The sequence below is a fragment of the Balaenoptera borealis genome (assembly GCF_965194805.1).
Source record: "Balaenoptera borealis genome assembly, chromosome: 7".
In the NCBI taxonomy this organism is placed as follows: domain Eukaryota; kingdom Metazoa; phylum Chordata; class Mammalia; order Artiodactyla; family Balaenopteridae; genus Balaenoptera; species Balaenoptera borealis.
The window spans coordinates 118,735,348-118,966,377 of record NC_138864.1 but is presented as its reverse complement, the minus strand read 5'-3'; the positions used below and the strand labels follow the sequence as shown (position 1 = coordinate 118,966,377).

General features: G+C 39.8%; 4 protein-coding genes and 2 pseudogenes across 12 annotated transcripts; 1 reads left to right on the top strand and 5 right to left on the bottom strand.

Moving 5' to 3' along the window:
- Positions 1 to 29,912: 29,912 nt before the first annotated feature.
- On the bottom strand, positions 29,913 to 134,532 carry OR6B1 (olfactory receptor family 6 subfamily B member 1). The gene is made up of 4 exons (XM_082400489.1): positions 127,045 to 134,532; positions 64,250 to 64,354; positions 49,815 to 49,868; positions 29,913 to 38,390 (listed from the first exon to the last, which is right to left on the bottom strand). The coding sequence occupies exons 2-4, from the start codon at positions 64,294 to 64,296 to the stop codon at positions 37,430 to 37,432; spliced, it is 1,062 nt and encodes a 353-aa protein (XP_082256615.1). The 5' UTR covers positions 64,297 to 64,354; positions 127,045 to 134,532; the 3' UTR covers positions 29,913 to 37,429.
- Positions 62,557 to 64,186, bottom strand: LOC309632705 (olfactory receptor-like protein OLF3; annotated as a pseudogene). Its single transcript has one exon. The product of its transcript is annotated as an olfactory receptor-like protein OLF3 (transcript).
- Positions 75,055 to 81,066, bottom strand: LOC309632706 (olfactory receptor-like protein OLF3; annotated as a pseudogene). Its single transcript has one exon. The product of its transcript is annotated as an olfactory receptor-like protein OLF3 (transcript).
- On the bottom strand, positions 81,155 to 93,964 carry LOC309632702 (olfactory receptor-like protein OLF3). Its single transcript, XM_082400491.1, has one exon. The coding sequence runs from the start codon at positions 91,788 to 91,790 to the stop codon at positions 90,837 to 90,839; it is 954 nt and encodes a 317-aa protein (XP_082256617.1). The 5' UTR covers positions 91,791 to 93,964; the 3' UTR covers positions 81,155 to 90,836.
- LOC309632708 (olfactory receptor-like protein OLF3) lies at positions 104,387 to 121,365 on the bottom strand. The gene is given in 2 exon segments (XM_082400495.1): positions 104,387 to 107,287; positions 107,289 to 121,365. Coding segments are annotated over 2 exon segments (930 nt in total). The 5' UTR covers positions 108,030 to 121,365; the 3' UTR covers positions 104,387 to 107,098.
- An 89-nt stretch (positions 134,533 to 134,621) lies between the features above and the next one.
- Positions 134,622 to 222,650, top strand: LOC309632695 (TRPM8 channel-associated factor 1). 7 transcript variants are annotated; one of them, XM_082400465.1, is made up of 9 exons: positions 134,622 to 134,743; positions 158,966 to 159,599; positions 168,043 to 169,037; positions 169,327 to 169,424; positions 170,562 to 170,775; positions 171,091 to 171,330; positions 172,375 to 172,712; positions 174,437 to 174,687; positions 177,266 to 178,191. In XM_082400465.1, the coding sequence occupies exons 2-9, from the start codon at positions 158,980 to 158,982 to the stop codon at positions 177,273 to 177,275; spliced, it is 2,766 nt and encodes a 921-aa protein (XP_082256591.1). In that variant the 5' UTR covers positions 134,622 to 134,743; positions 158,966 to 158,979; the 3' UTR covers positions 177,276 to 178,191. The 7 variants fall into 7 exon arrangements, with proteins under 7 accessions (XP_082256591.1, XP_082256590.1, XP_082256589.1 ...); XM_082400464.1 differs by lacking the exon at positions 134,622 to 134,743 and adding an exon at positions 150,027 to 150,185; XM_082400463.1 differs by lacking the exon at positions 134,622 to 134,743 and adding an exon at positions 152,144 to 152,291.
- The last annotated feature ends 8,380 nt before the right edge of the window (positions 222,651 to 231,030 follow it).

The following is a 231,030-nucleotide window of genomic DNA, read 5'->3' as shown; positions in this document are numbered from 1 at the left end:
GTTGAGCCAGTTTTTAAATTTGCACTGGAAGCACTGAATTGGAACACTGAGATCTTCTCCAGAAATATTTTCTTTGAAGAGTTTCTAACTCTAAAAATGGTGGCAATTTATATTTCAAGGAAATATGATTATCTTGCTCAGAAAAGGGAAAAAACATAGAATTGCCTTTATTTTAAAATTATAATGACAATCATACATTGGCAGCACATGTGAACAATTTAGACAAAATTATGATGGAAAAAACCTGCAACAAAGAAGTTTGTAGATAGTGATCCTCTACCAAGTAAAGTGAATTCTGTTTATTTATATGTTTATTTAGATATTGTAAATGTCTAGAGCAGCAATCTGGACTTCACCTTTTTTAATACCTATATTTGTTTACCATGTTGAATATTATATATTTTATGCTTTGGGCACTATATATTTTTTAAATGAAAGTTAATTATGTTTAATTTTGTAATTGATCTAGAATTTTATAACTCTTGAGGTAAATAAAACTTTTATGACTTGTCAGAAAGTAGAGAATAATCAATATCATTATGATACATTTTATAATAAAAACTGAAAATCTTCTGCAAGCAAAGGAAACCATTAACAAAATGAAAAGGCAACCTACCAAATGGGAGAAAATGTTTGGAAATCATATATCTGATAAGGGGTTAATATTCAGAATATATATAAAGAACTCATACAACAATAGCAAAAAAAAAAGAAGAAGAGAGACAAGCCAATTTTAAATGGGCAGAGGATCTGAACAGATTTTTTTCTAAAAAGGACATACAGATGGCCAACAGGTATATGAAAAGGTTCTCAACATCACTAATCATTAAGGAAATGCAAATAAATCACAGTAAGATACTACCTTACACCTATTAGAATAGCTATTATCAAAAAGACAAGAAATAATAACTGTTGGCAAGAATGTGAAGAAAAAAGAACCCTTGTACACTGTTGGTGGGAATGTAAATTGGTGCAGCCACTATGGAAAACAGTATGGAGGGTTCTCAAAAAACTAGAAAAAGAACTACCATATGATCCAGCAATTCCACTTCTAGGTATTTATCCAAAAGAACAAAAACATTAACTCAAAAAGATATGTGCACTCCCATGTTCACTGCAGCACTATTTACAATAGCCAAGACATGGAAGCAACCTAAGTGTCCATCAAAGAATAAATGGATAAAGAAAATGTTTTATATATATATATATATATATATATATATATATATATATATATATATATATATATATATATATATATACATACACACATACACATACATATACATAATGGATGATGGAAATTTTGCCATTGGCAACAACATGCATGGACCTTGAAGGCACAGGATAAGTAAAATAAGTCAGACAGAAAGACAAATACCATATGATCTTACTAATATGTGTAATTAAAAATAAAAGAAGACAAAAATAAAAACAAAAACCGAGCTTGTTGTTACAGAGAACAGACTGGTGTTTGCCAGAGGCAGGGGGAAAGGGGTGGAGGGTGGACAAAATGGGTGAAGGAGGTCAAAAGTGATAAACTTTCAGTTATAAAATAAATAAATCAAGGGGATGTATTACAGCATGGTGACTATGGTTAATAATACTATATTGCATATTTGAAAGTTGCTAAGACAGTAGATCTTAAAAGTTCTCTTCACAAGAGAAAAAATTTTTGTAACTATGTATGGTCATGAATGTTAACTAGACATTGCAGTGATCTTTTTGCTATATATACAAATATCCAATCATAAAAATCACCATTAGCATCATGAAGACAGTTGTTCGATCTGTTTTCATAAATCCAGAGGAACTTTTGCCACCATGAAAGAGAAATAATGTTGGCTATATCATAGTTGTCTCATGCTACTTGGTGCTACCCTAAAGCATCTTCAGAGAAGTTGTTTCAAAATTACAAAAATATTGGTGAGAAAAATTTCAAGAGCTTCAACAGCTGATTACTTCGCCTTATTAGAAATTATAATCCAACAATAAATGTAAAGTTTGAGCAATGCTCAAAACCCATACCTCCAGTACAATTTAAACATTACTAATGAATTTCCTTCATTTGACCAACCCACTTGGGGTTACAGTGTAGACATGATGCCCGTTTACCCTAAATTCCTCATTTTTTCACTAAGAGCAAAGATATTTACTAACCTAACCACAATACAATGATCAAAATCAGACAATTTAATATTGACATGATTCTTTAATTTACAGTAAATTATATATAATTGGTCTCTAGCCCAACCACTCCCCATCTAGGACCCAATCCAAGGTTACATATTATATTTAATGTCATCTGTCTTTAGTTTCCTTTCATGTGGAATAGTTCCTAAACCTGTCTTTGCTTTTCATGACACTGATATTTTTTAAGAGTATAGAGCAGCTCTTTAGTAGAGTGTTCCTCAAATTGAAATTGTATGAAATTCCTCATTTTCGATTCAGATTATTCACTCTCTTCAGGAAAAACAGGTATCCTCCTTGGTGTATCCATGAGTGGGTGTATGATGTTAATTTGTCCCACTGCTGGTGACACTAACTTGGATCACTTTGTGAAGATGGTGCCTCCCAACTATCTCCATTACAAAATCGTTCCTTTTTTCCCTAATGTAATTTCTGGAGCATCCATTAAAATTAATATGTAAATATTCTGTTCCTCATAAAGCTTTCAGCCACTAATTTGAGCATCTATTGATTACTTGACTCACTCAATTATTGGTCATGATTTTTGCAAAATGTGGCCTTCCAACTCCTTCATTGCTTTTGTATTTAGTACTGGTTGTCAATTTTAGTATACGGAAAAGTTTTCTCTCTCTACCCATCTATCTCTATGCATCTGTATCTATCTCTTATCTCTCTTGCTCTCTCTCTTCCTCTCTTTCATCTATCTGTCAATATAGGCTCATGAATTTTTTTATCAAGGAATTACAATTATTTATTATCATTACATGCTTAACTGTTCTAGATATGAACCCTGAAAGCTTACTCCTTTGTCATTTTAACATGTTCCCATGATTTTTGAGTACTTCCTTACTTCTGATAAGACATTTCAAGCTTTTTTTGTACATCCCCCACTTCAGCCATGGACACAGCCATTTCTTCAAAAAGATCTGATTACTTTCAGTAAATAATCATATAAAGCAATATCTGAATTTTAATAATTTATATTTTTATTATATTGGCTAACCCTGGGATGGAGAGTCCCACCAGGGTCCAGCAAGGTCAAAAGATGTCAAAGCATCAAATAAAGAAACTGTAGAGATCCTAGGAAGATGGCGGAAGAGTAAGACGCAGAGATCACCTTCCTTCCCACAGATACATCAGAAATACATCTACATGTGGAACTGCTCCTACAGAACACCTACTGAACTCTGGCAGAAAACGTCAGACCTCCCAAAAGGCAAGAAACTCCCCACGTACTTGGGTAGGGCAAAAGAAAAAAGAAATAACAGAGACAAAAGAATAGGGACGGGACCTGCACCAGTGGGAGGGAGCTGTGAAGGAGGAAAGGTTTCCACACACTAGGAAGCCCCTTCGCGGGCAGAGACTGCGGGTGGCAGAGGGGGGAAGCTTCAGAGCCACAGAGGAGAGCGCAGCCACAGGGGTTGCTGCAAAGTCACGCCGGCCTCTGCCGCCGCAGGCTCGCCCCGCCTCCTCTGTACCCCTCCCTCTCCCCGGCCCGAGTGAGCCAGAGCCCCCCAAGCAGCTGCTCCTTTAACCCCGTTCTGTCTGGGCGGGGAACAGATGCCCTCAGGCGACCTACACGCAGAGGCGGGTTCAAATCCAAAGCTGAACCCCGGGAGCTGTGTGAACAAAGAAGAGAAAGGGAAATCTCTCCCAGCAGCCTCAGGAGCAGCGGATTAAAACTCCACAAACAACTTGATGTGCCTGCATCTGTTGAATACCTGAATAGACAACGAATCATCCCCAATTCAGGAGGTGGACTTTGGGAGCAGGATGTATTAATTTTTCCCCTTTTCCTTTTTTTGTGAGTGTATATGTATATGCTTCTGGGTGAGATTTTGTCTGTATAGCTTTGCTTTATAATAGCTTTATTTTACTTCACTATATTTTACCCTCTTCCTTTCTTTCTTTCTATTTTTTCTCACTTTTACTCTGAGCCGTGGGGATGAAAGGCTCTTGGTGCTCCAGCCAGGCATCAGGGCTGTGCCTCTGAAGTGGGAGAGCCAACTTCAGGACACTGGTCCACAAGAGACCTCCCAGCTCCACGTAATACCAAACGGCAAAAATCTCTCAGAGATCTCCATCTCAACATCAAGACCCAGCTTCACTCAACGACCAGCAAGCTACAGTGCTGGACACCCTATGCCAAACAACTAGCAAGACAGGAACACAGCCCCATCCATTAGCAGAGAGGCTACCTAAAATCATAATAAGGCCACAGACACCCCAAAATACACCACCAGATGTGGACGTGCCCACCAGGAAGACAAGATCCAGCCTCATCCACCAGAGCTCAGGCACTAGTTCCCTCCACCAGGAAGCCTACACAACCCACTGAACCAACCTTAGCCACTGGGGACAGATACCAAAAACAACGGGAACTACGAACCTGCAGCCTGTGAAAAGGAGACCCCAAACACAGTAAGACAAGCAAAATGAGACGACAGAAAAACACACAGCAGATGAAGGAGCAGGGTCAAAACACACCAGACCTAACAAATGAAGAGGAAATAGGTAGTCTACCTGAAAAAGAATTCAGAATAATGATAGTAAGGATGATCCAAAATCTTGGAAATAGAATAGACAAAATGCAAGAAACATTTAACAAGGATGTAGAAGAACTAAAGAGGAACCAAGCAACGATGAAAAACACAATAAATGAAATTAAAAATACTCTAGATGGGATCAATAGCAGAATAACTGAGGCAGAAGAACGGATAAGTGACCTGGAAGATAAAATGGTGGAAATAACTACTGCAGAGCAGGATAAAGAAAAAAGAATGAAAAGAACTGAGGACAGTCTCAGAGACCTCTGGGACAACATTAAACGCACCAACATTCGAATTATAGGGGTCCCAGAAGAAGAAGAGAAAAAGAAAGGGACTGAGAAAATATTTCAAGAGATTATAGTTGAAAACTTCCCTAATATGGGAAAGGAAATAGTTAATCAAGTCCTGGAAGCACAGAGAGTCCCATACAGGATAAACCCAAGGAGAAACACGCCAAGACACATATTAATCAAACTGTCAAAAATTAAATATAAAGAAAACATATTAAAAGCAGCATGGGAAAAACAACAAATAACACACAAGGGAATCCCCATATGGTTAACAGCTGATCTTTCAGCAGAAACTCTGCAAGCCAGAAGGGAGTGGCAGGATATACTTAAAGTGATGAAGGAGAAAAACCTACAACCAAGATTAATCTACCCAGCAAGGATCTCATTCAGATTTGATGGAGAAATTAAAACCTTTACAGACAAGCAAAAGCTGAGAGAGTTCAGCACCACCAAACCAGCTTTACAACAAATACTAAAGGAACTTCTCTAGGCAAGAAACACAAGAGAAGGAAAACACCTACAATAACAAACCCAAAACATTTAAGAAAATGGGAATAGGAACATACATATCAATAATTACCTTAAATGTAAATGGATTAAATGCTCCCACCAAAAGACACAGACTGGCTGAATGGATACAAAAACAAGACCCATATATATGCTGTCTACAAGAGACCCACTTCAGACCTAGGGACAAATACAGACTGAAAGAGAGGGGATGGAAAATGATATTCCATGCAAATGGAAATCAAAAGAAAGCTGGAGTAGCAATTCTCATATCAGACAAAATAGACTTTAAAATAAAGACTATTACAAGAGACAAAGAAGGACACTATATAATGATCAAGGGATCGATCCAAGAGGAAGGTATAACAATTGTAAATATTTATGCACCCAACATAGGAGCACCTCAATACATAAGGCAAGTACTAACAGCCATAAAAGGGGAAATCGAAAGCAACACAATCATAGTAGGGGACTTTAACACCCCACTTTCACCAATGGACAGATCATCCAAAATGAAAATAAATAAGGAAACACAAGCTTTAAATGATACATTAAACAAGATGGACTTAATTGATATTTATAGGACATTCCATCCAAAAACAACAGAATACACATTTTTCTCAAGTGCTCATGGAACATTCTCCAGGATAGATCATATCTTGGGTCACAAATCAAGCCTTGGTAAATTTAAGAAAATTGAAATCGTATCAAGTATCTTTTCTGACCACAACGCTATGAGACTAGATATCAATTACAGGAAAAGATCTGTAAAAAATACAAACACATGGAGGCTACACAATACACTCCTTAATAACCAAGTGATCACTGAAGAAATCAAAGGGGAAATCAAAAAATACCTAGAAACAAATGACAATGGAGACACAACGACCCAAAACCTATGGGAGGCAGCAAAAGCAGTGCTAAGAGGGAAGTTTATAGCAATACAAGCCTACCTCAAGAAACAGGAAACATCTCGAATAAACAACCTAACCTTGCACCTGAAGCAATTAGAGAAAGAAGAACAAAAAAACCCCAAAGTTAGCAGAAGGAAAGAAATCATAAAGATCAGATCAGAAATAAATGAAAAAGAAATGAAGGAAACAATAGCAAAAATCAATGAAACTAAAAGCTGGTTCTTTGAGAAGATAAACAAAATTGATAAACCATTAGCCAGACTCATCAAGAGAAAAAGGGAGAAGACTCAAATCAATAGAATTAGAAATCAAAAAGGAGAAGTAACCACTGACACTGCAGAAATACAAAGGATCATGAGAGATTACTACTAGCAACTCTATGCCAATAAAATGGACAACCTGGAAGAAATGGACAGATTCTTAGAAATGCACAACCTGCCGAGACTGAACCAGGAAGAAATAGAAAATATGAAGAGACCAATCACAAGCACTGAAATTGAAACAGTGATTAAAAATCTTCCAACAAACAAAAGCCCAGGACCAGATGGCTTCACAGGCGAATTCTATCAAACATTTAGAGAAGAGCTGACACCTATCCTTCTCAAACTCTTCCAAAATATTGCAGAGGGAGGAACACTCCCAAACTCATTCTACGAGGCCACCATCACTCTGATACCAAAACCAGACAAAGATGTCACAAAGAAAGAAAACTACAGGCCAATATCACTGATCAACATAGATGCAAAAATCCTCAACAAAATATTAGCAAACAGAATCCAACAGCACATTAAAAGGATCATACACCGTGATCAAGTGGGGTTTATCCCAGGAATGCAAGGATTCTTCAATATACGCAAATCAATCAACGTGACACACCATATTAACAAATTGAAGGAGAAAAACCATATGATCATCTCAATAGATGCAGAGAAAGCTTTTGACAAAATTCAACACCCATTTATGATAAAAACCCTGCAAAAAGTAGGCATAGAGGGAACTTTCCTCAACATAATAAAGGCCATATATGACAAACCCACAGCCAACATTGTCCTCAATGGTGAAAAACTGAAACCATTTCCACTAAGATCAGGAACAAGACAAGGTTGCCCACTCTCACCACTATTATTCAACATAGTTTTGGAAGTGTTAGCCACAGCAATCAGAGAAGAAAAAGAAATAAAAGGAATCCAAATCGGAAAAGAAGAAGTAAAGCTGTCACTGTTTGCAGATGACATGATACTATACATAGAGAATCCTAAAGATGCTACCAGAAAACTACTAGAGCTAATCAATGAATTTGGTAAAGTAGCAGGATACAAAATTAATGCACAGAAATCTCTTGCATTTCTATACACTAATGATGAAAAATCTGAAAGTGAAATTAAGAAAACACTCCCGTTTACTATTGCAACAAAAAGAATAAAATATCTAGGAATAAACCTACCTAAGGAGACAAAAGACCTGTATGCAGAAAATTATAAGACACTGATGAAAGAAATTAAAGATGATACAAATAGATGGAGAGATATACCATGTTCTTGGTTTGGAAGAATCAACATTGTGAAAATGACTCTACTACCCAAAGTAGTCTACAGATTCAATGCAATCCCTATCAACCTACCACTGGCATTTTTCACAGAACTAGAACAAAAAATTTCACAATTTGTATGGAAACACAAAAGACCCCGAATAGCCAAAGCAATCTTGAGAACGAAAAATGGAGCTGGAGGAATCAGGCTCCCTGACTTCAGACTATATTACAAAGCTACAGTAATCAAGACAGTTTGGTACTGGCAAAAAAACAGAAATATAGATCAATGGAACAGGATAGAAAGCCCAGAGATAAACCCACGCACATATGGTCACCTTATCTTTGATAAAGGAGGCAAGCATATACAGTGGAGAAAAGACAGCCTCTTCAATAAGTGGTGCTGGGAAAATTGGACAGATACATGTAAAAGTATGAAATTAGAACACTCCCTGACACCATACACAAAAATAAACTCAAAATGGATTAAAGACCTAAGTGTAAGGCCAGACACTATCAAACTCTTAGAGGAAAACATAGGCAGAACACTCTATGACATAAATCACAGCAAGATTCTTTTTGACCCAGCTCCTAGAGAAATGGAAATAAAAACACAAATAAACAAAGGGGACCTAATGAAACTTAAAAGCTTTTGCACAGCAAAGGAAACCATAAACAAGACCAAAAGACAACCCTCAGAATGGGAGAAAATATTTGCAAATGAAGCAACTGACAAAGGATTAGTCTCCAAAATTTACAAGCAGCTCATGCAGCTCAATAACAAAAAAACAAACAACCCAATCCAAAAATGGGCAGAAAACCTAAATAGACATTTCTCCAAAGAAGATATACAGATTGCCAACAGACACATGAAAGAATGCTCAACATCATTAATCATTAGAGAAATGCAAATCAAAACTACAATGGGATATCAGCTCACACTGGTCAGAATGGCCATCATCAAAAAATCTACAAACAATAAATGCTGGAGAGGGTGTGGGGGAAAGGGAACACTCTTGCACTGTTGGTGGGAATGTAAATTGATACAGCCACTATGGAGAACAGTATGGAGGTTCCTTAAAAAACTACAAATAGAACTACCATACGACCCAGCAATCCCACTACTGGGCATATACCCTGAGAAAACCATAGTTCAAAAAGAGTCATGTACCAAAATGTTCATTGCAGCTCTATTTACAATAGCCAGGACATGGAAGCAACCTAAGTGTCCATCATCGGATGAATGGATAAAGAAGATGTGGCACATATATACAATGGAATATTACTTAGCCATAAAAAGAAATGAAATGGAGGTATTTGTAATGAGGTGGATGGAGTTAGAGTCTGTCATTCAGAGTGAAGTAAGTCAGAAAGAGAAAAACAAATACAGTATGCTAACACATATATATGGAATCTAAGGAAAAAAAAAAAGGCCATGAAGAACCTAGTGGCAAGACGGGAGTAAAGACACAGACCTACTAGAGAATGGACTTGAGGATATGGGGAGGGGGAGGGGTGAGATGTGACAGGGTGAGAGAGTGTCATGGACATATATACACTACCAAATGTAAAATAGATAGCTAGTGGGAAGCAGCCGCATAGCACAGGGAGATTAGCTCGGTGCTTTGTGACCACCTAGAGGGGTGGGATGGGGAGGGTGGGAGGGAGGGAGATGCAAGAGGGAAGAGATATGGGAACATATGTATATGTATAACTGATTCACTTTGTTATAAAGCAGAAACTAACACACCATTGTAAAGCAATTATACTTCAATAAAGATGTTTAAAAAAAAAAAAGAAAAAAAAATAGCAAAAACAAAAAACAATCCAAATATTAACCAACAGTTGAATGGATTTTTAAAATTTTGATATATCCATACAATGGAATGTCATTCAATAAAAATAAATGAACTGCTAATACATGCATTAACATGGATGAATCAAAAACATGACAAGTAAAAGAAGATTAAAAAGAGTATATTCTGTGATTGCATTGATATGAAATTGTATAACAGGCAAAACGAATCTACAGTGGCAGAAATCTATAATGGCATATCAGAGGATAGGGCAGAGGATAAGAGGGCATAAATCCACTGAAAAGGGATACCAGGAGAGTTCTCTGAGTGATGGAAATGATCTAAATTTTGATTGTGTTGATTTGTCATGACTCATTGGACTGTACTCTTAAAAGAAATACACTTAATTGTGTGTAAATTATTCCTCAATGAAGTTGACTAAAAAACAAAATAAGTTCATACTGATTGCTCCATTTGAATCCTACTCTCTCTGGGTGCTTTCTACCCTATTACCATTTTACAGTTGTGAGTACCTTTTCCAGTTGCAAGTCCTCAAATTATTTCCTTATTTGCTCAATGCATCCAATCTCCAAACCATGCTACTTCCACAATCCAGTACATGTACACAGATTCCTGAAACATCACCCCACCCACAACCATACAGCTGGCCAATTGCTGATTTCTTCTTATAGGAAAAGAAGGTGGGAAAGATAGAAATATTTTATTATTGTATTTTATAGTTTTATTCTCTTTTCTTCATTATATCTGTTTCCATTGATTTCTTCTTTTCTTTTTGCATTTGTCTCTCATTGGAAAAATCCATATATGGAGTTTTTACATAGGGTTACAGATGGTCCAGCTAGCCATTTTGTTGAGATTTTCTCAAATATAAATGTCTCCTGGGCTCTTTGGTTTCTCCAATGAATTCTCTAACCCCTTGTCTAACTGTGAGCAGGAGGTGCAGAATGCACCTGAGTGTGAGAGAATGAGGTGCAGGGAGAGTAACGGGGCTCACCTTCTCACCCTTCAGTACTCAGACTTTCACTTAATTCCTCTGTTTGCAGACCCAAGCTTCACTGGCTCCTGCTTTGTCTGGGACACCAGAATTTAAGGCTTCTAATCTTCAGGTTTTCCATAGAATGAGATCTTTTAAATTGTATGGGTTCATTTAAATTAAATGTGCTCTTGCCCAGGGTGAGATGTTACCTAGCTGTGTAGGGATGGTGCAGAAGTCAGAAGATACAACCACTGTAATAACAGACTTTCATTTTATCTCCATTTCACCCTTTGGGTACCCCAACCCTCCGCTGTTGCTAGTGTCCTCAAGTCTCTAGCCCCTAAAGGGCTCTGAGAGGTAATTCATCTTACTTCTTAATGGTTTCCCCTTCTGCATGCTTGTTATTTGGTTGCTTCCTCTCTGCTATGTTCGTTATCATCCCTCCACGTACTTTTCATATATTTTTTAATGCTGCAATTTCTCTTGTTTGCTTATGTCTCCTCTGCCATTCTATTTGTTCTTGTGGATTATACCTTTTGCTCTATTGCTATATCAGTGGTATCTTAGAAGGGAGAAAAGATACACATGTATGATCAATCTTCCTCGCTCTAAAAGAGTACATATCACTTAAAATTTTTTATTTATATCAAGTAATTCTTCACCCTAAGAATTCTCTCTCTCTAAAGTAAATTGAATTTAATTCATCTAAATTTTTACACAAGAAAATAACCCTAGCATATTCAGGAAAATCTTTTGACTACTAGTAGTTTGCTGGCTTATTTTTTTCTAGAGGTATTTGAGAAATGGGGAAATTATTTACGTTTACATAATGGTCTAAATCCTCTTTATTAAATTCCATCAGAGATATCATGTCAATGTCTCTCCTGCCTGGACTGTCTATAATGAATTGAACTCATCCCAGGTTCTTCTTCCATTTACCTTAATCCCAACCCTGTTCCACTGGTATGTTTGATAGGTGGTTAAGTATGAAAATCAATGTAAATGCAAGGTCAAAGAACTCAGAAGAATTGGGCACATCAGCAATAAATTTCAGTCCTTTCCATTACTTGCTTCATGCACCCAAACTGACTTCTACAAATGAGTTTAAATTAAATGGTCTTCATCATGAATTGTTTGATTGGTTCAATTACATGTCCAATCTGCTTTGTGCATGTATAAGCATATATATATATATTTTTTTCTTTGTTGATTTCTTGGGGATGAGGGGATCACCTGACACACCCATCAGGTTAATTAAAGCCCTGAGGTAGCCTGAGTCTGGGGATAGAGTTGGTGAGTGTGTGCTTACGCTCCCCACTGTAGATCTGGTGAGCGCTGTAGGTCCTCCAGTTGCCAGCCAATAAGACAGAGGCCCAAAGTCTGTACTCAAATATGAAACTAATTGGAAGAGTCTCACTTATCAGTGACTTATTAAAGACTTCCAAAGTACTCTCCCCCACTTCCTCCCTCCCTCAGTGACTGCAAATGAATTTGGAGAGATTCTAAGTTACAAGGTGTGTGCACCTCTGAGCCTGCCCAGGGAAATCACCGTTAGGGTTTCTTGGAAGTTTTCATGCCCTTACTCCCCAAGAGCTCCTGCAACTTTAGTTAGTTCTCTACAGAACCTCAAGGCTCAGGAGCCTTTTAGAGAACTCATTAAAAAGACACAGCTGGAAAGTTGCCTCAGGCATCTTGGCAAAGATGGAAAAAAAAAAACCTTTTAATTGATCTCGAAGGAATAGAAACTATTTCAGAATCTAAAACTAGGTGTCAGAAAAAATCTCCTTGTGGAGTTCATTAAAACGTTGCCACTATTAATTACAGCAGCAGAGCCCTTGTCAGGCAGTTGCTCAAGAAAGCATGCGGGCACTTGGCCTTTTGGGGAAAAGTCCTGGCTGCTCATCAGTGGGGCCCCAGAGTTAAGGTTTAAGTGGAGTGTGGGGATACCCTCCTTGGAGACTGGGGCTCCAAGTGTCTTATCAATGGATTGAGCTCTTTTCCTATCCACACATTTAGATAAGAGAATAATAAACCAAATAACTGCAATATACTCCAGGTACACTGTTAAGGGCTTTATATGAATTATTGTGAATTATCAAAATGATATTTTAAAGTAGATGTTTATTACCTTCCTGTTTACAAAAGAAGCAAGTTCCATCAAGTTAAATAACTCATCCAAGGCCATAGAAGTGACAGCCCCCAAATTTAAACATGATTCTGAAGCCTTTTCCATTTTTCTGCTAATAGACTCTAGTATGGACTCAAGCACAGTCTCTCTAGACCATCTCATAGTCTCTAGTTCAGCTACTCAAACAGCTGCCCTGTATATTTTTTCTTAGCAACAGCAAGGAAGACAAAACAAAGCAACATTAATGGAAGATATGATGATAACCCCAGGTCTAACTCAACCATCTCCTTGCCATATATTCCATTTATACACATTTGCTGATATGCTACAATAGAACTGTCCAGTAGATTGATACCAAATCGATGGCAAATTATTCAGCCCTCTTAGTTCTTCTGTAAGCCTTAACTAAGGCTCCAAGGCATGGGGGAATGCTTGAGGTTAATGAGCTACAGTGTTTGTCTGGGTCCTCTAAGAAGCAGGTGCCAAGACAAGATTAGATGTGCAAGGGATTTATTGGGAAAACACCATGAGGGGAAATGAGGGATCCAGTGAAAGCCTGAAGAGCCATTTGATGCTGCTCTGATTCCTGCGATGGAGAGAAAGAAGGAAGGGATCAAGGCATGTGTTATCACCTAGGGCCACAGCTGGAAACAGATGGCACACCCAAATGTGAAAATTTGAGGAAAGTTTAATAAAGGGACTATTTACAAAGGTATGTGCAGGCTGTGGGGAAACCACAAGGGAAAGTGCAAGATCCTATGCTAGTGCAAGAACCTGGGCTATTAATAAAACTTTTTACAACCCCTAGGTCTAAAGGAGAAGAGATTGATGTTACTAGAACCTGGAGACAAGGAGGGCTGTGCAGAAAGAGTAGCCTGATAGAAACTGGAATCTTAAGGCAAATGGACCAGTCCACACTGATGTTGCAGAAAGTAATAAATACTTAGCCTCAAAAAAAAAAAAAAAAAAAAAAATACTTAGCCTCACTCTCCTCCCTCTCTTTGGTCTTTTGTCTTTGTTTCCAATGAGCCAAACCCAACAAGACGCCAGAGGGCAGTGAAGCCCCATGATGTAGTACATGCAGATCAGTCTTAGCAGGCACAGAGCAGGGGAGAGAAAGGTAAAGTGTGGATATGGAGAGGCAAATGGAAGATGCCCACACGGCATTTGATTTGTATGTTCATCATAACTGGCCATGGTTTTAGACTCCATCAGATCAGAAACCTCAAAGAAATTACACACATTTTATTTATAAATATTTACTTACATGAATAAATAACATTTTGGATAGTAATAAAAGTACATTAATTAATAGTGATAAGAAGAGGGAAAGTTCTTCTTTAGCAAAGAATGTTAACTAATAATTGTAAAAGGACAGAATTAGAAAATCACTATTTTGTGGCCAACTTAATAATTGATTCAGACAGTCAATGGATGCTAAAATAATTGGCTGAAAATAGTGTTAGGAGACATAATCCTCACATAATTTCCAAGATTCATGCTGCAGAATACTAATTGATTTCAAAGGAAGAAAAAGTTCCTTTACAATGGAGAAATCTAATAGAAACCAGTCTACCAAATTACCAAACTTAACATTATCAATATTGGGACAGACTGACATCATGGGTGCCCTAATATGATGCACTAGGAAGAATACAACATCATCTATGTAGAATTCCTTCCAAAACAGTTTTATCTGGCTCTAAATATGATGAATCCAAATTTCAGGACGTTCTACAAAGCAACTAGCCTGGATTCTTAGAAATGTCAATGATGTGAAACACAGAGTCTGAGATTAAATGAAACTAAAGAGATAAGAAACTAAATGCAATGCATGACCTTTGATTGGATTCTGAACTGGAAAAAAAAAATCCAAAGAACCATTTGTAGATAATAATATTGTATCAATGTTAAATTTTGTGAGTGTAATAATGGTATTATGTTTAATATTTGTTCTTAGGAGATACATGTTATTCATTGGTGAGAAGGCTGTATGTACATATATTCTATGAAAGTTTACTCATAATGTCTAATGTACTTAAAAGTGATTCAGCAATATATATATAAATGTGTAAATTATATACATTTATTTTAAATATACATTATATATTGTATCACATAATATATATTATATTAACACACACACATATATATATGTTATTTCCCTCTTTAACCTCAGCATCATTGACATTTGGACTAGATAATTCTTTGTTGTGGAGTGTTGTTTGATACATTGTAAGATGGTTAGAAGCACCCGTGGTCTTCACCCAGTAGATGACTATAACATCCCTCTCCAATTTTAACAATCAAAAATATCTCCAGACTTTGTAATATATCCCTTGGGGAAGGGGTACAAAATTGCCATGGATATATGTATATGAATAGCTATACATCTATATAGAGCTAGGTAGTTATCAAAAGAAAGCAAGATAGATAAATAGATAGTTGATAGGCAATAGATAAAATATATCAAAATACTAATAATTAGCAATTAGTAAATATAGGAGGAGATATAGGTGTTCACTATATTATTCTTTCCAAAATTCTGTGAATTTTAAAATCTTACAATAAAACATTGGTTAAAAAGAAAAATTGAATCAAATAAAACATCAACTAGAATGGCCAAAAGATGTGATACAAAAATAAGAAGACAAAGTAAGAGCATGAGATATAAAACAGTCTGTATCTGTCAGTCTGACTCTGACCCACTTTCCTTCTCTCATCATTTACTCTGATTTACTTTTGATAGCCAAAGATCACCAAAAAATCTGTTCATATGTTTTTTCTATTTCTTATACTTTTAAATTCTCCAACACACAGCAGTTACCTGGCACAGAGGTGGCCACCAAACACAAGCTGTCGTTGCTACTGTGAAACATTTAGGGTCAGCATCATCCCTACTCATGCTCTGATGGTGTTCTATTTATGAAATAAAAAACTACTATACAAATAAAATAACCCTACCCTGAAGAATCAGTCTAATTAGTGAGTACACATTTCCAAGTCAGCCTGCTTGGGTCCCCTTACTCCAACCTTCTCTCCTTTTCTTCCCCTGTTTTCCAGTCTCTCTTCTCATGCTAAAACGCTGAGTTTAATAAAAAATTAAAATTAAAAAAAGACATTATTCAAGCTGTTCTTTCCACACTTAAGGCTCTGGTAAGGTTATTTAGCTTCAGCTTTTAATTCCATCATTTAAGCTAAAGATTAATAATTTTACCAAGCTGCTTTTTAAAGAATCAGATTAATGTGATTAAAAGAAGAAAAAACAGTACAATATGTTCAGCTTAATTGCCTGTATTTCCCTTCTCTGCTCACTCTCTGCCCACTGAGCCCTGTGGCCACCTATAATCTCTCAAGCACAAAATCCACTCATTAGCGTTCCCATGCATTGGAATTCACTTATCTTGGTTCTCTGACTTCCTGAGACCCTCTAGTCTTTCCATTTTTCCACCCTTTCTTCTATTACTCTCAGCTGTTTTCACTTTTTTTCTCACCCTACTTATACTTCATGTTCCATCTCTTTAACAATGTTTTTAATAAATAATCTAAATCCTGTTGTCCTTTCTCTGAAATTGCCTGGGAAAGACACTGTTCTTGGATCCATCCCACTCTTTTACTGTCTTTCCCTTCAGACTCAGGCTGAGCACTGCTGAAAAAATATGATCTTAGATATTTTTATCTAAAAATCTCAAGACAGGGGGACTTCCAGCTTTAGTAATGGGATATGTCTTAGTCTCTTTGGGCTGCTGTAACAAAATACCATCGACTGAGCGGCTTATCAACAACAAGTATGTATTTCTCACAGTTCTGAAGGCTGGGAAGTCCAAGATGATGGTGCCAGCAGTTTTGGTGTCTTGTGGGGCCCTGATTTATGTGTCATAGACATGTGCCTTCTCACTGTGTCCTCACATGGTGGAAGGGACTAGGGCATTCTGTGGCATCTTATACGGCCACTAATCCTAATCAGGAGGGCTCAGCCCTCATGACCTAATCACCTCCCAGGCCCCCACCTCCTAATACCATCTTCTTGGGGATTAGGATTTCAACATATGAATTTTGAGGGGACACAAACATTCAAACCATAGAAACATTTGACATTTCCACCTTCTCTTCCTTGAAGTTCTCCATAAACCTCAAAGACAATCAAAAACAAAAATTACAAACTCTATTTTGGAAAAACTAAGGTCATCCTTTTGTTATTTTATAACTTTATTGAAGTATTATTGAAGAATAATAAACTGCACATATTTAAAGAGTACAATTTAATGAGTTTTGACATATGCATGCACCCATAAATAGCACCACAATCAACATCACCCTCAAAAGCTTCCTTTGAAATCCATCCGTCATCGCACCTCATTCCCACGTAATCTCAACTTTGTTTTCTGTTACTATAGATTAATTTATATTTTCTAGAGTTTTATTTGAAAAGAGTCATACAATATATATTCTTCTTGATAAAACTTTCTTCATTCAGCATAATTATTCTGAAATTTGTAGGTGTGGTTGCTTGTATCAATAGTTTATCTCTTCGTATTGATACATAGTATTCTGTTGTATGGATATACTATAATTTGTTTATCCATTCACTTACTGATGGACATTTGTTGATGGACAATTCTGGCTACAAATAAAGATGCTATGAACATTTGTGTGCAAATATTTGTGAGGATCAATGCTTTCACCTCTCTTGGACTGGGCTGTATGGTAGGTATATGTTTAAAATTTTAAGAAACTATCAAACTGTTTTCCAAAGTGGTTGTGCTGTTTTACATTTCCACTACCACATGATGAGAGGTCCAGCTTCATCAACACTTTGTATGGTCAATTTTTAAATTTTTGTCGTTCTAATAGTTGTATATTACTATCTCATTGTGGTCTTAATTACCATTTTCCTAATAATTAATAGTATGCAGTAATTTCCTTTGTGCTTATTTCCTACATGTATATATTTCTGTGAAGTGTATATTCAAATCTTTTGCTTACTTTGTTGGGTCATTTGTCTTATTATTGAACTGAGGAAATTCTTTACCTAACACAGATACACGTTTTTTGCAAATATTTTCTCCCAGCTTATAAGCTGCTTTTTCATTTTCTTTATACTGCATTTTGAAGACTAAAATGTTTCAATTTTTATAAAGTTCAATAATCAATATTTCCTTTTATAATTTGTTTTTTGGATATTATTTTAGAAATCTTTGCTAACCCAATATCACTAAATTTTCTCATATTTTCTTCTGAAGTTTTAATAACTTTACCTGTTACATTTAGAGCTATAATACATTTTGGATTAATTTCTCTATGTGATGAGAGATAAGGGTGGTTGAGTTTTGCTATTTTTTGTTTATTTACATATGGCTATCCAATTGTTCTAGCATAATTTATTGAAAAAATTGTTTCCCCATTGATGTCTTTTAGCACCTTTGTCAAAACTCAATTGGCATTTTAATAATAGTGAATATTCTTTTACTTGAGCATGATATATCTCCATTTCTAAGGTTTCCTTTATTTTTTTATTTTTTATTTTTTTACAGTTACTTTTCTGTTTATTTATTTTTACTAACGTTCATTAACAACTAGAAATGAACAACTGTGAAGATGAGGGATCTAAGGTTTCCTTTAAATTGCCTCAAAATACTTTGTAGTTCTCAGAGTATAGATCTCACACAACTTTTGTCTCATGTTTCATAATTGTGTTACTATTATAAATGGTTTTTGTTTTCCAAATTCAATTTTTATTTGTTTTTAGTACTTAGAAATATAATTGATTTTGTATATTGGCTTTATATCCTGCAATCTTGCTGAAATAACTTGTTAGTTCTAGTAGTTCTTTGCAGTCCCTCTCTCTGTGTACATGTACACACACACACACACACACACACACACACACACACACACACACACATTATCTGAGGATAAAGATATTTTTCTTTTTCATTTCCAATCTATACACTTTTTATTTCTTTTTCCTGCCTCAATGCACTTTCTGGATACTTCAGTACAATACTGAATAAAGGTGGTAAGGGATAAGCTACAGACTGGGAGAGAATATTTGCAAAAGACAGTTCTGATAAAGAACTGTTATCCAAAACAAACAAAGAACTCTTAAAAGTCAATAACTGGAAAACAAACAACTCAATTAAAAAAATGGCCAAAGACCTCAATGGACACCTCACCAAAAAAGACATACAGATGGCAAACAAGCATATAAAAAGATGCTCCATAGCATATGTCATTGGGGAAATGCAGATTAAAACAATAAGATACCATTACATACCTACTAGAATGGCCAAAATCCAGAACAATTACAATATCAAATGCTGGTGAGAATGTGGAGCAATAGGAACTCTCATTCATTTCTGAAAGGAACGCAAAATGGTACGTACACTTTGGAAGACAGTTTGGTGGCTTCTTACAAAACAAACATACTCTTATCATATGATCAAACAATTGTACTCCTTGGTATTTACCAAAAGTAGTTGAAAATGCAAGTCCAACAAGAAAACTTGTACATGGATATTTATAGCAACCTTATTCATAATTGTGAAAACCTGGAAGCAACCAAGATGTCCTTCAGTAGGTGAATGGATAAATAAACTATGGTATATCCAAACAGTGGAATATTATTTAGCACTAAATCGAAATAAACCATCAAGCCATAAAAAGACAGGAAAGAAACTTAAATGCATATTTCTTTGTGAAAGAAGCCAATCTTAAAATGCTACCTACGGTATGGGTCCAACTGTATGACCTTCTGTAAAAAGCAAAACTATAAAGACAATAAAATTATCAGTAGTTACCAGAGGTTGAGGGGGGAGGGATGAATATGTGAAGAAAAGAGAATTTTTAGGGCAGTGAAAATATGCTGTATCATCAATTATAACAAATGTGCCACTCCGGTGGAGGATGTTGATAATGGGGGGGCTATGCCCATGTTGGGGAGCAGGGAGTATATGGGAAATCTCTGTAGCTTCTGCTCAATTTTGCTGTAAACCTAAAATTGCTCTATATATAAAGCATTAAAATAAAAAAAAAGTCTTAAAAAAAAAATCTAACCCTGTATTTCCCCCAGAAGTGCTAGTTATGTATTTGTTAATTCAGTGTTCACAGCGACTTTATAGAACATAACTACTACAAATAACTAAAAATCAACTGTATTATTCTGGTTCATAAGGAAATTTCCTGTTGGTTTTGGCTCTTTCTTTACTTGTCCAGGAAAAATTTATCTGCTTCAAAGATAGTCCATAGGAAACAGACTAATACAGCCGATTCTCATTATTTGCAGTAGTTGTGTTCTATAAAGTCACTGTGAACACTGAATTACCAAATACCGAACTAGTGCTCTCAGGTAAAATACAGCATTAGGTTCCTGCAAACCTCTAGTCACAACATGTTTATCAACCAAAATGCCATTTGCATTATATAGGTTCCCTTACCAAAACAAGCCCATCTCATCAGCATTGAAAACTTACTCTTCCACTTAACTTTTTTTCTTGTATAACACTTAGCAAGTATTCTAAAAATTCTTTCACAGTCCCCATATCTGCAGAGAACACCTTGCCTGAGCATTTAACATTTTTCACACTGCACTGCCTTTTGAAAACTGTGAGCCAGCCAGCACTAGCTGAGAAGGATTAACATTTTTCTGACTCTGGGTAACATGATCACAATTTTTTTGGCTTTAAGACTCACAACAATGCTGCGCATTACACTTTTTATCATTTTTCATCTTATGAATGCACATTTTAGCCATGTTTCCATCTCTTCCATAGATTCATCATGCACTATAGCTGTTACATTAGCATTTTAAGAGAGTTCTCATGTACACATCAGCAAATTTCCTCTTCGTTTTTCTGGATATACTGTATTGTTGATTCATTAACATTGGACTCAAGGCCAAGAGCAAGATAAATCATGCCTGAAGAAGGTTATCTAACCTTCATCAACCAAATTTATGGTTATTTTTTCCATAAAGCACATCACAATCTTCTTGTGCTCAGGAACACTAGACAGTACTTCAGTGTTACATTTGGGAACTATTTTAAACAGTGAAATTACCAACAAAAGGCACCAAAATGTGAAAAATGTGGCATTAATTAGACTACAAAAGGGACACGAGTTTACAACATGAGAGCTGAAAAAAGAAGGCAGAGTATCAGCTTGTTCACCTTAGCTGGAAACATGCATATTGAGAAACTCAAATTTTCAGCCACTCTGCTCATGTCCATGAATGACCATGAAGGTATCCCACGTGTTTATTTGGGGTTACACGTACATTTTAGCAAGTAGACAAATTCACAATTACAAAATATTCAAATAATGAGGATTGGCTATATCTATGAAAATACTCTGCAAGAAAAAGGAAAGAAACTAGAAAACTTAATAGGTGATAAAGAGTACTCATGAGAGAAATTTTCTCGCATAATAGATGAAAAGGGTAACCAAACATTTCTCCATAAAACTTTATGAAGCTCTTTTCTCTGTAAAACAAAACTTTGCAGAGACTCACAACTTTGTAGAGAATCAAGAATTTAGGAAAAGACAAATGGATAAAGAAGATGTGGTACATATATACAATGGAATATTACTCAGCCATAAAAAGGAACGAAATTGGGTCATCTGTAGAGACATGGATGGATTTAGAGACTGTCATACAGAGTGAAGTAAGTCAGAAAGGGAAAAACAAATGTCGTATATTAACGCATATATGTGGAACCTAGAAAAATGGTACAGATGAACCGGTTTGCAGGGCAGAAAGTGAGACACAGATGTAGAGAACAAATGTATGGACACCAAGGGGGGAAAGCAGCAGGGGGGTGGGGGTCGTGGGATGAATTGGGAGATTGGGATTGACATGTATACACTGATGTGTATAAAAATAGATAACTAATAAGAACCTGCTGTAAGGCTTCCCTAGTGGCACAGTGGTTAAGAATCTGCCTGCCAATGCAGGGGACACGGGTTTGAGCCCTGGTCCAGGAAGATCCCATATGCCACGGAGCAACTAAGCCCACGAGCCACAACTACTGAGCCTGCACTCTAGAGCCCATGAACCACAACTACTGAGCCCACGTGACATAACTACTGCAGCCCGCGTGCCTAGAGCCCATGCTCCACAACAAGAGAAGCCACCACATAACTACAGAAAGCCTGCACGGAGCAACGAAGACCCAGTGCAACCAAAAAAAAAATTAAATTAAATTAATTTAAAAAAGAACCTGCTGTATAAAAAATTAATAAAATAAATTTCAAAAATTCAAAAAAAAAAAGAATGTGTGTATGTGTGTAACTGAGTCACTTTGCTGTACAACAGAGATTGGCACAACATTGTAAATCAACTACACTTCAGTTATAAAAAAGGTAATAATAAAATATGGAAACAGAATGCAGTGCTAAAACTGCCCTGAACTCTTACAAAAAGTAATCAGACAAAAAGGCTGAGTATGGGGCACAGAATACTCTTCTATATTAAAAGAGACTAAAAAGACCTAACAACCAAACATGTGAACCTTGCCTCCTGAACTGAAATAAAAAATGCTGTAAAGACATTCTTGAGACCAGTAGGGATGACATGACTGAATGGCTGTTTACTTCCTTGGATGTGATGTGGTGCTCTAATGGTGTAGAGTGGGGTCTCTCAGTCTCAACACTCTGGAGACAGATAATTCTCTCTTCTGGGACTTTAGCAGCATTTCTGGCCCCTGCCCACTAGGTGTCAGGAGCACCACACCTGTTCAGGTGCAAGAAGCTGAAAAGTCAGTGCAGGTTTAGAATTAGGAATGAAGGTTGCATCACACCATGAATTTACTAAAGAAACACCTTAAAATGGTTAAATAGTGAATTTTATGTTACGTGAATTTTTTCTCAATAAAAAATGTAAAAAAAAAGAATTTAGGAAAAACATAGTGATGCAGCAAAAGGAGATGAAATATGGAAATATAAAGCTTAAAATAGAAATGAAAAACTATGGAAAAAACTCCAGAAGTGAAGTTGAAATTGGAATGGGGAAAAGAGAATAGAGACACTGCTGGAAACACACTAAGGAAATTGAGCATAAAAATAATAAAAGCAGCATAACCAAATTGAAATAGAGAGTTAAATTGAATTAGGAAAATAAAAGATATGAAAGTTAGGCATAGGAGACAATGCATTCATTTTCTAAAATATCTAAATCATAAAATACAAGTATTTAAAAATACAGTTCAAGAAAATTTTTGTGAAGTAAAAAAATAAATGAATCTAGAAACTGAAAAGACAAACTTTGTCCCTGGTAAATTGACACAGAATGGTCATATAAGAATATATCTTAGTAATGTTACTAGATTAAAAACATAAAGAATCATGTGGTTAGCGAGCGGAAAAAACTACTTATAAAGCAAAAAAAAAAAAAATTCCATCTGGACTTACACATTTCTATAGCAAATTTCAATGCTAAAGTTTGTGAAGCAACACCTACACAATCCTTCAGGAAAGAAGGAATCAACCAAGTTATATACCCAGCCAAATGGTTATACAAACACAAAGCACAGTGTAGAACATGAAAAAAATCCAAAGAATATCAGTCCTAGAAAATCTATGGCAAAAGAATTGGCAGTGAGAATTGAAGCATTTTAATTGTAGACTATGATGAATATAATTATGAGGATTAAGGTGATAGAGCAAAATTCAAATGCTTAAAACATGCCCTGACAATGCAGAAACAAATGTAAGTAACAAAAGTTGACAGGAAAGAAGGAGAGGCGTTCTGTAACCCTGACTTCCTCATCTTTAGTATCTAGGAACAAAAATATTTGACTTAAATAAAAAAACCAGGTGATTTATAAGTACATTTAGTTGATGACAGTAATAACCAAGAATGATAAGATCAACTAAATGTAGGTGGAAGAAAAGAGAGAAAGAAAGAAGGATAAAGAGTAAGTACTCAGAAAAATTTCATTATTGCCCACAGTAGGTAATTATTACCTGTGGTAGATAATTAAATTCAATGTAAAAACATAGAAAATTAAGGATGTTATACAAAGTTATAGATATAAAACATAACCTCTAGAATGAAACCATAGTTTTCCTAATTATTAATAGACGTGTGCATGACAAAAATAAAATATACAACAGTTTTTCAAGGCTATAAACCCATCAAGTTTAACATAAAATTAGATGATAGAATCCATACCAAACATTTTAGTCACAACAATAAATGTAAATAGACTTAAACTCACCTACCAAAAAAAACTTAGAGACTAGATAAGAAAAACAAAGTTCAAGTCTATGCTGTTCACAAGAAACATAGGCAAAGCAGAGATTCAGAATATTTAGAAAGAAAAGTGTGGATAATGGCAAATGGGGCAAATACAAACACAAGTAAAGCATGAGTTGTAATCTCAATATCAGAGGAAGCTTAATACAGAGGAAAAAAAAAGCATAAATCATATAAGGGCACTCATAACACCAAGCAATGTAATTAACACAGAAGATACAATAGTTATACCGATGTAACTTCAAATGAAATAAGGTCAACCTTCACAAAGCAAAAACTACAAGTGATTTAAGGAGAAATAGAAAAACAGAAGCGGTAGGAGATATTAGTTCACCTTTCTCAGTCCCTATCAGATCACTGAAAAAATTAAGATATGGAGGATTAAAAATAGCATAATCAATAAAGTACATCATATTAATATTGCACAGACTCTATCCTGAAAAAAATGAGTCTTCTTTCCAAATGCCAATAGAACACTCACATGCACACATATACACAAAGGTCACATATCAAGGCTTAAAGAAAACTAATTTCAAAAATTAGAACTAATACAGACATTATTTTCTAAACACAATCCAAAAAAATATAGAATACTAGTAAGAAAACTAAACATCCATGGTCTCTTAAAAATTAACACAACATGTAAACACTATGTCAAAGAAACTTTAAAGAATTGCTTAGTGATGCAAAAACCTGATCAAATGGAAAAACTTTTATGTTCTTGAATAGGAAGTCTGAGCATTATAAATATGTCGATTCCCCTAAGCAATTCAATAAATATAATGCAATTCCAAAGTAGCAACAGGATTTTTAAATTAGATAGGACATGCTAAAATCATATGGAAAACTAAAAAGCATGAACAACTGGCAAAATTTTATAAAAGAAGAGTCATAAGGAAGACTAAACTTTTTCTATTTTCAAACTTTGTAAGATTACAGTAATCAAACAGTGTGTTACTGGTGCATGAGTAGAGAGATACATCACAATAAAAAGACCATAAATAGACAAATGTATATTGGAATTTTATGATGAAAATGGCATCTCAAATCAGTGATGCAAAGTACAATAAACGTACTAAAACCTCATCAAAACACAACACAAATTCAACCTCTTCTAAAAACTACTTTTTATTCACTTCACTCTTAGCACATATTTCTTATTCTTCTGAATTCTTATAGAAACTTCTGTCCGGATATTTCATTAAGAATTTTAACTCATATTGAATAATTTAAATATTTCATTGTCATCTTTAACATATTAATGTCTATTTCCTGTGCTGGCAGTAAATTATGTGAGGTCATGAACCATGCTTTATAATTCTTAATATCCCGTCTAACAGTTCATTTCACATAAGTGCTCAGCTTTTTGCAGACCATGAGAAACTTCTTAAACTTTCAAAATCTCAGTTTAGTAATTTGTATAATGAATTATACAGATTATATAGACCAGATGACCTTCAAGGCCTGTCTCAGTACTAACTCTCCAATGCCAATTTAATCGTTGAGTATTACTCATATTTGCCACTAGATGGCACTGACACCAAATAAACACTGCTTGAGAAAACTGACTTTTTTTTATTAAGTGAGTTGTAAAAGTAAATAATCAGAATAGGTAGCCTATTATGCATACCAGTTATAATTTGTGAAAAATCAATTACAGAGAATCATAGAATTTTTTCTACTTTTTTAAATGGACAGTTATTTGCTAATAAACAACGGGTATCCTCAAAACACACATTTTTTGCAGTAATGTTTGTGAAATCAATCGAAAATACCTTGTTAAACAAATGCTTACTGAGTTCCTACTCTGAACACAACAATATGATGGTTGTTTGAGACTACTCAAAGGTAAATCATGCGTGGATGCTCCTATAAAGAAAATGAAATATATACAATTTTTTTTTTTGAAATATATACAATTTTAAAAAACAAAATACAACTTGAAAATGAGTTTATTCAGAGGCTGCAGATATTACTTTCAGGTCAGAAATCAGCACTGGTCTTCATGGGGAATGGGGCATTTTATTTTGGGGTTATGGGTTCAATTTGTTGTGTCACATAAAAAACAAAAGCTTGTTAAAGCAGATAGTAGAGGATATTGAATATAAAACGAAGGTCTTTGGACTTTATTCATAGACAATGAGATAAAATTGAAGACTTTTCCACACAGAGTTTCATGATCATAGATACGTTTAAAAGTTATGACTTCCTGACTGAAAGTGAGGGGATGAAAAAGGTATTTCATTCAAGAGAGCAGGGGTAGCAATACTCACATCAGACAAAACAGACATTAAAACAAAGACTATAACAAAAGACAAAGAAGGGCATCATATAATGATAAAGGGACCACTACAGGAGGATATTACACTTGTTAACATATATGCACCAAATACAGGGGCAGCTAAATATCTAAAGCAAATATTAACAGATATAAAGGGAGAAACTGACAAAAATACAATAATAGTAGGAGACTTTAACACCCCACCAACATCAATAGACAGATCATCCAGACAGAAAATCAAAGAGCAAACAGTGGTCTTAAATGATACAATAGACCAGTTGGACTTAATAGATATCTACAGGCCATTCCACTCAAAAATGGCAGAATACACATTCTTTTCAGGTGCACATAGAACCTTCTCCAAGATAGATCTCATGCTAGGCCACAAAATACATCTCAACAAATTTAAGAAAATAGACTATACTCTAAAGCTATAGTAACCAAAACATCAAGGTACTGGTACATAAATCAATGAAACAGAATAGAGAGCCCAGAAATAAACCCACAAAGTAATGGTCAATTAATATACAAAAAAGGAGACAAGAATATATGGAGAAAAGACAGTCTTCAATAAGTGGTACTGGGAAAACTGGATAGCTACATGTAAAAGAATAAGATTTGAATATTTCCTCATTCCACATACAAAAATAAACTCAAATTGGATTAAAGTTCTAAATTTAAGACCTGAAACCATAAAACTCCTAGAAGAGAACATAGGCAGAACACTCTTTGACATAAATCACAGCAATATTTTTTGTAGATCTGCCTCCTAATCCAAAAGAGATAAAAGCAAAAATAAGGAAATGAGACCTCATTAAATTTAAAAGCTTTTGCACAGCCATGGAAACCACTGAGAAAATAAAAATGCATCTACTGATGGGAGAAAATATTTGCAAATGATATGACCAATAAGGGGTTAATATCCAAAATATAAAAACAGCTCATATAACTTGGTATCAAAAAACCCAAACAACCCAATTAAAAATCGGGCAGAAGCCTGAACAGACATTTTTCCAAAGAAGATATAAAGATGACCAACAGGCACATGAAAAGATACTCAACACTGCTAATCATCAGAGAAATGCAAATCAAAACAACAGATATCACCTCATACCTGTCAAAATGGCCATGATCAAATAGGAAACAAATGACAAGTGTTGGCAAATATGTGGAGAAAAAGGAATCCTTGTTGTATACCATTGGTGGGATTGTAAATTGGTGCAGCCACTATGCAAAACAGTATGGAGCTTCCTCAGAAAACTAAAAATAGAACAACCATATGACCAGAAGAAAATGAAAACTAATTCAAAAAGATACATGCACCCAAATGATCATAGCAGCATTATTTATAATAGCCAAGATACAGAAGCAATGTCAGTGTCCATCAAAAGATGAATGGATAAAGAAGATGTGGTACATATATACAATGGAATAGTACTCAACCACAAAAAAAAAGAATGGAATTCTGCCATTTGCAACAATGTGGATAAACGTACAGAGTATTATGCTTAGTGAAATAAGTCAGACAGAGAAAGACAAATACACTGTGTTGTCACTTATATGTAGAATCTAAAAAATAAAACAAATGAACGTGTATAACAAAATTAAGACAGACTCACAGATACAGAGAACAAACTAGTGGTTACCACTGTGGAGAGGGAAGTGGGGGAGGGGCAAGATAGGGGAATGGGATTAAGAGATACAAACTACTATGTATAAAATAAATAAGCAACAAGGATATATTATTGTACAGCACAGGGAAATATAACCACTATGTTGTAATAACTTTAAATGGAGTATAATCTATAAAAACACTGAACCACTATGTTTTACACCTAAAACTAGTATAGTGAGCCAACTATACTTCAGTTTTAAAAAAGTTATATCTGCTCACATAAAGACTACATGATCTCACTGATACATGGAATCTAAAATAGCCAAATTCATAGAAGCAGAGAGTAGAATGGTGTTTGACAGGGCTGATGGAAGGGGCAAGGGGGATGATCAAAGTGTACAAAGTTTCAGTTATGCAAGAAAAATAAGTTCTGAAGATCTACTACAGAACAGAGTGCTTAGAGCTAACAATACTGCATTGTATACTTAAAATTCTTCTAATAGGATAGATTTATACTAAGTGCTCTTACTAAAAAATAACAATAATTAATAATAACAACAAAAAGGGGGTGGGAGGAAACATTGGGAGGTGATGGTTATTATGTCATGGCCTTGATGGTGGTGATATACTTACAGGTGTACACAGCCCCAGATGCATCAAGTTGAGTATATTAAATACACACAGCTTTTACATGTCAATTATACCTCAATAAAGCAATTTTTATAAAAGATACATCTGCTGGTGGTGTGGTTATTTGATGAGAATAAGAGAAAGGAAATAGGGCTACTGGTTGAAGGGATATGACAGTACATTCTTGTGAGAGATTCTGATGGCTTAGAGATGAATGATGGCAACAGTGATGAGGGGTATAGGCCATCAAGGAACATAGTAAGGGATGGACTGAAGTGGAGAGCAAGGAAAATGAGAACAAAGATAATAACTGGTAATAACTGGAGAAAATGAGTCAGTTTTATTTTTAAGAGTTACGACGATATTAAAGTGATTAATTTGAACATCCTGAGTTTTAGAAGCTGACACTACAGCTTCTCTTTCCACAAATCCAGTGTTTTTTTCTGCTCAGCGACAGCAACAGCTTCCCATTTCTGTTTTTTGCAGCATGCTACATGCTCGCTGATGATTTAAAAAGCTACTAGATCTGCTGAGTAAGCATTATGATTGTAGCATCATCTAAAGCAAATACTCAGAGCCAGGTCTTTCTTGAGTCTGTTAGTAATAGCCACAGAATTGTGTACATCTTTAGGATTCTTCTCATAAGGAAACTTTTCAAGACATTTACAGTAGTATTAGAGAAATACCCTGTATAAACTTCTTAGTTCCTTTCCTTTTACTCAGAAGCACAAACTCTCCCTTAATTCAGTTCAGGTTAGATTAACACTGTTAATCAGGCATCAACTACATGCCAGGGGCCGTGTTAGACTCTAGGGAGACAAAGATGAATAAGACAAGTTCCTGTTCCTTTGATATCAGGAAAGAGAATGCAGGACAGCTGATAGTGCCTCAGACAGAAAGGGGAGGTAAGGTTCCTGAAAGAGGCGATACCTAAATTGAGTTAAAAGAATGAAAAAACAAAAACAACCCAATCACATAACTGGAGATGGCAGGATGTTTTAAGCTCAGGAAATAGCCTGAACAAGACAGGGATGCCTGAAACAGCATGTTGTGCTTATAAACTACAAGAAGTTTGAGACCAAAAGTGTCAGGTGGGAACATCTGACACTGATGCTGGAGAAGGAGGTGCCGAGGTGGGAAGCATGGGCAGGAACACAGCAGAGAGCTTTACGACCCAGCTAAGGACCTCGTCTTCGTAGGTGGTGAAGAGAAACAATGAAGTGTTTTAAAGAGGAGTGTGACAGGAGCACAGTAGCATTTTCATTTAGGGGGGAGTTATTTTATCTTGGAAACAGGCAATACAGCATTTATTAAGCAGAAAAACAGTAGACAATATGAGGTAAGTAAGAAAAGGAAAAGGAGGACCAGAGGGAGGAGGACGAGACACAAAAATCTGGCAGTGCATCCACTCCTAGACAAACACTTCTTCTATTTTGCATCTGTATCTCTAGATTTTCTTCTTTTTAGATTATTATTGTCCACATGGCCTCAGCCCACCATGGGGACATTTCAGTGTCTCAGACTAATCATGAATCAAAAGAGAAACACTCCAAATGTCAAATATGTTTTATGTAGAGTTATAATAACTGCTTTAGTATGCTCTCAGTTCTGAGCCCTACCGTTACCATGACAACCTTCACAGCAAAAGGCAAGGTTGATGAAGTTGTTCTGATCTAGAAGCTTTGCCTCGTTATTTGATGCTTTAGATTTTTTAATACCAAATAAACCACATCCTTTGTGCATACTCTGTTATACATTAGAAACATTAATTTACCTAAATTTCATATTTCAATATAACTTGTTTACCCTATGTATACACTTATGGGGTCATAACCAGCCCAATCCACAGAGGCTTCTGGGCCTCAGAAGAATCTGTCAATAAACAAAAGGGAAAAAGGAAAATCATACTTTGCCATTCATTGTTATTCTGCCTTGGTGTAATATCACTAGTACAGAATGTAGGAAGCAGGTTAAAGAAATAGCTGCCTAGTTCTCTCAAACTATATTGGGCTATTAAACCTTCATTTGATTAATATTTGACCCATCTACTCTCATTTCTGCAGCCTGAAAATTATTAATGCTTCCTCCTTTTATCTCTTTTCATAAAAGTATACATATGCCATATATTCGTGTATTTTATGAGATCACACTGTACATCATTTTTGTAATTGCTTATTTGCAAACTATTTTTTACCCAATAGTATACTACGAGCCACTTGCCATGTCATTTTTTTTAGCTACAATATTTTCCATCACAAGGACATTTTTCTCTATCCAACTATATTTTTTAACATGCTGGGGTTTTCTTTATTCATTTTTTTCTATTATAAACAATATTGCAATGAGCATCTCCTTAATTATTCCCACATGTATGCATTTCCTTAGTATAAATGTCTAAATTGGAATTATTATACTACAAGTTTTACTTTACTCCGAGCATTATTAGCCTTCTCCACATAACATGCCACTCTAATTCTCACTACAAGCGGCTAAACTCAGTATGTGTTTTGCCTATAAAACTTTGTCCCAAACAGAAATAAAAATAATCCTTTACTGAACACTTACTCTGTGCTGAACACTAAATTAATTACTTTACCTGTATTCACTTATCTTCAAACCAATGCAATGGAGTAGGTACAGTTATTAGCCTCATTTTACAAATGAGGAAACTGAGGCACAGAAAGATTAAACTTGCCCAAGTTTACACAGCAGGAACTAGTTTCAAAGTAGGTAGTGTGGCCCCAGAACCTGTGCTTTTCAGTCACTGAACTTTATTTGTCATGACTAGCTACTTCTCATCATTCAGGCTTTGTGTAAAATGTTACCTCCTTATAGGCCTTCCTAGACCACTGTTACTAAAGTATTTCATCATCAAAAAGTCTACAAATAATAAATACTGGAGAGGGTGTGAAGAAAAAGGAACCCTCCTACACTGTTAGTGGGAATGTAAATTGGTGCAGCCACTATGGAGAACAGTATTGAGGTTTCTTAAAAAACTAAAAATAGAGCTACTATACAATCCAGCAATTCCACTCATGGGTATATACCTGGAGAAAACCATAGTTCAAAAAGATACATGCACCCCAGTGCTCACTGCAGCACTATTTACAAGAGCCAAGACATGGAAACAATCTAAATGTCTATCAACAGATGAATGGGTAAAGAAAATGTGGTATATATACACGATGGAATATTACTCAGCCATAAGAAAGAATGAAATAATGCCATTTGCAGCAACATGGATGGACCTAGAGATTATCATACTAAGTGAAGTAAGTCAGACAGAGAAAGACAAATATATGATGCTGCTTATATGTGGAATCTAAAAAAAAATGATACAAATGAACTTATATGCAAAATAGAACAGACCCACAGACATAGAAAACAAACTTATGGTTACCAAAGGGGAAAGGAAGGGTGGGAGATAAATTAGGAGTTTGGGATTAACACATACACACTACTATACATAAAATATATAACCAACAAGGACCTTACTGTATAGCACAGGTAACTATACTCAATATTTTATAATAACCTATAATAGAAAATAATCTGAAAAAAAAGATATATATGTACGTATAACTGAATCACTTTTCTGTACACCTGAAACTAACACAACATTGTAAATCAATTACACTTCAATAAAAGAATAAAATAAAATAAACTATTTCCTAGCCACATGCTATTATCATGTTGCTTATTTACCACTTGCCCTGCCTCGCCCCACTGCCCCACATCTAGTCTCCAACAAATAAATAATGAACATGTGCCAACATTCATTTAACCTGTTAGTAAGAAGCAGGAAGACAAAATAAATTGTCCCAACAGCATTAAGGAACAGAACTTTACACAGTCAGCCAGGAAAGGAATACCAACATAAGATTACTGAATTAGATATAAGCCTGGTGAACTTTTCACAGCCCAATAAACCAAATCAACTTTGGTTCAACTTTTCTAAAGAGGCTGAAGAATTATAACATCTTGTCAATGTCTGCAGGTTAACCGATAACTATATAGGGCTTTAAATTCTGCACCTTTGTCTGTTGTAAATTGTTGGTCAAATGTACGGCAACATTCCCCAAGAAAGCTCCATTAGTATCAAAAAGGCTTATTAAAAAAGGCTTTGGCATAATATCAAAAGTCAAGAAATTGTCATTCTGCCTTTTTTCCAAGTTTGAAAACATTTTTTAAAAAAAGAACAAGAGCTCTATTCTTCCTATACAGAGAGGATTGCTTATTGGCTTGTCATCTTGGACCTGGAGCTCAATGTAGCACCCATGAGAATTGGGTTGTCTCCATTTAGCAATAGAGGGGAGTGATGGGGGAGGATTTTTTTGGTAAGCATGAGCATCTTAGAAAGTTTATCTTAGGAAATAAGGTATATGGGGGTTCTAGGCAACCAAAATGGAGTAACGTAGTGGGCATTTGCAGTTCTGGGCAGCCAAACTCAAATTGCTCCCTTGTCTTGATAACAAAAAGATTTCTTTTTGTTATCAAGGCAGATTTCTTTTTGTTATCAAGACAGATTTCTTCTGTCTGGAATGATCTTTGCCCAGTTAGTCACACGTCTTGCTCCTTCAGCTTCTTCACATATTGCTCCAATGTCACTTCCTCAGTGAGGATTTTCTGGAACCTCGTATTTAAAATTTCAAATCTTGGGCTTCCCTGGTGGCACAGTGGTTAAGAGTCTGCTTGCCAATGCAGGGGACACGGGTTCGAGCCCTGGTCCGGGAGGATCCCACATGCCGCAGAGTGGCTAGGCCTGTGCGCCACAACTACTGAGCCTGCGCTCTAGAGCCCGTGACCCACAACTACTGAGGATCGCGCACCTGGAGCCCATGCTCCGCTACGGGAGAGGCCACCACAGTGAGAAGACTGTGCACCACAACAAAGACCCAACACAGCCAAAAATAAATAAATAAAATTTCAAATCTTGGTGGGGGGCTGGTGGTGGGATGAATTGGGAGATTGGGATTGACATATATACACCAATATGTATAAAACAGATAAAAGTTCAATGGCCCACAATTTTTACTTAATGTATTACATGAAATTTTCCCCATGACAATAAATATCCTTCTACAATATGAAACAAAAAAATAAAATAAAGTAAAATTTCAAATCTCCACCAGCACTTTCCAGTACTCTTCCATACACTGTTTTCCCCATAGCACTCTTGCCACCTGAATTGGTATACATATTTGTTTCCTAGGGCTACTGTTGTTACAGTATTAACTAATTTGTTAATTAATTAAAACTAATTTGTTAATTACAACAAACTTGATAGCTTAAAACCACAGGTTTATTTTCTTACAATGATGGCGGTCAGAGGTCCAAAATCTGGTGCCTCCTTTGAAAGTTCTAGGGCAGAATCTTTCCCTGCCTTTTCCAGTTGTTGGCGGCTCCAAGCATTCCTTGGTTTATGGCATCATAACTCCAGTCTCTGCCTCCATCTATCTTCACATGGCCTTTCCCTCAGTCTTCTCCCCTTCTCTCTCTTAGAGAAACATGTCATTGGATTTAGGGTCCACCCAGATAATCCAGGATGATCTTATTTAGATATCTTTAATTTAATTACATTTCAAAGACGCTTTTTTCCAAATAAATTCATAATCACAAGTTCCAAGTTGAGGATGTGGACATATATTTTGGGAACCACCATTCAACCCACTACATTATGTATGTATGTATGTATGTATGTATTATAAATGTACAAATATATTGTCTGCTATCTGTTCCTACCTACGAGGGTGACAAGTTTTTGTGTTTTGTTATTGTTATATCCCTATCACTTGTGCCTAGTACATAGTAGATACTCAATAAATACTAGTTGAATGAGCTAATTAATATAGTCCCCTTAAAAATATACTGCGTGTAGGGCTTCCCTGGTGGCGCAGTGGTTGAGAATCTGCCTGCCAATGCAGGGGACACGGGTTCGAGCCCTGGTCTGGGAAGATCCCACATGCCGCAGAGCAGCTAGGCCCGTGAGCCACAATTACTGAGCCTGCGCGTCTGGAGCCTGTGCTCCGCAACAAGAGAAGCCGTGATAGTGAGAGGCCCGTGCATTGCGATGAAGAGTGGCCCCCACTTGCCGCAACTGGAGAAAGCCCTTGCACAGAAACGAAGACCCAGCACAGCCATATAGAAATAAATAAATAAATAAATAAATAAATAAATAAATAAATAAACTGCATGTATAAGTAATATTTTTTTATTTGATGAAGCTTCTTATAAGCTTGGTTGATTATATCTAAATCCTGAGGGATTAGTCTCAGGGTAAACTGCTAAAACTGACTACCAGAGTTTATATTATGGTTACCTAAACCCACGCAGGCTGGGTCAAAACTTGTCACTTGCTTTATGCATCTCACCTTACAAATAGCTCTCTTCTGTGTGCATTTATCCATTACACTGCTATTAAACATCTTCTCTCTGCTGAGGCTGATTCCCATATTGGTCTGATCTGTACCGTCTACTTTTCGGAGGCCATGCATTTAGATATTCTTCTCACAAAGAGGTCAAGGCTACATTTTGCTGATTCCCATCTGCTCTTTGAAACACAATAGAATTTATGAAGAAATTCTACTTCCACGCTCTCTCTCATTCAGACACTTCTGAAAATAATAAAGAAACAAGCATCCCCTTCCATCGGGAGTCTCCCAGCTTATATACATGAAGCTCAGGCAGTGTGGACAGTTTCAGACAGGTTGAGGGCACAACCTTCCCCACCAGTTTCCTCATGTAAACCCTAACCAACCTTCAGTTTGCTTAGGTCTCACACTGGTCCAGATTTTTAACAATCAAGATCTTTTGCATCATGCCAGGTGATCTTCAAGACCACTGCGTAAAGGAAGCAGAGTAAGCATTATTATTCCTATTTTACACGTGAGGAATCTTGTTCAGAGAGTTTAGATGGTTTGCTCCAGCTCACATGACAAAAATATATCTGGGACTAAAACTCAGATTGTCAGCAACCAGTTGGTTGTTTACACCCCTCATTTACTGATTCCTGCTAAAGATGTCTTTGCCTGTTTTTCCATGTACACATTTCAGAGCCCTATATGACTTTACTGTTATGTTTTGATTCATCTGAATTATCTCAAAAATAATCACTTATCTTTATATGTTTGGGTTTTAAATGGAAATACGTTTATAACCACTTTTTTGTGTATGAAGGGACCAAAATATGTTCTAGGAGCAAACATTGAATCATTTCCATTATGAGAATCATTTCCTTTTGTATCTTTATTCTCTAAAGAGGTTTGCATTTTACCTTTGTTTCTTTCTTTCCTGAGGAGTATACTTCATGTGTCCATTTTTATTTTATTAACAGTTCTCTAGATATAGTAATTGATGATTCCAACCACATCCCTGTACAATTGGCTTCCACACTAGGCTTGCTAAAGGAGCATGTTTTCTCTCTGGGGAGACCCCATGAGCTAAGAAAGGACCTAGTGCTTTGAGTTAGCAGATCTGGGTTTTGACCTCTGTTCCCCACTGTCTGTGATTATTCATTATTTACTTCCTTCTGTTCTGGAAGTTTGTAAAATGCAGCAAAGAGCCCACCTAATGCCTCTTACTTCAAAAGAAAGAGAAAACATTCTTGAAAGTATTGTTTGTGAAAGAGGATGCAAATTATAAAAGCCATTCTATTTTAAACTGCTCTAATGGAAGACTTAAATTCCTACTGACGTCAGCATGTTACATTGAATACAACTTAAAGTATAGCTCCCTTTGCCATTGTCAGAACTACCAATCAAGAGTGGGCATATCCATGTGCCCTTCTGCAGGTGTGTGGGTTCATTTTATGAAAAAGGTAAGGCGTACATGGGTAGGGTGTCAGATAAACAAGTAGGAGAGTTGAGAGACACTGTGGTATAGGACGAAAATCTGTCAATTCCTAAGACTGGGTTAGTGATTTGTATATGAGGTGAGGGAGTGAGCCCAGAGGAAGTAAAAGAAAACTGAAGAGGAATGAGGGAACACTGAGATCAGAAGAAAAGAGGACTGTGAGGGCAAGCTTCCTTTAGCAAATAATATATGAGATGATATTTATTTATTTATCAGCTATTATGTGCTCATCCACTAGAGGATACAAATAAACATACTGTGACATCTAGGAGGCAAATATGAAATTCAACACAAAACAACTGAATAAGTTATATAAGAAGACAAAATATCACTGAAAAAGGTACAGTTCACTTACGGATAACAGAAAGCACTCCAGCTGTTTGAGGCAGAAAGGTACTTAATACAGGGAAATGGGTGCTTACAAAAAGTGCTGAAAGGCGTAGAGGAACAGTCTCTAGTCTCTGCCACCAAGATTGACTCCTGGCATAATATCCAGAATGGATTGTTAAAGCAGCTGCTACCTCTGTCTCAGTCAGGAAACTGAGAAGTCAGGAAGCTGTCACCAAATCTGTTTCCCCCAAGTGTTTAATGCTTGCTAGATAAAACAGCTAATTCATATGCTGCCATCTCTCTCTCCCACTTAACTCAGGAATTTACTCACAGTCGTAGAAACCCCATTTTGGATCAGAGCCAAAGAGAATTCTCTATTCAAGGGGTATGCCCTTAGAACACAGACTGATGCAGACCTCAGGACACAGCCAAGAGCCCGTGGTTAATGTGGATGTGGTGATGTCACATTAACGTGAGTAATATCCAGGTGAGGCATTAAAGGAGAAAGGATGGAGGACGGAATAGCAGGCACCAAATCAAATTACTTCTTTCTAATCAATTGTAACAGACTAGCCAGATCGGATGGCCTGGCAATAAGCCAGTTTCTTCAGAGCCTCTCTGACCTCTCGGTTCCTTAGACAATAAATGAAAGGGTTAAGCGCAGGGGTAACAATGGCATAGAAGATGGAAATAACTTTGTTCATGTTGAAGGCATGAATGGCTTGGGACCAGACATACATGAAAATAGTAGCTGAATAGAAGATGGTGACCACCACGAGGTGGGAGGCACAAGTAGGAAACGCCTCCTGCTTTCCTGTGGGCATGCGTAGGATGGTGGCCAGAATGCATCCATAGGACAGGACAGTGAGAGAGAGGGGCAAGAGGAAGATGGCCAGTGCCAGGACAAAGTCCACCGATTCAGCTGTGGACATGTCTGTGCAGGAGAGGCTAAGTACTGGAGAGATATCACAGAAGAAATGATTGATGACATTGGGGCCACAGAAGCTGAGGCAAGAGATGAAGTAGATCTTAGCCAAGGAGATGCCAAAGCCATTGGTCCAGGAACCAAGAGGCAGGAGGAAGCAGAGCCCATGGCTCATAATGGTGGGGTAGCGCAGTGGGCGGCAGATGGCCACATAACAGCCGTAGGCCACGGCAGCCAGGAGCACACATTCTGTGCACATGAGTGCAATGAAGAAGTAAAGTTGTATCATACAGTGCGTGAAGGAGATGCTGCTGCTCACGGACCAAAAACTAAACAGCACCGTGGGTACAGTGACAGAGAGGTACCAGGTCTCCAAGAAGGACAGCTTGGCCAGGAAGAAGTACACGGGCTTGTGCAGCGGCCGGTTCTGCTGCACCAACAGGATGATGATCACCTTTTCAGCCACTGTCAGAATATAGGCCACGAGGAACATGAGGAACACTGTTGCACGCACACCCCAGTTCCCAGGAAACGCCACCAGAATGAACCTGGTGACCCGTGTCTGGTTCTCCACTTCCATATTGGAGACACAGGGCTTAACTCTCCTGGGGGAAAAAAATCACTTGGTCAGACTTCCATCTTTTGCCTTCTCTGACTAGTAATAACAGTAACAGATATCATGTTTTAATAGTATATTATAGGCTAGATCATACACTGAGTACATTATGCACATAATGTAATTTGATTCTCACACAGCCTCTTTATACATGTTATTATACCCATCTTAGTAATGAAGAAACTGAGCTTTGGAAAGGTATTAAGTTACTTAACCACATTCCCACTGGCAGCAGGGCAGGAATCACATTCAAGTCCAAGTCTAAACAACATGCTCTATCTAATATTCTACACTGCCCTTCACAACCACACCCAAATTAAACAGTATCAAACCGCCATGTTCCATGTTACCATTGCCAATTCTAAAGGATACACCTGGCTTTCTTGGCCTTTCATCCACCCAGAGCTCTGGAAATTCTACCTTTACAATTCATTTATCCCTCACATACCAATACTTTTTTCCCTCTACAATCCACGGAGATAGAGTGAAGCCTGTCATATTCTGTGAGGTGCATGAGAAGGTGAGATGAGGAGAGTTCAGCTTTTCAGTATTAAAAACCTGGACCTCGGGCTTCCCTGGTGGCGCAGTGGTTGAGAATCTGCCTGCCAATGCAGGGGACACGGGTTCGAGCCCTGGTCTGGGAAGATCCCACATGCCACGGAGCAACTAAGCCCGTGAGCCACAACTACTGAGCCTGCGCGTCTGGAGCCTGTGCTCCGCAACAAGAGAGGCCGCGATAGTGAGAGGCCTGCACACCGCGATGAAGAGTGGCCCCCGCTTGCCGCAACTAGAGAAAGCCCGTGCACAGAAACGAAGACCCAACACAGCCAAAAATATAAATAAATAAATAAATAAATAAAAAGTGAAATTCTTTAAAAAAAAAAAAACCTGGACCTCAGTCAAGTACCAGGTTTGCCCATAGATTGCTATATGAACCTTGAAATCTTATCCTCTCTGAAACCCAATTGCCTCTTCTGCAAATGTGAATATTAATATTTATTTAGCTTATGTCAATGTGGATCAAAACCCAAATGAAATAATGTAAATAAAATTTTATATAAACTCTAAATGACAGTAAGTGTGAAAGGGCTCTTACCCCATGTTAGGGCATTAAAAGGTAGGGATGGACTAATAGCAGTGAGGAGAGTAAGTGCTATGGGCCAAGCAGAATGGTGAGCATACCTGAGCTTCCTCTTGGGGAGATTTAAGTCCTTGGGGGTAGAGGTGAGATTCTCTCGGAGGAGATTTTTTATAAAATAAGCAAACAAAAAGAAATACATAATAAAATATGAGACATTTTCTACAAAGGTTAAAAAACTGAACATGATACTCATGTGACTGGGGAAGGTCTCTCTGATCTCTGGGGAGGTAACATTTAGAGAGAGAAGGATGTCAGGGCCCCAGCCCATTGATGAGTGAGGTGGGAGAGAGCTGCACTGAGATGAGGCCAGTGCTGTGCTGTGATGGATGGGGGAGGGAGCACAGGAATAGGTGGGAAAGGTGGGCAGGGCCAGCATGTGCAAGACCCCATAGGTCATAACAGGGGATCCGAACAGTGGTCTAAAGACAATGAGAGAGATAGCTCCAAGATGGCGGAGGAGTAAGATGCGGAGATCACCTTCCTCCCCACAAATAAATCAAAAATACATCTACATGTGGAACAACTCCTACAGAACACCTACTGAACGCTGGCAGAAGACCTCAAATTTCCCAAAAGGCAAGCAACTCCCCACGTACCTGGGCAGGGCAAAAGAAAAAAGGAAAAACAGAGACAAAAGAATAGGAACGGGACCTGCACTAGTGGGAGGGAGCTGTGAAGGAGGAAAGGTTTCCACACACTAGGAAGCCCCTTCACTGGCAGAGATGGGGGGAAGCTTCGGAGCCACGGAGGAGAGCACAGCAACAGGGGTGCAGAGGGCAAAGCAGAGAGATTCCCGCACAGAGAATCAGTGCCGACCAGCACTCACCAGCCCAAGAGGATTGTATGCTCACCTGCCAGGGCACGAGGGGGCTGGGAGCTGAGGCTCAGGCGTCGGAGGTCAGATCCCAGGGAGAGGACTGGGGTTGGCTGTGTGAACACAGCCTAGTGCGCCACAGCTAGCTGGGAGGGAGTCCGGGAAAATGTCTGGAACTGCCTAAGAGGCAAGAGACCATTGTTTCGGGGTGCACAAGGAGAGGGGATTCAGAACACTGCCTAAATGAGCTCCAGAGACGGGCGTGAGCCGTGGCTATCAGCATGGACACCAGAGATGGGCATGAAACGCTAAGGCTGCTGCTGCAGCCACCAAGAAGCCTGTGTGCGAGCACAGGTCACTCTCCACACCGCCCCTCCGGGGAGCCTGTGCAGCCCGCCACTGCTAGCTTCCCGAGATCCAGGGACAACTTCCCCTGGAGAACGCACGGCGTGCCTCAGGCTGTTGCAACAGCACGCTGGCCTTTGTCACTGCAGGTTCATCCTGCATTCTTTACCCCTCCCTCCCTCTGGCCTGAGTGAGCCAGAGCCCCCTAATCAGGTGCTATTTTAACCCGCCCTGTCTGGGCGGGAACAGACGCCCTCAGGCAAGCTACACGCAGAGGCGGGGCCAAATCCAAAGCTGAACCCCCGGAGCTGTGAGAACAAAGACGAGAAAGGGAAATCTCTCCCAGCAGCCTCAGAAGCATCGGATTAAGCCTCCACAGTCAACTTGATGCACCCTGCATCTGTGGAATACCTGAATAGACAATGAATCATCCCAAAATTGAGGTGGTAGACTTTGGGAGCAACTGTAGACTTGGGGTTTGCTTTCTGCAACTAAATTGTTTCTGGTTTTATGTCTATCTTAGTTTAGTATTTAGAGTTTATTATCCTTATTACCACTGGTAGATTTGTTTATTGGTTTTGCTGCTCTCTTCCTTTTTTTATATATATATATATATTTTTTTTTTCCTTTTTCTCCTTTTATGAGTGTGTATGTGTATGCTTCTTTGTGTGATTTTGTCTCTACAGCTCTGCTTTTACCATTTGTCCTGGGTTCTGTTTGTCAGTTTTTATTTTTTTAGTATAGTTTTTAGCGCTTGTTATCATTGGTAGATTTGTTTTTGGGTTGGTTGCTCTCTCCTTTTTTTTTTAATTACTTTTTTATTTTTAATAATACTTTTTAAAAAAAAAATTTTTTTTCTTTCTTTTTTCTTTCTTTCTTTTTTTTCTCCCTTTTCTTCTGAGCCGCAGAGCTGACAGAGTCTTGGTGCTCCAGCCGGGTGTCAGGCCTGAGCCTGTGAGGTGGGAGAGCCAAGTTCAGGACATTGGTCCACCAGAGACCGCCCGGCCCCAAGTAATATCAAACAGCGAAAGCTCTCTCAGAGATCTCCAATTCAGCACGAAGACCCAGCTCCACTCAACGACCAGCAAGTGACAGTACAGGGCACCCTATGCCAAACAACTAGCAAGACAGGAACATGAACCAACCCATTAGCAGAGAGGCTGCCTAAAATCATACTAAGTTTATGGACACCACAAAACATACGACTGGACGTGGTCCTGCCCACCAGAAAGACAAGTTCCAGTCTCATCCACCAGAACACAGGCACAAGTCCCCTCAACCAGGAAGCCTACACAACCCATTGAACCAAGCTTACCCACTGGGGGCAGACACCAAAAACAATGGAAACTATGAACCTGCAGCCTGCAGAAAGGAGACCCCAAACACAGTAAGTTAAGCAAAATGAGAAGACAAGAAATACACAGCAGATGAAGGAGCAAGGTAAAAGCCCACCAGACCAAACAAATGAAGAGGAAATAGGCAGTCTACCTGAAAAAGAATTCAGAATAATGATAGTAAAGAGGATCCAAAATCTTGGAAATAGAATGGAGAAAATACAAGAAACGTTTAACAAGGACCTAGAAGAACTAAAGAGCAAACAAACAATGATGAACAACACAATAAATGAAATTAAAAATTTTCTAGAAGGAATAAATAGCAGAAAAACTGAGTGGAAGAATGGATAATTGACCTAGAAGATAAAATAGTGGAAATAACTACTGCAGAGCAGAATAAAAAAAAAAAAAATGAAAAGAATTGAGGACAGTCTCAGAGACTTCTGAGACAACATTAAATGCACCAACATTCGAATTATAGGGGTCCCAGAAGACGAAGATAAAAAGAAAGGGACTGAGAAAATATCTGAAGAGATTACAGTTGAAAATGTCCCTAATATGGGAAAGGAAATAATCAATCAAGTCCAGGAAGCACAGAGAGTCCCATACAGGATAAATCCAAGGAGAAACACACGAAGACACATATTAATCAAGCTATCAAAAATAAAATACAAAGAAGAAATATTAAAAGCAACAAGGGAAAAGCAACAAATAACATACAAGGGAATCCCCATAAGGTTAACAGCTGATCTTTCAGCAGAAACTCTGCAAGCCAGAAGGGAGTGGCAGGACATATTTCAAGTTATGAAAAGGAAAAACGTACAACCAAGATTACTCTACCCAGCAAGGATCTCATTCAGATTCGACAGAGAAATTTAAACCTTTACAGACAAGCAAAAGATATGACAATTCAGCACCACCAAACCAGCTTTACAACAAATGCTAAAGGAACTTCTCTAGGCAGGAAACACAAGAGAAGGAAAAGACCTACAATAACAAACCCAAAACAATTAAGAAAATGGTAATAGGAACACACATATTGAAAACTACCTTAAATGTAAATGGATTAAATGCTCCAACCAGAAGACACAGACTGGCTGAATGGATACACAAACAAGACCCATATATATGATATCTACAAGAGACCTACTTCAGATCTAGGGATACATACAGACTGAAAGTGAGGGGATGGAAAAAGATATTCCATGCAAATGGAAAACAAAAGAAAGCTGGAGTAGCAATTCTCATATCAGACAAAGTAGACTTTAAAATAAAGACTAGGGGCTTCCCTGGTGGCGCAGTGCTTGAGAATCTGCCTGCTAATGCAGGGGACACGGGTTCGAGCCCTGGTCTGGGAAGATCCCACATGCCACGGAGCAACTAGGCCTGTGAGCCACAACTACTGAGCCTGCGCGTCTGGAGCCTGTGCTCCGCAACAAGAGAGGCCACGACAGTGAGAGGCCCGCGCACCGCGATGAAGAGTGGCCCCCGCTTGCTGCAACTAGAAAAAGCCCTAGCACAGAAACGAAGACCCAACATAGCAATCAATCAATCAATCAATCAATAAAACTTTAAAAAAAAAAAGAAAAAAGAAAATAAAGACTATTACAAGAGACAAAGAAGGACACTACATAATGATCAAGGGATCAATCCAAGAGGAAGATATAACAATTGTAAATATTTATTCACCCAACATAGGAGCACTTCAGTACTTAAGGCTAATGCTAACAGCCATAAAAGGGGAAATCAACAGTAACACAATCACAGTAGGGGATTTTAACACCCCACTTTCACCAATGGATAGATTATCCAAAATCAAAATAAATAAGGAAACACAAGCTTTAAATGATACATTAAACAAGATGGACTTGATATTTATAGGACATTCTATCCAAAAACAACAGAATACACTTTCTTCTCAAGTGCTCATGGAACATTATCCAGGATAGATCATATCTTGGGTCACAAATCAAGCCTTGGTAAATTTAAGAAAATTGAAATCGTATCAAGTATCTTTTCTGACCACAATGCTATGAAAATACATGTCAATTACAGGAAAAAAATCTGTAAAAAATACAAACACATGGAGGGTAAACAATACAATACTAAATAACCAAGAGATCACTGAAGAAATCAAAGAGGAAATCAAAAAATACATAGAAACAAATGACAATGAAAACACGATGACCCAAAACCTATGGGAGGCAGCAAAACAGTTCTAAGAGGGAAGTTTATAGCAATACAACCGTACCACAAGAAACAAGAAACATCTCAAAAAACAACCTAACCTTACACGTAAAGCAGTTAGAGAAAGAAGAACAAACCCCAAAGTTAGCAGAAGGAAAAAAATAATAAAGATCAGATCAGAAATAAATTAAAAAGAAATGAAGAAACAATAGCTAAGGTCAATAAAACAAAAAACTGGTTCTTTGAGAAGATAAAGGAAATTGATAAACCACTAGCCAGATTCATCACAAAATAAAGCGAGAAGACTCAAATCAACAGAATTAGAAATGAAAAAGGAGAAGTAACAACTGACACTGCAGAAATACAAAGGACCATGAGAGATTACTACAAGCAACTATATGCCAATAAAATGGACAACCTGGAAGAAATGGACACATTCTTAGAAAAGGACAACCTCGTGAGACTGAACCAGGAAGAAATAGAAAATATAAACAGACTAATCACAAGCCCTGAAATTGAAACTGTGATTAAAAATCTTCCAACTAACAAAAGCCCAGGACCAGATGGCTTCACAGGCAAATTCTATCACACATTTAGAGAAGAGCTAATACCTATCCTTCTCAAACTCTTCCCAAATATAGAAGAGGGAGGAACCCTCCCAAACTCATTCTACAAGGCCACCATCACCCTGATACCAAAACCAGACAAAGATGTCACAAAGAAAGAAAACTACAGGCCAATATCACTGATGAACATAGATGCAAAAATCCTCAACAAAATACTAGCAAACAGAATCCAACAGCACATTAAAAGGATCATACACCATGATCAAGTGGGGTTTATTCCAGGAATGCAAGGATTCTTCAATATATGCAAATCAATCAATGTGATACACCATATTAGCCAACTGAAGGAGAAAAACCATATGATCATCTCAATAGATGGAGAAAAAGCTTTCAACAAAATTCAACACCCATTTATGATAAAACCTCTCCACAGGTAGGCACAGAGGGAACTTATCTCAACATAATAAAGGCCATATATGACAAACCCACAGCCAACATTGTTCTCAATGGTGAAAAATTGAAACCATTTCCAAGATCGGGAATAAGACAAGGTTGCCCACTCTCATCACTATTATTCACAATAGTTTTGGAAGTTTTAGCCAGAGCAATCAGAGAAGAAGAATAAATAAAAGGAATCCAAACTGGAAAAGAAGAAGTAAAGCTGTCACTGTTTGCAGATAACATGATACTATACATAGAGAATCCCAAAGATGCTACCAGAAAACTACTAGAGCTAATCAATGAATTTGGTAAAGTAGCAGGATACAAAATTAATGCACAGAAATCTCTTGCATTCCTATACATTAATGATGAAAAGTCTGAAAGAGAAATTAAGGGAACACTCCCATTTACCATTGCAACAAAAAGAATAAACTACCTAGGAATAAACCTACCGGAGGAGACAAAAGACCTGTATGCAGAAAACTATAAGACACTGATGAAAGAAGTGAAAGATGATACAAACAGATGGAGAGATAGACCATGTTCTTGGATTGGAAGAATCAACATTGTGAAAATGACTCTACTACCCAAAGCAATCTACAGAGTCAATGCAATCCCTATCAAACTACCAATGGCATTTCTCACAGAACTAGAACAAAAAATTTCACAATTTGTATGGAAACACAAAAGGCCCCGAATAGCCAAAGCAATCTTGAGAAAGAAAAACGGAGCTGGAGGAATCAGGCTCCCTGACTTCAGACTATACTACAAAGCTACAGTAATCAAGACAGTGTGGTACTAGCACAAAAACAGAAATATAGATCAATGGATCAGGATACAAAGCCCAGGGATAAACCCACACACATATGGTCACCTTATCTTTGATAAAGGAGGAAAGAATATACAATGGAGAAAAGACAGCTTCTTCAGTAAGTGGTGCCGGGAAAACTGGAAATCTACAAGTAAAAGAATGAAATTAGAACATTCCCTAACACCACGCACAAAAATAAACTCAAAATGGATTAAAGACCTAAATGTAAGGCCAGACACTATAAAACTCTTACAGGAAAACATAGGTAGAACACTCTATGACATAAATCACAGCAAGATCCTTTTTGACCCATCTCCTAGAGAAATGGAAATAAAAACAGAAATAAACAAAGGGGACCTAATGAAACTTAAAAGCTTTTGCACAGCAAAGGAAACCATAAACAAGATGAAAAGAGAACCCTCAGAATGGGAGAAAATATTTGCAAATGAAGCAACTGACAAAGGATTAGTCTCCAAAATATACAGGCAGCTCATGCAGCTCAGTATCACAAAAACAAACAACTCCATCCAAAAATTGGCAGAAGATCTAAATAGACATTTCTCCAAAGAAGATATACAGATCGCCAACAAACACATGAAAGGATGCTCAACATCACTAATCATTAGAGAAATGCAAATGAAAACTACAATGAGATATCACCTCACACCGGTCAGAATGGCCATCATCAAAAAATCTACAAACAATAAATGCTGGAGAGGGTGTGGAGAAAAGGGAACCCTCTTGCACTGTTGGTGGGAATGTAAAGTCATACAGCCACTATGGAGAACAGTATGGAGGTTCCCTAAAAAACTAAAAATAGAACTACCATACGACCTAGCAATCCCACTACTGGGCATATACCCTGAGAAAAACATAATTCAAAAAGAGTCATGTACCACAATGTTCACTGCATCTCTATTTACAGTTGCCAGGACATGGAAGCAACCTAAGTGTCCATCGACAGATGAATGGATAACGAAGGTGTGGCCCATATACACAATGGAATATTACTCAGCCATAAAAAGAAATGAAATTGAGTTATTTGTAGTGAGGTGGATGGATCTAGAGTCTGTCACACAGGGTGAAGTAAATCAGAAAGAGAAAAACAAATACCGTATGCTAACCCATATATATGGAACCTAAAAAAAAAGTGGTTCTGAAGAACCTACGGGCAGAACAGGAATAAAGACACAGACGTAGAGAATGGACTTGAGGACATGGGGAGGGGGAAGGGTAATCTGGGACGAAGTGAGAGAGTGGCATGGACTTATATATACGACCAAATGTAAAACAGATAGCTAGTGGGAAGCAGCCGCATAACACAGTGAGATCAGCTCGGTGCTTTGTGACCACCTAGAGGGGTGGGGTAGGGAGGGTGGGAGGGAGACGCAAGAGGGAGGGGATATGGGGATATATGTATATGTATAGCTGATTCACTTTGTTATACAGCAGAAACTAACACACCATTGTAAAGCAATTTTACTCCAATAAAGATGTTAAAGAAAATACAATGAGAAGCAAGTGAAAGGATTCAAGCTGAACAGGGGTTCGGAATGATTCATGCTTGGAAAGATAACTTTGTCATTGCAAAAGATTCTAGGGAGGCAAGAGTGGGAGTTGTGAGACTGTTGTTGGGTGCTCGGGGAAGGTGACAGTAACCTTGAAAGCAGTGGTTTCAGGGAAGTGAGTGCACTGCAGATCCATTTTAGAAGCATCTTTAATGGTAACTGATGGATTAAATATGGGAGGTAAGAGAAGAGAGAAATCAAGGAGGAATCTCAGGTATACGGCTTATTATATGGAAGTGTGCCATTTACTATGATGGGTAAAACTTGGGATGTTTATGGACATTTCCTCAGAGTTGAAGAGATGGCAATGGGCACGAATTTGGTAGGGTTTTGTTTTGACGAGTTTTAACATGAAGCCTGAACAATCAGTCCAGAATATTCTCTAATAATAATTTATCAATTATTGCTAGGTGCTGGGAAATTTGCTAAGTATTTTTTGACTATCCCATTTAATCTACAAAACAAACCAGTGAGGTATCGTTACTCTGATTTCACAGAGGACACTGTAGTTTAGACTGATTAAGTAACATTTCCAAGTTTGAGAGTGAAGAAATCAGAATTACAGTGAAGCCATGGTCTGTCTGACTACAAAAGCATAGTCTCAACCACTAGGCTGTCTCATGTACAGATAAGGAATACCAGATTTTGCCCTCGACACCTTTTTTATATTTAAAATTTCTGATAACTTTAGGAAATGTTCTCTAACTGTACTGAAATTTCATTATAGGCACAGGCTATTATAGATGAGCTCAAATTTTAAGAAATGTGACACAGATACATATTTAATCACACATATAAAACAGCAATGAACATATAGAAATGCCTGGTAAATGTATCAGAGAAGAGATAATCATTAGATTGAGTCTTAAAATATAAATAAGTTAGAGGATGAGGCATTTTAGGCAGATGAATCAGAGTGAACAAAGGCATAGAGATAGGAAATAGCCTGACATTTTCAGGGAAGCAACTCATTAAGATTTACCTGCTCTGTGAGTGGGCAAGTTAATTAATGAACAGAAAAGGAGAGAGAGAAAAGCGGGGACAGGAGAGCGAGAGAAAGGAGGTGGGGGAGAGAGAGAGAGAGGAGAGATAAAATAATATTAAGGACCAGATTATGGAGACCTTCATATGAAATACTACGGGATTTAAGAATTATCCCGTATTACAGACAATAAGTAATCATTGAACGTTTTTCAGCAGCTGATAGCGTCCTCACATTCCACCCTGGTTTTTGATGTGAAGGGGGGGTGGATTTGGATGCATCCGGGTTGCCAAATCAGAGATTAAGACACTAGTTGGAATACACCCTCATACTTTACAGACACACTCTTAAAGACACACACAAAAAAGAAAAATCACCCCCGTTACAATATTTGTTAAAGAAAAAAGACAAACATATTTAGACATACCTGCTCATAAGTTATACAAGTAACTCTGCACTCCTAGAGGAAGCTCAACAAAAGACTTCCCTCTTTCTCATCAACTAAGTGAAGAGTGCATAAGCACTAATTATTGCACACAAATAGGAGGAATTGACTATATGTGTTGTCAATGTATTATCTTACCATAAACTTTGTAGACCTTTTCACTCATAGCAGTTGCTACTCCACTACAGTGAACTCAAACTTGTTACCCCCTCATTTGAGATTTTTACCAATGATCTAGAATCAAACACCTTAGCTTTTTCTCTCCGTTCTTGTGCCTGCTGTGTATCCACTCTCTTTTAATTCTGTCTGGATTCTGTACAAGAGTAGATTCCAAGCAATTAAAATTTGATAAAAATATAACCTCCTTCCCTGTCAAGACAACAGCAGTTTTTGTAGCCACCATCACAAATGAATTGCCGGGAAGATGCAGCGGCCTGCAGTACATGGATGTCAGAAGGCATAATAGGAATCTGTAGGTTGGGATCAGAACCGGATGTGCTTGTTTCTGACCCAAGAGATGGGTCAGAGATGCATCAAGAGATGCCCCTCGAAAGTAGTAGAGGGAATGTGTTCTCTCTGCTCACTGCATATATGGCTGTACTTGGAGTTCAGAAGATGAGATTATCACCCTGACTGATTGCTGGAGATTGAGGGTGGGTAGGAGGGAGAAGCATGATAACAGAATTAAAGTTTTGGATTTAAACATTGCCGTGCCATATGAACCTGAAACAGAGGTGCCTGTATCGTTAGAAAGTGATGTTCTGAGAGGGGACACTTACCTCGGCTCAGCAGCCTCTGAGGGGGTAGAATGTGAAAAGAAATTCTTCACTGATCTAAAATAGGAAGAAGCAGAAAAGAAAGGTTCAGGTATTGAATAGCTGTGAGGAACCCACTCTCTAAAACCTACAAAGTGTGAAAGGGCACAGATTACCCAACTGCTTCCAAACTGATCGCCAGGACTAGATGAGAGGTGAGCCCTGGGCACCAGGACCACATCTGTGCCTAATGCGGCACCAGGATGACCATCCTAGCACCCTGGGGCCAGAGCACCCACTGCCTTCCTGGTGGAAGCTGCAGTGGTCTTAGGCACACCAAGCTGTGAAGATCTTTGGCTTCTGAGGGCTTTATATGGTTTCAAGACTTTGCCCTACATCTCTGCAAACACCCAAGAGAAAAGTACTTTGACAATGGCAGTTCAGGCCTCTCATGGGAGCCATGAGAAATTTCTATTTGCCTATTGTACAGTCTTACTTATTTTATACAATATTAGTTCCACAGGGGAAAGAAATTCACTCATGGCTACATGTTTTGAGAAGAACCACATTTGAATTTATTCTTTGCTGAAACACGAAGAGAAGTAAAAGTACTACTTTTAAATCTATTTATAGATTTTCAATTATTATTCAATCTTCAGTTGCTTGAAACAGGACAATCATATCAGCACTCCAGGGGAGATATTAATATCCAAAGTAAACATATTGCTAGACTTCAGTAAAATTTTAAATAAAAGTTTTTGTTTTAAATGCTTGTGCCATAATTGTGTGCTAAATAAATTTATCATGATGGGATCATTATTACTTTGTCAGCTGCCTTTGGGAACCATTTGACCAATATTTCATGTTCTGGGACAAAACTCTAGTTTACTAAAATCATTTCTCTGTAATCTGATGAACTCTTAAGTACCCTCACAGAAAGAAAAGCTGTCAAATTCATTGGGGTTTCATGAAATGATAAACGGAAATATTGGCAGTTATAAGCAATTCAGTCTGCCACATGTGTTTATGGTAATTAAGCAGCCTTTAACATAGTTTATCTTTTAGGGCTGAAGTATAAAAACCAAATTGCAACAAATAAAAATAAGGCACTTCTTTCAAATCCCTGACCCCTATTTATCTCAAAATCCTAGCAAACTCTGCCATCCCCCAAAATGTTTCATTTGATATCATCCACAATTTTCCAAAATGGATTTTAAATCTATCATGATGTTGTGGTCAGTAATGGAAAGAAATGGCAGAGCGTCCACCAAACAATAACTGCACTAACCAGGTTCTGGTCACCTGTTGTGGTGGCAGTGTGCCAGGGAGACTGAAAAGGGGGAGCACACTTCTCCTCCAAAGACAGGGAATGTCCGTCTAGTAATTCTATGAATTACTGTGTCTGTGAGCCTTTATACAGCATGTTTAGGGTCCGAATTTCATAAAAATCATCCCAAATAGGTTGGAGATGTTCATCAGATACAAACCGGCTATGTTCCATGACATGCTGACACTATCTTATCCTAGAATTCAGCTATACAGGCTTTTCTTGGAGCTGTTTTTTTATACCTTGTTGGCAGTTCCAGGTTGGAGAACTTTGCAGATCTCTGTCCAGGATATGTGGGAAGCACTAAGGAAACCCAGGGAACTCATTGTTGTGTTGTCCCTCAGGTCCTGAGGTTCCTTGGCTATGTTTTTCTTTTTTTTCGGTGTGTTCTTGTATCTGTTCTGTTATGTCCGGATTTTTTAATTGTAAAGGACAGTTCACTTTTTTATTTCTAAGTGGTATTCCAGTATATGGATATTACCCTGTTTGTTATCTATTCACCACTTGATGGACATTTGATTCTGCTTGAGGCATGCTTTAGACACTTACCCAGGACGTATATATCTCTTAGTCTTCACTTCCTGCAGAGCCTGAAGGTCACCCAGAGGCGAAATCCTTGGGCCTTCTCAGCCTTTTTCTAAGCATGACTCCAGCCTTGAGCATGCCTGAAGCCTTCTCAATTCCCTGGCATGTACCTGAGGTTTTAAAAGCCCTTATTCTCCTATATATATCCTTTTCCAGCCTCTTCCTTCCCAATCTTTTCAGTCTGGCTATTGGCTGTCTCAACTGTTAACCCTAGTGTCAGGCTGCAATACTTTTGCCTTTAAATACTTTCTGCAAACGCCACATGGAAAGCCATGCCAGCCCTAAGAACACTGAGTCAGTGAAACAAAGGTAAGCCTTTATGTCAGCCCTTCAGGTAGCTGCCAGTAAGTTGAAACAACCAAAATTCTTTGACAATAAGGTCCAGATTGCTGTTTTTTACGAGCAACCTCCACCAGGAGTATAGACTGTCACATCCATGGCTGTCACCAATATGGGAGGTGAGAGGTAATAAGTGGGTAATTGAAATGCCCCCGCACTATTTTACCAAAATGCAGCAGTTTCAGTCTTTATTAGTCTTTCCCCTTTTTGTAGTCAATTTTTTACTAGATTTCAGAGTTCTACAAAAGTTAATTCCAAAAGTTTTTGCCAGCTTATTTGCTGTTTTGAGGAGAAATAAAATCTTGAAATTCCCTATTCACCGTTTTCAGTAATGTTTACAGAAACATCATTACCTTAAATATGTATAGAATATAATTTATATTTATATATTTAATTAACCTACATATTTAAATGCATATATACACACACATACTTCGTATATTGTCTTTGCATCTTTCAACTTTGCCAAACTCCCTTATTAATTCCAAGATCTTTATTGTAGATTCTTGGAGGTTTTCTATGTAAATGATAATGTTGCCTAAAAATAAAAATTATTCTATCTGTTTCTTTCTAATTTGCATTCCTTTTCTTTTTCTGGCCTTATCACTTTGGCCAGAATTTCCAGGCAAAGAAAAATGATGATCATGGACATCAGGTACTGTTCACAATCTCAAAGGGAAAATTATTCAGTTTTTCACCATTAAGTATGATGTTAGCTATGTTATTTGTATATAAACTTTATTAGGTTAAGAAGTTTCCTTCTATACCTAGTTTGTAAAGATTTTTATAACTAATGTTGAATTATATTAACTACTTTTTTGCCATCTATTGAGGTGATAAATTGGTTTTCCCTTTTAGTCTGTTGATATACTGAAATATGTACCCTGATTTATTTAAGGATGCTGAACTAAACTAAAATATAAACTGTTATATTTTTGTAAATTACCAGATTTTATCTGGTAATATTTTTAGAATTCTGTGTGTCTGTTCATAAATGTTATTGGTCTGTGGTTTTCTTTTCTTGTAATGTCTTGGTTTGGTTCAGTGTGAGGGTAATACTGGCTTCATAAAATAATGTGGTGTTTACTCCTTTTCTATTTTCTGGAAGAGTTTGAACTAGTATATATAGTTTAATAGAATTCACTAGTGGAGCCATCTGGGCCAGGGAATGTTTTTCATTGTACCTTCAATTTCTTTCACAGGTAGAAAATTTGCAGGTTACCTATTTCTTCTTCTGCAGGTTTTGGTACTTTTTGATTTTCCAGAATTTTATCTATTTCATCTAAATTCTTGAGATTATTGGTGTAAATCTATTGAAAATATTGTCTTAGTATTTTCTTGAACAAATTAATTTTTTGAAGTATAGTTGATAACAATGTTGTGTTAGTTTTTCTGATGTAGACCAAAGTGAATATATATATATATATATATTTTTGTATTATTTTCCATTATGATTTATTACACAATATTGAATATAGTTCCCTGTACTATACAGTAGGACCTTGTTGTTTGTCTATTTTATATATAGTAGTTTGCATCTGCTAAACCTAAACTCCCAATTTATCCCTCCCCAGCCCCATTTCCCCTTTGGTAACCCTAGGTTTGTTTTCTGTCTGTGGGTCTGTTTCTGTTCATGAATAAGTTCATTTGTGTCACATTTTAGATTCCACATGTAAGTGATATCACACGGTAATTGTCTTTCTCTTTCTGACTTACTTCACTTAGTACGATAATCTCTAGATCCATCCATGTTGCTGCAAATGACATTATTTCATTCTTTTTTATGACTGAGTAGTATTCCATTGTATATACGTACCACTTCTTCTTTATCCATTCATCTGTCAATGGACATTTAGGTTGCTTCCACGTCTTGGCTATTGTAAATAGTGCTGCTATGAACACTGGATGCATATATCTTTTTGAAATACAGTTTTCTTATGCCCAGGAGTGGGATTGCTAGATCATATGGTAATGTTATTTTTAGTTTTTTAAGGAACCTCCATACTATTCTCCATAGTGGTTGTACCATTTACATTCCCACCAATATTGTGGGAGGGTTCCCTTTTCTCCACACCCTCTCCATTTATTGTTTGTAGACTTTTTGATGATGGCCATTCTGACTGGTGTGAGGTGATAATCTCATCGTAGTTTTGATTTGCATTTCTCTAATAATGGAGTATGAGCAGAGGTCTAGGGTATGATCACCAAAGTTGATGACTGAAGTGGGTCAGAGGACAAAACAATGGAAAGAAATAGGAAGTCAAATAACTGAGATGCCAGGATACTGAATGGATCTTCTGCATTGATGTAGAAATTTTCACATGTACAACAGAATTAGTAGTAAACCAGTGTAAAACAAGGAGGATGGATGGTAAGTGAAGAAAAAAAGAGGGGATGATGGTGCAACAGTCTGATAGCATATGCTTCAAAGGAATTGGAGTCATTTAGGGAAAAATAAAAAGAGCAATGGTCTGGAAGTGGCAGAGGATCAGGAAAGATACCCTCTTCACTTTCCTACTCAGTATTAGAGAAAATACAAGAGAAAATGTGTGTGCATTTGAGAGGACTGAGTGGAATCAGAGCTCTCAGTGAAGTACGAAAGAGAAGAATACATTTTTAAAAAGCCATTCAGAATATAGAGCATTTTGCTGATAATGCAGCACAAGTTTCAGGGGACAACTGGGAATGATTGTGGTATCAGAGCAGATTAGTATTTTGGTCAGATATTTAGGGCAAATTGAGATAAAAGCCCAGATGATGAAGGACAAGCTGTAAACTGTGGACTTCCTGCCAAGCCTCAGATACACAGGGTTGTGAGGCATGAAAGAATTACTTGGGATAGTCTCTTGAGGGAAAGTGGTTAATCAGAGGTAATTAAGACCTCTTTCTAGACACTGGGCTCAATCCAAGTCCTTATTCCCTGTGGGGGCAGCAGCTTCATTTTGTACTCCCCACTCTGGCCTTTGTTTCCTCACTTTCAACATGTAGAAATATAGAGCTTTTTTTTTTTTTTTTTTTACATTTGATGAAAGTTCATAATGATGCAATTGACAAGGAAATTTAGTTATTTCTGAGATATACATTTTAAAGTAGTAACTAGAATTATGACTTGTAACATTATACCAGAACATATAAGATTTTTAGAAATTTCATGTAATGTCTGAAACATTTATATTAACATATTTCCATACAAATAACCCAAAGAAAGTTTAGTATTAGTTGTTTTGTTTCTTTGTTTCTTTATACTGCAGATTCTTATTAGTCATCAATTTTATACACATCAGTGTATACATGTCAGTCCCAATCACCCAATTCAGCACACCACCATCCCCACCCCACTGCAGTTTCCCCCCCTTGGTGTCCATACGTTTGTTCTCCACATCTGTGTCTCAACTTCTGCCCTGCAAACCAGTTCATCTGTACCATTTTTCTAGGTTCCACATACATGCGTTAATATATGATATTTGTTTTTCTCTTTCTGACTTACTTCACTCTGTATGACAGTCTCTAGATCCATCCACGTCTCAAAAAATGACTCAATTTCGTTCCATTTTATGGCTGAGTAATATTCCATTGTATATATGTGCCACATCTTCTTTATCCATTCGTCTGTTGATGGGCATTTAGGTTGCTTCCACGACCTGGCTATTGTAAATAGTGCTGCAATGAACATTGGGGTGCATGTGTCATTTTGAATTATGGTTTTCTCTGGGTATATGCCCAGTAGTGGGATTGCTGGATCATGTGGTAATTCTATTTTTATTTTTTAAGGAACCTCCATACTGTTCTCCATAGTGGCTGTATCAATTTACATTCCTACCAACAGTGCAAGAGGGTTCCCTTTTCTCCACACCCTCTCCAGCATTTGTCATTTGTAGATTTTCTGATGATGCCCATTCTGACTGGTGTGAGGTAATAGCTCATTGTACTTTTGATTTGCATTTGTCTAATAATTAGTGATGTTGAGCAGCTTTTCAGGTGCTTCTTGGCCATATATATGTGTTCTTTGGAGAAATGTCTATTTAGGTCTTCTGCCCATTTTTGGATTGGGCTGTTTGTTTCTTTAATATTGAGCTGCATGAGCTGTTTATATATTTTGGAGATTAACCCTTTGTCCGTTGATTTGTTTGCAAATATTTTCTCCCATTCTGAGGGTTGTCTTTTCATCTTGTTTATGGTTTCCTTTGCTGTGCAAAAGCTTTTAAGTTTCATTAGGTCCCATTTGTTTATTTGTGTTTTTCTTTCCATTACTCTAGGAGGTGGATCAAAAAAGATCTTGCTGTGATTTATGTCAAAGAGTGTTCTTCCTATGTTTTCCTCTAAGAGTTTTATAGTGTCTGGTCTTACATTTAGGTCTTGAATTCATTTTGAGTTTATTTTTGTGTATGGTGTTAGGGAGTGTTCTAATTTCATTCTTTTACATGTAGCTGCCCAGTTTTCCCAGCACCACTTATTGAAGAGACTGTCTTTTCTCCATTGTATATCTTTGCCTCCTTTGTCATAGATTAGTTGACCATAGGTGTGTGGGTTTATCTCTGGGCTTTCTATCTTGTTCCATTGATCTATGTTTCTGTTTTTGTGCCAGTACCATATTGTCTTGATTACTGTAGCTTTGTAATATAGTCTGACATCAGGGAGTCTGATTCCTCCAGTTTGATTTTTTTCCCTCAAGACTGCTTTGGCTATTCGGGGTCTTTTGTGTTTCCATACAAATTTTAAGATGATTTGTTTTACTTCCATAAAAAATTCCATTGGTAATTTGATAGGGATTGCATTGAATCTGTAGATTGCTTTGGGTAGTATAGTCATTTTCACAATATTGATTCTTCCAATCCAAGAACATGGTATATCTCTCCATCTGTTGGTATCATCTTTAATTTCTTTCATCAGTGTCTTATAGTTTTCTGCATACAGGTCTTCTGTCTCCCTAGGTAGGTTTATTCCTAGGTATTTTATCCTTTTTGTTGCAATGGTAAATGGGAGTGTTTCCATAATTTCTCTTTCAGATTTTTCATCATTAGTGTATATGAATGCAAGAGATTTCTGTGCATTAATTTTGTATCCTGCAATGTTACCAAATTCATTGATTAGCTCTAGTAGTTTTCTGGCGGCATTTTTATGATTCTCTATGTATAGTATCATGTCATCAGCAAACAGTGACAGTTTTACTTCTCCTTTTCCAGTTTGGATTCCTTTTATTTCTTTTTCTTCTCTGATTGCCGTGGCTAGGACTTCCAAAACTATGTTGAATAATAGTGGTGAGAGTGGACATCCTTGTCTTGTTCCTGATCTCAGAGGAAATGCTTTCCGTTTTTCACCGTTGAGAATGATGTTTGCTGTGGGTTTGTCGTATATGGCCTTTATTATGTTGAGGTAGGTTCCTGCTGTGCCCACTTTCTGGAGAGTTTTTATCATAAATGGGTGTTGAAATTTGTCAAAAGATTTTTCATGCATCTATTGAGATGATGATATGGTTTTTATTCTTCAGTTTGTTAATATGGTGTATCACATTGATTGATTTGCGTATATTGAAGAATCCTTGCACCCCTGGGATAAATCCCACTTCATCATGGTGTATGATCCTTTAAATGTGTTGTTGGATTCTGTTTGCTAGTATTTTGTTGAGGATTTTTGCAACTATATTCATCAGTGATATTGGTCTGTAATTTTCTTTTTTTGTAGTATCTTTCTCTGGTTTTGGTATCAGGGTGATGGTGGCCTCATAGAATGAGTTTGGGAGTGTTCCTTCCTCTGCAAATTTTTGGAAGAGTCTGAGAAGGATGGCTGTTAGCTCTTCCCTAAATGTTTGATAGAATTCACCTGTGAAGCCATCTGGTCCTGGACTTTTGTTTATTGGAAGATTTTTAATCACAGTTTCAATTTCATTACTTGTGATTGGTCTGTTCATATTTTCTGTTTCTTCCTGGTTCAGTCTTGGAAGGTTATACCTTTCTAAGAATTTGTCCATTTCTTCCAGGTTGTCCATTTTATTGGCATAGAGTTGCTTGTAGTAGTCTCTTAGGATGCTTTGTATTTCTGCAGTGTCTGTTGTAACTTCTCCTTTTTCATTTCTAATTTTATTGATTTGAGTCTTCTACCTCTTTTTCTTGATGAGTCTATCAATTTTGTTTATCTTCTCAAAGAACCAGCTTTCAGTTTTATTGATCTTTGCTATTGTTTTCTTTGTTTCTATTTCATTTATTTCTGCTCTGATCTTTATGATTTCTTTCCTTCTGCTAACTTTGGTTTTTGTTTGTTCTTCTTTCTCTAGTTCCTTTAGGTGTAAGGTTAGATTGTTTACTTGAGATTTTTCTTGTTTCTTTAGGTAGGCTTGTATAGCTATAAACTTCCCTCTTAGAACTGCTTTTGCTGCATCCCATGGGTTTTGGAACGTCGTGTTTTCATTGTCATTTGCCTCTAGGTATTTTTTGACTTCCTCTTTGATTTCTTCAGTGATCTCTTGGTTATTTAGTAACATATTGTTTAGCCTTCATGTGTTTGTGTTTTTTACTTTTTTTCTCCTGTAGTTCATTTCTAATCTCATAGCGTTGTGGTCAGAAAAGATGCTTGATATGATTTCAATTTTCTTAAATTTACTGAGGCTTGATTTGTGACCCAAGATGTGATCTATCCTGGAGAATGTTCCATGTGCACTTGAGAAGAAAGTGTAATCTGCTGTTTTTGGATGAATGTCCTATAAACATCAATTAACTCTATCTGGTCTATTGTGTCATTTAAAGCTTCTGTTTCCTTATTTATTTTCATTTTGGATGATCTGTCCACTGGTGTAAGTGAGGTGTTAAAGTCCCCCACTATTATTGTGTTACTGTTGATTTCCTCTTTTATAGCTGTTAGCAGTTGCCTTATGTATTGAGGTGCTCCTATGTTGGGTGCATATATATTTACAATTGTTATACCTTCTTCTTGGATTGATCCCTTGATCATTATGTAGTGTTCTTCCTTGTCTCTTGTAACATTCTTTATTTTAAAGTCTATCTTATCTGATATGAGTGTAGCTACTCCAGCTTTCTTTTGATTTCCATTTGCATGGAATATCTTTTTCCATCCCCTCACTTTCAGTCTGTATGTGTCCCTAGGTCTGAAGTGGGTCTCTTGTAGACAGCATATATATGGGTCTTGTTTTTGTATCCATTCAGTAAGCCTGTGTCTTTTGGTTGGAGCATTTAATCCATTCACGTTTAAGGTAATTATCAATAGGTGTGTTCCTATGATCATTTTCTTAATTGTTTTGGGTTTGTTTTTGTAGGTCCTTTTCTTCTCTTGTGTTTCCCACTTAGAGAAGTGCCTTTAGCATTTGTTGTAGAGCTGGTTTGGTGGTGCTGAATTCTCCTAGCTTTTGCTTGTCTGTAAAGCTTTTGATTTCTCCATCGAATCTGAATGAGATCCTTGCTGGGTAGAGTAATCTTGGTTGTAGGTTCTTCCCTTTCATCACTTTAAGTATATCATGCCACCCCCTTCTGGCTTGTAGAGTTTCTGCTGAGAAATCAGCTGTTAACCTTATGGAAGTTCCCTTGAATGTTATTTTTCGTTTTTCCCTTGCTGCTTTCAATAATTTTTCTTTGTCTTTAATTTTTGCCAATTTGATTACTATGTGTCTCAGTGTGTTTCTCCTTGGGTTTATCCTGTATGGGACTCGCTGTGCTTCCTGGACTTGGGTGGCTATTTCCTTTCCCATGTTACAGAAGTTTCCGACTATAATCTCTTCAAATATTTTCTCTCGTCCTTTCTCTCTCTCTTCTTCTGGGACCCCTATAATGCGAATGTTGTTGCGTTTAATGTTGTCCCAGAGGTCTCTTAGGCTGTCTTCATTTCTTTTCATTCTTTTTTCTTTATTCTCTTCCGCAGCAGTGAATTCCACCATTCTGTCTTCCAGGTCACTTACCCGTTCTTCTGCCTCAGTTATTCTGCTATTGATTCCTTCTAGTGTAGTTTTCATTTCAGTTATTGTATTGTTCATCTCTGTTTGTTTGTTAATTCTTCTAGGTCTTTGTTAAACATTTCTTGCATCTTCTCAATCTTTGCCTCCATTCTTTTTCCGAGGTCCTGGATCATCTTCACTATCATTATCCTGAATTCTTTTTCTGGAAGGTTGCTTATCTCCACTTCATTCAGTTGTTTTTCTGGGGTTTTATCTTGTTCCTTCATCTGGTACACAGCTGTCTTTTCATCTTGTCTATCTTTCTGTGAATGTGGTTTTTGTTCCACAGGCTGCAGGATTGTAGTTCTTCTTGCTTCTGCTGTCTGCCCTCTGGTGGATGAGGCTATCTAAGAGGCTTGATGGGAGGGACTGTTGGTGGGTAGACCTGACTGTTGCTCTGGTGGGCAGAGCTCAGTAAAACTTTAATCCACTTGACTGTTGATGGGTGGGGCTGGGTTCCCTCCCTGTTGGTGGTTTGGCCTGAGGCAACCCAACACTGGAGCCTACCTGGGCTCTTTGGTGGGGCTAATGACAGACTCTGGGAGGGCTCATGCCAAGGAGTACTTCCCAGAACTTCTGCTACCAGTGTCCTTGTCCCCACAGTGAGCCACAGCGCCCCCCCCCCCGCCTCTGCAGGAGACCCTCCAACACTAGCAGGTAGGTCTGGTTCAGTCTCCCCTGGGGTCACTGATTCTTCCCCCGGGTCCCGATGCACACACTACTTTGTGTGTGCCCTCCAAGAGTGGAGTCTTTGTTTCCCCCAGTCCTGTCGAAGTCCTGCAATCAATTCCCACTAGGCTTCAAAGTCTGTTTCTCTACGAATTCCTCCTCCCGTTGCCGGACCCCCAGGTTGGGAAGCCTGATGTGGGGCTCAGAACCTTCACTCCAGTGGGTGGACTTCTGTGGTATAAGTGTTCTCCAGTCTGTGAGTCACCCACTCACCAGTTATGGGATTTGATTTTACTGTGATTGCGCCCCTCCTACCATCTCATTGTGGCTTCTCCTTTGTCTTTGGATGTGGGGTATCTTTTTTGGTGAGTTCCAGTGTCTTCCTGTCGATGATTGTCCAGCAACTAGTTGTGATTCCGGTGCTCTCGCAAGAGGGAGTGAGTGCACGTCCTTCTACTCCACCATCTTGGTTCCTCTCCTCGAAATTTAGAGCTTTTAAAACTCAATTTTACACTTAGAGGATTTTAGCTTGTTGCCTGTCTTATCACAACTTCAGTTTCATGCCCCCCGGTCCTTCATTTACACCATCGTTTGTCTGAAGTTTTCACATTTTTTGTTGTATTGCCTGTAGTCTTAATGAAGGATGAATGGGTCATAATTTTGAGTTCTTGCATATGTAAATATGTATTTCTATCTCCATGTAAAAGTGAATGTTGTCAAGAGAATGAAAAGACAATCCAGAGGCTGGGAGAAAATTTTTGCAAAAGATACATGTGATAAAGAACTGTTATCTAAAATATACAAGTAACTCTTAAAAATCAACAATAAGAAAACAAACAACCTGATTAAAAAATGGCCCAAAGACCTTAACAGACACCTCACCAAAGAATATATACAGATGGCAAATAAACATATGAAAAGATGCTTCATATCATGTGTCATCAGGGAAATGCAAATTAAATCAACAGTAAAATACCACTACACACCTGTTAGAATGGCCAAAATATAAAACACTGACAACACCAAATGCTGGTGAAATATGGAGGAATAGAAACTCTCATTCATTGCTGGTGGGAATGCGAAGTGATACCGCCACTTTGGAAGACAGTTTGGTGGTTTTCTACAAAGCAAAACATACCTTTACCATACGATCCAGCAATCATGCTACTTGGTATTTACCCAAAGGAGTTGAAAATATGTTCACACAAAACCTGAACACGAATGTTTATAAGCAGCTTTATTCATAATTACCAAAACTCAGAAGCAAACAAGATATCCTTTAGTAGGTAAATGCATGAACTGTGCTACATGCAGACAATAGAATTGTATTCAGTTCCAAAAAGAAATGAATGATTAAGCCATGAAAAGACATGAATGAACTTAAATGTAAATCTCTAAGTGAAAGTAGTCAATCTGAAAAGGCTGCATACTATACGATTCCAACTATAAGACATTGTGGACCACTTTTTTCCAAGTTTGCAGTGATACATAATTGACATGTACTATTTGGTGTTTATTTTTATAACTTTTTCTGCTTATTGTATCCATTGAAAAAGAAAGACAAAATAAACAAAAGGAAGGAATTGGAGAATCAAGATTCAAAATAATCTTGGCAAGTTGGTGTGATGTGTGAAAATCAGTAACAATTAGCAGAACAAAATGCATATATCTTTGTTTAAGCTAAAAAAGAAAAGAATGCAATGGGTGTAGAGTCTTTGTAACCAGATTATAGGAACCAGGTCTTGGGAAATTAGTTGTATAAAAGACTGGTAATGAATAATTTTGGAAATAAGATAGTGGTGATGTTTGCACAACACTGTGAATGTAATTAACGCCACTGAAGTGTACACTTAAAAATGACTAAAACAGCAAATTTTGTTACATATTGTATGTTTTACCACAATAAAAAAAGCCTACAGTGAAGCCACAGATTTCTCATCTTAAAAGCAAATGAGATCCAGCATAATGGCCTGAACAAATATTCTATCATATATTATTTATTTCAGGATATAATATCACAGTCTAGACTAAGGCACAGATGGTATTGAAAGTTTCAAAACTGATATTATTTTTAAAAGAGTTGAAAAAACCATTTGTGGTTATCCTGGAGGAAATTAAGCTATTCTACAAACAATTGGAGCATTGTCATGTAGAAAGAGAAACAGACATTATCCATTCTGTTCCACAAAAGTATAAGTGAACCTAATTGGTGGAATTCATCTATCCACTCAATCCACAAACCAGGTCTGCTTGATGAAGTCATGGCTCATTTCTTTAAACACTGGTACGCTAATAAAATTTTTAAATAGGCAGATGATGTCTAAATACTACTGGATACCTGAGAGAAGACGATCTAAAAAAAGGCCCTCTGCTGAATCACTGACATGTAAATTATCTGGTATTGGCCTATATAAGGAAATCCATTAATCATGTGGAGGAATTCTTCATTTGAAAGCAAGGGTCTGACCATAATAGTCTTCCTTAGTGTGAGTGTGGCAGTCCCACCTTCACTTATCTGATCTCCTTTTTGATTTTGATGATAGATAGCAAGAAGTTCTTATAGTCTTTACCCTTTATCTCTGAGTTTCTCTAAAAATTTACAGAGAGCAGCCATAACTTCTTTATTCCTCAAGCTGTAAATCAAGGGGTTCAACATAGGTGCCAGCATTGCATAGACTAGAGCAGCCATCTTCTCCTCTTCCACTGAGGAGGCTGACCGTGGCCCCAGGTAGGTGAAGATGGGAGCCCCAAAGTACATGCAAACCACAGTGAGGTGAGAAGCGCATGTCCCAGACGCTTTGCCACGTCTCTGAGTAGAACAAATGCACAGAATGGCAACAACTATACGACCATAGGAGAACAGAACCAGGGAACAGGGAAGCATGACCACCAGAAATACTGAGGCAACCACCATGACCTTATTGAAGTAGATGTCCACACAGACTAGCCGTAGCACTGCTAGGGTCTCACAGGCAAAGTGATTAAGAACACGGTGACACAGGAGAAGCCGAAAGGTGATGATTGTTTCCATCAGTGAATTCATGAAACCAGCCACCAAGCAGCCAGCATTCAGCCCGAAGCACAGCCCTCCGTGCATGATGACTGTGTAGTGCAGCGGGTAGCACACCGTCACGCAGCGGTCATAGGCCACGGCTCCCAGCAGAAAGAACTCAGACCCACCCAATGCCAGGGATGCACAGAGCTGGAGCACACAGCTGTGGAATGGGATGGACTTCTAGACTGAGAGCAGGTGGGCCAGCATTTGTGGGGCAAAACTGTTTGCATAACAAAGGTCCACAAAAGATAAAACACTAAGGAAGAAATACATGCGGGCATGAAGCCTGCTGTCCAGTCTGATCAGAAGAAGAATGAGGAAACGTCCCACAACAGTCACCAAGTACATGGCCAAGATCAAGACAAAAAGGGAGACTTGAGTCCCCCAGTCACTGGACAGCCGCAGCAAAATGAACTCACTCACCCATGTCTGCGTTTTATTTCCCTGGCCCATGAGTTTCTCCGGACTGAACTAATGATGTCAAAATAACAAATTAAGGAAACTCAGAATTGGAAGGTGGCTTTTAGACCACAGGGAGAACCTACCCACTTGAACTTAAAGTTCTCCTTGAATGTCTCAGCCAAATCATCATCCAAACTCTGCTTGAACGTATCCGTAGATGAAGAACACAATGGGACCCAGTTTTGCAGCTGGAAATCAAGGAGAAAAAAAGTTACATTCTTGAAATTCAATTTATTGGAAGATAATTTCTTCTCCTAAACATCTGCTCTTAAATGGAGGAAAGAAATTAATGAAGTGGTTAAACAAAATCCTAGTCAATTTAGTAGTTATTATAGGGGATAATTTCTGTCTTTCTGGTGCGACATTTTTTAGCCCACATGACTTTTTCTGAATTCTACATGATGTTCAATACCATTTAACTTTTTTGTTTTGTTTACTATGGATACCTCAGACACAACTCTACTCACCCCTCCTTAATGGACTGTATCCATGAAATCCTGAATGTTTTAAGTGATATTCTCATACTTCTCATTACTAAGTGATTTTGAATTTATTTTCTGTAATTTGTTCTTTTAATTTGAGAGTGGCAGGTGGAAGGCCTCCTCTCCACCTACCTCATACCAGTGGCCCAGGTGGGCAAGATCAACCCAGGATGGCCAACTTCAAGACTCAGGTTGAATGAAGAGAAGGTATACATAGCTGCTAAAGTTTATGTCTTATGTCCCCCAAGGGAAATTTAATAAAGCATTTAATGATGTCAGGTTATTACTTAATAATAATGTTTTCTCAAGGAAGGGACAACTTATTTCCCAATATAACAGGGATCAGTCCTCAGCAGGGAAAGCAGAAGGATAGAAAATCAGGTCTTAATTACAGAACATGACGACAGAGACAGTAGTAGTTTTTTGACCCAAAATCAAAATTTCTTTATGTTTGCTCATTTAAAGAAATTAATAAGTGATCCATAACTAAAATATACAGATGGGAGTTTGAGGTCTCTGAGACAATCCTGTGACAGTACATGAAAGATTCACATGAAGATAATTATTCCAATGGCTTCTATACTATTCATGCTATAATTATAGATGGACTGCAGATTACATTTATTGAAAGTTTCCAGTTTCAGCATAAAAACTTTTAGAATGATTGTTACAGATCACACCACTTATAACACAGATGGTTGGAGGACTTAATATTATAGTTTATTATCATATGGTTATATCTATAAAATATTCAGGATTTAGTATTGTTTTGAATAAGGTCCAAAATATCAAGGAATTATTAAAAAGAGAGCTTTCAGAAATTGAGTATCACACAGAAATTAGTGGAAATGATCAAACAGTGTCAGAAACCATGTTCAAGGCCTTGCACTGAAAGCTTTCAGTCACTTACACCAAAATTGATTGGAACAAGATACTCAGCTGCAACACTGGCAAAGAAATGCACAATATTTAAAGATATAAGTAATATTCTTCACCACATGAAAAGATAAAGAATTCAAAATCTTGATGACAAATAGGTATAGTTTATAATCAAGAATATTTTTTTCTAGAATGTTGAAAATTAACAGCTTGTCAGCCTCACAGCTACAAACCAATAGCCTAGTCTTAACTATTGTGTATTCTCTTCTTTGTAATTTTATTTTGCATTTTACCTATTTATACATCAATATCTTTTTGTTCTGCTACATTTTACATTGGAATAAAAATTATTGTCATTATACTTGTTGGAAATTTTCCTAGTCATTTCAAGCCACGATAAAAATGTGGACTGGTAATATCTACAGTGCTTTCCGATCCCTATGTAAATGGACTCTGGCATTCCAATGCTTTTTAGAGATTTACCAATAGCTAGAGACCACACTATAAAATACAGCTAAATGCAAGACCCATCCATCCTTCCCCATCCATTCACTTTATTCCCAACATATGGCTGCCTATGCTTGCAGTTTGCAGAATATTTGGACTGAGAGAGTCATCAGGCCCATTGTGACAGGCAAGGGAGTTTTCTGGAAAATTCATTATAAGTACTTTATCTGGGGATATCAGTTTTGCATCTAAATATCTGAACTATATTTTCTCCACATGGAAGTGTTTGCTCTTCTTTTTACTTTCTCCTTCCCCACCTAATATCATGATGGCTATAGATGGCCATGATGTGTATATATATCATATATTTGTGGTTCCACATATTAGTGAACTCACACAGTTCAAACCCATGTTTCAAAGGTCAACTGTATATATGTGTGTGTGTATTTTTTCAAAAATTGCTAACAACATAGATATTGAAGAAATTAATAGTTATTTTGTGTTTAATGCTTTGTGTTATGATTTAAATAAACAACTATGTAAATCACTAATAAAACATACCAAAGTGGATGAATTGTTTCCAAGAAGTATTTCTACTGTGACCTGTTCTTTAATGGAATACCAGTGATTTGTCCTACGTTGTATGTTCAGGCCTGTCTCCCAGGGCTCAAATGTAACTGTGATGCAGGAACTCTTCCAGGTTTATCAGAAGGTATGTATGTGCAGATAGGTAGCATGGATGTGACAGTGATAGTTAATGGTAGATTCATTTACACTGTTTACAATTCTATAACCAGGACTCAAACGAATGTCAATTTTTAAAAGTCAATGTAACTACAAAAAAATAAATGGTGTCTTTTTACCTATCTCCAAAACCATATCCAAAAAAAGGGTATTTGTGCTTAAAGTCATGTTGCTTTTGCTCAGTAATGAAGTCAAGCAAGTGAATTTCCAAGTGACACGTTACTTGCAAGCAGTTTTGTCTTTTTTAAATAAAATACATTTGATATTTTTAAAAAGTGATGTGTAAAGTCAAAGTAAACCTGTTTCTTTGTAAAATTGTTTCAAATAACTTAACAGGTCAATTGCCCTGTGAATCACTGAATGGTAAGGTTCAGTTTTAGAAAATGTTCTTAGTCTTGTCTATTATTTTGGAGACAGATGGCAGGAAGAAAACAAACAAGCTCCTGAAACACTTTTGCCCAGAGTGCAAAAATCCACTGGAGTGGGAAAGATGCTAAGAGAAGAAATAAGAATCATAATTATACTTATTTTTATATTGAGTTGATATAAATACTTTATTTGCTGAACACTTACTATGTACTAGGCATCATACTACTTTATATATCTACTAATATAATATAATATAGTATAATAATATTCACAACAACACTCTGAACTTTGGCTTATTATCTCTATTTTACAGATGGGAAAAAGACTAGACCATGGAGGAGTCAGCAGGTAAACAGGATTATCTGATAACCTGGGGCACATCAATGATCCTGCTCCTATACATAGCAGACCTTGTGTATGGCACAGTGATAGTAATTTTTTAAAGGTTGTGGATTCACCTAACATGAAAATCAGAAGACATATCAAGAGGACTAATTGAGTTCCTACTTTTGATCCCATTTACTTCACAGTCATGGTGGACCAGAGTAGGTACTTCTCACTCACCTATGAAGTTGAAGTCTGGCCTTCAAGCCACATCAGCAACATAAGGAAAAGAAACACAGCCCATCACCCCTATTAGGGACTCTCTTCATGAAGTATGTGATTAACTGGCCTCTTTCATAAATTTGAAAAGGTGATCATGCTTCTACTTTGTGTCTCATATGGTGATGAACACAACATCTTATAATGGATCCATGGCAAGAAGTTCTTTCTTCCTCTTATAAGAGAAAATTAAGGGCTCTAATTATGGAAAATAAGGAAAAAAATAATTTAATAGAAATGGATAAATCGAGTGCTTATTTTTTAAAATTAGTTTTCAAAAGAAGATTTGAACCTAAGGATAGTTTTGTCTACCCAAAAATATCCCTAACAAGTAAGAGATGAGACATGATGAAGGGTCCTGGTCTGAAGGTATGAGTTTTATCTGGTTGGGAAGATTTGTCCCTTCTGAGCTGTCTCCCATGGGGAACTTGGAATCTATTCTCTGTACTGGTGAGTGCTTATAAATAGTGCCAATACATCCCCTACTGTGTAAATAGTTACTATCGCACTAACATAAAAAGTGGGCTGTTTCCAGGTCACTTGGCAACCACACCAAAGGCAGAGGAAAACTGTTGAGTGGCCAGGTAGTTAAGCCAAAATCATTACACAGGTGGAGAAGAGAGCCAGGAGTTCTTTCCACTCAGAGGAACGCTTTCCATAGTGTCCTCTTTGGATCCCACACATAAGCACACTCACTCATGCTCAAGCTGTTCACAAACTTCTTTTCAAACCTACTTAGCTGTACACTCACAAACATAATTTGAATAGCCAGAACATATTTTTTAGGATAAATTTCTACTAGAGGACAACTATATCAAGCCGCCATACTCTTAGGTTTGAGGAGTATGTCAGGAGAGGCCATGGATTACAGGGACCTGGTTTCACAATTTATGCTGCTAAATAAGTGATGAAGAAAGACTGAAAATGCCTGACTCACCTCTGGAGAATGGAGGAGGCCATCCTGTGCCTTGGAAAGATGGCAGGGCTGGGAAAGTTATGAAATTTGAAGCAAGTGCATTTGGAACAGGTAACTTTCTATAACTTAGTGATAAAATCTCAAGGGACCAATTATTTTTTGTTTATTAGATTTCTTTTATTTTCCATTTCCCTCTGTCTGGTCACTTCTGCATCTAACACCCTAACCTACATTTCAACTTTGCAAATGAATATTTTGTTTCCTTGTCCCCGGAGCCTGGGAAGGAGCTTGCCAAACTTTAATTTCTCAAGGGAAGTGTGTCGAGTCTTCAGTGATAACACTTTTGGATGATGGGAATTTTTATCCCACTTTAGGACCGTGAAGATTAAATCGAAACTTTCTCATTCCAACTCATCCATCTCCACGTTCCTTTGAGTGATAGCTCCTGGGCCGGGCAACTCACGGGACCACTGATATGCTCTATGGTACATCATCTGATCTGAGGTTGGACAGGGAGAGTTTTTTATGCCAATCCCTAAACAGATGATGATTATTGGGCTGCTCTCAGGTTTGTAATTCTACCATCACATCCTGTAACCTTAGCAATTTCACCTTTCCCTTCACTTTAAGGAAGATGATCTTTCATATCCTGGTTTGTACTTAGGGATTTTTAGTGTTGGGAATCTTTAATAAAAGTACAACCTCCTCTGTGAAAAATCTCTAGTGAGGATGTTAAGCATTGTGCAGTGACACCTCTAGTCCCCATTTCCCTTTCCCAAGAGTGGGAAGGGAGATTTCCACTGTACGCCTTGTCTACGTCAGAGTGACCAGTCTGTTCTCATCCTCTGCTCAACTACCTGGCATTGCCCCAGAGAAGGTCTTATTCTGGGAGCTGGTGACAAAAGCATCTTCTGGTGACCTGAAACCATAAAACTCTAGGAGAAAACATAGGCAGTTTACTCTTTGACGTCAGTCTCAGCAATATTTTTTCTGTGTGTGTCTGTCTCCTCAGGCAAGGGAAATAAAAGCAAAAATAAACAAATGGGACTACATCAAACTAAAAAGCTTTTTCATAATTAAGGAAATCATAAAATGAAAAAACAACCTACTGAACAAAGGAAAATATTTGCAAATGATATACTGGATAAGGGGTTAATATCCAAAATATTTAAAGAAATCACACAACTTAATATCAAAAAAAAAAAAAAAACCCAAAGAGGTCTATTAAAAAATGGTCACAGGACCTGAATAGACATTTTTCCAAAGAAGACATACAGATGGCCGACAGACACATGAAAAGATGCTCAACATCACTAATCATCAGAGAAATGTGAATCAAAACCACAGTATCACCTCACATCTGTCAGAATGGCTATCATCAAACAGACAACAAATAACAATTCTTGGCAAGGATGGGGAGAATGGGGAACCCTCTAGGCAGTTCCTGTTGGTGGGAATGTAAATTGGTGCAGCCCTATGGAGAAGTGTGGAGGTTCCTCAAAAAATTAAAAACAGTACTATGCAGTCCAGTAATTCCACTTCTGGGTGTTTTCTGAAGAAAACAAAAACATTAATTCGAAAAGATATATGTACTCCTATGTTCATTGCAGCATTATTTACAGTAGCCAAGATATAGACGCAACCTAAGTGTCTACAGATAGATGAATGAATAATGAAGAGGTGGTATATAGCTATATACACAATGGAATATTACTCAGCCATAAAAAAGAATGAAATTTTGTCATTTGTGACAACCTAGATGGACCTAGAGGATATTATGCTAAGTGAAATAAGTCAAACAGAGAAAGAGAAATACTGAATGATTTTACTTATATGTGGAATCTAAAAAACAAAACAAACCAACAAAAGAAAACAGAAGCAGACTTACAGATAAAGAAAACAAACTGGTCATTGGAAGAGGGGTGGGAGGTTGGGGAAAATAGGCAAGAGAAATTAAGAGGTACAAACTTCCAGTTACAAAATAAATAAATCACGGAATGTGATGAACAGTACTGGGAACATAGTAATTTGTAATAGATTTATCTGGTGACAGATGGTTATTAGACTTATCATGGTGATCAATTTGTAATGTACATAAATGTTAAACTACTATGTTTTATACTTGAAACTGATATACTATTGTATGTCAACTATACTTCAATTTTTAGAAGTAGAGTAACAGGATTACATGGTGCAAGAACAAACGAACAAGCAGAAAAGAATAAAATTTAAAGACAGACCCATATATAGGTAAACTTAATGTACATGAAAGTTATTAAAATGACTGAATAAAGAATAGACTGTTTAATAAATGGACCGCACATGGAAAAAAACACTAGATCCATGTTTAACAACATATGTAGAAGTAGACGTCTAAAGAAATACTAAAATACTAAACATAAACTAAAGAAATACTGTGAAAGGTAAAAGTATAAAACTTAATTAAATAAAACAATATTTTATGACCTAGATACAGGGATTTTTATTTAGAAAAACAAAACTTCATAAGCATAAATCATTGGACAAAAATGTGATAAATTGGATTACATCAAAATGAAGGTTCTTCATTCAGCAAAGGACTCTATGAATAAAATTGACAGAGAGGTGATGGATCAGAGGTATGTATTTTCAATGGTTATAACCAAAAAGGATTCATATTTATAATATATACACCAACAAGGAAATGGTAGAAAACTCAAAGGAAAAATGAGCAAAGAAAATGAACACAGAGTGTCCAGCAATAGAAACCCAAAAGGCTGACAATATGGTTCACTCAGAAAATATTTATTTGGTGCTAACTATAAGACAGACAATATCCTATATTCTTGGTATATATATATATTTACCTGAACCAAAAAGCCCTGCTCTCAAGGGGCTTATATCATATTCTGGGGGCAGTGGAGGGATGAGAGACAGACATTAAACAATGAGTTAATTGCAAATATGTTAGAAAAGGTAAGTTCTTTGGAAAAAATAAATAACAAGGTAAGAGGGAACAGGAGTAGGGGGCAAGGAGAAAGTCTGCAGCATCAAATAGGGCAGTGATGATAATTAAATGAAGAACTGGAGGAGATGAGGAAGTGGCTACCTGAGAAAGAAGCATTCCAGGTAGAGAGGCATAGTTAGGAGAAAAGCCTGTGTTCATTGTAAATACTTTGGATTCAATTCTGAATAATTGCATGGTTGAAAAGAGGAAGGACATGATTCGAGTTCTGTTTTAAAGGGATCACTCTGAGTGCTGGGATATAAGAATAGAAGCAGGGAAATTTGATGCAGGCAATTTCAGTAACCCAAGTGGGAAGTCAGGGTGGCTCACATTGGGGTGTAAGAGTGGAGATGTTGAGAAGTGATCATACTATGTATATATTTTGAAAATAGAGACAACAGGCTACTCTTGCCAATTTATGAGAAAAAGACTGGGAAATTGCCTAATCACTGTAACGATGGAGTTACCACGAATTGAAGCGGGGAAGGCATGGATAGAGTGGTGTTGGGTGAAGGTAGACAAATCAGAAGTTCAGCATATGAAGACATGTTCATATTGATTACTTATCAGAGTAACGCAAAATAAGACAATTTTACATCTTTTAGGCTAGAAAAAATTCAAAACATGCAGGCTGTGGATAGATAAGACCCGTCAGGCACTGACGTACGAGTGTAGACTTATAAAGCCATTCTGGAGAGCATTATCCATTACCTAGCAATTTGGCTCCTGTGTATATTCCTTAAATAAATTCTCACAGGTCCTTAAGTACACATGTATTATGATGTTCATCATCGGGCTATATGTGGTGGTAGGGAGCTGGGTACCATAACAAAGAGTGATAGCTAAAATATGATGAACACCACGGATTACTCTGAACAGTTAAAAGTAATAGACTAGCAATATGTATCAATCTTAAAAATATAGTCTTGAGTAAAAAAACAAAACTAAGACACAGTATGAGTAGTTAATATATATTTTAAATACATAAATGCACTCTCAAACATCATTATATGCATTAAACATATCAGAATAGTTGAGGAATAAAGAATGGGATAAAACAGAATTAATTAATTTTAATTAATAAAAGAAGGCTTGTATGGGTGATAATATTTCATCTACTGAAGAGTATTATGAACCAATTAACTCTGAGCCTGAGATTTTTTAAAGCCTATTTACTATTATACTAAATTCCAACATGCATTATCTTTATATATTTCGTAAGAGGCAACCTCTAGAATAGTAAAGAAAGTTTCAATTAATAAATCAATCAGCAGGAATTTATTAGCATTGTTAAGGCACTGGGAACACAAATAAGATAAAATGCATAGTCCTTGCTCTCAAGAAGCTTATAGTCTAACTGATGAATATAATACTTTGCCCTTTCCAAGGTAGAAACTTGAATTTTCTCCTTTTAAAAGTGGGAGATCAAAACATCTCTACTCTTGAGATTTTACTCAGAAATTTGAGCCCAGTTATTCATGATGTTAATTGATAGGATTCAGAATTTCCAGTGAAAGGAAGTATTTATTACTAAATTTATTAGTGCTTATTAGTAAATTATTAAGACATTGGATAAGTCTCAGATTTCACATACAAAAAATGTACAGGTCTACAATTATTTTTTCCATGAATGTCTATGACTTGTAAAAAAAATAAAGTTTCCTTTTATAGAGATTTAGCCATTTTCTTCCAACCCTTGTTAGACAAGCAGTGTGCCATGAGAGCAGTAAGAGAGAGGAAGGAGGAGTCAAAATGCAGATGAAGAAGCAGGCAGCAGCTGGACCAAGTTAGGTCCTGTACTTGTGGAGTCTGGATTTTATACTAAGCAGGAAAAGAATGTGACTTGATTTATTTTCTAAGATAAAGGAGCCTTCTACAGGTCAAATGGCCCAGGTCACTCAAATAAATTGTAGGGAAAAGAAAGAGTTGGAGGGGACCTATAGATTAATGAGATTTCAAAGCATATCAAATTGAAAAAAATGGGCAAAACTAAACTACAGTGACAGTGACTAGGGATGTTTGCTTGAATAATAAAGCCATAAAGAAATGCAAGACAGTGATTACTACAGAGGTCACGAGAGCAGTTACTTTTGGGAAAAAGGAGCTGTGATTATGATGAGGCATATGGAGGGACTGCTACAGTAGCTGGCAGAATTATTATTATTATTTTTTTTTTTACTTGAATGGTGGTTACAAGAGGGTTTGTCTTACAATAATTCCCTAAGCGACACATTTATTTAGTGTGGTGTTCTGCCTGTGTTTCACCTTACAAAATAAAGTCAAAAAACAAATAATAATTTTAAAAATTAAAGCTGTTGTGTGCAGAATAGAATGTAGAAAGCAGAGGTGGAAACAGAGAGACCAGTTGATCACATATTTTGTTGACAAGCTAATGAAATCTATTGCTGGGTAGGGTGTAAAATAAAGGAATCAAGAATTACTCTGATGTATGATGGTTCCTTTTACTAATACAGTGAAGGTGTATTGGGGCAAGAGGAAAGGAATAGCTTGGGATAGAGGAAGCAAGAACAACAGCTCTATTTTAGCTATGTTAACAATGAGATTCATATAATGTAAGTGAAAGGAGTTAAGCAAGCATTGATACGTGTGTTTGGAGATCATAAGAAAGGTCTTGCCTGGCTTGGAGCTAAAAAATACATAGATACATAGATAGATGGATAGATAGAGATAGAAAAGTTGGATGGATGAATGGATGGATGGATAATGAATGGGTGGATAGATGGATGGATGGAGAGATAATAAATTGGATGGACAGATGCCATGGTTCTGGGTAAGGTGACTACCTGGAGCAGACATGGAACAGTGACCTACTAGAGCCACAGCAAAAGGAAAAAATTCATTTTGAGTAACTCTATATAGAGAGAAGGTTGCAGAATGTGTAGTGCTATAATTGTGTCCTACAAGCTATTTTTAAAAAATAGTTGAATATCTACTCTATGCCACCACTCTACTAGGTATTTTACATAGATAATTTATAATCTTCAAAATAATCACACACACTGGATATTATTACTTCTTTTTATAGTTGAGGAAACTAGAGGTCAGAGATGTTAAGTGCCTTTTTCAAAGCTACATTGCTGGTGATGGGTGGGGTCATGATTCAAAGGGTGGCTCTTCTCACCCTGAAAATTTTTACTGTTTGTATTTCATTTTCTGAGGGAATAGGCAAGAAGTATATGAAAGTAAAAGGGGGAATATGAAGTCTAGGAGGAGAGATTATCCAGCAGACTGCAGCTTAATAATTAAAGGCTTTTTTTCTTTTTTTACTCTATGTGTAACAGGGCAGTGATACATAGTCAAAATGTGGATGAATGTGGAAAGTCAGTCTAGAAAAACTTGTTCACCATGATCTACCTTATGAGAAAATCTGAGAAGAAAGGGCATGTCCATCATTTTCTCTTTGTTTAGAATGTCGTTCTATGGGCTGCTGGAGGGAAGGAGAAATTCTTTGAATCTTTACCCTTTGTCACTAAGTTTCCCCAACACTCTTCTAAAGGCGCTCATCACCTCCTTGCTCCTCAGGCTGTAGATGAAGGGACTCAGCATGGGGGTCACCGCAGCGTAGAACAGGGTGACCATCTTCTCCTGGTCTGCTGAGAAGCCAGCCACGGGTCTCATGTCTGTGAAGATGGCTGTTCCAAAGCACATGGAAACCACAGTGAGGTGAGAGGCGCACGTCCCAAACGCTTTGTGGCGTCCCTGGGCAGAATGAATACGCAGAACGGCAGCAACTATACGACCATAGGAGAACAGAACAAGAAAACAGGGAAGCATGATCACCAGAAATCCTGCGATGGCCACCATGACCTTGTTGAAGGAGATGTCCACACAGGTCAGCCTCAGCACAGCCAACAATCTCACAGGCAAAGTGATTAACAACCTTACGGCACAGAGGCAGCTGAAAGATGATGACTGTCTGCATCAGTGAATTCACGAAACCAGCCACCAAGCAGCCGGCAGCCAGCCCCAGGCGCAGCCCTCCGTGCATGATGACCGCATGGTGCAGTGGATGGCACACTGCCACATAGCGGTCATAAGCCATGGCTCCCAGCAGGAAGAACTCTGTGCTGCCCATTGCCAAGGAGATAAACAGCTGGAGCACACAGCTGTAGAATGGGATGGACTTCTGGGCTGACAGGAAGTGAATGAGCATCTGGGGGACAGTGCTGTTGGTATTACAGATGTCCACAAATGACAGGATACTGAGGAAAAAGTACATGGGTGTGTTTAGCCTGCGGTCCAGTCTGATAAGGAGGATGATGAGGAAGTTCCCCAGCACAGTCATCAGGTACATGGCCAGGAAAAGGACAAAGAGGGAGACCTGAGTCTCCCAGCAGCTGGACAGTCCCAGCAGAATGAACTCACTCATCCATGTCTGGTTTTCCCTGCCCATGAGCTTCTGAAGACCAAACCCAAGTTATAAACCAAAAAAACTAGATACGTAAGGTGCCAGAGGACCTTATAAGGTCACTTAGATCAAATAGCCATCTAATATTAAGTGGTGTGGTTTTTCAGATTGTACGTCTCCTTCTGGAAAACAATAGAACCCGCTGATGTGGCTCAGATCCAACGAGAAAACTCTTCTCCTTCTTAAGCAGGAAAGTTTTCATTAAAATGCTTATTTGAGTTAAAAAGATTAACTGTAAAACGTGATTTTTTTTCTTTAAAGCCAACTCCTAACCATGGAGTTTGTTTACTTCTCTGTTAGACACCGGTTTTTCCCTCCTTACTATCTCAAAATCCATACTGAATGGAACCTAATAGGTACGAACAGGTTTTTTTTTTAATTTACTTTTTTTACTTCTGGATTCTTTGACTATGAAAATGAGATACTAAATTTCCACCCTTTTGAAATCACAAATTTGGGGTTGTAAGTTAAAAGGTAGCAAATATAAAATAGTTTTTAGTAGCTAAAAATTATCAAAAATTACATTTCAGAGTCAATGAGATAAAAAATGAAGACCTGGGTGACGAGGCTCATTTTTGAAAAATCTTCACCTGTTTGTCTTTTACCTGGCTGAGAGAATAAGAGGAAAGAATCTGCAATATTGCATTTCTCCTCCCTTGAAAGAGCAGCAGATCATGGGGTCGACAGCAGAGTAAGACTGTCAAGAAACAAATCAAAGATGCATTAACTATCTTCCTTAGTAAATGATAAGAGCTCGAATAGTTGCCACACGTGCTAGCCTATTAACTAAAAGATAAGGGAAAACTGGTTGCACATTCCCTCTGATTCTATTTGCATGTATTCTGGATAGTGATTATTGTGATTTGGAGACTATATAATGTGATGGAAAAAATTAATTAGAATTAACTCAGTGAAATGACTGTTGATGATCTTTCCTTCAACCGTCCTTACTTTTATCTTTATCTGAAATATTTGACTATCCCCTGCCCCTTAGAAAACTCTGCCTTTTCTCATCCTTGTGCTATGCTCCCTCTACTGTGACTCACATGACCAGAAGGTAATACTCTAGTCTGCTCAATACCATCCGCAAACTTTCTAATCCTACTGATATATTAGTATTTCCGAAAGCTCAAGGGCTCTAGTATTCTCTCTAGAACTTTTAGTAATCTTATTTGTACATTACTTGTCAAATCACAAGTGATTTCCAAAAACCTCACGGACTGAACAAAGCCCACTCTAGATTTCCCACATACCCTGCCCCTCTAATTACTCTGTCCTTTAGGTACAGAAAGTGAAACGCATGCACTGCTGTGACAAGGAGATATTATCTGTTTGCTGTCTGTGATCAGATAGTGCCATTGAATATATGATGAGAATCATACTTTGTGTTGAGGGTATTCATGACAGTAAGGGCAGCTAACTGCAGATAAATAGGGTGCCAAAGGTGATTGGATTAGCCAGCAGAGAAGGGTCTATTGGCATTTGCATTTGATAATCTTTTATCTAGAAATGAATTAAGCTTGATAAACCATTCCCACTCCAAGAGATAATTTATGTAAATTACAAGAGGAGGCAATAAAAGTACAAAATGTTCTTTAATTCTTTAGAATTTACTCTAGAGCTTCAGATCAGCAAGCCACTTTGTAATATTTCTGTCAAAGAAAGAGGAAACCTACCTTTTTATCCCCAATGAAAAGGGAAAAGTTGGAATATAAAATTATCACTGGTGAAGAACTCAGGTACAAAAGAGAGATAAGTGACTTCAAAGGGAAAAATCAGTGCCTGAGACCTGTCAGTGGAACCTGACAATGTACAGATGGTATTTTAATAGATAATATTCCTAGGAAGGTGCATGAGGCAGTCTCTGATTCTGCTATAATACATGAAGCAATTCATGTAACATGAGTTCACCAGGAGAGGGCTAAAAGGAAAAAAAAAATACAGTGCAGGAGGTAGCTGATGATTATTTAAGGTATTCTCAGGTACCAAATAAGGAGACTTGACTGAAAAATCTGATGATAATATCTTGTGGTTTTGAGTTTTCACTTCTTAAAAACTAATAATAGTTAAGGGCTCGAGAAAGAAAATGTAGTAATCCCTGGTCTTGGATCAGTAATTCCACTTAAAGGCTCAGCAAGGTATTGTTTACAAATAGAAACACTCATGGTTCGCATGACACGTTTCTGTATCATCTTCATGTTTTTTAAAGTGCCTCTCCCTGGGAGTGAATGAACGACCTGCTTGGCCAATGAACTTGCATTTCCCAGTTCAACTGTCACTACCTACAGCTGCTCCTCAGTATCCCTGGGACTGGTTTCAGGACTCCAGTGGACACCAAAATCCACAGAGGCTCAAGTCCCTTATATAAAATGGCCTAGTATTTGCATATAACCTACACACATCCTCCTGTACACTTTAAATCATCTCTAGATTACTCACAATACCTAATACAAAGTAAATGATAAGTAAATAGTTTCTAGCATGAAGCAAATTCAAGTTTTGCTTTTGCAAACTTTCTGGAAAATTTTTTAATATTTTCAATCCATGGTCGGTGAATCCACGGATGTAGAACCTGTGGATTTGGAGGTCCAACTGTAGCTTCTTCATCTGTCTAAAGGAAGCATAAATTCAAGTCTGTCCCAATTTGTTGGAGTGGGGGAAGTAGGGAGGATAATAGAAAAAGGATATGACATCAATAGGAAAAAGAATAATTTTTTAACCAAAAGTAAAATGTTTAAAACACTTTTGAAAATATGGTGTGTAAATAAAAGTTAAAAACAGATTTTCAAAAATAAGGCGGAGGTGTTGTAAGTGACAATAATAGTAAGATAAACAGCATTCCTGAACCACCTCCCCTTCCAAGAACTGTGATTCAAGCTTCCTAAAGTTCTACATCAGAAGTGTTCTCAAAAAAAGCCACCTGGAAAGCTTGAGATTTCCCAACAATGTTAACTGGCTAAGTTGCTATCGCCACCCCATTCCCACTTCCTAATGCATACCTACACTACTTGGAGCAACAGAAAGTTTAGAGCCAGTCATCTAGACTAAGTTACCTTCTGACCATCACTGTTTAAGAATGAGCTGTTTAACACAAACCTGTTCTCAGGTCCAGATTTCCAGCAGTGGACAAGTGCTGTGGGGGGAGTGCAATGTGACACAGGGAACACGACCTGTAGTAAATAAGTTCAATGTTTCCTATGAATGCAGTAAAAGCCCTAGGCTAGGTGCTTCATTTCTCAGAGGTATTCAAGAGAAATTTCTCCCCAGTTTGGCTACCCAAACGTATTTTCTTAAAACCAACTGCAAAAATGGGACCTTAATCTCTGTAGTAACCAAACTCAACCCAATTTTCACATGAGCCCAGAAAGAAGCTGTGTGTTAAGGAAATCCTTGCTTCTTGACTCATAATCCTAAGAACCCAATGGAGAGCCTCTGAGCATGACTGCCTTACCTCCAGGAAAAGAGGTCAGCATTGCCCCAGGAAGAGCAGGGCTGGGCAAGAAGTGGGATTTTATTTTCCCTCAGAGATAAAATCTCTACAGGCCAATTATGCTGTGCTTGTTAGGTTTCTATTGTTTTTTCTCCTTCTCTGTATGGTGACTCTCTCACCTTAAACTCTCATCTGCTTTTAAAAGAATTTACAAGTGAGAATTCAGTTTTTCCTGAGCCAGAAACATGAGAAAAGAGAATCTGAATCCCCAGTTCCCCTGGAGACATTCTCCTGTCTTTGTTGAAATTTCACTTTGAGGTAGTTAAAACTTGCCCATGACTTTCTGTCCATGTACTCACGATTGAGACTATCTGAGCCAAAGTGCCCAATTATTTATGGACCGTCAAGGGGATCTTTGGGCAATATCTCCTGTAACAAAGTTCTGAAATTGTACATAAGCTATGATTATATATTATCTACACAACTTATGTAACTATTTCATGGGACATATCTCCATTTTGTCTCTATTGGAAGGTTCCTTTTAACTGTGCATTGTCATTATGTATTTTTATATCTAGATGTTTGCCCTCATTTTCTAAAAATACTACAAAAATTTACTACCCACTTAAAGGCATCTCAAATCTGATATCCATCCCATTGATAGACATTTAGGTTGTTTCTAATTTGCGGCTATTAAAAACAACACTGCTATGAACATTCACATAAACACACTCACAAACACACACACACACACACACACTCATCTTTTGTCCCAGACATGTACTGTACTCATTTCTGTTGCCTAGTAGTGGAATTGCTATATCACAGATTATGTGTGTGTCCAACTTTAGCTAATATCATCAGTTCTGTCAAAACAGATGTTTCAATTATATTCCCACCAACTCTGTATGAGTATTCCTTTGCTCTAACCATTCTTTGTCCTTGGATTGTAAGTCTTTTTCATTTTAGCCATTCTGATGTGTACATAGTAGTATCTCACTGTGATTATATTTTACATTTCTATGATGACTAATGAGGCTCTACATATTTTTAAGTATTTATTGACTATTTGGATATTCCATTTTCTGAGGTGTATGTTCAATTTCTTGCCCATTTTCCTATTGGGTTATTTCTCTTTTTCTTATTGAGTTTAGTTCTTTATATATTTTGAATATGAGTCACTTGTCATTTATATGTATCACAAATATTTTCTCCCACCTATTCATTCTCTTAATGGTGTCTCTGATGAGGAGATGTTCTTAATTTTAATGTAGTTCTATTCATCAATTGTTCTTCATACAGTTACTGCATTTTGAGTCTTGAGTGAGAAATCTTTGTCTCTCCCAAATCATGAAGTTATTCTTCAATGCCATCTTCTGGGAGTTTTAATGTTTTACTTTTCACATCTAGATCAACAATATATCTGGAAATTTTTTCTGTGCATGATATGACATAGGAACCTAGATTCATTTATTTCTATGTGAATATCCACTTTTATTGAGAGACAATTCTTTCCTCACTATTCTCCTGTGTTGCCACAAATCAAATTTTAGTTTATATGTGTAGGTTTTTCCCTAGACTATTTTTTTATGATCCATTGGTCTACTTATCTATTATTATACCAGTACTGCATTGTTTTAATTACTGTAGCTTTATAATAAACCTTGTTTATAGTAGTATAAATCCTCCAACTTGATTCTACATTTTCAAATTGTTTTGGCTCTTCATGGCTATTTGAATTTTCAATCTGACTCTAGAATTAGCTTAAAGATTTCCAGGAAAAAAAAAAAAAACTTTGTGAAATTTTAATTGGGATTTTACCTAAAAATCAATTTGGGGAGAAGTGACATTTCTATGCTATTCAGTATTCCAGTCCATAAAAAAAAATATTCTCCCATTTATTTAATATCTTTCCTTTTTTCTATGTATATTTTTTCTGTGTGTTGTATATGTCTTATTAGATTTGTTCCCAGGTATGATGGTTTGAAATGCTGTTTTAAATAGTAACTTTTAAATTATATAAAAATGTAACTGGCTTTTATATATTAAATATGTATATATGAAATTACTTTTGTGGATGAGTGGTGTTATTTCTTCCTTATATATTTGGTAGAATTCACTGGTGAAGCCACTTGGCCTGAAATGCTCTTTGTTTAAAAATTCTTAAATATGCATTCAAATTTCTTAGTATATAGGACTATTCTATTTCTTAATGTGTCCATTTTGGTCAGGTTTATCTTTCCTGGGAATTTATCTCTTTCATCTAACTTTTCAAATTTATTAGCCCAAATTTGTTAATATCTTCTTATATATTTTAATGTATATAGAATCTGTGGTAATGTCTCTTTTCTTTCCTAATATTGTCTATTTCTTCCATTTCTCTTTGTCTTCTTTTATTAGTCTTGGAAATGGATAATGGTTTACTATACACTATTTTTAATATCACTTGATGCAAGGAGAACAAAGATGGGGTAGTCCCACCCCTTAGAAAATACCATTTAATAGGTAATAGGGAGAAGACAAATATTTCCTCTTTCAAGCAGTTAAATCTGGAAACTATAAAAGAAATCAAACATCATAAAAAATTTCCTAAGATATAGGTGAAGAGAACAGAAGTATCCACCACCCAAAAACATAAAACTCAGTGTCTGTAATCCAGTAAAAAATTTTTCCAAGCATACAAAGAGGCAGAAGAGTTTCCAGGCCACAGCACAAGGAGAGGGAATGCAAACAAGCCATGATGAGGAGAAAAATCAACCAATAAAAATTATGCAGTAACAACAGAGGTGATAAAGTTATAATACAAGCACATTAAGATAGCCATTATAAATACACTTCACATTTCAAGAATATAGAGAAAACACTAAGCATGATGAGGAAAGAAACCAAAGATATAAAAATACCCAATTCAAACTATAAGGTGATGAAAAATATGATATCTAAAATGAAAAATACACTGAATAAAATCAATAGCAGATTAGACACTGCAGAAGAAGAGATCTGAGAACTTGCAGACATAGCAATAGAAACTATCCAAAATGAAGCAGAGAAGAAAAGACTGAAAAAAATTGAACAGTGCTTCAATAAGCTGTGAGAAATATCAAACATGAAATCAGAGTCCCAGAAGTAAAAAAGAGTACTGGGGTATAGGGGAAGACATAACCAATATTTTAAAAATATTAACCTCAAATTTCCAAATATAATGAAAAGAAAGAACCTACACATTCAAGTAGCTCAGCAAACCTCAAGCATTTTTTTAAAAATGAAGAAAAACATTACAAAGTGCTACATTATCAAAGTGCTGAAAAGCAATAATAAGAACAAAATTATGAAAGCAGTTGTATAAAAAAATGCATTACATACAGAGAAAAAAAATAATATTAACAGAAAAACTGAAAGAAAAAACATGCCATCCTAGAATTCTATGCCCAGAGAAAATGTCTTTTAAAAATAAAAGAAATAAAGATACATTCAGTTATTGATAAAAAGTATTCATAGTCAGCAGACAAAATATTACAAGCAAAGTTAAGGACATACACCTAAAGAAAAAATAAAGATGAGCATAGAAATCAATGGAATAGAAAAGAGAAAAATAGAAAAAAAAATCAAGATGATTCTTTGAAAGCATCAATAAAATTGATGAACTTCTATCTAGACTGATCAAGAAAGAAGAAACAAGACACACATTATCAATATAAAAAATGAAAGGGGTGACATCACTACTGATCCTACAGACATCAAAAGAATAAAAACAAAACCTTATGAATATAGTCTATGTTAATACATTTGACTACTTAGACGAAATGGAAAAATTTTAAATTTCTTTTACAAGTTTTGTGCTGCCAAAACTCATAAAAGAAGAAACAGATAACGTGAATAGTCTTATATCTAAACAACAGACCAAATGGCTTTACTGGTGAATTAAACCAAACATTTTAGGAAGAAGTATTACAAAATCTACCAAACTCTTCTAGAAAACTTTAGCAGAAGTAACTTTGCTCCTTTAATTAATTCTTTAAATATTACCCTGATATCTAAACCAAACAAAAACATTGCAAATAAAAAAAAGAAAACCACAGATCAAAATCACTCATCATCATAGACACAAAAATACTTTAAAAATATTAGTAAATTGTATCCAGCTTATAATAAATATGTTATTTCCAAGTTGAGTTTATCCCACGAATGCAAAGTCAGTAAAACTTTCAATTGGTCAATACTCTTCAAAAGTGTCAAGGCATGAAAGACAAGGAAAGACAAGCTGTTACAGAATGAAGGAGATTAAAGAGAAATAATAAGCAAATGTAATGTGGGATCCTGGATAGTGTTCTAAATTTTAAAAAAAATAATAATTAGTGAGAAAACTGATAAAATTAGACCAAGCACTATAATTTAGCTAAAAAATGAAATAATATTAATTACACCAGTGTTAAATTCCTGGTTTTTTTATTTGTACTATGGTCATGTAAGATGTTAACTTTACGGTAAACTTTCTGTACTATATTTTCAAACTTTCCTTAAGTCTAAAACTAGTTCAAAATAAAATCATTTTTAAAAAAATTAAAAAATGTGATTTACCAAATCAAGAGTCTACAGAGATTACCTATATATGATAATATATGATATCTATTGAGATATATATATGATATATATGATATCTATATGAGATATATCTCAATAGACATGAGAAAAATTGTTTGACAAAATTCAATATCCATTAATTATAAAAACTAAGGAATCTAGAGATAGAAGAGAAAGTCCTCGGTCTGAAAAAGGACATTAACAAAGTTCTAATAGTTAACATCATTCTTAATGGTGAATGACTGAATGATTCCCCTCTAAGATCCAGAAAAATGAAGCAGATTTACTCTCAACACCCCTATTCAACATTGTATTAGAGGTTCTAGTCACTGCAATAAAGAAAGCAAAAGAAATAAAAGGAGAATCTACCAATAACAAAAAAAGGAAATCTAATAAGGGGTTTTAACAAAGGACAAAGGATGCACATCAGCATGAAATAATAAATTTTATTTCTATATTCTAGCAATGAATAAAGTGGAAACTGAAATTATAATAGAGTATCATGTAATGTAGCATAAAAATCATGGAATACTAGAGAAAGAGCTAATGAAACACGTGTAAGATTTTTATCATGGAAACTACAAACAAACTGATCAGAGACATTAAAGAAGACCTAAATAAATGGAAAGAAATACCATGTTCACGAATTGTAGGATTCAATATTGCTGAGCTGACAGTTCTCCCCTACTATTTGACTTCTAAGTTGGATGCAATCCTAATCAAATTTCCATCAGGCTTTTTTGAAACATTTGACAAGCTGATTCTAAAATGTATGTGGAAAACAAGGAACCTAGAATACAGACTAAGTAATTTTGAGAATGTAGAACAAATTTGGAGTGACACTCTCTGATTTAAAGACTTACTATTAAGCTACAGTACTCAATACAATCTAACATTGCTTTATCCGTAGAGGCATGGATCAATGGAACAGACAAAAGAAGTTTCCCCTTCTAGCCAAGATACAGAAACAGGGCTTGAACTTCCCCTCCCATCAGAAACAACTATAGATCAGGACAAAATATATTAAACTACAATTTTCATGGTATTGGACATCAGGCAATGAAGGACAATGATCCATGAGATATGGTGAAAAAATACCACGTTAACACTAATCAAAAGAAAGCTAGAGTTTCTATAGTAATATCACTCAAAGTAGATTTCAGAGCAAAGAACACTACCAGGGATAAAGAAAAGCATTTCATAATAGTAAAAGATGCAATTCATCAAGAATACAGAACAATTGTAAATACTGAGGCACTTAATAACAGAGCCTCAAAACACATGAAGCAAAAACTGATAGAAATGCAAGGAGAAATAGGCAAATTCACAATTATAGTTAGAGATTTCAATACTTCTCAATAATTGATAGAATAAGTAGAAAGAAGCGAATAATAAGGAAATGGTAAGGAAATAGAAAACTTCAACAGCACTATCAACCGTGGACTAATTAACATTTATAGAATACTCCAATCAACAATTACAGAAAACACATTTTTTTCAAGTATGTATGGAACATTTACAAAGATTGAACATATGACTGGTGATAAAATAAGCTTCCATTAATCAAAACAATTCAAGTAAAAAATATGTTAATGCCTCATAACCCTAACAGAGGGCTTGACTGAGGAAGGGCCACACCACCCAGGGTAAGCCAACCTGGACCCATCTCTGAGCTTTTTCTGCTGGAGCTAGCAGACAAGTCAGGATTCTGTCTCTCACATCATGTTGTATATCTGGGGCCTCCAAGGGTCACTTTTTCCACCTCACAGAGGAAATCGATGAATGATAGAAAAGAACAAGTTCCACAGAGAGAAGCAAAGCCAAGAGGCAGGAAATAAGAAAAAATTTAAAAAGACAAACTTCAAAAAACTTTTTAGACTCTAGATTCAGTTATTCATGATACCATTCATGATATTCATTACTATATTCCACAGTTAAGGTATTTATTTAATTTTTAGTTTTGCTTATCCATTTTGCTTTGGGTCTTACCACTTGAAACCCTAACGGTCCTAACTATAATGGTAACACTACGGGTCTGTGGGTTTTTCACATCTTCAACTGAACGCTGATCCACACACAGCAGACTTAAAGTGCCAAAACTCCCTGTGGTATCCCAAAAGGGGTGCCCTTGTCGAGATTTAGGATGCCTTTGGATTCAGACAAGCCAAGGCTGAACTGAATCTAGGCTGGATGTGTTGATTACTAGCTGTCTGAGCTTGCGTTTGAGTTACATATACTTGAAACTCATATTTTACCCACAATGTGGATAATAATATCCGTATTTTAAGGAAAGCCATTAATATAAGCTTATAGAATTTAGGAGACCTTTAAAGTTTAAAATTCGTAAGTGTAGCACAGAACTAGCTAATATTACTCTGCTCTTTCAGATTTTTATGAATCTGACTTAAATCCTATATTTATATAACTGATGGGAATTCTAATACCCCCTCTAAAAGTTTCTAGACTTCTTGGCTCCCAAAAAGTGAATAAGCATCTGTGAAACAGAACTTTGTAACAGAACCCCGCAAAGCACAGTCATTAAATAAAAAATATATAGAATAGGTGATCAAGTGTCCGGACTGCTCATAGGGGCTTGATGAGGAAGTATCACAGCACTGCCACCAGGTACTTGGCCAGAAGTTGAACAGGGTCTCCAGTGACTCAGGTCCCACAGCAGGGTGAATTCACTCAACTTTCAGTTGTCCGTACCTTTGTGGCTGTAAAGGCCAAAAATAGGGGTAGAAACCAACTGGGCAGGATTTGCTTAGATAGAGTAGGTCAAGGTAGTCAAGGCCCAGGGTTATAGACTAAGATAGGTAAAAAACAGATGAAGCAGACATCAAGCCTATAATGAATTAACTCTGGGACTGTATGTCTTCTGACCTCTGTGCTTATGATTCACTTGTGAATACTGGTGCCCAAACAAGGACTAGTTCTCTACAGACAGAGCAGTTTGTCTCAGCCTTTTATGCATCATCATCCCTCAAAGAAAACTTTTTAGACATCTTTTTCTTAATCACCCACCCCGTGGAAATTTAATACCTTAGATATTCTGTATATCTGTTTATATGGTCCCTTCGAAGGGCCATAAGCCACTGCAATATCTAAGATATTTTTGGCCCCCCCCATAAAGACCAATTTTCACCGCTTTGGGGATGATACCTCCGACAATGAGAATGCATGAGACAGAATTTGTTCTTTGTTGCCAAAAATTAGAGGTCTGTTTTCTAGACACTTTCCTGGCATCTACTCTTCTGTCAGATCCCTTAGATTGTTTGGGATGGACTAGTGAGTTGGTCTAAAATGTTTGCCAGAGGGTCAGGGAGGACAGGAGGTGGGAGAAAATTGGTAGAATACTCTATGAGAAAAAAACAAAGATAATAGCAAACAGTTACCAAGTGCTTTTTGTGTGTCAGCCATTTTACTAACTGCTTTACATATAATATATCACTCAATCCTCTCAAATTTCTCATGAGGAGCTTATTATTCTTTGTAAGTTATGAAAAAGAGAGCTGATTCTTAGAGAGGTTTTATAACTTGCCCAGGATCACACTTCTTGTTTCGTTATCCTGCTATACTTTGATGAGGAAGATGTAGAAGGCTCAAAGAAGTCAGGAAATAGTATGCATACAGTGATGAGATATTTTCCATGAGATGGGAAAAAAAATCTCATGATACTGAGGATCAGATTTCACTGGAGTAGCCTAGCCCAAATTTGGAACTAGAAGGACAACCAAACCACATCAGTCTGACTTGGTTGTGTACATTTTATAGGACCTATATTTTATACAATAGGCTTAGGTCTCAAGATCCTGAATTTTAGTGGGATGAATAGGGGAGAACCTGATGGTCCCAGACATCATGATAAGGGACAGTACAGAGTGAAGCTTCAGCTTGTATGTAAGGGAATGTGTCCCCAAAAGACCTGTCACTGTGGTTAAATGCTGCTAAGAAGTAATACAAATCATCCAATTAGTATTCAGCAGATATCTAAGAATTATGCTCAGTGTGTGATTCATGTCCTCCATTCACCCATTAGTATGGAGTCCTTAGATCTTGGGTAAATGGACCTAAATGACTATGAGAAATGAGATGCTTTCTGAAATGCAAACTGAAGTCAGAAACACTTCATTTTCTCTTAGAAGCTTTCACCATTATAACAGTCTACATGCAGAAAAGAATCCCTTCTTCCTTTGAATATCAGGACTCTTTATGAATCCCTTCTTCCTTTGAGTAACAGGGCTCTTTATGTGCATACCTCGCGTTATAATTTTGCACTTTTGTTCTATTTCCCCTATAATGGTGTAGCAAACTATTGCCCAAAGGCCAAATTTGGCCCGCCATTTGTTTTTGCATGGCCTACAAGAAAAGAATTTTTTTATATTTTTTAATTGTTGAAAAAATAAAAAGAATATTTTATGATGTAAAAATTATATAAAATTCAAATTTAAAATTTCAGTGTCCATATATTTAGGTTTATTGCTACCAGCCACATTCATTCTTTTTTTATGTATTATCTATGGCTATTTTAGTGCTGTCATGGCAGAGCTGAATAGCTGTGATGTAGAATGTATGGCCCACAGAGTCTAAAATATTTTCTATTTGTCCTAATACAGAAACAGTTCCTCAACCCCTGCCCTACAAGACTGTAAATTTCTTGAGGTAGCGGCCATATCTGAACACAACTTTGATATCCCACAATGCCAAAAGCACTGTCTACAACAAAGTCAATGCCTACAAAATGATCATCTGTAACTTTGTTTTAGAGAAGGTTGAGAATAAAGATAAAGTTGGTCAAATTAGAGGAAAAATATGACCTTTGTGACCTTGTAATTGAAGATACTGAGATGAAATTCAGAGATACTTTAGGCTCAGTGATGTCCACAGGTAAAAGGGGCACATTTGTCTATACCCATGTGGACTATTAACCTTCACCATTCTCGGACTTCCCTGGTGGCGGAGTGGTTAAGAATCCGCCTGCTAATGCAGGGGACACGGGTTCGAGCCCTGGTCAGGGAAGCTCTCATATGCTGCGGAGCAACTAAGCCCATGCGCCACAACTACTGAGCCTGTGCTCTAGAGCCCACAAGCCACAACTACTGAGCCCACGTGCCACAACTACTGAAGCCCCCATGCCCTAGAGCCCATGCGCCACAACTACTGAGCCTGTGTGCTGCAACTACTGAAGCCCATGTGTCTAGAACCCACGTTCCGCAAAAAGAGAAGCCACTGCAATGAGAAGCCCGCGCACCACAACAAAGAGTAGCCCCCGCTCACCACAACTAGAGAAAGCCCGCGTGCAGCAAAGAAGACCCAACACAGCCAAAAAAAAAAAAAAAAAAAAAAAACCTGCACCATTCTCAAATCTCACTCCTGTATCTCTTCCTCCTTCCCCTGTACTCTCAGCCATGGATACTCCATCTTATTTCACAGAGAAAATAGGTGCCGGTGGAAACCCTTCAACTTCTGATCACCAACGCCCAAACGCAAATCAACCAAAAACCAATCAACTGACTTAATAATGAGACCAGAAAAAGAGAAGAGTCCCTCTTTTATACTCCTTGAAGAGAGTGAGAGGACCCACTATTCCCATATTTTTTGTCTCCTTCCCTTACCTATCCCTTGTTTAATTATTTCTTTCCCCTCTTTTACCTTATTTAGGTTTATCCTCAGAGACAAGGTACACTCACAGACAATGCCAGCTCACAAGATTTACAGAGATTAAGTAGGGTTTTGGTGTCTATGTGTGTGTGTGTGTGTGTGTGTGTGTGTGTGTGTGACGGGGAGGGGAATACAAGAAGGCCTTTAATGTGGAGACTTGAGAATAACATCTGCAGGGCAGACTGACCTATCCTGATAACACAAAATCAAAGCTGTACTATCTTCCACTGGCTTCTCCAAGAAAACTGCTTTTCTTAGATTAACTATGTCTTAACATTGTATTCATTTATTTCCTTGTTTTTATTTGCTTATTTTTTTCCCAAGATTTCAGAGAAAAGAAAGGTTTGCTGAATTTTCAGAAATTACAATTTTACCTTTTGAATGGTACCCAATATACATGCAATAGTTTTCTTATTAAATTATTCATATGCTAATTAGCAGTAACTGAATCTCATATTTCTCTTAAATAATGTCATTGTGTACAAACAACCCTTGATTATATCCTTATCACGGTAAACTATGAATTTGGTTGATGCTTCTCCTCTCACTTGTTTCCATCACTCACACACAGTCCGTATATCCACATGCAGTAGGTCATGCACAAAAACATCTTAATCAGCGCTGATAGCAACGCCCTCCTTAGGATGCTGACTCACACAATTAATGAACGTGACTATATACGCCACACAATATTTTAAGTGAGTGTTCAAATATGAAAATGCATTTTGTTCCCAATGGAAATACAATAACCTCTTTAAAATGTGGTTGAATAAAATCAGTGTTCCAAGGTAAGATCCAAGAATGGGTCAATGATTACAACAATTTTTCATGCTGCTATCAAAAACAATAAATGATATTTTCCTCAAATACTCTGAGGCCATATGAATGGATACTGAGTGGTTAACAGTGGGAAGTTCTATTACAGCAGGGCTTAATTTCTCTGAACATGCTGCTGTGACATAAAAACACCCTTACATCCCACACCCCAACCCACTCACTCAGCCTCCTACCCAGTATCACAAGTACACATTTCGTCATCTCCTTCCTGGTTGCCAGGGCAATGCAGTTACAATGCTTCATATCTCAGTTGGGTGGGAAAGCATACAAGCAAAGCTCTTTTCTCTAAGTGATGCTCATGATTCATCAAGTTGCCAGTTTTGACGTTAATCCAGATAATTGCCCTAGTAGTTTCTGAAAGGCCCCCTTCACCTCCGTATTCCTCAGACTGTAAATCATGGGGTTCAGCATGGGTGTCAAAATGGCATAGAAGAGAGAGATCAACTTCTCCTGAAGGACAGAAGGGCTGGAGCGTGGTTGGATGTAAGTGAAAATGGCCATGCCATAGCACAGGACAACTACTGTGAGGTGAGAGGCACAGGTGTGGAAGGCTTTCTTTCTCCCCTCTGTGGACTGGATCTTTAGGATGGTGGAGATGATCTGGATGTAGGACAAGAGAACCAAGCACAAAGGTGTCATCAGCAGAACAATACTAGAAACCATGATTGCAATCTCATTGGAGGAGGTGTCCACACAGGCCAGCCTGACCACAGCTAGGAGTTCGCAGGATATGTGATCAATATACTTGTTCGTACACATGGGCAACTGAAAGGTGATGGTGGTCTGCATGAGAGAGTTGACAGAGCCACTGACCCAGGATGTGATGGCCAACCTAGCACAGAGCCCTCCATGCATGATGACCAAGTATCTCAGGGGGTCACACACAGCCACATAGCGGTCATAGGCCATCACTGCCAGGAGAACAAACTCAATCCCACCCAGGCCCAGGGAGAAAAATAACTGGGCTGCACAGCTTACATATGGGATTCCTTTATGTTCTGCAAGAAAATGTACCAGCATCTGAGGGACAATGCTTGTGGCATAAGAGGCATCAACAAGGGAGAGGTTGGTGAGAAAGAAATACATGGGAGCGTGGAGTCGGCTGTCCAGTCTGATCACAAGAAGAATGAGGAAGTTCCCCAGCACTGTCACCAGGTACATAACCAAGAACAGGACAAAGAGAGCGATCCGAGTGTCCCAGTCACTGGACAGGCTGAGGAGGATGAATTCTCTCACCAAAGTCTGGTTATCTGCTCCCATTTTAAAATGTGAGGATTATTAATCTGCAGAGAGAGTCAGAAATAACAGAATCTACTGAATCACAGAACCATAAAAATAACTTTTATCAATACAAACTATATACAATTGGCCACCCTTAGTCAGATGTTTCACATCACTCATGGGCCAAGATGACAGGCTTCACCCTGATATACATTGTATCCATTCTGCATCAGAGAACAGGACAGCACCTTCATAAGGACTTGATGTTGTCCCTGGGAGGCCCAGTTAAAGCCTGAAGATAATGCATTACAATTATAGGAGCTCCACATCTTTACCAACTTGCCTAAGTTTCTAGGGCAAGGAAAGGATGGTAGATAACAATGGCAGGTAAACTGATAAACAGTGAAGAAAAGCTTGGTGGGAAAGTTACAAAAACTACCTTAAATATGTCAACTAGATCCATCATGATCAAATGTATAAATCTATTATAAAAGGAAATACTGAAAAGAGGCAGGGGCTTGTGAGAAGATCTGGAATCAGAGAATCTAGGTTTGAAAACTGATTTTATTTACCAGTTATGTGATGTGGGTTTAGTGACAAACTTTTACATATGAAACAGATAATATTATACAACTCACAAGTACATTTAAGCTCACATGTAGGTAACTTATGGAGAAAGTACTCTGTGAACTGTTACTTGTAGCAGTACTGTAGTTGTATGGGTATTAGTAGTCATATGATCTCTGCCTTGGCGTAAATAAAGTAGCAAACATGATTTTCTCATGCAACCCCCCCCCTCAACAATTCAGTCATAAATAATATCGGAGGCAATTTTTAATAGAACTGAGGGCTTAGGAATTGCTGGGTCACTTTGAGGACCTGGGGACCATTCGTCTTTCTGATAGCCTTGGGTCTCTTTAGCCTCAGTGAGATACAGTGGGGTAGATGACTGTAACTGTACCTTGTTCTTTTCATTTTTCTCCTTTCAACTTGCTGCTGTTAAAAATCTACCCTTTTATATGGGCTCAAAATTAAGGAAATGAGAGTGTGAATGCTTGACTTTTTATTTACAAGAGAGAAAGGGAAGCAAATGTTTAAATACCTTTCTTAATTGTCGAAGGCAGAGAAGGAGGTATGAATTCATGTAGATGTACAGAGGAATCGAGTTGACTTTTTGCTTTCTTTCACCCAGAAAGTGCTTTTTCAGTAGAACTGTATGTTATAATGTCAATTTTGAATATTAATAAGCCATTTACATTTTTAAAAATATTTTTATAGGACTCATTCATTATTATTTCTCCATGCCTGCCTAATTCACTAACTTTTCTTTTCTTGCAGTGTACAAAATAAAGTACAAAATAAAGGAAAATAGGAGATAAGGCAGTAAGAGGGCTTGAGGGCAGCAACAGAGCTGCTTGTGTCATCCACAAACCCTTAGGGGTTGGGGTAGGGTCTCTGAGCAGAAAAGTGAGTATTGTCTATGCTTCAACTCTCTTACCTGTGTGAAAATTAAAAAAGGAAAACCCTGAATAAGGGAGGCCTGATAGGGAGTCTCAAGCAGACCATCAATGTAAATTACAGGAAGAATTGTCAATTACAGGCCCCAGGGAAGAATCATCAACAGGAAAGAATCATCAATTACAAACCTCAACAGGAAAAGATAAACACATTGCATCTCTTGTAAGTAAAGGACTACCCCAGCAACTCAGCCAGTGAGAAACCGGCATAACCCTGAATTCTCAATTTTCTCCAAAGGACTTTGGTTCAAAACAACCGGTCCCAACATCCTCCTTTTTGTCTATAAGGTTCCTCTCCTTTGTTTGTGGGACTTGCCTATGGCTTTTGCTACAGCTTGCATGTCCTGAATTGCGATTTCTCTTGCAATAAACCCTCTCCCAAATAAACCCATTTTGCTGGCAAAATAATTGTTCCGTTTTTAAGTTGAAAACCTGTTAAAGGACAAAACAAAGCAAGTAGGTCTAGAAATGGCCATATATTTCATGATTCAGATACATAAATTTTCATAAACCTCTTTCGTAATGTCCACAAACCTGATGTCCTCTACTGCTCTATCAAGGTATTTCTACCACCACCCCTCACTTTGCTTTTCTTCAACATGGTCAGGCTGAAATAACATCTACTTGCCTCAAAGAAGGCCTTCAAATATAATTGTAAAACTGCAAGAAAATATTTAACTTAAAAAATCTGTTAACTTTTGTTGAATATATAGCAGATCTGCAGCAGAAAGTAGACATTTCTTTTTCTATTAATTTGGCAAATATCTATAAAGTCTCATCTTGGCTAGATGTTGGTGTTTCAAGGCGAATATTACACTTACCTGTGTTCAAAGACCTACCCCATCCATAGAGGAAATGACACGAAACAGATCATCATCACATCATTTTTTCCCCCTGGTGCATGTGCAAGCCGCCTGGAGAACATGCCAGCCAATGACTCACCTGTGTTCCTTTTACTCACCCTGTACATCTCTCTACTACAGCTTGTGCCTCATTACAAACAAGTGACAGTGTCACTTAGTGCAGGTATGAGCTTCGGAATCTAATAGTTTCTGCTTTGAATTCATTCTCTTCCACTTCCTGAAGCAAGCCACTTGGCCTCTCTGAGTCTCATTACTCTTCATCTATATAATGTGGATAATATTGGCCTACTGAAAGGATCATCGGTGAAATTAAGCAGTTGAAGATCCAACATTCCTATACTAATGACTGAATTAGGGCAGGCACCCATTATTTGGTGATGATAATTGATCTAACCTTTGATTTCATGCTCTCTCTTTCAGGATCTTATTTCTTCATTTAGTCTATCTCTTTGTCATCCTGGGGTTTCTCCTGCTTCAGATGGACTCCTTTTCCCTCATTATAAAAAATATGCATACCTCTCACCATGGAGAGAGGAATCTTTGCTATTTTTCACTCTAATTATTTCTTTCTTTCACATCCAGAGTTCTCAAATGATTGGTATCCACTTGCTGGGTTTATTTCCTCAAAACATTCTTCATTTAAGCCATGGAAATGTAGTTTTCACCTTCACTAATCCATAGAAACTGTCTCTTAAAGGTCACTCATGGCCTTCTAGGCATCAAACTCAGAAACTTTCATTTCATTTTCATTGCTAACTTGTAACAGCGTTAACTAATTCCTCCTTCCAACTCTCAACTCTATCATTCACTTCTGATCAGATTGTCCTCCAATCTGTTATTCCTCATCTGCATTCTTGGGTAATTTTCCTAAATTCTCCTACCTACCCCAGTACTGTGAGAACTTTGTAAGTTTCTTGCTCACAGTTAATACTCTTCTTTCTATAGTTTTCTTTTCTTGAAGGGTTTTTGATTTCTAACTAAAGTAATATTATCAACTATATGTAGCTCACCCTCAATTCTGCATTTATCTCCTAGACTTCCCTCCAAAGCTCCAGATGCTTTTCCCAACAATTTGAAAAATATTTCATAAACATCTCACGAACATCATTCATCTCCCCACATGCTGTATTCCTTCCTGACTTCTTCATGTCTGACAATGGAACTAAAGTTCTCCCACTCTTCTAACACATCAGGATTGATTTTTTTCTTCTTCCTCACCACTCCATAGAATAAATCCTCATTTATTTAAGCCTCAAATAAATAAATCTTTGTTTTAATTACATATCTTCCATCTTTCATTTAGTGTTCATTCACCCTTACATTTGCCCTCATCAATCCCACTTTATGAAGTGTAATAGCTTCCTTGTAAACTTCCCTGACGTAAGCTCTACCCACTCCACACATCCTACATACTGCCTCCACATTAATCATGCAAAACAAATTTCTTCACATCACTTTCATGCACAAACAGATCTATGATGTCTAAATGTATACAGAATTAAGTTCATCCTGAGCAGAAGAATACCCACACAATCCACAATCTTGTCCTATTTCTAAATTTTATTATCTGTAGAATTATTATACTATGTTTTACAGCAAAGTATTTTATTAAAATAGCTGAAATATCTTCCATTGATATGCTACCTGATTAATTTTAACCTAAGACTACTATTCATTTTTAAACACCATGGCTTATTTCAAAATTATTAACATCCAAATACACCTTACATCCACACTCACATAGTCCCTTTTGGGACTCACTGTAGATAAAGAAAACAGAAATAACATCAGCATTTGGAAAGCCAAATGAAGGAGAAAACATGTGTTTATCAGATTCTTTTAACACTCCCTGCAGTTAATACTGTCTCCATATTATTTTGGGCTCAGCTCCACTGGAATAGAGCTGGATTTCTACCCAGGCCCAGGGTAGAGAATGGATTAGTGCCTGATAATGTGCTTCATATCTCACTGCTCCTATCAGGAAGCCAGAGCGTGGTCTTCTCAGTCCAAACTAATTTGTAGAATATGTAGCTCTCTCTAAACACGTGTTTTTCATTGAAGTCAAAAAACTAAGAGAAAAATCTGGGAATATTTCTCCATTTGTCTGTGTAAAGAAGACAACAAAAACCTCATGGTGCAGACCTGAGCATACAACTGATGTTCAAAACCGGAGTTAAACGATGACCACAGTTAAGAGGCCAATCTATTTAGCTTTTCCTCCTGTAAAAGTCATTTTGTATTTTCTTCTCAGTATTTATTTTAACTTCAGCTAATTCACCTTTTTTACAGGTTTGTAATGTTCCATTAATAAAAAACAAAATCCTATTTTACATCTTTTGGGTCATATCATGCTCACACTCAACAAATCTCAGATCATACCTCTCCATTTGTTTTGAGCTTTCTTGCCTGCTCAAAAATAAACAACCCATGTTGACTGTTCAAAACACAGAACTGAAGAATGATGTACCCAGGTGGTTCATCTCCTTAGATACGAGCACCATGAAGGAAGGGCGTCTTCATGCCTGTGTTTTATGAATTATAGTGGAGATAGGAAAATTACTGTGGCTCTAACGAGTATAGAACACTATGTGACTTAATATTAAAGGTGCCATTGAAATATTGAATAAAAAATTATACCCTTAAAGTACTGTTACTAATGCCTGGAATCTGTTACTTTTATGTTGAGTATTATCCTTGTGGTGAACTGTTTATATATGAAATAATACTAAATGAGGGGGTTAAAATATGAAGTATCTAATCTTATTGTGGACAAGTATGTGAATGACACTAAAACTGCAGGAAAAGCCAGAGGTGAGATATGAACAGTAAGATCAAATTTTATCAGTTAAACTATTACATTTTCAGACCTTACTTATAACTACTGCCATGTGCCTTCTCCCATTACCCAGTAATTATCAGTTATATATTTATCAGGACTGAAATGTTCTTCTCTTGACTGAAATAAGAAGTAGGTGAACACATTTCCCACACAACTCCTTTTACATGACAAAATACACCTAAATTTTATCAGTTGAACTATTACATTTTCAGACCTTACTTATAACTACTGCCATGTGCCTTCTCCCATTACCCAGTAATTATCAGTTATATATATATCAGGACTGAAATGTTCTTCTCTCTACTGAAATAAGAAGTAGGTGAACATATTTCTCACACAACTCCTTTTACATGACAAAATACACCTAAATTAAAAGATAAATTTCAGTCAATTATTACATTTTTTAATAAAAGTAAATCTATTTATTGATTCCATGGGTACTGTTATAGTCTCTGGATTATAAAAACTTGATTTAAATTGTAACAAATATAATGTTATTTTCCAACCTATTCTATCTCTATAAATTCAGCCATAATTGTTTTTCCTATTGTTTCAGTCTCCTACTACCTGATAACACTTTTGGCTAAAAATATTCGTCACCTGAACAGGATGATGAGTGCAAAATTCTGACAACGGTGCTAGCTGATATTAAAACCAGGACTAGTCTTTATCTAGGGGTTTGACGGGGAGGAAGATAAAATTTGGCGCTAGCATGCTCCTGCCTTCCTTTTCTAGGCCTGCCTTCTAACTCTTCATCTATGAGCCAAATAGTTTCATGCCATCTCTCTAATTCTCCACACCAAGGCCTGCCTTCCAGTGGAAATGGCCTGTGCTCTAAAACTGCCCTTTCCTCTTCTTATCTGGTAATTAGGAGTCATGGAGATCAGGCATCTCCAACCAGTCTGTTATAATTTACTTAAACTCTGAGCAGAAGATCTCCCAGATGAAAGACCCTTCCATACCAAACCCCCTAGAGCTCTACAGTATGCCTTTCAGGTACAGCCCCAAGCAGGTATGTGGCTTCTCAATTTGCAGAACTCTTTTAGCTTTTTACCACTTCTTCCCCCACTTTCTCTGCCGTAATAGTACTAATAAGGCCTGAAGAACTATGAGCAACTGCTCATCAAGAAAGATTAGAAACTTGACCCACAGACAAAGTCAAACTAATATTGACAGAATTTTCATTATGTTGGTGCCACATAGATAGGATCATTATTGTGGTTCTCCGGAGATGTTTTCAGAAGCTGCTGTTTCCATTTTTAAATCATTTTCTAGTTGAATTAAATTTCCGTTGCTACACTATGGACAAACAGCCCAGAGTACTCCATGAAATTTTGCAAAGATGGAAGTATTCAGGGCTTAACACATGGCTAACTTTTCCACTTGCAACATTCTTACCACATTTTATTTATCCTACCCTGGTGTATTATACATTTAAACCTACCTAACAACATTTTCTATTTCTGTTGGCTGTCTGCTTCAATAAATCATCTCTATCTCCTCCTACATTAGGAAGAGAGAAGTATTAATTTGAAAAGATTCAGGAAGTATGCACACTATAAAAGTGATCCTGAATATCTCACCTTCCAGAGTTATATTTCAGAATAATAATCTTCCCACTCTTCATGCCAATTCAAAGACTACATAGTTGGACAAAACCTTGGATCAGCTTCAAAAATCCAATCTGAAACACAGTGAGGCTTACTAGTGAGCCTATTACTTCATTATAAAGATAGTGCACTATAGCTAAGGGATAAAAAGCCAAAGTCTTTTTTCCCCTAAAAGTTTGTGCATCATGTTTTGTAACATTCTTGAGTCTTAATCATACTGTGCTTCTTATTAGAGTCCTCTACAGTCTTAGCTGATACAAAGAGAAGTCCTGAATACAGAAGCAGAGCACATGAAGGTAAGTCACACAACCTACAAATAAGTTTTCTTTTATGCTGATCAAAATAAACCAAACCATACCTTCACACAGTTAAGCTGTCAAAGATAATGGCTTTAATTTAGAGAAATATTCATTTGATCTGTGGATGAATATATGTATGCTCTGTACATTGAAAGCATTCATCACGGGCAGGAATATTTGCATCACCCAAATGTTTGGAACAGGGAACCCAGGACCACTTGGATGGGTGATTTCTCAAAAACAGTTTTATATCCTCAGAAGGTAATTAAGTTTTCTACTACTGTCTGGACTTGGTTTCCTGGCTTTTCACATAATCAACAATTATAGAGGCCAAGCTTCTCCAATAAGTACAAACCTGAGATCCTTTGATTATTTATGTTATCATGACTTCATTTTGTAAATGCTCGCCTTCTTTATATGTCTTGTTCTATAGGTAAGACTAGGCCATTCTTTTGCAATATAATTCCCTGAGTTCACCATGTGTCCACAGTGCAATCCCTGAAGCTTATAGAGTCACCAACCTTTAAACGAGAGTCAGGAGACCTGAATTCTCATCCCACTTCACATTCTGAGTATCGTACGACTTTGAGTAATCCATTTCATCATCTTACAATTCTATTTTCTAAAACTCAAAGTAAAATCAGAATACTTTGTATACATACTCTTGGGGAAATAATTGAGATAAAAGACTTCATAGCAATTAACAATTTATCTTTTTTGGAAATGTAATATGTTCTTACTACATGTTCATAAATATTAAAACCTAACCATCATTTTACAGATCTTGGTTTGTTCCTTAGTGTCTTGCCCAACTATAATGTAGAATTTATCCATACTATCTCCAATTTCTAAATATTAATCATTTTCTACCTCATTCCCTCCATTTCACTATTACTCTTTCTGCCATTACTAAAGTTTGGAATTGAGAACTGTTAGAACAGAAATATACCTAAGCCCCCAGGTTCTGGAAAGCAGAATTACTTCACTACCTTTGCCATACTTATTAAGAGGAGAAGATTTCAACGTTCATGGTTCATATCCCTGATCCTCTAATCAGATCAGTTCTATTTCTGCCCCTGTAGAAGCCTGTTTACGCACACCCTCTGTGGATACCTGTTAGAGCTCTCACTCACTGATTAGTGCCAGACAAAACAGGCATGTCTCCTTCAGTCTAGGTTTATGTTGATTTCTGAAGAGTACTTCCCCCCAACAAAGTGATGGACCAGAGAAACGAAGGGGCCCACACTCCTTGGTTCCTGCGCTAAGATCACCTGGGACTAGTTTAGATTGTGAGGGAAACTGCTAGGAGGAGGTTCACAGGTGCCCCAGAATTGGCTCAGACACAAACGTAATGAGGTGTAGCAGCGGCTGAATTAGCAATGTGGGCCAACAGATTCCCCTCAGGAGCCTTATGCATTAGAGTGTTAACTGCTGCCTCCACTCCCAGTTCTCAAGGGCAGGGCCTTGATGCTACCCTTCTCCTCCCTGTGCAAGACTATTCTCTCCATCCTCCTCAGACTACAACAATCCACTGAAGCCTTAGGTCATCTGAAAACTCACTGAAGCCAGTTTTCTGAGGTTTTAGGATATTCTCCTACAGCCCAAACTGACTTTAGTGCTCATGCCCCTATTCTAGTGAGCAGTGGCTAGGCCTGCATCCGCCTGGTGAAAAACCAATTATCCTCTTCTGCTCAGGATGCCCTTACCTCTCCTGGAGACAGGAGAGGTGTTTTCACTCCCCTGAGATATGTTCCAGGAGTCCACTGGGCTGCTATGAGCACTGCATTTTAAACGGACCTGAGTACATTGCTCATGGTAATTGCAACATAAAGACTTAAAACTCCAAATAAAATTTACAACAATAGATTTTTATGGTCTCCGGATAAAAAAAGGAAAAGAGGATGCAAAGTCCTTAACACAGTGTGTTAACATTTTATGCCTCTTCAAATTTTTGGTATTTATGAAAAGATTTAATGTAATTTGGACAGAATGCAGTCACATTATCATTCTCTGATACGTTCCTTAGGCATCATGCACCCTTTAAGTGAACCATGTATCCGTTTACTCTTCTACCAAGTCATATACCCAGTAATCCTTAACACCACCATTACCGTAGCCACTTGTTTACCTAGCTGTCTACAACCATCTCAATATTCACTCACCCATTTGCTCATCTGCTAGTCCAACCACTTACGCATTCCCTCATCCACATGCCAGCTCATCTCTTTACCTACTATCCATTAATTATTTGCCAGATCATTTATACTCACCCAATGTATCATGCTTCTGCTCATCCACTAACACATTCCATCATGTTCCCATGGCTTCTGATATTACAGCACCCAGTGACTGTGACAAAGTTTATGTGATGTCCCAAGCAGTACACAGGGAAAGTAGAGAGGCTCCTCATTCCTCACCTGAATTTCTTAACTCCCACACAATTAACAGATTGGTTGCATATTTTCTCTCAGGAAAGTTGGAAAAATCCCATTACTGTGAGGGTTCTGGTCACAGTATCCAGAAGTCTACATCACTACTGTTTTTTTCCTCTCATCTGCAGACAACAGAGGTGAATTCCCAAATGCCAAGCTTCTCACAAGAATTCACAATCCTCTCAGTCACTCCTGCTCAAAACCTGGGGAAATCTTCCTCCTCATCCAACCTCTATCATTCAGCAAGTTACATCAACTCTTACTTCAAAGCATCGGTCACATGGGTCCTTCATTTCCATTATTAATACTGCTGGTCTCTATTATTTTAGCATTTTGTTCCTAAGTGTGACTTAATTCAGTACCTTTCAAAGTGTGATAGACTACACTCTACCCAGACTTGATGAATAAGAAACTATGCAGATGAGGTCCAGCAAACAGTGATTTAAGGAGCCCCTCAGGTGTTTCTGATAGAATAAAACACTTTTCAGGTGTTTCTGAGAGAATAAAATTTGAGAACTACTGGAACAATTCACTCTGTGGACCACTGTCACATTAATCTTTCACTACAACACTTTACTATTATACACTTCACAAATATTTGATCTAAAGTTTCCAAGGACTTTAATCCCGTATCTCAACCATCTGAGGGAGAAAAAACTTTAAGTCAATCACAATCTAAGAGTTTCCCTGCTTCTCTCCCATGTGAGACCCCATGATTCTAAAATTCTTGCTGTTCCCCAAACCGGAAATACTCTCTCTTCTACCTAGGAAGTTTATCTCATAGATGTCTACCTAGAAATTGAAATAGTTCCTTCAAGAAGCATTTGTGACAGACACACTAATATATATTATCAATGTGTAGGCTTGGATTTTTAAGAAAAGTATGAACATAAATTATTTGCTCCAAAACTATGCATATAATTTGGTTAAACTGCTTCCAGAAATTCATTTGTTTAACTTGAAATTCCTTAGCTTGAAAATCATTATTTGCCATTGTTATATATTACTGAGCTGTAAATTATCACCCACCTCCCCCACTCTTACTTTATCTGTTAAAAGTCCTTTTAAAAATTGAAAATGTCCAATCTCTGCTGGAGGATGTTTATAGTGGGAAGGCTGTGTCTGTTGTAGGGGGGTTGTCTGGGGGGACAGATATAATATATGGGAACTTTCAGTACTTTCTGCTCACCTTTGCTGTGCATCTAAAAATGCTCTAAAAAAGAGAGTCTACTTAGATAAAATAAAGTAATTGAGCTTGTTCTAGCTTCCATTTAGGTTGTAGAAAGCTGGAAAGAGCACTGGCTCCATCCTAAAACAAGAAAAGTTTTGGTAATCTACAAAATCATAACTATTCTTGAAATCATCAGTAAACTAAGATTGCAGGGCAACCAAATAGCATGAGATCTCGGGAAAGATAAGTACATCCAGAAAGAGATAGGATATGAGCTCTTACTTACCTGGGCCAGAGCATGGAAGGAAAATAGGGCCCCCAAACTAGCCAGTGAGAATTTCTTTAACAAATTGCTAACGTTTAAGTGCGGGGTACTGTAAGTATAAAGTGGCTGAGAGCCATGGCAAAAAGAAGAGTTCCCATCAATTCTCAATATTTTCTCCATAGACTTAGAACAGTCCTCACATGAATATTTGGGGAAAAGCGGAAAACCAAAGAAAGCCTTCTTCCTGGTGCAGGTCTATGTGAAGGCAGCCGCAGCCACTGCTGTGAGCAGAAAAAACTCTCCAACCACCAAATCATCTCCATATTGGAACAAAAGCCTGAAGCCACTAGGGGAAGGATAACAGCACCTGTTTTCCTCAGAGACAGCTGAAGATTCATTAAAGAGGGAAAACAGAAAAATAAATAAATTCTTGTGCAGGGTCCTTGGGACAGGAAACTGCTCTGTGTTCAGATCATAAGCCATCTATCTCCTCACTCTGCAGAAGTGGCAAGACCACTAACAGAGCTCCAACCCTGAGACATAGGGACAAAGGATGTGCCTAAGTCTGAGATAGACCCAGGACAACAGAGAATAAACCCTCACCCTCCATCACCAGACCAGCAAGAATTGAGGAACAAGTAACAGCAGTTTACCTCGGATTAGAGAGAACATGTGGAAAGACACATCCTGTGACATGCAGTCTCACAGTGTAGCTTAAAACTAAGGGAGGAACAGGAACACTGGGAAAAACCCTCCAATGACTGAATATCCCACCCGAAGCACAAGTAGTAATAGAAATCATTGAATTTGTTGTTGCACTGAGGATAACCACAGCAACACAAGACTCAAACCCAGCTCCACCCATGACTACACTGATTCCCACACTCTTCACAAGACTACAGGATAAACAGTAGAGATGTGTCCATTTCAAGGTATAAGACTATCTCATTATACACACAAAATGTCTGGGTACCAATCAAAATTACAGGTCGGAGGAAAAGGCAAGAAAAATTACACTGCACTGAACAAAGAAATTAAAGAACCAAAATTAGATATACCTGTATTATAAGAACTACCACACAGGGGGTTAAAGTAACTCTCATAAATAAGTAAAGGATCTAGTGGAAAAAATGGATGGTGTCATAAATGCTTGAGTAATTTCAATAGAGAACTGAAAACTATATGGAGGAGTTAAATGGAAATGCTAGACAGAAAGGACACAGTCACAGAAACAGATTGCTTATGAATAGACCCATAGAGCCAAGAAACAATCAGTGCGGATAAAGATAAATCAATAGAAACTGGCAAAACTGGAACACAAAGAGGAAAAAATTATAATGATAAAAAGAGAAAAGAGCTTCTGAGGACTGTAGGACAATAGCAATCTAACATATGGGAAATTCTCTTTCTTAAAGTGTCATGTGTATATTTGACATGTGTATACTTGTATTTTTTACTAATTTTCTTCTTTCATCACTTTCCCTTACCATTTTATATAGTATGTGCTCGTGATGGTACATTTAGTACTTTACTCCACAATTTACTGAACATTCAGGCAGGATTATGACATGTTAGATGAGGCGGTGGATCCATATAAAATTCTAATCTAAGAAAACAGGAAATGTTCCTCTGAACTCTCTTTTTTTTTTTTTTTTTTAAATATTTATTTATTTATTTATGGCTGTGTTGGGTCTTCGTTTCTGTGCGAGGGCTTTCTCTAGTTGTGGCAAGTGGGGGCCACTCTTCATCGCGGTGCGCGGACCTCTCACTATCGCGGCCTCTCTTGTTGCGGAGCACAGGCTCCAGACGCGCAGGCTCAGTAATTGTGGCTCACGGGCCCAGTCGCTCCGCGGCATGTGGGATCTTCCCAGACCAGGGCTCGAACCCGTGTCCCCTGCATTGGCAGGCAGATTCTCAACCACTGCGCCACCAGGGAAGCCCCTGAACTCTCTTTTATCATGTGACTTTACTTGACTTCTCTCTTTGCCCATTGCCACTACCTTAGTTCAGATTCCTTTTATGTCTCAGTAGTATCCCTGGAGCAGCCCCCCTGGATGGTCTCCTTGCCTCTCATCTTTTCTTCCTTTGACCCTTTTGCAAAAGTGATAATTTAGAAATGTAAATTTTATCAAGCCATACCCTGCTTAAAAACCTCTACTAGGTCCCCATCGCTCTCAGATAAAGTTGAAAGATAATATGGCATCAGTGCCCTCCGTGCTCTGACCCTTCTTACCTGCCTGCTTCACCCTCACTACTGCCTCAATCTTCTCTGCGCTGCAAGCGAGGATTCGGGACATTTCTGAACTTCCATGCTCTCCCAGCTCCGCACATTTCACAGGTTGTCTGCACCTTTGTTTGGATTGTTGTCATCTGAAGAACTTTTCCTCACTTTTCTGGTCTCCACTTGGACCTTTTCTGGTCCTTTCATACAGTAGACTCCTGAAATCACCCCTGAAGTCTTAGTCTCTCTGTGACACTTATCACACTGTATTTTAACTGTTTCATCATCTGTCATCCCTGCTCTAGGGTCATGTTATTGCCAGAAATGCATCATATGGTTTATTGTATCTCAAAAACAATTCATTGTCATACACATAGTAGACGCTCCATTAATATTTCTTAATTAACACCAAGAGAAATTTAGCCCACTAGTATTGACATGTTTGGAGATGCTTGTCTATAACACAGATTATAGGTCTAAATTATTTTAAGGTAAAATTAAATATCAAATGGGCCTTTGACTCTGCTTGAACACTGAGACTGTGTGACAGTGTGTTCACAAGTGGAAGAACTGCACATCACCTGACTTAAAGAAGAGACAAGGAAGAAAGGACCTAAAGAAGACGTCTTCAAGGGAGTGTGAAGATGAGCCACTACCATATTCTTTCTCCCCTTTCCCCTTCTTTATCTCTTGTACAATTATTTCTTCCCCCTCTTTTACCTTATGGAGGCTTTCTCTCAGAGGTGAGGTCTGCTCTAGACTAACTCAGCTCAGCAGATTTACAAAGATCAACTAGGTCCCTGCTGTGTGAGGAGGAGGGATGGGAGAAGGCATTTATATGGAGACTGGAGGGTGACATCTGCACAGCTGACTCAACTATCCTTATTCACCAAATGAAATGTGTCTTATTTTACATTAATTTTGGCTGAGGAATCTTTCTTTCTTAAACTAAATACATCTTTAATATTTTATACACTATTTCAAATTTTATGTACCTATTTTGTATCTGAAGTCTAGGAAAAGAGGTAATAGATTTTTCAGAGATTGGACAGTTTTAACATTTGAATGGTACCCTCTCAAACTGTTTGTAAACTGTGAGGTAAAAGTCCTCTCAGTTCATATACTATCAGGAAGAGCTTGAAATGTAGCTTTTCCTGGGCCAGTCAGAGCCATGCGTACAAACACCCTTAGTTACATTCCATCCGTGTAAAACAAGACCTTTGCTTGATGGTTCCTCTGACGTACCTCCAGCACTCCAAAGTTAAGTTTTATCGCCACACGTCCAAGGTCGAGCTCAAAAACATTTTAATCAGCCTTGACGGCAGCACTCTCCTCAGAACAGTGATTCACACAATTACTGGTTATGGATACATAACCCACACATTATTTTCAGTAAATCTAAAAGGTGAAAATGTTTTTGTTCCCAATGAAAACACAATAAACTTGTAAAAAAATTTGGATTAATAAGGACCAGTGGTATTGTGAGCAAAACTACTATGAACATTTATGAACAAGTCATTTTGTAGACAATGTTTTCATTTCTCTTGGGAGAGGATGCCTAGGAGAGGAATTGCTGGGTCACATGGTAAGTATATGTTTACTTTTATAAGAAGTTGCCATTCTATACTCTTAACAACAATGCATAAGTTCACACTGCTCCACATCCTTACCAAAACTTAGCACTATCACTATTTTTAATTTTAGTCATTTGAGTGGGTAAAATGGTTTTTAAAAGAGTCATGTATTTGGAAATTAAAACACATATTTCTAAATTAAAAGAAAAGAACCAGTAGTTCAAAGTAAGATCCATGAATAGGCCTATGATTACAAACAAAATGATAAAGCAAAACAAATGGTTTTTTTTTTTCATTACTTCAGGGTCATATGAATGAAGATTGAGAAGTTCTATTACAGCAGTGCTTAATATCTCTAAACATGCTGCCAAGACATAAAAATATGCCCACGTCCCACACTCTAACCCAACCACTTAGCCTCCTACCCAGCATCACCAGTACACGTTTTGTCATCACCTTCCTGGTTGCCAGGGCAATGCAGTTAATGCTTCATATCTGAATTAAGTGGGAGAACACACAGGCAAAGCTCTTTTCTCTAAGTGATGCTCATGATTCATCAAGTTGCCAGTTTTGATGTTAATCCAGATAATTGCCCTAGTAGTTTCTGAAAGGCCCCCTTCACCTCCTTATTCCTCAGACTGTAAATCATGGGGTTCAGCACGGGCATCAAAATGGCACAGAAGAGAGAGATCAACTTCTCCTGAAGGACAGAGGGGCTGGAACTGGGCTGGATGTAAGTGAAAATTGGCCATGCCATAGCACAGTACAACTACTGCGAGGTGAGAGGCACAGGTGTGGAAGGCTTTCTTTCTCCCCTCTGTGGACTGGATTTTTAGGATGGTGGAGATGATCTGGATGTAGGACAAGAGAACCAAGCACAAAGGTGTCATCAGCAGAACAATACTAGAAACCATGATTGCGATCTCATTGGAGGAGGTGTCCACACAGGCCAGCCTGACCACAGCTAGGAGTTTGCAGGATATGTGATCAATATACTTGTTCGTACACATGGGCAACTGAAAGGTGATGGTGGTCTGCATGAGAGAGTTGACAGAGCCACTGACCCAGGATGTGATGGCCAACCTAGCACAGAGCCCTCCATGCATGATGACCAAGTATCTCAGGGGGTCACACACAGCCACATAGCGGTCATAGGCCATCACTGCCAGGAGAACAAACTCAATCCCACCCAGGCCCAGGGAGAAAAATAACTGGGCTGCACAGCTTACATATGGGATTCCTTTATGTTCTGCAAGAAAATGCACCAGCATCTGAGGGACAATGCTTGTGGCATAAAAGGCATCAACAAGGGAGAGGTTGGTGAGAAAGAAATACATGGGAGTGTGGAGTCGGCTGTCCAGTCTGATCACAAGAACAATGAGGACATTGCCCAGCACTGTCACCACGTAAGTGATTGAGAACAGGACAGAGAGAGCGACCTGAGTGTCCCAGTCACTAGACAGGCTGAGGAGGATGAATTCTCTCATTCAAGTCTAGTTATCTACTCCCATTAAAAAACAGAGGATTATTAATCTGCAGAGAGAGTCAGAAATAAAAGAAGCTGTTAAAGAACCATAAGAATAACTTCTTAAAAGAATGCATATCATAATGATCGGCCAACCGTGGCCAGATGTTCCAGATCATTTACGGGTCAAGAAGACAGGCTTGATTCTACTATGCATTATATCTACTCTACATAAGAGAGAGAGGCTAGCACCTTCCTAAGGACGTGATGTAATCTCAAGGAGTCAGTTAAAGCCTGGAGATACTGCGGTGCAATTTTTGGAAGCTCTATATCTTTCTAACTTCAGTTTCCAGGGAGGGGAGAACTGTTGATGATAATGGGAAGTAGAATGATAAGCAATGAAGATAAACATGGCTCGAAGTTCAAGGACTACCCTATATGTATTTACTACACAAAACATGATAAAATGTATAAATAAATTATTTTTTAAAAGATTTGTAAGAGGCAGATATGTACTACAAGTAAGGCTGGTGAATGATGGAAAAATCTGGAATTTGAGAACCTGAATATGAATCTTGTTTTTATGACTTATCGGATGTTTGATTGGGTTAGAAATTTAAACTTTTACATACAAAATTTGATAATGCTGCATAACTTACAGGTATATTTATGCTCAAATGTAGATAACTTATGGGTAAAGTGCTTTGTAAACTCTTACTCATCGCAGTATTTCAGTAGTATGCTACCAGGTGAAGCATGAGCTCTGCCCTGAGAGAGATAGAGTAACAAAGTGATTACTGTGATAGTGATTTCCTCATATCCCCTCCACAATTTCAGACATTTAAAAAAAGGAAGCAAAACCTTTAATAGATTTGAAGTCTAAGAAGTTAGCTTGGATGCTTTGAAACTCCAGAAAAATATAAGTCTATTTGAGATTTGGTGTCTCCAGTCTTTGGAAGGAGAGGGAGAAGAGGGTAATTTTATCTTGTTCTTTTGATTTTTCTGCCCTATTTTTTAACTCATTCTAACTCGCTCTTTTTATTTTCTGTAACTCTAGCCCTTATATATGATCTCAGTAAAACTGATAGTATGAAAATAATTTCTTAAGCTTTCTAGTATTAAAGGAGGAAAAGAAAACAAATCTTTTAACTTTTGCTGAGTATTTAGCAGATCTGCATAAGTAGACATTTCGTTTTTGAATAATTTGGCAAACATGGATGAAGTGCCATCTTCCCTAGATGCTGGGATTTCAAGTGTGAATATTACCCTTCCCTGTGCTCATAATGCTCAAGTGGAAGAAAAAGACACACATTATGTTATCACATTATTTGTTTCCCTTTGCACCTGCAGAACATGCCGCCCATGTCTCCCTGTGCTCCTCCGACTCACCCGGCACACCTCTCTACTACAGCCCTCACTGCAAATGAAGGTCAGCGTCACATCTGAGAGAAAGTGTGACCTTTAGAGCCTAACAGTCCCTGCTTTGAATCTACAGTTGACCCTTGAAGAATGCGGAGGTTAGGGGCCTTGGTGCAGTTGAATATCCGAGTATGACTTACAGACAGCCCTCCGCATCCCCATTTCCTCCTCATCTGCAGATTCAACCGACCTCTGATGGTGCAGTACTGTACCATTTACTGTACTGTAGTATTTACTGTTGAAACAATCTGCATGAAAGGAGACCCACGCAATCAAACTCGTGTTATTCAAGGGTCAACTGTATTCTTTTCCGCTCCCTGAGGCCTAGAGCAAGCTACTTCGCCTCTTTTTTTTTTTTTTTTTTAATTTATTTATTTTTGGCTGTGTTGGGTCTTCACTGCTGTGCGTGGGCTTTCTCCAGATGCAGCAAGCAGCGACTACTCTTCGCTGCGGTGTGCAGGCTTCTCACGGCGGTGGCTTCTCTTATGGTGCAGCATGGGTTCTAGACGCGCGGGCTTCAGTAGTTGTGGCGCATGGGCTCAGTTGCTCCGCAGCATGCGGAATCTTCCCGGACCAGGGCTCGAACCCGTGTCCCTGCAATAGCAGGAGGATTCTTAACCACTGCACCACCAGGGAAACCCTATGTTGCCTCTCTTAACTTCAAAGTTTCTAATCTGTAAAATGTGGGTATATTGGCCAACTGAATGGGTAGTTGGTGAACCCAGTGTGTTGAAGATCTAAAGTCCCTAAGGCGGGTGTCCATCATTCAATGATGATAACGATTAACCTTTCATCTCAAGCTCTTGATCATATTCGGGATCTTATTCCTTCTTTTATTCGCTCTTCTACCATCCTTGGTTTCTCTTACTCCTGATTAATTCCTTTTCTCTTATTATAAAAAATAAACAAAGCCAATTTAGGGGGGCAAAATCTTTTTTATACAATTACCATTCTAACTCTCTCTTCCTTTCACATCCAAAATTCTCAAATGACTGGTGTCCACTTGCTTGGTTTATTTCCTCATAACATTCATCCTTTAAGCCATGGAAATGTTTTCCATTTTCATTAATCTATAGAAATTGCACTCTTGAAGGTCACTCATGGCTTTCTAATCATCAGATTCAGAAACTTTAATTCTATTTTATTTCTTTACTTATTGTTTGAACCATTCGACTATTTGTTCCTTCAAACTCTCAACTCTCTGATCCTCTTCTGTCCTGATTTTCTTCCAAACTAAGCTTCTTCATTTGTATTCTTGGATAATTATCTTAAATTCTCCTGCTCCATTACTGTGAAGATTTTCTAAGGTTTTGTGCTCAGAACCTGTACTCTTCTTTCTACAGCTTTTCCTTGGAGGACTTATTTCTAACCATAATAATTTTTATCAAGGCTGTATGGTTTCCTTTCAATTCTACAATTATTTCCTAGACTTCTTGCTAAGAGTCCAGATGATTTTTTTCAACAGCATAATGAATGTTTCCCAAATATCTCACTATCAACTCAACTCTTCTCTCCACAAACTGTATTCCCTCCAGACTCTTTTATTTCTAGCAATAGACCAAAATTCTCCCACTCTCCAAAGGCATCATGTTTAATTATTCCTTCTTTCTTAACACTCCATGGAATAAATCGTCTTCTTTCATTGTTTTATTATATATCTCCCACCTCTCCTTTAGACCTCACTCATACTGCTAATATACTAACACATCTCATCACCTTGCAGCTGATGAGGTGCAACAAATTCCTTCTGAATCTCACTGATTCAGCCTGTGCCTACCCCAAAGCAGCCTATACTCTTCCACCAGATTGATCATTCTAAATGCAAATTTAATCATAGCCCTTAAATATGCCAACAAATCTTGTGATATTTAATTGCTTACAGAATTACATACATCCTGGACTTCCCTGGTGGCGCAGTGGTTAAGAATCCGCCTGCCAAAGCAGGGGACATGGGTTCGAGCCCTGGTCTGGAAGATCCCATATGCTGTGGAGCAACTAAGCCCGTGTGCCACAACTACTGAAACCCGCACGGCACAACTACTGAAGCCCTCGTACCTAGAGCCCGTGCTCCACAACAAGAGAAGCCACCGCAATGAGAAGCCCGTGCACCACACCGAAGAGTAGCCCCCATTCACCACAACTAGAGAAAGCCCACGCGCAACAACGAAGACACAATGCAGCCAAAAATAAATTAATTTTTAAAAAAACAAAAAAACTGAGACCCTTGCAAATGACGGAGGGATGAGGAATGACACAGAAATTATAGGAAAAATCAGGCATGAGGTTTGGAGAGCAAAGACCAACTCATCACGGTTAAAATATAACCTTTGCTGAACCTAGTTAAAAGTACCTCCATGTGCCTTCTCCCATTATTCCAGTTATTAATACAACAAATAGAACCAAAATGCCTTCTACGACAAAGAAATGAAAACAGAAAATTAGTTTTCAGATTCCTAATACAACATATTTTATATAACTTAATACAACTAATTAGTTCAATTTAGTCAGTTATGATTTTTTTTGTTTAAATAAAGAAAATGTGTCCATTTAAGCTTAAACCTATTTGACCTCTGTATTGGGATTCTAAACAGTCTTGGATGGGACAAGTGAAAGCCCTGAATAAAGAAGCAGAACACATAAGTGTGGGTCCCACATATTTATATACCTGCAGATATGTTTCTTTCATGCTGATCAAAAGAAATGAGTCATACCTTTATAAAGCTGAACTGTCCATAGCAATGGCACTTTCAGTTAAAGAAAGAGTTCTCTGACTTGTGACTCAAGAGTTGGTTGATGTAGACACTGAGTGTAACCATCTTGAGAAGTAGTATTTGCATCATCCTCATGTACAGAAACAGAAAGCCCAGGGCCCTTTGGGTGGCTGATATCTCAAAGATGGGTTTGACATGCTGAAAGAACATTTTTTTTTTCTCTTTGGGGTCTTGTTAACCTCTTTAGCCTGATATGATTACCTGAATTTTTACTTAATCAAGTCCAATTTTTTAAACTCAGTTTCTCAAACATGTGCAACCTAACATACACTTTTGGTGATATATTTTACTATGGTTTCATCCTGTGAATTCTTACCTTCTTTATATTTCTTGTCCCCTGTTGCTAAGACTAGGGTTTTCTTTTGCAGTAAAATTCCCTCTGTCTGGGAAGTCTCCACAGTGCAGTCCCTACAGCCAATTCTAGAGGAACCAACCCTGCGATGAGAGTTAGGAGACATAGATCCTAACTCCAATTCACTCCCTAAGTGCTGAAGGTCTTTGCATAAGCCATTAATTGCCTTACATCTTAATTTATCTGTTATTAAAAGGAAAAGCATAAGATTGTGTGTACCAAACCCTTCAGAAATAATTGAGACAGGAGGTTTAAAGCAATTAATAATTTATCTTTTCCTGTCTGAAAATGTAATATGTTAATATTCCCACCATCTGCTAGTTAATACTAATACCTAACTAAAGATTTTATCATTCTGGGTTTCTTCCTTTAGTGTCTTTGTCTCTTTATATCAGTACTAAACCTGGGAGAAGTCTGTTGAAAAATATTATACCCAAGCCTCATGCTTTCTGCAAAGTAGAATTATTTTACTATATAATTTGCTATGATACTTAGAATAAGAAGATTTCACCAGTCATGTTTTATATCCCTAATCCAAAGTCCCTAATAAGTCACATAATTTCACACTCCCACATGCTGTTGATGCCTCTCAAATATTAATCAGTGTCTAACAAAATAAACATCTCTGTTACCATCTATGTCTAAGTGTATCTAAAGAGTTTTCCCTTCCAACAAAGGGATGGACCATGTAGAATAGAAACCCCCAAATTCCTTGGGCTCCAGGCTCATAAGTCATCTGCGACTAATTGTGATTGCGAGGAACACTACTGGGAGGAAGTTGACAAGAGCTCCAAAAACAGCTCCAACACAGACCTAATGAGCTTTGGCAGCAGTTGCACTGGCAACGTAGGGCCAACAGATTCCCCTCAGGAGCCCCGTGCATTAGAATGTTAATTGCTGCCCCCATTCCCAATTCACAAGAGCAGGGCCTCCATGCTGCCCTTCTCCCTGTGGAAGGCTGTTCTCCATCCTTCTCCCACCAACATCTTCATTATAGCCTTAAGTCACTCTAAAAAGAGAAGCAGCTTACTGAGGCTTTAGTACGTTCTCCTATAACCCAAATCAAACTTTAGCCTTCAATGCCCCAATCTAGGGAGAAGTGACAGGGCTGCATCTAATTCTAGTGTAAATACTATTTCTCCCCTTTTGGATCCAGATGCCCTTATTTCTTCTTCTAGAGACAGGAGAGATGTACCTCAGTCCCCTGAGGTACGTGCAGTCTCATGGGCTTCTGTGAGCATTGGGAGTATAATGGACATCCTAGTACATTTCTCATAGTACTACGAGCTCAGAAAATAGACATCAGCATTAAATAGATTTTAAAATCCAGCTCTACAGAAAGTTGATAAAGGGAGTTTCAGCAACTACTGAAAAAAAAAATGGAAAAGCAATAAGGTCACCCAAAATCCTTAACACAGAAGGGTGAAACTTCTACACCTCTTTAAACATTTTTTCAGGTTTACTGATGTATAATTAACAAATAAAGTTGTAAAATATTTGATGTACACAAAGCAATTATTTGATATATGTATACATTGTGAAGTGATTCAAACTATTTTTTAAATTAAATTTTGTATTTTAAAATCATTGTGGATTTACATGATGTTGTATTAAATAATACAGAAGTATCACTTGTACCCTTTTCTAGTTTCCCCCAATGGTAATATCTTGCAATTTATAAATTTATAGCTTTACATTTAAGTCCATGGCCCATTTAGGTTGATTTTTTTAATAAGCTGTAAGACCTATGGAGCTGCTTTTTTTTCTTTTGCCTATGGATGGATGGCCAATTGCTCCAGTACCATTGGTTGTAAAGTCTATCTTTCTCCATTAAATTGCTTTGGACCGTTGTCAAAAATTAGTAGGGTACATACATGTATTTATTTCTGGGTCCCCTATTGTGTTCCACTGATCTATGCATCTATCCCACATAGATGGGATACCACATAGTCTTTATTACTGTCGATATATAATAAACCTTAAAACTGGATAGATTGATTCCCCCCTAATTTTATATTCCTTTTTCAAAATTGTTTCACTGTTCTACTTCCTTTGCCCTTCTATATAAATTTTAAAACAGTCTTCTGTATATGTACAAAAAAAACTTGTTGGGCTTTTGATAGGAATTGTGTTAAGCCTATATATAAATTTGTGGAGAATTCAAACCTTTACTGAATCTTCCAATCTGTGAACATAGTATCTTTCCATTTATTTAAGTCATTTTTATTTCTTTTATTTGTAATATGTAGTTTTAAGCATATAAATTCTATATATTTTGCCAGATTTACATAAAATTATTTCATTTTTGAGCTCTTGTAATTGGTATTGTATTTTTAATTTCAGTGCTCACATATTTATTGTTAGTATATACAAATACAATGGATTTTTGCTTATCTTATATCCTGTGGCCTTGATGAATTCACTTACTCTAGGAGATTTTCATAGATTTCTTGGGATTTTCTGTGTAGACAATAGAAACTGTCTAGTAGGGACAGTTTTATTTCATCTTTTCCAATCTACATGTCTTCATTTTCTTTCTTACTTTACTGCATGGCTAGAATGCCTAGCACTATGTTGAATAAGAATGTTGAGAGCAGATATTATCACCCTATTCCTGATCTTAGGGGGAAATCATCCATTTATTATTTAGTACAGTGTTAGCTGTGGGTTTTTTGTAAATGCTGTTTGTCAAGTTGAGGAAGTTCCCCTCTATTCCTATTTTTTGAGGATTTCTATTATGAATATATGTTGAGTTTCATCAAATGTTTTCCTGCATTAGTTGATGATTATGTAATTTTTCTTTCTTAGTCTATAAATATTGTCTATACATAGATTTATTTTCAAATGTTGAACCAGACTTGCATTCCTGAAATAAACTCCACTATGCTGTATATTTCTTTTTATATATTGATGTATGCTATTTGCCAATACATTGTTAAGAATACTTACATCTATTTTCAAGAGATATATTGGTTTGTAGTTTTATGTGTCATCTTTTTATGATTTTGGTATCAGGATAATACTAGCTTCATAAAATGAATTTGGAAGCGCTTCTTTCTTCTAATTCTGGAAAATATCAGGCAGAATTCGTGTTAATTCTTCTCTGTCTGGTAGAATTTTCCAGTAAAACCATATGGGCCTGGAGAGTTATTTGGGGGGAGTTTTTACATTATGAATTCAATTTTCTTAACAATGAGAAGATTAAAAGGAGGGGGGTACCTCACTACAGCCAGGTAGGGGTGAAAGTCTAGGCTCTCCACATAGTTTCCACTGATGCCCAGGTGGAGAGGTGGCTCACTGCTGGCTGGCATGGAGGAAAATCCTGGCACCCTACTTGGTCATCTCTAACACAACCCCAACGGGAGCTCTGCAGAAGGCCCTTGCCTGAGACTCGGGAACAAAGGATGAGCCTAAGACTGAGAATCAGAACGAGAGAAAAGAAAACTCTACCCCCATCAAAACTATGTAGGCTGGAAGGCAATGGAGTGACAATTGTGAAGTGTTGACGAAAAAAGAAAAGCTGTCAACCCAAATTTCAGATAAAATATCTTTCAAAGATCAAGAAGAAATAGGAGTTCATCAGAAAAAACAAAAACAGAACTTATTGCTAGAAAACCCACACTACAAAAAAGTTCTTGGAAATTTGTCAAAGGGAACATAATACCAGACAGAAATCTGGATACACACAAAGACATGAAAAGTGCTAAAATGATAAAATTGAGGATAAACATTAAACTCATTTTTAGAAAGTTTTAACAGACGACTATATAATACAGAGTCTAAAGCAGAGTCTACTCAGTGTTATCTCATGTGAAGGACACAGGAGCAGCAGGTGGTCTTCACCCTCTACAGACCAGACCATCGCAGAGTCAGATCCAGATTGGAGATTCAGTGTGCTTCTAATATAGTTTGCTTTTAATTTGGTGTATCCCTGATCTAATACCTAAATAGTACAAAGAATATTTTTAAAAGTTAGGATGCAAGTGGGAGAAAAGTAGTCATATGAACGTTTAATGGATAATTAATGATTTAAGGAACTATTGCTAAATTTTATTAAGTGTAATAATAGTATTTTGGTAATAAATTTAACAAGTCTCTATCTTTTAGAGGTACATAATGAAATAGTGCTTCAGAATAACTGAAGGAAGGAAAAATGGTGGTGTTATATATAAAAAAAGATTGGCCATGATTTGATCATTGTTGAAGCTGAGTGTTGTACACATATAAACACGGAGACTCATTACTATTCCTTCTCTTTCATAGATTTTTTTAAATTTTGTATTAAAAATTTCTTTAATCCTATCAAGAGCCAATCATTTTAATGTAAAAATAATGAGTAACTCCTTATATATTAATGACATAAAATGGATTCCAAGATATGTTGAAGAGTAAAAAAAGTAAGATATAAAGCAGTTTGTATGTGTACAAATTGTGTTAGAAGGGCTATTTGTATATACATACATACATACATATATACAAACTGTGTTTGCTTTGGAAGAAGACTACAGTGAATGTGTAGAGGGGATTTATGTTTTATAATATACCCTTTTGTACTATCAGAAAATTTTGTCAGCCCCAAGTAATTCAAAAGAAAATAATATGTTCTAAAAATCAATTTTCAATATCTTGGCTCTATCCCCTACTAGCAGTGTGGCCTTAAGGACGTTTCTTAACCTCTCTGGGCCTCAGGTGCCTCTTCTATAAAGTAGGGATAATAAAGGTGCTTTCCCCAAAAGGCAATGTACTAAATGAGTTAACAGTGAAAAGTGCTTCCAACCACGGCTCATAAGAACTCAAAACTCATAATTTTACTTGTATTCTTCAGAAAAATAAATAAGGAAATGGTCTAATGCTTAAGAGATTCAAAACTTTCACCATGTAGCCCATTACCCAGGTAGAAGAGTCTATTGAAAAATTAGGATATTTCCAGCTGGGAAACAATGTTTTGTGAGGGTTTTTGGTTGTACACACTGTAATCCAGTGGCTCTCAACTGGGGGCGATTTTGCTCCCCACCCCAAACCCCAAGGGAACGTTTGGTTGTCTAATGGGTAGAAGCCAAGGATGCTACTAAACACCCTTCAATGGACAGGACAACCCCGCACAACACACTACTATACAGCCCAAACATCAGTACTGCCAAGGTTGAGAAACTGCTCTAATCTATGACCAGCATATAGCGCTGTTTATTCCAGAGGCAGAAGAACAGTGACATTTCTCACTATAACACCTGTCATATCAACAATCACTCAAATGCATCATTTTAAGATTAGGAATCTGCCAAAATCCTTCATTTACCTTCATATGCATAGAGAAAATAGAAGAATCATGGTATTTTTGATTAACAAAAAGACATAACTGTTCATAGATGTTCTAAAATTACACACGTTAAAGTATCATTTTCCATGGTGATTAGTTATCCTAAAGGCTTGTGGATGTTAAACGTAAAATTCCACAAGAGAAACAAGTCAACTTTTGAAACCCAAATATCCCCAAAGGGCTTGCTTTGCAGACAACCTTCAAGGATGCCTTTATGGTTATTAAATTCTGAATCTGATTTTTATTCTCAAACATTTTTAGCGTCCAACTTTAAAAAACAAGTTTTTTCTTTATGGTTTTATTGTTTAGAATTTCCTCTTACGTTGCTCCTGTATTGACAGCTCTCTCTCTCCTCTCGCCTACAGGCCCAGAATGTCTTTCATAAGCAGCTACTAATTAGGAATGCCTTGTAGCCTCCAGGTGGCCAGGAGGAATTTAATTTATTGGCACTGGCTGAGAAAATACCTCCCTGAAAAAACATAATGTCTACAAAATGAAAAAGAGAAAAACAGAAGTCAACAGATAGACTCTGTGGTACACGATATGTTTCTACATAGGTAATGCCCACTCTCAACATTTCTGTTTTCTCAGAATGAACATTGGTTGACTCTCTGGGTGAAGTGAAACAAGCAGTGAAGCTGGGTAAGGGTAAAGATATCATGGGACAGATGGTGGACAAAAGTCACAAATACTGTGACCTCAATCCCAGTCACAGAAATAAGGATTTAGCATCTTCACACATTTTCTTCCTTGATGTGTCCTGTGTGCATTTGTATATTTGACTCGTTTTCTTCTTTCATTTCCTTTCCCCCTCTTACATATAGGGTGTGCTCATGGTGCCGCATTTTTCACATTATCCCACCAATTACAGAATATCCAGAGAGGATTTTCACATTCTAGAGAAGGAGTAGGGTCCATCCAGGAATTCTGGTCTCAGAGATGGATGAGTCTTTGACACCACTGGAGAAGTCAGCTAGTGCACTTGAGCTGTGCATTGTGGTAGACGAGAGCTTTTTACAGGGGAGGAGTTGTTAGGTTGTAAGAAGGAAATATGTTTTTTAACCCGCATCTGAATATTCCCTCTCTGTTTGGGGTATCCTCCCTCATCAGAGGCTAGAATGTTCGCAACATCCCTTGCAGCCGGGGCACAGGCGTGACCCAAGCTCTGTCGCTCAGGTGCTTTCGTGCCAGAATTTGGCACAAAGACCAGTAACGGTAGAGGGAGGAACTGCCCAGAATTAAATGTCATAAGGCTGGCAGGAGAAGCTGTAGCAAGTCCAGCACACACTACACTGTCCAGGCCCATGAAAGACTTTTGGGGTGGTGTCCTCATGGAATCAGTTCTACAGAATGATTTTTGACCGTTTTGCATGACACTGGTCAACTCCAAGCCTGATTCCCAGAGACTATGTGAGCTATTTTGTACCCCTTAATAAATGTGTTTTCTGCTTTAATTAGCCAAAGTTTACATCTATTGCTTGCAACTATGAATACTGGATGATGATGATATATGTGGAAACTTGGTGAATAACAGGAGTGGTATAATGACTGGGTTTTTTCTTCTTTCCAATTATCTGTTAAAATGCCATAGAGAAGAAAGAAAAAGAGCAAGTTTCCTTTTTTGTTTGTCCATCTGATATTTCTTTAAAAAGCTTGGGCCCAGGCTATAACCACAGGGAGGAGACCCTCAAAGAAATGTCTCAAAGATTAACCCTTGAAACTTCAAGGCACCAATCTCAGTTCACTGTCTTGCCGTGACCTGAATGCACCAACAGGACAGCTTTGCCCTATAAAAGGATGATTCACCACAGATAATCAGGAAAATTACTTCAAGCTATGTCAGCAATTGCCTCTCTGATAGTTTTCAATGCCTGCCTTCTGTCCCTGCCAGAGTCAATTTCCTAGCTTAAGCATTGAGAGCTAATTGAAAAGATATATTTAGTTTGTTTTTCTATCTACTTTCATTATCTGGAAAAATCTTCAGTATTTCCTGCTGTCAATCTCCTCAATCTTTTTGTCTCATCCACCTGAAACCCAGAATACAGCTTCTTAGATTCATAGAGGTATGCCTTTCCTAAAATCATGAAAACACCCATGACTAGTTCTTTCCAGTCCTAAAAGCCTTTTGATTTTTTTTTCTACAGGCATACCTCATTTTACTGAGCTTCCCAGTTACTGCATTTTTTACAAATTTAAATTTTGGTGGCAACCCTGCATCAAGCAAATCTATCGGCGCCATTTTTCCAACAGCAATTGCTCACTTGGTGTCTCTGTGTCACATTTTGGTAATTCTTGCAGTATTTCAAAATTTTTCATTATTACTATATTTGTTATGGGGATCTGTGATCAGTGATCTTTGATGTTACTATTGCAAAAAGATTATGACTCCCTGAAGACTCAGATGATGATTAGCATTTTTTAAGCAATAAAGTATTTTTTAATTAAGGTATGTAATTTTTTTAGACATAGTGCTATTGCACACTTAATAGACTACAGTATAGGGTAAACATTAACTTTTATGTGCACTGGAAATCAAAAAGTTCATGTGACTCCCTTTATTTCAATGTTCACTTTATTGTGGTGGTCTGGAACTGAACATGCAATATTCCCAAGATATGCCTGTATTCATTTTTTAAAATTGTTTATTTTCTGTCTCTTCTCAATAGAGCAGGGACTTTTGCTTGTTCAATAATATTTTTCTAGGGCCATAACAGTGAAACTGTGCAAAAATTAAAATTGTATGTTGTTAGGGTGCATGTGGCTGTAAAGGGGTGGCATGAGGAAGCTTTGTGGTGATGGAACAGTTCTGTACCTTGATTGTGGTGGTTACACAAATGTACACACGTGATAAAAACAGCACAGAACTATTTATACTGTACATACACACAAATAAGTGAATATAAAACTGGTGAAATCTGAACAAGCTCTGTGGATTGTACCAATGTCTGTTTCCTGGCTGTGATACTGTACTATAATTACACAAGATGTTACCATTAGGGAAAACTAGGTGAAGGGTACACAGAAACGCTCTGTACATCTTTTTACAACTTCCTGTGAATCTACAATTATTTCCAAAAAAAAGTTTTAATAATTGTTGAAAGATTTAATTAATTAATTAAACCCAATTTGCAACTATGTTTTTAAAAATAGGAAAAGGAAAAAAATATTTAAGGTTAAGAGTAGCTTTCTTTGGATCTTGTAATGATGGGAGGTTTATTTTTATCTTTCTGCCTATATGTTTAAATTCTTAATGGAAATATTTCACTTTCGGCTTTAATTTTTGGTCCACACCTTTATTTTTCCTTTAGATATTCTTTCAGTCTCCTACCACAGAAGGAGGCATTTAAATAATCTTTGAAATTTAAAGATATCAACCTTCCCTCACACCTAGCCCCTAAACTGAGCCCCCAATTTGCTCTAAGGTGAAAGACCATCCACGGAACATGGTGAGCCACATGGATAATTAGGGAAGCTGTTAATTATAATCTCTTTAGACAGCCTTTTTAAACTGCTTTCCTTCCTCTGCCAATACAGTCATCTATTTGTCTTGTTGGTATTTGAAGTTCACTGAAAGAACAGGTTTGATTTTGTGTTAGTATGACTAAAGGAAATATTTTCTGCTTGCCCGATCCCCTGAAACAGAGAAGTTCTGTGGGCAGGTAAAAGCACGGTGTTCCTAATGCCATTGGAGAGCCCACGCCCATGACTAATTCTTTCCATTCCTAGAAGGCAGCTCAGCTTTTTAATTGTATGTATGTATGTATGTATGTATTTTAATGCAAAACAACCTTCTTCCTTCTCCTGTACGCTCCTTTACCTGAAAGCCCCTTGGTGATAATTTTCAAAACCCTGTTGGAACTCGCCACCTCCAGCTGTGCAGAATGTCTCTGACAGCACTTCAGTGAGAAAGCTATGTCAGACTTGATTCTTTAAAAGAAGAAAAATCACATTTTAATAAGATTAAAATATTTTTTAATAGTTTTGTAATTTCTTTGCACCCAGCTTTATCAGTTTCTTAAGCATAGGAGCCCCAAGAGCTGTGTCTATAAATCTTGTTGAATCAGAAGCATCTCCACAGAGAATGCCCTGCTCGGGCCTCCAGTGAAGCCCGGCAGGAACAAGAGGCTTTTATGGATAATAACTCTCTTTTCCTACTTTTTAAAACTGCAGGCTGTTTATCTGTCTCTCCATCACTTCTCTGACAATGAATCTCCTTCTAAGCACATTCTGAGTGGGAAGAGCAGCACAAAAGAGGGAGATTTTACCTCTAAGAGTTTCAGGAATATGGCAAATTTTAGCTTAACAGGTGTCAAGCATGAGAGGACAGATGGAAAGTTCCTTGGGTGGGGGTGGGGAGGAAAGCAGTCTTTGAGCACTCATGTGGTTGGAATCTCGGACCTTTGTGAATGTGTGGAACGTAGGAAGGTGTGTCTCTGGGTTAGAGACTGTGAGCCCAAAGTGGGCAAAAGTTTTCTTGATGATTATCTGTTTCTATTGTACTCCACTTGTGTTACTCTTGCGCCTTATTTCTCATCTCAGAATTTCACAGTCCTGACATATCCCTTTTTTCCCCACAAGGCATGAAAACTGAGGTCCAGAGAAGAAAACGGACAGCATCACAAAAGGAATTAAGGATGGAGCACAGGCAGGAGTTCCCAAGTTTGCTACCTTCCATCTGCTCTTTCTGCTACATAGCCCCTGGAGCTGAGTATACCCACCCCCCTGTTTACACATGTTAGAGGGACTGGAGATGGCAATCTGCCACCCCGCACTCATACACGTGGTATCCAGACCCGGGTGCAGCCTCCACTCATGATGGCAGATGTGGACGCAGCTTTCCTCTCCCGTCTGCTTTTGCCATCCCACTTTCTTCCTACCCTCCCGTCAAGTCCTTCTTCTCTTTTGAAAATCAAAATTGCGTTTTATATATGATTCCCTAACAACCTAATTTAGACAAATAATTCGAACACATATATTTTGTTTTTATATAGAAAAAAAGGATTTATCTAATTAGTCTTCCTTATAAACGGTTGTATAAACTTGAAAAAATATACTTTCTGCACATTAATTTGTACGTTCAAAGTGAGATATTAGAAACCAACGGTACAATGTTCCTACATATAAATTGAGAACAAGCGATACTGCATATCAAAAAAAAAGGTAAGGGCTTCCCAGCTGGTACAGTGGTTGAGAATCTGCCTGCCAATGCAGGGGACACGGGTTCAAGCCCTGGTCCGGGAAGATCCCACATGCCACGGAGCAACTAAGCCCGTGCGCCACAACTACTGAGCCTGCACTCTAGAGCCTGTGAGCCACAACTACTGAGCCCGCATGCCTAGAGCCCGTGCTCCACAACAAGAGAAGCCACTGCAATGACAAGCCCGTGCACTGCAATGAAGAGTAGCCCCCTTTGCCTCAACTAGAGAAAGACCGCGTGCAGCAATGAAGACCCAACGCAGCCAAAAATAAATAAATTTTAAAACGAAAAAGAAAAAAGGTAAGAAAAGTGTTCTAAATAATCAAATAAAGAAGGCTAACGTGACACCAAAATTGTGCAAATACAAATAAAGCCAGGTCAGTGGCCTTAGGTATGTCATTGCCACCACATTTGGAAAAAGTGAGTTTGTGGGGTTATAAGGTGGGGTGCACTAAACTAAAATAGCATTAGAGGACTGTATTCTAAAAGAACTAAATGAGAGATTTTTGCTAAAGAAACAACTTCTCGGGCTTCCCTGGTGGCGCAGTGGTTGAGAATCTGCCTGCCAATGCAGGGGACACGGGTTCGAGCCCTGGTCTGGGAGGATGCCACATGCCGCGGAGCAACTAGGCCCGTGAGCCACAACTACTGAGCCTGCGCGTCTGGAGCCTGTGCTCCGCAACAAGAGAGGCCGCGATAGTGAGAGGCCCTTGCACCACGATGAAGAGTGGCCCCTGCTTGCCGCAACTAGAGAAAGCCCGTGCACAGAAACGAAGACCCAACACAGCCATAAATAAATAAATAAATAAATAATAAAAATAAAGGAATTCCTTTAAAAAAAAATGAAACAACTTCTCAACTGCTTGGCAGACACCAACTTAATCAAGTAATGAACATAAATATCATTAGTAAAGGGATAAGTTGAAATTATGTAACATCCAATAGAATTAAGAACTCAGCATCGCTTCTGTGATACTCTTGCCAAAATGCATAACCTGAAACTAATCTCAAGGAAATAGCAGAGAAATTCAAATGGAAAATATATACAATTCCTGTCGTAGTCTTCAAAAGTTTCAAGATCATAATGTGCAAGACTGAAGAACTGTTCTAGACTAAAGAAGACTAAAGAGATAACGACAATTAAATGCAACACCTGTTGCCATTTTACATATTCCTTTGTCTTTTATATTTCTAATAAAATGATAGTTGGTTTTCTCTACATTTTAAAGTATCCAATATCAAAAGAACCTACCGTCTTCTAGGCAGAGGAGTGAATCATGATGGAGTCACTATTGCCTGGGCATATGTAAATTTAACCATCTGAAATATAGGCCTTAATCGTCTTGCCATCTTTGTTGAGTTCTTCACATAGATAATAACACAAGCAGTTGAATTTTAAATTTAATTTGGAAGCCTAATTGTGGTTAAATTTTCTTCAGAGATATTGCTCTGAAATTCAACTTTCAATAAAAAGTTTAATTGAAATGAAGTGTTTGTATATAGAATAACACTTAAGTAAAGTTGTGGAGTATAAATTGATGATAATTGAAGCAAGTGTTCATAGCAAGAAAAACTCACAAATTCCCATATTTTCTTGTAAAGCAACAACCAAGTGCTTTATAGGACCTAATACAGGTAGATTTGCACAGATAGAGATGTATTTCATTTTGTCATCAAGATGCATGCAAAACCACTTCCAGCCACACGTTTTAGGTAATTCCAGTTAGAAGCATCGGTAGTGCCAAATTCTTCAGAGGAGATAATGGAATCTCCAAAGGTCAGGGAGGTTGTGTGATCAATAATGAATTGGGCCGGTCTCTGATCCAAATGCCCGACATCTATTTAACAAAATCATCCAACTGACTATTAAGACACTTTAACTTCAGTACTAAAGTGAAATCCCTACAGGAGAGTAAAGTTTGTGATCTCATGTCCATCCAGTCTTCATGAATAACAAAAGTTGAGATGTCCTTTCCACCTGAATCCTCCCCCCGGCCAAGGTGGGGTTTGCTGCATCTCAGTCCTCTCTGCCTTTAGAAGCAAAGAGCCACCATCAGTTCCGCCTGTCACCTTGTCCATCATACTCTGAGACTTGAGCTTGGGTCTAAGATGCAGTCTCAGCCGTTCTATCTTGAGTCTCATATTTCTCCCTGGCTTTGGCTTCCTCCTCTTCCATTTCAATTATACATTAGCAAAAAGAACCCCAAACGGCTCTGAGCCTGGTTATGCCAGTGAGTCAGTCAGTTGTGTTTGACTCTAAATGCCTCCTGTCTGTGCCTTAGCTGAACCAGGTCACATTTTTAGGGACTTTATTATTGCCTTACAGAAAACTCTGTATAATCTCATTGCATAATTAGAATTTTTGCCCATTGCCTAATAGACAGAAATCTGGTATGCACTTTCTCAGTCCTCTCTATTTTAGAGATCTGTATTCTGACTTACATACGATCTCATTTCTTTAGCATTTCTTCTTATCTCAGAACACTTCTGTGGAAAGTGGGAATTCTGAAATTTTGCTGGATTGTGACTGTTTCTGGGATCTTTGAGTAAAGAGTATTCACAGAATTGTAGATCTCAGCACTGAGGGGCCTTCAGAGATGATGAGGTCCTGCCCCTGACTTCAGGTAAGATCTTATCAGCCTCACCTGAAGCCAAGAGAGCTCAAGAGACCTGCCTAGGGTCTCATAGAACGGATGGGGGATCAAAGGCAGAAGGAAGTTAGGATTTACCCAATAAAATTAGGACATTTGGGGGACTTCTCTGGTGGCGCAGTGGTTAAGAATCCGCCTGCCAATGCAGGGGACATGGGTTCGAGCCCTGGTCCGGGAAGATCCCACATGCCACGGAGCAACTAAGCCCGTGCACCACAACTACTGAGCCTGTGCTCTAGAGCCCGCAAGCTCTACTTGAAGCCCGCGCGCCTAGAGCCTGTGCTCCGCAACAAAGAGTAGCCCCTGCTTGCCGCACAACTAGAGAAAGCCCGAGCACAGCAACGAAGACCCGAACACAGCCAAAACTAAATAAATAAATAAGTAAAAAAAAAAAAAAAAATTAGGACACTTGGTCACTTCCATTGTATGCAAGTGTCCATGGTTCTTGGTGTCAAACCCTCAACTTCCTAAGAACCAAGGGCATTTCTATACAAAAACTATGCTTGTTCACTGCTGTCCCCAAAAGCCAGTTACAATTAGATGCTTCCTCAAGACTTAGCTATAAAAGTAACAATAATGATAATAACAGGTCAATGCCATTTTTCTATTTTCCTACTGGTTTTCTTTCTAGTTCTGAGAATTGCAAAATGACAGTGAGGGATGTATTTCAAGCTGGAAAAGTGACAAAGGAAGTGGGAACAGAAACAAATCCTCACCAGGAAATAAAACACAAGTAAAGGACAAAGTAAGCTCCGGTGCCTCTCGGGACAAATCCCCGCTTTGGGCAGAAGGCCAGGCCCACGGGGAGGAGCCGAAGACCCGGCCCGAGGGAGCGAGCTGGAGAGCAAAGGGGCGGGAGAGAGTGACCTTCATGTTCAATCCAGCTGGACTGCGGGGAGACAGAAGCAAAGCCTCCGTCGCAGAGCAGAAGCAGGAACAGGACACACTAGACAGAGAAAATATCATTGTGTGGCTGGAATTTCCATTTGCTTCATTCTCCTACCAGGCGCCCAGCAACACGGCAAACAAAAGACTGGCCTGCTCACGGGTAACTGTCCCCGGCACCGGCACCCGCTCCTCCCAAGAAAACCGAGGTCTGAACGCAGAGCCCCACACCATGACTTCGTTTGGACGGAGCCTCTCTGGGGAGACAGAGGAAGCGAGGCGGCTCCATCCCCCATCACACCTCACTGCACAGCTTCACAAATGTCCCCTTGAAGTATCCGGGCAGTTTTCAACCAATGTTCTGCCCCAGAAGTGTCACCAGGGAAGCCCATTAACTATTTCCTGACAATAAAAATACAATCTGGGTAATAAAATAAAGTCTAACCTTTTTTTTTTCCTTGTGCTTAGTCCGGTTTCACTTGCTCACAGCGGGTCACCATGCGGAAGCCTCGCACCCGGCTCTTCCGACCAGAGTTCCTAGTGCGGAATGGCTGCCGCCAGCACCTCGCCTCAGGCGGGCGTGTGCAGAAGTGAGGCGAACGACAGTGCATCCAAGATGGCGACCGGGGGCCGTGTGCAGAGAGGCTGCACGTGACGGTGGAATCCAAGATGGCGACCGGGGCCATGTGCAGAGAGGCTGCACGTGACGGTGCCATCCAAGATGGCGGTCGGGGGCCGTGTGCAGAGAGGCTGCACAGGATACTGCAATTCAAGGTGGCGGCAGCGGGCGTGTGCAGAGATTGCTGTGCCCGGCACTGCCATCTACAGTCGTGAGCAGCAGATATATCAACTGCAAATCTGATTTTAAGACAGTAAATCTTCCTAACGTGCCCATACACTAGCTTATATTTCAAAATATGCCTTTCTCTCATTTTAGGCTCTACATGTGTTGGACTCCGGGAAGGAGAGAAAGGAGAGAAAAGCCCATTAGGCCACACATGTTTCAAACTATACGAAAACGGATTTCAGTCAACATGTGGAAATACTACATAATGTTTAGGAAAGAAGATATTCAGTCCATTGGAAGTCCAGATGGATACATTTATGTTGAGCTGAAATATATAAAACATTTCTAGAGGATAATTTGGCACTATGTATCAAAAATCTTCTAAAGGCTATGTCTTTTGGCTCATTACTTCTGCTTCAAGGAATCCATCCTATAATCAGAATGCAGATCAAGATGTAAGTAAAACAGATGTTTTTAACCAGACTATTTTGACTAGCAAATTTCTGGAATAACCTAATTTCAAAATGGAAAATAATTAAGTATAATTTCAGTAAATGAGTTGAACTGTTATACAGCTATTAAAAGAATATGTTTAAAGAATATTTAATGACATGGTAAAATGTCCAAAATATAAATCCTGGTGAAAAGAATACGACATAGAACTGTACACAATACACATAATTTCAATTTTATAAATATCTGAATATACATAAATCTAAGATAGATACCTATATAGATAAATTAAAATTGATTAGAATGTTAACCACAATTATCTCTAATATTGGGAATACATATAGGTGACAAATATTTTTGTTCTCTGATTTTTGGTATTTTCCCAATTTTCTGTAATGAACATGTGGTAGTTTTATAATCATGAAAAATATGTTATTTTAGTATTTTATAAATAAACCAAAATATTGACCAAGCTTTATTCATGTCTAGATTCTATATAGTTAACAAAGCTTTGGTAGTAAAGCTGGCAAAGTTAGAACAAGAAAACAAACCCATAGACCAATTTGTCCCCAGTTGGTATCCCACAGAACTCTGTACCTAGATATCCCAGAGAAATAGAGTTTCATTTCTAAATAAATATACACAGCTTAATAAATGTATAACAGCTTAATGAAAACAGAATTTACTATAACCAAGTACATACATTCCTCCAATGTAAGAAGTTAAAATCTGGAAATCTACTGGATCACTAAGAAAAAAACAGAAGAAATTCAATAAGATGCTTCACCCATTCCAGATTTTATATATTTGGCTACACTAAGAAATAAAAAGATATTTCCTTAACCTGATAAATATTATATCAATTTGAAATCAATAACTAATATCATTCTTGATAGTTTCTTTAAAAAAAAATTAGTAGCATTCCTTCAGACTAGCAATGACCAGTCAGAAAATGTAATGAAAACACACACACACACACACACACACACACACACACACTATTTTAGTTGGAAAAAAAGCAGGATATAAATAGGATTTATACCCTGAAGCCAAACCCTCACATAATCACAGTGTTTGCATACCCAGGTTTGGGTTTGACCTCTTCAGCCCTGCTGCACCTGCCATTGGAAGTCCATCAGTCACGTTGGTAGGTTGCACCATTTCTTAGGGATGTTTTTTAGTTAATCCACATGGGTATCTAACTTAGTGAGGATGTTAATTTTTCTATCCATAAGCAAATCAAAACATAGAGGTTTGGGGTTTTGTTTTGTTTTGTTTTTGGCAACAGCAGAGATTGAGGGCAGAGGATACCTTCTAGATAAAGAGGGTCACTATGAACATGGATTGACCATTACTAGACCAGACATGGAGACCCTAGAGTGTGATGGGTTCGGGGAAGAACTTGCAGTTAGCTTAAGGGATGTGGGTGGGTTGAGAAAACAGGCTTCCCTTACATCCAAGGGTCTGCTGGAGTCTCCTGCCTTTCAGAACACACAAGTCTAGGTCAGCTTCCAGCCCCTCTGGGACTTGCTGGCCTAGTATTCAGGCCTTGGTTGAAAGGGATGAGCGTAGAGCAGCTGGCTGGCTCAAGATGGATGGATGAGTTGGGAGGCTTCCCCTGCCCCAAGCTCTGTTGAGGCAGACCCCTAGTGTCTTCAGGATCTGGGAGCTTCCTCCAGTAATGGCCAGCCTAAATCTGACTTGCCCAGGGTCACATGCCTAAAATTCAGGCCCTGAATCTGAGGGAATGGGGGCCTGGGAAGAAGCTAGCTAGAGGAAAATGAGTGGATTTGGAGTCTCCCATGCCCCCAGGCTCTGGTAGTGCCATCATCAGTAACTTCTATAAGCCAAGGAATGTCTGAGAGTGCCTCCCCAAGAGTGTCCCAGCCTGAGCCTGGACCAAAAAAAGTGTCAAGACTTTTTTTTTTTTTGGATCCTGCTTTAAAATAGATTGTTTTTCTTCCCTTAGAAGGATGTTAGGTTATTTTTTTTCTTTCTTCAAAACACCTTATTTGAATTTCTAAATGGGATTTAAAGAGAGACAGACAGAGAGCAAAAGAAAGAGACTGCAGATTTAGGGTAGAGAGACTATTTATTTGAGAGACTAGGAGAAAAATGACCCATAAAACTTTTTAAAGTTAATGTAAAAAGTGTGATCACTTCAGAATTCTATAAAAGAAAATAGATGAAATCCTTCCAGAAACGTGTTGCTTAGCATAAATGCTTACTTCTGTTAGATGGCAGCTGTAGGAATTTCCAAGTAAAGATGGCAGAAGGAGGCCAGATCACAAAATTCCCTTCCATCAATATGTAATGAAATTAATTTAAAGAAAGGTGTAAAAGCGCAAAAGAAATATTTCTTATCAGTACAAGAAGGAATGGGGGCACAACCTCATTTCATAAACTTCTGAAAGTGAATATAATTTAATAATAAATGCATGGCCCTTGCTATATACCAGGCTCTCTTCTAGCCATGTCTTATATAAAAATGGGTATTTGAAGCCAGCTTCCAGGTCCTGCCTCTACAAAAAATTAGATTTTGGTTCATCCTGGAATAATGTTTAAACACTACCCTCACTCATGTTGCTAACAGCCCCAGCAGAGGCTGAGAAATTGTACTGAGGGAAGAAGGTGAGTGTATAAAATGCTAAGAATTCTCACTGCTATCATCCAGTCCTGAGACAGTGGAATGACATGGTGAGTAGCCCTGGAAAAAGTCAGAGTACAATCTTTCAGATGTAGAAACTTCTCTCTACCTCCATCATGGTCTTGGCAGAGAACAGGGAAACCTGCAGCACTCATGGTTTCCCAGGGTTCAAAAGTATCATGCCACGAGTAGAGGACACACCCAGCCCAGTGGAGAAAACCCTGGTGCAGAACACTTATTATTTCAGATGTTCTTGTTGTAGAGAAACATTTACCTGAGCAATTCTTCATCTTCTTTGTTGAATTCAAGTTAGCTTAAAAGTAATACTGTTATGGAATGAACGTGTCCCCCAGAATTCATATGTTGAAATCTTAAACCCTAATGTGATGGAGGTCATTAGGTTATGAGGTTGAAGCCCTCAAAAATGGGATTAGTGCTCTAGGAAGGGGATGAAGAAATCTGAGCTCTCTTTCTCTGCCACGTGAGAACATCAAGAAGACACCATCTATGAACCAGGAATAGGGTTCTTGCCAGACACCAAATCTGCTGGCAACTTGATCTTGGATTTCCCAGCCTCCAGTACTGTGAGAAATAAATATTTCTTGTTTAATTCACCCAGTCTATATTTTTGTTATAACAGCCCAAACTATCTAAGACAGATACCTTTTAAATTAAAAATAGTATGTACAGTATGATCCTCTTTATGTTTTCCTTTTTTCCCCATCTATTTATGCATTTATTGCTTTCATAAAAATGAGGAAGTCATTATCCTAAAAAAAAAGATAGCACTTAACCTTTCTTTTTAAAAAAAATTCTCCAGCTTAATCAGTCTTCTTCCAGTTTTCTCCCATCCTCCCACTGTTCCTAATTTGATTATTTATTACTCAGTGAAGTTCCTACTTAAGACTGAGCAAACTTGATTTCCAAACACAAAATATGCCAAGCTTGAGCTTTAAAAATTTTCTTCTTTGCGTTGGTGTTTGTAATAATTCCATTTTAAACATCTATTTTAGTCCCTATAAAAGTCCATAGGGAGGGATGTATGAGGAGATGAGGAAAAAAATGGGGAGAGAAGGAAGCAACCATAAAGACTCTCCTGTAGCAGATTCCCTTGGGGTTTTACCCCAGACTAGGGTGAAGAGTTACAATCAGTGTACTGAAATCTCCCCCTTCCACAATGGAAGTCCGTTTGCTATACAACATAGATCTCTAACGGGTGGTGAGGAGAAAAAAAGCACGAGGAAACACATGGAGTAAGGCCTGTCCTGAGTTCACCCTTCGCTTCTGTGAATAAAGAGGAGCCCCTGTGAGGGGCTTGTATTCAGGAGTTAACAGGAGTGACCAGCAGCAGAGCCATGTAGAGTCTGGGAGCAGTGCGGGGGGCACGGGGGGTGCACATAGTGCTGGTCAGCAAGTTCCAAATGAATAACCCAGGAGAAGGTGGGGGCCGTATTAGTCAGAGTTCTCCAGAGAAACAGAACCAACAGGATAGATGGATGAATAGATAGATAGATAGATAGGGAGAGATTTATTGATATTATCAGGAATTGGCTCCCACAATTATGGAGGCTGGCAAGTCTCAAAATCTGCAGGGTGAGTCTGCAAGCTGCAGGCCCAGGAAAGTGGAGGGTGTAACTCCAGTCTGAAGGTCAATAGGCACAACACTCAGGAAGAGCCCATGGTTCAGCTGGAGTTTGCAGGCAGGACAAAAGGCCACATCCCAGTTTGAAGGCAGGAAGAATTCCCTCTTACTCAGGGGAGGGTCAACCTTTGTGTTCATAGCACAACCTCTGCTCCCTTCTCCCATGCCTCCTTTACTCGAAACCCCGGCATGTCATGAGTCCCCTCACTTCCCTGCAAAGTCTGATCTCCCTCAGAACTACCCTACCAGGCCTGACCTGGGATCGGAGGGCAGACAACGGGGTTCACTTCTCAGAGGTTTCCAGAAGTGAGCAACCCGGCAACCCAGGCACAGAGGGGTAGTTTCTGACTACAAAGTCCTTTGAAGGTGAAGGGAAAAGCCAATGTTTGTGCAGTTGAGTGGGGCATCCTGGGGGACCCGGTGGATGCAGATGGGTGTTGAGGGATTGCAGACTGAGTGTTGCTAAAAGACCTGGGCTTCTTGGCCTTGAGCTTTCTCTCTTTCTCGTTCTCTCTGCCAAGACAGCTGCATTTCTCTCTTGCCATATCCCTCCTCCTCTCAAAAACTGACAGTCAGAAGGCAAGTACATGCCTGCCTGCCCACACTCTCTTCCCAGACACAGCAGCAGAGCCCACCATTTTCAGCTGGGGTTGTTTTTGCTGTGCAACTGGTCACAGAGTTTCAGAGCTAAAGCATCTCCTCCAGTCTCCATCTTTATCAAAAAAGGAATACTGAAACACAGGCAGCAGAAAGGGTGCGCACAGGTGGAGATGCAGCATGTCCTGGACATTCAGATGTCTAATTAGGCTCCAGTGGTTTCAGTACAAAATCCCTGAGGCCAAGATCACTGGCCCAGTCCTTTAGGCTTTGCTGTGAGTGTGTGTGTGTGTGTGTGTGTGTGTTTTGGGGGCTGGCAGGAGACAAGGCCAGTGCAGCCTGTGAACCTCCTCCAGCCTGCAAACACAAGCAGGCTACGTGGACTTCAGCCAGCAAATTCCCTGCCAGTGGGGACCAGGCAGTTCTGCTCAGCTCCTCTCCTCCCCCTGCTGCCTCCCCCCACCCACAGGCCCCTCGCCCCTCCTCCTCTGACGTCACCGACATGCTCTTTGCAGACTGGCTCTGGGCATGGGGAGGAAAGTCTGGCCTTGGGGAGGGCCTGAAGAGGGAAGGAGGGAGAGAGGAGCCCACGAAGACTGGGAAGTTACCTGACAGCCCCTGGGAGTTTAGAACGTCCTTCTCACACATGTCACATGTATGTCAACAACTCTGAGAAGCAGCAGACTTTTCAGCAGCAGTAGAACAACGCAAGTGTTCTGGTGATAAGATGTTCTACCCACAACACTTCCTACCCGTAAAAAACTAAATTATCTGGGGGACAAAGATGAACAACGTAAAAGGGAGAAGATGAACAGAAAGACCGAAGGAAATGAGCATAAAAAGGGCAGTAGATTTAGAACTGAGGGATGCCTGCTGGGTCCAGGACACAAAGGAACAGGTCAAACTCACTCAGAAACAAATGAAAGAGGAGAAGCAGAGAATGGGATGTGATGACAGAAACAGAGATCCAAGGGATGAGATTGTTGGCTTTGAAGACGGAGAAAGGGGCCCAAGCCAAAGAATTTGGGCAGCCTCTTGAAGCTGGAAAAGGCAAGGAAAGCGATTCTCCCCTAGAGCCTCCAGAAGGAACTGGGAGCCCTGCCTACACCCTGATGTACCCAGTGAGATGCTCACTCGCTGGACTTCTGACCTACAGAGCTGCAAGATAGCAAATGTGTTGTTTCAAGGCACGAAGTTCGTGGTCATTTGTTAGGGCACCCATAGGAAAGGAATGCGCTCCCCAGCTGGTAAGTAGAAGATGTGGCAGTGGCTTCAGAGTTCAGGCTTTCAACAGCTACACCTTTCTATCTCTCCCTCATGCCCAGTATCTGTCACCTATTTGTTGGTCAGAAAAAAATTTTAACACCTTCCTGTTTTATTTGGTTTATAAAACAATACATGTGATATTTTTTAAAAATTCAGTGGTTATGAAGATAAGTATCAATAGCCAACTTCTTCATTCTTAGCCCTTCGCCCTATATAAGCACCGTGAGATTGTTTTCTTTTTATATAAGCACGTAACCATACCCTCCATTTTAAGGCAACTTCATTCTTTTAATTAAAAATATGTTTAGGACCCATAGACTTAACTCGTCCTTGGAAATAATTGTGCATTATACTATATGAAAATATATTATTATTTTCAACCGCTCACTTGTTCATAGTCTGACGGATTTCTTTTTCGACAAATTGCCCTGCTGCACTCCCAGCGCAGGGGCTGGGGTCTGCATCCTGAATTTAAGGCTGCATCTTGGTGCAAAAACTGACACAAAGCGGGGCCTCTGCGATTGGGGTGACCGGCCAGGCTCCGCCCCCACCACCGCGGCCACCAATCAGATCCCGGGACCGCCCCCCTCTTTGGCCCCCCCCACCCCCGTCCTTTCTACGTCCCAGTCCTCAGTCAGCGGCCCAGTCCCTTTTCGCCTGAGGAGCTCCTGCCCTTTGGGAACCGCCGCCGCCCCCTCCTAGCCGGTGTTCTCTGCCCCCAACCCGCGCTGCAGGGAATAGCGGGGCTAAGGGTGAGTGTGGGCCCGCGATGGGTTCTGGACCGGAGAGGCCTGGCGGTGACACAGGCCACAGTCCGGAGCGCGGGTGGCCGGGCGGGGAGACGGGCGACGTGGGCGATGCGGATGGCCGGGACGTGCGTTTGTGTGGGGCCCGGGAGGCGTGAGGGCTGCCGTGGGGCCTCTGCGGTACCCAAGGGGAGGCAGCAGGTGGGTGCCACCGAGGCTTGCTTGCTGTTTACTTCTCGGCTCCTTGTCTGGTGTCTGCCTGCAGCTCCATCACTGTTCCCTTCTTGCTTCGTTGTCACTCACCCTTGCTGCTCTGGAGGCGCGGGACCCCCTGTTCTCTTGTGCTTTTTAGTGCTCCGAAGGGAGCCGTCGAGATTTCAGCTGAAAGGAACCGTGGAGGCGATGTCATTTCATCTCCCAGGGACTTGCTCTTGAATTCTTTGGGGGTGGCTTGCTTCTGCAGAGCCCGCAAGGTGCAAGTGCTTTCCTCCCCAAGTGCTCTACGCGCCCTCAGGCTCTGAGTGTGTCTGCGGTGGGGGGGGTGAGGGGCAAGGTGCGGTTGAGTGGGTGCGGGGAGTCGGGCGGACTCTTCAGTCCGCAGTGCCTTTGGCCTGAGGCAGTCAGGGTTGGATTGAACAGTTCCCAGGTAAACAGACCCGAGCTGGCCCCTGATTTGGCTCAACCTGAAATGGAGGGAGAAGGCCTTACGCATAGGAGAAAAAAATTTACGAATCAGATAATCATGGAAACTTCTTGGAGGAAGTGCAGGTCTAACTAGACATAAAAGACAGAGCATATGTCTAGCTGACCATCCATCCATCTATCCATCCTTCTGTACCCCAAAATATTTATTTGTGAATTGACTTCACTTCAATACTTTGCTTTCTTTTTTTCTTTGATTTTTTAAAAATTTATTAATGAAAGGTATATACGATAATAAAGTGAGTGCCTGACCATCTCCTAGGTCAAGAAATAGGACATAGCAGTACCCTAGAAGCCCCTTTGTATCCTAGGTCATGCCTATCCTTCTCCCTTCCCTGAGAGATAACATCTACCCTGATTTTTTGTATTAATCATGCCTTTGCTTTCCTTTATAATTTTACCATTTGTGTGTATGTTCCAAAAACATATATATGTGTTTGCTTTCCCTATTTTTTACTTTCGTATTAATGGCATTGTACCATATGTATTCTTAAGTTTTTGAGGTTCACACCAGTTGATGAGTCCTTCATTTTCACTGTTTATGGCTTGAGTCTACTATAATTCATTCATTCTACATTTGTTGGTTGTTGCTCCTTTGGGGTTTGGTTTATATTAGTTATCTATTGCTGTGTAACAAATTACCCCAACACTTAGCAGCTTTAAAACAAAACAGACAAACAAAAAGCCTATTATCTCACAGTTTCAGTGGGTCAAGAATCCAGGAGGAGCTTTGCTGGGAGTCTGACTCAGTGTCTTTCTCAGGCTCTAAGCAAGGTATTGGCTAGGGCTACAGTCATTTCAAGGCTGGGTGGAGGGAACCCCTTTAAGGCTCACTCACATGACTGTTGGCAGGCCTCTTGGTCTCACTGGCTTTGGTTGGACACATCACTTCTTTGTCATATGGGCCTCTGTATAGGATCAGCATGGCAGCTTGCTTCCACCAGAGTGAAGGCTTCCAGAGACGGAGAAAGACAAAAGCCAGAGACTTTTTGTAACCTAATCTCAAAAGTGACATCCCATCATTTTTGCCGTCTTCTGTTCATTAGAAGTGAGTCACTAGTTCAGTCCACACTCAAAGGGAGGGGGTTAAACAAGACCATGAATATCTGGAGGCAGCGATTATTGGGGGCCATTTTAAAGGCTGCCTACTACCGGGGATATTAACAAATAATGTCCTCTAACTATCTTGTACATGCCCTCTGGTTCACATGCACCCATTCACTCTGGTTCCTTGGAGTGTACACCTAGGTGTAGAATACTGGGTTTTAAGATTTGTGTATGTTCAACTTTCTTAGGTTATTGCTAAACTGTTTCCAAAGTGTTGAGCCAGTTTGCACTCTCTCCAGCAACAGATGGGAGTTCCTGTTTTTACATATACCTGTCACAATTTGGTATTATCAAACTTCATTTTTAGCCAGTCTAGCAGGCATGAAATAGCATTCAGTTTTGATTTTGATTAACATTTCTCTGGTAACTAATGAAACTGACCATATTTTCATATAATGATGAGCTATTTTCCTTTCTCTCTGAGAAATTCTGCTTCCTCTCATTCATTTTCATATTGGGTTGTTTGTATTTTTCTTATTGTCTATTGGAATGCTTTCTTTACATAATCTGGATGCTAATCAATCCCTAGTTAACCATATATGCTGCAAATATCTGCTTTCAGTTTGGTGCTTAGCTTTTCTTTCTCCTTATGTCTGCCTATCTCTGCCAATGAATTAAGTTTTGAATTTTAATTTCAATTTTACTATACTTTCCTCTAAAAGTTTTTAAAGTTTTGTACTTGGCAATGTCTTAATCCACCTGGAAGTTTCTGTTATACTGTTTACTCCATATGAATAATCAACTGTCCCAGCACCAGTGATCTGCATGAATCAAGTTTTTCATATATGCATGAATTTGTTTTAAGCTCCCTACTCTCTCTGATTATCTATTTGTCTAACTCTACATCAATACAAAATTGTTTTTAACTACTATAGTTTTATAATAAGTCTTTAAATCTGGTAGGAAAGATTCTCCCACCGCTTCATTCTAATTCAAGAGTTTTTTTTAGCAATTCTTGGACCTTTGATCTTCCATATAAATATTTAAATAAACTTGTCAAGTTCTTCAAAACAGGAAACAAACAAGCAAAGAAACAAATTTGCTGGAATTTTTATTGATACTGAATTAATTCTATGTTTCAATTTTGGGAGAAATGTTCTCTTCAAGGCGAATTTTTCCATCTAATAACTTGGTATATAATGCCATTTATTTAGCTTACCATTAATATTTTTTAATGTTTTGTAATGTTTTATAATATCTTTCATTGTTTTCCTTTTGCTCGTTTCTGTTGACTTTATTTCTAAGTACATTATATTCTTATTGCTATTGTAAATGTTTTCTTTTATAAAAATTACATTTTGTAGCTTATTGTTTGTTGCTGGTGTATAGAAATCCAATTGCCTTTTATATATTGATTATATATCAAACTTGATAACCTCCATTAATAATTCTAAATTACCTATAGAGTCAGATTTGCTAAAAAGGCAGTTATATCATCTGAAAATAATGACAGTTTTGTTTCTTCCTTTCTAATCCTTATACTTTTAATTTCTTTTTCCTGTCTTACTGCATTGGCTAGGAACCCCAGCATAATGTTAAATAAAAGTAGGGAGGGCTGTCTTATTTTATTCTTAAGATAATAGAGAAAAAGATTGCACTATATCAACTTTAAATATTGCATTCATGATGGTTATTTTGTAAATGCTTTGTCCCATGATAAGAAATTTCAGTTCTTCTTTTGGTAAGCACTTTTATTATGAGTAAATGTTTCATTGAATGCTTTTCCTATAGCTATTGATTTTCTCATATGATTTTTTTCTTTAAGTATGTTAATGTGGTGAAGTTTGTTTTATTCAAAGTAATATTAAATCAACTTTACATTCCTGGAATAAATTCTCTATGATAAATATCTAATAACTTTTAGATATAGATATAAGGATAAGCATTAAATATTTGTATCTATATATGTGAATTAAGATTGGCCTGTAAATATTCTTTATGGTACTAACTTTATCTGTCATTAATATCATTTCATAAAATAAGATGAGTAGTATTCTCACTGTTGCTATTCTCTGGAAGAATTTGTGCAAGATTGGAATTATCTGGTCAAATATTACTTCAAATCACCAGCAAAACACTCAGGGTTTAGAGTTTAGTTTGTCAGAGGATATTAAACTTGTTGGTCCAATTACTTTAAAGATTATAGGACTATTTAGGTTTTCTTATGGAATCAGTTTTCATAAATTGCATTTTCCAAGATATTTAACCAAAATTAATGGAACAAACTTGTTCACAATATTCTCTCATTATCTGTTTAAATATTTTCTATTATTATAGCCCCCTTTTCATTACTAATGTGTGTATATTTTCTTTCTCTTTTTGGTTTGATTAATTTTGCCAGAACTTGGACTACTTTGTTAGCTCTTTGACACACACACACACACACACACACACACACACAGTTTGTTTTCTTCATTATTATTTATTTTATTACTTCTTTCTGCTTTCTTAGAATTTTTCTGTTATTTCTCTTCTAAGCTCTTAAGGTATATGCTTAACTCATTAATTTTGAGCTATCATTCTTACATAAACTCTTCAGCCTATAAATTTGTGTCACTGCTCTTTAGCTTTATCTCACAAGATTTGATATGAATATTTTGCTGTCATACTTTAAATATTTATCATTTCTATTATGGTTTCTTGTTTGAGCCATGAAATTTTAAGAAATATGTATTTTAATTTCCAGTCACTCCATAAAGAATATTTTATTATCTTCTAATAAATGTTGCCTAGCTAATTTATAATTAATTCAGAGAATTATGATACCAATTCCTTTGGATTATTGAATCTAGCTTTATATCCTAGCACATTGTCAGTTTTATTTGTGTGCTTGAAAATAATGTGTAGTCTCTAATTATATAATGTCCTGTATATACCTTTAAAACAAGTGTGTGAATTATGCAATCCAGAGCTGCCATATCTTCACCAATTTTATCAGCTTAAATTATCAGTACAAAAATAGATACATTAAAATCTCTCACTATGATGGTGAATTTTAAAATTTCTCATTGTAGATCTGTTAATTTTTACTTTATATATTTTGAGGCAATGTTATTAGGGAATTGGAATAAATTGAAAATTTTATTGTAATGTAGGGATATAAAATATTATGGCTAAAATAAAATAAAATATTAATGCTTTTGTTTTGAATTCTTAATTTGTTCATATATCATCAAATCAAGAGTTTCTTGATTGGTGTTTACCTCATTTATCATTCTTTCATCCTTTCACTTTAAATCTTTCTAAATCTATGTTTTAAATATATATGTCGAATTTTGTCAAAAGCTTTTCTGCATCTATTGAGATGATCATATGGTTTTTATTCTTCAATTTGTAAATGTGGTGTATCACACTGATTGATTTGTGGATATTGAAAAATCATTGCATCCCTGGGATAAATCCCACTTGATCATGGTGTATTATCCTTTTAATGTATTCTTGGATTTGATCTGCTAGTATTTTGTTGAGGATTTTTACATCTATGTTCATCAGTGATATTGGCCTGTAATTTTTTTTTGTGGCACCTTTGTCTGGTTTTGGTATCAGGGTAATGGTGGCCTCATAGAATGAGTTTAGGAGTGTTCCTTCCTCTGTAATTTTTTGGAAGAGTTTCAGAAGGATAGGTGTTAACTCTTCTTTAAATGTTTGATAGAATTTGCCAAAAGCTTTTGACAAAATTCAACACCAATTTATGATGAAAACTCTCCAGAAAGTGGGCATAGAGGGAACATACCTCAACATAATAAAGCCCATATATGACAAACCTACAGCCAACATCATACTCAGCGATGAAAAGCTGAAAGCATTTCCTCTAAGATCAGAAACCAGGCAAGGATGTCCACCCTCACCACTTTTACTCAACATAGTTTTGGAAGTCCTAGCCACAGCAATTAGAGAAGAAAAAGAAATAAAAGGAATCCAAATTGGAAAAGAAGAAGTAAAACTGTCACTGTTTGCAGATGACATGATACTATACCTAGAAAATCCTAAAGAAGTTACCAGAAAACTACTAGAGCTCATCAATGAATTTGGTAAAGTAGCAGGATACAAAATTAATATACAGAAATCTGTTCCATTTCTATACACTAACAATGAAAGACCAGAAAGAGAAATTGAAGAAACAATCCCATTTACCATCTCATCAAAAAGAATAAAATACCTAGGGATAAACCTACCTAAGGAGGCAAGAGACCTGTACTCTAAAAACTATAAGACCCTGATGAAAGAAATTGAAGCTAACACAAACAGATGAAAAGATATACCATGTTCTTGGATTGGAAGAATCAATATTGTCAAAATGACTATATTACCCAAGGCAATCTACAGATTCAATGCAATCCCTATCAAATTACCAATGGCATTTTTCACAGAACTAGAACAAAAAATTTTTAATTTGAATGGAAACAGAAAAGACCCTGAATAGCCAAAGCAATCTTAAGAAAGAAAAACAGAGCTGGAAGAATCAGGCTCCCTGACTTCAGGCTACAATACAAAGCTACAGTCATCAAAACAGTGTGGTACTTCACAAAAACAGAAATATAGATCAATGGAACAGGATAGAAAGCCCAGAAATAAACCCATGCATCTATGGTCAATTAATCTATGACAAAGGAAGGAAGACTATACAATGGAGAAAAGACAGTCCCTTCAATAAATGGTGCCGGGAAAACTGGACAGCTACATGTGAAAGAATGAAATTAGAAAATTATCTAAGACCATACACAAAAATAAACTCAAAATGGATTAAAGACCTAAATTTAAGAGCAGATACTATAAAACTCTTAGTGGAAAATGTAGGCAGAACACTCTCTGACATAAATCACAGATCTTTTTCGATCTGTTTCCTAGAGTAATGGAAATAAAAACAAAAGTAAGCAAATGGGACCTAATAAAACTCAAAAGCTTTTACACAGCAAAAGAAACCATAAACAAAATGAAAAGACAATCCACAGAATGGGAGAAGATATTTGCAAACGATGCTACCGAAAAGAGATTAATCTCCAAAATTTACAGACAGCTCACACAGCTTAATACCAAAAAACAAACAACCCAATCAAAAAATGGGCAGAAGACCTAAATAGACATTTCTCCAAACAAGACATACAGATGGCCAACAGGCACGTGAAGATGCTCAACATCACTGATTATTAGAGAAATGAAAATCAAAACTACAATGAGATATCACCTCACACCAGTCAGAATGGCCATCATCAAAAAGTCTAGAAACAATAAATGCTGGAGAGGGTGTGGAGAAAAGAGAACCCTTCTACGCTGTTGGTGGGAATGTAAATTGGTATAGGCACTATGGAGAACAGTATGGAAATTCCTTAAAAAACTAAAAATAGGGCTTCCCTGGTGGCGCAGTGGTTGAGAATCTGCCTGCCAATGCAGGGGACACGGGTTCGAGCCCTGGTCTGGGAAGATCCCACACGCCACGGAGCAGCTAGGCCCGTGAGCCACAATTACTGAGCCTGCAGGTGTGGAGCCTGTGCTCTGCAACAAGAGAGGCCGTGATAATGAGAGGCCCGCGCACCGCGATGAGGAGTGGCCCCCGCTTGCCACAACTAGAGAAAGCCCTCGTGCAGAAACGAAGACTCAACATGGCCATAAATAAATAAATAAATAAATAAATAAATAAATAAACCCAAAAAGTTAAAAAAAAAAAAAAACTAAAAATACAGTACCATATGATCCAGTAATCTCACTCCTTTGCATATGTCCGGAGAAAACCATGGTTTGAAAGGATACATGCACCCCAGTGCTCATTGCAGCACTGTTCACAATAGCCAAGACATGGAAGCAACCTAAGTGTCCATCGACAGATGAATGGATGGAGAAGATGTAGTACACATATACAATTGAATATTACTCAGCCATTAAAAAGAATGAAATAATGCCATTTGCAGCAACATGGATGGACATGGAGATTATCATACTAAGTGAAGTAAGACAGAAAGACAAATATCTTGTGATATTGCTTATATGTGGAATCTAAAAAAAAAAGATACAAATGAAAATATTTACAAAACAGAACAGATTCACAGGAAACAAATTTATGGGGAAAGGTTGTGGGGAGGGATAGATTGGGAGTTTGGGATTGACATATACACACTACTGTTTTTTAAATAGATAAGCAACAAGGACCTACTGTATAGCACAGGGAACTCTGCTCAATATTCTGTAATAAGCTAAATGGGAGAAGAATTTGAAAAAGAATAGGTATATATATATGTATAACTGAATCACTTAGCTGTACACCTGAAACTAACACAACACTGTAAATCAACTATAGTCCAATGTAAAATAAAAATTTAAAAAATAAAGAAATAAAAACCACAATGAGATACCAATACATAAAAAAGCATATATGTCGTAAACGTATGTGTATTTTTTTAAATCCTAGGTTTTTAAAATTTTTGTTAGACAATTTATAACTTATCAATGAATAATTTAATCCAGTTATATTTACTGTGATTAGTAATACAATTGGATTTATTTTTACCATCTTATATTTGCTTTTAATTTTTTCTGCTTTATCTGTCTCTTTCATTCCTAACCACTCTTTCTTTTTTCTCTTTTATTCCCCATTTTACTCCTTCTCTTATTTGGAAGTTACATGTTCTAATGTTTTAGGTCAAATGTCTTAGCAGTAATTCTAGTAGATAGCACACTTAACTCATTGAAGTATAATTGAGAAATAAAACTTGCATATATCTAAGGTGTACAATGTGATGTTTAGATATATGTATACATTGTGAAATGATTACCACAATCAAGCTAATTAACATATTGATCACCTTGCATAGTTTACCGTTTTTTGGTGAGAACAATTGAGATATACTATCTTTGCAAATTTGAAGTATATAATACAATATTGTTAACTACAGTCATTGTGCTATACATTAGCGCTCCAGAACTTATTCAGCCTGCATATCTGAAACTTTGCAACCTTTGCTCAATATTTCCCCATTTCCAGCCTCTCGCCAACTCCTAGTAACGACCATGCTACTCTCTGCTTCTATAAGTTCAACTTCTTTAGATTCCACATATAAGTGAAGTTGTACAGTATTTGTCTTTCTCTTTCTGAATTATTTCAAAACTTAGCATAATGCCTCGAGGTTCATCCATATTGTCACAAATGGCAGGATTTCCTTCTTTTTAATGGCTAAATTCCATTGTGTATATATGCCACAATTTCTTTATTCATTAATCCATTTGTTAGTCACTTAGGTTGTTTCCATATCTTGGCTACTGTGAATAATGCTGCCATGAACATGGCAGTGCAGATATTATTTCCAGTTACTGATTTCATGTCCTTTGAATATATACCCAGAACTAGGATTGTTAGATAATATGGTAGTTCTAATTTTAATTTTTTGATGAATCTCTATACTGTTTTCTATAGTGACTGTACCAATTACATTCACATCAACAATGTGCAAGGGTTTCCTTTTCTCCACATCCTCACCAACACTTGTTATTTTTTCTCTTTTTGATATTAGCCCTTCTAACAGGTGTGAAGTGATATCTTGTGGTTTAGATTTGCATCTCCATGATGATTAGTGGATTTGAGTACTTTCCCATATACCTGTTGGCCATTTGAATATCTTCTTTTGCAAAATGTCTATTCAGGTCCTTTGCTTATTTTTAATTGGATTATTTGTTTTCTTGCTATTGAGTTGTTTGAGTTCCTCATATATTTTGGATATTATTAACTCCTTATTGGACATATGGTTTGTAAATATTTTCTCCCATTCTGTGGGTTGTCCCTTTACTCTGTTGTTTCCTTCCCTGTGCAGACACTTTAGTTTGATATAGCCCCACTTGTTTATTTTTGCTTTTATTGCCTGTGTTTTGGGGGTCATATCCAAAAATTTATTTCCCAGCCCAATGTTAAGCTTTTTTCCAATGTTTTCTTCTAGTAGCTCTACAGTTTCAGATCTTATGTTTAAGTATTTAATGCATTTTGAGTTGCTTTTTGTATATGGTATGAGGGAAGAATTCAATTTCGTTTTTCTGCATGTGGATATCCAGTTATTCCAACACCATTTATTGAAGGCACTATCCTTTCCCCATTGTGTGTGCTTTGCACATTTGTCAGAGATCAGTTGAATGTATGGTTACAAGATATAAAGTCAACTTACAAAAATCAGTTGTGTTTCTATACACTAACAGCAGTTTAGCAATTTCCTGAAAGGGAAATTTAAAAAAAGAATCCCATTTACAATAGCATCAAAAACAATAAATACTTAGGAACCAATTTAACCAAGAAGGTAAAAGACCTATACACTGAAAACTATAAAACATTGATGAAAGTAACTGAAGACACAAATTAAAAGATATTCTGTTCATGGATTGGAAGAAGTAATAATGTTGAATTGTCTCTGCAAATTTATACATAGAAAAGCTTAAGAAAAGAAGTTAGTCATCTGCAAACAGAGATATCTGCAAACAAAGACAATTTAACTTCTTTCTTTCCATTTTGGATGGCATTTTTTTTTCTTGCCTCATTGCTCTGGCTAGAACTTCCAATACTCTGTTGAAAAAAAGTTAAAGGGGGACCCCTTATCTTGTCCCTGATCCTAGAGGAGAAGCTTTCAACCTTCACTCTTGAGTGTGATGTTAACTGTAGGCTTGCCATATGTGGCCTTTATTATGTTGAGGTACATTCCTTCTATATCCAATTTGTTGACAATTTTTTGTCATGGAAGGGAGTTGTATTTTGTCAATTGCTTTTTCTGCATCTGCTGAGATGATTTTATCCTTCATTTTGTTAATGTGGTAGCACATTTATTGATTTGCAGGTGTTGAACCCTCCTTGCATCCCTGGAATAAATCCCACCTGATCATGGTGTATGATTCTTTTAATGTACTGTTGAATTCACTTTGGTAATATTTTGTTGAGGATTTTTGCATCTATATTCATCAGGGATGTTGGTCTGTAATTTCCTTTCTTATAGTCTCCTTGTCTGACTTTGGTGTCAGGGTATGGGTAAGGTTCAAACAATGCAATAAATTTAAAACCGTTTATCTTCATTAACCCCCACTTGCAGCTGTGCTATTGTTATTGTATATTTATTATGCTTTTATATCCCACAAGATGTATTTGTTTATTTAAATATCAATATTGATATTTGCCCAGCTCTTTACTCTTTCCAGTATTCTCAATTCCTTCCTATAGTTATGTACTCCCATCTGGGATCATTTTTCTTAATTTTGAAGTACTGCTTTTTATACTATAATGCTAGCAAATTCTCTCAGCTTTTGTTTATCTAAAATTGTCTTTATTTTGCCTTCATTTTTTGAGGGATATTTTTGTTGTGCATAGAGTTTTAGGTTGGCAGATTGTCTTCTTTTTTTTTTTTTTTTTTAACCAATACCACTGTGTTCTGGTTTCTATCATTTTCTTTTGAAAAGCCAGATGTATTATTGTTCCTCTAAAGGGAAAGTATCCTTTATTTCTCGCTGACTTTCAGATTTCCTCTCTGAATTTGTTTCTTAGCATTTGACTATAATGTGCCTAGGTGTAGTTCTCTTTGTATTTATTCTGCTTAGGGAATGAGGAGGGGTTTCTTTAAATTTGAGTTTTGATGTTTTTCATCTCTTGAGAATTTTCAGTCATTAATTATTAGCATATTGCTTCTGTTTCACTCTCTCTCCTCTTCTTCTGGGAGTCTAATTACACATATGTCAAGACTTTTTACTATGTCTCATAATTCTTATTATAGTTTTACTGTATCCTTTCATCTCCTTATGCATCCTTTCTTTCCTCTGTGTGTTATTTTTAGATACTTTCTACTGATTCTTGTTGCAGTTCATCATTCTTTGGTCATTTGTGTCTAATATGGTATTACAACCAACTATTGAATTCCTGATTTCAATGATTAAGTTTTATTTCTAAAATTTCCATTTATGTTTTAATTCTATACTGGAATTCTCCAGCCTATTTCTCTTATTTTTGAACACATTAATCACAGTTATTTTAAAATCAGTCCCTGTCTAAGAACTCAAATGTCTGAACCACTTGTCTGTTTCTATCTTTTGTTGTTTCTCTTGAGTTCTTGATAATTCATCCTTATTTTTAGCCTCCTTCTAAATTTTTGATTGGATGCAGGACATCATGAATGAAAAATCAGAAAGTTCTGGTTGATGTTATTGTTTATCAAAGAGGATTTTTCTGGGGTGGGGGACAGATAAAGTACCAGCAGATTACTTTAATACTATCAGAGATTAGCTTTAAGCTTTCCTAGAATTGGTCCTTTTCAGGTTTTTCCTTTATCCAAGAGCATAGACCTTACTTCTCAGGCATTACTCTTATTCATATGCCATGGTTTTTCTCATGTCTCAAATGAAAGCAGATAGTGTTGATAAAAATCAGTTACTTTGGTGGGACTTGACCTCCATATTTCCATAGTAGTACAGCTACTGAAATGACTGCTCAATTGATTGGCATTTTAGCCGTTATTTTCTGCAAGTTTTTTGGGTCTCTCCCTGTGCATGCATAGCTTAGGAGTCAGCCAGTGACTTAAGGGGAATTTGTACATAGATTTTTAGATTCACTTCTCTGAGGTTTCTTCTTGTCTGAAATTTCACCTCTTTGAGTTTTAACTGGTTTGGTAATCTTGAACCAGTAAGGCTGACACTTCCTGCTTGGCCTCAGTTATCCTGCATTGTGAACTGGAAAATGCCCCAAAAGAAGAAGCCACAGTGAATGTGCAGTTCATGTCCTGTGTTTTCCTTCCCTCAGGATTGTAGCTTCTCTCATCCTGCTCATATTGTTTGCTCTTCAAAGTCTTCCCTTGTTTCCTACATTTTATCCAACTTTTATTGCTGTTTTTAGTGGAAGCGTTGTTCTAAACAAGGTATTTTCTCAGTGACAGAATTGGAAGTCTCTCACCATTTTGTCTTACGTCTCAGATTATTTATCTAAGATTATTTTATTTCTTCTTGAGATATATCCTTTAGAATGTCTGTTAAAGCAGACCTTTTGATAATAAATTCTCAATATTTGTGGGTCTGAAAGTAACATTTAAGACTCTTATAATAGAAAGTAGGGGATTTCCCTGGCGGTCCAGTGGTTAAGACTCTGTGCTTCCATTAATGCAGGGGGCACAGCTTCCATCCCTGGTGGGGGAATAAGATCCCACATGCCTCAGCGCGGCCAGAAAATAAAAAGTAGTTTAAAGAAGGTAGTGCCGGGGTGGCACTAGGGAGGAGAAAGCAGTGAGGGTAGCTTTTGGGTAGCTTCCAGACTATTAAGGATAGTGCTGCTTTGAACATTCTAGTACATGTCTTTTGGTGATGTGTGTATGCATTTCTGTTGGGTATATACTTAAGAGTGGTATTACTGAATAGTCTTATTTTTTATTTCAAAATAATTTTTGTAACATTTTAAAAATACAAAATATCTAAAGAAAAAATTACTGGTCAACCCTTCCCACTTCCTGAGGTGGCCAAATATATCCTTATTTTTCCTGTTAGATAAACAGAAACACACAAAAGTAGGATCATTAATTTTTCACTGAAAATATATGTTGAGAGCATTTCTCAAGGTTTGACTTGAGCTTATCTTTGTAAAAACTGCGTAACATTTTGTAGTATGGACTGTTAATAACTTCTTCATTCATTCCTATGTTGCTGAGTATCTACAGAACTTAATATCTCGAAAGTTATTTCAGTGCTTTCAGGATTTCATGGCAGTCTCTATTACTCAGGGCAGAAACTGGAAAGTAAAACAGAACCTCTAGGAGAAGTAGAAATAAGAAAGGATACAAGATTTATAATTGAGCTAGTGAGGTGGAGTCTGAAACAGGGAAGGAGAGGATAGAACCAGTTGAAATTTTGGGAGACAGAGAAAAGAAAACAAAAGACTTAAGGGAGAAAATTAAAAGAGCACGAAGATGAGGAGAAAACTTACAATACAGAAAATTTGTAATTTGGTCAGTTTTCTATGTCACGGTCCTATTTGTTTCATAGAGGAGTGATCCTAGGATTGCTTTCCTCACCCCACAATCATCTGTCTTGTCCATTCAACCATCAATTGGACATCATGGAGCACCTGTTTACGGCCATATGAAGTGGAAAATCTGGAGAAGAATGAAAGAGTTCTTGGCTTGTGCTTACTCTAGTTTGGGGAGTTGTAATGAAACCCTGAAGTAGTACAAGGTGTGGTACCCTACCCACTTTACCTTGAATCCACATTCCTGTGGAAGGTCCAGCCTGGACACTGTTTTGTGCTAGGGGAGAAAGCTTTAAAATTGTCTCTTCCTGAGGATAGTTTGGTCTGGGGACATCTTCTTAGGTACCCAGCGTATAGGGACCAGGCTGGTGATGGGTGAGGGGTGAGGAAACAGGACAGTATACAGAGGTCCCACAGATCTTGTAGGCCTTTGGGGCCAGCCATAAAAAGGGGCTGTGGTTTTCACCCTGGTTTCTTTTTTTTTTTTTTTAAACATCTTTATTGGAGTATAATTGCTTTACAATGATGTGTTAGTTTCTGCTTTATAACAAAGTGAATCAGTTATACATATACATATGTCCCCATATCTCTTCCCTCTTGCATCTCCCTCCCTCCCACCCTCCCTATCCCACCCCTCTAGGTGGTCACAAAGCACCGAGCTGATCTCCCTGTGCTATGCGGCTGCTTCCCACTAGCTATCTATTTTACGTTTGGTAGTGTATATATGTCACCCTGGTTTCTAATGTTGAGCTCACCAAGCTAGATGAGCAGACAGCTGATTCAAGACAGTACGTGGTCAGGCATAAAGCCAGATCCTGGCTCAAAAGTCAAGTGTTGCATCCCACTCTTTCTTGATTAAAATGAGTCAGGACTAGGAACGAAATTCAAGAAACCCATACACAGGGAGAAATCATATTTATAGAAGGGTCACTACCGGCTGCTTGAGCAAGGATATTTTATCTATTCTTAGTTGATTAAATTTATCTGTTTTTACCACAAAATAATATACATTACCGTTGAAACGTTAATGAGGTGTATGAAGAAAAAGTACAAGTAATCTTCTCTTTACTGTCCGATTCTTATAGTTTGATGTATGTCTTCCATAAAATTTGTGCTTATATAAGCATATAAAAATATTTTTAAAGTTATTTGCATAAAAATGCAAACTCTCCGTTTTACTACCACGTTAAATGTTTATTAAAAATATAAATATAGCCAAACTCCTGGCAAATATATATAGATTTAACACATCCTTGGAAATAGTTGTATTATTTTATATAAAGAACTATCACTATCCACCAACTCGATTGCTGGTAAATAGTCTCACGAATTTCTTTTTCCGCAAACTGCCCTGCCGCACTGCCGAGGCGGGGGCGGGGCTCTCCGTCCTGGATTTGCTGGGGGCATCTGCGCGCAGAAACTGACACAAAGCGGGGCCTCTGCGGTTTGGGGGCTGCCGGCCAGGCTCCGCCCCCACCGCTGCGTCAGCCAATCAGCTCCCGCGACGGCCGCCTTCTCCTTCCCCCACCCCCACCGCTGCTCACCTCTACCCGCAGCTTCCACCACCACCTCCACCAATTTTCAAATCCCGGGCTGTGTGCCCCCTTCTCCGTGTCACGTCTCTGCAGAGGAGTCCCTTCCCCCTTTGAAGTAGCGGGTGTGGCTATTGCTGGACTACGGGTGAGTCTTGTACAAAGATGGTTTCTGGGACCAGAGCAGGCCACGGAGCACCAACCGAGTTCCCTGCGGCCGGGCTGGGAGAGGGAGGGACGCGGCCAGGGTCCCAGGGGAGTGGGCCCAGCGGGACTGAGAAAGTGGTCGGGTTTTTGGTCTGAGACCAGTTGGGCCTAAGGAGGCAGATGTCTTTCAAAGAGGATTCCCTGCGGTTTCTCCATGTCTGTTTCTGGCTCTGCTTTTTTTTCTACTACTCTGGCTTTTATTTCTTTAGTTCTGTATTTCTTCTCCTCCAGGAAGGTAACCATTAAAAGTCTAATGCATTCTTGCCCTTTCTAAACATTTTTCATAAGAAAATCTTTCAAAGCTACAGATAAGTACAGAAAATAATATAACAGATTTATCAGATGTTGACATTTTATCACCTTTCCTTCAGCTCCCTCTTTCTATCTCAATGTCACTCCCCCTCTCTCCCTCTGTGTGTCTCTCCTCCTTTTTAAGAAACAAAATCTGACATTTAAAACCTTTTCCCCACCAAGTCTCATGCCACCATCCTGAGAGGTAAGTTAGGTTGTATCCCTCCCATGTATATTTTTGTCCTTCTATTATTTATTTTTATGTATGCAGTATATGCATTTTTGTTTTGAATTTTAAATTTTTCATGAAACAATGTTTCAGGGTTTTACCTTGGTGCTACTAGTCTTGGCATTTCAGACCCAAAAGGGTCTTAGCAAGCAAGTCACCAGCCCTCTTTGTTTAGCAGAGGACCCTGACCCCTGGAGAAGATAAAAGACATCCTGGCCATCACTCCTTCACCGAGCAGGATCCTGAATTCAGGTCCTCTTGATTACTGTTCCTGGCATTTGCTCTATGTAAACCCTGCCAGTGAGCTCACCTGCCCACATGCTCCTATTGAATATTGTTCATATGATTCAATTTGGGGAAAGGGGATTGAAGGGAGACGGAGAAAGGAAATATGACTTGGATTTGGACCAAAATCCTAATCAAGATGAAAAAGTATGCATTTTCTTGAAGCATATTTATTAAATCTTAGGATGACCAGAATATTTATTTAACAAGCAGTCATACAGCCTTACTGTATATGCCAGACATTGATCTAAGAACTTTGTATTCACTCACCAGGCTTAAGCCGAGGCACAGAGGAATTAAGTAACTTGTGCAAAGTCACTCAGCCCGTAAAGTATAGCACTAAGATCTGAATCCAGGTTATCTGGTGACAGTCTGAGTTCCTAACCATTACCCTACATTATACTACCGTAGCACCTGAGCTAGGTGAAGTCACCACACAAAGTAGGAACTTGCAATTCAGAGAAGGGAGGAGCAACTGTCAACTGGTCTTCAGAAAGGACTTTAGGAAAGAAAGAGGATTTGAAAAGTACACAGAAGAATAAATTTTAGCCACCTATTGTTTGCTTGAAATATAATATATTCTTATTTTTAATTTACAAAACAACACAAATAACAGTGCAAATGATGCAGCGCTATATAAAAGTTGCCCTGCGCTATTCCTCAAATTAAACAATATTAGCAGGTAGGGTAGAGATGTAGCTATCTTTTCACCACCATAATACAAATATATGGAGGGATGTTTTTTATTATAAAAATGAAAGCATATTCAACAATTTCTACAATTTTTATTTTTCCCTAGGCAATATGTCAAGTACATTCCTCCAACGAAATGGAGATCTAACCTTTTCATGAGAATTGAATAATACTCTGTAGACTGTGTCCTATGGTTTGTTCAGCCATTTCCTTTACTAATGACTAGTCAGAGAAGTTTTGTCTTTAATTAGACGGCCGTCCCCACTGCCAGAATGGGGGCCACCTCAATGCCAAGGCGACAGGGCCGGCGACACAAAGAAGTGCTGTCCCCTGCCAAGCGCCGCCCCTCGGGGTCGCGGTCCCGCCCAGGAGGAAGCGGGGAGGAGGAGACTAGTCCGGAACCCGCCCCCCCTCCACGCTCCGTCTCCGCCCAGCTCGCTCGCCCTGCGCCGCTTGCAGGGACGCCCCTTCCCCGCAGAATCTTGCGTCTCCCTCTGCCCGCAGCCCTCCTTCTCCCAGCTGCCGCCTTGGAAGTTGCAGGGCGACCTGGTGAGTGGCCCTCTCCGAATGCCCCGCAGGCTGGACCAGGGGCGGGTGGCCGTGGACTGAGCTCGGGTAGGGAGAGGGCGGTGCCGGAGGCCGAGGGGGCGCGAGCGGGGCGCGGGCGGACCTGCGGGCCCCGGCGAGCGGCAGGGTTGTCGGTTCCCAGATAGGGGCACAATCCCGCGCTGTTGTGTCCGCCTTCCTGTGAGAGATTGTTCTCTGTTCTCTGGCTCTGCATCCCTCCTGCCGCATTGCTCCTCCTCTTGGGGTTCTAACATCTGATGTTTGTTTAATTGCTTTGTGTTGTCGAGTTACGCACAAAGATGGCCTAGAGAAACAGCATCTAATTCGCAGCTTTATCGGGTGAGACTACCGTAGCCCAGGGAGGTGGCAGGGCTTGCTCAGGGTCACACAGGGAGCTGGTGATAGAGCATCACTTCTGTCCTACTGCCCTTTGATCTTTGCAAACACTCTCTGGGACTGAGATCCCTCGCCCACTTGCATTGCCCCCACGGAGACTAGGGGATGTGTGTGTGTGTGTCTAGGAGGGGCCGATGGTCTGTGTACCTCCAACCCACCCAGACCTCCGTGCCAGCGGGCCTGGAGAATTCCCTGCCAACGCACGCGAGCTTTTCCGCTGTCTTCCCTCCTCTCACCCTTCCCTCTGCTGCTTCCCCCCACCTCAGCCCCCTCTCCACTCCTCTGACGTCACCGACATGCTCTTTGCAGACTGGCTCTGGGCCTGGGGAGGAAAGTCTGGCCTGGTGAGGGCCTGGAGAGGAAAGGAGGGAGGGGGATCCCACACCAGAACTTAGTCCTGACAGCCCCTCGGAGTCAAGGCCGGCCCTCTCCCACACTGTCCATTTGATAGGACACGCTCTGAAGCCGATGATCAACAGCTAGTAAGAGGCAACACCTGGATTTTTTTTTTTTTTTAACTCAGGTCTCACTCATGGGTTCATACTCCTCCATTATGCTATTTTCCTGGGATTTACCTAGTGAGAGAAGTGAGCAAATATGAGTGAGAGAAAGACAGAGAGCCCAGGGGGAACTTAGGAATTAAGAAGGGAGCGCATTAAGATTAAACTAGAGGAATAGAAAAAGCAAAGTTCTGAATCATGCCTACTTTTATGGGGATGGGGGGAGGAATTGATTCCGGAGGGCCACAAGAGGGCCTTCAAAGATGTTAGTAATGGTCTGTTTTTTAAGCTCGGTGATTGGTATATGGAAGTTTGTTTAATTTTTAAATCGTTTTATTATTATTTTACCACCCATATTCTTCCACGTGCATTACATATTCTTTTAAATGTATGAATTAAACCATTTTAAGTGAAAAATAAGTAAGATTGGGCTGGTATGAACCCACCCCAATTCTGGCTATTATTAACGGAAGATGGTGGACATTGGAAAAGATACTGGACATATAAGGAAAAATAAACAAAGAGTTCATGGAAAAAAAGGCATGAAGACGAGAAGACCTATAGAATTGGGTGTCTGTGATATGGATCATTTTTCAAGGCCCGAATAGCTATATGCTGAAGAATTGATCCCAGGTTTGCCCTTACATCCACATCCATGATTCAGTCGTCCATCCCGTGGAGCACCTCTTCATTCTTGTGGGGAATCCGTCCCCTGACCTCAGATACTTACTCTACTTTGGTGATTTCAAATCAAGCTACAGTGCAGGATGTGGTGCAATATCCAAGGCAGGCCCACTACCTTCTTCCCTTCTAGATATGTCTCTTAAAGGGAGGCCCCGTTTAGGTACCATGGGGCCTCTTTGTGGAAGGGGTAAGGGATCTGTAAAGCTCTCTCCCTGAGTTACAGGTCGTGCCTGAGGTGCCTTCTACTCCCGAAGTGCCTTGGGTTCCTTTAGTTAGCGGGCCTGGGGAGAGAAGGCAGGATCCACAGAAGGAGAACCAAGGATGAAGAACTTAAGGGGAGAAATAAGAGATTCCCCCAGGCTATGTCCATCTGCGCTCACCAAGCTAGGAGGGCAAACAGGGATTCGGGCACAAAGAAGAAGCATTTAGTTGAAAAATCGAGTGTGGGAGTCATTGATAGCTGGTTAAAATGGGGACAGAACCGGCTACAAAGTTCAGGGAACCTCCACAGAGGAGGAATTGACATTTATTGGTGGACAAATGTACAACTTGGGAGATGAAGGAAGACATTTTAGAATGAGTGAGATAGGATCAGTTGATGAATCCAATCATTTATATATTCAATCATTTAATGTGTTTACTTGATTGAATTTATATTACCTGTGCTATTTTTAATTGTAATAGCAATACATGCAACAATTCAAAGGATTGTTGTGCAGGCTTATATAAAGAGAAAGAATACTTTTCACCTTTTCCTTTCCCATGCAGTCAGTGTTAGCTTGTTGAAATGTGACCTCCATAGTTTTCTGTTTATATAAAATCCTAGTAACAGGCTTATGTATTTCTGGTACTTAAGAACGTGGACTCCAGTGCTAGATTTCCTGGGTTTGAATGAAGGATCCACTTACCACCTATGTGACTTAAGCAAGTGACAAGTTCTCTGGCCATCAGGTTTTTTGTTTTGTTTGTTTTTTGGTCTTGCGCATTTAAAAAATTGGGATAGTGATTAGTACATACCTCATAGGTTTATTGTCAGGATTAAATAATGTATGTAAAGCACTTATAATGATGCCTGCAACCTGGTAAGCACTATATTGTCGTCACTACTACTAAAATTACTAGTACTACTATTGTTAGTATCTTCATCCATACAAAGGTGGGGTTTTGTCCTACATATTATAGCAATTTGAAATTTTCACTTCAGATATATCTAGGACCTTCTAGGTAGAAGAAAAATAGGTTTAACACTGTTCTTTATAAAAGCCTCGTGATATTCTGTAATACAGATTATCATGCTTTTCTCAAGCATTCTCCTTCTCAAAGCTTGTCTTGCCACACTCAGAGCCTTGCTATCAGACTAAGGCTGACAGGGCAGCCTCACTCACGGTGCAGGAACAAGGAAAACCGGCAGAGAGAAGGGCGCTCAGGTGGTTCCACCCAAACCCCACTCACCTCAGGCCACCCGTCAAGCCCAGGAACCAGGGGGGAGACTCACAAGGAAAAGCACCCCTCTTCTCCCTTGTCCCCTACTCTTCAAATCTCCAGGCCACCTGTCCATCCCTTCGTCACTTCTCTCCAGATATTTCTTCTCCCATGAACTAGCTCAGAGCACAACTACTGAGACAGAACTACGAGCTCCCTGCTCTAGGTGTGTTTGGAGTACCACCGCTGGCGGCAGCATGGCAGTTGTTTACAGCGTGTGTATGGGCGGCCGCCTGGGGGCTGTGCCCCAGGGTCTCAGGTTCGGTGCCATGGCCTATCTGGGGGATACATGGAAGTTGGGTAGCTGTGACTTTGGGTTAGAGATCCTGTACCTACGGGAGTCAAAAATGGTTCTAGGAAATATTGTTTGTCATCTGTCTATCTCCCTGTCTAGGTTTTCACTTATCTATCTCCATTTGTAGTTTTGTTTGGCAGTGACCATCCTTGTGCATATATCTTTAATACTGCTGTTCTTATTTTTGTAAGAAAGGTTATTAGTAGGCTTGCTGATCTTAAGATGGGCACACCTTTGAAACTGAGTTGCCACCGTCAGATTGCTTTCAGATTCTCAGTCCTACTAACAGACTGTGCTAGTGTTTCCATAGCCTTTGGGACATTGGACATTATTATCTTTACCTTCCTCTCCTCCTCTTCCTCCTCCTCCTCTTCCTCTTTCTTTTTTGCCCCCTTCTTTCTGGACAATCTTATGGGCAATGTACATTGTATTTCAATTGCCTGATTAGTGATATTGAGCATAGTTTCATAGATTAATTAAGTTTCCTTTTCTGTGAATATCTTCTCTTAGAAAGGTAGGATTTCAGTGGCTTGAAAGATGTGGGAGAGGGTACAGGAAGAAAGAGAATGGAAAGAGAACCTAAAATGAAAGCAGGGCATGTCCAGGAAGGCCAAGTATCCTGGAAGCTGCAAGAGATATGCTGGAAAGTAAGAAGCAGCCAGCCCTGGAGGCCTTAAACCCCAAGAGGAAGCTCAGATTTTCCCCTGTGGGCAAAGGCGAAGCTCTGGGGGGTTCTTTTCTGGGAAATAATACAATCAGTGGCTGTGGAAGAATAAAGGCGAGAACAGATGCTGGTGACTTAGAAGCTGGGTCCATTGAGTCCAGGAATGAATCACTGAGGACCCAAACTGGGTTAACGGCAGTGTGATTGGAAACCATGAAGGACGAACGACATTGTGACCAGCTGGATACGGAGCAGAAGAGAGAAAGGACACAACTGTGACTCCTTGCCGTTTGCTGTCCTGGCTATTTGTGGACACCAGGAGGAGCCAGGGACGTGACAGATTCTTATTAACCAACTGTTTGCTGATTGTATCTTCTCAGTAGTTCTCTGGGGTGGAGGTTACCCTCTTTAACAACTAGGGACCTCGAGCTTATGTTTCTACCCAAGAGGAGCTAACTTGGAGGGAAAAGAATAAATTTAAGACTTTTTAGTTTTAGAGACAGTTACAAATGGCAGAGTGTGCTTTCAATAGGGGTCTTGAGTTTACTACTTATGTCAGCACCAGGGCCTTTGCATCTGTGGCCTGGGGAAGGCACAGAGAAGGCCTCTGCCAAGGGCCCATAGAAATCCTTGAGAACGAAATATAATCATCAGTATTAGTACTGGCTCCAAAATATGAAACCTGTAAAATCAGAGTCAATAAATGCTTAATCCAGTGTTGGTAAACTCTAACATTAGGTTAGATTTCTTTTCGCTTTATAATCCCTATTTTGCACACACTTAAATAGCTTATTCTTAACCAAGTAATTTTAAGGAAAGATATATAATAATTGAACATGTATATATCTACATATCTATAGATCCATATATAATACATAATGGAAAGGCACTTAACCTATGCTATTCCTTTAATCTTCAGAACAATCCTATGTGGTAGATAGTATTATCCCTACTTAATGAACGAGGAAGCTAAGTTCAGCCTAACTTCAGAGCCTAAGCTCGTAATTGCTTTGCCATAGTACCTTGAGTGAGCATATTCTTTCACAGGGAAAAAAGCAGTAAGGGCCAGAGATAAACACCTAAAGAATATCTGCATTTTCAGAAGAGGGGAGAGAAGGATAGGAATGAAGCGGTTTGAGAGGTTACACATGATGAGCTTGGCTCAGGCCATAAGGTTAGAGGTGGTAATAGCCTCAAGGACCAGGAGAGCAGCATTGTCCAGACCCACTGAGTGGTCAGTGAGGCCTGGATGTCCTGACTATTAAACACGTCTGTCCTTGAGGGAAGTGCTTCAGTGAAGTGCATATAGAGGAGTTCAGACTGCAGAGAGACCTTAAGCGGGGAGCTCGTGGTGAAAAAGCAGAGGGTTTTTGTGAGTACGCATCCACAGACATACACACCTTTCTCTGCTATGTCCAGGTGCAAGTAAGAATCTGCCGTAAGTTCATAAATTGTTAACCTCTGCTTCTGATTGTCTGGGACCTGGACTCAAGCCAGAGGACTTCTGCTTTCCTCTTACCCAGCCTATGACTGTGACCAAAGAACCCTCTATGAGGACCCAGACTTTTCAGACTGAAATTCTGGCCCCAAGCTGAGATTAATACCATCAGTGTGGAAGCCGAATGGGGAGGAGTGGGGCTGGGGAGATAGCGTGCTACACCACTGCGTTGGTTTCCACTGGTTACTGCAGCAAAGTACCACAAACTGGGTAGCTTACAACAACAGAAATGTATTCTCTAACACAACGGTCCCCAACCTTTTTGGCACCAGGGACCGGTTTCGTGGAAGACAATTTTTCCACGGACGGGCGGCGGGGGGCGCGGGGATGGTTCAGGCGGTAATGCGACAGATGGGGAGCGATGGGGAGCGGGAGATGAAGCTTCACCCGCCGCTCACCTCCTGCTGTGTGGCTCAGTTCCTTACAGGCTGCAGACCGGTAGTGGTCCGCGGCCCAGGGGTTGGGGACCCCTGCTCTAACAGTTCTGGAGGCTTAGAAGTTTGAAATCCAAGTGTTGACAGGTTTGGTTCTTTCTGGAAGTTCTGAAGGAGAATCTGTTCCACGCCTCTCTTCTACCTTCTGGTGTGTGCCAGCAATCTTTGGCATTCCTTGGCTTATAGAGACATCACCCCAATCTCTGCCTACATGTTCTTGTAGCCTGTGTGTCTCTCCCCTGTGTACCTGTGTCTGTGTCCAAATATTCTCTTCTTATAAGGACACTAGTCATTAGATTAGCGCCCACTCAAATCCAGTATGACCACACCTTAACTTGATTACATCTGCAAAGACCCTATTTCCAAATAAGATCACACTCACAGGTGCTGGGAATTAGTACTTAAATATATGTCTTTGGAGACGCAATTCTGCCCAAATTCTTCACTTCTGTTTGCTTCCTTCTGTGATGCAAAATGCCGAGCTTGTTTAGTTTGACCATGAGAATGTTAGCTGACAGGGCACAACAGGGTCTCCTGGATTGGAGACACTGACGGCCCTGATGAGTGCTTGAGTCAGTTCACAGTGTCGGTCTCATCTGCTTAATGGGAAGAATTGCCCCAGCTAGTGGAGGAGTGAACTCTTGGCTTGCTTGTTTGTTTATCCATTCTTCACCAGGCTGAGTCTTTGCTTTCCTCTCTGCAGAAGCCGATCCAGCCATGGCGACTCCGTCTGCTGCCTTTGAGGCCCTTATGAATGGAGTGACAAGCTGGGATGTCCCCGAAGATGCCATCCCGTGTGAACTGCTTCTAATTGGAGAGGCCTCCTTCCCGGTGATGGTGAATGACATGGGCCAGGTCCTCATTGCTGCCTCTTCCTATGGCCGAGGCCGCCTGGTGGTGGTGTCCCACGAGGACTACTTGGTGGAGGCCCAGCTCACTCCTTTTCTCCTCAATGCAGTGGGTTGGCTTTGCTCTTCCCCTGGGGCTCCTGTTGGTGTACACCCATCCCTGGCACCTCTGGCCAAAATCCTTGAGGGCTCTGGTGTAGAGGCAAAGGTTGAACCAGAAGTGAAAGACTCCCTGGGGGTTTACTGTATTGATGCCTACAGCGAAACCATGACTGAAAAGTTGGTCAAGTTCATGAAACGTGGAGGGGGCTTGCTAATTGGAGGCCAAGCCTGGGATTGGGCCAACCAGGGCGACGATGAAAGGGTTCTGTTCACGTTCCCTGGGAACCTTGTGACCAGCGTGGCCGGCGTGTACTTCACCGACAATAAAGGGGACACGAGTTTCTTTAAAGTCTCTAAGAAGATGCCCAAGATCCCTGTCTTAGTTAGGTGAGTGCATTACCCCAGTGGGGAGTTGGTCCCAGGTTAAAAAGCAGAAGGTGCTTCTTGTCTTCAGGCTACTTCCAGGCTAACAGAAGAGAATCTGGCACTCAACATGGATTCGCCATAAATCAACCAGAGTATTAAAATACCCTGAGGCGGGGGGGGGGGGGGCAGGATCCCTGTTGCCTCCTCAGACCAGATCACTTAGCTCTTTGAGGGGAGAAACATCTTAGTGACCATTATGTCCCCCAGCATCTTGTTTAGTAAGATATATTGCTGAATCCTAGGGTTCACATGACTAATCCAGGAAGGTGACAGGTGAAGGTTGCTTGCAGCTGAAATGTAAGGAAAAGGAAGACGGACACGAGGGGTCCAGTAAGACAGAGTCTAGAGAGCTGTGCGAAAGGTTTTGAAATGTCCAACCAGATAGGGTTAGGATGGAAGTAAAAACTAGAGGATTTAGAAGTTGAGATACCAGAAAGATGGCACAAGTTCTGTGTGCTAGATCTTAAATCTAGGAGTCAGAGATGATTTTTATCTCTGGAAGCAAAAGATCTGATGGAGGATGAAGGAGGCAGCTGATGGGTGCCGAGATAGGCTACACAGAAAGTTCTTTGAGGGCCTTGCCCAGCCTGTTCCCTTCACATTGTGCTCACATATGGTGCTGAACATGGAGCAGGTTAGTAGGTGCTCAGTAAACATGTGTTGGATGGATGATTGGATGGATGAAGAGAGAGATGAGAAGCTGGGGTAGTCCCAGAAGTAGAAAAATCACACCAGGCCACGCCCTATATTGTGCATGAAAACTCTCAGCATCCTTGGAGCAAAGAGCATTGGTATTTCTGTCCAGTGGGAGCAGAATGAGGTAGAGCTGAGTGAGGAGGGTACACCGGGGTTAGTACAGAGACTTAGGGGATGAGCTGTGGCCTCTCCTTGGCATGGAACTCCTGGAACACCCCACAGCTCCATTCTCATATGTGCAGTGAGGAAAGAGTTGTTCAGAGGCACAGTGACTGATCAGATTGATCAAACTTCAGCTTACTAGTGATCTTCATTCTAAGGAACAGGAAGGTAAAACTTGGGCATAATTCTATTTCTTAACAGCGTAATCCTTTAGTTGCCTTAAAAGATGTTTTTCTCTATCAAAATCATACCTCTTTTTTCTTTGGCTATGCCTATATCATCTCATCATCACTGAATCTGAATTTTTTTTTTTTGGTTAAATCATGTGAGTGTGTGTGTGTGCATGCGTGCACGTGGGAAATCAACTTGAAGGCTAACGCAGGAGGAAAAATCAGACTTAATAAGGGAAGTGCATAGAATCTCCTGTGGAGATTATGGGTTATTAGCATCGGTTATTCACTAGGTAAGACTGCATCACAACTCTTGACTCTGTGCTTGTGCAGGTAGGTATATCATAGAATTACTTATATGTTATGAGGGTCATTTTTTGACTTGTGGATGGATTGAAGATGGCAGCAATGATTTCCTAAGTTAATTGGCTGAGATGAAGTGAAGAGAAGGAAAAGGTACAAGAGAATATATGTGTCTGTGTGTGTGTGTCACATATATACATTTCTTAACTTATCTACATTAAGAAATACCTATGCATAGGTTGAGATGAGTAGGGAAAAAGAGAAAAGAAAAACCTCTCCTCACCCCGCAGTTTCCTTAATATTAGCTCTCAAGCACCCAGTATGTGCATTCCATCCAACCCTCCTTCCCTCCCTCCTTCCCTCTCCCTTGCTCATCCCTTATTCCCTTCCTGCTACAAAGTAATATAATCACAGAGTTCAAAAAATCAAAACAATGCTGAAAGGTCAACATCAACCTATCTTTCTCCTGCCTCCTGTTGTGGTCGTTACCAAACTATACATTTATCCAAATTCATTAATTATAAACCTAAATTGTGTGAATTTTACTTTATGTAAATTAAATCTCGATTAACCTTTGAAAATATATTTGTTAAAATAGGACTTTAAAAAATAAACTGAGATATAATCAGATTCATGTATAAGGATTGCAATTCAGCATTGTTTGTTATTGGGAAGAGAATAAATTATAGAACACTATACAATGGATTATTAACTAACCATTAAACATATTATGTTTCCAAGAATATTTAAGGACAAGGGAAAAATCTTCGGGGATACTATTAAGTGAAATAAAATAGGATACTAATTGTGGTTCAATATGTTCCCAATTTTGTTAAAAAAAAAAATAGCTATGTGTAGAAAATATTACATAAGAAGAAAGCCCAAAATATCAGTAATAGGTAGATCTCTTGATTGTGGGATACTGATAGGTGATTTTCAGTTATAAACTTTAATTTTCAAACTTCCTATCAAATTTTTTAAGAAGGCATATATTTCATTACCTTGCTTCACATGCAATTCAGAAATCACATTAAAAATCTTCCACATCTTTATGACACACAAATGCTTTTTTATTTAATAAGCAGAAAATATTTTTAAAATTCTAACTCTCTTAATCACTTTTTTTTCACTTTCCTTTCTAATATTTCTGAAACATGCACACACACATGCACATGCAGTGTTGCCAATACAGTTGACCCTTGAACAACTTGAGGGTTTGGGTCATCCATCTACACAGTTGAAAATCCACGTATAACTTACAGTAGGCCCCCTGTATCTTCGGTTCCATATCCTCAGATTCAACCAACTGTGAAACGTGCTGTACTGTGGTATTTAGTATTGAAAAAAAAACCCTGTGTAGAAGTGGACCTGCACAATTCAAACCTATGTTGTTCAAGGGTCAACTGTACTTTTGAATTATGATTCTTCTTCATTGGATACTCTTTTAGATTACTTTTTCAACATTGCTGGATCTCTTATTTTTTCATTTTCATTTTAAAATTATTAAATCATAAACCCACAATACAACTCTCTTTTCACCTTTGCACATTATTTTCCCCACTCATTCATAATTTTACTCCCTTGTCATCTTAGTATACATGCTATTTTGAATTCTGCTCATAAACATTTTTCATTCTATGTAATCTTTAAAATTATACTTGATTCATTTTATGCAAATGCCAGTGTATATACGTCATTTATTTAATCATTTGCCTACTGTTGAAGATTTGGATCTTTCTTCAGTCCTCTTGTAATTATGTAATACTGTATAACATATCATCAACGCATTTTCAGCAATACTAGATACCAACATGCTTCTATTAGAATTCAAGAAGGAAGATTATTTCCATCACAGGCTGTCAGGTTCACATTGAAAGCCCCTGTGGGTTTAGTTACTCTGCCCAAATATCTTGTTATTTATTTTTAAACCCACATTTGAACATGCGAGTGTGAATTAAGATAGCTTTAACCTTGCTACTTGCACATTTCTTAACTAAATTAAATTCTAAATAAGATACTGGGATGAACCTTCTAAGAATAAACTGTCCACAGGTCTTATCAGGATGAATCAAATTTTTATCAGAAGAAGTTACTACTTTTATGATGGAAAAATAAAACCCTAAGTAATAAAACCAGATGACCTACTTTTAGCCTGGTGAGAATACCTGCAGATATCAGGACACAAGTCTCATAGTCACTGCCCTCACCTCCTGCCTGGAAGGCACCATGATCTGCACTTAGAGCACTAGCCACCATGTTGTCTGTATGACCACACCGCCTGTACTCTGTTCCCTGAACAATTTCTAATCTTCCATCCGCTTATCCTCGGAGGTCTCCACTGTATCTCCAGATCTGAGGGCAATGGCTATTGTACTTTAAATGCAGAACCAGTCCCACCTTCTATTAAGTATTTCATTTGAACAAACACTGGATCCATTGTCATAAACACAGCCTCATTTCAAGACTCAGGATTCTAGTAAGAGATTTCATATCTACTGGGAAAAGCACAGATTTTAGTGGAGGCCAAATTTAATACGTTCCCAAGCTCTGTCTGGTGCTTGCTCTAAAACCTTGAGCCATAAGTAAGCCTCATCTCTAAAGTAGGATTAATAATGACTACCTTTAAGGGTGGTTGTGAGGATTAAATGAATTAAGAAACATGTTCAGAGTACCTAAAACACTTTAATTATTTTGACATCAGCCTTCAGGCTGTGGTAATGTAAGCGTATGAGGTCATGAATATCATTTCCAAACATTGAAAATTACTTGGCAGCCATCATTATGCTGCTTTGCCCCAAGTCATGTACGTTTCTGCAGTTGTATAAGCTATTGATATTTTAACTGGTATTTTTCCTACTTCATCCACCAAACTGAGGCAGCAGCATCACGATGGATTGCCATGTTTTACCCTCTTTCTACATTTAACAAAACAGGGACTAGACACTGAATTGGCTTTACCAATAAAGGTACTTGATGCTGATTAAACATATCATTAGATAACCAATCTGAGGGAGGTTTGGTGAGAATCCACCACAATAATTTGCTGTTTTTTGGATAAGAAGGCCCTTGTCTCATTTTAACACAAATCTCAGGCTTCTGTTAGAGTTCTAGTTCTATGTGTGTTCATTCATCCATTCATTTAGCCAGCAATTTATTCGGTATATGCTATGTCTCAGGCTTTATTTCTTATTTCAAAAAAATGATTTCCAAAGATCTGAGAATTAGAAGAGCAGAAACATCTCCAATAACCAGGCCTGGAGGAAATCACAAAAACCAAGTAACTGTTGTAGGAAGAGGGCTTGTGATATCAAGGTTCGGTAGAACCTGGAAACCTGGGCTTGCTGCCAGCAACTGCACGCCGTGACCTTAGCGTGTGCTTTCAACTCTCTTTCTCCCTCTAAATGGGAAGTGCTGGAGTAGAAGGTCCTTGCCCTCATTTCAGCTATTACTCCATTGAGATTGGTTTTCAGTCTTCAGTAATCCCTGTATATTCACAGTCATCAGAGATGCAGAGAAAAGCATGTCGAACAGTGGTCATGCTCTGAAATGTCCACATGCTCCAAATTCCTTGGCTTGAAAACACCCCTGTGAAACCTGAATTGGCAAACGTTATATAAATTGATGCCATATATAGATAGATAGATAGATAGATAGATAGATACACACACATATATATATGTATATAGACATCTCCACTTCATTTTGAAAGATGGCCAAGGGATATTATATAGAAAAGTCTTTTGAATTTCAGATTATGAAGATTTCAGGATTTTGAAAATTGACTATCTACTTCAAATGAGCCGAAATGAAACAAGAAAACTGCCAAATTCCTGAAGATAGTCAACATGTATATGACTCCCCAAGTAGTTTGGAAAACAAAAATATCTGAACAGATATTAATAACTTATTTGTAACAAGGATCCACAAGTCTTTGGAGGTCATTGCTAGGATAGATAGAATGCTAACTGCAGATGTTGGTCAGGGTCATGGCCCTGTGAGATGGGGTGAGCATACCTACCTAACTGTGAGCTTCTTACTACAGTCCTAGCCATGTATAGTAGAATTGTATTAACTGGTTCTCATAAAATAAATTAGAAGTTTTTAGAGAGTGAATTCAAGTGGGAAGATATGCCACTTTAGAAGAGAAATTGCTAAGTCACAATTCAGTTTTCTTTTCCTTTTTATGCACATTTTCCTTTTTTCAATTTCAAAATATATGCTTACTGGAAAAAAGAGAAATAGTCCCAAAGTATACAAAGTAAGAAGTGAAAGATCTTCGGCCTCCACCTCTGCCTCTTACTAATTCTTCCCAGAGGTAATCACTGCTTACAGTTTGGCCTGTATCTTTTTTGATGCTAATTCTACATGAACTCTTTCAGAAAGTAAGAGGGGACGAAAGTTTTTGTAACTTATTAAAACATTATTTCTCTGATGCTAAAACCAGAAAAAGACATTGCAAGACAAGAAAACTACAGAACAATGTCCCTCATGAACATAGATGCAAAAATTCTTAATAAAATATTGTAAGTAGACTACAATATATAAAAAGGATAATACATCATGACCAAGTAAGGCTTATTCTAGGAATGCTTGGCTGGTTTAACATTCAAATATCAAATTAATTATTCTGTTAATACAGAATAAATGAGAAACACCATATATATTCAATAGATGTACACAGACAAAAAAAACCTTTGACAAAATTCAGTGTAAAATCATGACAAAATTTCAGCTAACTAGAAATAAAAGGGAACTTCTTCAGTGTGATGAGTTCTCTTAGAAAAACCTATAGCTAAGAACTTAATGGTGAAATACCCTGAGACTGAGAACAAGGCAAGGAAGGATAGCTGTTTCCACAAATGATGATTAATCCCTGTTCTTTTGTTTTCTTGGTCTTCTCTTTCACATATGTGCAGTTACAGATTCTTCTGTTCTCTTGGGTTTCTGATCAGTCTGATTTCATTTGATTTATATTTCCTATAAATTCCTCCTGTCCCAGCTTGCTGATTGCACCCTTCTTGAAATATAGTGAATCTAGTGCTATCATGACTTTATTGTCTTTTTTTAATAACTTTTGTTTCATTTCAGAACAGAGAGGGAAAAGAAAAGTAAAAATCCAATTCAGGTTTTTTTATGAAACAACTATTTATCTCCCCCTGCACATAAGCCATGGCTGTCAGAAACAACAGACAGGTCTCTGACGATGCTCCCGGCTCAGCAGGGAGCATCTAGGGTCCTGCTGATGAAGCCCTGCTAGTGACGCAGTGTCTGGGTCTCAACTTTGCACATTCAGTATTGCTCATCTTGTAACAGGCTAACGTATAAATCTTCATACCAATGTAAATCACCTCTTCACTGACTACACCTGTAAAACAATTAATTGCATGAAATTTATGAACAGAACTCGTGACAAGAACTAAAACAAAGCATCGAGCTAATTTCCCCGTGCTATGCTGCTGCTTCCCACCAGCCAACTATTTTACATTCAGTGGTATATATATGTCGATGCTACTCGCACTTCACCCCAGCTTCCCTGTCCCACTCCAAGCCCTCAAGTCCATTCTCTACATCTGTGTCATTATTCCTGTCCTTCCCCTAGGTTCTTCATAACCTTTTTTTTTTTTTTTTAAGATTCCATATATATGCGTTAGCATACGGTATTTGTTTTTCTCTTCTGACTTACTTCAGTCTGTATGACAGACTCTAGGTCCATCCACCTCACTACAAATAACTCAGTTTCGTTTCTTTTTATGGCTGAGTAATATTACATTGTATATATGTGCCACATCTTCAATAAAGATCTATTAAAAAAAAAAGAACTAAAATATTTTCTATTTAATTTTGTATGCATAAAGTACTTAAATTTAAAAACGAATGTTTTTTGCTTTAGAATCAGCAAATTAAAGATACACTAAGATGTTGCTAGAGAAATATAAATGTCACAAAAAAATAGAAGATTTTGGTTGTCCTGGCCAGTGACTTTCTTTCTTTAGGCAGATGGTCCTGGGAAGTACTATTACTATCACAAGGTTGTTTGGTAAATTTGGAATCAGAGCAAGAACAGCTAGTTGAATGATTTTAATGGCTAGTGCTTCAAGGAGGTGGAGAGTCATCTTGCAGGGTGATACCTTTATCTTCAGGAAAGGTTTGCACCTGCTAAGAGGACTATAGTTTCCCCATCAGTTAATTACAGCTCTGCCAACCACAGAGAGTACAATACAAATACTGTAAACATGCCACCTACCTGACCCCCGTTTTTCCTTACAACTGCCTCTGACCATACAGTTGCCAGAGATTTACCTAACGAGAGTGACTTAACCAGCTCTGGGACCTCAAGCTTAGAGATCACTCTACCTCTTACCCCCTCATAATCCCACTACCTGGGGCTGCATCCCCCATTTTGGGGGTTATAGGTGTCCTGAAGTCTTATAGGAGTTTGTTACCCTTAGATAGGAACAGTTGGTGATGAGAAAAACCTTATAGCACAGATGTGTATCACTCCTGTTGGGCCGGCAATGAACGTGTGGGATTCTGGGTGTAGGCAGTCAATCCTCTTGGGTTCACATAACAGGAGGGTCCCACTAGAGTTGAGGCCGGTCAGCTCCCTGCCCCACCTTTTGAGATAATAGTGATTCTTCACTAGCGCCACTAACTCACTCAGCTCTCTGTTGACTTTATTTGTAGAAAATTAGCTGCATGAAATTATAAGCAAGCCTCCTTATAAGAATGAAACCATGATTTCCCATTCAGTTCTCTGTATAGTGCTGAAAAGGCTGAAACAAACCCTTAAATCCAGAATATTTAAGATACGGTATTGGGTATACCCAGCAGGACTTCTTTCGAGATTTCCTTTGGAGGGTTTGTACACAGAGAATGAGCAGAGCAGAATTAATGGCTGAGTGCCTCTGTCCTCCCTCAAACAAGTCTCCATACCCAGTGAGGCCAGGTCTGCCCACTTTGTTCTCCCAGTTCCCTTGTAAGAGCTAAAAATGGTATTAGTAGGTCTGACACTTGCTCTATGCTGGGTGCTGTTCTGAGCGCTTTGTAACAGAGAACACGTGTGTCTTTTGCAGTTGTGAAGACGATCTCTCTGAGGACAGAGATGAACTCCTGCACGGGATTTCTGAGCTGGACATCAGCAACTCGGACTGCTTCCCATCCCAGCTGCTAGTGCACGGGGCTTTAGCCTTTCCCCTGGGGCTGGATTCCTACCACGGCTGTGTCATAGCGGCTGCCCGCTACGGCCGGGGCCGGGTGGTCGTGACTGGCCACAAGGTCCTTTTCACCGTTGGTAAACTGGGCCCCTTTCTGCTCAATGCTGTCCGCTGGCTGGACGCGGGCCGCAGAGGCAAGATCGTGGTGCAGACAGAACTGAGGACTCTGAGCGGCCTGCTCGCAGTGGGGGGCATAGACAGCAGCATCGAGCCCAATCTGACCAGCGATGCCAGTGTCTATTGCTTTGAGCCCGTGAGTGATGTGGGAGTCAAGGAGCTGCAGGAGTTTGTAGCAGAGGGCGGGGGCCTGTTTGTTGGAGCCCAAGCCTGGTGGTGGGCCTTCAAGAACCCAGGAGTGTCCCCTTTGGCTCGGTTCCCAGGAAACCTCCTCCTCAACCCCTTTGGCATTAGCATCACCAGCCAAAGCCTCAACCCCGGGCCCTTTCGTACTCCTAAGGCAGGGATAAGGACCTATCATTTCCGTTCCACCCTGGCCGAGTTCCAGGTTATAATGGGCAGGAAGAGAGGGAACGTAGAAAAGGGCTGGTTGGCAAAGCTGGGACCGGATGGCGCAGCTTTCCTGCAGATCCCCGCAGAAGAGATCCCTGCCTACACGTCAGTGCATCGGCTCCTAAGGAAGCTGCTAAGTCGCTATCGGCTCCCAGTAGCGACCCGAGAGAACCCTGTCATCAACGACTGCTGTAGGGGTGCTATGCTCTCCCTGGCCACTGGGCTGGCCCACTCTGGAAGTGACCTCTCTCTGTTAGTCCCAGAAATTGAAGATATGTACAGCAGCCCCTACCTGCGCCCCTCGGACTCTCCTATCACTGTTGAGGTCAACTGCAATAATCCAGGTAAGGAATGAGGGGTGGGAGCCTGGCGGGGGGGAACTGGGGGGCAGTGGGTTGTGATGACTTCAGCAGCTTAGCTCCAGATCTGATCACCCCCAGGGGGCCATCTCCATCCTCTGCCGTGCACTCTCAAGGAGATGGGGGTTGAGGTTTTAGGTGATGTTTGGAAGAGTAGAGCCAGGGCAGCATGGAGGCAGGAAGATGTGCAGAGCTCGTGAAGGGACTCTGGAAGCTGGGTGGCGATGGAATCATGGAGGAAGGGTCATGTCTACTCTTCCTTTGCTTTTGGCAGGCACCAGGTATTGCTGGATGAGCACCGGGCTCTACATACCCGGGAGGCAGATTATAGAGGTCTCGCTGCCTGAAGCTGCTGCCTCTGCTGACCTGAAGGTAAGGCATGCCCCATCTCACCACACAACGTGGAACCCAAATATGGAAGCCAAATGCTCTTGCTTTCGTAGTGGGCATCTTACCTGACCTTCCTACAAAACCAACTGGCAATACAGGGCATGTACTTCTACCCCCTTAGTTGCTTAGGATGAAGCAACTAAGGTGCAGAACAGCTAACTGATTAATTTAAATGTATGGATTTGATACATTTCAGCGCCCAGGGCTCAAACCTAACCAACTTCTGGCTCAAGGTTTGTGCTTTTAACTTATGTCATAGGGTGGGGAATAAGAAAGGTCCCAGATGGCTGGTGCCCTAGCACACAGTCCAATAAATCTCAGTCCACGTTCCATCCCGCATACATTTCACCTCGAAGCACGAGGTCCTCCTGACTCCAGCTTCTTCCCGGTGACACCATACACTGTTCCTAGCTTGCCCAGTCCACGTCAGCCCTGTCACTTTCACATACACACGCCCTATTCACAAAATGAAGCTGCCGTCCTGCTCTGTCCCCCTTGTGGGTCATCGTGATGGTTAGCATCTCTTTTGTGCCTGTATCTGTCCTGGAACTTGTTGAGCATAAACCCGGGAGAACAGTCCCAGGATGCCTCTGAGGACAGGGGTGGCTCCACTGGCGCAGGAACAGGGGCCTGGGAGAACAGGTGGAACTGAATCAACCTTCCACTACAGCAACCGGTCACGTTGTCTCCCGCTGGGCCTCCTCTCAGGTCAAAAGGCAGGATCCCCTCTGCCCCTTCCCAAAGCCAGAATCACCACGGGGGAATAGGCAGCCTAGGATTCGGGCTGTTACAGAGACACCAAGGGACTCTGTGTGGGAGTCGCCCACCTCAGAATTAGCATCTGGGTCACACCTGGTGCCCCTACATCGGCGTCTCAGCATGACCCTTTGTGGAGCTGTTTGACCCGCCCTGAGAGTGAATTTACACGATGTTGTCCATACGACCTTGAGGGATGATACAGTTTCACGGGTTTAGCGCACAGGGCTTATAAATGGTGGGATGCCTGGACTTGCCTAGGGTCATGGCCCCGTGACCCTTCCTGTCCCCATGTCCTGGGCGCTCTCCCCTTCGGCTCGTGTATGCCCCAGGGTCACTAGGTGGGGGGTCTCTCTGCTCCAGGTACAGATTGGCTGCCACACCGATGACCTGACCAGGGCCAGCAAGCTGTTCCGAGGCCCCCTTGTGATTAACCGCTGCTGCCTGGACAAGCCCACAAAGTCGATCACCTGCCTCTGGGGGGGCCTCCTGTACATCATTGTGCCTCAGAGCAGCAAGCTGGGCTCTGTGCCCGTCACGGTTAAGGGGGCTGTGCATGCTCCCTACTACAGGCTAGGTGAGTGGACGCCCTGGCGCGAACCCCGAGGGACAGGGAGAGCTGGGGGTGAGGAGGTCATCTGGGCTGCCTGGTACAGGAGGAGAGAGATTCGGACTGGTGGAGGGAAGGGAGGTAAGCTTCCTTATAGTCAGCTTTGAGGCTAAGGGGATAAAGACCAAACTGTATCACATCCCTGGGACCTTTGTAGAAGAAGGATAGAGCAGGTATGTGGCTGTTCATGGCATTGGTGTTCTCCTGCTGGGGTTCAAGTTGAACGTGTTAATGTCAGGGATTTGGGGAAACAAGTTTCAAGCGCTGTGGCCTGTCTTCCAGGGGAGACATCCCAGGAGGAATGGAAGAGGCGTATCCAGGAGAATCCAGGTCCCTGGGGAGAGCTGGCTACAGACAACATCATCTTGACAGTGCCAACCGCAAACCTTCGCACTCTGGAGAACCCTGAACCACTGCTACGCCTCTGGGACGAGGTGATGCAGGCCGTGGCCCGGCTGGGGGCTGAGCCTTTCCCCCTGCGTCTGCCTCAGAGGATCGTAGCCGACGTGCAGATCTCAGTCGGTGGGTGCCTGGGGCGAACCTCTGTGCGTGCTGCCCCCCCCACCCCTTAGCGCCTTCCTTCTTGCAACAGTGATGCAGTGGGCAGCCAGCAGGGTAGAAGTGTTCTTATGGCAAGACATATAAAATGTAATCCTTGCTATTTAAATGGAAAGGGAAAAAAATGCGTCAAAAAAAAAAAGACTCGGCTGTGTCCCCCAACAAAACATTGGAAACTACCTAAGTGCCCAACAGTTATGGAATGGTTCAGTAATGTATTGTGTATACCTTCAATGGACATTAAGGAAGACATTTAAAGTGATATTTTGATGGCATAAGGAAATATGATGAGGTTATGTGACACATAAAAAGCAGGCCGTAGAACTATATGTACACAGTATGTTAACATATGTAACAGTTTTAGTCAAGAGATGTTATCAAACAGTGGGAATGGTGCAGGAAATACATGCTGGGTTTTCACAGACTTCCATCAGGGGACTTCAAGGAGTGGATAAAACCGACCGAGGGCCTCTTCCTAGGTCACAGGTGTTGGGAGGAAGCACTGAATAAAGAGATCTTTGCCAGAGGGTCAAGAGGCCTGAAAAATGAAGGGTGTATAGAAATTAAAGAACCAAGGAAATCTCTCTGGACCTTAGTTTTCTTGGCTTATGTAGATGATCACTATAAGGTAGTGTCGACGTGGGCAATTCCATGTCTAAATAATGAGAACCACAAGTTCTTAATTTTGAGAAAAGAGTATAATGATGGGTTCACATGGACAGAGCACTCTCACAGAAGTAGAAAAATTGAATGGTAACATGAACGGCGATCTGTAACCTGCCTCGGCTCCACAGCCAGTCAGAGTGGCGATGAAGCGTTATTACAGAATGAGAGGATAAGGAGGAAGGCCCGGGAGGGTCTGGGTGTTGCCCTTCTGAGCATTACAGGGTTCTGGAAGTCATGGGGTCGGCGGGGACTGGGTGTCTTGGGAGACACGATAGAGGGAATAATTTTGTTAGATGGGTGGGGAGCGCTCTAACCCTCTTTTCCCCCTCCTGCATTTCCCAGGCTGGATGCACGCAGGCTACCCCATCATGTGTCACCTGGAGTCGGTGCAGGAGCTCATCAGTGAGAAACTCATCAGAACCAAGGGGCTGTGGGGCCCTGTGCACGAGCTGGGCCGCAACCAGCAGCGGCAGGAGTGGGAGTTCCCCCCGCACACCACCGAGGCCACCTGCAACCTGTGGTGTGTCTACGTGCACGAGACGGTCCTGGGCATCCCTCGAGGACGAGCCAATATCGCTCTGTGGCCCCCAGTTCGGGAGAAGAGAGTCAGAATCTACCTGGGCAAGGGTCCCAATGTGAAAAACTGGAATGCGTGGACGGCCCTGGAAACATACTTACAGGTGCTGGGCCAGCGCGGGGGGTGGTGGGAGCCCCGCAGTGGGGACCCTGAGCAGATGGTAGCGTGGTGCCTGGGGGACCTCCCGCTGACCCGCCTCCCGCACCAGGCAGGGGAGGTGCTGACAGCGCCCAGGTGTGAAGGTGTTAGTTGAGGATGCTTCTCGGGGCATCACTTTGCATGGCCCTAGGGTGGACTTAATTGCCTCAGCCCCACCCTTCACCCCAGGACTCTGAAGAGATTTTTGAGAGTAGACAGAAAGCACTGAGAAAGGTTAAAAATTGGTGCAGGCAAATGTGATACTACAAATATAGTTGCTGTCACTGGCTTTAAACCTAGACATACCGGATACTGAAGCCAAACTGCGCTGTTTAAATAGCTCCCTAAAGCCGAACACGCCCCGACTTGTGCGTGCGCGCGAGCGCGCACACACACACACACACACACACACACACAAATATGTGGGAAAGGAGCTGTTTTTTCCCTAGGTGGGTAAACCGTCTTCTCATTATGACTTGGCTGTGCCTCAGTTTCCACCTTATAAGCAAGCCAGGTTTCCTCACTGGACTGGACATGGGGGTGGCCTTTGCCTTTTAGTCATCACGCAACACCCCAGTTCCAGCCCCCCAGTCCTTGGATCAGCTCCCAGCTCACTGTGGAGAGTTTCATCACCTTGGATTCTGGAGCTCAGTCTCAGGCCAGCCACACTCTATTCTGGCCCTTCCACCTGCTGGAGTTCTCACTGCGGATCCCCTCTGCCACAAGAATGACGGTGACACTGCTAGGAGACTGCTTTAACCTTGTCATCGGGACAGAAGTTCCTCCTCTGTGAAATCAAGTTGAGGTTGGAACTGCTTCCCTGGTGGCGCAGTGGTTAAGAATCCACGTGCCAATGCAGGGGACACGGGTTCGAGCCCTGGTCCGGGAAGATCCCACATGCTGCGGAGCAACTAAGCCCGTACACCACAACTACTGAGCCCGTGCTCTAGAGCCCATGCTCCACAACAAGAGAAGCCACCGCAATGAGAAGCCCTCACACCACAACAAAGAGTAGCCCCCGCTCGCCGCAACTAGAGAAAGCCCACATGGAGCAACAGAGACCCAGCGCAGCCAGAAATAAATAAATTAACATGGGCTGTTTCCAACAGCCTCGGGATGGCTGCCTTTTCCTAAAATTATGCCTTACTCTTAATTCTAGCTACCTAGACTCTACATCGTCTTCTGCTTCTACTGGACTCACCTTTTTTCCCAAAGGCCGTTTTTGGTCACCTTGCAAATGGACATACACCTACAGTTAGTGTGGATTATGTCAGGATAGGGCTGGGAGTTCCCTAATTGTTGGGGTTTAACTTTGAAACTATGAAAAACAGTGGATTTTTTCACTTCAACCAATTTTAAATCCACTTGTAATGTCCTATGACTACTTTCATGATCTAGTGAGATAGATGAATAATGATATTGGTAGTAAATCCTGATATTAATCACTGCAGTTTTTACCACAGCTGTCTTGAGTGTCTGCTTTGTGTTGAGCCCTGTGCCGGCTCAGAGGCCCTTCTCATCGTCAGAACATGAGAGAGTAGCACGTGAGGTGGGCAGGTAAAACAGCAGAGGGTCAGTGATAGATATGAAACTGGTGTTTAAGGGGTGAGATGCATTAACTAATTTAGAGTGTTTGTTGGGTCTTTTGTAGATCAGATGTCTCATCCTCCTTCTTGCTTGTCGTTCCAGCTCCAGGAGGCCTTTGGGTGGGAGCCGTTCATCCGTCTCTTCACTGAGTATAGGAACCAGACCAACTTGCCCACAGACAATGTCGACAAAATGAATCTGTGGGTGAAGATGTTCTCCCACCAAGTGCAGAAGAATCTGGCTCCGTTCTTTGAGGCCTGGGCCTGGCCGATCCAGAAGGAAGTGGCAACCAGCCTGGCCTATCTGCCTGAGTGGAAGGAAAATATTATGAAATTGTACCTCCTCACACAGATGTAAGGAGTGCCCAGCGAGGTGGCAGGTAGAGAGGTTTGGGGAGTTAGGCAGAGATGGGGATTCACTCCTCGACCTCTGTCTCTTAGGTTCTAGCCTTGCCCTCTCAAGCTCACTGCCCCTAGATCTTAGTCATTTCTCTGGGGAGTGGGTTCAGAACACAGAAAAAAGTGGAATCATCATTCCTCAGGAGCAAAGCCTTCTGTTTATCAGCTCATTCCTCTGCTCTCAGCCATCAGGTGCCCTCCTGACCCTGTGTTGGGCCAGTGCTGAGAGCTTTGGCCCCTGCTCCTATGCCAGCCCTTGGTTCACCATCATGGGCCATAGCCCATAGAGGGTGGCTCTCACCCTGAGGACTCCCTGGGCTTTTATTTTTGATCATTTCCCCAAAAACCTGACCATAGAACCCAACTGATTATACCATGATATTCAGGCAGCTCCCTGATGACTCACATATTTTATGTCTTGAGTAGTTTTCCAAAAGCTGTCTGGTGTATTACGAAGAGCCCATAACTAGGGTTAGCTCTTGGGAAAGTCGTTTTATCTCTGAACTCCCATTTCGTTGTGTGTAAGGTGAGGGTAAAGATCCCTGCCTCACAGGGTTGTGGGTGAAGACTCAGACCGGTGATTCTGAGGAGGAGTGTGGATACTGCGCATGCTCTCCAAGGGGTGGTTTTATTTCATGCTGGTCCACAGAGTAGTGAGTTTCCTACTCCCCATTCTCTTCCCACCGCCCAGGGGTTAAGGTCATCATCTCTCACAGTTGACTTACCACATCCAAGTCCTGGTTCTTTCACCAGTTATATGACTCTGGGCAAGCTCCTGAACTTCTCTGTGACTCAATTTCCTCATCTATAAAATGGGATCTATTTCATAGGACTATTGTGAGGATTAAATTTTAGTACCTCTAAAAGTGACAGTACCTGGCATTTAGTAGGTACTGAGAAATTGTCAGCTGCCACTGTTATTGTCAAATTAACTCAATATCATTTTAGATCAGGACTGCACTTTCAGATGGCATTTACAGATGCAGTGAATTAATCCTATCCCATCCTACACTTTTATACACTGACTCTAAAAGGATTCTGGTATATTGCCCTATGATCTAAAGGAAGGTCTGTATATTTATAGTGGGGTTTTAAAAGCTGCTTGGGGTTTGGTCTCCTTCTTCAATTCCATCTTTCAGGTAAAATCCCTTCTTTGATTAAGAGTGGAAGTCGCTTGAAAAACCAGAACAATTCCATGAGGATGTTCATCCTTAGCAAACAAGGAGCATCTGGCTGAGTGATGGTGCTTATATTTCCGTAGTGACACAGATTCCTGTCGCTGTTTGGCAGACAAAGTCCGTGCACAAATAGAATCTTTACACTGGAACAAGATAACTGGATGCAACTGACCCAAATTTCATTTAATTACAGTACATTCAGAGATTTTTTAAACTTTTCTTCCAATCTTATTCAGAACCTCCCAATTCTTCGTAGTTTCAGCTAGAGTTGGGGCTCCAGGATTAATGCTGGGTACATCCAGCCAGTTTTCCTTTAGCTCACTTCTTTTGATTTAGTTGCTTTAATGCACTGTTTTATTTGCTTAATTGGGAATTGGGTGGATGCACAGACAATAAGAGTTGACCTAGAAAATATTTTTCTTTGGATTCTTTTATTGTGTCATTTCTTAATACTAGAATTATTTTCCCTTATTTCATGAATATCTATCATCCAAGTACTTTAAACATAGATGTTAAATATTCATTCAGCATTGAAAATAATTGCTATCAATTAGTGGGTTGTTGAGTATGTGCCAAGTATATGGATTGTTTCATTTAATCTTCACAGTAACCTTATGGAATGGAAACTTACAGCTCCCATTTTTTCAAATGAGTGAACTGAATTTTATGGAGATTGAGTAAATTGCCTAAGCCTTTATTGCTAATAAGTGATAGATCTGGGATTTGAACCCAGGCATTCTGAATACAAATGAGTGTTTGTTAGTAACTACAGTGCTTTGAACAAGCAAATAAATGAGTAAATGAAGAAATGAACCAGCAAATAGAAGGACCTTTATGTCCCTCCTTGCCAGCACTTTGGCTGTTTTTACTTAGCCCTCATCTAATTTTATCAGAACAGAAAGTCCTTTTGTTTACCCCAAATGCCAGTTCAAAGGAAGACTTTGAGGTAGGCTCCTGAAGTGCTTCCCAATGGACAGTGCTGGGATGATCCCTTTAGTATCGTCCCAGTCATCTGGGTTCCGGGATCTTTGGGTTTCAGTCCTTATCTCCAGGGCACCATGAAAGCATTCTACTAGCTTATTGGATTTTGAACGATGGGCTATTTTGGTAAAGTGTCTGACTCCCAAAAGTCTCAGACACTGCGTGTTTTCAGAAAGGAAATTAGATCCTCAGTCATTTAGAACAATTTTTATATCCATTCTTGCCCTCCTTAGTCCATTTTCAGCAGTACAGCCCCGGGGACCTTTTAAAAATATCGAGTTATCCATGTCACTCCCCTGTCTAAAAGCTTCCAATGGGACTTTGAATTTAAGATGATGAACTGAACATGTAAGTTTACTTCCCTCCCTCCCCAGGCCCCACTGAAACCGAAGTCAAGAAACGTAAAAGAGAACTGACACATCTCAGCAAAGAAAACTGAAGGAATTTGGTTATAAGTGAAGAAGATCTCAACACATTTCTGGAAGAGAGAAAGTGGAAGAAGTGATAATGAAAGAGTGCAGCTCCTTTCAGACGGAATATAAGCTGATCTGAACACGTAACCCCAAAGAGATATGGGCACCTGAAAAGTCTGTCTACTAAAGAATTATGTCAGTTGTGAAATTGAACCCCATCTCATTCTACCCCAACCTTTGCACAGAATACAGGCAACCTACCACTGGTTTCTGTTAAGTCTGTTGTTATTGTTGTTGTTTGTGTAAAGGAATCGAATAAACTGCTTGAGGAGAGGCAGGAGTTGGTGCTCCAAAATAAATTTCTCTCTTTTGTGGAAATAAGTGAGCCCCTAGCCTATTAGCTAATTCTCTACATATGGCTAAGATCCCTACTCAAGTAACCAAGTGCTTTCAGTCACAGAAAGGCTTACTGCAGAAGCAAACAGACCACACAATGGCAGAGGGAAGCCACAACTCCTATAAAAACAGTTATACTGATTCTTCAATGCAAATGATCAGCTAGGAATTCCCAGACATTGATCCTTAGGGGTAGGGGTTGGGGGAGGGACCAGGGGAGCAGCATGTGAGAAAAATAACCAATCAGAACCACGAGATTTGAAAAATATAACAAACTCTAGGGGAAACAGTTAACATGGAATAAATATCTTCGGAGACATATGAGGTGCATTTGTAAGATAAAAACAGGATGCTACAAAGAAAGGGGAAACCCTGAAAATAAGAGGAGCCCTTAAATTGAAATAAGACTGCCAAAAATATTCAGTAGACAGGCTGTAAAATAAGGTTGAGGGAATCTCCCTAGATATAGAGCAAAAAAAAGAAAATATAAAGAGGGGAAAGAGACATAGACAATATCTAACTGTTAGGAGTTTCTGGAAGAGAGAACACAGAAAATGTTGTGAAGAAAAGAACAGAAATAAGTCTCCAGATTGAGAGGGACCCTATACAACCTACATCTAGACATAATCTTGTGAAATTTTGGAATATTAAGGATAGAGCGAAGATATTGAAAGTGCCAAGAGAAAAAAATAAAATTAGGTCATCATAATTAGCTCAACTAAAAAGGGATGAGAAATAGACTGGGAGTGGATTTTTCATCACCAACACAATGCTAGAAGCCAATAGAGGAGTGTCTTCATACATGGAAAATCTTTGTACCCAGAATTCCATAGCAAGCCAAACTGTCAAGAGTCAAGTCGAAAGAAATTTTCTGACATGCAAGTTTTCAGAAAGTCTACCCTCTTAGCACCTGGAAAGGAAGTTCTCTCTCACCTACTGAGGAAGTTCTCCAGCAAAATGAGAATGAAAATCGGGAAAGAGAAAGAAATGGAATCCAGAAAACAGTGGACCTCACCCAGGATGGCTGACTCCAGAGTGACCATTATGCAATAGGATAGCTCACTCCAGAGTGACAGTTATCCAACAGGAAGGCTCACTCTAGAGTGACAGTTATCCAGCAGAATGGCTCACTCCAGAGTGACGTTATCCCATAGGATGGCCCACTCTAGGGTGACAGTTATCCAAGAGACCCATTTCAGATGAGAGTACACAGTCTCAGGCTCTCTGGGGAGCATATGCATTCTGTGCCGTAGATATTATCCTTGAGAAGCTGGAATGTTTGAGAATATGGAGGAGATACATTCTTTAGTAAACAAAAAAGAAAACAAAAATGTCAAATTCAGGTTCAATTATGAGACAATAATAAAAAAATACTCATGGAATGTAAGAAGAGACTCGTTTTGACATTGGCAGTAGGTACATTTCAAGTGACACAGGAATCATGACATTGGATATGTTTAGAAGAAAATATCCTAGCTTCTACTTAGCTCCCAGTAAACAGTATTTACAAAGCCAAAATAATGTAGATACTATTTATTGGTATTCAGTGTTCTGATCAGCCTACAGATAAAACATGAAAGGCTTAATCTTTTATTCAGAAATGAAATGGAAAGTAAGTAATCCTGAAAAGGAAAAAGAAAGCAGAAAGAGGTTGAGAATTAGTTGGGGGAAGAGAGGTGGAAGGAAGAGTAGAATTACTTACCTATTCAAAATGGGGATGAAAAGATAAAGTCTACAGTTAATGGAACAAGGACTAAAGGATTGTTACTGTTCAAAACTATAAACCAATAGAAGTATTAAAAATGACATCTGTCAAAAATTTGGAAAAGGATAGGCAAATGAAAGGTGGGAATAGTGTAAGTTAAATCCTTATCTTTTGTAATGGGGGATTATTAAAGATTGTCTAAAGTTAATAAGTCAAAAAATTATTGTTCAAACATTATTTAATGTTAGGAAGTTAACAGAATATCTAAAAATAGAAATTGTTAAATGCATTGCCTCTAGGGTATGGGACTAGGGTTAAAAGGGTGGGGTGGGAAACTGTGTTTTTCATTTTAAGTCCTTCTGTACTATTTAATTTTTTACCTTGTGCATGTATTACTTTGAAAAATTTTTAATAAACTTAAATAAAAACCCTTCAATGGCTTCATATAGACTAAGATACAGTCCAATTAAAACACATAAAATGGCCCTCAAGTATTTGGATTCACCCAGTGTGTCCAAGGCTCATCACATCTCCCCATTACTCTCTAGTTCTAACCACACTAAATACCCTCCAGCTATTCAGACACACTTCCCCTTCTCTTGTTTCTACAGGTGTTCCACAGAAAACAAATCCTGTCCTGATCTCACCATGTGTCTGCTGATTAAGCTTACTGTCTAGCAGGTTTTCAGTATCTGTTGAGTGAATGAATGTGCAACAGGAAAATGAAAATCACCAACTAGTGTTCTTTCCCAAGAAGGCACATGGTGTTTGTCTCTATTCCAGGAGCATTTCAAGACCGTGATGTAAGCTTTCCTGAACTATTCATTTGACAGTTTTGATAAGTTTTAGTCATATACAAGACCAGGTGATGTCAGAGGATCTCTATCCATCTGTTAGTCTCTTTGGTATGTTCTTTGCCAAATTGCCTCAATATCATAATCGATTTTCAGCTATTTTTTCCCTGTAGTTGGGAGAAACAGCCAGCTATCTAGTGGACATCTTCAGGCTCCCAAGTTTCATGTGTCCTGCTATGCTTAGTTTCTTGGTGGCTCTTCCTTCTTCATTAATTTACTCTCTTCTATTGTCTACCTTCCAAGGCCAACTGGAGCTCTCTAATGAGTATTGACCTTACTGCCAATCTTCAACAACTGCATTTATTGGAAATCTTTCCTATCTCCTCTTAAGATCACTCTCTGATTTACCTAGTCCCTAAACCAATGTCCCCACCCAGTGTCACAACCTCATCTAATACATGTACTAAACAGGCCAGTAAGTAATCAAATACTGCCCTAGATATTGACTATTCTTGCTGACAAAAGTAACACACCCTTCTTTCAAGACTAATTCACACTTATGTTCTTTACTCCTTCAAAGATTTTGGACCCCTACTTGGCTTCCATTTTGAAACAGATTTCTTTCATTGACCCACATAATTGGAGTCAGTCTTCCAAGTGTGGTAGAGAAGGGGTGGAGGTTATCCTTAACTTTTTAGACATCTAGCTACAGATACACAAAAACAATTCCACATCTAATTCAAGAGTTACAGAAATGTTACTTATTTGGATTCTTGTGATTTAAATTCTATAAAGAGAAGCGTTTCTTTGATAGGAAAGCTTGAGCAGTTTATTTCCAATGTTCTAGTGTCATGCATGTTAGGTGGTTGGCTTCATAGGTGCTCATTAGAAATAAATAAAATAAATGAATAAGTTAAAAACAAGGTATGCATTGACCAGTGATGACAGTGTCAGGAGCCAAGGATTATGTTAATACAAATATGTGCACCTGAGGGCCATCAGAAAGTTAATCCTGTTCATCTGCACTATATAGGAACTCATATAATTGGTTAAGAAATATGTACGTGGAGGTACTAAAAATTTCTTTGCATGAACTACCTAAATTTGGACATAATAGGCACTTTCACAGATTGCCAAAATTATTTAGTATAATTTGAGAACTGAGATAGTGCTGAAAGGGTAGGAGGGAGGGCAAAATGATCAAATGTGCAGTATAAAAACAAGTCAAGTGGTTGGGAAGAGGCCCCAGAGACATAGAAGACCCCTCTCCGCTTCTCAACAATATAGCAGGCTCTACCTATGCCTAGTCCTCTCATCTGTGAAGTGTCTGTGATTTAAACAGGAGCCAAGAACCTGAAAAGATCATAAACTCATTCCTCACCCTTTGTCAAGGTTAATAGAGACAGGAGAGGAAACTCCAACTTTTTTTTTTAATAGTTTCTCCCTTTCTTGCTATCTGTGTAGCCTTGGAACTAAACTGTTACAAAGCAAACAATAACAAGCCTTAGTTAAGGCTTTTGACATTTAATCACAGGACGATTGGCACTATAAGCTTATTTATTGATGACAAACTTAATCAAAACTTAGAGCAGACTTACATCTCAGGTCCTCACAGGGAAACTTTGAGATAAACTATAAAAGGGCAAAGAGCTGACTCATATCAGTAGTGTTTGAGTGACCTTTGGATAAAACCTAGTGGATCTCTGGTACTGGATAAAGAAGGGCCTTTGATGGGGTGGGGAGGAGAGAATATCCTCAGGTATAGCAGGTGATGGTGTTAATGCCCTCCAGCCAAAGACCATCAGGAGCACACCTGTAGTTGAACAAGTTGGATGTATTACTTATTGCAGCTGGGGGAAATGCACACCATAGGGAACTGTGCGAGTCTCAGTAAAAGAGTGTTAGAAAGAACCTGTTACAGGATTTGGGCTTGGGTAGGTAGTTTAAGTGAGGGTCTAAGGAAGCAAGGCTTTGTTCTGGATTGGATGCTCTCAAGAAGCAGTGGCACGTCTATGACTGACTTTCTCAATAAATCTCATCTCTTAAGGAGGGCTGACTAAAGTGAGCTTAAAGCTGGAATTGGCTTTTTTTAAAAAACCAGCAGTTACTCACTTTAGACAAGAGAGAGATGTGTTTGGTATTTTGTGGTTGCCCGGAGATCTTGTTTCCATCTAACTTTATTTATCATAGTCTCAGAGTGACCTTGTCTGACGTCAGTGTTCTGTGAAATTGTTTATGTCCGACAGGGCAAACATGGCCATGTTCTAGCTGTGAGTGTCAGACAACTTCCTGGGTGTCAGGGGCTGCTTTTTTTTTTTCTTTCCTAATGCAAAAGAATAGAGAAAGAGCCTTTATTTCTCTTACAGAAAATTCAAAACTGTACTTCTCTTGACTGAGCATAAGGGATAAGTTAGAAAAAAATTAATATCACAATAATATCACAAGAGATATCCTGGGAAAGGACGGTTCCCTAATGATCCCCTAGACTTGGTGTTAGTCTTGGTTATAAACCAAAATGAAGTTGGGACCATGCTCAGTACTCAAGGGGCACTCACTTATTGTCTGAAACATGCCCACTCCTTAAATGTAGATTCTGGGCCATCCCTAGGAGGAATAGAAAGCAGTCATGAGAGTAGCAGTTTGCTTTTACCTAGGAGGGATAACAATATACCTTTACAGTTCATGTAAATTCATTTGCTAACTGCTATAATTGGGGCACACAGAAGGAAATGAAAGTTAAAACAGAAACTGGAAGATGCTTTTCCATTAGATAGATAAAGCTTGGATGAAAGTGTAGCAGAAACCATTTCCCCAGTGCTCAAACTTCCCTTGCTAAACTTACAATCTCTGTTGGGATAGGAGATTAAGGTAGTAAAGGTCCATGGCCTCACCCAGATTTTCAATATTTTTTTAGCACTAAACTAGATGAAGCCACTAGAGAAACACTTCTCCAAGTTAAATTAAAAACCTTCTTGTTTTATCTGCCCTCTTTTAAGAAACATTCATAACATGTTTCTTAAACATTCATAAAACCAGTATAAAATTTTGGTTTCTGAAAGATGCATTTCCCACATTTGGGCATCCTCTTCTAGTCTAGCCATCAAGTCACCTAAAAATTCATTAAATAAACATGTATTGAACACCGACTGCAATGCTAGTTACTGTTACAGGGTCTGGAAATACAAGGTAAACATAATAAAGCTCCTGCCCATGTTCCAGTTAGAACATAAAAAGAACAAATAAGCATATATCAGGTATGATAAGTCCTGTGAAGTATTATAAAACTAAGGATGGGGAAGAGAGTGTTCTGGGATAGAGGAGCAGACAATGGGTAGTGGGGTCCAGGAAAGCCTCTCTGATAAGGCGACATTTGAGCAAATTCTTAAAGGAAATGATGGAGCAAACCTTGCAGATAATTCACGGCAAAGAGAGGTAAAATTATATTTGGCATATTGAGAGCAGCAAGACAGACATGAGTTTCATCCCTAGAATAGTCAATAGCTACTTTCTCAGATGTAAGTCTTGACCACAGATTTCTGACCTTAACATTATATTAGGGGCCATTAACCTAATGGACACTTGTAACTTTTGAATGTCTGTCCTCAAACTTCAAAGTCAAGCCACATTTCACAATAAATTTTGCAGCTGCTCCCCTCTGAAATTTCTCTGACTAAAAAGAAAGAGGGGCTCATCTCAGTAGCTGTTATGGCCTCTACCAAAGGGATTGAATGGAGACATGACTCTATACTTTTCTTTACTAATTTCTGGGCCCCTGTCAATGACCCGATGGATCCAGTAAGTAGAATTTGGAACCAAATTCATATGGAGAAAATTGATCTGGAAACAACTGACAAAATTTGCATAGCAATGAAAGTTTTAGTCTTACATATTGATGCCCATCACGACAAATGTGTAGAGAGTAGTGGGAACCTTAGACTCAGTTATTCCTGGCTTCTCATTCTATATCCACCCTTCCCCCTTTCCCCCACCTGCCCAAGCTGAATGATGTCCATTCGACCTCAGTTCAAATTAAAAGACACTTTGGATCACAAGTCTCAATATATAACGGAAAGACTTAAAAAGGAAGGCCTTCATGTCACAGGAACTTCAGAATAAATTTTGAAATAACATTTGCAGGAAAAAAAATAATGTTACATTTGCAGGAAAAAAATATTATGTTGCTGGTCTTTATAAGACTAGGAACTTTGACACACTCTTCCTCTGTAGGAATTTTGTTATGGAGATATGTGACCTTCCATGATTCCCAGTCCCCATACAACAGCCCCTCTGGCATCTTGATATTTGCAACCCTTGTGGGATTGTGTGTGAAGATGTATAAACCACACTGGTGTAGGTGCAATTATAGGAACTTGGATCTGTTGTGTGCCTACCCATTGGGTCTGATATTTCAGAGCTGGAGGAAGAACATCCACTCAGCCTTGGGCTAAGTCAGCTCCACTGGTTCCCAGATGGCTGAAATCTTTGGTACGAAACCAAAGTTTACGTCTGACCTGGAAATGGGAGGAGTTTAAAAATGTAAGAAGCCCCCTCCCTTGTTCATCAATGGAGGGAGAGAGTTTCAGCCTGGAAATCTCTGGAGTGGCAGTGATTTTTTCCAAGACATCGTCTGTGGTTGGAATATTACTGGCTCCTACCATATATATTCCATACACTTATAACCCAAAAAAGAAAATATCACCCCACATTAATTTCACAAATACACCAAAGGAGAATATGAAAACTTTTATAACTCTGAATTAGGGCTGGCCACCTGTCGAGATGGCCAGCAAACTCCAGCTTATTGCTTTAAATAAATATGCAGGCAGGAACTTGACCCTGGAAATAGACCATGCTATAATTTGAACAAAGGTTATCATACATGTACTACAGAATGAAAAATGTGGATGAGTCTTCCTTAAATACTCTCAAGTTGATGACTTTGCTCTTTACTCCCACTACAACACAATTTTAATGAATACACTTGAGCATTTTAATGTTAGGAGATATAATTATAACGGTACTTATATTAGCCTGGGTCCTCCAAGAGGCAGAAGCCAGATGAGGTCAGGTGTACAAGAGGTTTATTAAGGGAAACACTTGTGAGAGAAAATGGAGAGAGACCCAGAGGGGGCTGGAAGAGCCATCAGACTGCGATGTAGTTTTAACCTTTGTGAAGGAGAGAGTGAAAGAGGGAATGGCTTGCATTGTAGGTCTCAGAAGGTTTTGTCAAGGCCTCTGGAGAGTCCGTGAGCCAAAATCCCCCACCAAAAAAGTCCCATGTCTCCTTAGTGTCCCCACCATACTTAATCACTGGCCAGCAGAAGCTCCTGGGCCGCGTGGCTTTGGCGCCAAGGATTCTAGAGCACAGCAGCTGGGTCCGTCTGTCAGCTGCATACCCACTCCCTGCAGTTGGAGATCTGAGCCGAGCATTTTCATAGCCACAAAAACACTCCTTCTTAAAACAGCTGTAGACACCTGTTCTGGATCATCTTAGTGACTTAGGTAACCTCGCCAGTGACTCATACCAGTACAGGCACATAGGTGGATTCATCCATCTCTATTCCTAAATTAGAGTGTGGCTAATCCTTTCCAGATTCTTGAGGCCCCTTAGGGAAAGACTATATGGGACCACACTAAGTTTAACTCATAACTAAAAATAATTCAAGAAGGAGGCCAGTGACTATTAATGCTAGCCCACAGTTGGAAAGCATGTGTATAAAGTAACCCCTGCATTTGGCTTAGTGAAAAACTGGAATTACTGCAGAGATTTTCCTCTATTTGACAAAAATGGACTGATGTACCACTAGTAACAATGAAAATTCTGATTTGTGTAAGCTTACTGCGTACGCTAAACAATTATTACATTATTTATAACCCAAAAAGAGCCCGTCGTTGCAGTACAAAGGGTATGGATTAGCATGCTTGGCTCATATCTACCCTGGAACTGGAAATGGCTTCATTTCCCCCTGAATCTCGTAGGGGAGAGGTAGATTATCTGAACAAAATTGGGATTTGGTTAGAAAGCACAAGAGAGGTGAGGTAGAAAATAGATGTTGAGGAGGTAACCTCAGTGTTTCCTACATGGCATTTCTTAAAAACCTTTCTACAAACTGGAGACTACAATCCAAGCTCCTTAGTATACCAGCCAAAGTCCCTTAAAATCTGGCCCAAATGCCTCGTAGAACTAGCACTATATATACAAGTCTTGTTAACAAGCTTCACTCACAATGAACATTTTCTCTTTCTCAAACCAAGCTTTTCACACTCACATCTTCATGCTGCAGACTATGACATAGCCTCACTTTGTAATGTCTGCCACTCTCATCTGCCCACAAAGATCATACATATTTCTCCAAAGCTAAGTTTTAGTGTTACCTCTGTAAGTTCTTCTCTGATATCTTGATTAGAAATAATTGCTTCTTCCTTTCTGTTCCCTTGCACTTAATTCGCAGCCAATTCAGCACCTACATAAATCCATCTGATACTATAGTTGTTTCGTGTCTCCTCTCTTCTCTCGACTTACTGACCACAGTATCACCGTCATCTCCCAGAGTGCCTCACAGAATATGTGCCCCGTGAGAATATGCTGACTTTCATGGACTAGTTTCTGTGTTCTCCTGGGTAGGAGGAAAGGCCTGGGGGTCCACACCTTCACATGAGCAATGATCCTTTGTCACATCCATGCTGGTCACCATCTTTCATTTCCCAGTTTTTTTAAATGGACCCTTATGCTGTGCCCTATGTTGCTTTGTTTCCATTCTTTAGCCAACCCTTGCTGCCAAATGGCAGGTACGTTAGTGATGGTGGGTCTGCTTCTTCTCTCTGACCCTGGAAAAATCACCTTTGTTTGAAATCCCTTCTTCTATTAGATCAACACTGAAATAGTCTCAGGAGTTCTTTTAGAACAATATGGTAAAGTAAATATGGTATTTTACCATAAAGACTGAGATTGATGTAGGTAGAAACCGGTTAAAACCTAAGAGCACAAACTCACAAAAGAGATCTTGAGCTCAGCACTGACATGGAACTTGCTTGACCCTCCCTCAGTGTTCATTTCCCACTTTGCTTCTCAAAGGTCAGTTGTTTGCTGATATGAGACCAAGAACTCAACTAACTTCACCTCACATTGGGTTTCCATCCTGAAGTATTCGGAAATTCTGAGCTGTTTTATCCAAACTGTCTTCCTTGTACAGGTTTCGCCATGCTCCTTCTTTCTGAAACATGACTGCATTTGGTTCTCTGCCAATCAGGTTTGCACTAATCCTCCAAAGACTTAGTTATTTACAGGTTTGCACTAATCCTCCAAAGACTTAGTTATTTACTCACCAATTCAATAGACATTTCTTGAACATTCACTATATACTTATTTATTCAACCTACATTTATATATTTATTAAGATACTACATTCCAGAAATGAACCAAAATCAATGGTGGGCAAATAGGGGACAGACTCTACACTCATACCATGAGAGCCTATGTGAGAGAACAACATTAATCAGATGAATATACAAATAAATGTAAAATTACAACCTGGGTAAGAACAGAGGAGCAGAGGTATTTGGTGTAGGTTTATCAGAAGGAGGATTTAGTATAGTCTGGAGGTTAGGACAGTCTTTCCTAAGGAAGTGATGACTGAGCTAAGATATGAAAAAAGAGTCATTTTCTAGGAGAAGGAAATTGCACTTTGGTAGGCAGGAGTTTTGCACATCGAGCAACCTTAAAGAAAACCCCTGGAGGGGAGTTTGGCCAAGACGGTGGAGCAGGAAGACTCTGAGCTCACCTCCTCTCACGGCCGCACCAAAATTACACTATTTACAAGGATAGTAGAGCAAGGATTGATGAGAAAAACCAGAATCTACCAGAAAAGATCTTCTACAACTAAAGATATAAAGAAGGAACCACAACAAAAGGGGTAGGAGGGACAGACTCACGGTACAATCAAGACCCATACTCCCATGTAGGTGACCCACAAACAGGAGAATAATGAAAATTGCAGAGGTTCTCCCCAAGGAGCGAGGGGTCTGGGCCTCACACTGGGACTCCCCAGCCTTGGGGGTTCTGCACTGGGAAGACAAGCCCCAGAATGTTTGGCTTTGAAGGCTAGCAGGGCTTACTTTCACAAGAGTCAAAGGGCTGTAAGAAGTAGAGACTTCACTCTTAAAGGGCACACACAAAATCTTACACACTCTGGGCCCCAAGGCAAAAGCAGTAATATGAAAGGAGCCAGGGTCAGACCTGCTTACTGATCTTGGAGAGCCTCCAAAAGAGGCAGGAGGCAACTGGGACTCATTCTGGGGACACAGATGCTGGCAGCAGCCATTTTGGGGTGCTCATCCCACCATGAAGCACTGGGGTTGGCAAGTGCGATTTGGGGACCTGTCCTCTAGCTTATTAGAACTGGGACCTGACCCCACCGACCAGCCAGCCAGGCCCAGTCCTGAGACACCCCAGACCAAGTAGCTAGCTGGGTAGAAACACAGCCCCAGCAGACAGCAGGCCAGCTACCATAGGACCCCTTGAACCCCCAGTCACCCCAGGACACGCCACTGCCCACAGAGGGGCCAGAACCCAGCCCCACCTGCCAGTAGGCCAGCACTAGCCCTGGTACCACCAAGGCCCTGCAGCCCCACACAATGGAGTATTACTCAGCCATAGAAAAGAATAAAATCTTGTCACTTTTGACAACTTGGATGGACCTAGAGGGTATTATGCTAACTGAAATAAATCAGACAAGAAAGACAAATACTGTATGATTTCACTTACATGTGGAATCTAAAAAACAAAACAAGTGAACAAACAAAACTAAACAGAAACAGAGTCATAGACACGGAGAACGAACAGGCGGTTGTCAGAGGGGGGTGGGGGTGCGGAAGAGGTGAGGGAGATTAAGAGGTACAAACTTTTAGTTACAAACTAAATCAGTCACAGGTATGAAACGTACAGTGTGAGGAATATAGTCAATAATTAGGTAATATCTTTGTACAGTGGTAGACAACAACTAGACTTATCAAGGGGATCATTTTTAAACGTATAGAAATATCAACTCACTATGTTATGTAACAGGAAACTAATACAGTGTTGTAGCTCAATGATACTTCAAAAACAAACTAACTCCTAGAAAAAGAGATTATATTTGTGGTTACCAGAGGCTGGGTGTGGGAGGAGGGCGAATTGGAGGAAGGCAGTCAAAAGGTACAAACTTCCACTTATAAGACAAATAAGTTCTAGAAATGTAAGGTACAACATGATAAAGATAATTTACATGCTGTACCTGATATATAAAAGCTGTTCAGAGAGTAAATCCTAACTCTTCTCATCACAAAGAAAAAAAATTTTTTTCTATTTCTTTAACCTTGCATCTATATGAGACGATGGATGTTCACTAAACTTACTGTGGTCATCATTTCCTTACGTATGTCAGTCAGATCACTATGCTGTACACCCTTAACTTACATAGTGCTGTACGTCAATTATATCTCAATAAAAGAAAAACAAAAAAGAAAAAGAAAACTTATATTTAAAAAAAGAAGGACTTCCCTGGTAGCTCAGTGGTTAAGAATCCGCCCGCCAATGCAGGGGACACGGGTTCGAGCCCTGGTCCAGGAAGATCCCACATGCCACGGAGCAACTAAGCCCGTGAGCCACAACTACTGCGCCTATGCTGTAGACCCTGAGAGCCGCAACTACTGAGCCCGCGTGCCTAGAGCCCATGCTCCACAACAAGAGAAGCCACCGCAATGAGAAGCCCGCGCACCGCAATGAAGAGTAGCCCCTGCTCGTCACAGCTAGAGAAAGCCCGCACACAGCAACAAAGACCCACAGCCAAAAATAAATAAATAAAATAAATAAATTTATTAAAAAAAAAAAAGTACAGTAGATGAAAAGGAAAAGTATTCTCCATTCCCATACACCCTGGAATCACTTATCAGAGGTAACCATGGTTATCAAGTTCTTCACACACACACACACACACACAGAAGCTGTGTATCTATATAAAATCTTTTTCTATATTAAACAAGATAATATTACACACACTAATCAACACATTTTAAACATTAAACTTTTAAACATTTCCATACTAGTACCTGCAGAGTTACTTCATTCCTTTTAACAGTTGGAAAGTGTTCCACTGTATGATGTAGCTTAATTTAACCACTAACTTACTGTTAGAATTTACTGATTAGGTAATTTTGAGTTGTCTTTGGCTTAAAGAACAGAAATTTACTTTCTCATGTTCTGGAGACTGGAAGTTCAAAATCAAGGTGCCAGCAGGGGTCAGTTTCCCTGAGGCCTCTCTCGGTGGCTTAGGGATGTCTCCTTCTCACTGTGTCCTCATATGGTTTGCCCTCTCTGTGAGGGCATCCCTAGTGTCTCTTCCTCTTCTCACGGGGACACCAGTCATATTAGATTAGGGCCCTGCCTCACTAGCCTCATTTTAACTCAATCACAATTCAGCCCATAACAAAAAGCATTTCATAACATATTAAAATAAGTATCAGCACTTCATTCCTGGTTGTGCCCACTCTCAAAGAAAAAAAAAAAAAACTGCTTTAAAATCCTGAAAGTATATTTTGGTAAAGATCCAAAGAGAAATAGAGTAATAATTAGCATTATGTTAGTTTAACACCAAAGAGTGAAAATGAAGAGTCGGTCAGCACTACCCAGTGTACACTTAAGGCAAGGAGGCAGGGGTGGAGCCTGGACTTGGGAAGGAAATGAAGTGGAAGAAGCAGAAGCTGGATTGCGAGGTTTGAACTTCATTCTTGGCAAAGGGGAGGGTGAGCTGCAGGGAAGAAATGACATGTTCTATACAGAGAGGAAAGAAACGGAGTTTACCAAAGTATATTTTTATCCAGGAAGAAGTCAAAAAAGAGATTTAAAAAATGAAAATACATAAAAGGGAACTCGACAGGAAGATCCTGGATGAGGTGTTACCTATTTTACAAAGAGAATGGGCTCGAGATCTGGTGAAGGCAATGGCCTTGATAAGCCCCGAGACAGAAGAGAATATGAGTGAAGTGTCCACAACATGTTAAAATTCAATGAGGATGTGAGATTAACTGCTACTTTTAAATAATGCTTATAAAGAGACAGTCATGAACCTTTAAGAAAAATAGATACATCCGGTAACTTTATGAACAGTGCGATGATTTACATGTATAACCAGTGTTAGCCCCAAACGGGGGTGGGGGGATTATAAAATAGGGATCTAAAGCCCCCTTCTCCATAATCACCTTCAAGTACGCACGCGTGTCCCCACCCCTACCTGTCACTCTCTCCCCCTAACAAAACAAAAACTCCATAAAAGTTAAAACAGCGCATCTGCTGCACAAAGCTGTGCAAAATCAGATTCGCGGCAAATTTAGAACTCTTTAACCTTGATTTTGACCTTCCCACCAGTTTTAGGTAGAAATCCAAGCAGCAGCCACTCTATAGCTTTAGCTGGAATGGACGTGTCTGGTGCCGTAACGGGCACGTTTCCTCCCCAGCAAGCACATCACTGGGCGGCATTTCTGCCTACACTCCCAGACTCAGTTCTCTTGGTGGAGCTCCGCGGACCGCCGAGAATCCCGCCCGGCACGGGGTGCAAGGCCGGGCGCTGACCACCAGGGGGCAGCCCCTCAACTCAGGAGCCGCCCTGAGGCGGCGACACGGCAGCCTCGGTTCTCCGGCGCCGCACCCCAGGACCAGAGGGGAGGGTGCCCGGTTCCACGCGGGGCCAAAGCAGAGCCTCGGCCGGGGGTTACGTTGTGTTGGGGGATTCTTCGCCCCGAGTCTGACTTATTGGAGACTTGGCGTGTGCTTTCCTCACCAACTGTGACAGCAACTTTGCGGAGCTCCCTCTCGCTCCGAAACGACCCTCGGAGAATCCTAGGGAGCCGGTTTCGGCCAGGACACCCGCTGGCCAAGCGGCCCCGCCTCCCGGGGGGGCGGGCTGCGCACCCCGCAGGAGCCCGGCCCCGCCCCAGGTGCGGCGGGCGGGGAGGAGCCTCCCGGGCACCGCCCCCTCGCCCTGCCCCGCCCCGCCCCGCCCCGCCCCGCCCGCCGAGCCTCGGCTCCGGCCTCCTCGCTCCGGTCTGCACCGCGCACCCCGGCCGCCCCAGCGTGAGTTCGCCGATCCGAGCGCGTCCGTAGGGTGGGCCGGGGGCCGAGCACCTGGGGGGGACACGGGTGCGCCCCAAGGTGCCAGTTGCAGACCCGAGAAGGTTCCCAGCAATCGGGGTGTCTCTGTCTTCTTAGGTTCACGTTCTTGTTTCGTTTCGCCCTTCTTTCCCTATTTGCTGTTTGTCTCAAAACACTTTTCTCTCGCCTCTTTGAATTTGTGAGTCAAGAATTTGACAAAAGATGTGTGATTGTGTGTGGGTGTGATTCTGGGTGCGCGCGCGCGTGCACGTAGTTATGGAGAGTTGTGGTCCAAGTTCTGAGAACATATTTATTACTCATCTCCTGGGTTTTTTGGTGCTTTTCCTGTAAAACTAGGGAGGCCCAGATTCGTGAAAGACCTCCCTTGTCTTGTCAGAGGTGGTTGGCTTGACCTCAGCCTTCCTGATCTCTCGCTGCCTTTTCCCACCCCAAACCCGCAAGCTGAGATCACTCACCCACGTGCTCCATACTCCAGTTGGGAACTGGTGCTTTTTTGTGAATTCACTTTCCTGGGGGCAATATAAAGAAAGAGGTGGTAGATGGGAACAGCAGTTTAAAACCAAAAAAAAAAAAGGAGCTGGAATTTTACAAGGAATACAGGGCATGCTCAGGGAGCCAAGCGTACCAGAGATTTGGTGGAGAAAGTGAAGGGAGAAAGTCTAAAAAACTGTGGAAAGCCTGTACCCTGGAGGCTTAAAATTCAGGGTGAGCCACTCAGTTTTTACCTGGGGGAGTGGATGAACCTGAGGGTTCTGATTAGGAAGACATGGGAGTAGGATGGCTTGAGGGAGATTGTAGGTGGGAATGTATCCTGGGGACAGAAACCAGGTTGGTTTCATCTAGATATGAATGTAAACTGAAGGGACTGATATTTGAGAGAGACGTGAGAGAAGATGAACAAAATGAGGTGGCTGACGGTGTGTGGAAGCAGGAGGGAAGGGTTTGGTCTCTGTCAGTTTAGATTGTTCCCCAAAGCAAAGCCTGATAGAAGGACCTGAGTGCAGGTAGTTTATTTGGGAAGTGAGCCCAGTACTGCACAGTGAGGACATGGGGAGGAAGAGACCAGGAAGGAGGGGAAGCCAGCAAGGAAGGGCCTGTCGCCGAGCTGTTTACCACTGTGGGCAGCTGGAACCCAATTCCTTGGGTGACCTTGTGAGGGGCTCCAGAATGCACCTAGGACAGCCCTGTGGCATTTATCCGTGACGCCCTCCCCCGGGTGAAGCTTACCCTGTATCAGCTCACCGCCACTTCAGGGCACCTGCCAGGTGAGAAAGGTTTCCCAGTGCCCAGGAAAGTCCTCCAGGGCAGTTGCTGGAGTCAGAGGCGGTCCGGGGCACCCAGAGCACCTACTACGTGGCTCTTGTCACTTAGGAAGCTAGAAAAGACAGCAGAGGGACAGACACTAGTGTTTTCTCAGTGCTCATTGTATACCTGACACTGGACAAGGCATTTTTTATTTGCATTCTCTTCATCTTCAAAAACAATCCTCCAAGGGCTGTACTATTCTCTTTATGTAAATGGAGAGACTGAAGTGTAAGTAATTTATCCAAGAGGAGCTGCTCTGAAGGGAATAATTAACTCAGTTCTAGGCACACACCAAATTTTAATTAAAAGACCTGGTAAACCTCAGGATGCTCCCCAAGTAGAGGCGGGGAGCTCCCTAGTTAGGGCGGATATGATAAATTGGGAGGCGTTTCCAATTCATTTGGTCAAAGCTACCAGAACAAATCTAGTTTCTGAAAGGTCAGCTGACCTTTTCTTCCAGAGAAGTAAAATACTAAGTCAACTCAGGTCAACTCTCACCTTGACCTACCTGGTGGGGGGGGGGGGGGGGGGAATCCAGCCCCGCCCTCACTCCATTCAGGTCCTGCTCCTCCCTGTCTGTTCCTCCAGCCACCCTGGGGCTTCTCACTGCTCACGTGCTCTCCTGCTGCATTTCAGGCCTCAACTTAAATGTCAGGTTTCAGCTTCAAGGTCACTTTTTCCTGTAGGCCTTTCCTGTCACCCAATCTAAAGTAATTTTCCGGTTGCTCGATATCACATCACTATGTTTTATTTTCATCTAACACTTATTAATTGCTGCATTTTATCTGTTTATCTACCTGTCTAATTATTGTCCTTCCCCTTCTCAAATATTAGATTCGTGAAAGCAAGGACCTTGTCTGTTGTGTTCCTTGCTGCACCCCCAGGCCATGGCACACAGTGGGGAACCTGACAAGTGGTTTTCATCTGAATGCATTTAGTTGTTTTTGTTTTCACTCATTCCTTCATTTGTTCTGACCAAGCTCAGTCTTTGCTTTCTTCTCCTGCAGCTGCCTGAACCATGGCGACAACTCCTGCTGCTGCCTTTGAGGCCCTCATGGATGGAGTGACAAGCTGGGATGTCCCTAAAGGCCCCATCCCCAGTGAACTCCTTCTCACTGGAGAGGCTGCCTTCCCAGTGATGGTGAATGACCAGGGCCAGGTCCTCATTGCTGCGTCCTCCTATGGCCGAGGCCGCCTGGTGGTTGCGTCCCATGAGGGCTACCTGCTGGACGCCGGCTTGGCCCCATTTCTTCTCAATGCAGTGGGCTGGCTCTGTCCCTCTCCTGGGGCTCCCGTTGGAGTGCACCCATCCCTGGCATCACTAGCAAACATCCTGCAGGGCTCTGGGGTTGAGGCACAGAATCAGCCAGAACCGAGAGAACCCCTGGGGGTTTATTGCATCAATGCCTACAATGACACCATGACTGCAGAGCTGATCCAGTTTGTGAAACGTGGAGGGGGCCTGCTCATGGGGGGCCAAGCCTGGTATTGGGCCAGTCAGCATGGTCATGACAAGGTGCTGTCCAAGTTCCCAGGGAACCAGGTGACCAGTGTGGCTGGGGTGTACTTCACTGATACCTGTGGGGACAGAAGCCGGTTCAAGGTCTCTAAGAAGGTGCCCAAGATCCCTCTCCAGGTCAGGTGAGTGGTGTTTCCCTATGGGGAGTCTGATGCATGTTCACAATAGATTTGATCCCCCTCTTCGGTGAGCTTCCACTTTAATACACGTGATTTTCCACTGCTTTTCAGAACCACTACAAATAGAAAATAGGACAATTAAAATGCACTGAAGCCCAAGAGCGGCTGGGTTCTCACTGCCACTCCCACCTGTGGCCAAAGCGACAGTCGATCTATTAGAAAAACTTGTCTTATTCATCAATCTGTCTAGTGCCTGAGACTTGGAGAGTGTGTGTCAATATCTCTTAAAGGAACGGAAAAGCATCTGTTTGTGTGAGGCACATACCATGTGCCAGGCCCCATGCAGAAAACCCTTGCTGTCTTGACACTTATATTCCAGTGGAAAATTAGGCAACTAAGGAAACAAATAGATACATACTCTAGCAGGTATTGATAAGAGCTACAAGGAAAGTAAAGCAGGATAAGTGATAGAGTGACAGCGAGGGGAGTGGAGAATATTTTATCTAGGGTCATCAGGGAAGGCTTATCAATCAGGCCTGGTCAGGATTAACTGGTGTTTCAAACAGAAGGGATTTAATATGGGGCACTGACTAAGCAGGCGACACAAGAGCTGAAAACTGCACAGGAGACAGCGAGGTAACAGGAGATGAGCAGCAGCAGGGCTGGCAGAGGGCAGCGGTGGTCCAGCAGCCCAGGGGCTGCAGCCACCTGGTGGAGGCTGGGGCCATGTTAGGCCTGTCCAGCACGAGCTGGAACCCCAGATGGGGGGGCTGTCTGATGGGACCTGGAGCCTAAGAGAAGACACAGTGATGGCCAGAGACACAGCCTGAGAGAGACACATACCTCAGCTCCTTCCTCCTTCCTGCCTTCAGGCTTGGCTGATGGACTGAATGTGGAGTGAGGGGGGAAAAGAGGAGTCAAGCGTTTTGGTGGTCGAATGCCTTAAAGATGAGTGTTGCCATGTAAGGAGCTGTGAAAGTCTATGAGAAGACAGATTAGAGGAGGTCAGGAGTTTAGTTTTGGATATTTGGGGTTTTAGATAACTTGTTATCAGTGACTCACTGTGCTTGGCCACATGTGACAGAAGCCTTGTTATAGTGGATTGACCACGTAGGAGTTTATTTTTCTCATGTAACAAAGTCTGGGCAAGATAATCATGCCTGGGGCATTGAGTCCCTGCTTCATGATGACCCAGGTTCGTTCATGCATATCCGTTCTCTCCCTCTCTCTCTCCCTTCCTCCCTCTCCCTCCATCTCTCTCTTGCTCTCTCCCCACCCCCGTGGCTCCCACCCCTCCCATCATGATGTTTCACTTTTATCTTTATGGTTACAAGATTGGTACTACTGCTTCAGGCACTATAATTACACCTCCGCAAGAATAAGCTAGAATGAATACACCTGCTGAATACGTCCCTTCTAATGCAGAAAATAATATATTTTCTGGAAGCCCTGACCATTAGGCTTCTATTATATTTCAGTGGCCAAAATTAGCTCACCTGGCCAACTCTAGCTGCCAGAGGGTCTGAAGGGTCAAATATTTTTAAATGGGCCCTGGCATCTCTGAAGAAATCAAGACTCTGCTACAAGGAAGGGCGTACACATATTTAGTAAGCATTTAGCAGTGTCCTCAGCCCCAAGTCCTGGCTCGCTTGGTCTTCCTTCCCTCCGAGAGGGCTGGGAGGTGATGAGTTACTCAGAGAGGCAGGGTGGATCTGATTCACTCCAACTTCTCTTTAATTCTAAGGGACAAACAAGGTTAAATCACATCAACCTAACTGCTCTTAATTGTTCCAAAGGACTCCTGTCCATCAAACTAAACCTGTTTTTCTTCATCCACGCCTACATTTTTCATCTCTGCCACTGAATGTGAAGTATATTTTATGTTTGTTTTAACTTTTAATTATGGAAAAGTTCAGAGATATGCAAAAGTAGAGAGAACAGTACAAAGAGCCCCCTATGCAGCCATTACCCAAGCTCAGTAACAGCCAACTCATAGTCAATCTAGTTTTATCTATAGCCACACCCTCGCTTCAACCCAGATTATTTTGAAGCAAGTCACAGACATCATATCATTCCATCTGTTTTTTAATATGTATCCCTAAAGATGTAAATCATTTTGAAAACAGAACCACAAGGCACCACCATTATCATACCCAAAAGAAGTAATACTTTCTTAATGTCATTATTCGTTTCCATAATTGTCTTATTTTTATACTGTTTGTTGGAATTGGTCTTTTATTAAAACCCAAATATTTTGATTGCTTGATATGAATTTTATGTCTCATATAATGTTGAGTTTCTTTTCCAATTCTTTTTATCTCTTGCTGCTTTTTTGTTGAAGAAACTAGGTACTTTGTCCTGAACAGTTTCCCCACAGTACAGAATGTGTTTCCTTCAAAACAATCTGAGTTTTGCTGATTGAATCCCTGTGGTGTCATTGAATGTATTCCTCTGTTCTCTATATTTCTTGTAAATTGGAAGTTAGCTCTGGATTCTACAGCAGGGATTGGCAAACTATGGCCTGTGGGCCAGCCCCCTGTTTACGTAAATAAAGTTTTATTGGAACACAACAGTGTCCATTTGTATACATATTGTCTGTGGCTGTTTTTGAGTTACAGTGGCAGAGTTGAGTTGTGTCAGTGGAAAACATGTGGCCCACAAGCCTAAAATATTATTGGGCTGCTAAGAAAAAGTTTCCCACCTCCTGGTTGAGAGGCTTGATCAGATTCATGTTCGAATTTTATGTAAGTCAGTGCGTGACTGCACTGGCCAATGGCTTGATCCTTGTAGAACTGGGATGGCAGGCAACATTTTTTCCTTACAGTTTGTCTTATAAAATATCAGATATTTGGAAATTCAGTTAATCGAAAAAATTACACTGGTAGCTCCGGCAAAGCTGAATGTAAGACTTGGTTTTCAAATTTCTCTTCCTATTCTGGATCTTCCTTCAGCTCCTGAAAAGCCAATTTATTTTCCTTATTCAGTTTCAGCTCAAACACCCTCCTCAGGGGAGTCTTCCTCAATGACTCTCTTGAAACTAAGACTAAACTTCCAGTTTCACTTTTCTCCATCTCTTGCCTAAACATCAGTGATCACAATCTGTAAATACCCAACATGTGTACTTGCTGGTACCTGTCTAGCCAACTAAAGTCTAAAGTTCCACGGATGCACTGATCTTGCCTGTCATGTGCGCTGCGTTATTCTCAGTGCCTGATGTGTGAAACATGGTAGAGAGTAACAGGTATTTTTAGACTGTGTAAATTAATGAATAAATATATGAACGAATACACATCCTAAACCACGAGAAGGGAAAGGGTGGCCTGGGTACCAGGGTTGAGCCTACAGACAGCTTCATGTTATAGAATGTGCTGTGTCTCAGAGGCTTCCAGCCTCAACCCAAAACTGAGCTGGAGTTGACTGACCCCATCAACTCTAAAGTCTTAAAAGGCCTGTATGGTGCCCAGGCCCTCAGCTCAGATTCCTGCCGCCTTCACGCATGTCTCCTTTGAGGTTTTCAGCGAACTTTCCTGCCAACAAATCTTGGTCAATGGCTCCTGGGCTGACCAAACAGGTTTGCTGCTGCAGGAGGCTCTGGAGCTCCTTAAGGGAATTGCCCTGTCTGCCCAGGAGAGGAGAAGTCTCATAAAACCAACAAAAGATCCTCTCAAGGGTCCTATCCCCAAGGGCAAAAGCTGCCTGCACACCTAGGTTTACACACCTGAGGAGGTCCTGCCTGTACTTTAACATGCAAAGCCAGACCCAAAGGCATTTACTGCTTTTACACCAAGACACAAGAGAGTCTGGGGAAAAATTAATCTCAGATCAGCAGCTCATTACTCTTACACATGGCATAACCTACAAGGTCTAGAGTGTATTAGGAGCTGCTCATATAAAAGTAAATACAAACTAGTAGCTTAGGTTTATGCCTCTCTTAAAGATTATGTGTTATCTCTCTTGATCATCACCACATTCCCACAGAGTGCAAGGTCTTTGTCTGAGGACTCTCAGCTTGTAAGTAGCACTGTTCTGTTTTCATATTCAAGATCCATAAATGTAGAGAGTTTCCAGGTAAAGGTAGTGTGAACTGAGCCTAGATCCCAGAATTGCCCTCTCCACCCAATCTGACCAAGTGTATGGAGAATAGTAAGCAGACAGCTGCATGTGGAGGTTTTGACGCTGATCCCACATGCTGCTAAAGCACAGTCGGTGGGAGTGCCAGGTGACTGATGTGTGGCACGGTGTGCAGCATCTCCTGAGACCGTACCTACCCACGATGCACAACCACAAGGAAAAAGCTGAAACAAATCCAAGAAGTATCACTGATGCCTTCTCATGTTGTAGAAGAATGAACAAATTGGGTGAGTAGACACTTAAGGGAAAAAAACCCTCCAATGTAAAAGCAGCAAAGCTCCTTCAGAATTTGGTGGAGGCAGAAAGGGATGCTGGAGTTTGCCATCTTCCAAAGACAAAGGTGGGTTGAACACCTCCAGTGCATTCCATGCCTGGTTGGGTGGAGTAGGCCTTGCTTTAGGTCCCTGAAAAGTGGAGGGACAAGCCCCCAGTAAGGACAGCAATAAGCCCCAGCTGATCTTTGCCCTTCAGTTAGAGATACAGACGTTACGCAATAAGAAAGTGGAAGGAAGCATTATACAGACCCCAATATAATTTGAGAAGGTGGTGGATGTGGTACGTGTCTACAAACAAACTGGTCTGGGGTAACTTAGAAAGAATATCAAGAGGAACTCACCCACACGATATCAGAACATGCAAAAGATCTGCTCATGCCCATAGTGAAAAAAAAACTATGTAATAACTATATAAAAAGGCTATATTAAATTTAAAAGGGAAATATTAGACAGAAATTTAGTGTGGAAAGACAACAGAATCAATCATGCCTGGAAGAAAAATATGACCCAATGAACAGAACAGAATATTTGTAGACTATATAATTAGTGAATAAATACATGAATGAAGACATATTCACTCCTTGAGAATGCTTCACGCTCTAACAGAACTTTCTAAAAATGTATGTTATATAAAACAAGAGACAGAATGAGATGAAAAGGGGGAATTTCAGAGTGAAGAAAACAAATTAAGAAGCAAACACCCCAGGTGAAATAGGTCTAGTAGCCAGCACGTGGGAGAGAAGAGACAAGGCCAATGCATGGTGACAATGACAGCATCTCGCCTCACACTGAACTCTCTGATCATTGCTGTCGTTACTATGACAGGTTGTAAATCTCCATTCAGAAAGCCATCTCCTGTATCACCTGTTTGCTCAGGTGTGATTTGGTACCTGAGCACTGCCACCTCTCCCTTTCCTCAGTGCCCTCTCTTGCACTTCCAGCTCTGAAGGAGCACATGCTTTTCCTTTTCCATAAATGCAGTATTAGTCACACCTTCATGTCTATTTAAAGCCTCTTTTGCACAAAATATACCTGTTGATTGCCGCATACCCAACTGTGGGCTTCATTCAAAACTCAGTAATTGAGAGATTACTGGTGTGTGGACAACATCATTGGCTTTAGAGACAAACCACCCTGGATTTGTTTCCTGTCCTTTCCAGTCATTAGCTAAGAAACATGGAGCAAATAGCCTAACTTTTCTGTCTCATCTATAAAGCAAGAATAGTAACTTTCAGGTTTATTATAATGATTAAACGAGATGATCTGTATGTGTAAATGTCTAGAATATATTAAACCTCATTAAATAATAGCTACTTTCATTATGTTATTATCCAAACTTAAATACTGTAAATAGATATTATACAAGACTTAAATATTGGTAAATAGAAACATCTGTTGAGAATTCCTTGACATCCCATCTTCTATGCTTGCTTGTCCAGCCTTCCTCCCTTCCCTTCTTTCCTCCCTCCCTCCCTCTCTCCCTCCTTTCTTTTCTTTTGAGAAACATTTCATCTTTTTTAAAAATTTTTTTAAAGATTTTTTCTTTTGATGTAGACCAATTTTCAAGTCTTTATTGAATTTGTTACAATATTGCTTCTGTTTTCCGTTTTGGTTTTTTGGCTGCGAGGCACGTGGGATCTTAGCTCGCTGACCAGGGATTGAACCCGCACCCCCTGCGCTGGAAGGCAGAGTCTTAACCACTGGAACGCCAGGGAAGTCCCGAAACATTTCACCTTTTTACAAAAAATATTTCAAAATGAATTCAAGCTTATAATGAAAAATACAAGGGCAGGAATAGAGACGCAGATGTAGAGAACGGACGTGTGGACACAGGGGTTGGGGGGCGGGAGGGGACGGGTGGGATGAATTGGGAGCTTAGGTTTGACATAAATAAGATACATAGATACCATGTGTAAAATAGATAGCTAGTGGGAACCTGCTGTATAGCACAGGGAGCTCAGCTCGGTGCTCCGTGATGACCTAGATGAGTGGGATCAGGGTGGGGGGGGGGGGGTGAGGGAGGTCCAAGCGGGAGGGGATATAGGTATACATAGAGCTGATTCACCTCATTGTACAGCAGAAACTAACACAATATTGTAAAGCGATTATACTCCAATTAAAAGAAAATGTATAGAGGAGAGTGGCAAATTGTCTTTCATCACACACCACCATTCCCAGTCTCATGCCTCTGGACTAAGGCAGCCGCTCTTAGAAGTTTGATATGGATCCTCTCAATTGCTTGTCTACGCCTGTGTGTGTGTTCTAAAAAATTATATTTTTAATGTATCATGTTTGAGAATGTCTGCATTTTTGTTATATTTACACAACAAATTGACAGAGTACAGCATTCTAGGCTCTCACTTTCTCATCCTCAGATTCTAGGCTATATTGCACCATTGTGTTCTGGTTCTAATCAAGTTTGTCAGTCATTCTGCTCAAATCATCTCGATCCTTTTTTTTTTTTTTTTTTAATTGATCCATTGGATGCTGAGAGATCTGTTCCCATTTTCAAATGTGATTATGAATTCATCAAATTTTAATTTTCTTTGTAGCAGTTTTTGCTTTCAGCACTTTGTTTTTTTTGTTTTTTGGGGGGCTTTTTTGTTTTTTTTTAAATTTTATTTATTTATTTATGGCTGTGTTGGGTCTTCGTTTCTGTGCGAGGGCTTTCTCTAGTTGCGGCAAGCGGGGGCCACTCTTCGTCGCGGTGCGCGGGCCTCTCACTATCGCGGCCTCTCTTGTTGCAGAGCACAGGCTCCAGACGCGCAGGCTCAGTAATTGTGGCTCACGGGCCTAGTTGCTCCGCGGCATGTGGGATCTTCCCAGACCAGGTCTCGAACCCGTGTCCCCTGCATTGGCAGGCAGATTCTCAACCCCCTGCGCCACCAGGGAAGCCCAGCAGCACTTTGTTTTTAGGCCCATAAAAATTAATGAAAATTATATCTTTGGAAGGCTTAACTTCTATTCATAGAAAATATTCATCTTTTGTTTATTTTAATTCTTTCCTCTTTGAAATCAATTGCATCTCATATTAATACCGGCACTTCTGCTTTCTTTTTGTTGTATCTTCCAGATATACCTTTGTTGATTTCCTCATTTCAATCTTTGTGTACCATTTATTGATAGTTTCAATTGTGTCTTTTGTAAGCAGCTTATACCTAGATGTTTTTAGTCCAGTCTGAGAGCATCTGTCTCTTCATATAAAAATTTAATCCAGTCCTAGATAGTGATAATTCAAGTATATTTCTTACTCTTGCCTCGTTGTTTTCCTGTTTTGTTTTTATCCTTTGTTTCTTTTTACATTTTTTCTTCTTTGTTACAGTATTTGACCTAGTTTTCTCTACTCCTTAAATTCTCCCAACATATTTGTAGATTATGCTTCTCAGTTCTATTTTTCCATCAGTTACCTTAACAGTTTAAATTTAATTCTTAATTACCTGAGAAATATATTCATACATTCTCCGTATTTGAAAAAAAAATACTGATGAGACAAGTTCCCTTTAAGCAGCTCTTTCAGTACCAACCCCTTGTCTCCATCACACAATTCAGAATACTTCTTACACTCTTGTGATTTTGTCCTGACTTTTTTGACATGTATATTGACATATATTTACTTTTATTTTTGTCTTATATAAATTGCATCACCAAATTGTTAGTTTTTATTTTTAAATTTTTTACTCAAAAAAATGTTTTGGAACATCTGACCATGTTAGTTCTCAGAGGTCTACCTGTTGTTTGTAACTGATAAATAGTAAGCTGTAGTATGATTAAATGCCAGGTTTTTATTTGCTCCTCCTTCATGGTGCTATGCACACCATCTTCCCACCCCTTCCCCAGGAACCGTGTTGACAACCCAGGATGTCATCTTCCATAGTTTTCCTCAGGCCCATATAATCATTTCATATATAGTATATGTATACATATATGGGTGTGCACACATGTCTCTGTATATATGCATGCCTATGTGTATATATAAATACATATAAATACAAATACATATACACACATGTACTCCTGTATAAGTGAGAGGGTGAGTCCTTTTTCAGAAGAAAGGTGAGAGGCATTGCAGCTCAGAGGGCTGCTCTCAGCCCATTGCATGTTAATTTTACATGATTGCCCCCTCATTTCTGTGGCATGTCTTACTACCACTAGGTAGTGCTTCCCACTGGACACCACGCTAGGTGCTGTTGGAACTAGAGACACACAAGATATGGTCCTACCCCTGGGTAACTTTCTGATTCAGTTATCAGTGTTTTTAAAAGTAAGTCCAAGGGGCTTCCCTGGTGGCGCAGTGGTTGAGAATCCACCTGCCAATGCAGGGGACACAGGTTCAAGCCCTGGTCCAGGAAGATCCCACATGCCACGGAGCAACTAAGCTGTGCACCACAACTACTGAGCCTGCGCTCTAGAGCCCGCGAGCCACAACTACTGAAGCCCGCACGTCTAGAGCCCATGCTCCGCAACAAGAGAAGCCACTGCAATGAGAAGCCCGCGCACCACAACAAAGAGTAGCCCCCACTTGCTGCAACTAGAGAAAAGCCCGCACGCAGCAACGAAGACCCAACGCAGCCAAAATTTAATTAATTAATTAAAAAAAAAAAAGTAAGTCCAAGAATGTTAGGATACATCCAGACCAATTTTACAGATCACCTACGCCCAGAGTGTTCTGTGTGGATCAGTTTTCAGAATTGTGACTGTGTTTATGTCCTAGGGCTGCCATAACCAAGTACCACAGATTGGCTGGCTTAAACAGCAGAATTTTGTCATCGCACCACTGAAGGCTAAAAATCTGAGATCAAGGGGTTGGCAGGGTTGGTTCCTTCTGAGGTTGTGGGGAGAATAAGCTCCAGGCCTCTCTCCTGCTTCTGGTGGTTTACTGGCAATCTTTAGCCTTCCTTGGCTTGTAGAAGCATCACCCTGATCTCTGCCTTCATTTTTACATGGCGTTCTCCCTATGTGTGTGTGTGTCTGTGTCCAAATTTCCTTTTGTTATAAGGACACCAGTCATGTTGGATTAGGCCCACCATATCCTAACTTAGCTAATTATATCTGCAAGGATCCTATTTCCAAATAAGGTCACATTCTGAGGTCCTGGGGGTTAGGACTTCAACAAATGAATTTGGAGGGGACACAACTCAACCCATAACCCTTTATGCCCTTAATACTTTCAGGTATTAAGGTCCCTGTCTATCAGATATAAAGTCTTTCATTATCAGATAAATATTCTGTGTGTATTTGTGTATTTTATATACCCACTAACATGTGCTGAAGACTTACTATGTATCAGGTACTATGTTAGCCAACTTAGGAACATCGTCTTTATTGAGTACTCCCAGACACAAGTGATGGTAAGCAAGTGGTGGCTTGGAGAGGGGATGTGAATTTCACAGGCTCTTCCAGCTACTCTGCCAAGGGAGGAAGCAGGATCATCCTGACCAGTCAGAGCCAGAGTCCACCAATGACCTGCTCAGCTGGACAGTGGCAGTTAGATATTTTTATAAGCACATGAGTGTAAACCTTCACGTTCCCAGTCTCATTATCACAGCTCTCCACAGTGAAGGTGTTTTATCAGTAGCTGGACTTCACAAGGTGCCCGTCAGAAGATTCTGGCAGAACACTTAGCGTGGAAGCTAAGTCTATAAGCTAAGTGTTGGGGCTCAACGTCATTGCCCCACAAAATAAGTCTTTAAGCCTCTACAGGTGGAAAAAAGGTACAAGCTAAAGTAATGCCTGAACCCTTTTGACATTTGGCCGTGTTAGTTGAAAATGGAATGACAAAACTAAAACATGATGTGTCTCCATTTTCATGCTAAAGAGAAATTAAGGAGAAACTGTACAAGAGGAATTTTTTTCAGTAATGTTTTGCTACTTGAATGAGTAAACCTTTTTTTTAACATTTGATTTTTATTATGAGACAAAGTTTTATAAAGGTAATTAAAATCATCTAAATCCCACTAGCCAAGATGATCACTGAAGACATTTTGATAAACATACTTTGGATAATGTTTCTCTGTCTGGTCTTGTGGATTTTGTTTTTTGTTTGTTTGTTCTTGGCAGTTTGTGTTGCAAAATTTGGCTTATTTAGAGTATAGTATATTAGAATCTGACTTAAAATTTTTTCTATTAAGCATTTTCGAATAATTATTTTAATTGACATATGATATGCTATCTACAGTTAACCTTAACTTATTTAACCAATCTCCTGTTGCTTCACAAAGTATCTACAAATGGGTTTTAAAAATTCTTGAAATACAAAATCTTTCCTGAATTCATTACATTTTGACCATTTCTCAATAAGAAGTAGTAAATATGCTCATCAGATTTAAGTGACAATTTTTTTTAACAACTTTATTGGAGTAAAATTGCTTTACATTGTTGTGTTAGTTGCTGCTATTTAACAAAGTGAATCAGCTATACGTATACATACATCCCCATATCCCCTCCCTCTTGTGTCTCCCTCCCACGCTCCCTATCCCACACCTCTAGGTGGTCACAAAGCACCGAGCTGATCTCCTGTGAAATGCAGCTGCTTCCCACTAGCTAGCTATTTTACATTTGGTAGTGTATGTATGTCATTGCCACTCTCTCACTTGTCTCAGCTTTCCCTTCCTGCTCCCCGTGTCCTCAAGTGCATTCTCTACATCTGCGACTTTATTCCTGTCCTGCCCCTAGGTTCTTCAGAACCATTTTTTTTTTAAGATTCCATATATATGTGTTAGCATATGGTGTTTGTTTTTCTTTTTCTGACTTACTTCACTCTGTATGACAGACTCTAGGTCCATCCGCCTGACTACAAATAACTCAATTTCATTTCTTTTTATGGTTGAGTAATATTCCATTGTATATATGTGCCACATCTTCTTTATCCATTCATCTGTTGATGGACACTTAGGTTGCTTCCATGTCCTGGCTACTGTAAATAGGGCTGCAATGAATATTGTGGCACATGACTCTTTTTGAATTATGGTTTTCTCAGGGTATATGCCCAGTAGTGGAATTGCTGGGTCATATGGTAGTTCTATTTTTAGTTTTTTAAGGAATCTCCGTACTGTTCTCCATAGTGGCTGTATCAATTTACATTCCCACCAACAGTGCAACAGGGTTCCCTTTTCTCCACACCCTTTCCAGCATTTATTGTTTGTAGATTTTTTGATGATGGCCATTCTGACTGGTGTGAGGTGATACCTCATTGTAGTTTTAATTTTCATTTTTCTAATGATTAGTGATGTTGAGCATCCTTTCATGTGTTTGTTGGCAACCTGTGTATCTTCTTTGAAGAAATGTCTGTTAATGTCGTCTGCCCATTTTGGGGTTGGGTTGTTTGTTTTTTTGATATTGAGCTGCATGAGCTGCTTGTATATTTTGGAGATAAATCCTTTGTCAGTTGCTTCATTTGCAAATATTTTCTCCCATTCTGAGGGTTGTCTTTTCATCTTTTTTTTTTTTTAATGGATATTCCTTCATTGAATTTTTTTTTAAATTTTTTAATTTATTATTTATTTATTATTTTTATTTTTGGCTGTGTTGGGTCTTCGTTTCTGTGTGAGGGCTTTCTCCAGTTGCGGCGAGTGGGGGCCACTCTTCATCGTGGTGCGCGGGCCTCTCACTATCGCGGCCTCTCTTGTTGCGGAGCACAGGCTCCAGACACTCAGGCTCAGTAGTTGTGGCTCACGGGCCCAGCTGCTCCGCGGCATGTGGGATCTTCCCAGACCAAGGCTCGAACCTGTATCCCCTGCCTTGGCAGGCAGATTCTCAACCACTGCGCCACCAGGGAAGCCCCTGTCTTTTCATCTTGCTTATAGTTTCCTTTGCTATACAAAAGCTTTTAAGTTTCATTAGGTCCCATCTGTTTATTTTTGTTTTTATTTCTATTTCTCTAGGAGCTGGGTCAAAAAGGATCTTGCTGTGATTTATGTCATAGAGTGTCTGCCTATGTTTTCCTCTAAGAGTTTTATAGTGTCTGGCCTTACATTTAGGTCTTTAATCCATTTTGACTGTATTTTTGTGTATGGTGTTAGGAAGTGTTCTAATTTCATTCTTTTACATGTAGCTGTCCAGTTTTCCCAGCACCGCTTATTGAAGAAGCTGTCTTTTCTCAATTGTATATTCTTGCCTCCTTTATCAAAGATAAGGTGACAATATGTGTGTGGGTTTAATCTGTGCACTTTCTATCCTGTTCCATTGATCTATATTTCCGTTTTTGTGCCAGTACCATACTGTATTGATTACTGTAGCTTTGTAGTATAGTCTGAAGTCAGGGAGCCTGATTCCCCCAGCTCTGTTTTTCTTTCTCAAGATTGCTTTGGCTATCCGGGATCTTTTGTGTTTCCATACAAATTGTGAAACTTTTTGTTCTAGTTCTGTGAAAAATGCCAGTGGTAGTTTGATAGGGATTGCATTGAATCTGTAGATTGCTTTCAGTAGTAGAGTCATTTTCACACTGTTGATTCTTCCAATCCAAGAACATGGTATATCTCTCCATCTGTTTGTATCATCTTTAATTTCTTTCATCAGTGTCTTATAGTTTTCTGCATACAGGTCTTCTGTCTCCTTAGGTAGGTTTATTCCTAGATATTTTATTCTTTTTGTTGCAATGGTAAATGGGAGTGCTTCCTTAATTTCTCTTTCAGACTTTTCATCATTAGTGTATAGGAATGCAAGAGATTTCTGTGCATTAATTTTGTATCCTGCTACTTTACCAAATTCATTGATTAGTTCCAGTAGTTTTCTGGTAGCATCTTTAGGATTCTTATATACAGTATCATGTCATCTGCAAACAGTGACAGTTTTACTTCTTCTTTTCTGATTTGGATTCCTTTTTTTTCTTTTTCCTCTCTGATTACTGTGGCTAAAACTTCCAAAACTATGTTGAATAATAGTGGTAAGAGTGGGCACCCTTGTCTTGTTCCTGATCTTAGTGGAAATGGTTTCAGTTTTTCACCATTGAGAATGATGTTGGCTGTGGGTTTGTCATATATGGCCTTTATTATGTTGAGGTAAGTTCCCGCTATGCCTACTTTCTGGAGGGTTTTTATCATAAATGGGTGTTGAATTTTGTCAAAAGCTTTTTCTGCATCTATTGAGATAATCATATGGTTTTTATCCTTCCATTTGTTAATATGGTGTATCACATTGATTGATTTGCATATATTGAAGAATCCTTGTATTCCTGGGATAAACCCCACTTGATCATGGTGTGTATGATCCTTTTAATGTGCTGCTGGGTTCTGTTTGCCAGTATTTTGTTGAGGATTTTTGCATCTATGTTCATCAGTGATATTGGCCTGTAGTTTTCTTTTTTTTTGTAACATCTTTGTCTGGTTTTGGTATCAGGGTGATGGTGGCCTCGTAGAATGAGTTTGGGAGTGTTCCTCCCTCTGCTATATTTTGGAAGAGTTTGAGAAGGATAGGTGTTAGCTCTTCTCTAAATGTTTGATAGAATTTGCCTGTGAAGCCATCTGGTCCTGGGCTTTTGTTTGTTGGAAGATTTTTAATCACAGTTTCAATTTCAGTGCTTGTGATTGGTCTGTTCATATTTTCTATTTCTTCCTGGTTCAGTCTCGGAAGGTTGTGCTTTTCTAAGAAACTGTCCATTTCTTCCAGGTTGTCCATTTTATTGGCATAGAGTTGCTTGTAGTAATCTCTCATGATCCTTTGTATTTCTGCAGTGTCAGTTGTTATTTCTCCTTTTTCATTTCTAATTCTGTTGATTTGAGTCTTCTCCCTTTTTTTCTTGATGAGTCTGGCTAATGGTTTATCAATTTTGTTTATCTTCTAAAAGAACCAGCTTTTAGTTTTATTGATCTTTGCTATCGTTTCCTTCATTTCTTTTTCATTTATTTCTGATCTGATATTTATGATTTCTTTCCTTCTGATAACTTTGGGGTTTTTTTTGTTGTTGTTCTTCTTCTTTCTCTAATTGCTTTAAGTTGTTTATTTGAGATGTTTCTTGTTTCTTAAGGTAGGATTGTATTGCTATAAACTTCCCTCTTAGAACTGCTTTTGCTGCATCCCATAGGTTTTGGGCCATCGTGTTTTATTGTCATTTGTTTCTAGGTATTTTTTAAATTTCCTCTTTGATTTCTTCAGTGATCTCTTGGTTATTTAGTAGTGTATTGTTTAGCCTCCATGTGTTTGTATTTTTTACAGTTTTTTTCCTGTAATTGATATCTAGTCTCATAGCGTTGTGGTCAGAAAAGATGCTTGATATGATTTCAATTTTCTTAAATTTACCAAGGTTTGATTTGTGACCCAGAATATGATCTATCCTGGAGAATGTTCCATGAGCACTTGAGAAGAATGTGTATTCTGTTGTTTTTGGATGGAATGTCCTATAAATATCAATTAAGTCCATCTTGTTTAATGTATCATTTAAAGCTTCTGTTTCCCTATTTATTGTGATTTTGGTTGATCTGTCCATTGGTGAAAGTGGGTTGTTAAAGTCCCCTACTATGATTGTGTTACTGTCGATTTCCCCTTTTATGGCTGTTAGCGTTTGCCTTATGTATTAAGGTGCTCCTAGGTTGGGTGCATAAATATTTACAATTGTTGTATCTTCTTCTTGGATTGATCCCTTGAGCATTATGTAGTGTCCTTCTTTGTCTCTTGTAATAGTCTTTATTTTAAAGTCTATTTTGTCTGATATGAGAATTGCTACTCCAGCTTTCTTTTGATTTCCATTTGCATGGAATATCTTTTTCCATCCCCTCACTTTCAGTCTGTATGTGTCCCTAGGTCTGAAGTGGGTCTCTTGTAGACAGCATATATATGGGTCTTGTTTTTGTATCCATTCAGCCAGTCTAGGTCTTTTGGTGGGAGCATTTAATCCATTTACATTTAAGGTAATTATCGATATGTATGTTCCTATTACCATTTTCTTAATTGTTTTGGGTTTGTTATTGTAGGTCTTTTCCTTCTCTTGTGTTTCCTGCCTAGAGAAGTTCCTTTAGCATTTGTTGTAAAGCTGATTTGGTGGTGCTGAATTCTCTTAGCTTTTGCTTTTCTGTAAAGGTTTTAATTTCTCCATCAAATCTGAATGAGATCCTTGCTGGGTAGAGTAATCTTGGTTGTAGGTTTTTCCCTTTCATCACTTTAAATATGTCCTGCCACTCCCTTCTGGCTTGCAGAGTTTCTGCAGAAAGATCAACTGTTAACCTTATGGGGATTCCCTTGTGTGTTATTTGTTGGTTTTCCCTTGCTGCTTTTAATATTTTTTCTTTGTATTTAATCTTTGATAGTTTGATTAATATGTGTCTTGGCATGTTTCTCCCTGGATTTATCCTGTATGGGACTCTCTGCGCTTCCTGGACTTGATTGACTATTTCCTTTCCCATGTTGGGGAAGTTTTCAACTATAATCTTTTCAAATATTTTCTCAGTCCCTTTCTTTTTCTCTTCTTTTCTGGGACCCCTATAATTCGAATGTTGGTACATTTATTGTTGTCCCTGAGGTCTCTGAGACCGTCCTCAATTTTTTTCATTCTTTTTTCTTTATTCTGCTCTGCAGTAGTTATTTCCACTATTTTATCTTCCAGGTCACTTATCCGTTCTTCTGCCTCAGTTATTCTGCTATTGATTCCTTCTGGAGAATTTTTAATGTCATTTATTGTGTTGTTCATCATTGTCTGTTTGCTCTTTAGTTCTTCTAGGTCCTTGTTAAACGTTTCTTGTATTTTCTCCATTCTATTTCCAAGATTTTGGATCATCTTTACTATCATTACTCTGAATTCTTTTTCAGGTAGACTGCCTATTTCCTCTTCATTTGTTAGGTCTGGTGGGTTTTTACCTTGCTCCTTCATCTGCTGCATATTTCTGTGTCTTCTCATTTTGCTTAACTTACTGTGTTTGGGGTCTCCTTTTCGCAGGCTGCATGTTCGTAATTCCCGTTGTTTTTGGTGTCTGCCCCCTGTGGGTAAGGTTGGTTCAGTGGCTTGTGTAGGCTTCCTGGTGGAGGGGACTGGTGCCTGTGTTCTGGTGGATGCAGCCGGATCTTGACTTTCTGGGCGGCAGAACCACGTCTGGTGGTGTGTTTTGGGGTGTCTGTGAACTTAGTATGATTTTAGGCAGCCTCTCTGCTAATGGGTGGGGTTGTGTTCCTTTGTTGCTAGTTGTTTGGCATGGGGTGTCCAGCACTGGAGCTTGCTGGTCATTGAGTGGAGCTGGGTCTTAGCACTGAGATGGAGCTCGCTGGGAGAGCTCTCATTGATTGATATTACGTGGGACCAGAAGGTCTCTGGTGGACCCATGTCCTGAACTCAGCTCTCCCACCTCAGAGGCTCAGGCCTGACACCCGGCTGGAGCACCAAGACCCTGTCAGCCACACAGCTGGAGTGCCTTCAGAGTTGGAGAAGCTGGCCTGCAGTGGCTGTCCTTCTGCACTGCACATTAGAATCACCTAAGTGACAATTTTTAAAAAGAGTTTTATAAATCTTCAAGTGTAGCATTAAATAGTTTACTTGTAACATGTTCCTAGATCAGTGCTAGCACGTGGAGAGGGGGATTTGATTTTTAGTGCCTTCTTCTACAGAAGTGTTACTCTGAAAAATGTCTAAGTAGGACTACTTTCTCTAAGAATAATAGATCCATTTTTCTAACAATTCATTTATATGTTCAGTAACAGGCAGACTTCGGAGATACTGCGAGTTCAGTTCCAGACCACTGCAATAAAGCGAGTCACACGAGTGATTCAAGTCTCAAATCTTAGCGCGAATAAGAAGACTGGCATGAACTGTGTATCTTTGTACCCACACAGATTTCTCTATTCAGTGAGCTCATTTCAGTGGTTCACTGACTGACTGTAGCCCCTTTGTTCCTCTTCCTTTGTCTCTTTTCCAGGTTTGGGGAGGATCTCAGGCAGCATCAGCAGGAGCTCCTGGAAGGGGTCTCAGAGCTGGACATCAAGACGGGGGGAATCCCCTCGCAGCTGCTCGTGCACGGGGCCCTGGCCTTCCCCCTGGGCTTAGATGCCTCTCTCGGCTGCTTCCTGGCCGCTGCCCGCTATGGCCGGGGCCGCGTGGTTCTGGCTGCCCATGAGGGCATGCTCTGTACGCCCAAGATGGGGCTCTTTTTGCTCAATGCTGTGCGCTGGCTGGCCAGAGGCCAGACGAGCAAAGTTGGGGTGAACACACGTCTAAAAAATCTGTGTGCCCTGCTGTCAGAGCGTGGCCTGGAATGCAGTCTGGAGCCCCGTCTGACTGCTGACTTGAGCGTCTACTGCTGTGCGGCTTACAGTGACACAGAGGCTAAGCAGCTGCACGAGTTTGTGGCTGAGGGCGGGGGCTTGCTGATCGGGGGCCAGGCCTGGTGGTGGGCCTCCCAGAACCCCGGCCGCTCCACTTTGGCTAGTTTCCCTGGTAACATCATACTCAACTGCTTTGGCCTCAGTATCCTAGCTCGGACTCTGGACCCAGGCTGTTTCCCTGTCCCTACCCCTGAGAAGCAGAGCTACCACTTCCGCAAGGCGCTGTCTGAATTCCAGCTTATCGTGAACCACGGGGGTGGGAGCTTGGAAAAGAGCTGGCTGGCAAAACTGGGAGCAGACGGAGCAGGCTTCCTGCAGATTCCCGCAGAGGGCGTCCCTGTGTACGCTTCCTTGCACCGGCTCCTGAGGAAGATGCTGCATCTCTCGGGCCTCCCAGCTGTGAGCAGGGAAAACCCAGTTGCCAGTGACTCCTATGAGGCTGCACTGCTCTGCCTGGCCACGGAGCTGGCACGCTCCGGCACAGACTGCTCTCAGCTGGCACAGGGGCTTGGAACCTGGTCTTGCAGCTCCGGTTCGTACCCCTCAGAACACGCCATCACAGTGGAGATTGATGGAAGCAACCCAGGTACAGAATGAGGGACCTGGGGGAAGGTGGGGCTAGCGAGCTTTGCAGGACATTGCAGGTGCTGAAGCTCAGGTGGGCCATCTCCATTCTCTAACAGGTACTTCCCAGGAGATGGGGGTTGGGGTTCTGCTCAGGGATTACGTGGGATGCATGCAAGAAGCATGGATGAGATGAGGTGCGCAGGGCAGGGCTGTACCTCTGGGAGGGGCTGTGAGGTTCCAGGTGGGGTGGGGTCAGGTGGGGGAATAACTCAGCCTTTCCTATGGCTTTTGTCAGGCAGCGGTGATTCCTGGGTGAGTACAGGGCTCTACCTCCCAAATGGACAAAATGCAGAAGTCTCCTTGTCTGAAGCTGCAGTCTTTGCTGGCCTGAAGGTAAGGCCAGAACACCACTGCCACTTCTCAGAGCCACAGAGCTTCATTCTCATCCAGCCCGCACTTCCTCCAGGAGTGCAGGAAGGCATTGTTCTGCCCACGTTACAGATTTCACAGATGAAACAGCTACGTTTCAGGGAGCCTAAGGGAATGACTGAAGATGCCAGAACTCCTAACATCAGATCCAGTCCTCAAACACAAGCCCTCAGGTCTCCACCTCCTGACAGGGAGGGGTATGAGGGGAAGGAGCACCTGTTACATATTCGGAATCTCACTCATTTCTCCAGCACGGCCTTTCTGGGTTTTACCTCTTCACGTTGATCGCTGAAGGGTGTACTTAACCCCATCACTCACAAAAATAGGCTGTCATGCAGAATTAAAATTCTTCCTGCCTCAATTTTGAGGGTCACTTCCTACCATAGTAAGGGTCTCTTTTGGGTTAGTCTCCTTTCTTGAGCTCCCTTACATTAAACCTAAGAAAAGCAGTCACAGGACTCCAGACAAAATGCACTCAATCTATCTGACCAGGAGGGGAGGCCAGGACAAAGTGGGAAGAGAGAACCAGTTCTCCCCCGTCACCCCATATCCCACTGCCTGTGGATGGGCCTCCTGTCTGTGCACAAAGGGCAGATGAAGATTCCCTCTGCCTCATTCCCAGCATCGGAATCATCTCCGGGGCTTGAACCCTGGAGCGAGAGCCCAGGTTCTGCCTGGTACAGAGGCACCACAGGACCCTAGTCAGTATCCGCCTCGGGGTTATGCCTGGTCTGCCTGGCGGTGGTCCATTGTGGAGCTGCTTAAATCCCTAGAAAAATGATTCTGTGTACCTTTCACTCCATATGATCTTTGGAGTGCTAAAAGCTCACAGGTTTGCATGCACTGCTCATAGAAAGGGGAAGCTGGAGTTTTTTAATACCCTCCATCCATACAGTACCACACACCCACAGCACACATGGTGGAATCGCCTCTCCAGGTACAGATTGGCTGCCACACCGATGACTTGACGAGTGCTAGCAAGCTGTCTCGAGCTCCTGTGGTGACTCACCAGTGCTGCATGGATAGGACCAAACGGTCAGTCTCCTGCCTCTGGGGTGGCCTTCTCTATGTGATCGTGCCCAAGGGCAGTAAACTGGGCCCCGTGTCCATCACCATCAAGAGAGCTGTGCCTGCCCCATATTACAGGCTGGGTGAGTGGACTGAACGTGGAGGGGAGTGGGAGCCGGGGGTGCTGTGGTGTTGATGGGCTGGTTGAAGGAGGGGAGGGAAGAGGATTGGTACACAGAAGGAGGAGGGACTGTTGGAGGTGCCAGTGGAGGCAGGAGATGAGGGACACCCTGTGTCCATGGAGACTTCGGGGCAGAACAGAGGGAAGGGTCTGGGGGCCTGTCCTTCACTTCACAGCACACAGACCCTCATGATAGTAGTTCATCATTTTAGTGTCTTCCTCCTGGAGTTCCAGTTGTGTTTTTCAGCTCAAGGGAAGTTGAGGAAGTGGGTGACAGGTTCCATGACCTTTATTCCCAGGTAAGACATCCCTGGAGGAGTGGAAGAGGCGTATCCAGGAGAGCACAGCTCCCTGGGGAGAGCTGGCAACAGACAACATCATCTTGACGGTGCCAACGGCAGACCTCCAGGCCCTGGAGGACCCCGAATCTTTACTCCACCTCTGGGATGAGATGATGCGGGCTATAGCCAGGCTGGCAGCCCAGCCCTTTCCTTTCCTCCGTCCAGAGAGGATTGTTGCTGATGTGCAGATCTCAGCCGGTGGGTGCTCCAGAGGGATGCTCCTAGTCTGTGGACACCACTTATTTATTATTTTGCCTTTTTTTGGCCTGTAGTGTTTTATTTTTATTTTTTATTTTTTGTAGTGTCTTTGTCTGGTTTTGGTATCAGGGTGATGGCGGCTTCATAGCATGGTTTTGGGAGTGTTCTATCCTCTTCCATCTTTTGGAAGAGTTTGAGAAGGACTGGTGTAAGTTCTGCTTTGTATGTTTGGTAGAATTTCCCTGTGAAGCCGTCCAGTCCTGGACTTTTGTTTGTAGGGAGTTTTTAAAATTACAGGTTCTATTTCACTTCTAGCAATTGGTCTGTTCAAATTATCTGTTTTTTCTTGACTCAATTTGGGCAGGCTGTGTGTTTCTAGAAACTCACCCATTTCTTCTAGGTTGTCCAATTTGTTGGCATATAACCGTTCATAGTATTCTCTTGTGACTTTTTGTATCTCTGTGGTATCAGTTGTTATTTCTCCTCTTTTATTTATTATTTTGTTTATTTGAGTCCCCTCTCTTCTCTTCTTGTGAGCCTGGCCAGGGTTTGTCGATTTTGTTTATCCTTTCAAAAAACCAGCTCTTGGTTTTATTGACCTTTTCTATTGTTTTTTTAATCTCTATTTATTTCCTGTCTGATCTTTGTTATTTCCTTCCTTCTGCTGACATCTATTTTGCCTTTTTTAAACGTCCAATATGTGTAAGGCATAATTTTACAAGTAAGGGAAAAAAAGACGTTCAAGACATGAACTTTGATGGAGATGAAAAGATGTTTACATGCGAAAAGGTAAATCATGTTCATCTAAAGCATAAGATTTCACAGGAGGGAGAACAGTCTCAGAAAAATTGGTACTAGGAGTTCAAGATGGCAGTGAGCGTTGTTTCAAGGAGAGTTTAAAACAGAAATATCTCCTTCAAACGTAAGTCAGAGTTGGCAATGAAAAGAGAGAGTAAAGAGGTTTATGTTAAGTATTCAGTGGTTTAGAGGAAAGAAGGCCAAAAAAAAAAAAAGGAAATCTGGTTCCAACATGTGGAAAATTCCTCTGGACCTGTTTTCTAATCTTCAAAAAAACACAAGATTTTCACTGTTAAAAAGTATAAATCTGGCCAACAGTAGTTTACATAGGAGAAGGAATGGCACTGCCCTAGCCTCAGGGATCTCAAATTCAGGCACAGGACCTAATGTTGCAGACTCACATGCAAAGAAAACTCACACAAAAGGAAGCACTGAATTATAGTGAGAATGACTATATAAAGTGTTAATATTTGGGGGGCCAGAGAGAGGGAGAGGCATAACTCCAGTGTGGAGGCCGGGAAGAACGGCAGGGACTCTTCAGACCAAGTCAAAGAAAGCATCTGCTTTCCAATCAGCATGGAGATTCTGGAATTATGGTGGCAGCCAGGATGGTGAGAAAAAGTTACACCATGGAGAGGAATGAAGGGAGATGGGTTGGGTGGACCACGCCCACCATGCCTCACTCTTCCTTTTGCGTTCCCAGGCTGGATGCACTCAGGATACCCTATCATGTGCCACCTGCAGTCAGTGCAGGAGCTCATCAGTGAGATGGGCATAAGAAGCAGAGGTCTGTGGGGAGCCATCCACGAGCTGGGCCACAACCAGCAGCGGCACAGGTGGGAGTTCCCCCCACACACCACCGAGGCCACCTGTAACCTCTGGTCAGTCTATGTGCACGAGACGGTCCTGCACATCCCCAGGGCTCAGGCCCACCCAGCTCTGAGCCCTCCAGAACGAGAGAAAAGGATCAAAACACACCTGGGAAAGGGAGCGCCCCTGAATGACTGGAATGTGTGGACAGCTCTGGAAACGTATCTAAAGGTACTGAACAGAAATTCAGGGAGATGGGGGCCACTAGACCCTCAGTCGTGTAGCACCCTGGATCCCAGGAGCTCTCCAACTCCTTCACCACCCCCATCAGCCTGGGCCCACCACCTCCCCTGGCTGCATGGCGGTGCTTCTCAGGTCATACATCTCTAACATGGAGATAATGATGCCTGTCCCACTCACGTACTGTGGTTTTGTGATGGTATGTAAGAGGAAATGAAAAATACCGTGAAAAGAAAATAAGTAGAGAATGTAGTCTCTGGGTATATCGGTCAAGAGCAGAAGCTCTGAGTAAGACACTCCTAGGGCTGAGTCACAGCTCTCCCACTCACTCGTTTGTCCTTTGTCCCCTAGTAGGTGCCTCGGAAATGGTGATTGTTTTGCATTGCTTTGTTTTCCCTCACCTTAGTTTTATGGGTCAAGTGAGTGTTGCATCCCTTCATAATTACAGTGATGTGTTAGGGGCAACTGCATTACAAGAAGGCCTCTTAGGAGGTAAATCTGTCAATGAGATTCTCATATTTCCATCACCCATTTGAACCCAAAATGTCTTTAGAATGAATAAGTAAATAACCAACCCAATAGAAGAACATCGAAGTCCCAAAGTGAGTTGATTTCCTATGAAATAAGCATAAATCCCTTTCCCCTCCCCCATCCTGCTTTGAATTTTTATATTTTCAAGTTGTCAAAGCCACTCCCCATATCAGATCTCCTATACTGTCTACCACGACTCTTTAGATAGTGGGTATTGCCCACTTTTTACAGGCACACACTGAGTTAGAGAATTTAAGCATCCTGTCCAATGTCACACATTTAAATGATGGACCCAGAACCTCAAATCAGGAGCTAATGACAAGCCCAGGCTTTTGCACTTCTGAACCCTCTGATTTTTTTTTTTTCTTTTCTCACTCATTTTCTGAAGAGTGAGTGTGAGACAGCCCCAGTCAATGAGATAACTGTGTAGCATCAGCTCAGGATTCTTCTAGAGCCAGTCTGAGGGTCTACAGGGAAAGAGACCTTACATGGTAGTTGCCACTGAAGTGTAAGGCAAAGCCCTAATTCCACCCTACCTACTGACCCACTCACCGTGAATATCATTTTGCAAAAGCTTTGGGGAGACCCCTCACCTTGGAGTCTGAGACTTGGTCCCAGGACAGAGAGATACCTTCTGTTTTCTTCACCTGTGGGAGGTCTGCTCCCCATCATTCCTCCTGCTGTTGCCTTAGCATAGATCCTCAGTATCCTCTTGTGTTTTAAAAGTCTCCTCAGTTTTTCCAGCATCTTGCTTCAACCACCTACAATCCATCTTCCACACCACTTCCAAAATAATCTGAATATTCCATGTTTAAGCTCGTCAAGTGTTCTCCTTCGCACACAGAATAAAATGGAAGCTGCTTAGCTGGGTGCAGAAGGCCCTTTATCATCAGGCTTTGGCCAACACCTCCAGCTCCATCTCCCAATTTCCCATCTCCATAATTATCCTGCAGTTTACCGAGCTGCTTCCCACTATGAACACATCTTGCTGTTTTCGCTTCTATACCTCCTCACGTTTCCTTCTGCAGCTGAAACGTGCTTGAACACCTTGTCTGTTACCTGTCAAGTCACCTGTCAAAATTCAGCTCTCTTGTCCTCTCTCCCGACATCATCTCCTTGACAAGCCAACTTTTTTTGTAATTTGTTTACTTACACATCTGTCTCTCCCATTGACCAGTGACCTCCAGAAAAACAAGAGCCTTAATCATTTTGCCTAGTGAAATACCTGGCACATTGTAGATATTTTTTAATGCTATATGTGTGATAAATGTTTAATTTGTTGATTATTAATTAAGAGAGATAAGCAGGACGATTGTCAAAGGCCAAGCAGTGAGAGCAGATAAGCAGTGAGAGCACAACAGTGAGATCAGAGGGAGGCTGATCAAAGTGCGATCTGCCCTCAGGCTTTTACACCTCAGAGTCAGAGGATTCTCCTCCATAAAAGGGGGTGGTCTCGGAAACCTCAAGATCCCTGCTAATTCTAAATCTCTATAATCTTGGCAAGTAAGAGTCTCCTGCCCATGGCTTTCAGGTGGGCTGTTCCCTATAAAGTATGAGTCACTCTCATTCTGAGCCCCTTGTGACATACCTGCTTCTTCCTTGTTTTGCCCCAAAGGCAGTGTTCCACAGAGAAAAACAGTAGCCTTGAAAATAGTCAACAGCTCTGAGATGGCTGAAAAAGAGAAAAAAAACAAAGGTTTTATTATGTCTGGAAGGTGTCGGAAGTTCCCAGATTTTGGTTCCCAATCCCCATCTCAGTCGGGCTCAAACCTGTCTGATGCCTGGGAAAACACTTAGGAACTGGGGATATAATTTTTTAAAATAGAGATAATAATGGTAACTGTCATTTATTGAGTATTTACCTCTTTTCAGCCATTAGGTTCCTCGTGTAGTCCCCTACTACATTCAGGGGGTACAAGGTTTGTGGCCAAGAAGTGGAATGAGCCAACAAGATTGTGTTTATGTGCAGGGTTGAGATGGGGAGATAAGGGCAAGCAAAGAAGTGAAGCTAGTGCATGATTAAGGGGAAGAAATCACCAGAAATGAGATGCACTCATGAACACGCATGTTGCAGGTACTTTCACAAACTTGTACCTCATCCTGCCCCTTCCTTCTCTTCCAGCTCCAGGAGGCCTTTGGATGGGAGCCATTCACCCAGCTCTTTGCTGAGTACCAGACCCTCTCTGACATCCCCAAAGACAACACTGGCAAGATGAATCTGTGGGTGAAGAAGTTCTCTGAAAGAGTACAGAAGAATCTGGCTCCTTTCTTTGAGGCCTGGGGCTGGCCTGTCCAGAAGGAAGTGGCCGCGAGCCTGGCCTGTCTGCCTAAGTGGCAGGAAAACCCCATGCAGATGTACATCCAGACTGAGGACTAAAAGATGTGCACCAAGGGGTGTGTGTGTGTGGAAGGGGGGTGATCACTCACCAACTCTGCCACCCTCTTTCTTGCCTAGTGTACCTTGAGCCTGAATCCTACTTCCGACCTGTCCTCAGGAAGGCCTTTAAGGTCCTAAGACAAAATGAGACCAACTTTCTCAGGAAAGTGCTGCTATGCTTCTTTGATTGTTTCTCTGCTTGTACTCTTGCTCTCATCAAGAGACTTGCTTCACCATCCTCGTCCTCCAGAAGAGGATGTTTCATCTTGGCATCTTGAGTTTCTGCAGGCTCTTCGCTTCTATTTATGACCGGTAGTTCTAAAGACCATGGATTCCATTATAATCTGATATCACTCCCTTACCCAAGCCAGCCCTGAACAAAGCTCTTAACTTCTGCTTTGAGAAGCTTTCTAACAGCAAGCGAGACAGACTGGTATAATGGAGAGAGCCCTGAACCAGCTTTGGTTCTATGGAAAATCACTAAACTCTGTCTGCATCTGGATTCTTATCCATGACATGGGATAAAAATCTATTGTTTGATGATGGTGAACGTCTTTGAACACAACCTGCATATGCATATAAGGGAGCTCTTCAGCTTTCACCAGGCCCCACAGTAGCCTGTCTGCCCACTTTCGTGTGGACAACCTGAAAACTGAATCTCCCTTCAGAGTCAACCTCCTTGAGATTAGCATTCAGTCCTTGTGTGAGAGTATTTAGTGAACACCAGTGTTGTTCCCAGACATGGTATCAATGATAGTCCTCAAGATCCTAGCCCATCCTATGTGTCCTTTCTTCTGTCTCTGGAAAGATTCTTGGGTATAACCTAACCCCAAGAATGTGGTATGAACTCAAACTGGAGGTCACAAAGCTATTGGGGTTTGGTCTTCTTGGTTAGTTTCATCTTCGAGTACATTTGCTTCAACCAAAGGAAAAACTCATTCCAGCAGCCCTACCAACTCCATAAGCCCATTGGTTCTTAGCACAAAACAGGTGGCTAACTCCTCTGGTCACCTTGGAATCAAGGCACTGTCAGTTATCGACAGCTACTGTGCTGAGAGGGCCATGGACAGGACAGGCTCCAATGGCACAGGATTCCTGAGTGCAGCAGACCGAATTAACCCTCACTCACTTATCACCCCACAAACCAGCATCCCCAGGCTTTCTCATAATCTCATTCCAACCCATCCCAGCTCTTTGGCTGGGTGGCATTCCAATTAGAGTTGCATCCTTAGGATTAATGGGGTGTACATCTACCCATTTTCCTCTAGCTTGCTTTTAAACCATATTTTTGTTGTTTTCAATATCATTCCATTAGCTTTGCTGAGAATAGAGAGACTCCTCAGGCGGAGAACTAACCTAGGGAATGTCTTTTTCTGAATCCCATCAGCACATCCTTCTCCCAATTCTAGGATAATTTCCTTTTATTTCACTAGTGTCCTTCATCAGGTGCTTTTCACATGAAAAGTACTCAGTAAATATTTGTTAATTGAAAGAACAGTAAAGACACCTAACACATAATGGGCAGTCTTTATGTCCCAGACATTGTGTGAGGTATTTCCTATGAGTTATCTTACAGAATCCGAGGTTGGTGCTATTATTATCCCATTTCATAGACGAGAAAATGAACACTTAAGGATATTAAATAGTTTCTGAAGTCACAAAGCTAATAAGAGGAAGAGTCGGGCCTTGACTGAAGCCCACAGCAATGAAAAAATTGTAGAGCTTTTCTCCAAGAATGATTTTCAATTTAGACACAAATTCACCGAGAAAATGGAAGTTCAACAAAGTTCTGACTTATGCCATGTTCACTATTGAACTTTTATTAAAAATAAAATTTAACCTCTAAGAAAATATTGGTAGCTGATTTTCTGGTTGTCTCAGCACATGATTAGCTTCCCTATAGGTAGAGAAAGGATTTGAACCCAGGCAGTTCAACTCCAGAACTGGTGTTCTTACCCATGATGCTAGGGATGAGTAAATGAATGGATAATGCTGGGTTTAAGAGGTTGCCATAGAGACAAAGACAAAACCTGACTTTTCCCCACATTCTCTGTACTAGACGTTGGAGCCCTTCTCCCTCTTACAGAGAGACTGTGGCTCTGCCGCTTGTTTCTAAGTTCAGAATTAATTGCTTGTAACTGCGACACTCTCAGAGTATTCTGTATTCCAGAGCAAACTTGCTCCGAAGGATGTCTATGCAGGTCTGGTGAATCATCAATAAATGCCATTTGCCAGGAACTGTTATAAGTGCTTTTTATTTGTTTATCCTCACAACAGTCCTATGGAATAAGTACTATGACTGTCTCCATTTTCCAGAGAAAGAAGCAGAGATACAGGGGTAGCAAGTGGTGAAACCACATTTCCATCCCTGGAAGTTGGACTCAGGACCCACACTTTAGCCAGCATACTATATACTACTGTATATTATATTACTGGGTCTGCCACAACCTGCAGCTCTACTTGCGTGGAACTATGTGTATGGCTACTGTAACACAAAATGACCACATAAAAACTACTAAAAACCAAACAGATTATTTCTAGTTACTCAAACAGGAATTATTTAACCATAAGGGTCATGCACCCAAGGCACACATCCCTCAATACCAAGACCCTGCCCTACCAAGTCTGAAAGGTTTTAAAGATCCTATGCTTCAAATAACAACTTCGTGGAGTCCTAAAGGAAGCTTGTGTTAACCTCAGGGCTTGTATCCAAGTGTCCTTTGCTCATTCTTAAGGATACCCAAACTTCCATACTCATGTCTAAGACTGTTATTAGACAAAGGAGCCCATGCATTCTTATAGGTTACTAGATCCAATATCTGAAATACCCAAATTTCTAGCAAATTGGATAATTTTCAGAGGCAAGAAATCACCATAGGACACTTCAGGGAAGTAGTAATGGCTACTTTAAAGTTTTAAAGGAGATTAAAAAGGACTATACCTCTATCTTATCCCCTGAGCACAAGATAGCCACCGACTTATTAGAAGAATGGACAATTAATTTCAAAAAATTAAAGCATTAGTGGTTGGTCACACTAAATGGAACCACAACACCTCATACTTGTGGCAAATATTGTTGAAATAAAATAACAAGCACTTCTAAAGGGAATTAAAGTGAACTTCTATCTTGACTAAATCTCTGGCATTGTGCATTCCCTGGTCGCCTATGTTGCTCTTTGTCTCCCCCTTATGGCCACCTAGAAAACCTTACAGCTCCTGATCATCAGTTCTAACAGTGTAATTATTCCCATGGAGGCAAACTCCATTTCTGTCTTAGTTTTAGTTTAAAAGACATATTCATGTGACTCTTCCCATGAAGAAACAGATTGGTCAATATGCTCATCACTTTTAATATCCATAAAAAAACCCACCCAAATCTATTTGCTTCAACTGGAATGGAAACAAATTCACCTACTCTTTAGCTCATTGTGTTGTTAAAATGGATTTAGATTCTTGGCATAGAAAAGAGTTATTGCCGTTATCAATTATACATATGAAGTTTTAGTTAACACTTTTTACTAAATTTATGACCTTCATAAAATATATGATTATTAGAACAAGCCCAAGAGGCTTCCCAAAATATACCTTTGGGGCCATCTAGACCACAGAGAAATATTCTCCCAAAATAAACATTATCTTTCTCTCATTTACACTAGCTCTTCTAAGAAAGAGGTACAAAGATTAGTAGCCTTATAACTAGCGGTAGCCCATTCAAGATTTGGGTAGGCTTCTCCAGCCTAATGCTTTGGGACATGCGTAAATTAGTGACCTCCCACTGGGGAAAAGAAGTAGTAAGATGTTTACAAGCTTTTCAGGTTACAGTACAGGCTGCCTTTCCATTTGTCTCATACCACACAGAAAAGGAAACTTGGCCGCTTGGTGCCTCTAAGGGCCAATTTTTGGGGAAAAAAAGCTACTCACAGAAGGACGTCAAGTGCTACAAACTACTTTTTAAAAATTGAGTAATGGGGCTTCCCTGGTGGCACAGTGGTTAAGAATCCACCTGCCGGGCTTCCCTGGTGGCGCAGTGGTTGAGAGTCTGCCTGCCAATGCAGGGGACATGGGTTCGAGCCCTGGTCTGGGAAGATCCCACATGCCGCGGAGCAACTAGGCCCGTGAGCCACAATTACTGAGCCTGCGCGTCTGGAGCCTGTGCTCCGCAACAGGAGAGGCCGCGATAATGAGAGGCCCGCACACCGCGATGAAGAGTTGCCCCCGGTTGCCCCAACTAGAGAAGGCCCTCGCACAGAAACGAAGACCCAGCACAGCCATAAATAAATAAATAAATAAATAAATTTTTTTTAAAAAGTTAAAAAAAAAAAAAAAAAAGAATCCACCTGCCAATGCAGGGGACACGGGTTCGAGCCCTGGTCCAGGAAGATCCCACATACCGCGGAGCAACTAAGCCCGTGTGCCACAACTACTGAGCCTGTGCTCTAGAGCCCACGAGCCACAATTACTGAGCCCGTGTGCCACAGCTACTGAAGCCCGCGTGCCTAGAGCCCGTGCTCCACAACAAGAGAAGCCACCGCAATGAGAAGCCCGCGCACCGCAACGAAGAGTAGCCCCTGCTCACCACAACTAGAGAAAACCCGTGCACAGCAACAAAGAGCCAATGCAGCCAAAAATAAATAAATAAATACATTTTTTTTAAAAAATTGAGTAATGAAAATATCTCCAGCCATAGGACAATTAAGGCTAATAAGACCTCTGCCAAAAAAATGTCCAAGTACATTTGGAAATAAATGCATGAGGAGTTTCATCCATATCTTGGTCATTCATCACCTCACCAAAATAGGATCCATGACCAGGATCTCTTAAAGTATACTCTTAAGAGCAGAGTTCTGACCTCATGGGTCTTTAGTTTTGATTCTCTGTTCTCAAACTTTTTGTCAAGAACCTTGTGGCCCTGCTTAAGACAGCACTAAAAGCAACATCTATGTCCTGCCCAAAGATCTTGAAAGGCTGCAGAATCAAATGTTTAGGTACAAAGAAAATTCCTGCACCACCTCCAATGATGTGGGACCTGGGATCAAGCCCTAGTGTGTGGGACAATTGGTATACTGGATCCAAACTAATATAGAACAAGTAAATCTGAAAACAGCTGGTCAAATATACAGATTAAGTACAATTTTAGTCTCAAATATACATAAAAATGTGTGTGTGTGTGTGTGTGTGTATATATATATATATATATATATATATATATATATATATATGAAAAGATTCTAAGCAGAATTATGCAGTGGATATCTTAATCAAAATTGATGTTCTAGGGAGCTCTAGCTATTCCTCTAGTGGCAAGAAATTGATGTATGAATGTGAATAGCTGGTTGCCCTTAGAAGGATCTGAGTCAATGTATCCCTTTAATTGTTACCCAAATCCTACACTCAAGTGGAAAAGGACAAAGAAGAACAGATAGTACTGAGGGAGATTCTACTCTATTTTTCTTTGTCTTTACTTGAAGCAAGACTCCTTGACGTACACAGTTCTCAGTTTAAGGCAACAGTGATTTAAATTACTTTGACTAGGATATTATAATTTCCTATCAAAAATATTCAAACCTCTTGGGAACCCCTCCAGAGATACTGAGATCTTGGAGTAGGGGTTGGAAGTGGGGCTATAGTCTTAAGACATTTAAAGATCAAATGTAAAGGAAACATGGAAATTCTTTGAATCTGTGCTAGGGACAATTTGAATGAAGAAGCAATAAGATACAACTGAAAAGCAGGTAGGACTTTCATCTTTACTTGCCATAATCCTGTTGTTATAATACAGACTTTAAAAATGGGGGAAAAGTATTTTTATGAACATTGTCATGATTTCTACACAAGTTATAATGTGCTCTAATAACTAAATTTGGAGTTTTTAGAGTCACAGTAAGCTACCCAACAATATTCTTATTATTTTGAAATGCATCATGCTCACAAAAAATTGCATAAAACATATGTACAAGTCAAATAATAATTGTAGGAGGTGTGGCCAAGATGGCAGAGTAGGAAGACCCTGAGCTCACCTCCTCCCATGAGCACACCAAAATTACACTATTTACAAAGCAACTATTGATGAGAATGACCTGAAGTCTAGCAGAAAAGATTTTCCACAACTAAAGCTATAAAGAAGAACCACAAGATGGGTAGGAGGGGTGGAGATGCAGTATAGTCAACACCCACACCCCACGTAGAAGACCCTTGAATGAAAGGATAATCACAATTGCAGAGGCTCTCCCAAAAGAGCGAGGGGTTCAAGCGCCAGATTGAGCTTCCCAGCCCAGGGGTCCTGCACTGGGAAGATGAGCCCCAAAACATCTGGCTTTTAGGCCTGTGGGGCCTGTGTACAGGAGAGCCAGAGGGCTGTAGGAAACAGAGACTGCTTTTAAACGGCTCATGCATAATCTCACACGTTCAGAGATCCAGCACAGAGGTTACTAATGAGGTCAAACAGTTTCCATATATTAATTAGACATTTAGATTTTGGTTATTTGGTTTTGTTTTTGTTTTTGAAGTGCCCATTTAATTCTCTCATGCATTTTCCTGTTGGATTTTCTGTGTCATGATATTTCATGTATATAACTGTGGTCAGTTCTTTGTGTAGCTGATAACTTCTCCCACTCTGGGTTGCCTTTCTTCTTAGGGTATCTTTCGATAAACATTGTTGCTTAACTTTATGTAGTCAAAGTTAGTAATCTTTTCCTTATGGTTAGTGCTATTTGTATCTTGATTAATTTTTTTGTTTACCCAAATTTCATGTAGATATTTTTTCTACAGTATCCTTCTAACATTTTATAAATTTTCTTTCAATTTTAGATCTTTGAATGAGTTTTGTGTGTAGTGTGAAGTAGAAACACAATTTCAGTTTTTAAAAACATGGATTCCCAGTTATCATAGCACTGTTCATTAAAAAGCTCCCCCCCTCTCCTCTCATCTACAGGGTCAAGTGTCTGTATATGGGTGGGTCTTCCTGGATACTCTCTCTTCCTTTCTGTTGATTAATTTTTCTATCTCTATGACAATGCTATGCTTTTGCAATATTTTTATAATAAATCTTGATATTTGTTCTACCTTTTTTTTCCTTCAGGAACATTCAACTGTTCTTGGCTCTTTGTTGCTTCCATTTAAATTTTAGAATCAGCTCATTGCATTCTACCAAAACACATAAGCAAACAACTACAACAATAAACTCTGTTGGGATTTGATTCTAAGTAACTTTTTCAAAATACAGGAGGAGCTTCAAGATGGCGGAAGAGTAAGACGTGGAGATCACCTTCCTCCCCACAAATACATCAGAAATATATCTACATATGGAACAGCTCCTATAGAACACCTACTGAACGCTGGCAGAAGACCTCAGACCTCCCAAAAGGCAAGAAACTCCCCACGTACCTGGGTAGGGCAAAAGAAAAAAGAAAACACAGAGACAAAAGAATAGGGATGGGACCTGCACCAGTGGGAGGGAGCTGTGAAGGAGGAAAGGTTCCACACACCAGGAGCCCCTTTGCGGGCGGAGACTGCGGGTGGCGGGGGGCGGAGCTTCAGAGCCACGGAGGAGAGCGCAGCCACAGGGGTGCGGCGGGCAAAGCAGAGAGATTCCCGCACAGAGGCTCGGTGCCGACCAGCACTCACCAGCCCGAGAGGCTTGTCTGCTCACCCACCGGGGCGGGCGGGGGCTGGGAGCTGAGGCTCAGGCTTCGGAGGTCGGATCCCAGGGAGAGGACTGGGGTTGGCGGCGTGAACACAGCCTGAAGGGGGCTAGTGCGCCACGGCTAGCCGGGAGGGAGTCCAGGAAAAGGTCTGGAGCTGCTGAAGAGGCAAGAGACTTTTTCTTCCTTCTTTGTTTCCTGGTGCGCAAGGAGAGGGGATTCAGAGCACTGCTTAAAGGAGCTCCAGAGGCGGGCGTGAGCCGCGGCAATCAGCGCGGACCCCAGAGACGGGCATGAGACGCTAAGGCTGCTGCTGCCGCCACCAAGAAGCCCGTGTGCGAGCACAGGTCACTCTCCACACCGCCCCTCCCGGGAGCCAGTGCAGCCCGCCACTGCCAGGGTCCCTTGATCCAGGGACACCTTCCCCGGGAGAACGCATGGCGCGCCTCAGGCTGCTGCAACGTCATGCTGGCCTCTGCGGCTGCAGGCTCACCCCACATCTGTACCCCTCCCTACCCCCGGCCTGAGTGAGCCAGAGCTCCCGAATCAGCTGCTCCTTTAACCCCGTCTGTCTCAGTGAAGAACAGACGCCCTAAGGCGACCTACACGCAGAGGCGGGTCCAAATCCAAAGCTGAACCCAGGGAGCTGTGCGAACAAAGAAAAGAAAGGGAAATCTCTCCCAGCAGCCTCAGGAACAGCGGATTAAATCTCCACAATCAACCTGATGTACCTGCATCTGTGGAATACCTGAATAGACAACGAATTATCTGAAATTGAGGAGGTGGACTTTGGGAGCAAAGATATATATATTTTTCCCTTTTTCTCTTTTTGTGAGTGTGTATGTGTATGCTTCTGTGTGTGATTTTGTCTGTATAGCTTTGCTTTTACCATTTGTCCTAGGGTTCTGTCCATCCGTTTTTTGGGTTTTTTTACTTTTTAAAGTTTTTTTCTTAATAATTATTTTTTATTTTAATTATTTTATTTTATTTTACTTTATTTTATTTTATTTTATCTCCTTCCTTCCTTCCTTCCTTTTCTCTCTCTCTCTCTCTCTTTCATTTTTTCTCCCTTTTATTATGAGCCGTGTGGAGGAAAGGCTCTTGGTGCTCCAACCAGGCATCAGGACTGTGCCTCTGAGAGGAGAGAGCCAACTTCAGGACACTGGTCCACAACAGACCTCCCAGCTCCATGTAATATCAAATGTGGAAAATCTCCCAGAGATCTCCATCTCAACGACAACCCCAGCTTCACTCAACGACCAGCAAGCTACAGTGTTGGACACCCCATGCCAAACAACTAGCAAGACAGCAACACAATCCCATCCATTAGCAGAGAGACTGCCTAAAATCATAATAAGGCCACAGATACCCCAAAACACACCACCAGACGTGGACCTGCCCACCAGAAAGACAAGATCCAGCCTCATCCACCAGAACACAGGAACTAGTCCCCTCCACCAGGAAGCCTACACAACCCACTGAACCAACCTTAGCCACTGGGGACAGACACCAAAAACAATAGGAACAACAAACCTGCAGCCTGCGAAAAGGAGACCCCAAACACAGTAAGTTAAGCAAAATGAGAAGGCAGAAAAACACACAGCAGATGAAGGAGCAAGGTAAAAACCCACCAGACCAAACAAATGAAGAGGAAACAGGCAGTCTACCTGAAAAAGAATTCAGAATAATGATAGTAAAGAGGATCCAAAATCTTGGATAGAGTAGAGAAAATACAAGAAATGCTTAACAAGGACCTAGAAGAACTAAAGAGCAAACAAACAATGAACAACACAAAAAATGAAATTAAAAATTCTCTAGAAGGGATCAATAGCAGAATAACTGAGGCAGAAGAACGGATAAGTGACCTGGAAGATAAAATAGTGGAAATAGCTACTGCAGAGCAGAATAAAGAAAAAAGAATGAAAAGAACTGAGGACAGTCTCAGAGACATCTGGGACAACATTAAATGCACCAACATTCGAATTATAGGGGTCCCAGAAGAAGAGAAAAAGAAGGGGACTGAGAAAATATTTGAAGAGATTATAGTTGAAAATTTCCCTAATATGGGAAAGGAAACAGTTAATCAAGTCCAGGAAGCGCAGAGAGTCCCATACAGGATAAATCCAGGGAGAAACAGGCCAAGACACATATTAATCAAACTATCAAAAATTAAATACAAAGAACAAATATTAAAAGCAGCAAGGGAAAAGCAACAAATAACACACAAATGAATCCCCATAAGGTTAACAGCTGATCTTTCAGCAGAAACTCTGCAAGCCAGAAGGGAGTGGCAGGACATATTTAAAGTGATGAAGGAGAAAAACCTACAACCAAGATTGCTCTACCCAGCAAAGATCTCATTCAGATTTGATGGAGAAATTAAAACCTTTACAGACAAGCAAAAGCTATGAGAATTCAGCACCACCAAATCAGCTTTACAACAAATGCTAAAGGAACTTCTCTAGGCAGGAAACACAAGAGAAGGAAAAGACCTACAATAACAAACCCAAGACAATTAAGAAAATGGAAATAGGAACAATCATATCGATAATTATCTTAAATGTAAATGGATTAAATGCTCCAACCAAAAGACACAGACTGGCTGAATGGATACAAACACAAGACCCATATATATGCTGTCTACAAGAGACCCACTTCAGACCTAGGGACACATACAGACTGAAAGTGAGGGGATGGAAAAAGATATTCCATGAAAAAGAAAGCTGGAGTAGCAATTCTCATATCTGACAAAATAGACTTTAAAATCATATCTTGGGTCACAAATAAAGCCTTAGTAAATTTAAGAAAACTGAAATTATATCAAGTATCTTTTCTGACCACAACGCTATGAGACTAGATATCAATTACAGGAAAAAATCTGTAAAAAAATACAAGCACATGCAGGCTAAACAATACACTACGTAATAACCATGACACCACTGAAGAAATCAAAGAGGAAATCAAAAAATACCTAGAAA

Excerpts from the sequence above, each read along its gene's own strand:
- OR6B1 (XM_082400489.1), bottom strand. The coding sequence starts at position 64,296 with ATGATGATTTGGCTGAGACATTCAAGGAGAACTTTAAGTTCAAGTGG. Across the intron at positions 49,869-64,249 it reads AGAACTTTAAGTTCAAGTGG|ATCAGTGAAGAATTTCTTTT; the intron begins GTAGGTTCTCCC and ends TTCCTATTTTAG. Across the intron at positions 38,391-49,814 it reads TCAGAGGCTGCTGAGCCGAG|GAGAGTTAAGCCCTGTGTCT; the intron begins GTAAGTGTCCCC and ends TTTTTCCCCCAG.
- LOC309632702 (XM_082400491.1), bottom strand. The coding sequence starts at position 91,790 with ATGGGAGCAGATAACCAGACTTTGGTGAGAGAATTCATCCTCCTCAGC.
- LOC309632695 (XM_082400465.1), top strand. The coding sequence starts at position 158,980 with ATGGCGACTCCGTCTGCTGCCTTTGAGGCCCTTATGAATGGAGTGACA. Across the intron at positions 159,600-168,042 it reads AAGATCCCTGTCTTAGTTAG|TTGTGAAGACGATCTCTCTG; the intron begins GTGAGTGCATTA and ends TGTCTTTTGCAG. Across the intron at positions 171,331-172,374 it reads CGACGTGCAGATCTCAGTCG|GCTGGATGCACGCAGGCTAC; the intron begins GTGGGTGCCTGG and ends TGCATTTCCCAG.